General features: G+C 40.8%; 5 protein-coding genes and 1 long non-coding RNA gene across 10 annotated transcripts in view; 4 read left to right on the top strand and 2 right to left on the bottom strand.

Annotated features, from left to right (window-relative positions):
* The window catches only part of cdk6 (cyclin-dependent kinase 6), a 37,597-nt gene extending 17,185 nt beyond the window's left edge, over nucleotides 1–20,412 (bottom strand). Inside the window, 5 exon segments of the mRNA XM_034240733.1 lie at nucleotides 7,588–7,755; nucleotides 15,946–15,968; nucleotides 15,971–16,080; nucleotides 20,070–20,223; nucleotides 20,226–20,412. Coding sequence (XP_034096624.1) covers nucleotides 7,588–7,755; nucleotides 15,946–15,968; nucleotides 15,971–16,080; nucleotides 20,070–20,223; nucleotides 20,226–20,292 — 522 coding nt within the window. The 5' untranslated portion in view covers nucleotides 20,293–20,412.
* Nucleotides 20,413–21,460: 1,048 nt separating this feature from the next.
* On the top strand, nucleotides 21,461–28,083 carry LOC117562829. The gene is made up of 2 exons (XR_004571629.1): nucleotides 21,461–22,129; nucleotides 26,470–28,083. It is a non-coding gene; the product is annotated as an uncharacterized LOC117562829 (long non-coding RNA).
* Nucleotides 28,084–33,770: 5,687 nt separating this feature from the next.
* Nucleotides 33,771–48,922, top strand: hepacam2 (HEPACAM family member 2). 2 transcript variants are annotated; one of them, XM_034240731.1, is made up of 10 exons: nucleotides 33,771–36,241; nucleotides 39,161–39,250; nucleotides 42,233–42,592; nucleotides 42,668–42,955; nucleotides 44,467–44,766; nucleotides 47,001–47,126; nucleotides 47,314–47,335; nucleotides 47,422–47,456; nucleotides 47,908–47,981; nucleotides 48,087–48,922. In XM_034240731.1, exons 2-10 carry the CDS (start codon nucleotides 39,193–39,195, stop codon nucleotides 48,195–48,197), a joined length of 1,374 nt encoding a protein of 457 aa, XP_034096622.1. In that variant the 5' UTR covers nucleotides 33,771–36,241; nucleotides 39,161–39,192; the 3' UTR covers nucleotides 48,198–48,922. The 2 variants fall into 2 exon arrangements, with proteins under 2 accessions (XP_034096622.1, XP_034096621.1); XM_034240730.1 differs by having other exon boundaries at nucleotides 33,773–36,241; nucleotides 38,961–39,250.
* A 2,167-nt stretch (nucleotides 48,923–51,089) lies between these two features.
* vps50 (VPS50 EARP/GARPII complex subunit) lies at nucleotides 51,090–180,599 on the top strand. Its single transcript, XM_034240831.1, has 28 exons — nucleotides 51,090–51,236; nucleotides 51,750–51,818; nucleotides 60,957–61,079; nucleotides 61,911–61,982; nucleotides 67,246–67,299; nucleotides 73,629–73,699; nucleotides 74,376–74,493; nucleotides 75,142–75,177; nucleotides 75,581–75,663; nucleotides 81,811–81,853; nucleotides 83,607–83,705; nucleotides 88,518–88,658; nucleotides 102,293–102,425; nucleotides 111,951–112,036; nucleotides 112,213–112,307; nucleotides 113,842–113,940; nucleotides 115,606–115,696; nucleotides 117,119–117,301; nucleotides 132,634–132,752; nucleotides 133,988–134,094; nucleotides 135,576–135,697; nucleotides 140,158–140,238; nucleotides 161,373–161,521; nucleotides 171,039–171,135; nucleotides 172,020–172,178; nucleotides 174,715–174,836; nucleotides 178,292–178,481; nucleotides 179,182–180,599. The coding sequence occupies exons 1-28, from the start codon at nucleotides 51,204–51,206 to the stop codon at nucleotides 179,299–179,301; spliced, it is 2,895 nt and encodes a 964-aa protein (XP_034096722.1). The 5' UTR covers nucleotides 51,090–51,203; the 3' UTR covers nucleotides 179,302–180,599.
* Nucleotides 180,600–214,318: 33,719 nt separating this feature from the next.
* Nucleotides 214,319–272,023, bottom strand: calcr (calcitonin receptor). Of its 2 annotated transcripts, XM_034240858.1 has the most exons (22): nucleotides 271,722–272,023; nucleotides 243,638–243,705; nucleotides 240,742–240,889; nucleotides 240,394–240,501; nucleotides 238,689–238,774; nucleotides 238,429–238,588; nucleotides 238,236–238,346; nucleotides 238,000–238,112; nucleotides 236,413–236,485; nucleotides 236,165–236,275; nucleotides 235,805–235,917; nucleotides 235,184–235,349; nucleotides 234,989–235,099; nucleotides 234,668–234,780; nucleotides 232,886–232,977; nucleotides 230,171–230,297; nucleotides 225,602–225,755; nucleotides 224,836–224,896; nucleotides 224,593–224,659; nucleotides 222,444–222,662; nucleotides 221,938–221,979; nucleotides 214,319–218,151 (listed from the first exon to the last, which is right to left on the bottom strand). In XM_034240858.1, the coding sequence occupies exons 2-22, from the start codon at nucleotides 243,680–243,682 to the stop codon at nucleotides 217,930–217,932; spliced, it is 2,442 nt and encodes an 813-aa protein (XP_034096749.1). In that variant the 5' UTR covers nucleotides 243,683–243,705; nucleotides 271,722–272,023; the 3' UTR covers nucleotides 214,319–217,929. The 2 variants fall into 2 exon arrangements, with proteins under 2 accessions (XP_034096749.1, XP_034096750.1); XM_034240859.1 differs by lacking the exons at nucleotides 240,742–240,889; nucleotides 243,638–243,705; nucleotides 271,722–272,023 and having other exon boundaries at nucleotides 238,689–240,322; nucleotides 240,394–240,487.
* A 1,003-nt stretch (nucleotides 272,024–273,026) lies between these two features.
* Nucleotides 273,027–288,358, top strand: part of gngt1 (guanine nucleotide binding protein (G protein), gamma transducing activity polypeptide 1) — a 27,369-nt gene continuing 12,037 nt past the window's right edge. For all 3 annotated transcript variants that reach the window (XM_034241064.1, XM_034241063.1, XM_034241061.1), the window contains exon 1: nucleotides 273,027–273,156. The gene's annotated coding sequence lies outside the window, so the exon portion shown is untranslated. The remainder of the gene's footprint in view (nucleotides 273,157–288,358) is intronic.

Here is a 288,358-nt window from a genome sequence, read left to right as displayed (position 1 = left end):
AAAGTTACGAAGTTTTGAGCAGTGTGGGTTTTATGTTAACAGAGTTACACATATTTCAAAACGCGAAGTGTAATAACTGCAGTGGCCTTCCTGTCACCGAGAATGACAAAGATCCTCAGTGAAGCACAAGCCCATGGTTCTCACTAAATTGTAAGTACAACTTATTAAAAAGATCAGTTCAATGCTTCAGGTTGACTTTTAAAATCTGTCCAGGGACTACAGATGAAAAAGAGCCTCTTGGCTAACTCTGGCACATTTACAGAAATGTTCATTAATGTGCACTGTCCCTGTTAAATAAATGAATAAATAGCGGAATACTGCGCCCCAGTTTGGAGCAGAAGCCCTCATGCGAGAAAGGTCGACGTGGCTATCAATACCTCCCTCCGAATAATAACTGGATGCTTAAAGCCTACCCCTGTGTCCCTCTTGCCAGTCCTCGCGGGAATAGCACCGGCCGGCCTCCGACGGGAGGCTGCCACCCTCGCCCTGGCCAGGAAGGCACAAAAGTATGACAGGCACATCCTGCACAACACCACAATAACACCAGCACCTCCAAGCAGACTCAAGTCCCGCCACCCCTACAACAAAGCAGCTCAAGAGATGCTCAACTCCACCTCTGAGGACATCTCCAGAGATGCATGGTTGGCAGCAGCTTGGAAGCAGGAGTGGGAGTCAGCCGGGCCCTCCCGAATCCACCGTTACATCTGGGACCCAGGAGATGGCGCCATTGGAGGAGACGACCTACCGCGCCAGCAGTGGACCACTCTGAACCGTCTACGAACTGGGGTCGGTCTCTTTAAAACATCGATGAAGACGTGGGGCTTGGCGGACAGTGCAGCATGCGAGTGCGGTGACCCTGAGCAGACCGCTGTCCATATAATCACCATCTGCCCCTTATATAGACCACCCTCGGAAGCCAGCCTCTTCGACCTAGGACCAGAGATGCAGGCATGGCGACACGACACTGAGTTGGACCTCTAACGTTACACGAAAGAAGAAGAAGATGAATAAATAAAAATAAAATAAATGCAACTAATGTCGCCTTAGTGTTATTGCATGATGTTAAAATTGGTTTGCCATGAATTTAGTGATGGATTGTAAACATTTGAAATGTAGCATTTAAGTGTTTCTCAGTTACAATGTTGTTGTAAATAAAATCAGACACTGATGGTGCAAGGCTGTACTGTATCTCTTCATATAATGCATTTTTTCCCTAACAAATAGTTTTTTCGCTGATCAGGGGGGGTACTTTTTTTTTCAAAGGGGGTACATTATTGAAAAAAGTTTGAGAACCACTACTCTAGGTTATTGCTCGAATGTTTCTTACTTTAAGACTTTAAGGCTAGAATAGACTACATTCCGGAAGCAATTCACCACAAATTAAAGTCTTTCTTTGTGCATCCAAGGAAGGAAAACCGATAAAGCCTCCAGAGTGTATAGGCAGGCCACATATGGGAGAAGGAGAGCGGATGTTATAATAATATGAGCAGAACTATGCACTCTCAGAGTATAGTGGAGCTATGGCTGTAATGTTGTGTCTCCAGAGAGGCCCCATTCGAAGCTCTAGCAGTCAGCCATGTTGTAAACACCATTATTTCACTCCTCCCTCACTTTCCCTCTTTCTCTTGTTTTGCAAAGACAATTTACTGTCCTAACAATACAGCTGCACAAGGCCAAGAAAGGAAATAAGGAAGGCGAGAGAGACATGGTATTTAAAAAAGGAGATGATGGGGAAACGTAGAGTCTGAGGGAGGGAGAGCTACAAGGCTGGAAAGAAAAGTGCAAGAGCAGCACACAAACTGTATACAGTAAAACAGAAAAAAGGAGCACTACAACTGTTGCCAAAGTATGCAGTGTACAGGAATGCAGCATGGGGCCCTCGGTGAGCGAAACAAAGACAGCACAGTCAGTGGCTCTCTCTCTCTCCCCAGTGCTACCACATCCGCACATCATTAGCTGGAAAATTCCTGATATATGCTGTAATTTTTTCTCTTTTTTCCCCCTCCTCTTCCTCTTGCTGGTACAGACAAGGCTTTAATATCCAGATGCCGGTGTGTGCGGGAGTGTGCACATGCACCATGTACACACACACAGGTCAGTACCGCCTTTACCCCACCTGGAGTATTGCCAAGAGACCATCAACGATTAATTCAGTGAAGTTGAGGAGAGTGTGTGTGCTCTATCCCACAAACATAATCAGGACGCACAGGAAAACCATGACTTAGAATGTGAATGTAAAAGTGTGTATAAAGTGTGTGCAAACATTAAATACAATGTGATTGTCTGACTTGTATGTACAGTTTATGCCTGTTCCTACATATGTGTGAACTCTGTGTGTGTGTTTGCTTATGTCAAATTGAGGCCAGCCCCTTTGCTCCAGCCGGCTGCAGTCAAAGCATAGAGGAAGACTTTTTCTTTTTTTCCCCATGCGAAGCTGTTTGAGGAGATATCTAAACATTCCCAGAGTGTGCTGCACGTGCTCTCCTGCGTGCAGTGCAAGGTTCCCCCTCCCCTATCCCTGCCTGCCTTTCTTTCCTTCTTTCTGTCTGTCCAGAGTAAAAACACATTGTCTGGCAAAAGAAGGGATACATGTCCAGTTCAGTGTCATCAGTGTGCCTTAAGACTGTTGCATTACAAGGGATTCTAGTGAAGCATGTCAGTGTTTTGTGAGTCTTGAAATTTGCTCAAAATCATTAACGTAAAAATGGTAAATAAAGCTTCATTAGAAAAACCAAGTGCCAAAAGAGCCAACATCAAAAAGCATGTGGTTTGCCAACTTTAAGACATATCATGTGCATAATCAACACTATCTCGCAATAAACTGTGATAAGTGAGAACACACCAATCTTCACTTGCCCTAAACCAACACCCACAGATTGTTAACTTACATTCAGTCAAGCTAGTGCTTTAAATAGGAAACACATTCATAATGAATTTACAGATCCAGACTGCAGTCTGACTGCCCTTGAAAGCTTTATATTGTAAAAGCCTGTTCGCTGTTTGAGCACGGGCAGGAAATCTGGTTTCAATTTGTTTAATGTCGTCTGAGATATGGGTGTCTTATTCTGGTAAGCATAGTGGGAGGGCTATAAGCAGTGGAAGGGGAAAGAGTGGGGAAAATACCTTTAATCAGGTAACTATTTTACTCTTCTGCATGTCACCAACTAACAGAGTTTACAGGAAACTATGACGGTGACTGCCAAAACTAATTGGTTCATTTGATCACATAAAAGACATGTTTTATTTGCGGAATAAGTCAGGAAAGCAGCAGGACTGCAAAGTCATAAAGTTCCCTTTGACTCAATAACATCCTCACTTAAGATAAGCTCGGAGGCAAGACAAAAACAAATTCTCCACTAATAAGCTTATCTAGTCATCGCCTGTGAATTATGTCAACCCCTCGGTTTAGAACTAGAAAAACAGGAGTTAAAACAACAAGTGTTAAAACAATAGACTGGTGGCATTCCCCTTGGTTTTCCAAATCTAATTTGACAGGCAACGACATGCACATGACATGAATGAGAGCGGAAGATAATGTGTTTCATGGGACCATCCTGTCAGCCTTGTGTTACAAAGGTTGCCAATATGTTGCTGGTGAAGATGAAAAGCAAACCAAGCTCCGGTCACCTTAGGTTATCTTTGGAAAAGCTCACCTGACATAACATATAGTCCTCTTCCAGAGAAAGGAGCCATATTCACAAGGATCTTATCTTTGCCACTAAGAGGCATAGATTAAGGTAAAAGTTGCTGGCAAAGTTAATTCATAGTTTTATGAATGTATTGCACTGTTTATAGTGTTCGTATGATACATGATGAATAATCGTAATAGATGGAAAAGAGAGATCTTCCAAGTTATTTGGCTTTGCTAAAGGGATTTCCCCTCAAAAGCCATGGTGCCATGCCTGTGGACGCATGTTCAGCAGGTCTAAATAAATATCAGTCCTAGGCTACATCTAACTTCTTCCCAAAGTTAGGAGCTAGTGAGAACTTAGACAAGAACTCTGCACCCTTGGCAAGCTAATACTGATACTTAAGATGTTTTAGGAATGTGTCCCCCTACTTTAATTGGATGGGTTCAAGTCAAACGATGAAAGATTTCCTTGGGTCTTTGATCAATCAAGCCCAAGTTATAAACAGTATTCTGTTGTTAATAAGTCGTTTTTTTTAAACTTGTGTGAGTTTTAGTAACACTGTAGGTTTTACTGTTGCATTTATTCCAAATTTAAAAAATAAACCGCTTCCCCTGGACCGCTTAAGCAGAAATGGGATCTCAATGAGATGGATAGAAAAAAGACCCTTCTCTGTTTTCTGGTATGTCAGATTAACCCATCAGCTTGTCCCATCTGCCTGTCACTCAAGGCAGCACAATGAGACTGGGGTCATTAAAAAACCATCAACAAAGCAACGGACCTCCAGGGACTGCCAGGGGCGGCCTAATCTGGACCCCAGTACCAACCCAATGGGTGGTCTCCCTCCCTCCTTAGCTCCCGCTCCCTCTCTTTCGGGGAGGGGGAAATATGTGCAACATGGTTGGCGGGTGATGCCATCAGTCACACGCAACCATGCATGTGCAAATCAACCAGACTCCATCACACACGTTTCTATACACACAAATACCACATTTATTTTGTAAATGACATGAACAACTCGGCATGTGGCTAGGTGAGAAAGCAAAGTCATCTCAAAAAGCGAAGTTCAAGCAATGCTGGTAAATGATCAGCAGAGGGGGGACTCTTTGACACATTATGCAAATGCTCACTTCAGCCATGTTGTCATTGTAGAAGTGCTAAATGAATCACTTCGAAAGTGAGAGAGAAGTGTCTTATTCGCTTAAGCAACAGCAGTTCTCCAAAGCCCATCTGTCTGCCAGTAACGGTGGCATTAGGTGACTAAATAAGCAAATGCTTGTCTGTTGGGCAAAGGGGAAGATCCTCTTCAATGCTGTGTGTATTGGTGAACATGTGAGCTGCATACAGTGTAGATTATCTGCTTTTATTAGCAAGAGGAAATACTGAATGGATGAATGGAGATTGTGTGTGTGTTGGACTGATAGGGGTTTTCCAGACACAGGAACATCAATCTAGAAGCAAAGATCCTGTGCCCACATTGCAGCACGAGAGCATTCGCGCACTAACACACGCATACTCGCACTTTACCTCCATCTCATTTGTGGCCCAGTCTGGAAATAAATGTGTGTGAGATTGTGCAAAAACACAGTCATGTTAAGTGCCTCTGTGTGTGCTTGAGTGGTTTCGGGGCTTGAGATTTGTCACTCACACGCACAAGGTGAATTCCCCGTTAAGTATTCTTCCCTCGAGAAAAAGTGTCACGTCTAGTCATAAATGAAGTTTAACTACACCAAGTGAAACCACACACACTTAATATTGTGAAACATTATGTAAATGCTTTGGTTAGGTACGTCTTCCTATGAGAGTTAAAGGTGTATTTTCATCAATCTGAATGATCATTTCCTGAAATGACCTGGGAGACATACTGACTTTATCTGAATCATAAAAAAGTATGTTTTAAAAAAAAGGAGAAATTACAGTTTAATGCAGTCACACATTACTCAAACAGAAAAAGAGCCTAGGAGAAATAAAGTCTACATTTTGAAACTAATGATCACAAAAAGAAAAGAAATGTCTGACAATTCTAATGCAGATATTAATCAGTCCATCCTAATAACTGCTGTCTTAATAATGCAACCTCATATTCACTTTTTATCATTAACACCTTCATTACATTGCAATAATATGTGATCAAATATGTGAACAATTCCAATTAAAACTGTAATTCCTCACTCACTTCCATCACTCATTCTTTTATACCTGTTTTCAAGCCCACGATGACTACTTTTCCTTGTCATTTCTTCCTTTGCTAAGAAATACAGTATGCACATCAGTAGCCTGGCTTCACATCTTGTTGCCAAATGACAATAGAATAGAATAGAATTAAAGTTAGCGTTTTTCACCCAAAGGATGTTTATATTGACTTCAGATGGCCATATGCTGCACATTTTTTTGATGAGCCTGACTTAAGTTCCCATGAGCTTTGTTAACTTGCCATAAAAAAGTTGCATTGTCTTCGTGTCACAGTATATTTCACACTGAATTTAAAAATGTTTTGTCAGTTAGGGGTACATTATTTGAAAACTAACAAGCAAGCCTGTGCTAAAAGGTTATCCTCCATTGAAAAACAACGTATACAATTGAAGATTTGCCATACAATACCCAAACAAAAATAAAACCAGAGGGGTCTAGACTTGTCAGGTTGATGAACAAAAGAAGCTGAAAGGCATACATCTGTCTGAATGTGAGGCCCAATAAGAAAACCTTCTTCTCTTTAGTAAATGTTGTCTTATAACAAGCTACAGAGCTACTGTTGCTGGCTAACTTAATCTTAAAAGTCTCATCTCTCCCTATTTCAAGCTCTTCCAAAGACCCCTTTCAGTCTCCCTCTCTATTTTATCTGGTCATCAGAGCCCAGAGCTCAACAGTTGGACATCAAAGTGCCGACTGTGGAAAGGGAGGGGTGTCTGTCTCTTCTCGTCTGTCCCATCCCTGTCTGCAGCAGCCACTGAGGGATTCCTGAGACAGACCACGGGGGCCCTTGGCTCTCACTTTACACAGAGAAACCCTATCATTTGGCACATTGCAGCAGAGCTACCCGCTGATGCCCTGTAAGTGCCCCCTCCAGCACATTAGATGCTTTTCATCTAACTCTCTGGAGATGGGAGTGTAGTGCAAGGCAGTGTGTGTGTGTGTGCGTGTGTGTGTGTGTGTGTGTGTGTGTGTGTGTGTGTGTGTGTGTGTGTGAGAATGGCATAAGCTTGCAACATTTTAATTTGCAATGACAGAAGCATACATGCACACACTAATTTTTTGGTGAGTAATGTGCAAAAGGAAATGAGTAATACGTTTGATAATGTAATTAAAAATTCTAGCGTGCATTTTCAAGGAAAGAGCGGGGTTATTAAAGTTTATTTGTATTGCACAAGTTCATCGATTGAGTTATTGTTTCATTATCTCACGTGATACTTATTGTATAGATTTTATTTGTCACTATCTTTCGTGTTATGTGTATCTTTACATAAAAAAGAGGGGACAAATGACTTACGGGTGCGATGTAACATCTACATTTGCCGTTTACTCTCAAAATAAATGTCCCTGTTTCGAAACACACACGCTTAACTACAAATATGTCATTTGATTGCTATATCATCTATTAATAGTGGCTACAACTTCTATTTTAAAAACCTTCAGACTCTGTGGATACATCAAATGCACTGCTTTAGTAAGATTTAAATCATTTGTATTGAGATTCAAATAATAAGGATAAGATGTAGAACATAATGCTTACAAATGTTAACAGGTGCATAGAAACCCTACTGTGACAAACCAATATATCAGATCAATATTACCCTTTCATAATCTATTAGTGTCTCTGACCCAGCAATAATAGCCTCTGGGCCTCAATCTGTGAACCTGTAGGATCACTGGTTTGGGACCGTTTGTTTTGAGTCACTCCGTTTTAAGGAACTATTGGATGAGCCATACTGAGTTGAGAAATATCAACAACATCACTTACCACAGAGGTGAGGGCCATCTGGAAGCTGTAGATGCGGGCGAGACCAAAGTCGGCCAGTTTGATCTGACCTCCGCTGGTGACCAGGATGTTCTGGGGCTTCAGGTCACGGTGAACCACGCGATGCGAGTGCAGGAAGTCCAGCCCCTGGAGCAGCTGGTACATCATATCCTGTAGAAAACAAAACAGAAAGACTAAGAAGAGAAAGGGAGGGGGATTTATACAAACATTACAGAAATACAGAATCTATAAAGTGAAGATCATATGCCATGATCTAAGCTTTACGATATTGTAGCCGTGCTGATGAAATGACAATGAGTGTGGTACTTAAGAAACCAAAAACTCCAGATGGTTGAAGTATGATAACACTTTTTTGAAAAAAGGTATTGTCACGAGACAAATTCGGCTTCCAAACGTTCAGTCGTACTTGTCCTTTCAAAAGGTCAAAGACAGATGGCTTCATGACCCCACACCTCTCAATTTAACATTTAAATGAATTCCCATGTCAACCATGCAAGTAAAGGCCTGAAAGACCCTGCATTGAGAAGTCTAAAGGCTGAGAGACCATGGTATGGAGGGAGTTAACTAGAGGAGGCCTGTGTCTTTTCTTGTCGACTGCAGCAGATGCTTGATAACTGACACACATTCATGATAGAGGCAGGAAGAGGCCCCGTTCTGAACAAGCATGGATCTCTGTTTCTCAGCAGCTGTCCGGCTCCGAGTTAATTGGCGCTTGTTCTGTTTTAATGCCCAAAAGCTGACCTCACTGTGTCCATGACACACTTGCACAAGTAACACAGATGAACTATGTACAAAACCAGCTTAGACTTGTTCTTTTCATACCGAACCACTCTCAAAACAGGTCCCGCACCTGTAGACAAATAACATGTCATTACAAGGGATTGTGGCCTGGTAGTTTTGGCAGAGCTATGGTCTGGATTGTTCGATATAATGAAGTCTAGGTAGAGCCAAAGGCCCAGACAGATAAATATGTAGTCTGCGTATGGAAGTATTGAAGTCTGTTAGAAAAGAGAGTCATTTGTAAATAAAAATGCTACAATGCTGGTGGGGTTCGTTGTATCCTGGCCTGTACAGCCCCCCCAAAACACCCACAAATGCCCCCCAACTCAAACCACAAAAAGCCTCCGCCAAGACCTCACAAGTGACATGGACCTGAGCCCGCAGCTCTATTCAGCGGCCGACCAGCTGGTGAGTGAGTCAAAGGGGTCTGCACACTCAAGCAGAAAACATTAGCAAACGGCGGGGGCTGGCTGCTGTGCCGGCCATAGTGGAAGAGACGGGACGCCCCACACAATGCTGTGGAGATGGGGAGTGATGTGTACACACAAACTGGGTGTCCCTCTGACGCTGCGTTAACATAATGTGTCTATCTACTTTTCTATTTGTGAGAGGCGGCACCTCAGACTGTGTAAGGGTGCGTCTGTGTGTGTGTGTGTGTGTGTGTGTGTGTGTCCTCTGACCAAGGGCAGGCAGGATGCATAAACAGACCTTCCTTTCTACATCTCCATCCAGCCATGACCCAGCACAGAGGGCAGCAGACAAACAGGGCCATAGGAGAGAGGCAGGCAGTTGGTTATTTTGTGTGTGTGTGGAGGGGGGGTTGACACAATAGCATGCCCCCCCACCCCCACCAGTTCCTCTACGCTTTAAATAGCCATTTCACCATGCTTCCTTTCAGCAGCATTTCCTAGTAAACACTAATTATCTCAGAAGTGTGACTCTTGGACAAACACACAAACAATCGTGGCCCCGTTGGCCATAGTGTCATCATCTCTGTTGTATCGATTACCTTCACAACTGAGTTATGGGAAGACATTCCACCTATGTTCAACAGCATATTGGAACTGCAATGCAATAATATAATAGTTTAATAATAGCAAAAGTAATACTGCCACAAGTTTTAGGACCACATGTTGCACCGAAGACCACATTGAACAATCTTTTAGCTCACAAAGTTGATTTCAGCAGCACAAGACTTGCTCAACACACAACTGTCTTCAACTGGCAGCATTCCAAACTTAAAAAACAACAAACAAGTTGGCCAGGAGGAAACATAAAATACACAAAAAAGACAACAGATCCAAACCAGAAAAAGCAGGAGGACCAGGAAAAAAGTAGTTGCAGTCAAAACATGGCTTTCTGAGTGCACCTCCTTTTCTAATGCAAATGTACCAGAGGCAGCCATATTGTTTATTGTAGCTCTGCACAATATGGGACATCTGCCGGTTAGCGTTAGTGTAATTCCCTCCCCATGCTTCATTAACCTCCCCCCTTTATGGGCCCAGAGAATAGAGCTGTGGAGGCTTGGACGATGGCAGAGGAGGAGGGTGGGTGAGACCCAAGTGCTGGCCCGGCAGAGGAGCACTGAGGCTGGGGCAGCGCGGCTCCTTGATGTCCTTCCAGCTCATTTGATTCCTGGAGGAGGACCTCTTTCATCAATGACCATGTGGTGGGTCTAGAGTCTGAGTAAGACTGAGTGGGTGGTGGAGGGTGGGGGGCAAAAAAGGACAGGGGCAGAGTGGGGTGCCTGGTGCTGGGGGTGGATTGATTTTAAAGGAAAAGTATGCTTGTTTTTTTGGTCTTTGGCTGAAGGTGAATGTTTTTTTGGGTTAGGGTTTTTAAGGGTGACACTATAGAAAAGATAATACATTATTGAGATGTGCACAGAGTTGATAAACTTGGGACTGCTGGACTTTGATCCCCTATCTGGTGTCATCTGCTTTAGCCGAGGGAAAATTAAGTTGCAGGGAAGGGGGGTGTTACTGTGCAGTGTCCACTGTCCTAGAAATAACAGGGGATGGTGCCTGTGTCATCTCTTCACTTGATCATTGTCTTTTTGTCCCCTCAAGGCCTCAGCTGTATGGATGTTAGGAGAAAGCAACAGAAGGAGGGGGATTATAAGGGGGCCGTATGCTTCAAAGTGTTTTCTGTACAGTGCTGGAAACCTCTTCCCAAGAACTTTTCCAAAATCATAGTTAGTGGGAGAGATGTGTTTAACAAGTTGGGTTATTTATGAAACTGACAAAGATGTCCTCTTCGCAGAGCAACTAGCCAGGTGTGCAGGGTTATGAGAGTAAACTGTATTTGAACTTCTCATCCATTTATTGTCTTTTTTTCCTTCTTAACACAACTTCCTTCATTTTGTGTGTACAATCAAGTGCCATAAATAGACTTTCCAAAAACATCTGCTGAGGTCCCCATTTGAACACATACTGTGCTTCACCATTTTGTAGGACAACAGGTGTTTGGCCCTGCACTTGATTGTTGCCTCAGAACAAAACATCTTTGGATTGTGGATGCACCCGATTAACAGCTAAGCTAAATTAAGAAAGAGGCTGATTACTCAATTATCAAAAGTGACAGTTCATTTTCTTTTGACCGAGTAACAACTTATTCAGCTTATAACTTAACTAGTACAATGAAACGAACAAATAAACACCTCATGAACATTAAAATGGTTACAACTAAAGACCAATAACAATTATTTTCTAAAATGCGTTTATCTAAAGAAAAAAGCCAGGAGCAAGAGGCGGAATATTTCATTTTTTTTCTGGTTAACCTAAGCCAGTGTTTTCTCAAAATGGGAGGCATGACAGGGGGGGGGGGGGCGCAAGAGACCAGGATGAAAAAAAATAAGATTTTGAAAAATTATTGAATTGAAAATAATATGCTACAGTACAGTACAAGTACGTCTGGGTCTCTGTGTGTGTGTGTGTGTGTGTGTGTGTGTGTGTGTGTGTGTGTGTGTGTGTGTGTGTGTGTGTGTGTGTGTGTGTGTGTGTGTGTGTGTGGAACAAGCCATTTTGTGTGTGTGCGCGAGCGAGAGAGAGAGCGCACACACCGGTACCGGAGATCGTTGTTGTTAGCTTCTGGTGCTAGCGAGCTACGCTAACGGGTATAAGGAGCTTTTTCAACAACAAGGTGGAGTCCTAACGTTAGTCTAAGTTATCTCAGTGGGTCTCAAACGGTTTGGTCACGTTTAATGTAAACAATTATTTCCAAGGCACACGTTTATATGATCATTATAGGAATACAAAAATAAGAGAATAAATGAAAAACAGGTATGATTGAATGATTTGTAAAATATCCATAAAGAAAAATAAAATCTGCTTACAGTTCTGTTTCATATGGGTGTTGAGAGATTTATCCATAGATCGCTTCATTTTGCTCTCAAAATGCACCAGATTGATACATTTAACTTTTCTTTTTTTTAATCTTACCGGGGGACCATGACCCCGGATTCCCCTGGAGGATGTTAGGTCCACACACCACCTATAAAAAAAATAGCACTTTACCCCTGCTTACACCTATATGACGTGAGCTGATTATAGAGCCTTCATTGTAACATTTGCGTGTGGATTGTTGCAGTAGAAAATTCCACTGTAGCGACCGGTACATTAATGGGAAACCTACATGATTGAGCACCCTCTATGAAACGTCAAGCTACCCCACAGCACCCCCAAAAGAAAATCTCTGGTGCCGCCACTGAGCCTGCAATCCCGTTTTGAAGAAATGTGCAGTGCAAAACCGGCTCATTGCAGCCACTAATGCTGTGATAAGACAAACTTTTTGCCAAATATCAGCATTTTCTTTCTTTTCATTTTTTTTGCACAGATTGCAAAGTGGCAAAGTATTATAACTTATTGTTCTAGCAAAGGGATTGCACAATGTATTATGTATTTATTTTTTGGAGCACACAGACTTATGGAGCATCATCACTGTTCTAGCAAAGTGATTTTTTTACTTTTTTGAAAGGAATGCTCACGTTCATTTTGATGTATATTAATAAATGTTAACTTTGCCCATTACGTGACGATTTGTGTTGGGGGGGGGGGGCGACTTTTTTTTTTCTCCAAAAGGTCAGTGGAAAAAGTTTGAGAACCACTGACCTAAGCTAAGAAATAAAAAAAACTCCTTCATAATAATCAAATACCTCAAACACTTAATGTATTAGTTGCAGGTACATTTTCTCTCAACAAATCCATTCATTGACAGAAATGCAACAAATTATAATTGTCATTGGCAGGTAAACATTTTCATGTACAATGGAATATTTGGAGCCTAAAATCATGATCAACACAATCATAACCGCACCGAGAGTGTTGTAGTCAAGTCACCAATTCACGACTCCAAGACACTCTCGAGTCCCGAGTCAATCCGCGCACGAGTCCGAGTCGAGTGACGAGTCCCGAAAATCGGCACTCGAGTCCGACTCAAGTCCGAGTCCAGGGCTGAAGTCGAATAGACCATTTAGTGTAGGAACCTTCCTAACGGAGTGAAATGACACGGAAGTCCCTCAGTGGCAGCCATGATAAGTGCCGTTCGAATTCTCTAGATCAGTGGTTCTCAAACTTTTTTCAATAATGTACCCCCTTTGAAAAAAATATGCATAAAGTACACCCTGATCAGCGCAAAAATAATTTGTTAAGGGAAAAAAAGCCTATATAAAGAGGTACAGTACAGCGCTGCACCATCAGTGTCTGATTTATTAAAACAACAACATTGTAACTGAGCAACACTTAAATGCTACATTTCAAATGTTTACAATCCATCACTAAATTCATGGCAAACCAATTTCAACATCATGCAATAACACTAAGACGACATTAGTTGCATTGAACTGATCTTCTTAATAAGTTGTACTTACAATTTAGTGAGAAACATGGGCTTGTGCTTCACTGAGGATCTTTGTCATTTTGACAGGGAGGCACCCGCAGTTATTACACTTCACGTTTTTGAAATATGTGTAACTCTGTTAATATAAAATAATTATTTATTTTGGGGCGTGGGGAATGAAGAAAAAAAATATATGAGCATTTTATGAGCATGGGATTTTGACCCCTCATATAAACATATGCATAATGCTGCGCTATACTTTGCAGCCACACGCCGTTGCCAAGCAACGCTTATTGTTTAGGTGTCCTTTGATAAGCAGGCAGTCATATAATTAACTAGAGCTAGCTAGATCTGATAGATTTGGACATAACGCGAGTGAAGTCTAACCGGACGCGAGAGAGAGAGTCAGAGATCAGATCAGCTGCTGCTGACGGAGAACACGCAGCTCTTGGATCACAGCTCCCCGCTGTGACGGACGTTGAGCGAGCAAAATACACTAAGAGTTAGACCTAACAGACTTAGCTAGTTCATCTACTCTGGAACTAGCTAAACTAGTTATAAATATATTTATTCTTTACTGTCGGGTCACTTATTACAGGTTCAGCGAGCTGCACGAGACTGATGGGCTGTCAGGAGAGGGAGAGGAAAAGAGAGCACCCCGTTTATTTTTCCCATTTTATTATCCAGAATTACTGTAAACCTTTGAATAAAGTAGTTAATCTACTATTAGTAGTTTGTTTAAATGCATTATTATGTTGTTTTTTCATTAACATAAAATAAATCTCACGTACCCCCTGCAGTACTCCAACGTACCCCTAGGGGTCCGCGTACCCCATTTGAGAACCACTGCTCTAGATGATAGGAAAGGAGGTTTCAAACTTCCTTTATAACCTCCTTTAGCTTAGGAACCACTGGACCTCCCTTACGAAAGGAGAGAAAATGCTGCCCCACAATGCCTTGCAGCGCAGCATTTGCCGTCACACAACAGTCGGCCGTTCACGGAAACAACCGATTATGACGAGAAATATATCATGAAAGTTACGGTGCTTATTAAGCATTTAAAAACGTATGTGGTAAGTTGCTAAGTATCAAAAAGAGAAATATGAACGTTAGTTTTTACTGAAATGATCAAATAAAGTCAACATCTCACAGTCTTTACTGAGCTGTGTGGAGTTTGTTCAACTTTTAAAAGAGTTTGAATGGTGATATACACAGTGATAGATGTTAAGGACTAACGTTTATAATAAATACATTTGTATTGATTTTAAGATATTTTCATATCATACAATCATGTATTAATGTGGACCGGAGGGAGAGGGTGACGAGCATAAGTTTCACTTTCCTTTTTATTTCAATTCCAACTTTGGTCATGAAGAATATGTTTCTCTGTTGTCCACGTTCATAAAGCATAAAGCAACAGCATCAGAGCACGGTGCAGAGTCTCTAGATGAGTTTACAGTAGTCCCTCGTTCTTATTGAACATCCATTTGTAGTCCGCTGTATAGAAAACTGTAGTTTCCCCACAGCAGCAGACGCACATTATGACGTCCGCTGGCGCATCAAAACACGTCGGATAGTGAAAGTGCAGTCGGATTCTCTAAAGTACCGCAGTCTCTTCTCCTAAGTCCTTTTGAATTCTCCTATCCACTATCCCTTAACCCCTTGACGTTTGACTCGGAGGTCAAGGAATAGACGATAGGGTTAGACGTTAGGAGCTGATTTTTGGATTATCCGACCGCAACCCTGGACTCGAGTACTCCATCTCTGCGAGATACTGATAGAACACTAAAGTCTCATACACAGTTTGAACTTCAGCAAAAACCTGGGGAAAGCCTCAGGTGTGATCTACCTGACTCGTCTGCGCTTGCAAACTAAGCATCTCACAAATATTACAGCTCCACACAAAACGTTCACACATAAACGGACCCTGAGGTGAAAACAAACGGTTATTCTAGCTTCCAGAACTTCTCTGTTTCACTGTGACACTTAAAACTCAGAGGGCCCCCTCTCTAAATATAGAAATATATCTCTTCAATATTATACACTATACAGGTTTCGACCTTAGGGTGAAATGGGATAAAGTGATTTTGAAAAAGGTACGAGTGTGGGAAAGATTCAAATAAGACACGTCCATTTCCGACCTTTAGGCAGATTGTAAATGGAAACGCAGGGAATTTTTTTTATGAATTAGAGAAATCGATAGTATTGTTGAGTTTAGTTGGTAAATTCGAACCACTGTGAAGTATTGTTGGCTTCAAATTAACTTATTTGTAATCCCAAAAAAGGGGCATTTTAAAGGCTAGTTTCTCACACTTTTTCTCTGTTACCCTCTGTAATACAGTGTAAACTTGGAAAGAGAGGGCAGAGTGAAAATAGAGAAGGCTGGGAGCCTCTAATTTGGAGCCCATCTGCCACATGTGCTGCCCTTCAAAATGCTCTGGTACCTCTGATGTTTTAAAGGGAACTGCACTCTGTCCTCTCTGGCCAAGAAAACCCACTCATTACTAAACAGAACAGCTGCGAGACACAAGAGTATTAGCTAATAGCTTACTACTTATATTTTTAAATGAAACTGTAAACATTTATTTTAAATTAAGTTAATGTGCTTTCTACAAATATCAACTGTGTATTCCTCAGTGATGTTGCAATAGTGAAGCAATCACAAGTCACACAGCCATTAAAGACAGATCTTCTAGTACTTCAAGATAACAATGGCAGTGGTACCTTGATGGTCTCAGGTGGTACTCGGGGTCAGGGGCCTTCTCCAGGTAGGTGGTCAGGTCCTGATCCACATGCTCAAAGACCAGCGTGAGTTTGGTTTCTCGGTCAGTCCGAGAGACTGTACACACATCGAACAACCTAGAACAAGAGTAACAGGTGGAAGAGATCAACACAATTGATTCAATTAGTCAACGCCACTCAGCATGCTGCAACAAAGCTTCTGAATCCAACTAATAAGACGGAATATCCCATTGCTATCATGTCTTCATTGTTTGCGTATTCTTCCTTTTTCAATGCATTTCATTGTATCTTCAAAATTATCAAAATATACTTTGAAAACATTACTCAGTAGAGGAATGCATTATGTCATTCCAATCAATCTGTAGATAATTACTTTTATGTTTGGGGCGATATATAAAAAGAGCAATCTGTATATTTTAGAAGCATTTAGCTAGTAAATGGTGCTTTGTACCCTGCTCTATAGTGACAGATGCATTGTTAAGTAAAAGATAGGAATATGCACAGATAGCAAAGGCAAAGCATTGACTTTGTTGTAACACGATTGCTTATGAACACATATTTTTTGGTTCCACTGTCAAAAGCTTGTCTCTTGTATAATAAAACATTTTACACATGGGACAATCAAAATTAAAGAAAGGTACACTACAATTTTGTGCCGTCTAAAGCAAACAGAGTGACCGAGAGAGTTACTCCGTACCCAGCAGTAGACATGTCAATCAAACAGAGGTGTAACTAATGACATTTTTAATGACTTACGACTTACTGGAACACCTTAATGTAATGGAGCCCTCGTTAATGTTATTAGTTACGCCTATGTGTTTCCTGCTATGACTGGTCAAAATGTCTGCATGAGAAAAAAAGCCTATGATGCAGCAAAATATACAAGACACAAGGGACATGTTGTCTAAAAAAAAAACTTCCAGTAAAACCTCAACATCTGAGGGTTGGAAAGGTCATGGTGGTTGGACAGTTAAGAGTCATCCATTCTTAGACATTGAATCTTATGACAAGAACCTGTGTCTGGACCGTTGGCTATGGTTATTCTAAAGAAACTTTCAATAGCAAAATGTACACGTTTGGAGAGCAGAATTATGCTGTGCTGCTGGAACTCTGATAACATTGTGTTAGGCTGCACAGAAAAAGTACTTCTTTACAATGTTTTAAAAAGATTTAGGCCCCAAACACCCAGCTTTTATGGTTTGTGTTTTCACTAGGCAACAAACTAAGGCCAAGAATCCAGATTATTTCAGCAGACCTGCCAAGGCAGGCTTTGGTGAAAAGCTGAAAAAAGCTATCCAGTATGTCCCCTTCAAAGAGCTTGGGGACCACAAGCAGCATTCCTCAACCAGCACTATGACAACTCCTGATTCTCTATGGGAAGTTGAGTGGACCTTGTAGCTGTTGCAGAGGCAGCATCTTTCCCCACCACAACACACGAGACGAAGAAAGCCATGATGGATTACTATCTGACAAGTTGTGTTAGGATACAAAATAATGGGTTACTGTAACCCTTTAAAGTATGGAATGTTTGTCTAAATGAATAAGCCAATGAAATGGTAAAATCTGATTTCTAAAGACAGATTACATTTGTAAGCTATAAAACACAAAGGCGAATATTTGTATCTCCCATGACTTAGACTTAACCTGTGACTGCAATATATTTATTGACCCAATAAAACCATAAGTTATGCCTTCTGTTCAGGCCTTTTAATAGTGCCAACCCAGGCACTTATTACATTATTAAATGTAAAATCTAGAGAGTATCGCAGTTTAAACGTCCAACCTCAAAACGCTTGATTGGATTGAAGTCAATATTGATAGCTGAAGAGATACAATTATGAATATCGCTGAAAATATCAATTCATGGTGGCCCAACTCATGTCTGTCCATTAATTTGATACTTTTTCGGGGCATATGTTACTATAAATCACTAGCTAATCTACATAAACTGTTTAAAATGGAAGCATGTGAAGAAATTAGTAAATCTCTCCGGAAACGCTTTTATTCCTATCCAACGAGGCATTGTGCGTTTCTGCCAACACCCTTGTAATCAGCGGACCTGGATATACTGGAGTCAGTGAGAGGCGATTAATTCAAGGTATTAGTACTGTGTATGATGTCACAGAATAAACGGCGCCCTCCTCTGAAGCGCTGGTGGTTAAACGCCCTCACGGCTCGATTGTTGGGCTACAATGGGGGCTCTCAGCAGACACTGAACATATGGAATGAATAATGGGCCTCATTACTAACATCCAGGGGTTGCCTGGAGTCACACAGAAGGCCCACAATGCACCCTTCCTGGCCTGGACTGCTTTGCTATGCTGTTTGGCTAAACTGGCTCTGATAGTTCAAAGAGCAGATGGTTGTACTCTTGAATTGATTTATTGCAACAATAGCCCTGCATATTATTACAACTAATGCTTCCACAATACTGCTCAACCACTTAATAAAAATGACCTAAGAAAACATATTCCCAATTATTTATTTGTCTGTCAGTAAGAAATAAGGCAAATTGTGACCCTGTTAACAGAAAAACCATTATCCACGACTATTCATTTATGCACAGGGGAATTATTGTTAGATGCACAGAAGCACAAGCCATGCATCTGAAATTCATTTAGGGATTCCCCCTTCAATCCCACAGCCCTCCATATTCCAAAATTAAAAAAAGCACAAGCAAGGTCAGTTCCTTGGCTGGTGCCAACATGTGACGCAGTATCTGACTGCTGACCTCCGACAGAACAATTCATTTCAAAACTGAAAGAAAATGGCCTCTGTCAGCGGGGCACAGAGGAAGCTAGGCTGTTAGTAACTTGTCTCTAAAAAAAGGAGTTTATTCAGTGAATCCAATCTTACTTACAGTAAGTGAGCTGTGAGACAGTCAGGCTAAAGGGCACTTTGACAGCAGAGATTAGTATTGATGAGCACACCACTCGCATTGAACATAAAAAAACGCTTCAAACTTGTAATGTGCTTGCGTTCAAATATTCTAAAATAGGCACTCACTTTATAGCTGTAATGATTTTTAATTTAATCAATAAGTGAATAGGAAGTTGCCAACAGTATAATTTTACATTTTAACTACCTGCAGTCTTTCAAATATGAATATATTATGTGCCTTTCCTGATATTAAACTGAATAACCTTAGGTTTTCTGTTGGGGAAATTGTGACGTTAGTGGGGTATAGGACATTGTGATGGGGTATGTTGTAATTTCTCTAAATACGTTCTACAGACAACACAATGAATTACATTTTAAGTAATTTATCTAATGCTAAATAGCCGAAAACGCTTGTTTCAACCATCCAAAATAGGAAACTTCAAATCAAACTGATTATATTTGGGTGTTGAATTACCAAGACAAGACATTTAAAACACAACTTTGGAATGTATTCACTATTATTCGTTTTATAAACCAACCTATTCGTTGAGAACATAATTGGTAGATTAAATTATAGTTCAAAAGCTCTTAGTTGCAGCTCTAGACTACTTTGAATTAAATGCCAGGTATATGAAAATGTAATTGATTGTGTCGACTGGCAAAGGCCTAATTATTAGAAAGGCTGAAAACGCCATAGGTACGATGAGGCTGAGGTGCGTTCATCACTGATAACTGCGTGAGTATTGGCAACCTAAAACACTATAATACTTCCACATGTTTATCATTATACTTCAAATAACTCTGCAACCCAGCATTTTATCAGGGGCAAGTAGTTTGTAGGATGAGTGGGGGTAACACCTTTTAAAGTCCATCAATGTAAAGGGATGTTTTAAACTAGAAATGAAACTAACAATACAGACTTGGTTGATGCAAATGGCAAAAGTTATGCTCTGAAAGGTGTGCAATTACGGCCCACGTTCTGGGGCAACACATTGTTATGCAACCCCCATTTTCACAGAGTCAGCATAACACAATTGAAGCAAAAACAGTGGGCAGTATGAGTGTTTGCCTAACCTAAAGGTCATAGGAGGCAGTGTGGTTGACACATGAGACCATATAACATAAGTGTGTGTTTCTATCGTAAAATACTTTTATCTTACACTGTCTGCATCTCTATCTGACATACAAACACATACACATGGCAACCCACCTCTCCCCTGACTTACCTGACAACATTGGGGTGCTCAAAGGCTTCCAGCTGCCTCAGTACCGCCACCTCCCGGATGGTAGAGAGAGGCATCCCCTCTTCCGCCGTCTGGACCCGGACTCTTTTTAGGGCTACAAAGCGTCCCCCGTTCTTCATATCTCTCGCCTTGTACACTTTCCATAAGCGCCTTCTCCAATCTCGGCCACGGGTTCATATTGAGTACCAGCTCCTTCTTTGTCCATTTTTGCTGATTTTTTTTCTCGTCTCTCGGTGAAAATATTGAGGGGAATCCCGGCGAGGGTGACGAGCCGGAGAGTTTCTCACAAAGGCATATTCACAGAAAAAAGTTGGCACATGCATGCCTAGATGACAGGGAGACACAGATGGAGGAAGAAACCATCTTTGTCAGTTTTGGTCAAACTGGGCTCCAGGTAGGCATTAACAGGACTGTCATCATGTTTTATTCCGACTATCAACACAAGAGCCCCGTTTGCGTCCCAACTTCACTCCTCCTCCTGTTACGCATTGAAACTCATGTCCTCCTACCACTTACACCAAGTAATGTAAAATAATTCAAATTAGCCACATTTAACCACGTTGTTTGAGATAGTTTTGCACCAAATAAACACGCATTCATAAATAACCCCACATGCAACGCTGTTACAGATCATGTGCTCTCTCACTTTGTTAAAAGGAAATTAAGCATTTAAAGAGAACACACAACAAGAGCAAAAACCTAACAAACGAAACTGTGTTTAGTTGTTATAAAAACGCGTTTAGCCTATCGTGTCCTGCTTTATCAAAGTTTCTGTTTCAGGCGACACAAACTTTTGCGAGCACGTGGCTGTCTAGTGATTGCATTGTCTGGACTTCCTACAGCAACAGTCCTTTAAAACACTTTACAATTTGCGTTTCAAACCACAAGTCGTTGTTAACGTGTACAACAATGCATTAGCAGAGTTTTAAAGGTGTTTTCATTAGCGTGGAAAGCCCCCTCTAATTGTTTCTAATTTATTTGTGCGTGGACCCAAAAATGCTCATTTAAATACTAGCAAGCCAGGGAAATGCTCTTTTCAGTTACTAAAATGATATTGGATTGTAATGCAACATTTCTAGCCTGATAAAAAACATTTTGGCACACAATTCGGCATAAATATCCCCCACTCTCAGTGTTTACCTTGGTTTATGTTGTCAATAAAGTGTCGTAACGTCGGCATATCCGATCAAATGCTGAGGAGGCATTCGTTTTTCGGATAAAAATGTCCTGCATCAAACGCACCCCTGTCCACTGTCCTCCATGCGGGGGCCACACAGGTAGTTGGACGGTGCAGGCTCTAATCCCCCATCCCTCAGACTGCACCAGCCAAGGCAAAGACACTCAACGAGGGAGGAGGAGGTGGTGCACGAAAAACTCACACACACTCTCACTGCAACTTTGTGTGTGTGTGGGGGGTGTGGAGGGGACGGGGGTGTCGGATGGGGGGGTCATAGGACAAAGGCAAACGCGTGATACAGCCCTCCAAAAACCACGCTCTTCTTTGGATTTTCTCCTTTCTTTCTTCTTTTTTTTCTTCCATATATCCCCGGATAGGCCTATGCAATGCAGCCTCGCTCCTCGCCTGTGAGCTCCGTCTCTGCCTGGCTTTCCCACGCCGGCTGAATGTGGCCTGACCCCCTTCAGAGAGGTTTGACACGGAGCGAGGACATTTCCGCATTCCTCCCCGACTACAAAGCCACGCCGCCTCCTTTTTGCTCTCACTCGGCCTCCTCGGTGCTTTTACCATTCATAGTCCTCTCCTGCGGGTTTTGTCTCCTGTGTCAAAACCGGGAGCACCGCGGGGATCGTGAAGGGGAGAGAGGCAGTTTATTGGATGGACGGCCACACTATCTATCTCCCTCTCAGGGCTTTGAGGGACTCCTGCTGAAACAATGCGCCAGCGGGGATGCAATGTGACAAGCTCGCCCTATATGGTCCCAAAGGGGTCAGGTTCAAGGCCCGGTGGCTTGATCTGCGGCAGGGGGACTCCTCTGCTCCGGTGGTCGTCTGCAGGGCCCCATCACGACCGGCGTGGTGACCATGTGAGCTACTAGATGGCAAAAAAATGTATTTAGTTATTGGGGAAAAACTGCAAAGCATCATCTTCATCACATCCTACCTTTGATTAGTTTCACAAAAAAAGTAATAATAATAATTTAATAAAAATAAGTTTAATATTAAAGCAAGATTAGTCCAACATATATTAAAACTTTTCAATTAAGTGTACACCTTTTTATAATTATGAACATCTATATTACCATACAAGGCTAAAGTCTACATTATTATAACGTATGTAAAGCATCTTTGTGTCACTTATTTATTCCTTCATTTATTTGATATGGGTTCTTGTCTTATTTTACTCATGTTTCATTTAATAGACTTATTTTTGCTTGAAATCCAAGCTGTATTTCATATTATATAGAGTAGACATTTAAAACAATCATTCTCAAACTCTGACATTACGTTTAATTTCATATTTTCACCCCCCTATTTGCAGCTGGACACGCTTTAGACATGACAAGACTTGATTTAATGGACAATTTTTTACTTAAATCCTGACAGTATTTCATAATATATTAGGAGTTGACATTCAAAACAATTATTGTCAGTCTCAAAATTCTCCAAACTCTGACATAAAGTTTAATTTCACATTTTCCCCCTATTTAATGCTGGACACGGTTTAGACATGACAAGAGTTGATGTCAGATTATCCGATTTGAATAGCCAATTACAGGCGTGTAACCCAGCGCTATTATCATAACTTCATTGGAATACGCACAAGAGATCAAAGGAAGGACATTCCCCCTATGCTATTATTTACATGCAAACTTGTCTTGCATGCTGCTTGTATAATCTACTGATTTCTATTGAAAAGGTTAAGTAGGGGGAGATAATGACATGGAAGTATGTACGACAATCTCCCCTGCCCAACATTATAGTCAACCCCAAATGTAAACAATTTGCATCACAAAACAGACAATGCAGACAATGTTTCCCAGACCAATTACTGTAAATGTGGGCATTTACATTTCTTCATCATCATTGTTCATGTGAAATCAGTTCTGAGAGCCATCGCCCAGATTGAATACATTAGCATGCATATTTCTTATCTGGCAGAAGAACAAACCAATTAGGCCCGTTGTGTGCGGTACAAAGAGGGGAGACAACCCCCGTCATTGATTAGTCAATATATGACACACAAACGTATCATTCTTAAGTTTCCACAGTCTGTTTCTTCATGTGTTCACCTTGATGGTACTCATATCGGTAGTCATTTTAGAAAATATGCAATCCATTTAGGAACATCCTTTTCTGGGAACAACATGTTCAGCATATAATCTAAAATGTAATCTTCTGTGTTTCTTGAATTTCTTGAAATTGCATTTTGAACATTGTGAGAACAGCAGTTCATCTTGATTTTAAGACACACATTGCAGGATGTGATTATGTGGATTTGGTGACTTAGGCACATTTACCAGATTGTTACTAAAACCTGGCATTTCTTATTTTATGTTGCTATTTATTGTTTTGTTTCACACAGACATGCATGGCCTCTTAATCAGATCCTTGAGTAAAACAATAAAACACCATTTGAAAATATTCCATAACAAAAAATGGTTCTGCTTTCAAGATGCTGCTTATATCAGCATAATGCGCTTTCAAATATTTGAAATAAAACACATTTTATGTGAGTGATATAGGACGTAAGGGATTACTTTTAATCTTACATTTTAGTGAAGTTTAACATTATCTTTTTTTTTTCTGGGGGATGTACATATGAGATGATTAGTGGGAGAAAAACAATCCAAATTAGGCTTCATACGTTGGACACACGATACAAATATTTGATAAATGTATCTCTTTAACCTCCAAATATTTATCTAAATTAAGCCATCTGGATAGTTTCTTTGAAGACTAAAAGGCTTATCAAAACTTGCATCAGTTAAGAATCACAACCCAATTTCCTCAAACGCCCCAACCTGTTTTCAGCTCAGTATTCCTGAGAATCTCCTGCTGGCATACATTGTGTGAAGCAATGTTGCTTAACAAAAGCCACTCCTTAACATTTGATTCTGATATTCAATTAAAATGGTTGATAAGCTTTGTCTGCTTGGATTTTGGCTTCTCTCAAAAAATCTGAATCTGCGTCCGCCATTTTTGTTTCTTGCTTTAGGATGCATGCTTAAAATCTGGCACTGTGTAGTAACGTTTTTATAGAAGTTAACAACCAGAAACACCTAGAAAATAACAAATTAAAGAAAAAACAAGAAGAATCCATTAGTAGGGCAGGGTCTGCCCTACGAGAACTTCAAGTGTTTTGTAAGTGATGATTGAGAGGAGTTTATACATTGGGTTTTTGAGAAAATCATACTTATTGTGTCTTTAACACTATGTTTTTGTCGGACAGCTCTTTGAAACAGTTCCTTATAGAGGTCCAGAAATAAGCTATTTCTGCATACTTCAAAGATAACGCACTGCGAAGTGTTTGGATGGATTTTTGCTCATTCTTCGTGTTACAGTGTATACCACCAGATAAGAAGCAAAAACGTCAGATGGAAAGTTGCTTTTATTACATTACATTGCATTGCATTTAGCTGACGCTTTTATCCAAAGCGACTTACAATAAGTGCATTCGACCAAGAAGATACAAACTTAAAGAAAACAGAATCATATAAGTACATCAGGTTAGAGCCATAACATTTCAAGTGCAACTCAACTAGCTTTAGATAAGCCAGTCCTTATATATATATATATATATATATATAGTATATAAGTGCTTTGTTAGTCATTTTATTGCTCGAAGTGGAGTCGAAAGAGATGAGTTTTTAGTCTGCGCCGGAAGATGTGTAAGCTTTCTGCTGTCCTGATGTCAATGGGGAGCTCATTCCACCATTTTGGAGCCAGGATTTTATGGGTTTCTTTTTTTGTCTTTTAGAGATGGTTGACGTCCAGTAATAAAAGGCAAATCCTTTAAAAAATCTTATAAAATCTGTTTACTTATATACACGAAAGAAAAAACCCTTGTAATATTTACATATTTTAAAGCACTAAAACTTAAAGGGGACCTATCATGCAAAATGCACTTTTTGATGTCTTTTATACATAAATATATGTCCCCGGTGTGTCAGGGAATAAAACCCTCTCTCTTTTCCTCCGTACCCAAATCTCTAAAAACGGGGCTACAACGGAGCTGATCCAGATTTGCGTCTGATATGACGTAATATCGGAAATGTAGGCTGGCTTTACACCCACGGCCCTATCAGAAACGTTGCTATCAGAAACAATGCCTGACTGTTGTGGATGTAATATGGTCGGTGTTTACATTAGCATCGCTAACACTCAGAGCTAACCTGTACTGCACAGAGCACGTGTGTGAAGAAGCAGGAAATAAAAAGGAACTCACCTTCTGGTATAACCGGCAAAAGAGAAAGCCTTTGAGCTCCATATTGTTTCAATATATTATATTCAAAATAATCCTTGATAATCCATGATATGGCGTTTCATCACGGCAGTATCTGCCGTAGAATCTCCCACATGAGGTCAGCCCCCTCCTTTTTTTTTTTTTAAAGCTTTATACCCCAAATCAGCACTTTTGAAACAGGAAGTGAAATAGAGGGATATGAAGCATGGTTAGAATGGGAGATCTGTTTGGTATGTTGAGCAAAACACTTTATAGACATGTTTTTTATATATATTTATATATCTGAGACCTATGCTATTGCCTAAAAATAGCATGATAGGTGCACTTTAAACTTGCATTAATTGAATTCCATTTAAGGCAGTGGAACAAGTTGAAAACAGAACATTGACAGCGTATATTGTTACCTATATTTAGCAGACTCAGAGCAACATTAGCATTTAATTGGAGCTGTGTTTGCTGTACATCTAAGAAATGAAAATCGAATATTCACTCTTTAAAGTCTGTTATGGTGTTGAGCTACACCTAAGGTAAATATATGGCTATAGTTGTTAAATACTCCATGATAACAGGTAGCTACTCATTTTTACTCTTCAGTGCTTCTAAACAGGTGCCGTGGACGGACCAGGTTTTTTGTTACATGTAACACAACCATAGTCATTTGGAACTCATGTTAATATAAAAAACAATGATGATGATTAGATTTCTCACCTAGAGGAATAACTTCATCAATTTGAGGCTAGTAATTACATGGTGTCATGTGTTCACTGAATGTGTAATTTGAGTCATAATGTGCTGCTGCTTTTTAGCATCCCAAGAAGGCCAGCACAATCTTTCAGTCTGACTCTGAGATGTGAAAGAAAATGCATGTTTGTGTTTCTGACTGTGTTTGCCTTGTCCCTATGTGTGTGTATCTGTGTGTGTGTTTCTATGTGTGTGTGTGTGTGTGTGTGCACGAGGCAGCTGCTGATCAGTCCAGCCAAGAGAGAATTACAGCCCTCCCAAGGGGGACGAGGGAGGCCAACAAGGGACAGGTGACTCCCAGTCTCTCCCAGATTGTCTTACACCCACCCACACACATACAGAGAGAGGGAGAGATTGATTGTGGGCCTGTCTACCTGTCCCGCCTAAATAGAGGGGGATGTCCACGCGACCAGGCATAGGGTACAGTGATAATAACCTAAAGTCTTTAGGTGGACAGCTGTCACACCTGGGAAGGAATCTGATAGGATGTGTGATATTAGGTTCCTTTTTAAGTTCCCAATCCCATTGTCAGGATTTACAAGCATCACTTAGTCAGCGGTGTGAGTCAGGTCTTGCTCACCTATCAGCAGCTTAATATTTAAGCAACATTTTGGGCAGAACAGACATGGTGCCGCCACACAATCGGAGCCTGTTGTTTGTCCCTGACTTGATTTCTTCTCTTTTTCTTCTTTCTTGTCGAGCCAGACTGAAGTCCAAGTGCAAGTAAAGCCCCCTTCTCTCCTCTTCCCTTTGCCCATCTCCTCTCCCCGGCACCGGCCCCCAGACACAAGCCTCTTTCTGTTGGGGCATCGCCATAGCAACCAAGCCACTAACTTGAGGAGGCGACATAAAAACCTGCTCTTTTAGGGGACACAGGAACACCTGCCACCTCCGCCGATGGGGAGGGCCAGGCTGGACGCTTAGCCACGAACAGACACACACTCACATACAAATTCATGTGGGCACGAATGCACACACACACACACACACACACACACACACACACACACACACACACACACACACACACACACACACACACACACACACACACACACATAAACAGAGGATCAGTGTTAAATTCAAATGAGACCTTTAGCTAACATCTGCCACCCTTCAGAAGCTCTTTTATCTTCCAATAACACCTTATGTTGTTTGGTGGCTTCTTAACTCTTGTTCTAGCAAAACAAGGAGAGTTTTATGACAAAAATAATCCAGTAGTGATAAGATTCTTTCCTTATTTTAACATCTTGATGGTTATATTATTAAGCAGTGGTTACTTAATGAATAACCAGGATCACCAGGTATACAGTTTGCCATACATATACATACAACAACCTGTACCTGTGACCTCATTATTTGAGTCTTGCCTAGCAACCGTTAACCTTCCCCTACACAGACACTCCCTGATTACAGAGAAAGTTCTCTTATGTCAGTTGCTCAACTCTAAAGTTCACAATTATCTCATTGTATCTCTTATGTTTAATCTGTTTATATATTGAATGAACAAGATACAACTCATTTATATCAATACAACATATACATTTTACAGCTTTAATTAAATGGTATAAGAAAATAAAATAATGTTTATAAAGTCCATAAATCATTCCTAATAGAGCTAGAGCTATCAGACGATTAGCTTAGCTTAGCATTTAAAGACTGGAACCAGGGAAACAGCTAGCAAAGCTCTGCATGAAGTAACTTTTGGGCAAATAACATGTCGGTTGACAAACACAAAGAAGTTCAGTTGTCATCTTTCTCAAGGCCGACGGCTGAAACTTCCTCAAACAGACAGCAGTTTAAATCTCCCGCAGCCCCTTTAAAGGCCCCAATCAACAAGTGTCAGTTTGGGGTCAGCCGGCAGGCCGAGCTGCCTGCGTCCTCCTGCTACAAGCGGAATATTCTGGAGAGGCTGGTGAACCTCTGGTGCTTGGCTGCTGTTCATTAAGAGTATTAATGATTAACTGAGAGTGCTATTGTCCCCCGGGCCAGCTGTCCCTGCTCGACGTTGATCCACTCCGATGCGTCTGGGCCACTAAACTGGCTCTATTCATGTGCTAAAGTGACAGCTGCTCCTCACATTCCTCAGAAAATTAACCGCAGAAGCAGGGGAAAAAAACAAGTTGGTAGCAAATGAATACTATTTGACAGATTGTTTTTTTATGGGATGGATTGGTGATTAATGGGTGGATCGGAAGGATTACTTCAATCCTGTGCAAAGAAGCGGAAGATTGGGGGGGGAGGGGGGATAATAATGTTTGCTGTGTTGGCGCTAGTCACTAGTCTTAAGGGGATGTGATTTAAGTGAACTCAGCAACTTTATTGTTGAGATGAAAGCCATCAAGCAGTGTTTATGCTGTATTTAACAAATTAAAAGTGGAATATGTAAATTCGAAGTCACTGTGGGCTAAGCATTTGTCCCTATAATTACACTTTTTAAAGAACATAATCGTTATTAAAATATTCAAATTTGCCTTGGTTATCATTCTTATTGGCCTTTAAGGTATTATATCTGATATCGAGATTTGGTGTTCGTTCAAAATTAACCAAATGATGATACATTCTGTTACCGTCTATACAATTTAAAATAAACGGACAGAAGGATAGTCATTTTTCCCTGGCGTTTGTGCAAAATGAACAATGCAAACAATCATAAACCTGTATCATCACCAGTATTGTTTTACAACATCTGTAGTAAAAACAAGTTGTTTTATCTTTCCGCTGGGAGAGGAATTTTATTAGACCTTAAAAGGTACCGCGGGTTGTATCTGCGGCTCTTATGTTGTGAAGAATTGTTATTGTTCCACCTGGGAACAATTATACCATCTTGTCTGTAATCAGTTGAGTGGTCACAGATACTGTAGGTGCATGCTGTGGGAGTGAAGGGCTGAGTTACTGACAGCATCTGCTCTTACTGTCCCCTTTCCTTGTATTTGTACCCAACCTCCTTGGATACAGGTGGGATCTAATGACTGGAAACATGATGGTTGTTTTCCACATCACTTAAAATTAGAGGGTCTAGTTCTGTCTTTATTTATTGTTTTTGCTCAAGTCAACACATACTTTACATTCCAGTTTTTGTGTTCCTGGATGTTAAACCAAAATAGCACAAACACTATACAAACAAAACAAAAGCTTTAGAGTAAAAATCAAAGATTTAAGGCTTTTAATTATTAGTTTTTGCTTATGCTGTTTTGGAGGTGTTTATACAACTCTGGTTATTCAGAGTTGCTATGCAATTTTTCTCTTGTACAATGTGGGTGAGGGTCTACTCGCACTGTTCCTCTTTGCTGTATTTGCAGTATGTCGACATGACGTTTGAGACTTTTCCTCTTGCCACATTAAGACCATTGTGACTGATGACCTGCTGCAACTAAACTTTCTCTAAAGACCAACTGTATTTGTCACACCTCTGTAAGGCTGTCACATAATAGGACTAATTTGTGTATCTGTATTTTAAGGTATGAAGTCTAAAGTCCCTGCCTGAAATACTGGTGAATAGGTCAGACTGGAAGAGACTAAACAGCTTATTTTATTAGAGATAGTGTCTTAATATGGATGAAAATATTCCGAATCAATAAACAATCATACGAAAAGCTGTCCATCTTTATCCATGATGATACAATGGGTTGGTATTTAATGTTTCTATCACAGTATTAGAGTTATGATAAAAAAACAAAACAAATTAAAGGTCACCTATTATGCAAAATCCACTTTTGAATGTATTTTATACATCAACACGTGTCCCCTCTGTGTAAAGAGATTCTGAAAGTTTCAGGAACCAAGACCTTCTCTCTTTTTGTCCTGATCCATTTATATAAAATCCTGTCTGAAAATGAGCTGATCAGATTTTGGCCACTTTGTGATGTCCTAATGTTTTTTTGGGTTGTGTAACCAATAGCCAATCACACACACACCTTATCACCTGCATCTCCTCGAGCACCATTGTGTTCTTTTTAACCAAATATCTCTCAGAGGGGGGTGGGGAGTGGCTCCTTATTTTCATCTAAAGCAGGGGTGCCCAACCTTTTTTGAACCGAGAGCTACTTTTAAAGTTGCCAGTCTGCCGAGATCTACCAATCCAAGCGTCCAGGCGTAGCCATTACTGACAGCCTACTACCAGGTAAATACACACTTCTACTTGTGTAAAACTGAGTAGTGTTGCTACAAAAGTATAAATTAGGCTTACTAATAAGACAACTCAGATCTGAAGCTACACAGGAATCTGCTGCCAAAGTGCAATAAAAAAGACAAAATTAATAGAATCAAACCCTTTTTTTGTTGCATTTAGTAGAGTATAAAAATAAATGCCTTTTAAAATAGGATGCAAGCAACACTAGTTTCTTAACCTGAATTGATAATAGACTATAACCTTTATCTTTATCTTATACCATTTTGTACAATAATTATAATGAATAAGTTCAAACAAACAAAAACTTACAGCTGATTAATAACGGTATCTAACTTGAGTTTTTATTATATCAAAAACCTGTTGAAATGCTACTGTTATTTTTACTGTCCCCAAAAAGCGCGTCGGCAGCCTCCAGGAATGCTTCTTTCACAACTTCGCCGTCTTTGAAAGACTCGGGCCTGGCGCCACGAGGGGGCAAAAGGGGGCATTGCCCCCTAAGTTGTTTTATTTGCCCCCTCACTTTGAGCATCATTCAGCCATCGAAAAGTTAAATAAATGTCACAATTATTAAATAACTTTAAATAATTATTTTCCCCAACACACGTTACTATAATTAGATCAGATATGTGGGCAGGCAGTCAAGCAACGTGTAAACAAGCCTCAACCCCAAGTGAGCTTGTAGTCTTAATTAATGTTAGCATGTGTCCCCATTTTCGGAATGTGCGTTAAAAAACATAGAGCAAGGTGAAATAAAATGTTACATGTCAGTAAAACAGAGTAACAGTGTTGTGCCTGTTTGTAGCGTTAGTGTATTTCTTTTTCTAATACTTCTTCTTCTTCCTCTACTTCTTCTTCTTCTACCTCTACTTCTTCTTCTTCTACCTCTACTTCTTCTTCTTCTTCCTCTACTTCTTCTTCTTCTACCTCTACTTCTTCTACCTCTACTTCTTCTTCTTCTACCCATGGATGTATAATAAGAAGCTTCTAATTCAATGTACCTTCCCGCAAAATATTGGACAAAAGAAAGTCGGCTAGTAGTGTCAACTAAATCCATAGTATTAGAACAAAAGTGATTTAAACGAGGTAAATTACGAATGTATGTTCTCAATCGCCAAGTGTGGGATTGAATATTAAATTAGTTTAGATTAGATTTATTGTCCCCAGGGGGAAATTCATTTCCACAGCTCTGTGAAAACAAGATGAAATCGACAAAAAATAAGACAACTACAGATAGCACCACACATGATGCTTACCTGTTATTATTTAGGGCTGCCTGTATGGATCAGGTTTTTGCCAAAGCGAGCCCTTTTACTATAATAATTTAATAATATGTTATTATATAAACCGTATTGGTACAATGAGCGACATCTAGTGACGGAATTTTAATCTGTGTCTGTCCATTTGGTGTAGTATTTGATCCAATATTACATTTGGTTTATATATTAGTCACTTTCTTATGGAATGCCAGGTTTTAGGTCTTGGTTTGAACATTCAATCCTGAAAATAAAAAAAAACAGATTAATTTGTCTTTAATCCTGACATGACTAGAGTAGATAGTAAGTAAATAAATCTGTATAGGAAGACGAGTTAAGGGATAGAGGAGAAAAGGTTATGGTATAATTACAGAGCCTGTCCATTTATAAATTGAGGAAATCAATGTTAGTCTGTTAACGTGACTAACAAAGTGCAGGCATCTAATAATGTACTATCTATTATTAAAGATCAGAGGAAAAGAACAGAATGAGAGGGGTCAATCCAGAATACAAATAAAGAAGCAAAGAGATTGTAGAGCAGTGAGAATGAAAAAAACTTGGTGTGTCAATTCATTACATTGCCAGTATTTTTCGTTGTTGTGAAAAAAAAGTCGCCCCCTAGGATTTTTGAACAGCCCCCTCAGTCATTTCAGCCTGGAAAGACTTCATGTGTTTCGCAAGAACGTGACTGACACGATAAGATGCTATGGTAGCAGCCTTGCTCTTGTTGTTGGGCCTGGTGAAAATGGACTGCTGTGCATTTAGCTGTCCTTTCAGGTCCCTCACCTTTTGGGAGCGTAGGGCAGAATTAGGAGGGAATTCCGTCGTAAATGCCGCTCCTAAATTACCCTTCTTCGATAAAGCCACGCTCGCATTGCAGATGAGACAGATGGACTTTGAATTGGAATAGATACAAAAATAATCATCCTCCCACTCGGAGTGAAAATTATATATGTTTGGCTTTTTTGCTTCTGCCATAATTGCGGTCTTGTGTGTGTGCGGACTGGCACTCCTGTTGACACGGACAACGTCAGCGAAATAGTGCCCACTGCCCACCAGCCACGCCCCGACACATGGGGTCACGCCGGCCAATCACAAAGCTTTGATGCGTTCAAGTGCATTATTCTGGCACAGGAAGATTATGTTATAGGACATTAACGATAAAACAGAATATTGTTGTTCTATTTTTAGACACATCTCGCGATCGACTGGGAATCTCCCCGAGATCGACCGGTCGATCGCGATCGACTGGTTGGGCACCCCTGATCTAAAGTAACAGACAATAATCAGTAATCAGCACTTTTGAAACAGGGCTAAAACAGAGGGGATTATGGGATGCTGCAATGATCCGTTTGGTATTTCAAGCCAAACACTTCAGAGACATGTTTGGTATATAACTGAGAACTATAATATATTGATGAAAAAGAGTATAATAGGGGACATTTAAATGAAATTGAAGTACCAGTGAAAGTATACAAATGTCTGTATGTGGAGCTGCGCTGGTTTTGTGTTTTTGGGTGTGAGAACAGGTATTTCTGCATCTGTTTGTCAGTCTGTAAGCACACAAAAAATGAAAGCTCTCACACAAAGAAATTCCTAAGAAAATCATCCAACTTGCAAACTTGGCTTGTTTTACTTCACACTTCCTTGCCGATTACATCGAGTGGTTATGGATATACAGATCTGAATACCTTTAAACAAAGCAATGTTTACTTCAGGACAGTAGGTGTGTGATAAGCCATCCAGCTGTTCAACAACCCCTATCAATACATCTCTGTTTTTTGACAGGAACTATGTAATCTCCTACTTCTACTATGCACCAGTGGGAAATACTTTACTGTGACACCTCCGGGGAGGGAGTGAAAGATCACCAGATGTTTTTGCATTAGTTGAATATTTTTGATTAATGGTAAAGTCCTGTAGAAACATAGGAACAGCCACCACCTAGTTTCTGTGGATTGACAATAAGCATTAGAAGCTTTTATGACAGGAAAGAGGCCGTGTGTGTGTGTGTGTGTGTGTGTGTGTGTGTGTGTGTGTGTGTGTGTGTGTGTGTGTGTGTGTGTGTGTGTGTGTGTGTGTGTGTGTGTGTGTGTGTGTGTGTGTGTGTGTGTGTGTGTCAGGGCCGGTTGTTTTGACTCCTACCTCCCATGGCAATTCCAAAATACAAAACCGCTTTCAGGAAATGAGAAGTACTTGATGCATGTGTTATGCAGAATGTCATCTTTCTCTTCTCAGGTTACTTGAGGCTGTTACTGAGCCAGTGAGGCTGGTCAAATAAGGTTAATATATACCCTTTTACCTTTTGATTGGTGCAAGCTTAGCGTTGTTTTCTTTCGCTTTACGACTGTGTGAAGCAAAGCCGACATGCACAGACCTGAGCAAAGGGAGTACTGCCTTTCAGCCTGGGATTGTGGACTGTCTTAACAGCCAACAGTTTACTGCCAGTGAACATAGAGGTGGCTGTGTCCATTTGACTCTGTATGCATGCACGTGCACCCACCCTAAAATAAAAACACACGCCAGTTTGGTTTGTGGCATGTGCGACATAAACACCTATTTTTCATAGATGTGTTTGTGTATGTTGGACGGAACGCTGCTGGGGAACTAATTAAAGTCATGACAGCAATGGAATAACTGTGAACTTTCATTTCTTAGTTTAGTAAATATACCACTAGACATTTACCTTAGTCATGTCTAGAGCCGATGCTTTGCATAATTTAAGTCTCTTTTTTCTTGACCCCAAGCATAACATTATTATATGTCATAAAAGGCACCCCATTCAGAGTAAGAATCTTTGATTTATTTAATCTCTCTGAGGAGCTATACACTGGAGAACAGGAAACAAGATAATATGTCAGTGTGTGCATATGGGTGTCAACTATGCAAACATAACTGTTAAGGAACGTTTTTTATCAGCTCTACACCTGCCATTGACAGACACCATGTCACCTGCGCTGCAATGCATGAGTTATTTAAGTGAGGAATTTGAAATAAAGTAATAAAGTATGTGCTCAATCATATTTACGCTATGTCTTTTACATTAAAAAACCATTGACTCAACTGTGATGAGGCAACATTTTGACAGTTGGGAGAGAAATTGCACACAGACTGGGTAAGAATGCAGCTCCTATAGATGTACATGGAGCAATGAAGCTGTGGGTGTGTTTAGTTTCTTTTGAGCACACAAAGTCTTTGACTGGAAGCAGAAGAGGATCTAGGTTGCAGGCAGCAGGATTTGACAAGCGGCTTATTTCCTGTCATTGACTGCGGGTCACAAGGCGAGTGCGTGGGCTAGAGATAGTGGAATGCATTAAAGGGGTGAGGCTCTTGACATCAGACACAGTCATACACAGCCTTACTTGCAACTTAAAGGGGTACACAACAATATAGACATGTTTGCTTTGGGATAAACACAAACACACACACACACACAATGTTTTGAATGATGTTGAAAGTTCGGGGTGGCTCTCTTTGAAAAGATTTGCATTGACCACGTGCCCGCGTCAAACACTTGGTTCGTGAAGTCAAGGTGCTATAGGCGACAACAGTCAGATCCAGAGAGAGATAGGAGGGTTCAACAGTGCAGCAGTAAAAGAAAAAAGAAAAAGTGCCGTTCACATGTGAGCATGAGGGAAAAACATGCGCCTTCATCCACCCACACACAGGCACGCACACACACTGTGCAGCGTGTGTGTCCAACATTCTGTTTCCCAGTGTTATAAATCTTTGTGTGTGAATGAAACTCTGTCATCCAATCAAATCACTCAGAGGCCATGCAGAAATCCCCGCCCCTTTTCTTTGCTTCCTCAATGCTCCACTTAACCCCACTCTCTCTCTGTCTCTTGTTCTCCACCAGCCATAGGCTAACATGTTCTACATATAATAATTTCAAGTTGTCATTCAAGGAGAGACATCCTCCTATGAACAACCTCGAAGGCACAACTGTACGTGACCTCTTCTCATTTTAGTTGCACAGTAATGGATTGCATGTGTGCTTGCTAGCTTTTCCTATGAATTTTTTAGCATAACTTGATCTGGTGTGACATAAGTGACTGTCACAGATTTGTTCTTCCTGCACTTTGACACTCTTACTGATGAAATAGGAGGACCTTTCACTTTTTAGTTGATTTATATATTTTATTCCACATTTTAATGGATTGAGACAGAAATATGAATGAGAGCCCAAATATATATCACAGTAGGCCACTGACACCCTATGTGGCCCCACTGTAATGACTGCTACACACACACACACACACACACACACACACACACACACACACACACACACACACACACACACACACACACACACACACACACACACACACACACACACACACACACACACACACACACACACACACACACACGTTTGCCAATAGTGTGGCCTTGATCTGGGCTGGTGTGCTGTGTCTGCTCTGAGTGTCTACAGCTGGAGACCAAGGCTCCAAGAGGAGAGGAGGAATGAAAGAGCAGGAGAAGAAGGATCAACATTAGAAGGAGAAGAAGAAGATGGAGGAGCAACAAGAATAAGGAGAAAAAGATAATATGATGAGCTGCAAGAGTTGGAGTCAGCGGAAGGCAGTCCAGAGACTTAAAGGTAAAGTAGGGCAACCTTCACAGACATGGGCTGCATGGGAGGCTGAGAATGGAAAATGTGACATGTTTTAGCAATGTATGAGGGCCCCCATTTGAGGTTGTGTGTGTGTGCATTGGTGGGTGTGTCACTAAGCTTCAGTGTCCTGGTTTTTGGTTGGGCGGTCCAAAAAGGCCACACCAGGCCATACCAGAGTAATACAATATGCCAGATAGTTCCTGTTGATTCTTTAATTCATGGTAATGTTAGAGGAAGGGTAAGGACGAACAAGGTTCAGGGATCACAAATTCCCACTAAGCAGACATGATGAACCTCATAACTGAACATCCAAACTGCTGTCAACAACATTTGTGTATTAAATGGGGCGAAGCCTGCGAGCTAGTTCAGGCAGTCAACTCGAGCACCTATGATACATTAACACGTGGCGCACCTCGTCCCTTTTACAACCAACCAAACACATTCTTCGAAACATATTTCATATATATCTAAACTATTTAAGCTGCCAGGTCTTCCTGCCTCGCTATGCTGCTGCTGCCACTGCTGTGTTCACTTGCTATTGCTATGTTCATGTTCCTGCTGCTGTGTTTCATGTTGCTGCTACTCGCCTGCCCCACCACCACCCCAGCTCCACCCCAGCTTCCACCTGTAGGCTCGGGGGATAGTTATCTAATCATCACTCAATGTTCTTTGTAAATCTGTGGAGTGATGATGCCCGAGCCTAGACGCCAAACTCAAACTATATGCTGCTTATAATAAACATATTAAGAAACACGTGAGTTGTCAGACTGAACTCTATTTATATAACCTTTATTAAAACATGAGAGTCACATGGGATTGGTCCTGGGCAAAACGTGCAGCAGCACAAATAAAAACACATACAGACAGAAATAAACTAAAAAAGTACCAAACATAAATAGGAACAAAAATTCAAGCATGGGACATTTATTATTAACTATTACTATTAGAGATATTCCTCTAAGTCTTTCATTTTGGATTAAAAAGCGATCAACTATCCATTTATTGAGTTCCAAGTCTTTTTTCCAACATCATTAAGACCAAAGGTGCATAATCATACTGTATCTGACATAGAAGTATACATCATGAATCTGTTATGCAAATTCAGATGATTTATTATCCTAATTTCTAACTTTTTTTTATTGTAGAAGATATATCACAACCTTATCAGGCCTCTAAAAACGGAGGAAACTCATAGACACGTGTCACACAGGGCATGAGTACACTTGATTTGAAGGGTCCAAAACCAACAAAACAAGTTTGTGAACCTCTGCCACAGAGCCATGAAATGTCAGAGCGGTTCAACAAAGATCATTAATTAGAATAAACTATCCCTGAAACATATTGCAACATGCTGTTCAGTTCAGTTCATAAATCCATGGACAGTCTCATAGCTGATGCACTGACCCCATCTAAAGGTAAAGAGGGAACTTGCAGCTTCTGTAGAGAGTCTGCCTCATGAAGTGACGGTCCAAGAGAATACTGTGACTTAAATAGAAGAATATTAGTATACAGATTTTATGTTTTGTATTTCTATCTTATATATCCTTTTTGTAAGATCATTTGGACTCCACTCATTTTCTAGTAGAATTAAATGGAGACCAAAATGTGGTATATATAGATCACTCCTTGTCAAATTTGCCAAATCATGTGTTCTCGCTAACAAATGCTGTATTGATGTGACAGTACCTCAGTTTTATCTGGTTTCTCAGCAAATGCACATCCCCATGGAGAAGTTGACAGCAGAGAAAATAATCAGTGTATTTAATGGTACCACCACCAAATAGGCACTCATTGACACAACCTACAATGGCCGAATTCATTCAGTGTGCAGTTTCACCACATCCTTTCAGAGGATGATCATGCAGAACAAAACTGTGCTGAGCGAGTCACTGAGGAGACACAGGGAGTGTTAAACATGTGACTATTTTGTGCTTTGCTGTTTGAGACAAACATTTGACTGTGTATGATTTCAATAAAAACACAATTTCCATCACGGATTAAAATAAAAAAAACAAAATGTCTTCATGAGTTTTAGAAGTCTTTTAAAACAAACTCAGGCTTAGAGTAAAATGGTCATTGGTTGTGGCACAAACAAACCTTTGTTTTTCTGCAACGACTTAGTGGGCAAGAATTAACAACAGTATTCTCTCTACTCTCTATCTTTTCCCACAAAGTCTTCCTGAGGGCTGAAAAAAATAAAAAAAATAACGTATTTACCATTTACGTACGTCTCTTAGATCTTGACGAGAGTCTGTATCTTCAAGGCATTTGCAAAGGTCCGTGATACATGTGTCAGAACAACATTCCCCAGTCAGTTTTACCTCAGTATCAGTCTCTGTCTCTTTGTCCCCTTATTTCAAGACTTCAAATGATTACTGACAGCTGGCTGTTGTAACTGAACCAAACTGAGAGGCTTTGGCGGTTAAAAGCTCTCTGTCTGCCTGCTCTTTCTTTATTTCACACCCTGAAGGACAGGCAGATGGTGTATTACAATGCTAAGACTCAACTATCCTTTTACAGTGTTGTAAGTGTCAGTTGCTCTACGACAGAGTGGAACCTTTAGCCCTAGGGCAGCTGTGTGTGTGTGTGTGTGTGTGTGTGTGTGTGTGTGTGTGTGTGTGTGTGTGTGTGTGTGTGTGTGTGTGTGTGTGTGTGTGTGTGTGTGTGAGAGAGTAAGGATCATGCTGTGCTGTCTTTCTGCCAGGTGGACCTCTTCTTCCTCCTCCTGGTGTCACATGGGGAGGGACCTGGCTGCATGCAGGCTAAAGCTAGCTCCTCTCATTTCCCTGGCAAATGTTGTCACCACAACCAGTCACATTTCCCTCCTCCTCCTCATCCTCCTCCACCTTTTTATTTCACTTCTCTCCTCCTTCCTACATCCCTCCCTCCCTCTCTGCCTGTCAGAAGTCACACATATTCCCAGAGGATAAGATGCCATGGAGGCCACAGGAAGATCAGCGCTTTATGTCTGCTGTGTTCTCCTCATCCTAACAGGTGAGTTTCCATAGAGCGATGTTTTGCTTGGGATGTCAGTGTTGCGTTGGTGCTGCTGTAGCAGTTACTGTGGTTGCTGTGTTTGGTTGGTTGGCAGGGTAAAACTGAGGCTGAATTGAGGACGTTTTTTTATAGTGCGCAGTAACACATTTGTGAGTTTGTTTTGTTTTTAAAGGGTTCAGATTAGAGAAGCAGGATTGAAACTTGGTTGAAAATGATAAAACTGTGAAGTGAATTCAAGGACAGTTCCTGTATGTTTTTTGTATTTTTAAGAAGTTAAAATTGGCTTGCAATAAATGTTACATTTAGGGCACAATTACACGTTCTTCACACGGATGTATCTCAATCTTTTACAGTCTTCTTAAATGTAAGTTCAAGTATTTAAAGCGTTCCTTTTAGAGTCTATCTTTTTAGTTTTGCATGTCCTTTCCATAGTCATCACTATGTGACTTGACAGAATTAGCTTTTTTACTGTTGTCGTCTGTGAGTACAGACAACAGGAGGCTGTTCGTGGAAAGAAGAAGTGACCCAGGCCACAGCTCAGTGACTCAGACATGGACCAGCATTTCTCACATGACTAGATGTATCTAACATTAAAGTCCCCAAAACATGGACTCTCACACCTGCTTGTTTGTTTGTTTTGTATCAACAACCCTCCTTGAGGAGCACTATTTGTCTTATCTGAAAGAGGACAGAACATGGTGGCGTTTTGACACACACCGGGAGACTTTATTTAGTATCCAAACATCTCGAAGTGTGTGTGAGGGTGATAAGAGGCAGGTGCTGGTGGGTCTCCACACAATAGTTGTTTGAATGTGTGTGTGTCCACTAAATGAAGATACCCTTTCACCTCAAACGCTATTGTCTTTAATCTCCACGGTATCACCACAACAATACCAGTGTTGTTTGGGGACAACAGTGAACTCGGCACACTTCTCCTTATTCTGTCTTTTTGTTGATCTCAGCTGGTGTAAACACAGGCACACTCCTGCTACTGACAACACACACACACACACACACACACACACACACACACACACACACACACACACACACACACACACACACACACACACACACACACACACACACACACACACACACACACACACACACACATTCACGCAGAAACTGGCCTGCAGGCTTGTAGGAGTGGAACGTGTCAACGTGACGCCTGCATTATTTAGGACATGACACCAGACACACAATGAATCTATTGTGATGAGCAACATGGACAGAAGTCATCGGGGACCTGGCTGACACCAGCTGGACATCCCTGAGGAGGAAATATGGATGGATCAGAGGGGAGGGGGACAAAGTAAAACATATTTAAGAGAGATGTGAGGCAATAGGGGTTTAAAAGGAGAGAACAAAACTCACTTTTCCGAGTTACCCCAATCCAGTCCTTGCATTTAATTTAAAATCGTAAAGCAAATGAGCAGTCTGTCATTAAAATGTTCCACCTCCGCCAAGTTCTGAAACTTAGCTGAAAACTGAAACGGAGAAAGACAAGATAGACAGCCAGAAGTGAGACAAAGGGACACAAATTAGAGAAAAGTGAGATGTTTTTTACTGATCTAGTTTCACAGTAACTGCCTACTCACATGCTGCCGCCTAAATCAACCTGGCAACCAAACACAGTCGCTCACTTTTTAACTTCAAACTGTCAAGAAAAACACACATAAAGGTTGAAGTTGTCAAAATGTTTTTTCAAATCAAACCATCGTAGCGTATAATATTAATGATCTGTAACAGTAGGAATGTAATGTATAGAAGAAGATATAAGAAAACTGAGTAAGCAAATGTCTATCTATCATAAACAATTGAAATATCATTTGGATTGACAAAAGCTGCTAGAAAAACAACTTCAACTCCTGATAATGTTTGTGTTTACAATAGTATATTAGTTTGCCGCTGGTTACCAGTGAATAAACTGCCCTGGCAACCATCAGTGTTTAACAGACGGTGAGGTGCAATAGATCAACGGATATCTAGTAACTTCAGACAGCCCTAGTGTTTGTTTTGGGACAAGTTGGGATCAAAGAGACGTAACTCATCCTTGTCGCACAACAATGGGACTGTGTAGTGAGCTGGGTCAATATTAACTCATTACAGTTTCAGGACCTTGACCATTTGAAGAGTAGGATACAGATTATGAGATCAGAACTGGTTTCATCGTTAGATAAAAACAGCCATTTGTGTCCATGATTTCCCCATTACTAAATTTAAAAGCAATTTATAAATAATTATGTATTTTCCTAAGTCGATATACTGCAATTCATGATAAAGCATGTGCCGAATATATTTGTAACAATATGTTGTAACACCATATGATCACACCATCACAACAGTGCAAGTTGATAAATCCTCATATTTTATTTCCGCAAAGCCCAAATAATATAATGCGAGAAGCACTGTGACACATTTTCATTTACAAAATGTGCATTTTATACATATATATATATATTTATATTCTTTGTTATTGGTAATTTGTATACTGGTCCAGACCAATGTGTCATATACCAATGTTGCATTAATCAACATTTTTATAAAAACAACAGACATCATCACTACGAGTGATTTCGGCTCATTATTTTTGGATTTACTTCACCGCTATAATTAACGCCATTTCCAGATGCAGTCGGTAGCTGTTTTCACAAAAAAGGGGTATTAAGAATATTTAAGGTATTAAGAATATGATTTGGTTACTAAAAATATAACCCTCGCTTCAATCTCAACCCCAACCAATGTTGTCAAAGTACAGCGAAATATATTCGCTTAGTAAATAAAAATACACAAAAAAACTATTTAGACATAAAAGGAACTTTTTTACTGTCTTTCTGAAAGTTTTAAAGAAAGTTTTAAAGTTTAAAAAAAAAGTTTTAAGACGTATGTCAATGGAAGATGCAACAAGTGATTGTGTAGTAATTTGTTTACCTTCTTCTCCTCCTATTCCTTTTCCTCCCATCTTCACCGATCCAGAAGTCAGCTCTGAGTTGATCCACATCCCTTCCTTGGTCCATCATGGGATTGAAGGGAAATCCATGCTCCTGTCTGTTGAGACTCGCTATCCGCTGGAGGATGTTGAGATCCAGGGAACTTGGTCCCACACCAGGCCGAGCAGCACCAGAACCACATTGGTAACATTTACCAAAGAGGCCACAATCATCAACATGATGTACCGCAACCACCTCCTCTTTAAGGAACCCAATGTTTCTTTAATAATCCGGGAATTAAACCATGAGGACGAGGGGGATTACCACCTGAACCTCAACATACAGTTTAATAACCAGACGGGACTGGTGATCAAGGAGGAGAGAACTGTGCATGTCACAGTGGACGGTGAGTGTTTTCCCATTACATGTAATAATGATCATTTGAGTGGACTCAGGCCTAACATTTTTGTTTATTCCTCAGTCCCTGTGTCCAGTCCCGTCATTCAGAAGAGCCCCTCTTATGCAGTTGTTGAGGACAAGGCTAACGCAACTTTGACTTGTTCTGTCGAGAGAGGAACAAGAGTTGTGTTCCAGTGGCTGAGAGACAACCAAACACTTGGTGCCAGTAACAGATACCACTTTACTCAAGACAACTCTACATTGTTTATCAGTACTGTGAGAAAAGAGGATAAAGGAACTTACCACTGTGTGGCCAGCAACGCTGTGAGCCAGGGTCTGCACAGCAGGGCCGTGGACCTCAATGTCTATTGTGAGTAGATATATGAATTCACCTTTTACTTCTACTTCTAAACTGCAAATCCTGTTCCTAATTAATGCCCATGGAATTGCAATGTGGTTCATTGGAGAATCTAACATACAGTGTTTTAAAATATAAGAAGAAGGATGTTAATGTCTTAATTCTAAAAAAGAAAGTCTGGCAATATGAAGTGGTGCTCACTGAGAGAATTAATGTCATGTGAAAGTAGCTGCGTTGAGCACCAGAATGAATACATTCCAGAAAAAACAAGTCAATAATCACAGACTAACATTATAGGGACTAGAATCAGATGTTGTTCTACCTTTGTGGTTGCCAAAATCTCTAACATGGCAGGTGTGATCCTCATTTTACAAGCTGTTGCCTGTGAGTATAGACAAAATCACAAAAAAACAACAACTTAAAATCAAAGCTGGGTGCTCTCTTGGTATGAAAAAGATACAAGCCATTTATAAGTGTATCCAATAGATATTCGTCTTTTTAAACTGGCACCCACCAGAGCTAGTAACATTTAGGAATAGCCTGTGAAGTTTCGTTTGTAAATGACTTAATAATATTCTTATTTAAAAGACATTTGGCCACTGGTTGTACTAGCAAAGACCTTTACCAATACAAATTGCAGAATACATCATGTTTTTTGCTCTCCCTTTACACTGTATTAGGTCATATGTAAATATCTGCAATATCAGTCTTTCTGACAACTGAATGTCTGTTATGGGTATTTGCATGGGGGCAGACTTATCTCACAGAGCTCCTCTCTTCCACCATAAAGCACGTAGTCCACCCAACTGATAAACCTGGTTTTGTGAGTCTGAGGTTACTACCAGGAAGAACACACGTATAATCATTCAGTGAATTCATTTGAATTTGTTTTACTTTTCACAAAGCTGATTATTTTTGTAATATTGTGATTACAGAAGGATGCAGTTCATGTGTCAGTCTGTGTGCTAAAACAGAAATGAGAAATGCAAGTAAATCTGGCATTTTCATCATTTCTGCTTGCATAAAAAGAGCATGTTTGTGTTAGCATTCAGAAGCATTCTGGAAAAAGTAGATACACAGCTTTCAGTTAAAATACCTCTTCATGTTAAGTGTATTCTATTTATATTCATTGTAATGTGTGACTTAACCAATTTAAGCTGATGGATGTCACTAAAAAAGTAACAGTTTGATTTACGTTAGATGCAACACATAATAAGTAATGCAATGTAACAGTTAAACCTATCAGACTCTAAACAAGTTGGGAGACACCTCTGTTGTCACCATTAACAAATCCTTAAAATCTGCTTACACACACTGAAAAAGGTGCCTCTTATAAAGAAATGACCTGTTCTTGTTTAAGGGCATCACCCCTCTTTCATATCCCTGGCAATACTTTTTCAACTAGACTGTGGACCAAACCTATGACCTTGTATTTGAAACATCTTTTAGCTGATGCTGCCTAATGAAACACAATAAATTCCTAGAGAAGTAATGTTTCCCCTGACCCACTCTTGCTTTTGCAGATGGTCCCTACAACCTGGAGGTGAACTCAGACCAGGGACTGCGGACAGGGGAAGTGTTCACCATCAACCCCGGAGAGCTGGTCTTCTTTGAATGCCAGGCTGACTCCAACCCACCCAACAGCTACGTTTGGATCTCTAAGAGCCGCAATGCCACCCAGGTTATCTATGAGGGCCCGCGGCTGGAGGTGCGCTCCTATAAATTGGCCCAGGCTGAAGAGTACCTGTGCCGCGCCTTCAACAACGTGACGCAGAAGCAGGACGAGACCCAGTTCACTCTGGTGGTGGCCAAATACCTAGCAGGTGGGTTGAGGGCGGAACATGGCAGGAGAGAGCAGAGCGTGGGTGGATTTTGGGAATCCTTTGAGATAAACGCTCTGTAAACAGTGTGTCATGCCAAAAGCAGAAGAGGTTTATTAGCTATGACAGATATATGTTGACAATGACAAACAGCAGCTTGGGAAACGTGTAAATGGATAAAAAAACTGTAGTTAAAGCCGTGTTTGCACAACAGGTGAAGTGAAACCAAGTTATGGATATACTGTAGCATGAAATATATAATGAAACTGGCTTTTTATCTCTGTTGCTAGGTTTCAGCGCTTGCAGCCTGTATTAAAGTTCAGTGGCTGGGAAAGTCAACAGTGGATAACAGCTGTTGTATTTGTTGACTAACTTTTATAGCATGTGTAGTTTCTGTGTGCCGAATGCGACATTGATATGTTGTCGTGGTGATACTGGGAATGTCTCATAATAGTTACTGTTGATAATGGCTAGGATTTTAAAATGTGATTATTGAGTCAATAGAGGTCCTAACAGCATCCATTTTTATTGACATCAAAATCTTTTATGAACATTACCAAAGAAGCCTCTGATCCCTTCACTTTAAATAAGACTAGTCATGCTAGCAAAGAACATGGCCTTTTTCGGACACTGCTTTAAAGTGGACCTATCATGCTATATTTGAATAATATATTGTAGGGCCATACCTATATAATATATATATATATATTTCAAAATACCAAACAGATCATGCATTTTAGCCATGCCTCATTTCGCTCTATTTGCTGTATTCCAGCCCTGTTTTTGCAAGGGCTGATTCTGTGGCAAATGAGCTGCAGCTGACCACGCCCCCCTGCAAAGGAGGGGGGCGAGGCACGAGCGTCATGTTACCATGCTGTTACCATGCCACGGCAACCTCTCATTCCCCTGATAGGTGGAGAGTTGCCCACTTGTTTCTGACGTCAGAGATATTTCAAATCTGTATCAGATCCGTTGCAGCCAGAGTTGGGTGTAACATATATACAGTCTATGGGTATAACGCGTTACTGTAATAATATTACTTTTGTCGGTAACGGAGTAGTGTAACGCGCAACTTTTATAATTCAGTAATCACACTACAGTTACTAACATTGCCCCAATACGCGTTACTTCGTTACTTACTAAAATTAGTCATAATCACACTGACAGACAAGAGGGGTTTCCGCCGCAGGTTTATATACGTAATCTGCGCGATTTGCGCGTCCACATCTCCACGTGCAGTGCTGCATAAACATGGCTGAGTCAGCGATAACTTTCGAGGGGTGGAGCAGGTATGCCTATTATTTTGAGTTCGTCCGAATAATAGAGAGGAATGTGACGGTGAGGTGCAAACTGTGTCCAGGCCAGAAGCTGATATCCACTGCTGTAAACACCACGTCAAACCTCAACAAACACCTGCAAAGAACACATGCTAAGGTGAAGCTAACGCACACGCTATTTGTTGTTTGTTTATATCACGTAGTTCTTCTTCTCTGTCTTCCGGTTGTTGCCTGTTTTGAATGACGAATACACACTACCGCCGCCTGCTGGTAAGGAGAGTTATTGCCACTCACGCATGCGCAGTTCGTACGTGCTCGGCGAGTAAAGTAACGAGTAAAGTAACGAGTTACTTTATGTAGAGAGTAACGAAGTAGTGTAATATATTACTTTTTAAAAAGTAATATATTACATTTTTTTAGTAACGACCCCATCTCTGGTTGCAGCCCCGTTTTTAGAGATTTGGGTATGGAGCAAAAGAGAGAGGGTTGTGTTTTCTGACACTTGGTGAGTTCCCTGACACACCGGGGACACATATTCATGTATAAAAGACGTACAAATGTGCATTTTTCATGATAGGTCCCCTTTAAGCTAAATGCTAACATGCTCAATTTAGCCTATAGCATGCTAATATTAGCTAATTAGCAATGTACAGCTAAGGCCGATGGAAATATCTTAGTTTTTGGAGGTACCTGTATATCAAAACAAAAAGGACTAGGGTGATGTGGAAAATCCAGAATGGTAACCTTAAGATGGTACTAGAAGAAAGGTTATCTCCAGCTATTGAAATGTATCTTCTAGGGTAGAGGTCTAGAATATTACTACCAAATGTTAAATCAATCCTTCTGACAGTCAATATTTTTCAAACCATTAGACCTCATGGTGACACCAACCTCAACTTCTGGGGAACATGAGTGTGTCCAACTAACCTAACTAATTGTTCTTCCTGTATTTGTCTACAGGGAAAGAGAAGCATATCCAAGAAGGAAGCAATTTTCCCCCTTTTGCAGCCGTCGTCGTTAGCTCTTTGTTCATCATCAGCTGCATGCTGCTGTTCTTCCTCAAGAGAACCTGCAGTCCTAAGAGAGGTAGGACAATTTCTTAGTTTGCCGCATTGACAAAGGTTGTTTTAGTAGTGAGTCTTAAAACCTATTTTGCATGGTCCACTTTTGAAATCGGCTTGTCTTAATGCTTTTAAGATAAGTCAAGGTTATGGTTATAAACATTTCAAATGTTTTCTATTTGTGAATAATTATTTCTCTCTATTATCAACAGTTCTCATGAGCATATACAACAGGTAAGAGTCTTGAATATAAAATGAATATAGACAATTTAAATAGTATTGTTTAGTCTAGGCTAACTAACATTTCTTGTTTTTGGCAGACCGCTTTCAGAGCAGAAACGACCACATCGTTCAGGTAAGCTGTTGGTTGTTATTATCACATGTGTATCAGAATCAGAAACAGGTTTATAGGTTAACACATACAATGAATTTGTCTTGGTGTTTTTGGTGCATACATAAAACTAAAACAATCACAATAACCCTAACCATTTTTTTTACATACAAATAAAACAATGATAAGAAAAACAACAATTTGAGTAAGCCTATGTCAGGTTTACATATATGTACATATTTGACATCATATGTTTCAGGTGAATGGATGAGAATGGCTTTAGTTTTTCTTTTGAAATGAAAGTCATTGCTAAACACAGGATTATTTATAGCAGTAAAGTAAACAAGGTCACGATGTCTCATTGATTTAAACTGAAAAGCAGTTTTATAGTGCAATTATACAAATGTTACTGTAATGTTTGACTTAAAATAGATGCTAATGCATTGGTCTGACATGAAAACCTTTGTCTCAACAGGACATGAAGATGCAACAGAAGACTTTGGCATCTACGAGTTTGTCTCTGTACCTGGGAAAATGGAATCTGCACAGGTAATTTAACATCAACATGGCTTCAGTGTGCAGCACGTTTTTAAGCCTTAACTTTTGTTCAAAGGTTGTGTGTACTTAACATTTCCCTATGCAACCATCCTGCAGGCCTCGTGCAGATCTCTGGCTCGCCTTGAGTCCGTTCAGGATATGCACACCACCATCTACGATGTGATCAGACACGTTCCTGAAACACCCAGTCACAGTTTGCTGGAATAAGCAGCAGTTGATACGAAACTCATTTCACTTGAAGACTTATCGTGTAGCTTTATTCTCTGTTATCAAAGCCTGAAACTCCGGTTTTGGTGGCAGGTTGTTTTGCACAAGGGATGAAGGAGACTTGTGTCAATACACAACTTGATCATGCACTGTTTCTGTCCAGAGTTTGGGACAGAAGTTAAATGACTTTTGCTGACATTATTGTGAGATGTATAGTGTAAGTATGCCTTGAAATTATGTCTTTTTTATGTGAAAGTATAACTGAAGTTTGAACTGTTTTTTATTCAAAATTGAATATACTTAAGTCATATTAAGCCAAGCGAGTTAGTTGAATATCTTCAGAGGTACCTCCAAGGTACCCAAACTATTTATATGTTTAATTTATAAATACTAAGGTTTTATTTGTCATTTCAATAATATCTTCCTAATTTAATATCCCAATGAGAGTGTTATAATGAATGCATTTTCTTGTTTGAAATATATTAAGGTTTTGTAAATATTGTACATGGATTATCCTGCAGATTCTTTATACATATTATTATATTTGCTCCAATCTATTTATTCCCATAGAAAGACTTAACCCTGTTTCCACAATGTAGCATTTTTCGGCTCAACCTGGATATATTGAAAATGCTGACTCAAGGAAAAGAATGAATGATCCATAAATTATTGTACAGTTTGCATTCACATGTTGTTTTGTACTTTATTAAATATCTAATGGTTAACTATTCTCTGTGTTTTTTAACATGACAAACCCTCTTCATTCTGCAGCTTTTGCATTCATATTACACTTCTTTATCATCTCTTTTCATATAATGGCAGAAGCCGTCTGGGCTTGAAATGAACACTTTCTCATCACAGATCCTGAGAAAAAAACAAAAAATATATAGCTGAAGCCAGCAAAGATGTCAGTTGTTGTGCTGCCTCAAAATCAATCTTTGTCTGATATCTTGGCTGTGATCTCTCTTCTCTCAAGTGTTTGAGCTGTATTTGTTGTCTCCAAATTGCTGCAGAGTGCTTGTTTATCTCAGTGTTGGTGTATTGGTATGCTGTGTACCTGCTGTAATATGGAGACAGGCAGCAACAGAAGGATGGTTCAGCATGTGGCAGAGTGCCCTCCACCTGCTCCTGCTAACACCTTATCAAGAGGAAAAAACCGTGGGCTTGCTTGTCTCTGTGATTATTGAGAGAAAGACATGAGGAGGAAAGAGATAAAGACCAGACACAAAGGTATTTCTGAAGAATATGTGGTCAGAAGTCATATTTAAATGAATTTAGACAATGTAATTTTCCCTATCTTGAATATATGCAACAGTCTACTTTCAGCTGATTCAGTTTAAACAATCATTTGTCCCCTAGTGTCACATCTGCACTTCCATTCAAAATGTTCAAAATTCCCCTGTGGTCAATATAGTATGGAAACATTTAGAATGATTTGCCGTATGGTGTTATGTTTCTGAATAAATCTTGTGAATTTAAGGGGATTTCCCATATAAATGACATGATATTTCTAATGTACAGGATACAAAACACAAATGATAACACAAGAAGGGATATACCTGAATCCAAAAACATTATTTGGGAAAGCACAAATAGCTGGATTCTCGGATTAAACGTGACTTCCGGTATTTTGTTGGTTGAACAGTTAGAGAAAAATAAAATGACGTCTCTGTATTCCTCTGAACACTAATATTACTTTATTGACTACTTAAGGACAATCAATGGTCAATATCTGAACCTTGAATTGAGTCAAAAGCTACTTTTCATGATGCTTCAAGGTAAAACAAAAAGCAGTTTAATGATTTTATCCTAATTATAATCTGACCAACTGAGTGTGCCCTGCATCTCCGGGTAGGGGCTGCCATCTGTTCCGTCTCAGTGTATGCTTTAAGGGCGGCTCCACACTGTGGATGAGTGCCTAACAAACAACAGTGGAGTAAATTCACATAAGGAGAGCGACCTCACCTTCATTTGACTGGGAAATATCCTGAGGCATCATTAACCAGGAACAATCACTCACCATGCCTGCTGTCTGCTGCATGCTGCCTGCTTTTAACCAAATGCTGCTCAAAATAACTCTAAAGGGGGCAATTACAAAACAGGCTAAATGGGTCGGCATGCACCGTTTTTGTAATTATTCTGAACCGTTCACAATGCAGAGCCATGTAATTACTTGGCAGAGATGGAGCTACATGACACTGAGTCATGGTAGACCTGACATGATGACATAAGGACATGTTGTTTGCCAAATAAATCAGCCACATATTAAATACTATAAAACAAAGTTATAAATTGTGAACCATAACCTGTTTTTGATAACAGTAGCTTATATCAACAACAGAGTCATGTACTAAAAGCTACAGACAGTTATGGAAGTATAACATTAAAAGTACTTCATTCAAAAATGTGCTAATTATGCAGATGGTCCATGTCAGTGTTAATCAATAACCTACATGTAAAATAGTTCTCGGCATGCACCATACCAGTACCCACAGACATTTATTTGAATGTTTACACTGGTGTTTTGTCTTCTCTTTCATGTCAAAACCTTCACCTGAAACCTACAGGTGACTGAAAGAGAGAGAAGTCAAATTATATTTTTCAAGGAAGAAAAAATAAACATTGCTGTCCAGTACAGTCTATTCTTCAATGTTAAGTTACTACCATCCAGTGGTGTAAGGCAGCAGTACATGTACCATATCATGTATAAATGTATAAAAAAATGTTTACATCACTTTTGAATATTGTTTTCCTTCAGAACAACACATATTTTCAATGAATCAAACACAGACAGGTGATATTCTGACAATTTAGGTCACTCCACACCTCCTGATGTGAAAACTACATTTCCCAGCATGCTTTGTAATCTTCCGTTTCCTGCTAAACCAGTCACGTGACAGTCAACTATGGCTTCTCTCTCGTAGTGATGGAGGCGCATCGGTGACAACAAAACACAACTGTAACTTTGCACATTTATTCCCCCCCCTGACCAAAGTTGGACTTACGATGCAGAAGATCAAGTCTCTCATGGCCCGACAGGTAAGCAAAGCAGGTGTACGGAAGCCGAGCCGCTGGCAGTTAGTCTCTGACAGCTGCAGGTAGCTAGCATGACAGCTAGCGAAGCTAACTGGCTAATTTGACAGCTCAGCTTGTGGCTCAATAAAGGGCACATTCAGCCCGAATAACAGCAGCGTTTTTAACCGCTACACAACATATACGAATTATTTACCCCACATGGAGAACATAGAGGCGTATTGGTAGTTATACCCTAGATTTTACTATTAGAAAAGCACTGCAAGAGGGCACAACAGTTGAAACTGGGCGGTTAGGGAAGTTCTCAGTTTGCACTGCAGTAATGTTAGACTCGTTTGTTCAGCACTACACAACACAGCATATCGCTTTCAGAAATCTGCACACTGGTTCCACATTTTGCTGTGCGCAGTATTGTGATTATGAATAGCACGTTATATGACAACAGGAAGCATTACACTGTATATTGTACTTGACTTTTTAGAGCTGTTTGAACCCCAACTGTGACTCTTACTTTGACAGGGCCTGAAAAGTCCCCAGGAAAGCATGGCAGACCTGAGTCCTGTGGAGAACCTGAGGATCCCCAGCAAGGTAAACCTCAAGACATGCCTGAAGCTGTAGCTCTGTTTTTGTTGTTGTGGTCGATGCATTTGAGCTGCACATAAACATTCACTTGTTTTGTTGACAACTGGAACATATGCTGCTGCTCCTTTATTTGTTTCAATACACATACAAAATCAGCAAAATCTTAACATCTATTTAATGTAAAATCTGTCATCCTAAGAAATATTGACCCCAAGTAAGGATATGTTCAAGTGTTTAAAAGTAGATCGCTGGTAGTAGATAGATAGTGTGTGACAGATGTGCTATATCCAGGGTTGATAACAAGGCCAACATCTTCTGTCATGATACAGGTAATTTAACATCTGGATATTGCAATATTTACTATGATATAGTATCCTTACTGGTAGGTCAACAAATCAGAAGTCTATGTAAAATAAACAGGTATGAAACAATTTTACCTAAATGCTTGACAAATTCTAATTTTATTACGAATCTTTAAACATTAAAGTTCAAGTAAAACTATAGAGCAATGTAAGATCTGTTGGAAAAACATAACTGCAGTCTTCAAATAATATTCCTTCAGAATAATTTACATCAGATTTTCTGATAAATTGTTATGTCCTCGCTATTATGGATTAAACAACATAAATGTTTATCACATATTTCGATTTATGATTTCATCAAGATTAGTTCCATTGAATGGAATTAATATTGTCCCAGACCTCTGTCTATCTGTCTGTCCGTCTGTCCGTCCGTCCGTCCGTCTGTACGTCTCTCCATCTGTCCGTCTGTCCGTCCGTCCGTCTGTCCGTGTGTCTGTCCGTGTGTCTGTCTGTTTGTCTGTCCGCCTGTCTGTCAGTCCGTCCGTCTGTCCGTCCGTCTGTCCGTCCGTCTGTCTGTCCGTCCGTCCGGCCGTCCGTCTGTCCGGCCGTCCGTCTGTCCGTCCGTCTGTCCGTCTGTCCGTCCGTGTGTCTGTCTGTCTGTTTGTCTGTCCGCCTGTCTGTCTGTCAGTCTGTCCGCCTGTCTGTCTGTCAGTCCGTCTGTCTGTTTGTCTGTCCGCCTGTCTGTCTATCTGTCCGTCCGTCTGTCCGTCCGTCTGTCTGTCTGTGAAAATCAACTAAATCTGCTTATTTAAAAAAAAGGTTTTACTGTCATCTGTGTGTATGAAGTTACTATATTGGTTAACTTGACTAAGTATTTATAGAAGCCAAGTCCATCTAACACAGAAGCAGTTATATGGATCGTAGTAATACAACAGGATTGAATGTGTCAGGACAGCTTTAGACTCGGACCACACTTGCACTGTATTACACGGAGCTGCTTCCTGCAAATGACATCAGTTACATCACACTTAAAGGGTTTTCCAGACAGTAATGTAAAGAGAATGATGGCTCCCATTTATATCACTTTAGTACACACTTCACATCAATCTTTACACTAGTAGTGTGAAATATGTTCTGCTGCAATAGTGTTCTAGCATTTTGGCATGGCAAGTGTTTTAAAATGCAATCAGTCATGCTTGGATGTAGAAAGCATTTCTCATTATCCACTTGTACAGATTCAATTTGCCAAGATGAGACAGAGTGAACCTGCAGAGTGGCTCTATACAATGTAGAGTCACTTACTCCTCAATGCACTGCTGCTTGTTGTTGGCTTTGCTTTGAGTTTGTCTTTTAGTGATGACCTTGGGTTAATGTGGAGTACAATTTGGAAGGTGACCAACTCTATTTATTCACAGTGCTGGGTGATATGCGCTAGGTCGATTCAACCAGACGTTTAATTTATCTCCTTCTAAAGACTTGGCTTTTAAAGGTTGACATAGTTTGATTGTGGTTGTGGTTTGGTCCTAACGTGAGTGGAACTTTCTTCGTGGTGTGCTTTGCTGATGTACCATTATAGAATGTTCTTTTTAGGTTGAAAAGATAAGACTAAAAGGAAGTGCTTTTCTGGTAATTCATCTATGAGAGTTGCGAAAGAAGAAGCTGAACGAGTTCAGAGAAATTCCTTTTCAATTTGTTATAAAATATTTTCATGAGGAAAGGAAAATGCAGGGCAGTATATATAGTTTATCTTTAAAGGCTTTTACACAACAATCTTTATTTTGGTCAAAGATAGGGCTTGTGCTAAGTGTTATTGTCCAAATAAACAGTCAATATAGATAGATATATAGAATCGGAGGGATGAAACCCTCTTTAATAGTCACACATGCAGAGCACACAGCTCACACAGTGAAATGTGTTCTCTGCTTTTAACCCATCCTAGTACCAGGAGTCTAGTACTAGGAGCAGTGGGCAGCTATTGTACAGCGCCCAGGGAGCAATAGGAGATGTCCGGTGCCTTGCTCAAGGGCACCACGGCAGGGCAGGAGGTGAACTGGGACCTCTCCAAGTAGCAGTCCACACTCCATATTTTAGGTCTGGTCGGGGACTTGGACCAGCGACCCTATGGCTCACAGTCCAAGCCCCTACTGACTGAGCCACTGCCGGACAGTCAGTTAATTTGATCATGTTGGTGTGTAGACAATATGCAATTTGTAAATAATATTGTTGTTAAATATTCCGATAATTTGTCCATCTGCAGGACCAAAATCAGCAATTTCTTTGTTAATTGATTAATCATTAACGCAAGCCTCTAAATATGAAGATTTTATGTTTTTCAGTGTTTATATAATATATATTTGGGTGAATATATTTGCGTTTTAGACTGACTCTCGGACACTATCCGGTGAATATTGCGTGTGCACGGAAGCTTTTTTGCGATTGCTTTTGTGTTAATCCTATGCGTTTAGCCGTTTTCGTCCTCGTGTGGCCGGGGCCTCAATGTCTTGATCAAGATAAGATAAGCAGTCATTTATTCTCCAGGTGTAATCAGAGCCTGAAGGAAAGCAAAGAATTCCTTTCTTTTCATTGGATGCATGTCGCCCCCCAGGCTTTGAGATTGGCGTCGGGTGATGTGGCCAAACTGGATTTGCAGACATCAAACACCCTGGTTTTAGGCCTAAAATATTCACCTTTGTTCATGCTGGCATCATAGCTCCCTGCAGAATTGCTGTTAGTCTTATTATACCTGCTCTGTTTGGCTTATGCTATATGAGGTAGTAGACAGCATAATGGGGGGGAGACTAAGTACGAATATGAGGATTATATGCACCTCAGCCTACCTCTGTATATCACAGATGAATTAAGTCCCCTGTGTGTACTGCAAACACCTGCCTTTTGTGTGTTCAGCCAAAACACGGGTCTTATGATTTCACGGTATTATGCCGTGTCTTTATTTACTTTGCTCCAGGGCACCAGCTTTCAGGAAAATGAAATGGGAGCCAAACACAGGCTTTGTATACACCGAAACCTCCCTCCCTTTTTGATTAAAGGCGAATAATCCTCTCATATGCCATGGCCGTGGAACACTGCATTACTTAACACACTGCTCTGTGTAGGAGAGTGAAGCCAAGGTGCTTGACTGTGTGTGTGTGTCATTATTAAACTCAATCTGATACTCAGATGCTCAGTGCCAGTCGTGTGTTTCCAACCATATTAGCCATGATTCACGTCGTTTATCATCCTACTGGAGGTGACAGCAACATCTGGCTCACTGTAGGGGGAGGGTTGACGCGGGGGATGATGGAGAATTGATGCCGTCATGTCATTATTTAGAAATGACGTGGACGGCGTTTGAGTGATACGCAGGGAAAAAACGATCTGTAGTTAGCCTGTAGTTGTATATTTAAGATCTTCAATTCACATCCCACTGACATATCAAGTATCAAGTCACGTATCAAGTCAGGTGGCTAATCAGTTAAAAGATTAATCATTTTTGCTCTAATGGTGTCTTGACCACAGATTCTGTACCTAACTTGGTTTGCTGTTATCTATAACAGGAAGTGGCGACTAATTTTTGCTCGGTTGCAGTCACATGATGCATTGCACCTGTTTCTATCGCAGCACAATCAAACAGGTGGCCAATAACATTTTGATTATCTAACCCAGTTACCTAACCCTAACCCCTAACCCTAACCCTCTAACCCTAACCCTATCCACCAGTTTCCCCTCCACAAACCAATGCTTACTCAGACAGATGTTTTTATTTAGGTAATAGGTCTTGAAAGTTAGACAGAAGTCCTCATTGTGTCTTATTTTGCATTTTTTTCTTACTCTTGCTGATTATGAGGGAATGTCCTAAACGCTCTGAAACCAGAAATGCTTGAAATATTATCAGGAAGTTTCCAACGCTTTTCTCAGCTGTCGTCAGGTTGACCAGATGAAATGTGCGTGCGCTGTATCAAGGGAAAGGGTGTACAGCAGGGTCCAATGGGAATTGTACCCCTGCATATTTTGCCAGGGTACTAATAACCTTCCCCCCGAAATAATAGAGTACAGTGTATAATAGAGTTAACGTCATGGGTTTGGTACCAGTCCTATTCGATGTCTAATCTTCGATGCTGCATGACACAATTACAAATGGGATTCTCCATTGAGCGCCAGAATCATTACCCCAAGCTTTCGTTCCTGGTATATTTCTGTACGTTTAATTTATCACAGATATATTACATCATTTCATGGCACTCAGTTTCTGTTCGTGCATCTGTTAAAGTGGTTTAGTTTCTGCTGCTTCGCGAAAACATCTGTCATCTTCTACAGGCCTTTTTTGTGAATTCATTGTATTGTTTTCCCTCTTGAGGGGATTACAGAAGTGAATTCATTTTAGAAGACTGGTACAAATGTCTAATGTGGTTTTTGTAATGCCATGCATTCACACATAGCTGCCGGGGTGAAACATTTGATTTGGCTCCATACACAGATGTAAGGCTCTGCAGTTTACCCTGAGGGGAGACCATTCTCTCAAATAAATCTGATCCCCTTTGTGTTGCCACTAAACATGTTAATTACCTAAACTTGAAAAAAGTCACAAAAAAAGCCCATTGGGCCGAGATGTTTTTAAAATGTTTTGATATACTTTATTAATCCCCGTGGGGAAATTGTTTCTCTGCATTTGACCCATCCTAGTGTTAGGAGCAGTGTGCTGCCATTTTGAATGGCGCCCGGGGAGCAGTGTAGGGAACGGTGCCTTGCTCAGGGACACCTCGGTAGCACTTGGTCTTGCCGGGACTTGAACTGGTGACATTCCAGTTGCCAAGCCAAGTCCCTATCGACTTCGCCACCACCACCCTAATGTGATAAAATCTCAACCATATTTTTTTTTTTAGTCAATTTATTGAACATGTCAGAAACAAAAACATACAACAATAATATATATATATATTTTCTTTTTTTCCTTTTTTTTCCTCACTCAAATTAATAATTATAACAAAGTACAAAAAAAACAAATAATAAAAAAGAAAAAAAAAACAATAATTCTCAAATAGTCTCTGTCATGTTCAACAGGGGCAAGAAGAAGCTTAAAAAAAACGTTTCTGGTCCTACCCCCTCTAGCATATATTTTTCTTATGAATAAAATATTAGGTCATCGTCATCAGCGACATGTTTGTCTTGTTAATTTGTTTGCTTTTTGTTTTTTTACAAAACAATCAGAAAGAAATTACTTTTACAATTACAAGAAATAACAACAAATGGGATTTTACAGGTCCTGTTCATAACCATTAATGATTTGGCTCCTAAATAATACTTTCAGTTTAGATAGACTTGTACATTATAGAAAGTAAAGCTAGATAAAAAGTCATTTGTGTCGGTTCATGTTCTCCAAATAACCCCTTTTTATAAATCACAACATTGGCAGATTTTGATTTCCCTTACCATTTATGACTCCAAATGGCTCCAAACTATTTTGATCACCTTCATGCTTTTGATGTCTCTCGGTTCCTGATGTAAGCTGCTTTGTAGGTTGACTAAAACAAACACATATCTTTCTTCTCTCCTATCCTTATCTTTTTCAAAGCGGCTGTCTCTCTGTGAGTCAGTTATAAGGATTTTCTGTGCAGGTATTTTGGTGTGCTGAGTCTCGTAACCTTTTCCAACCTATCCGTCTCTATTTTTATCTCATAATGTATGTTAAAACAGTTCTCAAATCAACAATAATTTCAACATATTCCTAATATTTCTACTTTCAAGTGTACTCTAATAGGATTGAGAAGTGTGATACAGGTTTAGTGAATCTCCAGAACAAGCTGGTACATAATATCTTTGTGAAGCTTAAAATTGTTTTATTTAACTTAAGTTTCCCCGAGGCAAACTGTAGTTCATCAATCTAGAAAACTCTTAGTCCTGGAGGTACATGCAGTTACCATTTCCCACCAGCAGGGGTCACCATCAGTTTATAATCTACTAATCTACACAGGTTGAGTGCATCGCCTGCTTAGAATAGTCGTGATTCCTTCTATTTTAGGATGAATATGATTGGCTGAGTGCCTCCAGTGTGCAATAAATATAACTGAAGATGAGCGGATGCTTTGAGGAGGGCGTGTTTGATAACCTGTTATTAATTCACACAGGCTATCGTTAGGGGGAACACAATGACACTTCTCATGCCCTCAAATGACGCAATCAGGTTTGAGTTTTTCTCTAATTGTGCCTCCAAGGTCCTCATGTAACAAAACAACTGCATGACAACTGAGTTAATCAGATAGGGATATACAGCCAGCGCTGATAACAATAAGGAGGTTTTGATTTGTTCATCTACTAAATGATATCTTAGTGGAACTAATTAGCCCCGCGCTCAGTCTCGTCACCCCTCTGTCTTTTCTCTAGTGTCCACCTTTTGTTTATTATTTCATCAGGCCCTTTGTTGTTGAGCACCTTTTTGTTTTGCTTGATTTTCCACATTCAATCATGTCTGCTTTAATTCTTTGATAACGCTTGTTAAACCTCCCGCACGTTTCCATGCAAATAGATTTCTAATTTCATGCAACGAGACGAGAGTTTCATTAATCTGCAGAGGAGGTCGGAGGGTGATTTGTTTGTCCCTCATCCTTCAAAGTGAAATGTGATCAAAGCCTCACAGCAGCTGGTGTTGGGTTTCACATGGGGGGCACAGGGGCGTCTGTTTAGTTTCCTGCCCACGCAGCTCCAGGTGAGGAAAGGGGATTATTTAACCCGAGGTAGCCTCTCAAGGAGTCATTCACTTTAAGTTGTGTGGAGTTTTGCACGTCTCTGCAGGTGGGAGACTTGAGAAAAGCCTGACACAGGGGGGGTGAATTGCTCTAACCACACTGGAGAGGCTTCACATCATTGTCCTTTGTTTCACTCATTCCGCTCTCTTTTTCTTTTCCCTCTAACTTTCTTTACCAATGAGTCATCCAGCTCACCCCCCCCCTCCCCGCTCTACCTCCCTTCTCATTTGAGCTGAGTTCCCACCCACCCTTCTGATGGCAGAGCGTGATCTCCTACCTCTACCCCTCCTTTCCAATCTCACACACTCACCCACACATTTCCCCCGGGGCTTTTGCTCACTCCTTTACCTGATTCAAACGTGGCCACACACACACACACACACACACACACACACACACACACACACACACACACACACACACACACACACACACACACACACACACACACACACACACACACACACACACACACACACACACACACACACACACACACACACACCTCCCAATTGCCTGGTATAAAATGTATATAAAAGTGATTCTGTTTGTGTAATTGATTGATATCGGTCTATATTTTACAGCGTAGTGCGAACGTTAAATTGACTCACAGCAGCGACCTCATAAAATGTCTCTCAGCCAGACACACTCTCACCCACGGAGAGAGATTCAGTTACATGGTGGCACACTTCATCACCGCCTAGCTGCACGCTTCTTGCTGATAGTAGATGGGGAAAATATGTGTGGCTAGGCAGCTGTGAACAAGGTTTTTTTTTATCAATGACTGATATCTCATGAAGTCCAAATTAAAATGATTTGTGCAGATCTTTGATAGTGATTTCTATATATCTCTATTTGATCTACTGTGAATGCATATAGTGGGCGTATATAGCATTAATCCTTTAATTCCACATCCATCCTGGTTCACCTCCTTCCCAAGCCAACAGTCTATTTTTAGTGCTATTGTGCTTTGATGTTCTGTTGGAAATAAAGGATTTCTACCCCCATATGATGAGATGGTCTCTTTGTGTTGGATTTAATATAATACTAAGATATTTGTAATATTTGTAGCTATGCTAGCAACACTAATGTATAGATGGCATTGCTGCTTGGTTGGTTGGTTGAAGACTGAAATATTTTAGCAACTTTTAGACATTTTGCCACATTTATTTATAATCCCTGAATCCTAATTACATTCCCCATTACTTACTTAATATTTGGTCATTTCTGTATTTATTTAAATATAATGCACTGCCACGTACACTACATTGTTTATTCCATTGTTTGGATTTACTTAGAGTAAATATGTATCGACTTGGGACACTTCTATTTTTCCTATTGTGCTAACACGGTCATTCCACCACTTTTGTTATCGACCCGTGACTCGACTTGTTATCGGGACCCCCTTGAAAACGAGATGGTGCATCTCAAGGGGTTTATCCCGAGAAATAAAATGTCTATATAGATCTGGGCTCCTTGGGAATGCCGGCTTAAAAACCTTCATCTAAAAGACTCGCTGCAGATATAAGCCTCGGCGGATGCACATCATGTTAATCAATGAGGCTCTGATGTCTCCCAGAGATGCTGGGGGGAATCCCCGTTGTATTTTTCGGTCATTCCTTTCTTCTTGTATTTTCTCTCAAGGCTTCCTTCCAACCCCCATGACAGCTTTAAACGAAACAAGCTGCAATCCGAAACTATGCGATTACCACTTTTCTTTTTTCCCACTACACATCTCCTCTTTCCCTCTCCTTGTTCTTTACCTCATTTTTATTCTGTCCTCCTTCCACTCCGTCCTTCACCCTTGCCCGTGTCCTTAAACTCCTCTGTACCTCCTTTTCCTTTAATCCTATCTCCATTCCCTTTATTGTTCTTTCCCATGGCATTTCCCCCTTGCATTACCCTTTAACTGTGTTTTGATGTTATTTATGTTAATGTCTTATCAGAGACTTTGTTTTTGTTGTTTTCATCACTTACAAGATGATTTAAATCTCTGTTCTTTGGACGCTTTTCTGTTTGTCTCCCAGTGTGTCTGGAACTTTTTAAAGTGCTTACTTCAAGGACAGCTTTTAATCACTTCTCTATTTGTCCCCCTCTGTCAGGAGGAGTTGCGGGAGGTGAGGGAGCAGCCCATCGACCCCCAGGCGGAGCAGGAGATGATCGACAGCATCGAGGAGCTGTACTACTCAAACGACTCCTTCGACATGGTGCAGCACGAACTGGAGGTCAGATATTCTTTGTATGAACCAGAGAGCACGTCCGTTATTGACTGAATGAGCCCCACTCCCAATTTCCCACGCCTCCCTCCATAAAATAATAATGACTCCATACAACCAACCCCATTAAAGTTATTCAGATAACCAATATTGCATTTGTAATATGAATGACTATCGCCCCGTGCGCTTTGATGCGTGTCTGACTGGCAGAGTTGAAGCTCCATTCACCTGATGTTTCTTACCCTTCTGTCGAGCCGCATGCGCACCAATGACGTGCGGATTGATGGATTGCATCCGCTCGACAGAGAAAGGGTGTGAAATCTCATTAGATTTATCTTGGTATTACTACACCATCTGAAATGAGACTCTCAGTCAAGGGGAAAGTAATTACCTATCATCCTCTGGCCCGTGGATTTGTAATATCTTCTTCGCTTAGCATAGTTGGTTTGCTGTTTACTGAATAACATCCTCTAACTTCTTGACTAATCTTACTCATGATCGGGCACTGACTGTTAGGTGTAGCAAAATCTTTTGTTATGTTTCTTTAATGGAGGAGCTATGCAATCCTCAGTGAAATCATCTAAGCTTTTTTTTTTTTAAAAGGTAGGGAGATATCTTTGAAAATTAAGATGCTTAGAATTGAGGATAAGCCCTCTCAGGGTAAAGAAAATCCCTGCTATGGCTCCGAGTGTGAATATTCTCTGTCTGACACTTTAACTCAATGAAAATGATAGACATTTGGACGTTTTTGCAAAAGCCTCGGGTTCTTTCAACTGTGTAGGAAGATGTATTTTACACACAATAAGGTTGTATGTTTGTATATTTGTGTATGATTTATAGAAACTACCCCCTGAGCTAAACCTGCAGGAGCTGGAGGAGTACAGAGACAAGCTGAAGAAACAACAGACATCAGTAAGTCCTCCCCCCCCCCCCCCACACACACACACACACACACAATCAAGGTTACATGTTCAAACCCGTTAATTTGGTTTGTATCAAACTGGAAAGTAGGTTCCACATGACGTGCTTGATAAGGGCCATTAGACCATTTTCTAAAAGCTCGAATAAATGGACCTTGAGTTGGAACTGTTATTCAATCGATTTTTGTAATGCTAATTTCATTTTGGATTTCAAGATAATTTCCTGGTTATAAGTAGTGCGTGAGAAGTACTATCGGAAACAGTCTGCAGTATTTGCTAAGGTGCGGCACCAGATGTGCACCGGTGGCAAGTTCAGACCCAAGCTCACATCCTAATAGTTAACGCTTATAAAAGTATAAAAGTAACCACTTTACTTGGAGCACTGTGGTCACAAAGCTAGATGCACACTTGAGGTTTAAAGTTCTTTCTTCACCAAGTAGCTCCTCAGGAAAAAGACAGTACTGCTTTAAATCACACTGGCTTACCTGACCATTTCCATTTTGATAGAAGCTTGAAATGTCTACAATTTCTAGCAATGTATCTCAGAGCTCCTACAATTTTCGTGTCACCCACACTTGTCTGCCTGCGTGACAACTTCTTCTGTTCCACCCCAGTCAACGGTATGTGTGTGTGGCTATACAGGAGCAATAACCCCTCTGAACACCATTCAGAGGTACTTTAGGCCATCTACATCCAATAGCCATAGATTGTTCTTTGTCCCTGAACTCTGATTGCCCACTCTTCTGACGTCACTGAGTACCTTTTCCTTCTGCGGCCACAGCTGGACCCTTTACTTAGGGCAGTATTGCTGAGGTCAGTCAGGTACTCTTAGCTTCTGACTGGAGAGCTCGCCCGTCAACAAATTCTATTTATAGAAACAAGTGGTAGAGAAAAAAAGCCCCTTTCCCAGTCGGAATCCTCAATTCTCACAGTCCAGTGCAGATTTTCGCCCACTTCCTTCCTGACAAGCTTCTGTACTTTCACATACCTGTTTGTCTCCACAGCTCCCTTGGCTCTAAGCTGGATTTCCTGTACCTCGCCTCAGCTATTCCCTCAATGCTTCCTCTTATCCCTCTTTTTCATACATGCCGCTCTTCCCCAAATGTCCCCTCATGTTTGGTAGTTGCTCACAGAGCTGTCTGTCTAATTGAGACAATGCTCCGGACTCTGAGGCCTGTGGCATGGTGAGACCTACAAATTAATGGAGCCCTAGAGTACACAATCGTACTATAACACGTCCTCTCTCTCTGTCTCTCTATCTGGCAGCGAGCCGGTAGGCACCTCCCTGGAACAGCCATGATAATTAGTCCAGTGTGTACTAGTCAGGCAGGAAATCTGAAGCAAGCTCGTCGATACAAACCTGCAATCCTGAGCCTAAATGAGCAAACCTTCTACCTGTTTGTCCAATTAAAACCTTGAGGCTTTTGTTAAAAAAAAATCGTACTTTCACTTGTTTATAATTGTTTTTTTACTTAAATGATCTTATAGTTGTCACAAAATATTGGAAAACTTCATACAAATAATGTACGGTATACACAAAGTAGAGTACAGAGGCAGGTAAACTATAAACCACAGAACAATTTATAAAAAAAAAATACTGTGTTTGTGTTTTTCCGTTGTGCTCCGGTCTCTCAATCCCATCGATCAATCAGAGTTATGGGATTGGTAAACATGGAGCCTCCTGGCATATTTTTTCCATGGTAAAATAATCAAACGTTATTTCAAAACAACACTTTTGCCATAACAGGGAGCAAGCATGATTTATTTTTGTCTTTGATTTGTTCCCATATGGATACCTCTAAAAGGCTTGACTTCCAAATGAATCAATGGTATTCTTTTGCAAGCCAGATTCAGGAGAAACTTAGAAATGTAGAGTACAGCCTAAAGGGGTTGCTTCTTTATTTATTTTCACGCACAATAATCAGAATTCATTTAAAAATGTACCTCTTCACTTTCCTTTACGGTATTGTGAATGTGTGGATGATTGTGTACGTGTTTCGTTTCATCAAACTACTGCTGATTTCCTGTCTGCTCCTGATGGAAAGACCTTCTCTGTAGTTTGGCAATTTATATAGGTGCAGCAATACTGGACACATAATGGGTCCCCTATAACACACACATACACACACACTTTCATCCCAGCCTGCAGAGTGTCCTAGTCGTCAGTGTGTGAAATAGAACATAGCTTTCTGCAAAAGTGATAATAATGCTTTCAGTTTCTCACTATGGGGGTTTCGTGAGGGTCTTTCCTCCCTGCAGATGATGATGCTATAAAGCAGCGTGAGGTTAGTGTGTGTTGGCCTGTCTGTGTGTTAGGAAGGGCTTGAGTACATGAGATAATTGTTGATGACATGAGATTGTACCTGTCTGCTACTCTCTCTGAACTCCTGCTGTAAGGAACTTTGTGACTAGATGCATGATCATCCTCTCCATTTCCTTTCCACCTTCTTCTGAGTCATCTGTTGTAGGGCAGAATGAACTTTCTGTGGACCAAAAAGAAATCATGAGTCCTAGGAAGTTCAATCTAGTGTAAAGAAGGGGCTCTTTGGTAGGGAACACATACAGCATAAAAGAAGAAAAGACACGCCTTTAATCAGATGGCTATTTAATATGGAAATACTGAAAACAATGACAATGCTTGAACACGTTGAAATAGGAATAAGTTACAAACTCAAACTCGGCTGCATCCTTCTTCAACCTCCCCTTCATTTTCCCCTTTTGTAGATACAAGATGATAGCAAACATTCGGATTACTTGGACTTTTGGACTAACTCAATTTGGTTTTAGTGCTGCGAGACATAAGTGCTAAAAACATGTCAAGGTCCAGAGGCACAGTCTGGTTGTGTGTTGTTGCCGTAATTCTCATGTAAACTCACAGAACAGTGCCTTCATTATTATGAACACACATGCTTGTAATGACTCAGACTGGTTTATATTCAACGTTTTTGCCATCTAAACTCTTATTTGCTGTAACAAAATCTTTATCATAGTTTTAGAATTCCTTTTGTAGGTGCACCTCATCATAAGTATGGCAACGTTTTGCATTCCAAACCCTCAGTGACTTTCTTCTCTGTAACGTAGGCTGCAAAGATGTCGAAAGGGGGCGATGTTAACTTTGATGAACATATTACATTTTTAATGAAACTTGAAAGCTAGAGATGACTAACCCTCCTGCAGCAATAAGGAATTTTTCTGCCTACACCCTGCCTGTCTGCCACATTTCTCCCTGTGTTTCAGTCAGGCTGAAACGATGTCCCGCTGAGCAGAGGAAGTTTCAAGTTGTGTGTGTGTGTGTGTGTTTGTGTGTGGAAATGGAGCACCAGAGATGACATCATATCATGAAAATGAGACACGCGGCTTCAAAGGGAATTCGGGTTACATTGCTCTGGTACTAGTGAATCCTCACTGTTGTGTCTCAGCCCTTTTAATCAGAAAGACTGACCTTCACTATTACTGAGTTGCTTGAGTCTTTTTTATTGCTACCATCCCTAATTAGTGCTAGCTAATTTAGCACTAATTGCCTCATACATCTCTGTAAACACTTGCAAAAAGGAGTAAACATCTTCTCGTTCAGACACATGTATCATAATCCTATGTATATCTACAGTCTGCAGCCTTCTTGCTAATGAGCAAATTGTCCAAACATGTTATCAATGCTTGTATTCGTTAGCTTTTTCATTCATAATAGACAATGTGTGTGTCTGTATACGTTATCTGTCTTCTCCTATAACTTCCCTTCATGACCCTGTTTGTATCCATACTGAGACAAATAGCTGTAATTGTCTTACTGTGTGTCTGGGATGATGATAGTTTATTGACAGTCAAGGACAACTTTTAATAAATATTACATGTGCTTGTTTTGCAAACCCTTCACTGCACAATTAGCTTTCGTTTGTGAATGTGAGGGCGAGCAGAGCACGAATGACTTTGGCATTGTGGCTCAGGTGGGTTTGGTTACTCACTGCTGGGTTTGCATTATAAGTTTAGACTCTTTCACTCTCTTTAAAACAATGTAATGTGTTACATTGAGTGGGTTGTCAAAAGGTAGCGTTATGGTCTTATATCAAGGCAGATCTGTGAATAGTTAAGGGTGTGTCTTGGGCTTCTTTAACACGATTCCAAATGTTTTATGCTTTTCCAGCATTCACTTTCACAATGTCTTTCTCTTTTTCTGAATAGTTCTGAATTTATTTTTCTCTGTGACAATTATTATCTTAATGTACTAGTAATAGTTTCAATTGAGCTGCACTCACCATCTGTTAAGGTCTCCAGTTGGCTACTATGTTGAAATGAAATAGTAGCCTTGTATTTTGCATACACGAACACCTCCTCACTACTGTGAATAAACTCATAAAACATCGACTGGGTGTATGTCTGTGTTGTTGTGCATAGTTTCACAGTAAAACAGGTGGAGGAGGGATTGCTCACTGAGTGGGAGAAGGCTGGTTGATCACAACTGCTGTAGTAAAGTGTTTATCCTTTTGTTATTTTAATGAGCAACATAATCCTTTCCACTTCATCTAATTGTAGTAAGATTTTAAACATTTGAGCTTCATTCACTTTTGAATTGACATATCAATTATTTGTAGTTCACTAGAGACCAGAGAATCTAGAAATAAGCCCTTTCTGAAGGACTGAACATACATGAGGATTCACTGGATAACTGGTTTTAATACAATCTTTTAACTTTTTAGAAAAGTATTAAACGAGCTCCTCCAATCTGCAAGACGTGTTTTTATGGTCCTTCAGTATGAGGCTAGGATTCGCTCAATTTTTATTGACTGAGTATTCAAGCTTTTTTCCTTCCGCAACAAAAAGCAGCGATCAACAAAACTCTTAAACAGGGGGTCATGCTGATCTTGTGAGCGAGCTGAGTACTGAACATGATGCCATATGCAGGGAACATGGTTTAAGATCATTACATTTTCAACTCAGGTGTCAAATGGTAAAAGGTACAAAGAACATTAGAAAACACAATAGGAACAGAGAGAACAGAGGCTGCTCTGAAAGAAACAAGAGTAATGCTATTGAGAAAGACATTGAATGAAATGAAACTGTGCTAGGGAGGTGCTCTTTTAAAAGGCTTTGGCTGAGATGTGATTGTTATTCTAGCTTCATCCTTGTTGGCAAGATTGCACTGCACAAAGTGCCTTTGTGGGGAGACATTTTGGAAGAACATCAAACTGTGTCTTTCAGTCTTTTCTATGTTTAATATCCCCCCCCCCTTGTCTCTCCCTCTCTCTCTCTCTCTGTAGGTATCTAAAAAGGTTGCCGATCTCATTCTGGAGAAACAGCCTGCTTATGTCAAGGTAAGCTTCCAGTTATAACACAGGACCACACTCAACTTTTCCGTCATTTTAATGAATCTAGAAGAATAATTCCAAAACGTATTGGTTATAATTATCTTTGGGAATGGGATCTTATCTGAACTTGTTTATGAGGGAATCATCAGTGTCATTCATGCCTTTTAAGGAGCTACTGGCAGGTACGGAAGTGAGTGACGAGATGACACAGAGAGGTTACTGTTCATTCAAAACATCAATGGCACCTCATAAAGAAGCTGTGCAATAGCATCCGTGATACCAGAGCTGGAGCGTATTTCTTTTATAGCTTCTTTCTTGCTTTTTTCCCAAAGCCCCATTGACAGCTCATTAGCTTTGCTGACATTCAGGAGAAGTAGTGATTTGACACTGCAGATCAGATCCTCTATTTCCTACAGTTTGTATTGTTATATTTGATCAGACCCACCACTGCTGAGTCCTTGGTGGTGTTAGTCAGAAGTGGTATGTGTACAGGGGATATAGCAGCGGGCTCAAAACACAGCCCTGGGGTGCTCCGCTATTAAGAATGAGACTTCAATGATGTGTAACCGCTAACCCTCACCATCTGGGGTCTGCCTGTCAGGAAGTCAAGGATACACATGCTCAGTGAGGTGTTTAATCTGAGATCCTTGAGCTTAGTGACGAGCCTGCAGGGAACTAATGTGTAACACGCTACTCTGCGGTCAATGAACAGCAATCTCACAAAGCCCCTTTTTTGTCCAGGTGAGATAAGGGTGTGGATGATGTGTGCTATGGCTTTTTACGTTGATTGCTTGGGACGGTGAACACAATGTTTTGGTTCTAATGTGCTGGATAATGATGAGCAGATGTAATCGTTTCCATCATTAGAGAGGAGTGCCACTGGGCTGTCGTCGTATAGGATGTCTGTCTCTTGTTTTTCAAAGGAATTCATTTATTTCTTTACGCGAGACGGTGCACATTAATCAACATTTCAGTTTCCTCCTCAATGTAAATATGCCAGAGTTAACTAATGAGCGCATTTTCATCTGTAGTCCCTGGGCAGGTTAATTCAAATGTTTGCCCATAATATAATCAATTCAATGCTTAAGTAAGCACCACAATTACATACAACACAATACCATACAGCAAAATACAATTAATGCTCTTCATACTCTTGACTATATTCAGATTTTCCGCCTATATTTGGTCAGAGGAAGACAGGAGACCACGTTTGCTGCACACAGTATCTAGTGCCATAAAGAGAGGAAGATAACTTACTATCGTCGCTGACTTCTCTAGTCCTATTATTACAATTTGTTAAATCTGTGTTTAGTCAATTAAGCTTTGATCCCAGCAAGACAAAGCAGATGACTGACAGCTTCAACACATTTGGTATGTAGTGAAATTGCAGTCAAATCGCCCAACACTGTAAAGCTTTTAAAGGTCAGTCTATGAATAGCAAATTGATAATTATTTCTGTGACCCTCCCTGCGTCTCTGTCTAAATGACAGCAGGCCTTTTAGCAGAAGCAGAAGTTGCCAGGGATTTCGGGGGCATTTGCATTGACCCGTCTATGCCCTCATTCTCTTAGACTGCAAATTCCCTGTGGAGTTTATAGTTCAGTTTCTACATCCACTGAAGAAGGAAGTTTCACTACTTAATTTCCTATTATTCAGACATTCATACAATGAGCAACTTATTGCTAAACTCTTGATCTGTTTCTATATGGAAGTTTTATCAGTTTCCATCCTGCTATTTTCTCTAGTATGATTTCTTTCTCAAAGTTCTTTACCCTCTCTGTGTGATATTGTATCACACATCTACACAGAAACACATACTTCTGCAATAACACAGCCACAGGGCACAATGCCACTTCTCCACAGTGCTTTCGTGCTGTGTATAACACATCGGAGGACACATAAATAGTGCAAACACACACTCATGCCTCGGTGCCTGCAATGATGGCCCGCTAAGCGTCTGACATGAGTCATAGCTAGGTAGTGGCAAACCTTTCTTCTGTTGGAGCTTTTGTATGATCACTGCTGCTTCTCTCAAGCGACAAATGCACCCGCAAAGGGGTCAGAAGTGTGACCAGGCCTCCTCCTGTGGAAGGTTACATGAAAGCCATAGCCTTTGTTATTGATTATTTTAGAAAAGGTTGATGAATGGTGGATATAATTCAGGTGTACACATTGTTCTGCTCTTTTTTAATTATTGTTATACCTCTTCACCTGAATTAGATTTTCTGAAGTTGACAGATAATTTTACATGATATTCCATGAGTTCAAGGCGGGATCCAATTAAATTGCTGGATCAATAAAAAGGTGTGTGTGAAGATTTAAAGGAACTGCCCTTTCCTATCTCTCAAAGATAGACAGGTTATAATTGAGTGGCCAACTACATGACCCTTAGCCTTGTCAGGAGAGAAACATTACCTTCTGGGGGTCTAAGTTGTAATGATTTTTTCCTAGGTAGCTCTGACTAAAATTGTACTGAACACCATAAGAAAAGGACTTTATTCTGTAACACTGCATTTGATCATTTCCCTCTGGAAACACTTATTTATGCTGGTGCCTTTTGTTTGTGTTGCCTCCTTTGAAAGGGTTTCATATTTCAGTGTGAAAAATGCATAGGGGTGTAAAGGCTGTGGCATTTGGGAGATTAGAAATGGAAACAATCTAATGTTATTCATACTGTATGCATGGTCAATTAACCCTTAAAGTAACTGTGTAGGAATGTTGAGACATAAGCATACTGTATACAAACAATATAATCTCCATCTGTCAATCCCTGTCTCTTAAACACAATTTCCCTATTGTTTTCTTTTTAACCTTAATGCATAAAAAGCGATGAGGGCAGGACCCAAACAGCAGCATCATTATATAGGCAGAATGGGTAACACAAGGAGCCAGTGCATAGCCAATGTGCTGTAGGGTCCTAGGGAGGACTTCTTATGAATATATGAATAAAGAAGCCTAGAAAAACTTTTCTCTTTGATGTCACACTTCCTTCTCTTTGACCTTCACTACCTACACCAGAGCCTCCGTTTGTGGACATTGTAGGAGTCGGGTTGTATAGCTTAATTGCGCTTGATTTAGCTCACCTTTCTGTATATGTACAGTGGTTTAACTGCATTTGTGTGTGGTTGTATAGTAAAATTCAGCCTCCCTTTTTGAACAAGTCAATGTATCATCCTATGTGTACCAACTCCTAAACGAGAAATAGCCACTGTGCACATTTGTATTTCCAGTTACACAATCCGAGCTGATAAAGCCCTTCTGACTGTCGGGTTAACTGTAGCTTGAAGACAGGATGGACAGCATCAGTAGTAGAACAACAAATTGGAGCCTCAGGCTACACACTGAGCACTCAGCAGGTTGAGCCAGTGTGTGACTCTGTTTGAAGCTGAATGTGTGTAATCAAGCTGTTTTCGGGCTTTTCCTGTGTGGATTTGTGCACATTTCTGAATGCATGAGTGGTTCTACATTATAGCAACTGCTGTGCTCACAGTACTATCTGTGGGTTGATAATTGCCGTCTTAATATGGGGTAGTGAGAGATACTGTGTGTTCTTCTGGTGAAGGGACATAATAGTTTCCATTCAGTACAGGAAATAAATTACTCCTTCCTTGAACAGATTTGACCCTGGGTGCACTTATTTTCTCCCTACAAAATAAGCACTGACTTGACGGATTTAAACGAACCAATTCTTTGCACTGGTAGTCATTGATCGATTGAAAACTTTCCATTATTTTAAAGGTATTGGTGATTGGGATTTTTCTGTGAGATTGATGCCTGTAAACTTGATTTGCTGTGACATTTTTATGAGCCTGGCTTAGATAAGTCTGCACGTAGAGTTGTACAGTTGTAGCAGAGTTGTTGCTAAAGACAGGGTTGCACAGCTTCTAGTATGTGATCAGTCTTCTGAAATCACTCTCTAAATTATTTGTGACCTGGACCTGGTGAGTCAGCCCAGTCCCTGCTGCCTAGAGGGAGAAGGCATTTTCTGAGACACATTTTGATACCTTTGTGGGGCCTTCAGGTTATACTAAACTGTTCTAACCAGTGCTTAGAGAGGTAACTGTGTTCCTAACAGTGAAGGTTTGCTCTTGGATGTTTTTGAAGTATTTGATTTGAAAAGTATCAATGTTAGCATCCCACCATGTCTATACCTATATATACGCTTAATATGAAATAACTGCCAGCAGCTGCTTAGCTTAGCATAAACATGGAAACATAGAAACAATTAGCATGGCTCTGTCCACATGATACATCTGTGAAAGTTGTCGTTTTTAATGGGGTTATTTTTTTTCTTAAGGATTTATTTCTTGATTAGGTAACTTGAGATGGGTTTTAGAGTGTCTTGATGCTAAATTAAGCTACACTAAGTGATCAAACTGCACATATGGCATCCAGATAGGAGGGGTATCAATCGTCTCATCTAACTCAACAAGATACGTGTATTTCTGAACAGTTCGAAGCATTACTTTAACAAATTCGATTTCAAAATAATAAAAAAAAACATGTTTAATTTAAATAAAAGTCTTGTTTGATATCTCTTTTTATCTTTCTAGTATGATTTGTACCATTGGTATTAGCATCGTAGCATGCTGTGATATCTAACATTGATGTAACAGTACCTTTTTAATAGGCCCTGAGCAAAAAAGCATATGAGTCGCATGGTGCTTAAAAACCCCTGGCTGTTGAATCAACCTTTGTAAAACAGGTCTTAGGATTTGTCAAGATCGTCATCAACAATCATCATGAGATCATGAGAGCAGATTGTTTTGAATGGGATCATTGATCTCGTACCCAGAGCTGAAGTGGCACTTTGATGATGTTTCTTTTAGTTTTTATGACCGTTGAAAATTAATTTCCCCGGACTATATTCTTTTATCAAAGGGTTGTTTCTTCTCTGACAGTGTTATGATGATATTTTTGTGAACACTCAACCCTCTTTGTTGCTAAGCGATACAGCATTCACAAAGATAAGGATACAAAAAACAAGCATCTCCCACCTCAGGCACGATATCTGGCAGTTCAAGAAAATAAAAAAAGTTAAAAAGTCTAAAATATAACCGCAATGCAATTTGTCCCTCTGTCCTACTTTTGGCTGATTGTTTGATCTCCGCAGTTGTCAATTGAAGTGGCGTAATAACCGAACCCTCAGAGCAGAGTGCTTTGATCCTTTTCTAAATGTTAACGCTCTGAAGAAAATAAGCTTTTCTTGAATTTTCTGGGTTGTGAACTACATTAAACTTTTCCCCTGATGCCTTACCATAATCACATAATTGATAGTATCCCTCTCCATAAGATACTCACAGCAACATTTCAATGAAGACTGTTCTGATTTACAGTTTGTGTGTGAGCAGTACTTTGTAATGGGCGTTGTGTGTAAATGGCATTATTATGAGGCATATTTCACTGACAGCTCTGTATATGAACCGGTGTGACAATATATTTGTGTCCTAGAGGTCCTCTGGGTCGGGTCTGCTCTGCTCTCTGTTCCAAGAATAATAACTAAACATGGGAAAAGCAGCATTTAGCTAGTAATCAGCATGCGAACCTTTTCAACACGTGTATTTCGGTTTATTCACGGCATTCTTTTTGTTGTTCTACAGTATTGTTGTTTTATAGTTATTTGTTAATGTATACAACCCAATTTCTGTTCTTTGAAATTGAAAAGGATATTGCATTGTGTTTGTTACTTTCGTTACAGTTGTATATGTCTTAAGTGTAACTTGGCTTGGCTTTCTATTTTGTATGGACATGCTTTTATTTTGAAGGAGAGTTAGCGCAGTTGACAAGAAGTTGTTGTTGCTATGGAAACAACGTGAGGGAGATTAATGGAGAAAAAGTAATATCTACATATAAAGACGGAGAAAGTAAACGATAACGTTTATGGTTAAGTGTTAGCACCCCCCGAAGAGGCACAAGCTCTTACATTGATATTGGAGATTTCAATAAATAAAAATAAAAAAAACGAATATCCGAATAACGAAATTGAAACCCGAATAGTAGCCTACTCCAACGAACGAATATTCGGATATTCAGGTACAGCCCTATTATGCTGTATTTATTCTTAAATGTCTTTTGTTTTTATTTTGTAAAGCACTTTGAATTGTCGAGTGTTGAAAGGTGCTATATAAATAAAATTGCCTTGCCTAGAGAATAGAATAGCCCCCGAATATTTCTAAGTGCTAGATCGATTTCTTTAGCAGTTTTAGTGGCCAATTATCAATAATTCCTTTGGATCGGAAACATTAACTTTGAATAGTCCCAGTGTTTACAGACAACAGTACACTGCTTTGTCTTATTGAACCCAGTCTATGATTTGACCTCTTACTTTTTTCACAGGAACTGGAGCGAGTGACATCGTTGCAGACCAACCTGCAGCTGGCAGCGGTCATTTGCACTAATGCAAGAAGGTTAGTGTTCTTTTTTATACTATTCACTAATAAATTGCTGCTGAAATAGCCCATTTAAACTGCATCTGCATACCAAGTGATTTCCTCATAAACATGATAATGTCCCTTCCAGTCATATATTCTCTGTCTGTTAATGTGGTCACAAATAAAAAAACATATTGAAATTAAGTCTGAATCAAAAACGTTCCGCCATACATTTAATCTGTACATCAATATAATGTTTATTTGGTTATCATGCTTGATGTTTTGTTGTTGTGGGTAATCAGATGAGACTTTTTGTTTAAGGGTTTCTTAAAGTTTGTGTTGTGGTAAACTGTATTTTTTTTATTTGAGAGCAGGTATCATGATTCGTGTCTCTGTTGTTATTAATTATGATTGCTAACATACGCATTTTGGTGAGCCTGTAGTATGAAGAGCTTAAATTATTCATACTAGTGAGTGGTTTGTAAAACCATTAAATCTTCTGTAAAATAGGCTTTTGGTGCTCTGCATTAATTGGGATAATGACTACGGGGAAAACACCAAGACCATATACTGTACACTGTTTGTGTGTGTTATTATAGATACAGATACAGTTTCAGAGGTGGCTAGTAGTTTGGACTTTTAAATGCCTACTTAGCATAGTAGCATTCATATTTATTGATATTCCCCCTGTTCTGTGACGTCTCATTTTAAGGCAACTGAGCGTCTCGAAGGAAGAATTCACAGAAGCCAGCCTGGGTCTTTTGGCCAATCAGAGGAGGCGGCAGCTGCTGACTGGCCTGCTGAAGTCACTGAGGACCATCAAGACGCTGGTAAAGTTTACACTCTGGGTTCACATACAACATACTTTGTTCCAAACTGCATCTAGCTATAGTGTTAGTGAAGACTGGAGTAATGCCACAAAGACTGTATACGTGTAAGGACATGTGACTAAATGTTGAGCTGTTTATTAAAATCCATGAAGGCAGGGTCACTACTACCTAGTCTACATCATAGTTTAATTGCAAATGGTTTAAAATGAAGATTTAAATGAATAAAACATATATTCTGAAACAGTTTTCTATGATCAGTCACGTATTACCTTGTGTGTGATCATTGACACACCTTCAAACACTGTGTCACATAATGATTGTAGATATGTCTTGAGAAAGGTCCCTGCGACCCAAACGTCCACCCTGTTGAAATAAATCAATGCCGGTGGGATAACTGTGTGTGGGAATAGTCTTCTATCTTTGGATCTTGGGGGGAATCTATTCCTTGAATCACAAAGAAGATAAAACAGATGGTGTACTTGTTCCCCTCTACTCAACTTAACGTGATCCTTGAAAAAAAATGTGTATACCAACATGGTGCTGAAAACCATATAACTAGTGTTGAAGTAATTATCCATCATATTGTGGCCTGGTATTGATTTATGCTGTATTAATGTTTTCTCCTTCATCTCATTCTTCCCCTCACAGCAAAGAACAGATGTGAGACTCAGCGAGATGCTTGAGGTATTGTAATCCTTTCTACAGACAAACACACACACATAAACACACTCACACACTCATGCAGGTATATGTGCAGGGATACATTTATAATTGTCTTAAAAGGTTAAACGTCAGTAGGGATTGTGCTTTTAAAGCCAAACCCACACAAACACAAGACGCCCCCACAAACGCCCGTCTATTGTGAAGGTCAGGTGTAGCACATGGAGTAGATCTGACTTCCACTTAGTGTAATCCTTAGTTATCCGTATAGCATCGGCAGGAACAACCATTTTTCAAGAAGTTCAAACAAAACTCAATGCACAAAAGAAATCACACATAACTGTCATAATCCAGATTGTGAACCAGACTTACTCGTGATATATTTAGTTTTCATACATTAAATGACTTCACCTCTGTGTGACTTTAGGAGGAAGACTATCCAGGTGCGATCCAGCTCTGTCTGGAATGTCAAAAGGCTGCCAGCACCTTCAAACACTACAGCTGCATCAGGTAAAGTATGACCAGATTGATAGAGTGATATTTAGTTGTCTTTAAATGGGAGCAGGCTGGCACCGCTATGGGTGGATGAAACGTTTTCTGTGTACTTCACTCCTATTGTGAGACCAGTTACATCAGGCAGGCAGCGGGGGGGGGGGGGGAGTCATGTGATTCGGATGGTTTGACTGAAAAACACATCAACATACGGACGGACAGACACGCTCAACACACTGAACTTGAACTATTTAGGGTGGCTATTATTGTAACAATTATAATCATGATTATTTTGGTCAATATTGTGATTATTGAATATGATCATACTCATTGACTTTCCGAGCAACATGGATTCATTAAAACAATCGGTTTTTAGCAGTGAATTTTGTTGAATTTAAAATATGAATCAACTGAAAAACAAAAAAAAAGATAAATAAAATACATTCTGTGTAATTCTATACATGCACAAACATACATATATAACTGAATGCAAAAATTGCATAAATAAAATAATATATCGAAAATGGATCAGACCAAAAGATATCTACTATGTCATTGTGCACCGCCACAAAATACTGAAAACTCTTAAACCTATTTTGAACATTTTGTAAGGCTGGTCATGCTTGATTTATAACACAGCACAAAAGGAGCATTATTGCCGGATGGAAAACATCCCAAAAATCTCGATAACCTTTTTTTCTTATACGTTTGAAGCCAAAATTGTTATGGATTGAAAATAAACGTGATTAATTGCCCATCCCTGGAACCATTGTGGGTACACAATGATGTTTTTTGTGTTTTGATTGTGCCCAAACACAAGTGCCCATAATAAACCCTCTTCTCTGAGTATAATGAAGACACTGCATCAATCAATCAATCAATCAATGTTTATTTATATAGCCCAATATCACAAATGTTACATTTGTCTCAGTGGACTTTACAGTTTGTACAAAATATCAGTATGACAATACGACACCCTCTGTCCTTAGACCCTCACATCGTACAAGGAAAAACTTCCGAAGAAAACCCACAGTTGCATGTATGTGCTCTGAGGTAGACTTGGCCACATTGAATACCAGAGGGCCAATCATCCCGGTCCTTTTGATTCTCTGTGTAATCGTACTCAATTTGTGGCCGTACAGTAGGCGGGAGCCACAGAGCTCCTTTGTATGTATTGATTAAAGATTGATGTGGGATGTGCGTCACTGCTGGCCTTCTCCCTCTTACTGTGAGACCACGTACAAACTCGGACAGAACATCTTGTCAAGAGCTCTATGTGAATACATTTCTTTACCTGCTCACACACAAATACATCGTTAGTCTGTTTTTGGAGCTAGCATTGACATCACCAAATGTTGAGCTGCTTGTCAACACCGCTCAGTATTAGCTCACAGCTCCTCCTACACACACAGACCTTTTTAACAACTCTGCTCACCTGCACCTCTACATTTATCCGCTTCACCTGGCTGGGACAATGCGGTTCGAGTGACAGAATGAGTGCTGGGAAATGGTGATCAATATGGTAACATTATGCACAGCGGATTGTTGTGGTATGGAAATCTCCTCCCACTGTTCTTTGTCACTTGCAGCTGCTGTTTATTACGCTGGATGTCTGTTTTGTGAATGTGCTGGATCATGGTGTGCAGAATAGAGTTGATCGTCATTATCCACCAATGATACAATCCATTGCAACCATTCCGTGATCAACATAAAAAGAGGCTCTTTTATTGTTTGTATCTGTTAATACAGCTGCATTGCAAACGTGCAGCTGGTTAGACATTCGATTGAACTCTTCACCTTTGCTTTCCTTTGCAATATGCTAAGTCTGCTTCCTGGACGCAGTAGTTTAAACCTTGGTGTATTGATCACACATCTGTCACCTTTTGCATCAGCATTGCTTGAGCCCTGACTGCTGCATTGCCCCTACCTTAGCACCTAGTTTCTGGTCTGCTGCACTCTGATCTAACCTTGAAGCTACAGTATGCTGCTCCATGCGCTGCTAAATGCTCTTCAGTACACTGAGGCTTGTTTCACGCCTGCCCTTCCTTTGTCCCTGTCCCAAACGCTTTAAAAGTCAATATTGCTTCCCCCAGAAGGCACCTAGACAACCTCATGCTCTGTCTCTGTCCATTTTCATCAGACAGTGGCAGCTCTTGGGCAGCTTAAGACCCCTAGCATGTCAGCACGATGTTCACAAACTGTAACTCTGCTGTGGTCATAGAAAAACAAAGGTGTGATTTAAAAAGACACCAACAGCATCTCTGTGAGATTGTAAGACAAAAATGTTGTACAATTTGACAGGGATACCTTAAAATGAACCCGTATGTATGATTTCGTTTTTATATACTTTTATTTGACCATACACATATTATTTCCATTTAACAGTTTAAGATCAGTGAAATCAAAAACATGAAATCCTAAATGTATATTAACCTCCCATCTGTTAAAGGTAGGGTAGGTACATTTGAGAAAGCGGCTCGAGATACATTTTTTGTTATATTCCATGGAATGCTCTTGACATCCCGATAGCAATGAATATCTTAAGTGCTTTGACAACAAATCCATAACAAAATATCATCTGTGGAAGCCGTAGTACTTTAAAAAGCACGACCAATCATTTTAGCCGGCCCGGCTAAAATAACTGGATGGCCTACCTGCCTGTCAGCCTTCCATCTGTGCACAAACTTACCTCGTGCCCTCATTGGTCGTGTGTTGGAGGAGGGGCTCTGTAAGGAAGTGGCAGATTTTTTCCGGCTGTGTATTTTCAAATTCTAGCGCACTCAATCTGGTTTCTCCAAAATTACCTACCCTACCTTTAACTCTCAATCTTTTGCTTCTTTGCCCTCTCCTCGTAACCTTCCCCCAACCTCCTCAACTTTCTGATTTGCATATGGTCGATGTTGTCCTTTCTCAATATGTTTCACTCTTTGAAGCCCTTCCCATGCCACTGTGTTGCCTGTCTGCCTTGAATATAACAGTGACCAACATGACTACAGCAAAAACAGCACTCTCACAAAATCTGAGCGTCCTGCAGGATCCTTGAAGCACTTGAAGACTCCCACTTTGCCAAATGAGCAAGTCAGCAGTCACAGTGGAGAGGTTTGCCTCGAGGCGCTGTGGACAGCTATTGCCAGTGATAACCGACACACAGATTTCCACGAATCTCCTTTTCAATCTCTTTGTTCCCTGCGGGGAACCGCTTGTTAATTAGGTTTCTCTCCTCATCGGTTATTTATGCATTCTGTGTGATCATGGAAGGGAGCCAGTATGTGGGGAGGAGCTGCATCTGCACACACATGATCACTCACCGGACAGTGAGTCATTCGGCATGATATTCATGGGGTGAACACAATAACAGGAGGACTGGACAATATGGTCACCTGGGTTATCGACCTTTAGTTGACCTCTTGTGTTGTTTTTCAAAAATCGAGAGAGTTCTTTAACATGATTACATATTACATTATTGAACCAAGCATTAAAGGCTCCATTTGTGTGATTTCAAGTGCTCTGGCTGGTTGTCCAGTCCCCTTTCAGACTTATAATGCACTTGTCGATTACGTTTAGTGATTATGATGAGTAACAGAAGATGTGATGATGTTAAGACTTAACTGTTTGAAGTTCTGTAATGTGTTAAATAAGTAAATTGTAGGGAAATACACTTTTATACCGTTCTATGAGTTATTTAGAAGATTGATGCCACTTTTGTGGCCGTACGCTACATATGGAGGTCAGCTAATGGTCAGCTTACCTTAGCAAAAAGCTGAAAGCAGTGGGCGAATGGTTATCCTGGCTCTGTCCAAAGGTCTCAAAATCTGGCTGCCAGCAGCTGAAAATATCGACAATAATTATGTGCTATTGTTTGATCCACTTAAAAACCGAAATGTAAAAACAACTCCTGTTTTTTACGGGAGTTATTTAGTTACTATTTCATACATTAGGATTTCACTGACTTGGTCTGTTTCTGATTCAGATTAAAGGAACAAGATGAAACCTGTGAATTAGTGATACATGCTAGTGTACTTAGAGCTTTGGACCGTTTCTCCTGTTTTCAGTTTTTTATACTAAGCTGAGGTAAGCTAATCAAACATCTAACTCTTTGCAAGAAAGCAGATACGCTTAGTAATTTACCAAATTTTTTGGAATGTGCACTTAAGTTCCTTTAACCACTAGGTATGTAACGCCCTGTTGCTGCCCAGTTTTCTTAATGTCCGTCAACCATTGCCGGATGTCTGCCATGCTGTGACGAGCACTGGTTCTTGTTCTGGGAAATTGGAGTTCTCAGCCTTACACTCGTGTGTTCTTAAGCCCCTGAGCATTGAAGTGGTGGGATGATTTGGTTTCCTCCTAAATGCGTTTTCAACACTGTTAAGTTTGTGGTTCAGCTTCTGTTCCTTTACCATCCTCCAGCGTGGGAGTATTAAAGAAAGTTGTGTGGTGAACAGGGCATTTATCCTGTTGGCCTCTGCTCCTCTGGTGTATCTCCTTAGTGTGGCTGCCAATGCTGAAAACCTTTGTTTAGCACTCTCCTGGGCTCTGCATATGGACATTCAGACACTTTTTGCTTCAGTAGCCAGGACCTGACATTGATGCGTTCACCCCTCTGTAGTCGAGCCAGCTTCCATACTTTGCGTGTTTAAATTGGCTTCCAATCCCAGTTTGAGGATACTTTGGGCTATGACTTGCCTTCCTGAGCTTAAAACTGAGAATGTCTTATGTTATCATTGCTGCGGTACATACCAACCCAATGGATCATTTTACAGTTTTGTAATAGCAATAGAGCTCCGAGTAGCTCTCTGTTGGCATCTGCTGTGTCACACTGTTTCATAGGAAATTCCCTATCATCCATGGCACTTTAGTTCAGACGCTCATAAGTAGCTTCTTTGATCAGTTTCCTGATGTGGTGAGAGCAACGCTGGCATTGTTTTATCCTTCCTTTTTGAGACTCTTACTTAAGTGGGAACTACCATTAAATCTATTTTGAGTATTCTCAATCTTTTCCTCTGTGTCTGTCAGCGGAAAGATTTTGTCACTGAGATAGCGTTGATCAAAATTAAGGATTTTAAAGATGGGTGAGGTCTGAGCAAGAGTGTTGGAAATGACGAGTAGGCCCCCCCAACTATACACTCTCCGCCAATATGGTCTCCATTTTGAACATTTGTTTACTGTCGTTGTTTCAGTTGGTTTGGAAACAACCTGTAGGACTCCTGCAGCCTCCTCTCAGTTTCTCTCCCCCCCCCCCCTGCCTCCCTCTCCTAACTCGATACCCAACTGAAGCTAAGACGCTTAATTAGCAATTTATTAAGGACACTCTCTCCCTTGGGCTCCTGCGGTTTCACAAGGCCCAACATAAGTGCGGGCTGACCTGAAAAAGACCCCAAGCAAAGCAGGGACAGAGGCGGGGGAACAGAGGATGATTATAAATGGGTGCGTTGCAGGGGGAGTCACATGGGAATAGAATTGGTGTCTCGGGACAGGAAAAGTAGTCGTGATTTATTTTGCCACTTTGCAGCTTTTGAGTTAAAAGCAAGGATGCGGCAACAAAAAATTAGCACACTCCAAGGATGGGTAGGCGTTTTGTATCCGTGTCTGGTCCATGCAGAGACACACACACACACACACACACACACACACACACACACACACACACACACACACACACACACACACACACACACACACACACACACACACACACACACACACACACACACACACACACACAATTGTATAGCAGATGACACTGTAGACATTGAAGTACAAGCACTTGAAACACAAAAAAACGTGTCTTCCCAACAGAAAATTGTGCGAAACATGGCTGCAGCTTGCAGATAAGTGTTCCTCTTTGAGAAGACTTTATTCATTTGAAATGTAAACCGAGCCACTTTGTGGTTCCTATAATAGTACCCAATTTTTCGAAGAATACTGAAAGGAGATGAACTAAAGGCAATGACAAACAAAGACATTTATAAACTATTATTTATTTTTTCTCTGACTTCTGGCGTGCACTATCCAATTAAGTCATTATTTAAATACTCTTTGTAATTTTATCGATAAAAACCTTTAACAATGAATAATAATTTATATGGATGAAGTTAGTGGTTAGTTGATACAATTTTTCCTTCACAATTGAGGAACTTATCATCATTCTTCTTTCCCCCCTTACAGCGAATTGAATTCCAAACTACAAGACACTCTGGAGCAAATAGAGGTATGTGGCTTTCTGATTCATCTCTAATTTCGTTATTTGTGAGCAATATCACAAAAAGAGATTTCTAACAGTGAATAAGATTGTGGTCTAACCTCGTAATTCTCCAGAAGCACTCATCTGAAAGAAGCAATTTATACTTCATTTTGACATTTTGATAGTTTCTCATTCTGGGCCTGCAAAATATTGACACATTCAGAAAGTCATTATTATCAGTGAGCAAGCACAGTCAATTATCTGTTCCATCTCTAGCTGGTTCTTGGTGTTTTTGTGTGATAAATGGTATGCAAAGCCATTTTCTCTACACCGCTGCTGCTGCGCTTGAGTAGATGCATTACTTACACTTTTGTCTGTACACAAGGAACAGGCGTGCATGTGCACACACACACATGCATAGTCGCACGGCAAGGTGCTTGTTTGTTTACTCGTCAGCCTGAGTTTGTTAATAAGCAAAGCAAAATCCTCTAAAATCATAAAGGTAAACGGTTGCACAGAGAACATACAAAAACACACACATCAAGAGTCAACCCAAGATCGCTAAGAGCCAAAAGCACCTTACCAATATAATGATTTAGTATTCATATAATAATAAACTATAAATATACATATATTCTTCATATACGACACATACTGTGTGTATGCTTTACACAATGGAGTCGTCACTGGTTGGCCTAGCCTGTAAGCTCCCTCATCACACACACACACACACACACACACACACACACACACACACACACACACACACACACACACACACACACACACACACACACACACACACACACACACACACACACACACACACACACACACACACACACACACACGCGCTTGAATCTCCTAATGTCAATGCCTTCTATAGAAGAGCAACCAAGCAGTCAACCGAGGAAAGCAATTTTTCTATAAATATATACACTTTGTGCTCTCTCAGCATGATTAAGCCCAAAAGAAAATCTTATATAAGTGAGGTTTTGTACAGTATGTAAAAGTTTAAAATATATTGGGCAGTGGTCGTTTTATAAAGTGAAACGTTGAATATATCTTAAGAGATGTCAAAAAGCTACAGAATCAGTGTTTTTACTACTTAATTATTTTTACCGCATAAAAAAGGAATCTGAGGAAAACTGCAATAGAAGGAACTAAAGGTGGAGATTTTTAAACTTTACATCTAGGGGATTAATCCTCACATGACCGATCATTAAGCACCATTAAAAACGCCACTACATTAAATTCCACCAATACAATGGCACTCACTAATTTGGTTTCTCTTAAAGCGTTTTTGAAAAGGAATTCAGCTCAAATATAAACCGACTATTTCTATGCAAATAGTTACTGCTTGCAAATCACTACAGAACAAATGTCACCCTTCCTCATAGTGTTTAAGTGCAGCTTCAAACATACATTAAGGCGTGAGAAAATATGCAGTGATGCAATGCATTTGATCACTTTCCGCCTCTGTCAGCGCTATACTGTATTCTTTGAGGTGGGCTTATTGTGTCATGGTTGTTAAACATGTACATCCTCACTTTCTGCTAACCTTGATTTACTTTCTTACCTCTCTTTTTATCTCTTTGTCAAAGACTTTCACCCACACAAGTTGTATAAATAGTATAAATACACCCACATGCACATCCAATTGACCTTGACCTTGTGTGGTAGCTAATACATCTGCACATCTATATCTAAATCCCGGGTCTTAAAGTTGATAATCCCTCTCTTTTCTTTTCCTTTGCCGTCCATCTATTTCTGCCTCCAGGAGCAGCTTGATGTCGCCCTGTCGAAGACTTGTAAGAACTTTGATGTTTCGCACTACACCAAGGTCCAGCTGGCCTACACTCTCCTGGGAAAGACACAGGTCAGTGGTTGGATCATTTTTATGGTCACAGGAAATAGCTAAACATGACCTCATCTACTGCATATGTCCTTTTATAGGACTCTTGATCTTTCTCTAGGGGGTTTATAAGAATATTGTATGTCTTGTCTTTTCCTATCCTTAATTTATATCTAGGGTAATGTGCAATCAGTAGCCATTGTTTTTTTCTTTATTCTCAGAACGTCTTGCCATTATTTAGATAACAAAAGTATAACAAAATCTTCCATAGAGAAATTGGTTAAACAAATACAGCAATCAAGGAACGGTAATTTGTTTTATTGAAGTTCCTATTTGTCATTATTATCCATTCCTTTCTTACCTAACGGATTTTACACCAGTGTTTGAATTCAGGGTTCTCTCATTGGAGTAGAGAATATTTTAGGCCACAGGGAATGCATGTCATCCTTTGTGATAAGGTTATTCATTCCTTACTGTCAATCAACTGACACCCATATAAATCATCCACAAAAATGAAATATCATACTTTCTGTATAAATGCCTGGGAACAAATCTAATAGAGCATAATAGTAGACCTCAAATGACAAAGCATTATCTTTCTCTTCTCACTCTCCTTTTACTCATTATATAATAATAATAATAATAATAATAATACATGGGACTTTTATAGCGCTTTTCATGAAACTCAAAGACGCTTTGACAGAGAATTAAGAGGAGAAAAAAAGACAAGAGAAAACAAAACAAAATATCCCATTCTAGCCCTTATATCTTTTGTTAAAACTAGGGCTGTCAAACGATTAACATTTTTAATCAGATTAATCACAGCTTAAAAATTAATGAATCATGATTAATCACCATTCGAACTATGTCCAAAATATGCCATTTATTTATGCATATTGTTGTGGGAATGGAAAGATAAATGAAAGAAGGCGGATATATCCATTTAACATACAGTATCTATGTTTATTATAACATTTTTCTGCGTGTCAAAATGAAAGACAACCCACACACCTATCAATCATCAAACCGTGGGGTCTTATTTCATTACGTGTTGATTTCTATCAACGGGGAGTACTTCAGGAAAGTCGACGGGGGGGGGGGGCTAGTGGAGTACTTCGTGACCACAGAGTGTGAACGTTGTGATCAGCTGTTTTAGCGCAGTTCTCCAGTGAAGGGGGGAGTCTCCCTCCGTAGCCGGTTGGCGTAGTTTTGGCACAGTTCCGTTGTACAGACCGACGTTAACAGCAGCCCTGTCTGTGCACACGGAGACCGACTCTGTCGTCCGGTGATCTAACCGCCTTCTGGAAAAGCTTCACAAGTACGTCGGTACGCAAATGCGCTTTGTGACACAAGTGACGGTACGCATTTCAGATTACGCACATAACCTGCGTACCAGTTATGTGCACCCCTGTACTACAGCAAAAGTATTCTCCGTCGGGACTTCCTGCAACAACACCACGCCGTTATCAAAGATGTTCTATTGAGAAGACGATCACTACGTGACAAAAGTTTTCAAAACCGTGGCTACTGAAATCAAGTTGGCAATCGCGAGTTGGCAGACTTTATTTTGCTTACTTTAACATCATTTTTCATGGTGGGGCTAAGCCATTTCTTGGTATGGGTGTAGCCTACCCCAGCCATACCCTGGCGCTTCCACTGGTGGCATGTATGGGGCGGGCCATTCTGCACATGCGTTAAATGCGTTAAATATTTTAACGCAATTAATTCAAAAAATTAATTACCGCCGTTAACGCGATAATTTTGACAGCACTAGTTAAAACGCATCAATCTCGAATGCTAGGGCCTGTCTTTAATACCCATTTGCTCCATCAACATCTCCAAAATGTAACTTGGCTCTGATTTCCCTTTTCTGCTTTAAATAAATTACTTTTCTTCTCACCTGATCTTGGGCTTTCTGTTAAGCTGAAAACATATCGTTTTTCTTCCACTCCCTACTCCTGTACCAATGCTCTCTCACTAATCAGTCAAGCCTTGAGTATTAACAAGCTGTGTGCTAACATAATCTTTGTAATCAATATTTGTTACTTTCCTACCAAAATGGGGACCGGTGTCCACTAAAATGAGAAGCAATCAAGCACGGTCATTTTAAACGATGATGAGGCTGAGAATAACATATTTCGACCAAATGTATATGGACTCAGTAATTCCATAAATGCAGTTCCATTCATCATGAAGTATTATGAGTCATAGCAGCTCCTGGAACGCACATTTTCGCTCAGCCTACAAGTAATTAAAGCCTGTATGGGTTCATTGCTCAGGACTTACAGCGGGTGTTAAAGGATTGTACTCGATGGATGTAATTGGACAGAGATACTTAACTCATATTGAGTTGCATTGGATGAATACTGTTCTGCAAACATGACATTTACAACTTTAAAATGTTCAATCGCCAACGTAGACATCATAAAATAAAGTTCATTTTTTCCGCATTACACTTGGCAGTACCAACGTCTGACAGCTCTTTGCTGATTTACAGTTGAAAAATGTGTCCAAGTGTAACTGGAGCAAACAAAAAGAGACTTGTTCTCATCCTGGCAATAACAAACCTTTCCGTCATTTTTATTTACAAATTCTGCCACAGTTTATGATAATCAATGAGCTGTGTGACTCTTGACATGAGCAGCCATTTTGAGTTTGAGACTGCGTCATTGATAGTTGTTGAGAAGAATCAATAGTGTTTTTCCTATATCTGTGATAATGAGCGGTTTCCGTCTGAAAAGCTAAATAAGGATCTGTTACTCCTTAAGGCTTATTTTTTTCATATTTTTTAAACGTTTGGCTTGAACTGAATTGGTTTTGCCCGCACTCTGCATCTGTGTTTTTCACACTTATAATGATGTCCGGCCGATTGCTTGCCCTCAGTTACTGCATCTTTCTGAAGAACTGCTCTCATTTGGATGAGTGGTTGTTGAGAAACTAAAAACTTAAATAAATACAGAAACCAGTTCCATCTATGACATTTGTCTGAATCTTAGCTGTTACCCACAGTCTGTTTTTGCTGCAGTGCACACAAATAAACAAATGACCCCTATTAATCTGACACTCTTTAGTTGGATGTATACACAGGGGCGGCGGGTACTGTAGATTGTTGTTGTTAGATTTTTTTTGCAAGTGTTGCACGGCCAGATACGGCTCGAGAAGCTGACTCAGATAAGGACATATATGATATTTTATGATATTATATGATCAATGATGTGATTGATGATGTGATATGAATGATAAGTGCAACACGTCGGCGTCTTCTCTGCATACGGCAGTTTAAACTGTATTTCCTTTATCCTGTAATATTACTTGATAGCTTTAAACTCCACACACTGAGCTCTGATTGGTCAGCAGGCGGTGCTTTCACTGAGTTGATCTCTTTTCTATAGACGCCAGAGGCGGGCAGCGTCAGGTAAAAAAAAGTTATTTAGCCTTCCCAAACCTGAGCCTCACGCGCCGCCTATGTGTATACATGAACTGAGGCAAGACTCCACTCTTGACCTTCAGTAGCATAACACGTCAAACCATTTGTATTTTCTCTCTGCTCTCACTCTCATTACCTGGCTCATAGCCTAATGAGCCAGACACCAGGTTTGCTTTTCTAACATTTATCTGAATGAAACATGTGCTTATTTTGTATAAGTGGCTGCAGAAGAATGAGTCTGTTTGCTGTTTTAGTTGATTGATAATTATGTCTAAAGATGATGATTATTATGATGTGCGTTGCTATAGTTGCCTGCTGGTTCTTGCAGTGCTTTGGACAGCCAGCAATTTTAATGGTGTTCTTTTGGACAGATGAAGTTGAAAACTACCTTAGAAAATAGGGAAGAAATGTTTGAATTTCTTCTGTAGCAGCAGCATTCAGAATGTGTTTGGGCAACTTTTTTTTACAGTTTTGAGCTTGTGGTAAGACCATCTAATTGCACTGACACACACATTACCTACAGGGCTTTGCTCATCCCTCTGCCCACGTCTACTACAACTCTGGTGTCCTCAATTCACAATGATCCCATAAGAAAGAATGTGGGTGGGAGCTGCAAAACAGAAAAGTATTGTAAATGTAAGAGAACAAATCTATAAGACTTGAGTTGAGCCCAGTGCAGTGTAGCAAAATGTTATGTTTTTCAGGAAAGCAACATAATGATAAATGAAACGATAAAGAAATCCTACTTTTCCATTAAAAAGCTGTTATTTTGTTTTATTACAGCTGCCCCAATCAATATTTTTTATAAAAACATTGGATCTAACCCTAACCCTTCAGCTCTACAAGATATTTAAACTTTTTACTGTTTTAAAGCTTGCGACTTTACTGTGTTGTTTAATAGCACTGTTGTCATTGGACTCATGGCTCAGGATAATGACTCATTATGATGAGATGGCTCAGAGTAATGAAGGAGATAAATGGAGCCACAAGTTAACATAGCTGGAGGCAGTTAGCTGTGCTGCCATACATGTCACTAAGATACTTTTACCACTGTGTTTCTCTATTTGTATTTGTTATTGCTTCATTAGTGACACTTTCCACAGCAAACTTAGCTGTTTTCAGAGTGTGAATCATGGAAAAACTGGAGGCTAAATTGCCTATTTTCTCTTGGACTTGAACATTGCATTTCCCAGGAGTCGGCTATGGCCATTTTCCCTCATCCCATATTGTGTAGCTAACATAACATAACATGCCTGCAAATAATTCAAAAGATCAAGTATACAGTCTCCAAGAAGTTTGATTTTCAATTGCCAATCTGCTGTTTGCCTTTTCACAGACCCACACTGGCACACGACAGTGACATCTCAACACAGTAGATTTCATAACAGTGTGTTTGGCTCTCTCTGCAGACTGCTATGGACCAGCTGCACATGCACTTCACCCAGGCCATCCACAACACAGTGTTCCAGGTGGTGCTGGGATACGTGGAGCTGTGTGCTGGCAACGCTGATACCAAGTTCCAGAAGATGCAGTATAAAGACCTTTGCACGGTAAGGAGATGTGTATCTGTATGTGTGTGTTGGTGTGTGTGGGTGGTCAATTTATTCCACCACTCTTCTCCCATTCTGTCTTCTTCTGCTGGCAGCTTTATGGCCAGAAAAGGTTAAGTTCCAATGTGAAAACGAACCCCTTCTTTACTTAGTAAAGAGAAAACCTAATACGGAACAGAAAACACCACCTTCAGAGTGCTGTGATGACACATTCAACCACTTTCTCAGCTTCTAGCCAAGCGAAAAATGCCTTATTTCATGACTAGGGATTCTACAGATTCTCCATAATAGAGTGAAATGAAGGAGTTGAAGAGAAAGTGATTAGGAGAAGGGAAAGAAAAGTATATTGTAGCCCTTAACTATGAGATAATTAATCTTGCTCACAATACAGAACCAATGCACTGCAGCAGCAGCAGCACTTTTACACTAGATTGGAGTCTCCGTTCGCATCAGTTCCCCCCTCCCTTTTTCTTTCCCTCTAGATCAGAATAAATCACATTTGCATGGCCAGCAAGCCGCAACTTGGTCAATTCATCATTAACTTGCTGGGAGTGACTTTTCGTGTTATCGTCTGGCCTACAGTGTGACGGGTTGTTTATGTGGAGGTATAGGTTAACCTAAAATCTCTCCCTATATGTCAGCTGTCATATTGTTTTTTCTCCGTGACCCTTCACGTGTGGCCTTGCTGTTTCACTGCACAACTTTTACTAGGGGCATTGCTCTATGCTCATGTCTACAATCCCCTGCCCTTTACCTCTTATTGTTGTGCTTCCTGTCCTCTTCACTTCCCATCTCCTCTTTCCCTGCTTATAAAATTCCCTTTATAAAGGTTTTAGGCTTCAAAGTCGAGGCTTTTTTAGGTTCCCTACGAATCAATGTTTCCTTCTGTCACTATAAACAGATGTCAAAAATAGAATGAAACAAATCTTTGCTGGGATTTAAAAGAGATATGCTTTTGCTTGTTGTTTTAGATGTCATCAGTATAACTGGAAATAGTCTGTGAATGCAACTGTACAGTAGTTACAGAAGCATCCTGATGTTGTGTGTTTGATGGATACCCTGTCAGCACACCGTGTTGCCTGGATGATCATACTCATACCACAAATACTCACACACATACACAAAAGACTGTACAAACACTGTGTCATTACACTCTGGGCTGTGTGATCATGATTGATAGGGCAGCACATCCACACATTGGCGCGCACTCAAATGGAGAGGTATGTGAACAAGCACACATACAGTTCATCTTTCTGTCAGGCAGCATTTACAGCCTGTCTGCAGTAAGTTTCCTGGGGAGAGAGTGTTCTATTTCGTATATGGCTTCACCCTCTAAGGCTATCGCTATTGGGTAATCTCCTGCGCTCCCACGCAGCACTGAAAACATGTAGTCCACGCCCACCCTCAAGGTGGGCCCCACCCTCGGGCCTCCTTCCGGTATAAATAGGAAGGAGGCCCGGCAATCTGCTCCCTCTTTTCTTCAGCAAACCAGCACAGTTACTGAAGCACAGCAATTGAGAATCATCATGAGCAACAACTGCATCTGTGATTGTCCCTCATGTGGCTCTGGGTTCATAATGAGTTATGACCAGCAGAGATAAAAGCAGTATGCGAATCCTGCCTGGGGTCAGAGCACGCGTACGCGGCTCTAAACCAGCAGGTAGCATGCACACACTGCGCCCGTCTCCCCTCGGGCGACTGGAAGCAGAGAGCGGACGCTCTTGCTGCTGCGGCCGAGGAGGACGATTGGCCCGTCCAGGCTTACGAGCCGCGGACGGGGCCTCGTGTCCCTAGTGCCGGGCAGGAGTCCGAAGAAAAGCTATTCCTGCCCCGCCTCCCTCCACGGTTCACCGTGCGGTTCTCCTCTCCCTCCTCTCCTCCGGACGGGGGAGACAGAGTCGGAGCAGGGTGCCAGCTTGGCGGTCGAACATGCTTTCCCCCTCTCCGTCACCACAACGCGGCGGCGAATAACATTGCGCTGCTCTCCAACTCGGTGGTGACACTGGTAGAGCGGTCCACCACCGAGGCAGAGGAAATCAGCAAGGCGGCCAGCACGGCGCTCATTCTGTGCGCGTCCGTTGCTGTCTCCCAGGCGAGGATTTCCGCGTGGGTGACACAGATCCAGCGCCACCTCTGGCTGAAGCAGGCGTCTGTTACGGAGACGGACAGAAAAGTGCTACTGGATGCTCCAATCAGCCCGGACGGGCTGTTCGGACCCCAGTTCCACACCATGGTGGAGTCCATGAAGACGGCCGCGGAACAGGTGGACGGCATTCGCCAGCATGTACAGCTGGCTCCAGCCTGCTGAGCGCCCACAGCGGCACCAACGCCCGCAGCAGCTGCGGCGTCCACGCCGGCCACAGGAGGCTGCAAGCGGAGAGACTCATCAGACTCGCCCTTCGGCGGCTGCAGGGGCTCCGTCCCACGTCTCCGCTCCCCCACCACCCCAGAGACAGGGTCTCCCGGCGGCGAGTCAAAGGGGAGTGAGGCTCCCCCGCTCCTGGTCTGCTCCGCGAGAGCCTCCGAGGAAGCAGAGCCGGTAATTAAGCCAGCTGCCACTAATCTGTTGATTAAGTAGACAGCAGGGCTCCCTGCAGAAGCCTGCTGGTTTTAACCTATCGGTTAATAACCTGCAGAGCTCGCGGCATTCCTCTGTCCGAGATACGCCTCCTATACACGGTCATAATAACCCATGAGCGCCGTTATAACGCCTCACGTGGACAGCACTGCGCACACCTCCACTCATCCCCTGAGCGTGTACACGCCTCATGATGACAGCCGGAATGAAACGCAGCGTGTGGAGGCTTCCTCACAGCCCTTTCGCCTCACGGGCAGCAGCGGCGAGGGCAATGGCGTGGCTCGTCACCATGACGACCATTACAGCACATCACAGAGAAGCTAGAACGGGGGAATGAGCAGTATTCCAGGCTGAGTGCCCCCAGCGTGTACGCGCCTCATGATGAGAGTCGGAGTGAGACGCAGCGTGTGGAGGCCCCCGCGCAGCCCTTTCGGTCCAAGCCCACCTGGGGTTGCCTCACGCCCTGTGTAAACCAGCTGCCTATAACCTGTCGGTTAATAGCCAGCAGGGCTCGTTGCTAAAGCCTGGTTTTAACCTGTCGGTTAATAAATTTCAGTGCGCGCTAATTAAGCCGGCTGCCACTAATCTGTTGATTAGTAGACAGCAGGGCTCGCTGCAGAAGCCTGGTTTTAACCTGTTGGTTAGTAAACTACAGAGCTCGTGGCATTCCTCTGTCCGAGATACGCCTCGTACACACGGCCTTAATAAACCCATGAGCGCCGTTATAACGCCTCATGTGGGCAGCACTGCACACACCTCCATCCATCCCCTGAGTGTGTACGCGCCTCATGATGAGAGTCGGAGTGAGACGCAGCGTGTGGAGGCCCCCGCGCAGCCCTTTCGGTCCAAGCACACCTTGGGTTGCCTCACGGGCAGCGGCGGCAGGGGCTCTGGCGTGGCTCGTCACCATGACGACCAAAAAAACACATCTCGAGCACGTGCGCCCGCTCTCAGAGTTTTTCTCAGAGTGGCAGCGCGTGGGTCTGATGGACAGATGGATCAGCAGAGGATACGTCCTGCAGTTCGCCTCTCCCCCCCCCCCCCCCCCCCCCCCACAGTTCAATGGGATACAGGAAACACTCCTGTCCTCCCAGAAGCTATGTCTTGCGCTCCAATCCGAGCTGCTGGAACTCCTGTTGAAAGAGGATATTTCCAGGGTTCCTCAAAGGGAGGAAAATCAGGGGTTTTCACTCCCGTTATTTTTCTAATCCCGAAAAAGACTGGGGCAATGAGACATCCTCGATCTGTCAGTATTCCACATGCTGACGATCAAACAGGTGCTGGAATGTGTTCACCAGGACGACTGGTTCACTTCCACCTGAAGGATGCATACTTCCACGTACTGAAGAATTGAAATAAAGTGTTATGGGAAAAAGTTTAATACAGTGTAATTCTGGTATATTCATTTTTATGTCACCTGATATATGGGATGTTAAGTGTTAGTTAATGAGAGAAATGTATGTGCGTTCATTTCAAGACTCCTAAAGAGCATGAGATGATTGGGTCACACACAATTAGAGAGACAATGGTCCTTCTGATTCTGGGTGAGCTGACTTCCGAGGTGAAGGGAAGTTCACAGAAGCCTTTAGGCTAAAAGGAACAATCAACTTCTGTTAATGATAAAGATGTGTGTGTGTGAAAGATATGCAGGATAAGGCTACTTGAGCAGATATGTGAATACTGCTCAAACAATACCTGGGTTTGTGTTCTATTGACTTCTCTGTTTTATTCTTTCATAAATGTGAGGACTAAAATTGCTCCAAGCATTGTGGGGTGCAGGTTTGCAGGACAGGAGACTAGATGGGGGGGAGGGGAGCAGAGAGGGAAGTCTGAAGAAGGTGTGTGTGGAGGCTGCAGAAATATGAGACAGCGAATGCCAGATGTGTTTGTTTTGCTTCAAACTGAGACTGTTTGCGGGTCCTCTGCTGGCACGCGCTGATTCGCTGCGACACAGCATCTTTTGCATCTCCCAATGAGATGACCTGAAAAGATGACCAGCTGATCCAACCCCTCCTGTTTTATTCTTGTATGTAAGCCTGTTCGGCCTTGGGTTCGCTCTCTTTCCTGCTGCCGTCAAGATGATAAGTTCTCCCGGCATTAGGACCAGAGCAGGGGGAGGCCTGACCCCTTTGAGAAGTGTATTGTATTATTACCATTTATTATTAAAACAGATTATTGTTTAACCCTCGTCCTGGTTGTTTTTGAGTTTTCCTTCTTTTAAAGCAAAGTCATATAGGATCGGCGCGGAGCAGAGATATCTACTCCAACAGTATCCATCATCCCAAAACACAGGAAAGTCCTGCGTTTTCTCATTTCAGGGAATATCAGACCAGACAATCGTCTGCCGTTCGGATATTTCCTGGCTCCTCCCATTTTTGTGTAGAGAAGGCTGGAGCCACTACACAGAGGAGGGATGAGAGTGTGGTTTTCTCTGGACGACCTGCTATTTGCTGGCTCGCTCCAGGGAGGAAGTCGCTTACAGACGGTACATCTCGTATCGCATCTGTCAAAGCCTGGGTTTCATAATAAATTGGAAGAAGAGCTGTCCTCTTCCCTCTCAGACAAACGTTTATCTGGAGTAGAATTAAACTCAGCCAGCAGAGTGCGGCTCTCGCGAGAGGGGTCTGCCTGCAGACCTCCACTCTCAGGACAGTTCCGGTGCAGACCTCCACTCTCAGGACACCTCCACTCTCAGGACAAGAATTCCAAAATAAAATCACCACTATCAGTACAGTGCCACTTTCCAAACAAGAAATGCACGCAAATACAAAATAAAATCGGATCGTGACACTTATTATATACATATGTATATATCTATATATATATAGATATATACGGACACCTTGTATTGTTGTTACTATCAGTACAGCCGCAGCGCCACTTTCTGAACAGGAAATGCACGCAAATACAAAATAAAATCGTACTGACACTTATATATATTTATTTATATATATAAATACGACATCTTGTATTTTAGTTACACCCACTAGACAACAGTGGAAGGTTCGAGAAACAACCGTGTTTGCCGGGTGCACCGCAGCGGGGTGGAGGTTCCAGCTGGGAACCTCCACCCCGCTGCGGGACCCGTGGGACCCCTGGAAGGTGCGTCTTGGTCACACTTCATATCGGCCGGCCCGGGAAGGAAGAGACACGCAGAGTGGGGGAAGTCCCCCACCCCAGCGCAGCACACCCTCCCGGCCAGGGCACTAGGCCGGGCCGGCGTGGAGGCCCTCCGACAGCGGGTCGCATTTGCCATTCGATCAGTGAGAGGAGAGGAGAAAATGCATCAAAAATTGTCAAAATCCGTTAATATATGAGTGAGTGAATAAATAAATAATAAAACCGGGGAAAAGTGAAAAAAAATAGGCACTCGTGAGGCGGGCAGAGTCCCCTGTCAACTCCTGTTACATTCCTCCATGGTGTCATTTGAGCGGGGGGGGTCAAAAGGGCTTGACCAAGGCCGAACCAAAGTGCACGGTGGGCGGACTCATCACCTCCGTGATGAGTCTCCATTGTGATTTGAAAAAAGAACGTGTCAGAATCGTCACTTCCTGTACTGACAGTGGAGGTGTCCTGAGAGTGGAGGTCTGCACCGGAAATGTCCTGAGAGTGGAGGTCTGCAGACAGGCTCCCTTGGCTCTCGCGGCAGCGAGTGGAGGAACTGACAGCTCTCCTCCGGCATGTCACAACCCACACAACCCACACAGCCCTCTCCGTGACGCAGCTGCTCGGCGTTGGCGTCAGCTGGTCACGTGATGATCCCCTTGGGTCTCTTCCAAAAGGGGGACACACCAGAGTTGGTTCATTCGCTGCAGAAGCCTGCTGTTTTTAACCTATTGGTTTATAAACTGCAGAGCTCGCGGCATTTCTCTGTCCCAGATATGCCTCCTACACACGGTCATAATAAATCCACGAGCACCGTTATAACGCCTCGTGTGGACAGCATACACACACCTCTCATCCTCTGGGCGTGTACATGCCTCATGATGAGAGACGGAGTGAAATGCAGCATGTGGAAACTCCCTCGCAGCCCTTTTGCCTCACGGGCAGCGGCGGCGATGGCGTTGCTCGTCACCATGATGACCATTACGGCACATCACAGAGAAGCCTCTCCCCCCAGCAGTTCCATGGGATACAAGAAACACTCCTGTTATCCCAGGAACAGTGTCTTGCGCGTTTTTTACCCCCGCTATTTTTCTAAATCTCGGAAAAGAACGGGGGAGTCGCCCCGTTGCTGTACAATCAAACATGTGTTGATTTGCACAGACAACAGGCCACGGCTATGGAAGCAGCCTACCTCAATCGCCAGGGAGGAGTACGATCTGCGCAGCTTCTGAACGCAGCCAGGCGGCTGCTGTTCTGGGCGCGCACACACGTTGCTCGCAGAACGCAGCAGCCGTTGTATGCGAGGAGTATGGAGACTCATACCTGTGTCACGCACACTGGCGCCTCAGTGGGAATTGGCTTTGGTGTTACGCGCACTAAAGCAAAGCCCCATTTGAACCTGATCAGGTTCCCCTTAAACTGTTATCAGCCAAAGTAGTACTACTTTTGGCTCGATCAGCGAAAAGGGCGAGTGATTTGTCTGCTCTCTCTGTGGCTCCGTCATGTCTCCGGATCCAAGGAGATGGCAGTTCATCTGTTTTACGCCATAACCCGGCTTCATGCCTAAGGTCATCACAACTCTTTTAGGTCAAGAGTGATCACCCTGGCTGGCTTATTCCCCCCTCCTTACAGGTCGGAGGAAGAAGCCACGTCTCATCTCCTCTGTCCTGTGCGCACGCTGTCTTGCTATGTGGCGCGCACGGCGGCCTGGCGCCGTTCTCAGCGCCTGTTTGTGCACTATAGATAGCGCTCGATAGGGCAGCCTCTGTCTGCACAACGGCTGTCACACTGGCTGTGTGAGGCTGTGTCACAGGCATATGTCTCCTCTGGGGTGGAGAACATCAATGCGCACTCCACCAGAGGAATTTCCACCTCCACGGCTTTGCACGGAGGAATGTCAGTGGAAGATATTTGCACTGCTGCATCTTGGTCTTCCCCCTGTTCATTTATTAATTTTTATTTGAGAGATGTCTCCCATTCCTCTCTGACACACCCTGTACTGGGTGTCCTGTCGGAGTGAGTGACGTCAGGGATCCAGCTGTGCGCCTCTCTCTTGCCTCTCGGCACGCGGACAGCGGCCTCGTTATCCCTCTTATAGGAGGGAGGTTCCTTTTTCCTCTGACACACTTTGTACGGAGTGCCTGGTCAGAGTGAGTGACGTCAGGGATCCAGCTGGGCGCTCTCCTACCTGTCTGACACGCAGAGAGCTGCTGTTCCCCCTCTATGATCGCTGGGCAAGGTGACCTTCGTCTCTACTTTCTCACAGCGGCCGGTATGTATTGTTCCCAGCCTTCACCCCGTCGGGAAGATAGGCATGTTTTGCTATGTTCCAGGGACGGTGATGTGCCATTACGCATGGCACAACAGGCAGGGGGTGTTATTGAGCAGGTGTGTCTGTGCTTCTAGTGCCGGGCGGACCCAGTGGGGCGCAGACTACATCATGCTTCGCCCTTAACCCAATAGCGATAGCCTTAGAGGGCGAAGCCATATACGAAATAGAACTGAGGTTACCAACTGTAACCCCAGCTTCTATGAGTAAATGGCGCAGCCCTCTAAGTGCAGGGCCCCACTGGCTCTACGAATAGCTGAAGAAAAGTTATTTTGTATGGGAGCAGATTGCCGGGCCTCCTTCCTATTTATACCGGAAGGAGGCCCGAGGGTGGGGCCCACCTTGCGGGTGGGCGTGGACTACAAGTTTTCAGTGCTGCGCAGGGGGATTACCCAATGGCGATAGCCTTCGAGGGCTGCGCCATTTACTCATAGAAGCTGGGGTTACAGTAGGTAACCTCAGTTTTCTATTACTTTTATACCTCTCTGTAAATCATTTTTGTTACGTTCCCTCCTAACTAGGGGTTCAATGGGAAGTAACAAAACACCAAAATAACCAGGCGAGAGAAAAAGGAGAGGAAACCGTCTACTGAAGCCACAAAGTGAGATTTTAATTAATACAAAAGTAAAGAGGCTCACCAGCCAAATTGCAAAACAAACTTAAGTAAATAAGGACAACTTTCTTCCAAAAGAAAGTGACTAACGTTTAGACAATACACAAAGACACACTGGAGCACATCTCCTAATAATTAGCAGTACACAGGTTAAACTAGATCTCACACAGAGACATGACACTACACTATACTACACTACACCACGTAACACAGGCTGCACACATGCGGCCAGAGGAGAAGGAGAGGAGCCACTGCAGCCTTCCTCAGGTCCTTTAAGGAGGCCCTGATTGGGGATTGGGAGCACCTGGGGGAGAGGCTGCATCTGGAGACAATCAGGGAGAGAGAGAGACACACACATACAAAATTGAAGGCATTTTTGTACATGCCTTTTTAAAATGTCAAAGGGAGAACTAACTGAAGTACCCATGTGTATTAGTGTCTATGTTGCTAATTTAGTGCAAACAAACAGGACTGAGGTTGAGGGTTTGTCCTTTTTGAGTGTTTGAAATGCCCTCGTTTGGGACTTTTCAGCATAAAGGGAATCATTGAGTAGTTTTCAAGGTGTCTCTGACAAAAAAATATACCTGTGACAAGTTGTCTATTAAATCAACACAGAATGTGGTTGGGAAAACAGCTAAGCACATTTTTCCAATCTTTAAACAAAGACTATTTGTTTGCTCTTGAGCCACCAGTGGAGCTGTTCAACAGATAATGTGTTGATGTTCTGTATCAATACAAAATGTGCTCTACTGTATGTAGAATAGAGAACACTTCTTCCGCTGCTCTTCCCCTGATAAACGAAGCTTTAGAAAATGTAAAAGCTACATTAGACCTTCTGAACTTGCCTCTTAGTTGTGCAACTTAAAATTCAAGGGAAATGGGAACACTCAGAAAGGTCAGAGCAGGTCCTATTAATTTGACATCAACATCTCATCATTATTGGCCAGCCTCATTCCTTATCAATCCCCTTGTCTGTCTGACTTTTTCTCCTGATGGAAACAGGACAGCCCACTCCAGAGAATCGTAGAAGGTTCTCAAAGAGGAGCAGTCGGCTGTTAAAGTAGTATGGTAGTAAACATAGCAGCCTTTCCAAGCTGCTCAGGGTGCTTTAGCCTCATCGTTTTTGTTGTTGTACACGTGTTATACAAAGCCATTATCTCTGTTAGAAAAAAACTCCTCAATAACATCATAATGGCATAGTGATCCATTCCATTTTCTGATGGGCAGTGTCCCATTATTTTGTACAAGACTGACCTTCAGTGCAGATATATATCTGATGGGTGGACCATTTCTGCAAGGCCGTGGACTAGATTCAGACACTGTTGCTTTTTAATGTTAAGCAATAAGCAGGGCCATGGTCATAGGCTAGCTTGGCAACTGACTGAAACTAAAAACTGAAACTGAAACTAATTGGCCAGCAAACTTCATGAATCGTATTATTTCAGCTCTTTTGTGAGGACAATGGTCTCATGTTGTTTGTTGTTATCACATAGGAAGAGTTTTTTGATTGTTTTTCTCCCATGTGCCACATTTGATACGTTTGTTTCTGTTTAGTTGCCTTGGTCTTTCTTGTGTGTTTCTGGAGAAATTGTGAGATGGGAATAGCAGCAAAATGTCTCCCCCAGAATCCCATGGAGACTCAGGCGCAATGCCCCGGACAGAGTTGAGTCGACATGTGCAATGAACCTAGTCGTCACTCATGGCACGTTTTGGTGATGGAGCACATCGAAGTACAACTTGAAACAGGGAGCAAATGAACAGAACAGTTCCCTGTGTGTAATATCAATCTCATTCCCCAGTCTGGATAAGGTATTTGAAGTTATGAATCAAAAAGTGATGAACATAAAAAGGAACCATAGCTTTTAAATGATCTAATTATTTAAAAGTGAAAACCATCGTTTTACTTTAAAGGTTTAAAATTCACGTCAGCTCAAAAAGAACAGCAAACCAGTTTTTTACTGCAACATGGTTTTGATGATTGAAAAAAAGCACTTAACGCTTTGTCTTTTCAAAATCTCTCTGACACATCTCGACATACAGTATGTTTAATGCATAGGGATGGGTAACTTTCTTCAGAAGACCTGGCTGATCCTGAGCCTGCCTCCTCTGAGCTCTCATCGCTGTTGAAGTTTTTTAATAGCATGTTTTCCTGCCAAACTGCTGGTGTTACATGCAATCACTCTTATGTCTATCACACACACACACACACACACACACACACACACACACACACACACACACACACACACACACACACACACACACACACACACACACACACACACACACACACACACACACACACACACACACACACACACACACACACACACACACACACACACACACACACACACAGATAAACACACACATACATTACTTGCATCCCTTAACCCCACATCGTCTCCCCTGACTTCAGTTGCCTGGCAACATGTTGCCGTGATATGGTTCATTTGGTCGAGAACATTGGATGTTAAATGTTAGCCTTGTTTTTTCCAACCCGTTCATTAGCTCACCTTTCTGACCCTGTGGCTTGAGCCCGTTTGTAACTCAAGATGTGATTATCTCTATTGTTCATTTCAGGTTGACTGTACATTAATATTATAACTCTAGGATGGTACCCACCGTAGAAAATGTGTAATCGCATAAATGTCATATTGTTATTATATAAGGTTGTGTCTTTTATTGCTAGTATTTATTGTCATATTAGATACTGAACGCAAATAAGTTGTATACCCAGAATACTTTAATATTTTAGTGTAAGTGCTATTCATATTAAAATAGAACAAAGTTGTTTCGTTTTTTATTATTCAGTCTTGACTTGTCATTTTAATTTTGAACCTGCTCTCAAGCAGATTTACGTTTTATTTTAATAATTTAATTCTGCCATGAAATGTTGTGTAATATTAGATATCAATGTAAAATAAATTACAATTGAATTATAGCAACCATTAGAAGCAGTTAACCTCTATGCTGAACCAACAGAGTGAAATAAAGATTACAATTACTTACTTTGTTTGTAGTGTTCATGGCTGCATCGTTACCGTTTATACTGACTAATATCAGGTAGTGCGAAGTGTTTGTGTGTAATATTGAAGGTGTGAGACTGTTTGTACACACAGGACTGCACATCCTTTCAGTCGTTACTGCAAAAAGCCTTTTTTATAAAGAATCCACAAATTGTATAGTACCCTTCACTAATGTGCGCATTAGCTGTGCTCTCAGAGGTCGACAGGTTTGGCCTTGTAGACTTCATTTGGAGATGAGTTGCCACTGTTGTGTTTACAAAAACATTCTCAGCAAGGTAACAGTGATTAATGTTCACTGTAGCAATGGTATTAAAAAGGCTTGAGTGCAAAGGAACACATTCAAATGCGGATTTATTACACTTGGTAAGAGCGTAATTGACTGTCATCACTGGAGGTCGGATGTGTATTCAACAGTGAAGTGTGCAGTGAAGCATCACCTTTCCTTCATATTCCAATATAATATCTGACTTACTTCTTTATTTGACTAATGTTGCCTATTTCACTTTTAAATTGAAGCGCTTTAAATGTCTGATAACCTGTTCAACTTTAGCGTTCAGGGTAGTTTCATTACTGGGAAAAGGCTGTGAAATTCTTACCAACAACTAACAGCAGTGGAGGCTGTTGTGTGATTCTGCTGCCATGGGCAACCATTTACATCCTTTAGTGTGCCGGTCATTATGTGAATCTTGCTAATGGTTTCCAGTGGTGAATGTAACTCACATGTCTCACTAAAAACTGTTCTAATGAAAGATTTCTGTCAAGTTGTGGTTTGTCACTCAGGAAATTATGTCATGGCATACATTCAGAAAATACTTTACTCCCTTTGGTTTGTGCACGGTTAGGCGTGTATTGCAAAGCACTATTTTCTCTTTGAGTAACTGTCTGTGCGTCAGGCTTGTGTTGTTTATCTTTCCAATGCTTTTGTGAAGGCTGCAAACGCTTATTCATTATCGTGGTGTAGCAAACAAAGTGAAGAGCGGCTGCTGTCCACAGCTCCGTTTCATCTGACATGATTAATTTGTCTGCGGACATGTTGACAGGACTCCACTGGCGAGTTATTCGGTCGAGCCTTGAACTGTGTCAGTGGCTACTATTGTGCCAGCTGCACTTTTCTTTGGTCGGACAATTTTATATTTAACACTCCAATTTTTCCAGAGCTGAGGATCAGACATGTCCATCTGTTGTCTGTTTGCAGTAAAAACAGCAGTGTGCGTTAGGCTTTGTGTACTTTCTGTCGTACTTGTTCAGCTGTCTTGGTTTTGATTCAGCACCACTGACATATTTTATAAAATGCAGTTGCGGTTTATTCCATAGGCATGTTACTGGCTGAAATATCATATACATATTTTTATATTTGTCACATAATGCATTAACCCTAATCCTAACCCAACACAAATCTAGTGTGAAGTATTAAAAAAGTTTTATGAAAGCAATTATTTGCTTCCGGCCGTGGGCTTACGAACATTGTATCACAGCTGATTTATGACTTTCTGATGTTCAGACAAAAGTTAATTATCCACCTACATAGACATTTTTATTATTATAGATGTACTCTCTGTGAAATCCATTTTAGAATCATCCAGGCTTGTCAATTCTGAACTCAAGTCGTCATGCTATGATATAACTTAATATGTACATCAAAGATATTTGACACCCTCTTAATAACATCATTATTTTAATCAGTCCTTACATTAATAAGCTCCTACATACAGTAAGATGAAAGCTTTACTAATGCACTGGAAAAATAAATGTTTTCCTTCACACTGTCCTTGAATGATGACTATAATGAGATGTAATTTATTATTGCTGAATCTTTATTTTAGTCCAGCACTGTGTGTCTCATAAATACAAAAACATATTTTAGGTTAATCAAATTATATTTAGCACAAACATAGAGCAATTCAAAAATGAAATCACTGAATTATTGCAATGTGGAAAAGAGCATCAATGACCTTGTTTTCATTGCTTCTCTGTTTGCAGCACATCACAATGGACAGCTACATTCCCTGCCTGACGGATCTCTGCAAGGCATTGTGGGAGGTGATGGTGAGCTACCACCGCACCATACAGTGGCACGAGGAGCATGACAAACAGGACAGCTCACACACTCCAGGTAAGAGGCTCTACCTGTTTAAACCATGACCTTTTGTAATTATTCAGAAAGATTCAGCAGCACTACTCTTCTCGTCTGACCTCCAAACATACAAGTGCACAGCTCCCTGTAGAAGCATACAGATTCAGGCATTTAAGATACAATAACAACCTCCTGACCTTCCGTCTTGCACATGCTACCATTTGGTGCCCGTTCCTTCTTTTTTTAAAATCTTCAACCCCTTTAAATCTGACTTTGTCTCTTATTCTCTTTTCCATAAAAACATAAAACACCAAATCTGCTCCCTAAGCCGAAAAAGTCCCTCAAAGATCCATAACCCGAACCCTAACCCTGTTTTTTCAACATACAGAAGGTTTATCAGCTTTATAATTCAGAGAAAGGAATGATTGAATCTGGGTGTATAAGAGGAAAAGGGAGTGCTTAATGTGTGCCGGGGCTTTAGTGCAGCATGTAGCATTGTGGCACAGATTTTAAAATGGCATATATATTTCCGCATTTATGAAGTGCTACTTCAGTGTCGAGGTCATTGAATGTGTCATTAGTGGTAAAACACCTCCTCTTGGCAGCAATACAAAGAGAAGTGCTTTACGGTTATACAGTTGTAAGGTATCTCTGTATGCGCAATGTTAAAGAGTGTATATGTTAATTTGTCTGTTGTTGCATTATCACATTAGAATTGGTTTGAAGGTTGTTCCTAATTACATGAATGTAAATTAAATGTAAACATTGTTGAATTTACATTGAAGAATTAATATGACCTGGACGCATGAATGACGCATTTTTTTCTTATGGAAATGTGTCATAGATGACTTTGATTGTGATCCGTTAATAGAAACAAGAAATTAATGTATAGCTGTTTCAGTTGGATATGGTAGTGTAAACAGATCAAACTTGGACTTTTTTCTTTTGGGGTTTTTATTTATCGTCCCTAGTAGATACCCCAAATTCTACCTGTTTTATCATTTTTTTACGTACATTTATTGATGATACTAATATATAAAGCGAACAGATCCTCAACTTGAAACTCAGAAAAGCTGCACCCAAGTTATGGCCCATTTAGTTCAGCAAGACAACTGCACTCCACATCTGTCCAAACCTAAAGCTTATGTCTGGATCAACAAGAAAGTCTTGCTTGTGTTGCAGCTTCCATCAATCCTTCCTTCAGTCAGCCAGTTGTGAAAACATCAGCCTTGAGCAGCTCAGTTGTCAAGGCAATACATACTTTGTGATTTAGCGGTAAGCTCCACAACAAGTTGAATTTCTTACAAGTGTAAGAAAGGAAACCATGCTGGATTTGGTATATCGCACTTCTCAGCTCATCATTTGTGTTGCCAAGGACTTTGTCAAGGAGCTGCAAATAAATAACTGTCAAATTAGCTGCTACCTTCCCGTCGCGTATCGAAAGAAAGCTAATTTCCCACACTGTACAGAATTTATTAGGCAAATGGATGAGGACACAAAGATGCTAAGTCCTCAGAATCCTCATTAGATGCGTTCCTCTTCGCAGGGGAAAGGACATACACCGCGTTTCTTTTCATGAAGCCCATCTATCATCTCCCTATTTGATTGGCTGTCACCTCTATCCTCTGTGTAAAGGTGTCCCTGACCCCGCCTTTTTCCTGGCTTTCACCTTTCTCTTTTTTATCCTAATGTCCATCAGAGTAATGATTTACTGTACAGGCTTTGTCTCATTTGTGTGACCTAAACAGGAAGTGACCTCCATCTCACACAAGAGGTCCGACCCACTGAAGATCACTCCTCTTCTGCTACACACTCACCCGATTGAGATGTTAAAAAAAAGAAAAAAGCATTGAATGTTAGCCAGGTTCTACTTGACATATTGAGCTGGTCAGTGTAACGAATCTTGCCAGTTGATGAAAGCAAAGGTTGTTTTAAGAAGTTCTATAGGTCAGGGTACTATCCCCACCTGACAAACTAGATTTGCTGCCCTGTCCTGTATGATCAGCACTGAAGGCTGGGAGGCTCCATGTGTGTGAGACCCCTTGAGTGAGTGAAATCAAATAACCATGGCCAGTTGGTGACATGTTCATACAGAGCATGGACACGGTCCATGTTGGCTAATATATAATGAATATATAGTGGCTCTCTGCTTTGCGATGATAAAGAAAAAGTATTTTCAGCAGCAGGCGAGAGTCGGCCTTCACACCTTGTTAGTGTTGAGTAGTATCATGGAATATAAAGTGAACGACAGAGCATGCAATGTGAAATAACTTATGCTTTACTGACCTAACATCATACATTGTTATTTTTGTATTGAACCATTCCATCTTACTTTTCTGTTCATGCAAACATCCTCAAGTCAAGTTAGCAACACTCTAACCAAAATGTTTCTCATCTCAACATTTACAACCTGCAGATCATGATTGGATTAATATGCAAGCCCTTTAAATGAATGCATCTGCTTTAAAGGACTTTCATGTTGTAAGTTGCATACAACGTTGGGATCAAGCCTTTCAACACATGAAGCTGTGCGTGTGAATTAAATAAAGGACAATTTGTTTGGCTCAAACTGCACCAAATCAGCATTTAATATGGTAATTAAAAATGCATCGGGTATACGGTCTGATTGATTATAATCCCTCCAAAATATGTTGGGTTTATTAAACATATGGTGCAGTGCTATAGGCCAATACTACACAAAATGTACGTTTTTTTTGCTAGTCGAAATCAGCTGTATTTTGCATAATTGTATTTATTTGGCATCTGCATCGTCTGCGGGGAATTCAGATTATAATTTGTTTGTTAAAGGCTTCACGTTGCCAGAAAGACAATCTTGTTTTGCTTTTTCTCTTCTTAATTTTTAAGAAGATTTATGCAAAGTCATGCAAATGCTCTTGTTGGATGAGTCATAGTTTGAAATCTGCAGGGAGCTAAGTCCCCTGTGGGTTTTGTCCTGTGAGTCACAAAGAACTCCGTCACCCACAATGCCACCAAGGGTCAAACACTGGTTACCGCCTACTGAGTAGCCAAAGGTGGCGTTCCCCGTCGTTCACCATTCCTACCACTCTTTATTAACACTTTTAGTAATCAGTCTTAAGGCTTTTTAACTGGATAACCCGAACAGGAAGTCTACGCCCTCACAGGATCAGCACCCCAACTGCACTGAATGCAACCAAGTATGGGAATACATGGGGATATAGTGGTATAAAAAAGGATGGAAATAATACTTTGTTCTATAAAGTTGAACTGCTTTGGTAATCACAATGTCACTATAAGATTTCTTAAGGTTTTAAATCATGCAGATGTGTAGCAGTCTAACCAGGTGCTATGTACAAGACTTATCATCAAACTGTTTGGAGTTTTGAACATTGAAGTGATTTTCTGCCTTTTAAAACTTACCCTTCAAGAGCTGACATAATCTGCTTGGTATTTCAAGCTTTTGTAGGCCTCACAGCCCCTCACTCCCACAACTGTCCTTGTGCTCATTAAAGGAAACCTAGTTATGTCATGCTTTATCACAAGCTCTTTGTTCTTTTGTTTTTTAAGTAAATGACGCAACTGTTAAAACCAGCTCTGTCCTAATTAATAATTCAAATTGCAGCTAAAGTTATTGGGGTCTCAAGGATAATGTTTGAAACCTTCCCAGTAAAGGACATCCTTTGAAATTGATTTTACTTTGCGTTAACTTTATTATCAGATATCACGACTAGTATTACTTGAACATGATAGTGTTGGATGTGGAGGTTTAAAATTCATCATGAGCACACTCACGAAGATGAGAATCTGAAACCATATATTTCAAATAAATCCAAATACCATGGAAAAGCACAAGGTTTCACATCCATTTCAGAGTGTGAAGATTGCAATCAGTCTGTGGGAGGAGAAGATACATGTCCATAATGGAGCCAGGTGGACGGGTATACTTTCCGGCCAGAATTTAAATGCAATACTCTTGTGAAAGTGCTACCTCTTCATCCACCAAATAATCTTGCTGGTGTGGTTTTCAAAAAAGGAGAAGCTTTTTTCCCCTGTCTGAAGGATAAGACACACTTGTTAAGTTAGTATGTGAAAAAGTGCTGTTGAAATCTGTTTTGGTGCATTAACCAGATCATTATCAAATATTTCCTATAACTTTCTAAACTGTCCGACACTGAAACAAACATGTAAGCTTATTTTCCTCATTCAAGATTCCTATTATAGATTTTTAGAGACAAATGTAGTGAGAACATGAGTGTTAGTAGCGGATGCAGATAATGAAGAGTGCTGTTTAAGGACAAGACTTTATTTTTGAAAAGTGTTTAAATTAGATGAGTCTCTTGTTTTAATAAGATATGTTGTTTGAGCTTAATGCCTGGCTATACTTTTTGTTACCATTATAAATTATTCAGGTGGACATTTGAAGGCAAATACCCATTAATGATGTTTAAGAAGCCCCTAGATCCAATTAATTGCAACAAATACAACTTGACATGAAGTCCTCTTGACGATTCTTCTGCTTTTTGATGAATTGAGCCTACTGTCAGAATCTAAGATAAGCCTGGGCCAATCCCCTCTGCTGCTTATTGTAAGCCTCAGAGTCCGATTAACACGCGTCCTCTGTGTGAAGTGGTGGTCTGCATACAGACTGATAAAAAAGAGTAGAAAACGTTGTGAGGTAAACTTTAGTTCATTGGACAGAGTTCTTGTCAAAGAGAGAATATCAGTGACTAGGGATGTAAATGGATAACTTGATTGATAAACTAATGGTACTCCGTCAATGTATTATTCCAGTCTTATTGTATTGTCAGACCCACAATGGACAGTAAAGTAAACAGTAAAAACATATATACACTGAACAAAAATATAAATGCAACACTTTTGTTTTTGCTCCCATTTTTCATGGCAACTCAAAGATCTAAAACATTTTCTATATACACAAAATAACCATTTCTCTCAAATATTGTTCACAAATCTGAAAAAATCTGTGATAGTGAGCACTTCTCCTTTGCCGAGATAATCCATCTCACCTCACAGGTGTGGCATATCAAGATGCTGATTAGACAGCATGATTATTGCACAGGTGTGCCTTAGGCTGGCCACAATAAAAGGCCACTCTAAAATGTTCAGTTTTATCACACAGCACAATGCCACAGATGTCGCAAGTTTTGAGGGAGCGTGCAATTGGCATGCTGACAGCAGGAATGTCCACCAGAGCTGTTGCCCGTGAATTGAATGTTCATTTCTCTACCATAAGCCGTCTCCAAAGGCGTTTCAGAGAATTTGGCAGTACATCCAACCGGCCTGACAACTGCAGACCACGTGTAACCACACCAGCCCAGGACCTCCACATCCAGCATGTTCACCTCCAAGATCGTCTGAGACCAGCCACTCGGACAGCTGCTGCAACAATCGGTTTGCATAACCAAAGAATATCTGCACAAACTGTCAGAAACCATCTCAGGGAAGCTCATCTGCATGCTCGTCGTCCTCATCGGGGTCTCGACCTGACTCCGGTTCGTCGTCGTAACCGACTTGAGTGGGCAAATGCTCACATTCGATGGCGTCTGGCACGTTGGAGAGGTGTTCTCTTCACGGATGAATCCCGGTTTTCACTGTTCAGGGCAGATGGCAGACAGCGTGTGTGGCGTCGTGTGGGTGAGCGGTTTTCTGATGTCAATGTTGTGAATCGAGTGGCCCATGGTGGTGGTGGGGTTATGGTATGGGCAGGCGTATGTTATGGGCAGGCGTATGTTATGGACGACGAACACAGGTGCATTTTATTGATGGCATTGTGAATGCACAGAGATACCGTGACGAGATCCGGAGGCCCATTGTTGTGCCATTCATCCACGACCATCACCTCATGTTGCAGCATGATAATGCACGGCCCCATGTTGCAAGGATCTGTACACAATTCCTGGAGGCTGAAAACATCCCAGTTCTTGCATGGCCAGCATACTCACCGGACATGTCACCCATTGAACATGTTTGGGATGCTCTGGATCGGCGTATACGACAGCGTGTTCCAGTTCCTGCCAATATCCAGCAACTTGAACAGCCATTGAAGAGGAGTGGACCAACATTCCACAGGCCACAATCAACAACCTGATCAACTCTATGCGAAGGAGATGTGTTGCACTGCGTGAGGCAAATGGTGGTCACACCAGATACTGACTGGTTTTTGGACCCCCCCAGACCTCCCCAATAAAGCAAAACTGCACGTTTCAGAGTGGCCTTTTATTGTGGCCAGCCTAAGGCACACCTGTGCAATAATCATGCTGTCTAATCAGCATCTTGATATGCCACACCTGTGAGGTGGGATGGATTATCTCGGCAAAGGAGAAGTGCTCACTATCACAGATTTCTTCAGATTTGTGAACAATATTTGAGAGAAATGGTTATTTTGTGTATATAGAAAATGTTTTAGATCTTTGAGTTCATCTCATGAAAAATGGGAGCAAAAACAAAAGTGTTGCATTTATATTTTTGTTCAGTGTATGTATCAAACTGTTGCCTTTTGCAGTAGCCTCAGGCAGAAAGGAGCAGCGGGCTTCAGAGGTCTCATAAAGCCTCTTCTTTCTAACTTTTTTATTTTCATTTTTAAACTTGTAGTTTTAAATCCAAACCGACTCAACTAATGTCAATCTATCTGACTTTAATCAGCTTCCACCTGAGGCACAAAAGGCTTAACACAACCTTTTCACATCTGCAGTTCGTTAAGACCTAAGACCTCTAAACACACTTTGATGTGGAAAGTAGGTGGAGAACCCTTTTAAGTATGTGATTTAAAACAGATATATTAATCGATAATACATAAAAGTCAGAAACCCCCATGACATTGATTGGCCCCATCAGTTTTTCATGTGAGGAAAATCATGGTACTGTAGCATTGTTCTTCACAGTTATAAGGTAATGTCCATGGGTTACCCTTCCACATATTTCAGTCACACCTGAACAAGCCACAGCTTTTTAATTTTAAAACACCTCGTGCTGGTGAATTAATTCCCTTTTATCTATCACCATAAAGTGATAGCTTCAGAGACTCAGGTTTCTGAGGAGCTTTGATTAATCCAGCTCCATTGATCCCTTCTTGTGTCTTTGATTTTGGGGTTTTCATCTCTTTAACCTATTGAGGTCATTTTTGATGGTATTTAATTTTTTCTTTAAGGCCCACAATAGCTCCTCACTCACTACGTCTTGGTTGTAAAGGCTTTAAATTACTCATGCCCATTCTCTTACTTTCATTACATTTATTCAATAAGATATACACTGTGTGGGTGTAACACAATTGATGCTGGTAATGAATGAGCTGTTGTTCTGGTGTCTTTATAAGAACAACCTCACTGCATCTGTTTCTCAGGTCAAAAGGGGATTTGTTTTATAGGCAATATAGCTTTTGAATGCCATTTTTTTTCCCGAAAGATTTGAATTATGTATTCAGTCTATTCTTTATAAAAGCAGGGAAAATGGAAAGAGATATTTATCGTGTTGCTCAGAAGACAAACACCTCACCCAGCAGGTTCAGCGTACAGTGGCTCTGTTTTGACTACAGCTCGGAGTCAAGTTGAGTTAAATGATGTGTTTGTATGTTTAAGGCTTTGGGTCTTTCAACCATCTTACTTCTTAGGGATAAGAAAAACATTACCACATGATATATGCCTGTCTCCCCTGTTTTCTCTGACTAACGTCTCTAACCATCATCTGGTTCAATAGTTACTGAAGGTCAGTGTGTGTGATGTCAAGCACATCAAGATCTACACGTGTTTGCTCAGTGACACATTCATTTTTTCTTCAGTGCTTTTAAACTGCAGTCAAAAGTCTTGGAAATTCTTACCTAATCTATTCCCCTGCCCCTGATTTACACACCACTTTTCTGTTTTGGTGGCCTCTAAATATACACTCTGGTTTAATACTTGAAGAGAGTACTTTTAACCAGAAGTAAAAATGAACTCTGCAGCTGAATTGTAGCCTTTTTTTAAATAATTGTACTTAAGAGTTAATTGTTCCCCTACTGCTAAGGCACTGTTATGATTATGTATTTGGACTTCGTCATTTGGGGTTTTATATACAGGAACCATTCTGTGTCTGGATGCTCCAGAAGGGGGGGGGGCTTTAATGACAGAAAGCGCCAATATTGAGGCTCCATGTCCACAAGCATGTTCCCTTTAAAAGCATATATGAGGCACTAAATCCATAAGAGGAGAGAAGCTATATAGCTGACCCTGGCCATACAAATGACAAACCCTAAAGGCAAACAAACCTTGACCAGTGCCATAATCCACAACACAGATAAATCTCTCTATTTTTATCTTTCCGATACATTAAAGGAATATACTGGAAGGGGTAGATGGGATTGGCAGCTTGTTGACTTGCAGGGTGACTACTGCTGGCGTATCTAGAGACGATAAGCCAGCCAGAGGAAAGTATAGCGGCTGTTGTGACGTTGTAGCCCAGCGGTGTCCAAACATTTTTCACCAAGGGCCACATAGATTTATTGCCTCATAGGTGAAGTTATAAGTTAGCTAAATCAATCAAATGTAAGTAAATTATGCTTGATGCAACAGCCTACATGACAGCTTTCCATAGGGTTTCATTTATTTTGTTAGCAGCTCATTCCTTAAAACAGAAGCCTTAGATTGCTTATCATAAGAGGAAATAGGAAGGGTATATTTCAAGGTTGTTATGTAAATAAGTTATTGGGCTTTTTTCTTATCAACTTAGATTTGTTAGAACATCTTTTCAACTTGAAGTGACTGAAAGCGGGCTTATTAACACATGAACACTACTGTGTAATGTATATTCATATATTTAAGAATATATTTTTTTTTGTACAATACAAGACAAGAACAAGTTTCATTTGTGGGCCGCATTCCATCGTACTTTTTGAATTTTCTCAGAGCCGATTCAAAATGCCCCGCACCCCTGTGGTAGCCTCTTCTTCAGTGTCTGCTACACATGGTGTTCAAAGATCGGTGAGAAGAGAAAACACTAAAACACACAGAGAGCTCATAGAGGAGGAACCGTGTTCATTGGAGATGTTGATTTATGTTCTGGCTGTCTGACAGTGACCAGGTCCTTAGCACATAAAACATGTCTCAGTGTATTGTCATATTGCGTTCTCGGTTGCTGTCAGTCTTCGTTCTCTTGAGGGACTCTGTCAAATGATGTGAAATGCAGACTGACAAACACTTTACAAGAAGTCTCCTAGTCTTCAGCTAAAATTCAGGCTGTCTTCATTGTCATACTAACAATGAAGAACAAATCCCACACAGATCTGCAGACCAACGAGACCACATTCCCCTGATCACATTGAATGCACCGGATGAATCACATTATCAAATGGATTTTTTTTCCATTTGCTTCTTCATCAACCTTAAGAATATATTTATTTATTCCTCTAGGACTTCTGATTCACGCTGTTCACACATCATTGTGCAAATGTCTATTAAAAAGTAAATTAAATCCATTGAATCATGCTGGAATGAAACAGTCAAGCAATAGATAGATAAAATAAAAAAGGGGGAAAGGTAAATGTATCCGTCTCCTTATTTAATCCGTCTGTGTGCTTTTTTTGAACACCCCTAGGTGACGCAGCAGAGTCTGATGAGTCGGTGGTGGACCGCAGCTATGTCAAGAAGAAGCTGGAGCATGGACTGACACGCATCTGGCAGGTTTGAAGAAATTCTATCTCCCACATACTGTAGTCTTCACTCCAGATGATTGACATGACTTGTGGGAGTATTTGTTCTGTTTTATGTGATGTTCTTTTTTAAATTGTGTTCATGCTTTTATGGTTGATCCGAAGATAATTCACTAATCACTTTTCCCCTGTCATGTTCCTCCCCAGGACGTCCAGTTGAAAGTGAAGGCCTATATCTTGGGGACAGACATGTCTAACTTTAAATACGATGATTTCATCGTGGTACTTGATGTCATCAGCAGGTACGCCGCAGGAACAGAGCAGTCAGCTCATCCTTGTTTCCACTAATTGGCCATCATTATCTTGCAATCACTGTCCCTTTCGCCGTCATGTCTTATTCGATTATTATTACATTCAGGTTTTTATACTCTGACATGCAGTCTTTTTTTTCTCCCTCTCAGTCACTGACTCAATCAGATTATGCAAACTTAATTACACACAAACACAACATGCTCCTTCGTCCAATTAGATAATTAGCATTGTTGTTTACAAGCACATCAAAACAGAAATTATAATGCCAGTATGTCCAAACCTATTAACACGCCACACTTTGATTATGTTAACTCTGATTATAGTAGTGATACTCCAGTCATTTTTGCATTTATAGACACCAAATAAGAAGTATGCTCGCATTCATCTCATTTCTTGATTTGCGGTCGACCTGTGCTGCTCCGCCCATTATGACTGTATGTGGGAGTGAACCTGTACATTGTCTGGAACAGTTTGTGGGTGGAATAAAGATTGATGTTTTGTTAGAAGAAACCAGCATATTCCAGTAAAGTTTTTAAAGTTAACTTTAAATCATGGGCATTTATTTGTTACATCGAATTAAACTTTTCTCACAATGTGTGGTTATGTAAGAAATGTACATTTACTTCTGTTGATTTAATGAAGTCACTGTCTGCGTTCAAGTTATTATCTGTGCACATATTGTATATGACATCATCTAAAATAGCTGTTTCACGAGTCAGCTACCTGCAAATATCCAAATATTTCCGATGGTTTATTTTAGATGAAGTCTTGTGTGGTCGTTTTCTTTCTTCAATACCACTGCAAACAGCACATTGTCTGTTCCTTGACCGGTTGCCAGAGCGAGTCTGTTTATATCGTGTCTCTGTGCCCCTGCTGGCTCAGCTGTCAATCAAACACACATGGCAGATTTCCTCCAGAGGCTTTGAGGCTAAAGGGCAGTTAAGTTTTTACATTTTTGACTGCAGAAAAACATACAATATAGGAATTATCTTATGAAGTAGCAGACACAATATAGGGATAGATTAAAATAAAAATACATTTTGTAATAAAAACCTTAATATTAGGACTTTATCTGTAAATATGTTCGGCGTGATGATATGCTTGGTTACTTCCTAAATACCCCACAATACAAGACTCGTTAGGTATAGTCAATTACATTTATATTATAGAAAATAATACGTTGTCTCTTTGATTTTGAAAAGTTGTATAATTTAATCCTGCTAAATGTGTCTTTTATCAGCATGCTTTTGTGGCAATATTCCAATAATTTATCGTTTTAAGTGTATTCAAGCAAACTTCTATGAATTTTTTCTCTAACTTGCAGTGACTGAACCATTATGGGATGGTATGACAGATAGTCAGTATCAATAGGCAGCCATTAAAGAGTCCATTTGTTCTCCTTACACCCGGTCTTCTCACTAGTACATAATTAATTGCAAAATCTCTTTTTATTATCTCTTCTCTCCTCTTCCTTCATCATTATCTGTCATTATTTTTTCTTCATCTAACAACCTCTTTCTCCAGGTTGATGCAGGTGGGGGAGGAGTTCTGCAGCAGTAAGTCAGAGGTCCTGCAGGAGTCTATCAAACGCCAGAGTGTCAACTATTTTAAAAACTATCACAGGTAAGATGTCTCCATTGCTTCTGGATCCTCACCTGCATCATGTGACAAATTATACGCACATTCTTCTCAGTCAGTGAGTTGGCAGGGTCGGTTGTGTGTGAATAATTACATGGATAAATCTGATGTGCTTTCCCCGTTCCACATGAATTGGAAGAAAGTTCTTGAGACAATATTAAATTACACTTTAACAGCAGGTTGCTTGACAGAAACTTGTACACACAATCACAATCATTGGCTGCTTTCATCATGTTCTATTCCCAGCGCAACCCTCTTCGTGGTAGATGTGTAATTAGACGGTATATCTCACTGAGCTGGAGGCACATGTACCGCTTGATTACATAACCCCCTGCCAACCACTTGAATATGTATGCTTTGACACATACAGCGTCACATTGTCACATGTGATCTTATTAGAGTTGTGACTGCATGCCAAGAATCATTGATATGATAATTGGATGCTGATTAGCTTCATTCCTGTGACGCAGGTGGGAGACATTCATTTTAAGGTTGGAGATAATCTCAGTTTGAAATTGTAATTTGAACTGAAAAATGGAGCGGTTGAGGCAAAAGAAGAAAAAGAGGAGGTGGAGAATGGCAGACAGCCTTAGAAGGACATATTCTACCCCCCCACTGTGTCCGTGTGCACGCTACGGGTGGCCAGCAGCCTTCCAGCGTGCATCATCTTTACATTAGGTTAATCTTCCAGGCGATTTCCAAACGGATTGTGCATCAGTGAACTGGTTGAAGCCCACTCATCGTCTTCAGGGTGGGTTTATTTTTGGCCCGAGGTTTCAAAGGATAGAATAACATTGTCAAGGTTTACCATCAATAAATATCATAGAGCTGTGCCAATGGTAATTTCTGCTTTTGTTAACTTATTTTCCATGATTGATTGACAGGTTTATTTGTAAGCTTTAAAGGGTTATGGCTAATATAATGGAAATAAATGGCACTCAATTTATGGTTCTCAAAGTGCCCAAAACATACATGATGATATATAAGCTGTTTGGTACAAGGTTAGGGCTATTTTCTTTCTACCGTGCCATATCCATGAACCAGTTCATCGCGGCAGAGGCTCATGCACCCTCTTTGGAGGTTTTTAGTTTGAAGAAGTATTTTTGATTTCGGGTGAACCATATCTTTAATATATTTTAATTCTCAATGCATTTTATGTTAGGGTTATGATAGGATATTAATCCTGTATTTCTGTTCCACAAGACTTCCCTGTCCCTTGCCTCTGCTACTGATATTTCACTTTCACTCTTACTTCAAACACCTTTAAGACATGAGCTACCGCTGTGTTTGAAGTCACGACTGCTCTGACATTTCCTCACAGAAAAGACTTCATATTGACCTAGCTGGTGACCATCAGTGTGGCTGTCTTGAGCTGTGATGACAGCTAACATAAAAACATGTTACACTCACCCACTCAAACCTCACAAAGACACACACACGAAAACCTCTCCTTTTTCACAATGCATCCGTGACCTTTGCAGGTTCTTTTATGTCAGCTTATCTTATCTGGACTCTGGCTGCATGTAAACAGACTTGGACATGCTGCTGGCATGAGGTCAGTAATGGACATGTCGAGTTCTCCTTTTTAACTGTTGCCTCTTCTTATCATACCCCATCCCCGCTCCTTTTACTTTCTTCTCATCCCCTCAGGGCACGACTGGAAGAGCTGAGGATGTTTCTGGAAAATGAGACGTGGGAACTTTGCCCAGTCAAGTCTAACTTTAACATCTCCCAGCTCCATGTGAGTAAGAACCACATCACTGAGGCCAGAAAATGAAGCACGGTAGCTTTCATTTATTCCACACTGTCACTCATCGCCCCCCCACATCACTGCAATTTGCATCAGGATATGAAACACAGGGGATCCTGCTCAGTGATTTCTGTGTAGGTGTGGGGGTGTGTGTAGTTTTGTCAGCCTGTGTATGAACATATAGTCTACTGCATGTTATATAACAGAGATGACCAAAATATGGCTGTTGTCACTGATGCCGTGTATGTTAGATATTTTTATTCCCCACAATCTTGAGCATATACATGAAACATTTAATATCAGAGACTAAAGTACATCGCATACAGACACCACCTACATACTGTACATGTATTGTAGTTCCTCATGGATTTAACCAACTCTAAGAAAACTGCAACATGTTCAACTCACTTTACCAAAATACAGAAAAGAGAAATGGAAAGAATTAGATGTCAGAAAGATGAATGGACTTCATTCATATTCTTGTTTTTCTTCATGTCTGTCTTGCTTGGGCACATTTAGCAATAAACACGATTGCTAAATAATTAGCATAATTAACCCACTGCCAGGAGAATATTGTTTGTGTACAGTACTGCATGGTAAACAGATATTATACTTATTAACCCTTTAAAACCTGCTGGGCACTAACACTAACTACGTGTTTTAACAGACTGCAATTACTATTAAAATATATATTTCATTTCATTTAATTTCATTTTTATTTGTCCCGCTCATGGTACGCAAAACCAAATGTACAATAATTTTCACAAAACATGACTACCATTGAGCGAAAAGGAGCAGGGATCATATATACATGATCTCATAAGATATTTAGTAGATATCTGGCCATTTTCAAAAAGAATGGCCTTTTGTAAATATAATTCAGATAAAATGTATATAATATTCCTCATATGTAGTTGATTTTGTTCTGAATTGTTAAACTTGGAGCGTTCCCCAATTAATAAATGAAACAGGAAAGTTTGATAAAGTAAAACCATCTACAGCCTAAGGAGAGCACATTGTTGAAGGTCAATAACTTGAAAGAGAACAAACTGAAAAATCATGCATGAACCAGCACGATTCTTTGCAAGCAGGCAGTTTGTTTATGCCTTTGGGCCAAGATATTTCAATAAGAACATGCACCAGGAAACTGACAGGAAGTGTTGTTCACAGTTCTCCAAAGTGCATTTGCTGCCTAATCACAATTGCTGATTTGCCAATGCAGCCATTAATAATAGGCACAATGTTTCACTGCAGACTATTTGTAATGTAATGATGTTAGATAAAACAGGGCAAGTTCTGAAATGTTAATCTATCTAAGCCTTAGTTTCTCATATGTGCCTCAACAGCTAACTTTACCGAACCTGAACAAACATCTGTCTCTATTCTGTCTCCTTCCGATCTTCTCCAATCCAGGAGTTTAAGTTCATGGGCCAGTGTCGTTCTCCGTCCGTTTCCCCGAGCAGACAGGCCGTTTCCTCCAGCAGCCCGGCTCAGGACGAGCTGTCCTTGTTTCAGCAGTTTCTTCAGGAGGGAAACCCCTTTGAGCTGCCTACTGAAAAAGAGGAGGAGACAGAGGACGTGCTGGCATCCAACGGGGTAAGAGGAGACTTCAAACACTTGCGTCCAATTGGTGCCTGCTTTATTATATGCTTTATTATATAGAATCACTTTTACCAGTGGGAATGATGTGTAGCCCTAGCCCAGTCTCTCTTAAGTATGCAAAAGCATTGTTATACATGGTATACATGGATCACAATGGTAGTTATAGTGGTAGGTAAATCATGCTCTTATTCCTTATGTGAACAAATCGTATCTGAGGATTCAATTAAGTTGTTCATTTCCCCAAGTTGGATACATTATTATGTATAATTAACAAGGCTACCTGTAGGGCTACATAACTAAACAAGTTAATAAAAAGCCGGGTTGATTAATTGGGACATCATCATTGGGGGTCATTAAGTTGTTTACAGACGCTCTCAAGCTGTCATCACCCGGGTCGTAACAAACCTCGATTAACAGTGAGGGGCCAGTAGTGCAGGACATGCCATGTTTAGTATAACACGTTAGCTCAATGTCTGACATGTTAAAACATAAATGAATCTGTGGGTAGTGTCATTGGCAGGGCATATAATAAACCTATGATATAACATACAGCTTCTCATCCTTCAGGATTAAACGTTTTTCCTCAGCAAATTATACCGCTGTTTTAGTGTTGCATTAAGTTTAGTTTAGTTTATTTATAATAATTTAAGCACTCAAATACGCACATCAGAAGTATTCAATAAATGGTAAGTCATTTTTTTGAAAATAATGACAAATCAAAGCAAATGTATAACCAAAAATGTGTGGCTGAACCCTTAGGCTTATTACACCCACCCTTTAAAAATGTATTGTTTTGTATATTTCTCATTCGTTTTGGGCCCTCCAACAGTGGAAACATTGTATTTTCTTAGAAAGACATGTCCACTGTTTTGTGTTATATATATAAAGGCCGCACTTCACCTTGAACCAAAAATATGTTTTCCCGCTAAGTGGCGTCACTCAGTTTAGCTGGGAGTCTATGAGGTCCACTTAAAATGTTTTGGCTCTATGAAACCTGATGTACTTATATGATTCTGTCTTCTTCAAGTTTGTATCTTTTTGGTCGAATGCATTTATTGTAAGTCGCTTTGGATAAAAGCGTCAGCTAAATGAAATGTAATGTAATGTCCAGTAAACTACACTATGCCTGCCACTTGAGTGCCATAAGGCGCATTCACACTGCGGTACTTTTCCCACAAAGGTTCATGTGAACTTAGTTCATGTGAACTCTTTTATCGCGTTCACACCAAAAAGAGACGGTACTAAAATTAGTTGATGTGAACCTTTTTACCCCCACGAAAGTCCCTGCTAGAGAGCAGGGACTTTCGAGCGGCTCTCTTGTGAGAAAAGAGCTATATTTCAGATTGGCTGGGCGGATTGCAAACCACGCCCCGTAAAACTCCCAAAAAGTTTTGTGAAGCCGCCATTTTATTATCCTCGCATTAGCATTATTAGCATTAGCATTAGCCCAGCGCAGAAACGCAGAGAGACTAATTTATGGCAACACAAAATAAAACATGGGAGCGGTGGAGATGAGGAGGTGTCGGCGTTCTGGCGATTTACTCGGAAGGCTTCAGTAGAAGCTGCTGGGAGTCCCAGCAGCTTCTACTGAAGCCAGTCCCCAACTTCCGGCCGGGGACTTTGGGCGGCAGTATACGCCGTGAAGTGGTTTGCGGCCTGCCAGTAAGCCCAAAGCAGAAGAAGAACAAGTGACGTCAGCGGCTTAATTTGCCTAATCCACCCCCAGGGACTTTTTCCAGTGTGAACGCGATCTGTACTTAGTTCATGCGAACTAAAGAGTTCACATGAACTAAGTTCACATGAACCTTTGTGGGAAAAGTACCGCAGTGTGAATGCGCCTATACATGAATACAGGCGGAGAGAGCTCCTTATTATTTTTCTACGAAAGCCTGATTCACGGAACGATTCATCAATGAGCTTTCCTGCAAATGCCTCTTTAAACCCAGAAGTGAAGCCTAGCTTGATCTGGAGGGGGACAACAGGTTTTTGTGATCATAAAAAGGACATTTAGAATCAATAAACATCTTGCAATATGTGCATTAGCAAAGTACTCTTAGCAGCTACGCTTAGTTCAGGGCCCTTTAGTTGTTTTTAAAAGAAAGGTTCGAGGCTTTGTTATCCCACACACCAGCACTTGTGTCTCTATGAAATACCCATTAAAGAGTAGAAAGTCTTGGGTAGCCTTTGGTAAGCAACTGGAGATCATTATGGTAGCTTATTACACCCACCCTTTTACATTTTTATTGTTTTGTATATTTCTCATTCGTTTTGGGCCCTCCAACAGTGGAAACATTGTATTTTCTTAGAAAGACATGTCCACTGTTTTGTGTTATATATATAAAGGCCGCACTTCACCTTGAACCAAAAATATGTTTTCCCGCTAAGTGGCGTCACTCAGTTTAGCTGGGAGTCTATGAGGTCCACTTAAAATGTTTTGGCTCTATGAAACCTGATGTACTTATATGATTCTGTCTTCTTCAAGTTTGTATCTTTTTGGTCGAATGCATTTATTGTAAGTCGCTTTGGATAAAAGCGTCAGCTAAATGAAATGTAATGTAATGTCCAGTAAACTACACTATGCCTGCCACTTGAGTGCCATAAGGCGCATTCACACTGCGGTACTTTTCCCACAAAGGTTCATGTGAACTTAGTTCATGTGAACTCTTTTATCGCGTTCACACCAAAAAGAGACGGTACTAAAATTAGTTGATGTGAACCTTTTTACCCCCCACGAAAGTCCCTGCTAGAGAGCAGGGACTTTCGAGCGGCTCTCTTGTGAGAAAAGAGCTATATTTCAGATTGGCTGGGCGGATTGCAAACCACGCCCCGTAAAACTCCCAAAAAGTTTTGTGAAGCCGCCATTTTATTATCCTCGCATTAGCATTATTAGCATTAGCATTAGCCCAGCGCAGAAACGCAGAGAGACTAATTTATGGCAACACAAAATAAAACATGGGAGCGGTGGAGATGAGGAGGTGTCGGCGTTCTGGCGATTTACTCGGAAGGCTTCAGTAGAAGCTGCTGGGAGTCCCAGCAGCTTCTACTGAAGCCAGTCCCCAACTTTCGGCCGGGGACTTTGGGCGGCAGTATACGCCGTGAAGTGGTTTGCGGCCTGCCAGTAAGCCCAAAGCAGAAGAAGAACAAGTGACGTCAGCGGCTTAATTTGCCTAATCCACCCCCAGGGACTTTTTCCAGTGTGAACGCGATCTGTACTTAGTTCATGCGAACTAAAGAGTTCACATGAACTAAGTTCACATGAACCTTTGTGGGAAAAGTACCGCAGTGTGAATGCGCCTATACATGAATACAGGCGGAGAGAGCTCCTTATTATTTTTCTACGAAAGCCTGATTCACGGAACGATTCATCAATGAGCTTTCCTGCAAATGCCTCTTTAAACCCAGAAGTGAAGCCTAGCTTGATCTGGAGGGGGACAACAGGTTTTTGTGATCATAAAAAGGACATTTAGAATCAATAAACATCTTGCAATATGTGCATTAGCAAAGTACTCTTAGCAGCTACGCTTAGTTCAGGGCCCTTTAGTTGTTTTTAAAAGAAAGGTTCGAGGCTTTGTTATCCCACACACCAGCACTTGTGTCTCTATGAAATACCCATTAAAGAGTAGAAAGTCTTGGGTAGCCTTTGGTAAGCAACTGGAGATCATTATGGTAGCTTATTACACCCACCCTTTTACATTTTTATTGTTTTGTATATTTCTCATTCGTTTTGGGCCCTCCAACAGTGGAAACATTGTATTTTCTTAGAAAGACATGTCCACTGTTTTGTGTTATATATATAAAGGCCGCACTTCACCTTGAACCAAAAATATGTTTTCCCGCTAAGTGGCGTCACTCAGTTTAGCTGGGAGTCTATGAGGTCCACTTAAAATGTTTTGGCTCTATGAAACCTGATGTACTTATATGATTCTGTCTTCTTCAAGTTTGTATCTTTTTGGTCGAATGCATTTATTGTAAGTCGCTTTGGATAAAAGCGTCAGCTAAATGAAATGTAATGTAATGTCCAGTAAACTACACTATGCCTGCCACTTGAGTGCCATAAGGCGCATTCACACTGCGGTACTTTTCCCACAAAGGTTCATGTGAACTTAGTTCATGTGAACTCTTTTATCGCGTTCACACCAAAAAGAGACGGTACTAAAATTAGTTGATGTGAACCTTTTTACCCCCACGAAAGTCCCTGCTAGAGAGCAGGGACTTTCGAGCGGCTCTCTTGTGAGAAAAGAGCTATATTTCAGATTGGCTGGGCGGATTGCAAACCACGCCCCGTAAAACTCCCAAAAAGTTTTGTGAAGCCGCCATTTTATTATCCTCGCATTAGCATTATTAGCATTAGCATTAGCCCAGCGCAGAAACGCAGAGAGACTAATTTATGGCAACACAAAATAAAACATGGGAGCGGTGGAGATGAGGAGGTGTCGGCGTTCTGGCGATTTACTCGGAAGGCTTCAGTAGAAGCTGCTGGGAGTCCCAGCAGCTTCTACTGAAGCCAGTCCCCAACTTCCGGCCGGGGGACTTTGGGCGGCAGTATACGCCGTGAAGTGGTTTGCGGCCTGCCAGTAAGCCCAAAGCAGAAGAAGAACAAGTGACGTCAGCGGCTTAATTTGCCTAATCCACCCCCAGGGACTTTTTCCAGTGTGAACGCGATCTGTACTTAGTTCATGCGAACTAAAGAGTTCACATGAACTAAGTTCACATGAACCTTTGTGGGAAAAGTACCGCAGTGTGAATGCGCCTATACATGAATACAGGCGGAGAGAGCTCCTTATTATTTTTCTACGAAAGCCTGATTCACGGAACGATTCATCAATGAGCTTTCCTGCAAATGCCTCTTTAAACCCAGAAGTGAAGCCTAGCTTGATCTGGAGGGGGACAACAGGTTTTGTGATCATAAAAAGGACATTTAGAATCAATAAACATCTTGCAATATGTGCATTAGCAAAGTACTCTTAGCAGCTACGCTTAGTTCAGGGCCCTTTAGTTGTTTTTAAAAGAAAGGTTCGAGGCTTTGTTATCCCACACACCAGCACTTGTGTCTCTATGAAATACCCATTAAAGAGTAGAAAGTCTTGGGTAGCCTTTGGTAAGCAACTGGAGATCATTATGGTAGCTTATTACACCCACCCTTTTACATTTTTATTGTTTTGTATATTTCTCATTCGTTTTGGGCCCTCCAACAGTGGAAACATTGTAATTTCTTAGAAAGACTTGTCCACTTTGTTTTGTGTTTTATATATAAAGGCCGCACTTAACCTTGAACCAAAAATATGTTTTCCCGCTAAGTGGCGTCACTCAGTTTAGCTGGGAGTCTATTGGCGCATATCCACTACAGCGCGGTTTAAGTTTTTTGGTTGCGTTTCCACTAGGTGTAGTTCCGGCTATCGGGTACTTTTTCACAGTTTTCTGGCTCTCCAAAATCGAGGTTCTTTTCCGGGCCAACAACCGGGCTGAGTATGCTAAACTAGTGAGAGAATCGCTGGCAACTACAACAAAATGAACATATTTTACCGTGATTTAATTGTAATACACGTTTCAAAATAATGCCAAAGTAACAACATACTGATACCGGTTAGTAAAAACCATGAATTAATGCTTTGATAAGTCTGCAGACAAGACGGCAGGCGAACAACCTTTTCAAATGTGTGTTTTCTGAATGGAGATCGGCTAAGCTAGCGTTGTATATGCTCCGACCGTCCACACTCACAACAACGGCCTATACAGACATAAATAAACCAGCGACTGTATTCGCCATGACACAGACAGTCTGTGGTTTGTACTTGTTTAACTTTTGTCTAGTTTCTGCACAGATATGAGGAGCTGTGAGCTCTGAGGGCTAAGAGCTAACGGCTGATGTTGGTTTTGTGTTTCGCATTGAAGATGACGTCACGGCTCTGCCTACACTGCGTTACTATAGTTACTACCCCAGTTCCTAAACTGTAATGGAAACGCAGCATAAAGTGAGCCTGGCCTACTAAGGCCTAACTATACCGTACTAAGCCGTGCAAGGCCCTGCAGTGGAAATGCGCCATAAGAGGTCCACTTGAAATGTTTTGGCTCTATGAAACCTGATGTACTTATATGATTCTGTCTTCTTCAAGTTGGTATCTTCTTCGTCGAATGCATTTATTGTAAGTCGCTTTGGATAAAAGCGTCAGCTAAATGAAATGTAATGTAATGTCCAGTAAACTACTAGTACACTAGGCCTGCCACTTGAGTGCCATACATGAATACAGGCGGAGAGAGCTCCTTATTATTTTTCTACGAAAGCCTGATTCACGGAACGATTCATTACATTACATTACATTGCATTTAGCTGACGCTTTTATCCAAAGCGACTTACAATAAGTACATTCGACCAGGAAGACACAACCTTGAAGAAAACAGAATCATATAAGTACATCAGGTTTCATAGAGCCAAAACATTTTAAGTGCTACTCAACTGGCTTTAGATAAGCCAGTCCTTTATTAGTATATAAGTGCTTTGTTAATAGTTCTATCGCTCGAAGTGGAGTCGAAAGAGATGAGTTTTCAGTCTGCGCCGGAAGATGTGCAAGCTATCTGCTGTCCTGATGTCAATGGGGAGCTCATTCCACCATCTTGGAGCCAGGATAGCAAACCCACGTGTTTTTTCTGATGGGAACTTGGGTCCCCCTCGCAGCGAGTCGTTTGGCTGATGCAGAGCGTAGTGCACGCGCTGGGGTGTACGGTTTAACCATGTCCTGGATGTACGAAGGGCCAGATCCATTCGCAGCATGGTAAGCAAGTACCAGTGTCTTGAAGTGGATTCTAGCAGTTACCGGAAGGGAGCGGAGGAGCGGAGTGGTGTGGGAAAATGTAGGAAGGTTGAAGACCAGACGAGCCGCTGCATTCTGGATGAGCTGCAGAGGTCGGATGGCACATGCAGGTAGACCAGCCAGGAGGGAGTTGCAGTAGTCTAGGCGTGAGATGACGAGAGCCTGGACCAGAACCTGAGTCGCTTTCTGGGTCAGCTGGGGACGTATCTTCCTGATGTTGTAAAGCGTGTATCTGCAGCAGCGGGTTGTAGCAGCTATGTTTGCAGTGAAGGACAGGTTGTTATCTAGGATCACACCCAGATTCCTTGCAGTCTGAGTCGGGGAAACAACTGAGGTGCCGATGTTGATTGTTAGGTCAAGAGTGGGACAATCTTTTCCCGGAAGGAAGAGCAGCTCAGTCTTGTCAAGGTTGAGCTTGAGGTGATGAGCAGACATCCACTGAGAGATGTCAGCTAGACAAGCAGAGATGCGTGCGACGACCTGGGTCTCTGAGCGGGGAAAGGACAGAATTAATTGGGTGTCGTCAGCGTAGCAGTGGTATGAAAAACCATGCGGGCTAATGACTGATCCGAGTGAGTTTGTGTACAGGGAGAAGAGGAGGGGACCAAGAACAGAGCCCTGAGGGACCCCTGTAGTTAATTGACAAGGGTCGGACTCAGACCCTCTCCAAGTCACCCTGTAGGTACGGTCTTTCAGATATGAGGTGAGGAGAGAAAGTGCAGAGCCTGAAACTCCAAGTTTTTGGAGAGTGCGAAGGAGGATCTGATGATTCACCGTGTCGAATGCAGCAGACAGGTCCAACAGGATGATGACAGAGGAGAGGGATGCAGTTTTGGCAGTGTGCATTTCCTCCGTGACAGCAATGAGAGCAGTTTCTGTGGAGTAACCTGCCTTGAAACCAGACTGGTGCGGATCCAGAAGGTTGTTCTGATGGAGATAACAGGAGAATTGTTTAAAGACAGCGCGTTCAAGTGATTTAGACAGGAACGGGAGGAGAGAGACAGGCCTGTAGTTTATAACATCAGACGGGTTGAGAGTGGGTTTCTTTAGGAGAGGGTTTACTCTTGCCTCCTTGAGACTGTTTGGAAAGTGACCAGAAGTTAGAGAAGTGTTGATGAAATGGGTGAGAAACGGTAGAATATCAGGAGCGATAGTCTGAAGGAGGTTTGAAGGGATAGGTCCAGAGGACAGGTGGTAGGGCGGGCAGAGGTAATGAGGGTAAGAACCTCACTTGGAGAGAGAGGGGAAAAGGAGGTTAGTTGTGTTGGTGGAAGGAGGGTCTGGTGACCCAGCGGTGAGTAAAGGTGAGTCAGAAAAAGAAGAGCGAATATCATCAACCTTTTTTCAAAGTGGGTAACAAAGTCGCTTGACAGAAGTGAGGAGGGGGGAGGAGCTTTTGGAGGGTCCAGGAGGGAGGAGAAGATGGAAAATAGTTTTTTAGGATTGGAATAGGAAGATTGGATCTTATCTTGAAAGAAAGTGCTTTTTGCCTGAGAGATCGAAGCAGAGAAAGAGGAGAGGAGAGCCTGATAGGTTAGGAGGTCGTCACGGTGTTTGGATTTCCACCGTTTCCGCTCTGCTGCCCTAAGGACGGTTCTATTAGCACGCAGTCCATCATTTAGCCAGGGAGCAGGAGGGGACTGACGAGCCTGCCGAGATGTGAGAGGACAGAGAGAGTCCAGAGTGGATGAGAGAGTAGAGAGGAGAGTTTCTGCAGCAGAGTTTGAAGGCAGCAGTTGGAACGAGTCAGAGGAAGGGAGGGCTGAGAGCACCGTTGCCAGCTTTATGAGTCGGTGGGGATGGAGACAGTGAGAAAGCAAAGGCGGTTAACAGGGATGTTAGTTCGTCTATCTTCCCTGTCTGGAGGTTGAAGTCTCCGAGAAGTACAGCGGGAGGGCCAGTTTCAGGGATGTGTGAGAGGAGATTATCTAATTCCTCTAAGAAGTCCCCCAAGGCGCCTGGTGGACGGTAGAGAACAACAATGGTTAACTGTATAGGATGGGTTACTGTGACGGCATGGAATTCAAAGGTGGAAGGAGTGAAGTTAGGTAGCTTGAAGAGGGAAAAGCTCCATTTGGGAGAGAGCAGGAGACCAGTGCCACCTCCTCTGCCAGTTGGTCTGGGTGTATGGGAGAAGGAATATGCAGTGGAGAGAGCTGCTGGGGTGGATGTGTTGGATGGAGTTATCCAGGTCTCAGTGAGAGCAAGGAAATCCAGAGACTGCAGGGAGGCGTAGCCAGAGATGAAGTCAGCCTTAGGAACAGCTGACTGGCAATTCCACAGGCCACCTGAAACTAGATGTTGGATCTCAGTGGAGCATGTGGGATAGATGAGAGCAGGCCGGTTATATCGATTAGGAGATACACGGGGCCAGTGATAATTGCGAGAAGACACATGAACAGGAATGGAGAAAATACACATGATTATAGCATGAGGGGCTAGAAAACTAAAGAAAAGAGAAATAAGACACCAGCTCAATCAGAGTAGGATTTGCCTCCTCTTTGACTCCCTCGTGACTCCTGTATAGGACTCTAATGTCTTTGTCAGTCTTACTCCCGTAGGACTCTAATGTCTTTGTCAGTCTTCGGCTGTCTGATGCTTAAGCTGACGCTCCAGGAAAGAGCTACCTAAAATGGACGCCTGATTGCTGAGTTCTCACAGCTGTGGGGCCACGCCCCTCTAATTAGTTAACTATCTACAGCTGATGGGCGACAGTAGACTGGCCCTGCCTATATTGTAATGCAGGCTTGAGTGCTGAGACCTGTGTAGCAGGTTTCGCCTGAGCAGATCTGAGATTTAAAATCTCTCAAAAGCGCCGTTTTAGCTACAATAACTACAGAACAATTATACAGAGTAGAATAAATGAAACAGAGAAGTCTAATTAAACAAGAATATAACTTACAGTGGTTGCTGCGTCAATAGGTAAAATCTTCACCCGGTCCAGATGCACACTGCTCATCAATGAGCTTTTCTGCAAATGCCTCTTTAAACCCAGAAGTGAAGCCTAGCTTGATCTGGAGGGGGACAGCAGGTTTTTGTGATCATAAAAAGGACATTTAGAATCAATAAACATCTTGCAATATGTGCATTAGCAAAGTAGGGAGACCAGGGACAGTTGTAACACTTTTTGGGTTTTTCCCCAATAAGTAAAAAACCATTTACAATAGGATAGCCATTTTGCTATATTATACATTATCAATATGTCAGCTACTGAAACAATGTATTTAAGATGTTTTTATGAAATAAGTACAGGTTGGACATTTTTTATTTTTTTAACTCAACTGTTACAACTGTCCTTGTGTACAGGGACAGTTGTAGCTCATGCCAGGCACGGTTGTGTCCTGATTGATTGATTGATTAACATGTTAATAACGGTTACCTTTTTTCACACTACGTGACAACAAAATAGGGGAAAGCTGTCAAATTAGATAACAAGATTGTAATGGGGTTTCACACATCCTCCATCAAACAATGAACAATGAACAGAACTTAAAACAGAACTTAAAACAGAACACCAGAATTAATCAGATTCACAGTTGTGGCAGCTGTAAAAGGCACTTCAGGGGTAGACATTAAGGGTAAAAAGCCACTGGCCCTCTGGGCCGGTGGAATTGTATTGTCACTGGCCCCACCATTGTAACCACTGGCCCGGAGCATTCGTCCAAAAAAAATCGACTTATAATGAAGAAAATTAACACATTTTTTGCAATAGTAATTTATGCACTAACTACATTACTACTGTGAGGGATTCATTTTGTCTTTACTTAAGATATCTGACCTTTCGGCCTGTTGACGTTTACGAAGAAGCCGATGTCTGTTATATGTCTTAAGGAATGGGAAGTTTCACCTATTACTGACATTATGAGTTTTATGACCGGTCAACTCTCGGTCACAAGAGCCATAAAGTCAAGTAAGTAATTCAGTACCTCCAGGTGGTCACTACACCTTCCCCCAATATGTGAGTTGACTGAGTGAAGCGAATTAAAGGTCTGCCAAGATAAGGGATTCAGAATTGACATGGCAACCCACCGGTGCAGTCAGAACTTTCTGCTGCTGTGATTTGTGATATAAATTCTCCGGCCGACGCTTGCAATAAACTGCCAGTGTTTGACATCAGAACTCCTGCTCGTCCCGTGTCTCTCTGAGTCCTGACTCTCCATTGCTACAGAAGTTTCCCTTACAACTACTTGTACTACAACATTTGAACAATCAGTTCTTCCTCATTTTCCTCAATTGTTCATATTTGGTTTATTAAAATAATGATATTGTGGTCATTGTTAAAAAATGTGTGCTATTATTATGAGTATTATTATTTGTATAATGCACTTTCTGCCTTCCTGTCATTAGGAGTTAGAAAATGTAATGGCTATATTAGATTAGATCCTTCATTATCCTAAACTGCTGGGACATTTCCCTATAGCCAATACCTTTATATTGTCTACTCTTCACTTACTTGTCAGCATAGGTCGGCATTGATGTACAGAGCCGACAGAAGACCTTGTTTGTATTGGCATCATATAGAGTGGTGCAGTGACGCATCCTAAAACCAGGAAGTAAGCTGCTGGTTCCCTCGACAAAAGAGCAATGGGATTTCTCCACAGGGTTTTGGAAAATAGCTGGAAATAAGGTCTGTGGAAAACAAACCTGTTTGATAAATGCACATTTTGTTCAGCCGGATAATCTCCACATGTCTACCCTACTTTTATAATTTTCTAATCATAAATCTAAACGATAGATTATAAAAGGGTTTTAGGACGCGTCACTGCACCACTAGAAGCCAAATCCATTGATCAAGCTGAAACTTTCTCTCCCTCTTCTTCTCATGCTCCCTGTCACTCTCCTTTAACTCCTCCGGTGACTTTCTTTTATTTGAATATTGTTTTTTGCCCGGCGCTTGGCCGGTTACCGCTGGTATTAAAAATATTTTGGCGAATGGTTAGGTGGCGCGATAGTCTGTAGTGAAGGAGCGCGCTCCCGCTCACGGGAGCCTGCTCACGCTGCGCTCCGCAGCAAACAGCTGTTTGCTTTTCACCCAACAACGACAAGCGACTCACGAAACGCTATGTTGTAGCGTTAATAAACGAAACAATTTAACAAAATTGCTAGTTAAAATACCAATACCACAGGAAACATTTTTTTTAAACAATACTTTTAGTGGCCCGAGCGGGCAAGTGGAAAGTACGTTATGCTGGCCCGGGGTGTCTAAATAGTGCTTCCGGGCCAGCGGGCCATTTATAATGTCGAGCCCTGCACTTCCATCTGTGCAGTCCTTGTGTGCCCAGGCTTTACAGGAGCAACACTGCAGCCAGATCTCCTTGGACCTGGAGTAGCTCTCCAGGCACACAATGCAGTATTGGGCCTCATCTTCATCAGATGAGTCCTGCATCTTCTGCTTCTTGTTGGGGTTTTTTTTGTTGCAGAAATAGATTTTTTTCTTTGCTTTAGACTTCTTTGCGTTAGATCTTTTTTTCTCAGCCTCGAGTAGATTTTTCATAGGAGTGTCTGTGAGGACAGAGGTTTCTCTTCTTTTTCTCCCCTTTGTGGTCTGCTTCCTTGGTCCAGCTTTTGGATGTGGACGGATGGACATGGGTGAGAAAGGCGTTGCAGAGGATGATGTCCCAGGCTCCACACATGGCCTGACAGGGGAGGAGGCTGCGAGTAGAGGAAAGGAGGCTGTGAGTGGAGGAGAGGAGGCTGCGAGTGGAGGAGAGGAGGCTGCGAGTGGAGGAGAGGATGCCACAGTGGTGTTGGAGCTGCACTGGTAGAAGGCTCTGGTGGTGGGCGGTCTGTGACTTGGGATGGCAATAAAGTCGATGTCACTGAAAATATCTCTATTAAAAGGCCAAATTCCAGTGCACGCGAACCCTGCCTGGATATTTGATGGCGTTGCAGCATGAAGAAGGGCACTCTTCACAATGCCCGGCAGATCGTAAATGGTCATTGTGGATCCTGGATGAGTCTTCATCCAGTTGTCACAGCGGCTGTTGATGTGCTTCTTCAGTGGCCCGTATACAGTGCGATCTAAGGGTTGTAGTTTGTGAGAACAGGTGGGGAGGAAAGAGAAGAGGATGATCCATGGCTCCTGCAAAAATCAATCCCCTCCACAGAAAGGTGGGAGGAATGTTTGTCCAGAACCAGCAGCACTTTTGACTCCTGTGAGCTCTTGGTATGGCTCTGGAAGTGCTTGAGGAAGACCAAAAAGTCTTCCTCTTGCATCCACCCAGACCCATTTGCTGTGCCAATACAGCCAGGAGGGCCATTGCTGGTGAAGAAGGGCTGAAACTTCTTCCGGGGGAATATCATCATTGGAGGGATGGAATTCCCCAATGCATTTACAGCACATGCAAGTGTGATGAGAGTGCCCCGCTCTGCAGATGTCACACTGCCGACTTGTTTGGTCCCTTTTCTGGCCACAATCTTCCCAGGGTTTTGGACAGTTGTGACTCCGGTTTCGTCCATATTCCAAATGTCCTGTGTGACAAAACCATGCTTCGTCAGGACAGCAGACAGGTTGTCAAAAAACTTGTTGACATTTGTTCGGTTGAAGCTTGTAGCCCGTGAGAGACTGGTAGCCTGAGGTCTGCGTATGGAGAGGGTAGGGTGCCGCTTCAAAAACGTTGTGAGCCAGTCAGCTCCGGCCATCTCTTTCTCTGCCCAGGTTTGAGGGAAGTTGCATTCGTAGTTCTTTGCCAATTCATAGGCAAACTTCCGCACCTAAAATGAATATACATTGGAAAATATTTCACTTGTCTGTTCACTAGGCCTCAACATATTTGATCACTTACTTTTCTTTTGTTCAGTATAGATAGCCTAGTATTCTACCTTAATGATGTAGACCTACCTCCTTTGAGCTGAGACCATAATACAAATCAGCTGCCTCCATCAGGTAGTCTCTCAAAAGTATCTCCTGCTCTGTTGAGAACACCTTCTTTGGTGTCCAGTAGCCTACTCTTGGGGGTGTTTGTGATCCCTGACTCTCCAACCTCAGCCTCTTCTTATGGAACCGGTACAGGGTGACATGGCATATATCCAGGGACTTTGCCACTTCCCTGAATGATTTGCCCTCCTGCACTTCATTTGAGGTCCCCTGCAGCAGAGCAAGTGGCACTCCCCTGTCTGTCTTATACTCTTCCTGCATGATTGCTAGCTTGACCCATATTTAGCTAGTTATATTTGTAGCTTACAAAACAGTGATTCTAATAATACTAGTTTGGATTCCTCAAGACAGTATCCAAAAAAATACATCATATCATTTTAGTTAATATTTTACCTCAGAAACACACTTTTGCTGATATCTTACGCGAGAAATTCAAATGTGGCTCCTTTTTTTTCTCAGCGATCTTACCATCTAACTGCGCATGTGCATGTTTCATCACTCTAGCTTGTTTGTGATTGGAGATATTGAAGGTGTTACAACCAACCCGTGTTACAACTATCCCTGGTCTCCCCTACTCTTAGCAGCTACGCTTAGTTTAGGGCCCTTAAGTTGTTTTTAAAAGAAGGGTTCTAGGCTTTGTTATCCCACACACCAGCACTTGTGTCTCTATGAAATACCCATTAAAGAGTAGAAATTATTGGGTAGCCTTTGGTAAGCAACTGGAGACCATTATGGTAGGGGTTGCTGCTAGCTAGACAGGTTAGCTACTTGCTAAGCAGCTAGCTAAATTGAATCTCTGCCTTTCTTTGTTACAGACTGATGTGTTTTTACCCCACTAGTTCATTTTCTTCAAGAGAGAAGAACACAAACCTAATCTTTGTCAAGGCTTCTAGCAATATAGGGCTCGACCAGATATCTATAACATTGCTAAAGTGAAACCAATAATAGAACCTGGTACTGTGGATGTGCTATTCCTGTGACTAATATAAACATCAGTTTTTCTTTCAAGGCTTATGTGTTGAATAAAGCAGTATTTATTTTCAGGAATTGGGAGAAGAAATTACACAGGTGCCCTGACAGATCAACCACTTTTTCTATATATTGATATATTTTCCTTCCAGGCTCAACATTAAAAGCAATATTGCACTATCTACCATGACAGGCTTATAGAAGCCCTGTCCTGGCTCCACCTAAAGCTTGTAATCCTTCCCATATGGCTGTGTTGTGTTCCCTGAGCTTGCAGTTAAGGACAAAGAAAATATTGTCTTATTTCAAGGGAGCTTTAACCAGCCTCTCTTCTGGGATGTGAATTCATTTTTTGCTTTTTATTCGCAAGCCAGTAATTTCATGGTTATGCACCCATTACAGCTAAAAGATGGGATGTTATACTTCATTTTCAATCATTCTTTTATATAATGTAATCATAGCCCTTTTACTGCGCTTTCAAGTAGGCCGTTTTTATTTGATGACACAGTTTCCCATGGCATATTTTTATTTTAACACTTGTCTTTCGCAACAGGTGATGTCAGTAAAGGTATTTGACTTGTTTTTGAATCCCTTTACTCTCATCATGTCTTCTTTGCCCTGGCCCAGTTCCCATTGTCTCACATCTGATCCTTCTCTTTTTTCCTACTCTCAAGTACGAGTCGGACGAGCTGGAGAAGAATGTGTATCAAGACTACGACAGCGACAGTGATGTCCCTGAGGAGCTCAAGCAAGACTACGTTGACGAGCAGACGGGCGATGCCCCCCTCAAGAGGTCAGAGGTCACATTGTTATTTCGCCACTCAGAAATACAGCTCAGGGTATGACGTGTGGAGTTATGTGGTATATCAAGGTATCCATCTTTTACTTTCCTGGCTTTTTCCAATTTATGAAAGCAAGTAAACAACTATCATCACAAAATAAAATGGTATCGTGATGATCTTTTTAAAGGTGGTTCTAAAAGGATGTGAAGCATTATACTACTTCTTATGCATTTAGTCATGATAATTGTATCTCCCCTTTCCCTAACCCTGCTAAGTAGGCTACAAAGCTATTTGTACCATGAAAAATTATCTTTCTTCCCACCTCCGCCTACGTGATTGGTAAGCATTGATAGATTCATTTCTGCTTTTTAAAAAAAAATCAGAGGCAATCATGCTCCTACGCAGACTGAGCAACATGAGTTATTTTGACTTGAGTCAGAAATTTGAATGGAATTGAGGAAAGTTTAGTTGTTATGCTTTTTGTTATCAGAGTAAGGGATATATAATCAAAGCAAACACCTTAGATTAAAAGTCAGCATGATGGAGTGTTCAATTTTATAACCTGCCTTGTTCTGTTTTTTTCAGTTAACTATGAACGACTGCATGTGTATGTATGTGGTGGACTGAATTATTAAGAACCTACTATTGTGTGTGTATTACACTGAGTTTGACCCACAATCCCATTACTTATTCAGTAGCTTGTCATTACAGAAGCACTTTTATAATAATAATGTATTTTCATATAATGTACAAAGGCTTATTAATGGAATTGTAAAGTTTGTGCCCCGCGTTAAGTCTTGTTATTTCAAAGATATGACATGCGTGATATTTTTGCCTCAACACCCCACGTTTGATTTCCTATTAGGTACATGTATTAACCTAACATTAGCCTATAGCCACTTAAATGCGGAATCACTAATGGTTAATTATTGAATGAGTCGCATCATGATCACATCCAATAATTAGGAGGCCGATGTAATGATTGCAGGCTAATATGGCTGGATGGGCAGTGTCAGGTGCTCCGGGATCAACAGTTCAGAGACTTCACCACCAGGGTCCCTCTGTGGCCCCTGCATTGTGTAATGGGTTCTGATTGATCCATTAGAAGACTGACCTGTATTAAGGTGTTTGAACCTGGACATTCACTGCTGACGATTAGTGATGTTAACATGTATTACTCAGTCTCTGTTCTTCTCATGACTCTGTCCTACTTTTGTCCCTCACTTCCACTTCCTGCACACATCAGTGCGTCCAGAGAGACCATAAGAAGCAAGAAAAGGTCTGACTACAACCTTAATAAGGCCAACGCGCCGATCCTCACAAACACCACCCTCAACGTCATCCGGCTTGTCGGTGAGTTCTGCCCACACACACACACACACACACACACACACACACACACACACACACACACACACACACACACACACACACACACACACACACACACACACACACACACACACACACACACACACACACACAGTACACACTGTACTACTTACTGCTCCTTGAGAGTAGACCAGACACCGCCTCTGCATACGTCCTCCCTTGCCTGCTGAACTCTCTATTTGTTCACCAACAGTTCAATGTGATCGGTACACGTGTCTGATGTTCCCTGTGTGACTGAGCTGAACTTGCAATGGTTATCTTTCACCCCAAGCCCTGACCTTTCGTTTCCAAAGAGGTGCTAACATGTCTTAGTGACGTGACTTTTAGAGACGTCTTTCTTCTACGTGATGTGACCTTCGTGATGTGTTTTTCCTGTGTGAAATGGAATTAAACCTGGCAGTTGTCTTTCCTGTGTGGTTGTATGGCTGAATAAACGTTCTGCTCTATGAATGTATTTAATAACTGCTACAGATCTGCTGTAACTTACTTCCAAACACACAGAAGAATACTTGTTTTCCTTTATCTTTTCTCCAGAAAATTGGTAATATTGGCTATGTGGCAACACTTTAAGTGGCAAACTGAGTGAAAAGCCGAAGTTTGATTTCAAGCAATCACTTCTAATCCAGTCTGTGCATTTCTCTGATTGAGTTAGATTGCTCCCTGAGTTCCTTGTGCAGAATTCAAAAGAATAGGGTGTGAAAAATGAGTGTGAGAGAAAAAGCGTGGTCTCGGTGGCAAAGCCAGCTAGATTGAGTGTATATCTTCTTCTTTTTGCCCCACCATTCATCCGTTCTGAGTCAATGGTAACCTTGTTACACCCCTGTTACTCTGTACTTATTGCTTTTATTACCTTCCTGCTGAATTGAATCATTGCCCCAGAGCATATGCAAATGAGATGTGTTCCTTCTAAAGCTCTTTCCTAAAGGATGTATTGCCACCATGATTAACTTCCTGTAGCTTTAATCCTCTATAAAATGCATTTAAGAACAAAAGCATTTAATTTATTGTAAACTGATATAGGATTAAAGAAATCACTTACCGGTACATACTAACCTAAATTAAATCCAATATGTGATACCCCCTGGGATGCAACCAGGAAAGGTAAAGCTTGTCCAACAAACTTCTAGAAATATCGGGTCCAGTAGCCAGTTTATTTTTAAGCGTACATAAATACTCATCATCAGACCTTAGCCGATGAGTTCCCAGATTGCATTTCAACCACTGCATTGCCCCTCTTTCACCCTCTACATGGACTGTTTATTATTCAACCAAAGCCTGCTTATAGGGGACTGGTCAATGCTTCGCCAACATCAAATGGAAACCACAATGCTTCTGTCAGCAAGATCTTATCCAGTTGCCTACTGATTCTTCATAAGACTGCAGAATCTGTTTATAAAGATTAAATGTCTGATAACTGTTTATTTTGTATCATCTCTAAACAGGGAAATATATGCAGATGATGAGCATTCTGAAGCCGATCGCCTTCGATGTCATCCACTGTGTGTCGCAGCTCTTTGACTACTACCTGTATGCTGTTTACACCTTCTTCGGACGGAATGACATGGTACAGTATTTCTAAAGCATATGGTACTTTTCATAACATAAATATGCAACGTCTTATGTTGAAGAGCAATGTCATGGTTTGCACTGTAACCATACTATAGAATAGACAGAAGTTATAACCTTGAGTTCAACACACATCGACTAGAGTATGTTATGTACTCTCGGGTCCTTTATCCTTTGCATGCTAGAAAAATACTTCACCTAAAGAACCTACTTTGCCATCATCTGTTGTATATAATACACATGTTTTCATTTGTTGAGATGTATTGTTGCACGTTGACTCTGAGAACGAGGCTGTAGTGCAGGGTGTCAAACTCAAATACACAGTGGGCCAAAATTAAAAAAAATGGGCACTAGTCGAGGGCCGGACTGGTTCAATGTTTATTGAAAAACGTATTGAAATGAACTTATTGCACATATTAAACCTGGAACTAACTAAGCTTAAATGATTGCCTATAAAAACAACATTAAATAATCAGTTGCATTCATTTCTTATGGCTCTATCTGCAGCTTTTCCTGAGTCATTTCTTATGATTAGATTTTTCCACAGGCCAACAACAGCTTCAACAAAACTATTTCCCTCAAAGAAAAAACCAAACAAGAAAGCAAGAGAAAAAGTGCAGAAGGAAGCATCCATTGAAACTCAGTTTGCTGCTCTGTGATGCTAGTTCAAGCCAGATACTTGGCATCTCATCTTGGGGTCAAGTTCATCAATGTTTGGGGTCAGGCTCTGAGCTGAGGAAACCCTCAGGATTGAGTGAAGGTGTGCGTGCAATATACCGGCGGGCTAGATCTAATAGATCAATCTGTGCTATTGTACAAGCTGTAAAGTGTCTCTACTGTAGGCTATTTTTATTATATGTACAGCACTTTGGCTCGACCAAAAATCGTTTATAAATGTGCTATATAAATAAAACTTGATTTGAATAGTAATTAGAAATTATCCTGCGGGCCGAAATTAAATCTACCACGGGCCTGATTTGGCCCACGGGCCTTGAGTTTGACATATGTGCTGTAGTGTATACTGTTGAATCTAAATGTGAAATAGGCTGTTGTTGTGTGTGCTATACATAGGAAATGATTAATAAAAATAATAATAATTCATTACATTTTTATTTAGAGCGCTTTTCAAGGCACTCTAAGCGCTTTACAATTACACATTACACATATTAGACATGTAACAGTTATTACTGTGGAATACCCACAGGAGCAAATTAGGGTATAGATTATTAATATTATGATAGGGATTAGAGTGCTGTATTGGGCTTGAGGTTTAGGATTTCCATCAGTGTTTGCAGCCTCCACAATTTAAGTTCGGCATTTCGTTCCCATCTATCTCTCCCCTCATTTCCTGTCATTTCTCTTCCGTCAAATTCTTCGAAAAAAGTGCACAAAACAGCAAGCAAGGTTGTGCATCAGGGCTACTAAAAATAAAATAATGTGAGCATGTGAGCGATCACAAGTAATCAGGAGTTTTTTGTCTTGCAATGCCTGCAGCTACATAATATTACTTCTGCTGCATGGTGCTTGAACATAATTGCTTGCATTTATTTCAAAAGATTGATTTTTGCATTTGTATGTTTATTAGATGATATACAGTGAGACAATAACCCCTGTTTCCATCTGTTCTCATCGCTCTTTGCAATATCAGTACACATTTAAGTTGAACGATACTTTACAGTGTGCGAGACCAGTTTCCCCCGCTCCATCTAAAGACTATCATGTCATTTATAATGTGCCTCACAAAGAAAGAAAACATCATTTGTGTCAGTATCCCCCTCGGGGAAAGTGGTAATGATGGCAACAAAATGACTTCTGTCCTAGGAAGTGGAAGAGATAAAGGTGGAAGAGATAAAGAGGATGAACGCTCTGCAGCGGCGGCTTTACTAAACATTATGGCTGTTAGTGTGTGTGCCACTGGGAGATGAGGAATGGTGAAACACTTGTTATGTATTGACAACTTGTCAAAAGGTCACTTTTCTCATATGTCTTCCGCTGACCAATTGTTAAGTGTACAGTATGTGAGTTCTCTTTGTCTTCATGCTTGTATTCGTATCACTCTAATGCCCTTTTGTGCCTTTCCACACTTCCTTATTTCATCTTTTGTCCCACAGCATCCTAAATCTGACATGTTCTGCTCCTTTCACACAGCATTGCTCGCCTTTCATCCCTTCTGCTTTTATTTTCTCACACATGTATCTCTCTGTCTCCATCTTTCTGAAACTCTAACTTGCTCTTTCTCCAGCATACCTCTAGTCCTCATTAAATGTGATATCATGTGCCGACCCATTTCATTAATATGCCTACAGTAAAATGCTAATGCCCCTATAAATCTTTAAAACGCTCATGGAATTGCTATGCACATATGCTGGTATTTTAACCTAGGCTTTGCTCTCTTTACACCGCTGGAATCAAGATGGAGCTGCTTGACTCCTCCACTTGAAGAGTAATAGGTACATTAATATTCAAGAGGGTAAATACCCCATTATCTGTGTATATTAACCCTGTCAAGCGGCACCATTTACTCTGTCACACATATGATAAAGATGCATTATGTGCTACGCCATCTGCATAAATAAGCAGCCTTTCTGATGTGGGGACTGAGATAAGCAGGGTGACAAACAGTTTTTTAAAAAAGTGATTCACATTTCACAATTATATAACGTTTCCCCCATTGGGAAATGTTGATATTTAATTTGTCTTTTCTAACAAAAAATCAAGGAAATACACGTTAAAAGGAGGGAACATTAAGATGGAAGAAAATGTACTTTGCTGCTGCTGTGCTTTGCTTTATGATGGCTAAGAAAGAGAAGAGAGGTTGGGTACCGTAACGATGCAGTAGGAAGGATATTTTGTATCCTTGAATAAATGGCTTTTCTGAAAAATCAGCAGTAATGCAAGAAATAGATCTTTTTTTATTCTCGACTCCTGAATACCGCAGACAGTTCTTCACAATGGGTGATGCTCATCTCACATGCACATCAGCAACTCAAAGTGTTTACACCTTCACAATCTCCTGTGACGCAGATTTGAAGAAATACTAAACAAAGGTGTTTTGTTTCTTTCTTCTTCAGATTGTAAAACAGTCTGAAGTAAGACTAACTAAAAGACAACTATCTTCTGGTCCTCAGGTTAGTTTAAAGTTGGATTTACAACTGAAACCTCTAATGCAGGGTTATTTAACTCCTTAGATTAAGGACCAAGTAATTAAAGGGGCTTTAGTACGGGTCCAAATGCCCAAAATGTTTTTGATTATTCATTTCCATAACGCAACACTCCAGTTACTCTCCCGGCTGCTTCCAAAGTGCCCACATCTTTAAACTCCACAAACCTTCCGTTAAAAAAGTTTTCACTACAAGCCCAGATAACCCTGAGGGACGTCACCCAGGGCTTATCTCTGAGGAACATCTAAAGGTTATTGTTTCCAACCTAGGAAAAACACAGAAGAAATGATACAACCGATTTCACTGGCTGTGAAAAACTTAAGGTGATGTGTAAACTGAACTTCTCAAGGACGTTCTCAAACATCCCCACGCTTTGTATCTCATCTGAGAGATGTGCAAGGAACATTGTGGAACAGGGAGTACGGTATGTCTCCCTCTCAGAACGAGTCAGAAGTTAATGTGTGGACTCAAAGAAGGATGCTTCATATCCTGGTAACAAAGTCTATTAACAAGGGGATGTTGCCTTACCTGGCTGATAGGTAGTTTATGCTAGAACAGAGGTGTGTGTGTGTAATACCATCCATTATTTCTATTATTGTGTGTGACCGGTGAAGCCGCACTTATGTTATTATTGTAATTATTGTTTCTTTGTTTGCTTCCTTCTTTGTGCCTCCTTTCCCCATGTTTTGTATTACTTCCTCCACAGTGTTCTTTTTATAATTGAGATTTTGCTTCTTGTTTTTCCTTCCTGCTGCCCATTCGCCATCCATAGCCTGTCCCAGCCCGTCTTTGCCGACTCATTTAGGCAGAGACGCGGGCCCCGCCCGGGGTGGTGGGCCCTACCTGCTTGGTAAGAGCAGATCTTTGGAGTGATTTTAGGCTTTTCCGAATTATATATATAAAAACGTACAGTGTGGTTGAGTTAAAGCTCTTAAAGTGTGCGTGAGCTGCTTTCTCAAGTGACATCAAACACATCTGAAAGTGATTTCAGAAGCATTTAGATGTCGAGTTTGCCGTGCTATCTCCCTCTTTAAGCCCCCCTTTTACCTCTCGCCTGTCATCTCCTGTAGCAGGTGTGATAGTGTCATTTCGATGTCTGTTTCTCCCAGTAAATTTCCCTTTTTTGCAAAACACCGAAGTAGAAGCAGAAAGTAAAGGTTATTTCGCATTCTTCTACGTGGGATGAAAGCAGATGTTGTCGTGCTTTCACACTCTGCTTAAGTGAATCTTCTTGTGAAGGGAGGTGTTTCTGCACAGTGAAGAAACTAACTGTGTGTGTGTGTGTGTATTCTTACAGTATGAGTCATCGGGTCTGGGGCTTATCAGCAGCAGACTGAGAACCACTCTGAACCGGATCCAGGAGAACCTCATTGACATGGTAAAACTTTCCCTTCTATTCCCTTAGTTCTTTTCTCTTCTACCATCGCCCGTTACCTCATCGCCATTTTCTGACACAAACATGCTCTCTCAACTCAAATCCCCTCTGTGCCTCTCTCCTCTTTATGCCTCTGCCCGTATTTATTTTCTCACCATCCCACTCTATCCAACACGACCATATGTCTGATTTCCCAACTCCCATCGCCACATAATGCATTATGGGTCATCATTATCTGGCCAGTGGTCACTCACGCATACTCACACCTCCCTCCTTTTAAGTGGGGAGGCCAGGGTGGCTATGTGTGTTTTTCCATTAGGGCTCAATCACTACCTTCCTCTGTACAACTACATAGTGACACTTAGTGTGGTGCAGGCAACACTCTCTACACTTTTGTCTCATAATGTTTCTACAGTCCATCTCGTCTGTTACATGCCGGTTACTTTCTAATATTCAAAAAAAGGAGGAACATTTTGCCCCACTGTCAAAAATATGGGGTTATTTAAAACATTTAGGGGGGGATAGTAATGACTGCATACAGTGTATGGCACTGAATTATGCATTAAACAAATTCTAAATTTCTGGGACATTTTGTGCCCCTCAGTAAAAAAAATGATGGGCATTCTGAGGTATTTAGGGGTCATTTTTCATCATTTCCCCCATTCATATCTTACGTGATGGAGCATGTGTCATCTCTCACTTCTGCCTGTCATATATCTCAGACAAGCTTTCTGGCCTATCTTCAAAGGAGCCAGACTTGGACTTCAGTCCGACTCTTATCTGGGATACCACTGAAGTTTTACTGCCTGCAGGCTAATCTGAGATTCTCAAGGTTCAAGGCTTCAAGGCCTTGAACCTTGAGATTCTGTTGATGTTGTGGCTTTCTTTTTCATTTATTTTTCTTTTGTTCGTCATATAAAAAAACTACCAGTTGTGTCCCTTGAGTGTGATTACGGTAGACACGGGTGAATAGCTCATATCTTAGTCTATATCTGGACACATCGCCCTGCTTTTATAAATGTAATTATTACTAATTGTTATTTACATTTGTCTGTTATGTAACTTAAAAGTTCTCAGTTCAGAAGCTCTCAAAAAACAAATGACGTTAGCTGTGCTTTTAATTCAGCCTGGAGCTGCTGTGTCGGGGACATAAAGAGGATCACATTTCTTATGCATAGTTAAATTAGATTTGTTATCATATGTCACAATTGTGACTCACAATACACCATCGATTCTGAAAATGAAGGAAAAAATGTATTCTTTCCCCATGGTGGGATCTTGTATAATGTTGTTTTATTTTTCATTTTCTAAAAACCTCCAGGGCTTACCGCCTCTCTCAAATATCCTTTCTAATTTCATATGTGCGTTCACGTAACACCACATCCGATGCTCCAGGACAAACAATTAAATGTGCCATCTAATGTTTTTCTTTTTGGCTCTGAAGCGTTATTTAAACGTAAAAAAAACCAGCTGGAACTGAATTGGACTGTGAAGTTGTCAGGTGACTGTCAATGCCAATAACGGTCTAATAACAAAGGCTATGGGAACCATCAACACCAATCAAATCTTTAAAGTAAATCCCATCAGAATGTAAAGTGCGGTGAACAGAGGGAAGTGTTATCCAACCAGCATCACTTCTGCATGCAGATATAATCAGCAGTTTTCCACAGGAGGGAGCACACAGCATCCAAAGCCCCATTCTAAAATAAAAGCATTCATTTGACACTGCAGAACAATGGCATGTTGCTGTGATAGCAATGCTGGCTACTCTGCTGTGATGTTTATAGCTTAGCTCTGCACTGAGGAGAGGGAATACAACAAGAAACTAAAGCAGACCTAAGCAGCAAGGCAGACGGGAGAAAAACCAATAAGACATACAAAATGGATGCATTAACAACACTTTAAATTGTGTTAGGCAGTGTACTGCAGTAACATGTTTTCTTCACTCAACTATAGCATTGAGTTCAACCCTATTTACTTTCTGGTTCAATTGTAAGCCATTTCAAATGTCGGACGAGCTCTGTGCTCAGCTGTGAAGAAAGTATATTATCTAAAGTGTTTAAATGAACACAAACTGACAATGGACAGACTGGGTGGAGAAAGAGAACAGACGCGTGTTTTTTTGGGGGGGGGGGAGTAAGGGTGAGTTCTCTCGAGACAAAACCATGTTGGACTTTTAACGCCTGCATGCACACACATATTTCAGATGAGCGTAATCACATCACTCCCTGGCCATCACAGGCTGCGTGATATTAGATCTACTTAAAACAATTCAGAGGGAGGACACTACTGCGTAATTACACCCATCTTTTCTCTAATGTGTTGGCAAATGCTTTTAGTCTGTCTTTTCTCAGATGCTAAACTATTTTTGCTCATTTCAATAAATCATTTAATGCTGGAAAGATGCCCCATTTTCAAACTTACACAACACTCCCTTTCTACCTTTTCTTTTTCATCCGTCTTGCTTTTTCTCTGCTTTCTAATAACATAATGATCTGCACACATTAATCTCACAAACACACATTTTGTGTAGCGCTCTCATTTCCACAGCTAATGTACATTCTTGTCATTTATAACAATTTACATCCAGTTTCCATATGGATTATAAACCTTAATTTTTTAATAAAGGTGTCCTCACCCCAAAGTGAGAATGTATTCATGTTGAGTACACAAACACACTCCCCCTGCATTCAAATACACACCCACACACTCCAGAGATTGCAGCAGGGTAGACCTAATTTGTAAACAGATTATAAAGTTAATTGCACACAGCATTTCAATTGAGCCGCTGAATCCTTGCGGTTTTGTTCCCCTGGTCTGCCGTCGCAAATGTTTTATTCCAAATCCAAGTTGATGGTAATGACTCCGAGTCCCTGATGAACGGCAGCGAGATTCCATCTCATCTCGTCTCAGATACAGCGTGGCCTCAGCTTAAATTGGGAGCTCCACGGGGGAAAAGTAAAAGATCATCCCCTTTTTTATGTTTTCTTTCTCTGCCTCCGTTATTTCTGATTACCTCACTGGGTTTGACAGTTTTTATTACGAGTTCACTCCCTTTGGACTTTGAATATTTCATTGAGCGTGTTTGTAAGGTCGAGTTTAGGGAGAAACTTCTGAGAGTGGAAGCCATGTAATTGCCTTGTTCACTGTTACATTATGTTTAATCCCACACGCTGTCATCAACACCAGCTTTTACTTCAAGTGTGTCTCTTTTACCTGAATGCGAAGTTCCGAACTGAAATGTTTTACCTGAAGGGAATCAGCTGTCACATGAAATAATGATTTACTTGCAATTCTTGCTGGAAGAACAATTCAAATCCTTTGCGGGTATTGCTTTTGGCAGGTTAGATAAGATCATCTATGCATCCATATTGTCTTTGCCAGGAAGTTCAGCGGTGGCAGCTGTTGAGTGCTGCAGGCCACTTTGTAAAGAGAGCCGCCTCAGGCTAGCATTTACAAGAGGGGCACCTTTGGTTCACCATCCTTTCACTTATCTCAATACTTAAACCACCAGTATTTACTTTTTCCCTAATTTCTTCCCATATTTATTTATTTAGTATCTGTTTGTCCTATCATTTATAGCAGATGTGTGGTCAGTGATTACACGCCTCTCAACTATTTTTGAATTGTTCCGCCAAGTTTATTCAGTTCTTCTAACTGAATATACAATGCCCTGTTTGTATGCATATTTATATCAGTGTTTACTTATTTATTTCACTATTGGCCTAGGCAAGACGATAGGATCATAAGACATTATTAGTTTTTGTTCTGTTTGATGTGAGTCTTACAGTTTCTCAAGGCAGCCCCCAATGCGTTTCGAGTTGATTAGATGTGTGTTTGTGTGTGCATATATTTGCTCCTGGGTACTGAGTTTAGCGCAGAGTTGTTCTTTTCAAGCCTGGCACTGAAACAGGAATGAGAAGCCCGGTCATTTCTGCCTTGCAGCAGTCATCTGGCAGTGAGGTTGCTTTGCAGAGATGCACACAAAACACACACAACAGACAAAAAAAACACATAGAAACAAACAGAAAGGGAATTTAACAGACACATTAACACACATATAAGTGCATGGGCCTAATGGTCAGTTCGACATTACGCACTCCCTGTCTCTGACTCTTTTCACACTCTCTTCGTGTTAGCAGCAAAGTGATAATCCTTAAGCATGTGTTGTGGTTTTGATTTGCTAGACTGTTTTGGCACGGCTCATACACACACTCAAGAGAGACACTGGCTAATGTCACACACACACAAAGGACTCTGAATGCAGTCATTAGTTCTGTGTCTCACGAGGGCACATCACTGTCCAGCCTGGCCTCTCTGTCGTGGCCTGCTGTCTCTCTGTCAACGGTGCAACACGCCAGAGGGGATTGCCATTTGACAGGGATTATAGATCATAATTAAGATCCATGGTGTGTCTGTTTACACTGTAGTTGTGAGGATATGTTATTATTGACATTTTGTGGTGCATTCTGTGGAACGCACAAACACACTTCATTGATAGGCCCAGCTGTAGGTCATGCTCCTCAGCTGTGATGAGGAGAAAGTTGATCCCCCTAGATACCATAATTAAACTTCCTGCGTCAAATCTCCAAGGGTGACAGACAGAAGCAGAATAATGCACTATAATACAAATCCTTTCATTTGTGTTCTGCTTACTATTCAGCTCAGTCCATTCTTGTGCTGAACTTAAAGGTCCCCTATTATACTGTTTTTAATCAATATATTATAGGTCTTTGATATACTGCATACAAAAGATGTCTCTGAAGTGTTTGGCTCCAAATACCAAACAGATCATTGTCGCATCCCATAAACCCCTCTGTTTCAGCCCTGTTTCAAAAGTGCTGATTCACTGTCTTTTACTATAGATCAAAATAAGGAGCCACTCCCCACGCCCCTCTGAGAGATATTTGGTTGAAAATAACTAGGGCTGTCAGTCGATTAAAAGCTTATCGCAAATTAATCGTACATTTTGTATCTGTTCTAAATGTTCCATAGAGGGATATTTTTCAAGTTTTTAATACTCTTATCAACATATGAGTGGACAAATATGCTTTTTGCTAATGTTTGTTTATTATAATTTGAACGATGACAAATATTCTCATGAATATTAAACACAACAACCTCTGAACATTACAAATATTCGCCTCAATTCAAGTGTGTGTGTGTGTGTGTGTGTGGTGTGTGTGTGGTGTGTGTGTGTGTGTGGTGTGTGTGTGTGTGTTGTTGGATGTGTGTGTGTGTTGTTGGATGTGTGTGTGTGTGTGTTGTGTGTGTGTGTGTGTGTGTGTGTGTGTGTGTGTGTGGTGTGTGTGTGTGTGTGTGTGTGTGGTGTGTGGGTGTGTGTGTGTGCGTGCGCGCGCGCGTGCGTGTGTGGGCGCGCAGTTGTCGGCGAAATGCCGCTCCTCTGTTTTCATTACTGTCAAAGCATGAGACTGAAGTTCCCACTGTGGGTCAAAATAATGCGCTGTGACCCCGAGGTAACTGTCACTACTGACGTGAAGTCCAATAATCTCCGGTGAGCGCAACTGTGGAAGTCTTTCTTAAATCCTCCTCTACTTTCGCTTTTTGGACTTCATACAAGTTGTGTATTTTCGACACAGTGGTGGCTCTGGAAGGCAATTCCATAAGTGCAGTCGTTGGATGCGACCCGAATTATATCACGTAGCCCCTCGTCACATCCACAATGTTAATTGGCCTGCAAGCTGTCGGCCACCCATTTAGCGATCTTTGTTGAAAGTTTGCTGCTCGTAGACGTGTCCAGGCGTCTCCCCCGCACACTTTCAAGTGTGGTCTGCTGCAAGCGGGCGGCAGGAGCGGGTCTGTCGGCATCAGCAGTGGTGCTTGGATTGTATAGATGGTATTTTTAAACTCGATGCGCTCCTGAAACTGGGCGGCCAAGGAAAGACATTAATGCGTTAATCGCGTTAAAATAATTAGTGGCGTTATTAACGCGTTAACTTGACAGCCCTAAAAATAACACAATGGTGCTCTAGGAGGAGATTCAGGCGATAAGGTGGGGGGGTTACCTTTGTTGGTTATTGGCTAATGGTTACACAAGCCAAAAAATCGTTATGACATCATAAAGTGGCCAAAATCTGATCAGCTCATTTCAGACAGGTTTTTATATAAATGGATCAGGACAAAAAGAGAGAGAATCTTTGTTCCTGAAACTTTCAGAATCTCGTTACACAGAGGGGACACATGTTGATATATAAGGACATGAACAAGTGGATTTTTTTACATAATACGTTTCTTCTTGTATCGTGGCTGTTATGCCAAAGCAGGTGAGCGGACAGCTCTGGGAAAATAAGTTTCCATGAGACGGGCATAAGGTGTCATGAGGTGTCGCCCAAAATAAATGCAAGCCCTAATTCCATTTGACATTAATCTAATGAGAACCAAATTTCTAGTATTAGAGTGACAAAGAGCTGCAAGAGGATCCACTTGGCAGTAATTGCCTGGCAGGCAGTTCACTCGACTTGCCCATAAATCTCTGTGGAATGATCGGAGATGATTGCGCAGTCAATCAGGATCGAGTGAGACACTTCGATTAAGAATCACTTATCAACTCCCCAGCTGGAAGCTTCCTTTATGACAATTTACTCTTAGAGTTTTCTCAACCTTTCAAGGTTAAGGATGTTCTTTTGTTTACTTTGCTGGAGAATAAAAGTTGAAAGTTGTTTTACTTTTAAAGTAAGATTTTATTGCAACTGCTGTTTTCTAAAGCTCACAATTCTTAGGGTTATTGGGTCAAAGCTCCCTTGTTATTATTTGTATGGTGCAGGAACCAGATTTGTTTTCACTTTTCACTATAGAGTCCTACGCCTTGAACCTTTTCCAAAGTCTTTGTTTTTGGTTGTAAATTCAAAAGCACTTAATGTAGCATTAAGAAGGAAATTAGCAGGAGATAGCACATAATATATAAATGTATTTTCTGTCTATTGATGGATCCTTTTTTAAATTTTCATTCTGATTTACACTGATGCTTGAATTTGGCTTATTTTAGGATATTTATTCTGGTAGATATCTAAGGCTAATTCAAAAACAGGTTTCGGGACCTTTAAAGTATTACTTCATTTGCTTATCTTTTTCTTACCAGTCGTTTAGGGTGAGGACTATTTCCTGTCAACCCCCAGGTGTTATCATACTTCACGCAGTTTAAATGATGGATTCATCAGACTTCTCAGGTGTCTTCTGCTGCTGACGATAGGGCCTCCCATATTCACCTCAACACTCCCTCAGGGCTTTGCTATAAATTGAGCTGCCCACAACAAATCACCCGTTGGATGTGCAGGGAAAACTCAATGAGAAAATAGATGCAGAGCAGAGGTGGGCTTAAGTCGCACTTTTAGAAAAACTGAGAATTTGTCAGAGCCAAGATAAACTCGCGGCCTACAATGCAGACTGTGGCTACTTAAGAGTAATGTGGGAGCAATCGCCATCGTCTGCTCCCCCAGTGCACTCTTGCAGCAGCGTTGAATGGGAACCAAGCTTTTGGGTGGAAGTGATGTTAAGTAGGAAAGTATGGCCTATATAAAATCTAAAATATGCTACAGAGTTTTTGTGGGTTTTCCCTGTGGACTTAAATCCTGCACTCTTCGCTCAGATCAATACGAAGCTTTGGTGCCACTTTCTCCCCAAGGCATTATGGGAAGAAGATTACATGTCCCATATGAATATCATAAAGGGTAGCAGAATCTCATTATATGATGCCTACCACACAATGATTGTACCGTACATATACCCCCCAACAAACACACACACACACACACACACACAAATACACACACACACACAAATACACACACACACACACACACACACACACGCAACATACACTCTGCTTTAACTGTCTGCTCATTAAGAGTCATTTTCAGCTTCTTATATATCTCAGGCTGTCGTCTTTGATCTGTTGGATAAAAAACAGCAGGGATTGATAGACATCAAGCTGCTGTTTTAATGTGTTATGGTCAAAGCTTTTATCTCTTTAAAAATGTCTCCCTAGACATTTGTTTTATATGTTTTCTTGTTATTGGTTATTCCAGGGATTCATTTCTAATCATTACACAAGACTAGATAAGCTCCCCTGGCTTTGGTGCTTGATGTCTTCACCAAACAATGCTGTTGGTCCACACAGGGAAATGTTTCGGCAGACAAACAAAAAGTAGTTTCCCCTTTTGCTTGTCCTCACGGTACAAAAGCTCTTAAGTTTGCACTGTTAAGCAAGCTGTTCTTTCTCAACTACTGGATGTTAGCAAAGTTGACAGAATAAAGTAAACTAATTCCTCCTGAAGGCTTTGGGGTATTATCGTTATCAAATATTTCTAATTGAATTATGGTGTGTCTTAAAACCAATGTGCTTGCAGTGAAATATCTCTTACAGTGCTTAAACGTCGATTTGTGTTTTGGCATATACAGTGGGGCAAACAAGTATTTAGTCAGCCACCAATTGTGCAAGTTCTCCCACTTAAAAAGATGAGAGAGGCCTGTAATTGTCATCCTAGGTATACCTCAACTATGAGAGACAGAATGAGAAAACAAAATCCAGAAAATCACATTGTCTGATTTTTAAAGAATTTATTTGCAAATTATGGTGGAAAATAAGTATTTGGTCAATAACAAAAGTTCATCTCAATACTTTGTTATATACCCTTTGTTGGCAATGACAGAGGTCAAACGTTTTCTGTAAGTCTTCACAAGGTTTCACACACTGTTGCTGTTATTTTGGCCCATTCCTCCATGCAGATCTCCTCTGTGATGTTTTGGGGCTGTCGCTGGGCAACACGGACTTTCAACTCCCTCCAAAGATTTTCTATGGGGTTGAGATCTGGAGACTGGCTAGGCCACTCCAGGACCTTGAAATGCTTCTTACGAAGCCACTCCTTCGTTACCCGGGCGGTGTGTTTGGGATCATTGTCATGCTGAAAGACCCAGCCACGTTTCATCTTCAATGCCCTTGCTGATGGAAGGAGGTTGTCACTCAAAATCTCACGATACATGGCCCTATTCATTCTTTCCTTTACACGGATCAGTCGTCCTGGTCTCTTTGCAGAAAAACAGCCCCAAAGCATGATGTTTCCACCCCCATGTTTCACAGTAGGTATGGGTGTTCTTTGGATGCAACTCAGCATTCTTTTCTCCTCCAAACACGTCTAGTTGAGTTTTTACCAAAAAGTTCTATTTTGGTTTCATCTGACCATATGACATTCTCCCAATCCTCTTCTGGATCATCTAAATGCTCTCTAGCAAACTTCAGACGGGCCTGGACATGTACTCGCTTAAGCAGGGGGACACGTCTGGCACTGCAGGATTTGAGTCCCTGGCGGCGTAGTGTGTTACTGATGGTAGCCTTTGTTACTTTGGTCCCAGCTCTCTGCAGGTCATTGACTAGGTCCCCCCGTGTGGTTCTGGGATTTTTGCTCACCGTTCTTGTGATCATTTTGACCCCACGGGGTGAGATCTTGCGTGGAGCCCCAGATCGAGGGAGATTATCAGTGGTCTTGTATGTCTTCCATTTTCTAATAATTGCTCCCACAGTTGATTTCTTCACACCAAGCTGCTTACTTATTGCAGATTCAGTCTTCCCAGCCTGGTGCAGGTCTACAATTTTGTTTCTGGTGTCCTTTGACAGCTCTTTGGTCTTGGCCATAGTGGAGTTTGGAGTGTGACTGTTTGAGGTTGTGGACAGGTGTCTTTTATACTGATAACGAGTTCACACAGGTGCCATTAATACAGTTAATGAGTGGAGGACAGAGGAGGCTCTTAAAGAAGAAGTTACAGGTCTGTGAGAGCCAGAAATCTTGTTTGTTTGTAGGTGACCAAATACTTATTTTACTGAGGAATTTACCAATTAATTCATTAAAAATCCTACAATGTGATTTCCTGGATTATTTCCCCCGATTCTGTCTCTCATAGTTGAAGTGTACCTAGGATGAAAATTACAGGCCTCTCTCATCTTTTTAAGTGGGAGAACTTGCACAATTGGTGGCTGACTAAATACTTTTTTGCCCCATTGTATGTGTTTCTTTTCTTACACTATGAATATATCTTTATATAAACTCTTGCTGAAAGGTGCCTTTACTTCCACATGCTGACTTGCTGTTCTGTTTCGTACCATTCACATTAATTATTGATCAATGATAAAATGATACCATTGCCTGGCGGTGAGGACACAGAGCTGAGTGTGCACTACGAGTGAGAGAAAGATGAAGGAACAAAGACTGCAGGAGAATATTTTGACCTTAAATGTAGCTTCTGCAGATGCAGACAGAACGGAAGATGATTTTGGTCCGAAATGAAAAAGAGACCACACAGAAGAGCCGAAGTACGAACAAACTTCTCACTGACGGAGACATTGGGTTTGATGGTCTCTAGCCAGTATTAATAACATTTAAGGCCAACGTTTTGTCAAGTATTGAGTGTGTATCAAGTGTTTTATGATAAGAAAAATGCTTTATTTGAGTAAGACAAGACTGGATCTGTTGATTTGATTAATGTATTTTCCATTAATTTACTCAGTTCCTTGCAATCTTTGACTATAGTAAGCATATGTTATCCCCTAAAAGCATAATGTGGTCATTAGTAGAGCATTTCAAATAAGACTATGAATGTATAAAGGTTTCTACGACAAAGTAACTCAAGTCATTAAAGAGCCCTTTAGTTATATCTGTGACAGCTGTATATTACCATAGTCCAAGTCAAAAGTTTGAATGACTTGAGTATGCTCAGGGCGTTACCTTTGTTAAATGTTATCCAGAGGCACAGGCTCTTTGAAATAAAAACTAACAAAAGACTGAAATGATCTGTCTGTCACAGGGACTTTTTAGTTCCTTCTTTTACTTGTCTTTATCCAAGGTCTTAAAACGGTTCATTAACTCAGGGGCCACTTCTCTCTGAGCACCAGCGCCAGACAGATAATAAAACACAGTGAGCTCACAAAGAAATAATAGTTCTGCTTTTAGCCCAAAAATTCACATTATACAGAGAATGTAGACACCTACACAGATATTACCTTCTGTCTAATACAATGGGCGGAAGACGTTTTGGTTCAAATGTCATCCGTGAACATTAATTATTTTTCATTTGAAGTATCAACCCAGTCTCATGGCATTTCGTGTTCACCAACACGATTTTTAATCTATTGATTCGTGTTCACCAACACGATTTCCCCCTTTTTTTCGTGTTGCACAGCACGATTTTAAAAGCAATGTATTTCTACTGGTAATGACGCTCATGGAAGCATGGCATTCGTTTGTGTCGGCTGCCCTTAAAGGCAATGTGAGCGTCCATTCTCATTGGATAACGGAGAATTGTACACCCGGAAGTAAGTATTCCCCTTACTGTCGATTGATTTTACAGTGATATCTGCACTACTCATCGACTAAAAAACACCAGATTATCCTTGTTAATTACACAACATTGATTGGTTTAAATTGTGTGCAATGCTTTTGTATTTTTCCCCTTCGATTCGGAGAAACAAATGTTTTTTCGGAGTAAAGGATGGCAGAAGACACTACACTACCCAGAATCCCCAGCTATCGTTTGGACTACACCATGTGCTCTGTTTGACAAACCCCGTTTTTTTTCACCATTCATTCCAATGGCTGGCATCTATGTCACGTGATCTTCAAATTTCTCCCTGCAGAAGAAAAAAAACATGGCCGAACTTCGTTTTATTCTCGGTGGAAAATGCCTATTTTAAAGTTAGTTTGGCCATTAAAATGCGTTTTGATGTCATTTGATGCGAGAAATATGAGTTGTTATTTCAGATTATGTGTGCAGTGGATGTACATGATCTTTAGTTTGCTAGTTATTACGAAGATTACTTCAGGAAATTGCATCCATAGAACGTTTTCATTGTTACCAAGGTGGTTGCTAGGGACGCTGCTATCGATATTATTTCTGTTATGTTGTGTAACTGTTTAATGGTGTTATCTTTATTGCTACCCCCTTCCCCGTCAATGTATAGTGTTGGTCCACAGCGCAAACATATTAGTTTAACAAAATCCGCATCTAAAGATACGTTATTTTCCCCTGTGCAATTCCAGTCTCACATCTCACAGCACATCGTCATTAACAAATACCGGAAACAGACCGAAAGCATAACAAAATAAAAATAATAATACTTTATTCCGAGTGTGCTTGCTTTTCTCTTTGAAAGTCATCACATAACGGCATTGTAATACACGGTTCGGCTGCATTAAATATTACATATCTGCCGTAGTTCTGTATTTATAGAGCCCTGATGAGAAGACTTCTAGACAAACATGAGGAACTGAAAACGTGACGTGGATCATAAATATATCAGCCATTAAACAACATCTTACATTTCTTTTCACACAATACGTCTCCTTGCAGTATCAACACTAATTCGGCTGACTTTTATATTTGATCCAATTGGTAGATAGGCTGTATTTACACCATAAAGGTGCACAGCTGATATAAAGGGACACCTAGTGGTTAAAGCACGTTATTGAATTTCATAATTTTTATTATTAGATATTAATAGGATCCCTATAAAGTATATTCATTACTCGTTATTTTCTACTAATAGTTCATTAAAGACTGTATATAATGACTATTTTGCACATCCCTTTCAAGATTTCAAGATTTTCTAAGGTTTATTGACATATCATATAGGCCTACACAACTATGGTGTAGTTATGCATTGAATGAAAAACTTGGGTCGCAGGTTCCTCAATAGTGCATTACAAGACATCTATAAATATTTGTGCATACCTCCAGCAATGTTAACTATGTTGAAGCACTTATTTTAACTGATATTATACATAATGTATTATACTCTTATAAGATGTATGTATATATTTAATCTCCGGCCTTGTCAGGTATTGAACAACAATAAATAAAGAACACAGAATTGTTAAATATAAAACACAGAATTTGTGTGATTATACTAAATGATTTACAAATAAACACCACTGCATATTTACAACTGTTACACATGCTGATGTAACGCAAATGTTCCAACTTGGGATCAATAAAGCATATCTTATCTTAAGCTGATCGATGGCTACTGCCATATTTGCAAAATGTGCCTCTGAACCTTGACAAGTGCATGTTTCAGGCTTATCAATTAATGTAATGTAATGTAATGTTATCAATTAACAACAGGGGTCACAAACATAAGACCAGCTGTTAAATAAAGCTCTTCTGACCTTAGCTGGCATGTGTGTCATATATTAATGCTGCCCATTATGGGCACAAGCTATTTTCACCCATTTATTAATTATATGTTTTAAATTTGAGTGTTTCCTATCCCCTAAACCTCCAGGGATGTACACAGTTTAATACTGGCAACTTCTTATTATGGGAAATACGAAAACGTCTTTTAAAACTACAACTCCCAGTAGAGATGTGCCATAGATAGAGAACATGTTGCGAAACAGAATAGCCAGCATTTGTAGTTCTGGGGACAGGGTGGGGGAGGGGGGGACGCGGTGGACCCGTTCAAATCCAGTTTTGGACAGTCTGCCGTGGTTCCATCCCATTTCAAGTGCTGTTCGAGGCTCGGCGTAACCCTCGGAGCACACTCTCCAATCACAGAGCTTGAGGACTATCACGGGGTTTGTCAAACAGAGCACATGGTGTAGTCCAAACGATAGCTGGGGATTCTGGGTAGTGTAGTGTCTTCTGCTATCCTTTACTCCGAAAAAACATTTGTTTCTCCGAATCGAAGGGCAAAAATACAAAAGCATTGCACACAATTTAAACCAATCAATGTTGTGTAATTAACAAGGATAATCGGGTGTTTTTTAGTCGATGAGTAGTGCAGATATCACTGTAAAATCAATCGACAGTAAGGGGAATACTTACTTCCGGGTGTACAATTCTCCGTTATCCAATGAGAATGGACGCTCACATTGCCTTTAAGGGCAGCCGACACAACGAATGCCGTGCTTCCATGAGCGTCATTACCAGTAGAAATACATTGCTTTTAAAATCGTGCTGTGCAACACGAAAAAAAAGGGGGAAATCGTGTTGGTGAACACGAATCAATAGATTAAAAATCGTGTTGGTGAACACGAAATGCCGTGAGACTGGGTTGGAAGATGTCGGCTCTTCATATAGATGGGAAAATGCTTCGATGTGGACTGACTTGTAATTTTAAAAAGTCTAGCTAGCCCCCGCATGTGAAGGTCATTAGCTGATGCTTGACCATGCTAGCAAAGGGCTAACGGCTAGCATAGCAAGCAGGATGTTTAGCTTTTAGAGCTGGTAACATACAGCCCTTGTTCTGTATGTGACCAGCTCTGCAAACTAAACATCACATGCATGTCTTTATTTTCCTCAAGGAGAATCCTGATAAAGGTGTATTCTTAAAAATACCTTGGGCTGTTGCTATCTATATTTGTAGACAGCATGGGTAGCTGTACTAGCTATACTTCATCAATTTAGGAAAGGAAATCTTAAAACGAATGCAAAATATAAAAAGTGTATTATCAATAGACATAACACATGATAACCAGTGTTTTTACAAGTTGTTATTTGTAATTTTGCGACTATTGCCACTGAGTGGATATCGCTGTGAAATATGCTAATGGTCTTCATTGTCAGTGCTTTGTTTTGTATTCAGAAAATATTTTCTCTTTCATTTAGTCTGTCATACTTTGTTTCAAACAATTAAAAGCAGGCAGATTAGCTTTAGGAGAAATGTTAATTGCTGTCATCAGTAAAGACCTCCTACTTCCTCTGCCCTGATTAAATAATTTACATAACTGCGTTGATAACTCCCAAACTGTTCTATTTACTTAACATTGAAAGTCAGTCTTTTCCTGTCTAGAAGGTTAATGGAGCCTGTAGAAAACATATTGAATGTGTCTCTTTTTAGAATTTAGATCAAATTGTCTAGAATTGCAAACACTTTTTAAAGCATAATGCTCTAATCGACATTTTTCAAGCACCACTTACATTTATCAGGTTCAATAGTCCTCCTGTCTGGTTCTTTTGGTTCAGTAACTCGATTCAAGACCTTTTATCAGACCGCTCTCTGTTCCTCTGGACCAGCGGTGGACAGATTGTACCCTTCAGTGCATCCACCTCGGAGGTTGCCAACCTTGTTTATTACCTGCAAGGCTGGAAATGCACTTTTGGTCTCACTTGCTTATGTGGCTGTTGGTCTTAAAAGAAACCAGCTTTTCAGAATTACCCCTAATCCAAAACATGTTGTTCATCAAATGGAATGAAATCCAGGGAAACTGCATTGCATCCCTTTTCTAGTCTTACCTTGATTGCAGAATATGTTTAATTTCTAATCTTACACTTTGACGGAATAGATTGACAGGCTATTCATACCACATACTTAAAAAAGTCCTTGTTAGCTGCATTATCGTATCTTAGAGATTTTTCTAAATAAAGGCCTGTTCATGGAGGGAACATAAGATTTAAATGTAGTAGTGTGGAAGAGGCATGTGGCGCAGTGGACTAGTACGTTGGTGTTCGGATCAGGGGAGCACAAGTTCAAACCCTACTGCAGTCAGCATGTCGTTGTGTCCCTGGGCAAGCCATTTCACCCCAAATTGCTCCTGTGGCGATTGCCCACAGTATTGAGTATGTAAGTCGCTTTGGATAAAAGCGTCTAACAAGTAACATGTAATGTAACAATGTAATGGTGTGATCTCTGGAATTGTGGCTACCATTTTTCTTAAAGATTATGTTTTTATCATTGTTACACTGAAGTGAATATTTGTACTTTCAAGAAATCAGTACACCATTTTCTTTCTACTAACGCGATTGATCAAAATGATTTAAAACAAAGCAGCTTTTTGTAAAATGTCCTTCTATCTACTGCATGGAGAGTGTGTGCCCACCCTCTGGCTCTGGCCTTGAGACAAGAACATTGAATCGACTCCATAAGGGCTTTAATGTCACATGCTAATGACTGGAATTCCATCCTGCCAATAAATATAATGAGTTTTTAGCATGATTGCAGGTAGCATGTGAAAGATTAAATGAGTGGCATTTAAGGCAAATAGGCGATTTATTGTGTTATGAATTAACAGCTTTTTCATAGCTTTTTTTTCTCCAGCTTTTCAACCTTAGTCGGAGAAATCAGAAAAAAAAATGCCTTGCACGTGCTCTCAGAGTCCAAGGTATACAAAACCCAGTGACATACAGTTTGCTATTATCAAAAATAGTTTCTCATTATGTTTCTTTCCATGGAGCTATTGGTAAAAAAAACTATGAATTTAAGCTCTTATTTCCTATGAAGGCTATTTTCTATACAAGAACATTCATACACAGTACTACACTACACAATATGGTCAAAGATAGATTATGTTCTTTCATAGAGATATTTTTAAATGTTGTACGCCATCAGAAATTGTTCATAAGCTCCACGGAATAATGCTCATCAGTCTGTTTTAGTTGTCTAACCCTACGCCTCCTCAATGAAAAAAGCTATTTATTATTTTATCTCGGAGGGACAGCAGAGAAATTGCTGTTGAAGTAAAACTTCTCCTAATATCTTCAGCAGCTGCAGGGTGTAAATCAAATGAAGTTTGACCTCTTCACCGTAAGTCATGGCATATGAAAAGGTATGCCACATCCCTATTTTTCAGGCCCTTGTATGACTATGAAAAATCTTTCACTGATGTTAAATTTGTCCAATATGGCATTCTTTTGCTGATCTTGGCAATGCGGCAGGAGCATGGAGTTGGTTTACTTTTGTCTCGCTGAAGTCATTTGTCATTTTGATCGAGTGTCTTCATGAAAGTGAAGTCATAATTTGTTTTGCGCAGTTGTGTCTTTGAACAAATCAGATAAAAAGCAAGTTACACTGCATTTGATTACAGTAGGTCTGTTATGACTGGAGACTATATATTTATCTTTGTGTAAAAGCTATTTTTACAAGTTTGAAATTCTCTTTTTCCCAGTTTTCTGATAAATGTGAGGATTTCAGCAGCTGCATTCTGGTGCATGTCTGCCAACAGCCACACAAATAACTGAGTTAAAAAGGCCAACGGTTTATGAAGACAAAAAAGCAGAGAGGTTAATCTGTCATGTCTTTTTTGGGAAGAAATATACTTTTTTCTCTCAGAATCTTTTACAATATTATGCAGATGTATACATGCAAAAGCATTCAAATTGCATTCAAGTGTTTGTATTATATAAACATGCAAATGTCAAAAAGTATTTGCATGTTTATAACCCAAACAATATTAAGATATTCAGGGGCACCAAAGGGCAACAAAAACATAATTTAATACTTTAACGTCAAATCATAATTGCCATTTTGAGAAAGATAACAGCAGATCAAACATTTAAATAACTAATAAACATGAAGTCTGAACTTTTTTGACACCCACATCACGTACAAATAAAACTGTTGCCACCAGCTGTCGAGCTTCGAGCATCTCTAAAAGGTTGTTCTTACCTTTGAATTGTATAAGTAAAATACCAAATGTCATGGATGTTGTTTACTTTTCTCCTTCCGTTTTATTTTTTAAAAATACTTTCAGTATTCAGTCCAGCCATCACTGTTACCTGAAGAATCCCTGCAGAGTTATTACGCAGGAAAGCAACCCAACATTTCTCCTGACAGTCTTTCAGAAGCCTTCTTTTCAGTAGTCAATGAAAGGTCAAGCCTCCTGTGGAAGAATTAAAAATAGACCAAACCAGACTTTGCTGTAATACTGACTAATGCAACAAACATTGGTTTGGTGGATTTAAAGGTGAATACACAACTACACGCCTGACTTTCATAATGCAACCCAATGACATCATTCATTATAACAAAGCAAATATTGTAATATGTCCTAAGAACTGTTTCTTAAATCTTAAGATGTGTGTTACATAACGCGTGACCTATGTTCAAAAATACACATAAAGCAGCCATCTTCATAGAAATCGTTCTCAAACAAAGCTTTGCTCCCTTTCTTGCAGTTCATCGTGTCAGTGACCCCAACAGATCTAAAAGCAAGAAAGCATTTTGACTACAAAAGGATGTTAGCCGAGAGAGATTAGAAGTACAAGTGCTAATGCATGTTTTGGCCACAGTGTATAGCACTTTTCTTTTAATATGCTGAATGTTGCGCCACCAAACTATTTACGCACGACAAAAAGAGGAACAGCAGTTTTAATTACATCAATATTTTCTCTTTTCGCGTGTTTGTGTTCATCCGGGACGTCATTGGTACAAAAGGCCAGCAGCCGCTGCTGCTCAACAGCTTTTACCACAGCCCAAATTTTAAATCATTTGTGCATTAAGTGTGTACTAATGGCCCTTCTGGATTAGCTCCATAACCTCTGCACTGTTAGTCATGTTTATGTGCTGTCATGTGTTTAGGGCTGTCCCTCTCTAACCATTAACAGTGATCTGAGACCTCGCTGACGTTTAACTTTGGGTGTGTTCAATCCCACACTGCTATGTTAGGACTGAAGGGAATTACATGCATTTATTTGTGCTGTTGATGTTGAAGATTATGGGGCTTTGCATAAATCATTGTATTTTTTAGCAGCATAAGTCAACCAGTTCAACCCTATACTTGATGCATACTCCAAAAAATAAGCAGTGAATAAAATGACTAAATCAAACATCTGTTCACTTCAGTGATTAAATACAAAATGCATCATAAGTTTGGAGCTTTACTGTCTCCCCTTTTTGCCTTAAGAACAGAATAACGAAACGTTCAGTAAGTCCAGCTGTACAAAGGCCAGGGTGTGGTGACTTTGGTGTGGAGAGAGGTCGTGCTGTGAATTATAGTCTGTTGCCAAAGGACACAAAGTCTGGAGTAGAAAAAAGATCGCAGTGTGCTTTTTGTCCTTTCCTTTCTATTCTGGTGGTCTAAACATCAGAGGCTTGCAGCTATTCATTCAGTCGAAGGAATAAAGCGATCTCTAAGTTTATAATCTAAAGTGTATTAAAAACGTAAGAGTATCCCTTTCAATTATGTCATGTTATGAGTTCCCTTTTCATTCTTTACTTGCTATTTTTTTACGCTTTTCATATTTGATTTTACCATCCGTGTTTCATTCATTATGGTATTCACGTTTCTGACTTTTAGAAAGCAACAAGTCTTATTATATTTGCGGAGAGTTGCTCTTAGGAGAGATATATTGCAAACTCCACGGGGAAGCCATTAGATACCCTTAGCTATAATTGTAAAAGTAATATAAATTCAAGTGTTAATCTTCTCAATGTGATAACGTTTTATTTCAGACGTATAATGTTTTTTGCAGCACTAAAGGTTTGATTGAATGCCGGGAGATAACTCAGAGGTTGTGGAAAGGTTGCAGTTTTTACATCGTCGGTCTCGGTCCAGGACAACCATAAATTGTCTTTTGAGCTGCATACTCTGCATTTTTGTCCTGTATGCTGGGCCGATTATATCTCTTATTTAAGGGAATAGAATGCAAGAGACGTCATCTTCTTAAATCTGTGCACACCGCTGCTTGTTTTTAAAAACTGCTTTGTATTCAGCAAAGATCACTGCTTTCTTCCTAGTCTTCAGCCGTGATAAAACTTGTGAGATATAGATCTCTTATATCACAAAATCTATATTACATTTATTTGAGTTTTTTTTGATGATGCTTACCATTTATTCATACATTATCCTTTGATTTACGCATTTCTTTATTTTGAAATCTTCTGAAACTCTGAACTTTTTTCTGTGTTTGTGAGTTGGTGATTAAAATCTGCCATGTGAAATAATGGTGCACCTACACAATATTAGACCCAGATTGCAAAGGAGTACAGTATGTAAGTGTTTGATTTGCTACAGCATTAATCGCTCCCGTTCATTCCTTAGCTTTGTCATGGCTATTGATCTCCCAGAAGCTGTTACAAGGGGCTTTGCGTCTGCAAGGTGCAAGACCCTTCATGCCAATGTGATTCATCATACCTTTGTAGAAAATAATAAGATCTGCCCTCCTGTGTGGAATCTCAACGGCTGTGTATGCAGAAATGGATTACTGTGATTGATGGGAAGGGATTTAAGATGGAATATCTCTTTTTTCTATTCCTATTGTTTTAACAATGGAGGGATAAAGGGGCTGCGGGATGGATAGGTGTAGTGGAATATATCAAAAGGAAGATAAATGCTTTCTGTTGAGGAGTGTTTGGTCAGCAGAATTTTAGAGTGTGTGCTTTGGATGTAACCGAGTTCCACAAGGTTGATTGAATTTCAGATTGTGCTTACCTACCAGTCTTCATTTTTGCATGGGAAACATCTGTTATGTCAGGTTAGAGGAGCGGGCTCTTCCTCTGCAGCGCCTCCTTAGAAACCGTAACACATTTACACCGATGGTTACAAATCATTTAAAAAGATGTATCAGATTTTTAATCAATGCTCACTCTGGTACCTTCTTATATCTATGTGTGTCTTCTGATGATAACTCACGGGTCATTGAAAAGATTGAAAGTTTGTTCATTTTCGAAAAATTATTACTTTGATTTCTGTGAGCTTAAAGGTAGGGTAGAGAAACCAGCTCGAGTGCGCTAGAATTTGAAAATACACAGCCGGAAAAAATCTGCCACTTCCTTACAGAGCCCCTCCTCCAACACACACGAACGCGCACATGACCAATGAGGGCACGAGATAAGTTTGTGCACGAGATGGAAGGCTGACAGGCAGGTAGGCCATCCAGTTACTTTAGACGGGCTGGCTAAAATGATTGGTCGTGCTTTTTACAGCACTACGGCTTCCACAGATGATTTTTTTGTCAAAGCACTTAAGATATTCATTGCTATCGGCATGTCAAGAGCATTCCATGGAATATAACAAAAAGTGTATCTCGAGCCGGTTTCTCAAACTTACCTACCCCACCTTTAATAAAACAATTACCAGTGTTTAGAATAAGCATGTCTAGGTGTATCAGTGATTTAACTTGATTTGTGAGCTTAAATTCTAAGCACACAAATTCCTGGAAAGTCCTTGAAAAGTCATTGAATTTGATGTATAACGAGTTCTAGGAACCTTACTAATAACACCTACATTTGACTATATTCTGTACTGAATAACTCAGACCAAGCGCTCCATATGAACTACATATAGAAGAGGATCCATTCAACTGTCATCAAGCGTCTCTTATATCTCTGGAAACTGAAATGTCAGGGATACTATAAATGTACATATTTTAGCTTCTCTGCTAACATGCCTGTCCACCTGTGTGTTTCCCAGGAGGCATTGGGAGAGACTTCAGGAGTCCATGGAGCAGTGGAGGACAGGAAGGAGAAGGTGCCCAGCCCCCACCTCAGCCAAATGGTGGTCCTCACCAACAGTGGGACTCTTTATGGGCTCGCACAGAGAGTGGTGGCCACTGAATCTCTGTAAGTACTCCAGATAGCAGAAAAATATAAAACATGCAATTGTATTACACATTTAGACAGCACACATCATGTTGGGTCTGTATTCCTCTGTTATGAGGGAGAACGTTTAATACAGCAGTGTCCTGGCAGTGTGATGGCAGTTATATCTATTAAAGCATTTTCTATTATCGAGTTAAATAGCTTGATATTTGCTCGCTGCCCCTCCTCCAGGTGGTCATCATTTCATTGGGCAGTGTTACACAGGCTTGCCATGACATTGTGTACTGCCTACAGCTTGTTAAGATGAAGAGAACACATATTTGTATGAAACAGAGGGAGGAATTTCTTCGCCCCTTATAATAAGCTCTCCCCTATGATTTACTATTTGTGTTAAACTCTTGCAATCAGCGGCTCAATTATTACAAATGTTTCCCCTCTTGCCTCTTGTTGTTATTCTCCATGTTAATCTTTGTCTAGTACATCCACACACACTTCACAAAAGTCGTACATAATTAGATTAAACTATAATCAGTGCGACAACTCCTGGACCTTGAGAAGTCTGCAGCGTACAAGTGCTTCATAATGAAATTCTGTTAACCAAGGGGCCCAGATGACACCGCTGCAAAAACGCTGAATAGGCGTAGACTCCCTCACACGAGTTTTTCATGTATCTCGGGGCAGCCAAAAGCCTCAGAAGAATAATGAAAGTAAAAGAGCTCAAGTGCATAGGTGGAAATATTTCTCTGGTAAAGATTGAAAACGAAAAGATCCCGAGGGAGAAACATGTCAGACTTATTCTGGGCAGGACTGCATGAAAAGTATTCCGTCTGAAAAAGGTGTTGTAGGAAAAGGCAGCTTACCTTAGTGTGTGTTGTGAGCATCTGTGGCATCTTAAGTGTTAAACCCAGGATAAAACCAAGATAGACTTAAATGCAGTGGTGTAGTGGGGATTTTTTTACTGGGGGGACGCTATTTTAATTAGGTCATCCCAAACAATGCCACACAAGTGCGCATGCACGCAGTGCACTCACAAAACGGGCAGACAGGTCCACAGAAACTACCGGTATGCTTAGTCCTACTTTAGTTACTGTACTGCAAAAAGCAGACGGCGCTGCGCTCAACACACACACAGACTCAAAACCATGGACACACTGGCACATACGTTACATAAACAATGTATAGGCCTAAATTGCATAAGCTACAGTATTGCAACTAAGCAGACATCTCTCTCTCTCTCTCTCTCTCTCTCTCTCTCTCTCTCTCTCTCTCTCTCTCTCTCTCTCTCTCTCTCTCTCTCTCTCTCTCTCTCTCTCTCTCTCTCTCTCTCTCTCTCTCGCTCTCTCTCTCTCTCTCTCTCTCTCTCTCTCTCTCTCTCTCTCTCTCTCGCTCTCGCTCTCGCTCTCGCTCTCTCTCTCTCTCTCTCTCTCTCTCTCTCTCTCATTTAAAACTCATAACAAACAAACAAAATGTCCAAAGTTGTCCTGAAATTAACTTATTGAATAAACAAAACGAAAAATATAGCCATAGGCCTACTTGTGCAAACAACATTGAATCCAACCTGATCTCATCAGAATGCGTGACTCCACCACGCAACCTTAACACCACATTGCGTGGTGGAGTCACGCATTCTGCTACATTTACGTGTCGGCACTACGCAAAAAACCCCAATGTAAAGTGAATGAGGCTCTTTTGTCGTGGTGCACACACGCATTTCTACAACGTCCTGCAGTGAGCTTTTATTCTATAAAACGTTTTTAAAATCTACTTTATAGCTTGTAGTAACTCACAGGAGGCTTCTTTTATTTTATTTGTATTCATAATGATTTGTATTTGTCGTCAGAATGTATTATGGTGCATTAGTCACACATTTTTGTTCTCAAAAAACAGTGCATTGTGTGTAATACAACTGTGATTTTTATTAAATTAGTTAGTTTTTAAGGAAGGCCAGACCTTCAGCTGTGTCAATAGATTGTTCCCTTTAGTTAACGTTATTTAAAAGATAATGATCATGTCCCCTTTATTGTATTACGAGCGTCCATTCCCATTGGATAATGGAGAATTTTACACCCGGAAGTGAGTATTCTCTTTACTGTCGATTGATTTTACAGTGATATCTGAACTACTCATCAACTCAAAAACACCAGATTATCCTTGTTAATTACACAACATTGATTGGTTTAAATTGTGTACAATGCTTTTGTATTTTTCCCCTTCGATTCGGAGAAACGAATATTTGTTCGGAGTTTTTGGATGGCAGAAGACACTACACTACCCAGAATCCTCAGCTATCGTTTGGGACTACACCATGTGCTTAGCTTGACAAACCCCGTGATCAGTCCCCAAGCTCTGTGATTGGATGTTGGAGTGGCTGTACGCGAAGTTTACACGGAGCGTCAAAAAGCACCTTGAAATGGAATGAAACCCATCGACGGCACACTATTCAAAACAGGAATCGAACGTGTCCTATCCCCCCCACCCCCCCCTTAGGTTGCAGGCTCCTCCAACAGTGCAACACAATACAACAGATACACAGAAAAAATAGTGAAATAGTGCAATAAGAGTCTATATACAAGATTGATTGGAATCTTTTTTAATTTTTATTTAACCTTTATTTAACCAGATAAAAGCATTGAGATACAATCTCATTTTCAATGCTGACCTGGCCAAGAAGTTAGTAACGTTACACATAACACATAACACACACATATAAAAGAGAACATAACTAAGAAAACAAAAGACAAAAAAGCAGTCACTACATTGTGAATATGATATATTAGATAAATAATTTCTAAGTAGCAGCCAGATGAATGTTATGGATGTTGTTTCTAAGTTCAGGTGTTTCATAGTCTTCTGGCCTGTGGGATGAAGCTGTCCCTGAGTCTGATGGTTTTAGTCCGGATGCTGCAGTACCGCCTGCCAGACGGCAGCAGACAGAACAGTTTGTGGCTGGGGTGATGGGGGTCTTTTATAATCCTGAGGGCTTTCTTTAAGGTTAACGTGGTGTTTTTACTCCACTACATTTATTTTAGTTACTTTACAGATTTGGATTAATGATGTGAAATATAAACAACCCTTAAATCAGACTTTAGTTACACCTGAGTAAAATTCAGTGAAGGTGATTGTCAAGTGCCAACAATCAAGAGAGATATTTGATAGTTGGTGCTTGAGAAGACTAAACATTTATCTGCAGATCCGTATAAAGCATATTCATTACTCGTTATTCTCTAATCGTTCATTAAAGACTGCATATAATTGATATTTTGCACATCCCTTTCAAGATTTCAAGATTTTCAAAGGTTTATTGACATATCATATACACAACTACGGTGTAGTTATGCAATGAATGAAAAACTTGGGTCGCAGGTTCCTCAACAGTGCATTACAAGACATCTATCAATATGTGTGTACCTCCACCATTAAACTGTCATATTCTGCACATTTCTTATACTATCTACATAAGAGTATAATAAATATGTATAATATCGGTTAAAATAAATGCTTCAACATAGTTAACATTGCAGGAAAGTTGATTGTCAAGTTCCAAAACAAACCATGCAATATATTAGACGTTAAGCACTTTGTCAGGCTTAATATGTATCTGTAGATAGATACCCCCAAAGCTTTTTTTCTTATTTAAAAGAAGACCTTAGCCTAAAGTATTCTTTAATGTTTAAATAAAGCCTTATTAGTTTGTCTGTTTTGCACATCCTCCTATCAGGCACTAAACTGTTTTGTTGTAGATATTATTTACAGTATCTTCTTGATATTTTCTATTCTATATTTATATCATTGACCTTCTACTTTCCCACTATTTTGTATGTACTCTTAATATGTAAATGTTTTCATCAAATATAACACATTCAAAAGTGCTTTACAAAAATATGAAAGACATTAAGAAAAATGCATTTTAAACAGTCATTAAAAAGCAACATAATCTTCCTGCATTGCAATTACTCCAAACGTGTAATAACGTGCTTTAACCAGTAGGAGGTGCGGGTTTAAAAAACTGTCAAGTTTAAAGTGTTAACAAAATAAAATATATTGCTGTTTCTGGTTTAGTTTACGACGGATATATTTTGTTATTGTTTTGATATTTGTAACAAAAGCGATGGAAAAAACCCACAGTAACACAGAAAAGATGGTCTTAACATGACCCAGCGGTCTAGTAGTTAATAAAAAACAATAATATCAAAACAGATTATTACTACTAACTTTATTGTGAAATTAAAACAGAACGGTAAAAGAATAGTTTCCGGTCTATTCTGATGCCCGATCTCTGTAGATAAATAAAGAACTACGATAGATGTGTAATATTTAATGCAGCCAAACCATTTATTACAATGCATTAATGTGATGACTTTCAAAGAGTAAAGCAAGCACTGCTGAATAAAGTATGATTTTATCTTTTACGAAACGTTTTTTTTCATTTGGAATGCAGTTGGAGGTCAACCAATCACAGAGCTTGAGGACTGATCACGGGGTTTGTCAAACAGAGCACATGGTGTAGTCCCAAACGATAGCTGAGGATTCTGGGTAGTGTAGTGTCTTCTGCCATCCTTTACTCCGAAAAAATATTTGTTTCTCCGAATCGAAGGGGAAAATACAAAAGCATTGTACACAATTTAAACCAATCAATGTTGTGTAATTAACAAGGATAATCTGGTGTTGATGAGTAGTTCAGATATCACTGTAAAATCAATCGACTGTAAGGAGAATACTTACTTCCGGGTGTAAAATTCTCCGTTATCCAATGGGAATGGATGCTCGTAATACAATAAAGGGGACATGATCATTATCTTTTAAATAACGTTAACTAAAGGGAACAATATATTGACACAGCTGAAGCTCTGGCCTTCCTTAAAAACTAACTAATTTAATAAAAATCACAGTTGTATTACACACAATGCACTGTTTTTTGAGAACAAAAATGTGTGACTAATGCACCATAATACATTCTGACGACAAATAAAAATTATTATGAATACAAATAAAATAAAAGAAGCCTCCTGTGAGTTACTACAAGCTATAAAGTAGATTTAAAAAACGTTTTATAGAATAAAAGCTCACTGCGGGACGTTGTAGAATGCGTGTGTGCACCACGACAAAAGAGCCTCATTCACTTTACATTGGGGTTTTTTTGCGTGGTGCCGACACGTAAATGTAGCAGAATGCGTGACTCCACCACGCAATGCGGTGTTAAGGTTGCGTGGTGGAGTCACGCATTCTGGTGAGATCAGGTTGATTGAATCTGGACTTGACATTATTCTGATTAGGCCTAGCCTACATTGCAAATAAGCAGACAGCGCTGCTTTTCACACACACACACACACACACACACACACACACACACACACACACACACACACACACACACACACACACACACACACACACACCTTGGGTTTTGAAGACTGATAAATCCGAAATGGATGAACAAACTTTGCAACCCAGTTTCCCAGCTTTGCAGTCTATCCACGGGTAGCCTCTTGTTTCCTCCGCCACATCTCCTCCGTCCATACCTCTGGGAAAGGTGAGCTTGAGCTAGCCAGGGGAACGTTGCTAGCGCAGCTAACGTGCACGTTAGCTAGCATTATCCACGTCTTTAGGCGGCTCTTCTGATGATGTATTACTAGCAGCTTCACTTGTAGCTTCGGTGCTGCTAGCCTCTTTCTTCTTGTGAATTCTTTTCTTTTTAGAAAATAAGTCAAGTAAAACATTTCTTTTTCCTTAGTGTTCTAATCGGCGGGCGCGGCGAGCTGGCTCGCCGTGGGTGTGTCAGTGACCGCGAGCGTGATGATGAATCATACTTTTTTAAGGAAATTGTTTTTATTCTTTATTATAATTACGGTGAAATGTATTATGTTTTCGTCATTATTACAACAAATAGACACTTCCAACTGATAACACTGGCAATGATTTTATATTTATTAGACTTAAAAAAAAGATCATGCTCCAAATAAGTGGGGGTACGGCGTACCCCCGCGTCCAACGCCCACTACACCACTGATTAAATGTAGAAACTAAAGATAGGAGCTCTGTAAGTTAACCCTCTCTCCGCTGTTCATATTTCAGGCTGTTGTTCAGCTTCCCATGCCTTTTTCACCTCCCTTGTGTTCAATACTTTTTTATCTGTGTCATTCTATTTTATCACACACCATTCTACCCGCTATAAGTGTGAAATGCAGTGTGAGCTTTTCCTTTCCGTAGTAAAGTTGTTCCAGGTAACCTTAATATAATTTATGCTGCATATTGAGGAGGCGTGTGGTGCAGTGGGTTGTGCGTTGGTGTTCGGATCAGGGGGTCACAGGTTCAAACCCCACTGCAGTCAGCATGTCGTTGTGTCCCTGGGCAAGACACTTCACCCCAAATTGCTCCTGTGGGGATTGCCCACAGTATTGAGTATGTAAGTCGCTTTGGATAAAAGCGTCTAACAAGTAACATGTAATGTAATATTAAAAAAAAAAAATCCTATGTGCTCAAGGATTTAGCAGAAATAAGACGGCACTTATTCATGTTAATTGTTGCTTTTGATATAAATATTTATATTGTAGTTACACATATTCACTGTTGTGCAGCATCCTTACAGATGTTCATTTAGCATCAGTGCTATCAGTTCTCAAAAATTGCAGGTATTGGATAAATCAGTCAATCAGTCATTAAGTTATTCTAACCTTTACCTCAGGGTCATATTTTTTACAATATTCCTTTTGAAGCCTCTGAATTTCTATCCACCAGGGCGTGCAATGATTTTGCCTCCTTTTTCACTGACAAAATTCAGAAAATCAGACAAGCAGTCAGTGCCTCTGCATCAGGAACAGCAAATGTATTGTCCCTATCTCCACTTAACATCAATTCAGACATCATGACACAATTCCATCAGATTAATGATAAAAACCTAGAGGACATTATTCAACTTCTGAAATCCTCCTCTTGCTGCCTTGATATTATTCCAACAGGATTTTTCAAAGATGTTTTGCCTTGCATGGCCTCAGATCTACTTCATATAGTAAACAAATCTCTTCACTCAGGTATTTTTCCACAGGCCCTGAAAACTGCAGTCATTAAACCGCTCTTAAAAAAGAATAATCTAGATGCTTCAGTAATGAACAATTACAGGCCCATATCAAACCTCCCATTTCTAGGTAAAATCATTGAAAAAGTTGTTTTTTTCAACAGTTGAGTAATTTCTTGCATTTAAATAACTGTTTTGATGTGTTCCAGTCAGGCTTTCGTCCAAACCACAGCACTGAGACTGCTCTTGTAAAGGTCTTTAATGACATCCACTTAAACACAGACAGTGGCAGAACTTCAGTGTTAGTATTATTAGATCTCAGTGCTGCGTTTGACACTGTTGACCACAGCATATTACTAGACCGACTGGAGAACTGGGTGGGACTTTCGGAAACAGTTCTGAATTGGTTTGAATCCTACTTAAAGGACAGAAACAACTTTGTTTCTATAGGTAAATACACATCTGAGTTGACAAATATGACATGTGGGGTTCCTCAAGGCTCCATCTTGGGGCCTCTTCTCTTTAACATCTACATGCTACCACTGGCTCAGATAATGAAGAACAACAAAATAAGTTACCATAGCTATGCAGATGACACACAAATTTACGTAACAATTTCACCAGGAGACTATGCTCCAATTCAAACACTGAGTAAGTGCATTGAACAATTCAATGACTGGATGTGTCAGAACTTTCTCCAATTAAACAAAGATAAAACTGAGGTAATGGTTTTTGGAGCCAAGGCAGAACGTATAAAAGTTAGCGCTGAGCTTCAGTGTGCAATGTTCAAAACAACAGGTAAAGCCTGAAATCTAGGTGTAGTCATGGACTCTGACCTGAGTTTCAACAGTCACATTAAAACTGTTACTAAATCAGCCTACTATCACCTAAAGAATATATCTAGGATTAAAAGACTAATGTCACAGCAGGATTTGGAAAAACTTGTCCATGCTTTTATCTTCAGTAGACTCGACTACTGCAATGGTGTCTTCACAGGTCTCACTAAAAAATCTATTAGGAAGCTGCAGCTAATTCAGAACGCTGCTGCTCGAGCCCTCACTAACACTAAGAAAGTGGATCACATCACTCCAGTTCTGAAGTCTTTACACTGGCTTCCTGTGTGTCAAAGAATAGATTTCAAAATACTGCTGCTGGTTTATAAAGCACTGAATGGTTTAGGCCCAAAATACATTTCTGACCTCCTGCTAAATGATGAACCATCCAGATCTCTCAGGTCTTCAGGGACTGGTCAGCTTTCTGTCCCCAGAGTCAGAACTAAACATGGAGAAGCAGCGTTCAGTTATTATGCTCCAAATATCTGGAACAAACTCCCAGAAACCTGCAGGTCCGCTGCAACTCTTACTACTTTTAAATCCAGGCTGAAGACTTTTCTTTTTGTCGCTGCTTTTAATTGAACTATTAATATCTTAGACTGCACTGTAACTTTTATCCATGTACTTTTTCTTTTAATGTTTAATTGCACTGTAACTTTTATCCATGTATTTTTTCTTTTAATGTTTATTTTATTAGCTTTTCTTTTTAATGACTGATTTTAAATGCCATTTTCTTAATCTCTTTCATTTTTTGTAAAGCACTTTGAATTGCCTTGTGTTGGAAAGTGCTATATAAATAAACTTGCCTTGCCTTGCCTTGCCTTGCCTTGAAATGGACGTTAAAATCCCAATGCATTCAATATGTGTTGTTTTTGAGATAATATTAAATCCCCCCCCTTCTTAATATAAAAAAAACAAGACAAAATGTTTCATTTGTACAAAAACTGCACAAATCGTGGAGCTCAGAGTGCTTTCTGAGTGAGATCAAAACAGAATTGGCCCTCATGTCTTGTTGAGTTGTTTTCCTCCTTTAAATAGCACTGTCCGATAAGTTGTGTTGTTGTTGACCTGGAACTGTAAACAAATCACTATGTGAGCCGGGCTGTACTGTAGCAGTCATGCTTTTTAAACTCACTGTGACCCCAAACAGCTCCCTCTCATTTGTATTTAGCGTACAGTAAAACTTCAGTGCGAGCACAAAGGTCTTTATTCTGTCACAGTGCTGGAATGGTTGTATCAGGTCTGTGCACATTACTTTTCCTATGCCCTGTTTTTCTTTTCCTGCTACTTCACTTCCACTCAATGTTTTTAAAGGTTGTTAAGATCATTGAAATCTATTCATTATAAAAGAAAAACTGGTGCCTTGAGAGATTTTCATTAATGAAAGCTCTGCTCACAACGTGCGGAGTTGAGAGATAATTAATGTTGTGACAACACTGGAGTCTATCCGATTTAATTATTTATTACACTGATCTTTAATTACCATGGGGAGGAATTAGATTGCAGCGATGGCAAAGAATGGTGATCATTGAACGTTGTGGAAGGTTAGCATTTTATTTGTATATTTACATGATTTTAACCAACGTAACGTCTGATGTTCAGTCTTTTATTGTCAGTTGCTCCAATGTAGGGTTTAAACTGAACTAAATAAGTCGAAAATATCTGATATGATATGATCCTGTTTTTGCTCCAGGGTGTTTCTGGCTGAACAGTTTGAATCCCTTCAGTTCCACCTGGACACGATGATGCCGGCAGCCAAGAAGCCCTTCCTGCAACAGTTTTACTCCCAGGTATGTTTACACCTGCTCCCTGTGTGTGTGTGTGTGTGTGTGTGTGTGTGTGTGTGTGTGTGTGTGTGTGTGTGTGTGTGTGTGTGTGTGTGTGTGTTGTGTGTGTGTGTGTGTGTGTGTGTGTGTGTGTGTGTGTGTGTGTGTGTGTGTGTGTGTGTGTGTGTGTGTGTGTGTGTGTGTGTGTGTGTGTGTGTGTGTGTGTGTGTGTGTGTGTGTGTGTGTGTGTGTGTGGTGTGTGTGTGTGTGTGTGTGTGTGTGTGTGTGTGTGTGTGTGTGTGTGTGTGTGTGTGTGTGTGTGTGTGTGTGTGTGTGTGGTGTGTGTGTGTGTGTGTGTGTGTGTGTGTGTGTGTGTGTGTGTGTGTGTGTGTCTGTGTGTGTGTGTGTGTGTGTGTGTGTGTGTGTGTGTGTGTGTGTGTGTGTGTGTGTGTTACTGCAAACCAGGTTGTCACTGTCAGCTAGACTTACACAGGCGGAACCAATCATCTCCTTATCATGTGTTGTTATCTATTATAGAATCAAAGCATATGTCAGAGTCACTATTAATTGGTGTTTAACTAATTTTTGCCTGTTTCTCAGTAAAGCTAAACAAGCATGTAACTGCCAACCTACATTCAGTGCTGTTCCCCAACAACAAAGGAGACAATTATCCGTTACTCACAACCATACTCAGTCTTTTCTTTTTTGTCAACTTGATATTTGAAATGTTCAGGTGCATAGACAGGTCTATTTACCCCAAACATGATTTCACTCTTGGAAATATTGTGGAATTGATGACGTGCAAGGTGACCTCGACTCTATATGTGTCACACAAAAAGTTTTCTACGTTCATGACAATAAAAAACACATTGTGTAACTCACAAAGATCTATTTTCTTTTCCTCTCAGACAGTTTCTACAGCCAGTGAACTTCGGAAACCAATTTACTGGATTGTTGCGGCTAAGGCCATCGACTATGAACAAATGTTGCTCCTGATGGCTGGAGTTAAATGGGACATTAGGGAGATAATGTCCCAGCATAATGTATACGTGGACGTCCTGTTGAAGGTAAGGTTTCAGAAGAAATGACAAGGTGACTGTTGATGGAACTTGTTATGTGCTATAATGTAGGCTAGACATTAAAATGATGGTATTGGATTCATTAAAGTAAAATATCTACAAAAAGTTGAACAAACAACAGGCAACAGATTTGCTTTTAGCTAGCGGGTATTTTCCTCACAGTGTTTTTGTTTGTCTTGAGAAATGTCATCTGTGTTTATCCTTTTAACATCTGTGTCATTAACATTAAGGATTAGTCTTTATTCCACTTAAAGTCAAGAAGTTCCTTGTGTCCCTTTATGAGTTTTAGTTCATTCAGGGACCTTTAATATTCATTATTTGGGATGTGCTGAATAATTTAGCACAGGGTGGGTGAGCTGTTGAGAGTTGAATGCAGATCTCTCCTGAAGTTTTGTTAAATGTGTCCGAGCTCACCAGTCCCGCACGTATTTTTGGAAGTGGAAGATTTCCTCTAAATGTGTGTCTTTATGCATGCTGCCCACTTATCCCCTATAAATGTTGCATGGGATGGAAGGACACACTGCACTAGTTTTATAACCTTTGCCATTTAGAAGCAGAAAGGTCTGAAGGGCTCGCTGCCGTGTGAAATCCTGAGCAGAGCAGCACTTAACCAAGACTAATCCCTACTTAGGCATCAGCATGTTTTAAAAAGCTTCTGATTAAATCAACATTTTAAACACAGATGTTATTTAAAGGTTTAATAAATAAACCCACAAACAGTCACGGCTAAAAGTTTGTAAAAAGTTCGCAAACTTACCTTTTAAATTCTTAAATGGCTCATAGATCTTCGTCCAGCTCCGGCAGCTCTGCAGTTTAGTCCAACTAATTAAGCTCATGAGCTTTTAAATTACCTGAGGGGAATCTCTGTGTCACTAGCCTGGGTTGAATACCTAACCGTGACAAAGTGGTCCAGCTGATGGACAGACATGATGCATGTTACAACAGGAAGGTACTTTTCCTCATCAGCTGCTAATAGCCCTCTCTGCCAACTTGTCAGACACTCATAATGCTTATGGATTGTGTTGTTATGTGCAACATTTTCTTGTACTGCACACGGGAGAATATTTTATTCATGAGTTCAGGTTGATCACTGGCATTCAACAATGGCATTGATTTGCATATAAAGTGGCGAGGAAATGCAGCAGCCTCAGAATGACTTCATTGACAAGCTGCTTAAGTCAGAAACAATTAATGGTGATTGTGTATACCTTCAAATTCAGCTTCATTTTTTTTGTTAATAAGATGCAGTTTGAATTAAAGTTGAGAGACATATATTTGAAAAGTCACACCAGGAAAACCACATAATTCTCCTGAGACACATCCATCTTATTTTTGACCAGTTCTGATGTTCTGCAATTTGTTCCCTGTATCATCCATCATTGAACAATTCAGAGTGCAGTGAGTAAACAGTGCAAATAGTTTATAGCTACAAAACAGAAGCATCAAAAGAGGTAGCTTCGGGCCACTTGTGACTTGTGTGCGATTGTATCCTGCAGCCAACACCGTCCGCTGAGATGTTTCCTCTTTTTTTCTTTGTGTTAAAACATGAAAGGGGAAGCATGTGGAGGCCAGTTGTAACAACTCCCTCAGGACTGGTGTCCTTTGTATGTACTTGGGCATGAAAACCATGTTTTTTTTGCAAGAAATGGCGAGATCTCTGATGTAACTATAGCACAAATCTCAAATGTAATATCAAGTATGTATTGAAAGATATGATTAAACAGTCCAAAGGCCGACTATTGTGCCTGAATGCATCAAAAAGTGAATGAATGAGTCCAGTTTGGATGCTCCCAATCCTACGAAGAGTACTTAGCAGTGCTCAAAAGATTTGTTTTAACGCATGATTTGTGGCTTAGTGGGTTCATACTTCCTGCTCCGTTTGCTTCAGGATGTTTTGTTCATTAGTCCAGACTGCAAAATCATTAAATCAGCTCGGCTAAAGTAGAGTTGCGTTACAAAAACCCAGACATACTATAGGCTTGAGAAAAAGTATTTATCCTTGATCACTTCGAGGTTCTTGTACCCATATTTAGAATCGTCTTGGTATGCCAAATGTATAAACATGCTTGATTTATAAAAAGAGATTCATGCAAATCCCTATTATAGTTTATTTTTACACGCTGTAAATAACTGGGTTGTGAAATTCACAGCACAAGGTTGTTTTATAACACTGTTCAGCTTTTCCAAGTAAGGTTTGGTGTTGGAAGTCATCCAGGAACACAGAGTAGCTGAGAGTGAGTCAGAGGAAATGCATGTATAGGGTTGGCCGTGAAGACTTCCAGTTCAAGTTTTATCATCCCATACTGGCTTGTTTCCTCTGTACAGTCAATACATTATAATATACATAGGTGTGTGTTTATTTATCAAACCTTGCACAAGCTAATAAAGTGTTTTACATTGAGATATTATGAATAAATCGTCATAAAGAAGTTAAAACCACTTGAAATTCATTTATTTTGCTACTTTCTATGCCACTCAAGTTAACTTGACTTAATATGTTCATCTCTCTCCTCTACCTTCGCAGGAGTTCGAGCAGTTTAACAAACGTCTGGAGGATGTTTCCAGACATGTACGAATCCCCCTGCCTGTGTCCAACGTCCTGTGGGAGCACTGCATCCGCCTGGCCAACAGGACTCTAGTAGAGGGGTAAGGGAAGCCATAAAACACCTATTCAGCTTCAAGGGGAGGTGTGCAGTCTGGCGTCAGTCTGCTGAGAGCCAAAGCGGCTTTTTCCGTCACTTTGAATTATTGTTGAAATCTCTGTAGAACAACACCTTTTATTGGGTGTCATATATTTCTTTATGTGTCAAACTGTAAATCAGCGGGACACAGTTCTTGAAATGCACATGGTCATTTATTTAGACAAAATATATTTAATTAGCTTTGATAAAGCTACTTCCTGTTTGTGCCTCAATATCTGATGAAAAGACAATAGACTTACATGAAGTGTATCTTATTGGATAGTCTTTCCAACCTGTCAGAGGAGATTGCAGTTATTTGAACTTCACCTGAGCGTTATAGACTTCTCTTTACGCTTTGTTGATTTCCATTTATTCCACCTAAGAGCACATCCAGAGCAAAAGTACACAGTGTGGAGTTTGTCCTTGCTTGGTGTTGTCACGGCTGGATTTCCCACACAAGTTACATCCATTTCTTTATATTTATATGTGCATATCCAAGATTGAGTCGTAGTGAGGTCACCTACCCACAAAAAATGTCAGGAGAAAAGCTCCAAAGGTCAAACGTGAGGTTGAAATCCTACATGCTATGAATTCACTTTTAGCGTTTTCCTGCCAATAAAAGTGTGTTACTTTGTGGATTTCCTTCCAGTAAGCAGTTCCTACCTGAATTAATGCATTATTCACAAATATATTAAGTCAAAAAATAAAAAGTCAGCAATCCTATTGATCGGTTTACTAGAAGCCTCATTCAGGTGTTTGTGAATTGAATATTTATTTAGGAAATCTCAGCAGCTATTCAAGAATCAATTCAGGTCTGGAAACCAAAATGTAGGGACAAAGGAAATGCATATTGCTCAATCCACATTTTAGTGTCATGAATTATTCAGAACTGTAATGTTACCAAGCTAAATTACGGGCAGACCCATACAACACCGATTTTTCTTTCTTACGTCCACAGGGAGTTTTAAGTCTATTGTCACGTATCGTTATGACAACCTTTTTGTGCTTGTGTCTCTGGGGTCACAGTCAGAGTCTAAGCTGAACACTTCCCAACAGCATGTGAGTCACTGCATCCCACTCACTAGGTTTTCAGAGATTATGATCGAGGAGAAGTGGAATTTCTCTATCCTCCTAAAGTCTTTCTTTGTTTATCTCTCAGTTGGAACATCTGCGCATCATAAATTAAAAGAGAACTTTTTTTCCAAAGCATGTTGTCAAATGCCACGAAGACCAAGGGGAAATTAGCTACAGTACATAAGAAACTTAGAAACAGCGTTGCCAGGTTTCTTATGAATAAACCCGCACAGAAAACACAATCTAAATCCCCGGCAGATCTTTCTCTCCTCGTGCTGGCAACCCTGTGTGCCAGTCACATCTGTCCATCGGGGAGTTGCATTAAACAGGCCACTCACAAAAAGTGTAAAACGTTCTTGACAAATCCCTTATAATGCATTTCACCACTTTTAAGCGAGACGTATGGGTTGTGACAGGTGACGGAGCCTCAGAGTTTTTCCTCAGCACCTGCATTCAGATTGAAGGTGTGATTTACACCCCCGCGGACTGGATGCACAGCAGAGACGCTCGGCCGTGACGGAGCCAGTGACGGAGCCAGTCGCTAATAGCCGACAATTATCATGAGGTTACACACATTTTTATTGGCTGCTCTGGAGCCCGACGTCGGTCTGAATCGCTCATTTGTTCGGTTTGCAGTGAGAGTTTATGTGGGGTTGTAATAGCAGGTGAAGAAAATGGTCCGTTAAATGGTTTAGTGCCTGCGAAGTGTTTAAAGAAGGACAACATTGGATATAAAGCCTCAGTAAAAAGCTTGCCCTCACCCACTGAGAAAAGGGAACATGTTTACATCCCAACACATTCGCTGAGTACTTTTCTTCCCATTGCGTAAGAGAATTTTTGAACCCATTCCAGCGAACAAATGGCCCATTACAAATGTGATGCTTGGCAACTTGAAGCAGCTTTTGCAGACTCCTGCCGTCTGCCTGGTTCTCCAAATACATTCCCTCCACACACACATATCATCCCCCCCCTCTGCCACAGCGAGGCGCGGTGGTGGTCATACTTGTTTGTTTCTTCTCCGCCTCGCAAGCCTGTTGTTTAATTTCTCTGTCCAGCGCTCGACTCCCCTCAGACTCCGAGAGATGGCTCTGTTAGCATTCTGAGGCGAAGCTCAAACACTCAGCGCCAAACGCTGGCAGGCCTGAAGCAAAGGGACGAGAGAAGATGACAGGGGGTGAGAGGGAGAGAGGGTGTGAGGCAGAAGATGGAAAGAGAAGAGGGAAAAGATGAAGTGTGAGACACAGAGAGCGGCGTGTGTGGTGTGCTAAAGTTCTGTAGATGTCACAGTCACCGACCTGCCAGTGGACAACAGTCTCAGCTGCCAGACACCTGGAATATCTACACAAACACACACACTGAAATACATGTGTATGACTAGCCCACACACACTCTTCCTGACATTCCACAGACAGCTCAGTGGAACAAGCTGACTTCATATTTAATATAGGACACATGCAGACACACACACACATGTCACACACACACACACACACACACACACATATGTCATGTTTATAAAAACACACTGCAGTCTTTAAATAGATGATTTAACAACTGACTCACAGCACCTCTGTTATAAATATCCATTTAATTGTTTTTAACATTTCAATTGATTGTTTCATAAAAATACACAAACACTCTTGTCCAAATATTTAGAAAAGAAGAAAAACATCACAGATGTAATCCAACACATGCAAGGTAAAAGAACAAATTAAAAGGAATCAAACTTTGAATAAAATGGAAGCATGCGGAATAAAAAGCACAAAATAATAATGATGATTGATTTGTCTTTGTTACATCTCAGTCTAAAATGAAATGTGTCTCATGCAGGTTTCATTATTATTAATATAAATGGCACAAGTGTTTTCACGTATATCTCGTTTTTTTATTTCCATTCATAAATAGTTCATACTCTAATGGATTCTGAGTCTCTCCCCTAACTTTAATGACTTCCCATTTCTTTGTTAACTTCGCTGCTGGAGCTTTGACGGATTCATATTAATTCTAATGTTTATAGAAATTGGCATAAGACGAGCTGAAACTCATCTCCCAGACCATTTTTTAATGCATAACAAATTCACACCAGGGCGCTAAAATAAGAAGCCACATGGAGTTCGAGAAAAGAGTTTGCTGACAGATTTGGCTCGCTTGTAAGGAATCCGTTTATTCAAGGGTGGAAAATGTGATAGATTTCCCCTCGGCCAGACACATAGGACCAACACCTGTGAGGACTTTGTTGAATCAAAAGAAAAAAGGGCAGGCTTTCCAGTCATCGCCCACCTCCACCTGAATTCTTCGCTGCTAATATTCCTCTTTCCCTTTCTGCTGTTTCATCCTCTGCTGCAGCTATGCTAATGTGAAGAAATGCAGCAATGAGGGCCGGGCTCTGATGCAGCTCGACTTCCAGCAGTTCCTCATGAAGCTGGAGAAGCTGACCGACCTGCGACCCATCCCTGATAAAGAGTTTGTCGAGACCTACATCAAGGCCTACTACCTGACGGAGAACGACATGGAGCAGTTTATCAAGAACCACAGGGTGAGACGGGAGGAATGGAAGATGGTAGCGTTACACTGAAAAAACTGAAACGTTGACTCTAATTAAATAGTTCATGTTAAAAAATCACATTAAAGGTCCCCTATTATACTGTTTTTCATCAATATATTATAGGTCTCAGATATATACAAAACATGTCTCTGAAGTGTTTGGCTCCAAATACCAAACAGATCAGACCCTGTTTCAAAAGTACTGATGTGGGGGGGTTACCTTGGTTGGTGATTGGCTAACGGTTACACAAGCCAAAAAATCGTTATGACATCATAAAGTGGCCAAAATCTGATCAGCTCATTTTCAGACAGGTTTTTATAGAAATGGATCAGGACAAAAAGGGAGAGAATCTTTTTTCGTGAATCTTTCAGAATCTCTTTACACAGAGGGGACACATGTTTATGTATAAAAGACATGAAAAAGTGGATTTTGCACAATAGGTGACCTTTAAGTTTATCCTCCCTGAATGTATGCTTTCAACTAACCTAATACAGTTACAAAAAGTCATACGTTTAATAAAAGTCAACGTTTTTCAGTGTAGCTTCTATGCAACACTACATCAAGTTTAATTTGAGTATCGGTTTTATTTTCCCAGACAAATGTCAACACCTGCGTTTCTCTGAAAGCCTCATGCTGAGAGGCAGCGCACCGGCTCTGCTGACTCCCTTTTTGTGTTGTTTTTTCTTCTCAGGAGTACTCCATGAAGCAGCTGGCCAACTTGGTGAACGTTTGTCTGGGTTCACATATTAACAAGAAGGCTCGTCAGAAACTGCTGGCCGCCATCGATGACATTGACAGACCCAAGAGATAGGCTGATGAACGTAGCAGACCCTGAACACATCATCCAGCCACGGAGACGGACACTCCAACAGAGGAACTCCCACAGTGGAGCGCAGCGCTGAATGTCTTCATTTTCACTTCATAGCGAATATGTTGTTGTGTTTGACCTGTAGCACATACAGACGAAGAGCTCCTGTAGGCAGAGATGTAAAGCTCAAATGTTAGCCAAATGCTAATATCTGTTATTGTGGTAAAAAATAAAACATGATGTCACTCGTGAAATTCTGATGAACATTAATACTAACACTCTCAATCATGCTGCAGTTACTCTATGCTTACAGTAGATGAACCATAATGCATGCCCCCATCAAGTTTTCATTTAACAAACATGAAAGCTGAAAGTTTTCCTACAAATTGTCTGCAACAACAACAACAACCATTTTAACCTCTTTAACGACCATAAGCAACAGATATATTACTACAAACACAAGATCTATCAGTGTAATGTGACCATTTGGCTGTTTATGGCATTCCATCTGTTTAACAGAATGTTCTTAATTTTCTGATACAACTCTAACCTTGAGCTGAATTCATTTGTCGCATAATGTTGTAAAGTGTTGTGGTAATATCGTCCCAAGGATAGATCCAAGAAGTGTAAGGCACCTTTACTTTCTGAAGTGAAGCTTTGGCACACGGGTTGATTGATATCCAATAGATCTCACGTTAATCATTCATTACATAAGTTATTCCCTCCTTAATGTCCAGTGTTTTTATTTCACTTCAGGGTATTTGTTGTGCCTGAACTCTCTGCTTCTTTTTTCTGTTTCTTTTGTCGATGAATTACATAAATCTAATATAATGAAGGTTCTGAAAATAATATAAATTGCTGTAGTTGGCATTAACATAGAGTAAATCTGCACTAGCTGCATTTGTTTGTTTTCCATTCGTCAAATATGAGGTTTGTGAAAGAGATGATCTTGACATTCAGTCTCCGGCCTTTTCGCTGCGTAAGTGCTGAAGTAACAGTTTTTGATATGGCTTAAAAATTGTGTGTTGCAACTATTACAAAAAGAAAACTGTAAATGTGAATGTTTTGAACAACGTCAGTATTTATTTCTCGCTTTGTGTCTCGTTTGGGTTTTTATATGATAACTGGACGTGTGCTTGTCATTTATCACCTCTCAGTAACTTAGTAACTTATCACCTGAAGCTAATGCAAATATTTAAACATTGTCAAATCAAGTGCACTATAGTGAAAATCAGTAATCGATGTTGGACGTGTAGGTTGAACCAAAATGATTCTGTGGTAATAAACACACTAACAATGGACTCTGTTGTTCTCACTTCCTACATTCCCATGAATCAGATGCATAACTATAAATCAGATCCAACCTTTGAAATCTCTGCGGTGCTGCACTTCATCGTTATCACCATTCATCCGAATATTAGTCTTTCCTTCCAGCAGTGCGGCTGTCCATCCTAATGAAGCTGAACTCAGCCGTCACAGTAATTAATGTGGCTTCCTGCGAGCTAACAAGCCCTCAGCCTTCCTGTTTAGGAGGAGCCTGCTGATCAGATTGAAAGGAAAGAGCTGTTAACGACTCATTATAACGGCATGACTGTTTTTTACCACAATTTTGACTTCATTATCAAGCTGAACCCTTTCTTCTGGAAAGTCAGCCACATGTTTGCTGCCAAATATAAACAGACAGGTGACATGGCCTACTGCTTTACATATAGATGTCTCCATTGCACCAGCAAATAATTACCCATAGCCTTAATGCATGAATATATTAAGTCCTCTTATAAACAGATCCATCCAACATTCATTTATGATTAATTTATGCCTGCTAGAGCATGGCCGCAGGCAACATGTTTTTGGGTTGTCCGTACAACATGTTATATTCTCATAAACAAGTTAACTCAGGAATGCTAGGAGGGAATTTCTGTCCCAAACGTCCACGTGGTTCAGAATTGAGTGGTTGGAGGTCACTGTGAACTTGAAACATATGTTTTGGGCCGTAACTAGCTGCTAATTATGACAATTACACATACATGTCTAATAGGATAAAATTAAGTGATGACCTTTTGACCATACATCGATTTAAACTTCAACTTGACTGATTGGTTGAGGCATACAACTGCAAAGCGATAATATTAGTATTTAAATCAGATGAACTCTGACAAAACTAAAACTACCATGACATCTCAAACTGTTCAAATCCGTGCTGCTGCGCTGATCTGTTCTGATATGTATAATGTTAACTTAAAGGTGGGGTAGGTAATTTTGGAGAAACCAGCTCGAGTGCGCTAGAATTTGAAAATACACGGCCGGAAAAAATCTGCCACTTCCTTACAGAGCCCCTCCCCCAATACATCCATGCAACACACACGAACGTGCACATGACCAATGAGGGCACGAGATACATTTGTGCACAGATGGAAGGCTGACAGGCAGGTAGGCCATCCAGTTACTTTAGCCGAGCCTGCTCAGATTTTTTTACAGCGCCACAGCTTCCACAGATGACATATTTTTATGGATTTTTTGTCAAAGCACTTAAGATATTCATTGCTATCGGGATGTTAAGAGCATTCCATGGAATATAACAAAAAGTGTATCTCGAGCCGGTTTCTCAAACTTACCTACCCCACCTTTAAAATGGTGATATATTATAATATTTAAATCATTTTTTTCAGTTTATGTGGCTGTGGCTGAGTCTTTTGCTATTCAACAATTGTGTACCGCATTTTTTGCAGAGCTTCCCCCCCCCTCCCCCCTCCTGTCCTCAAATGACTTGAAACCATTGCTCTCCCTGTTCTGTGACACATTTTGGCATTCGCTTGGATCGACCCACTCATGTGACGCCGAGCCCCAGTTACCCTTTCACATAATAGACCAGGTGCGCACTGCTCTTTGTTTTTGCCTCTGCTAAAATTCGTGAGCCATTCTCATAGAGATCCCTACCGCTGTACATGTCCTCTTTTCCCTCGCTGTCTGCTGATATGCATCAAAAGACTTGATTCACTGTCTGAAAAGAATTGCTGGCAGAGCGTATTAGTGATGTTTACTTTGCATGATGATGGACAAGACGAGATGTGACAGTACACAAGGGGAGAGTAAAACTAAATGTGACAACCTGATGATATACTTGTAGTACATGAACAAATACATGTTACTGTATACATATCATTGACGGCGGATTCAGCAGTCCTCATCTATCAATCTTTTGTTGTGTGGTCTTTTGCGGCCTGGGGCGGTCTTTTATAATCATTTATCTAATACTGATCAAATCTCTTGAACTCCTCTGACACTTTAAACAAAAGTGTGTATGAAGGTTGCAGACACAATCCTCAACCATCAAACATTTAGTAAGAGGTTTTGATGAAGTCTTTGGTGAATTTTGCACATATGTATTTTAAATGTGCATATTGCCAGTTTGCAAATGCTAGTTTAATGCCAATGTGTAACACTCAAGGTGTGTGCCACTCTGCATCCGTTATTCAGCTTTTTAACAGACATTACACTTCAAATTAGTAATGAGACCCTACAAGTTCTTACATATACAATCCAAATCATCAATGATAACTTGTAGATTAGCCACTCTCAGTCAGCTTTTATATTTGTTTCTGAGCTGTACTGTTGTGGGGTTTAAATTGTTTATCTCTGTGTTGTTTGCTTCGGTTATGTTTTACTCTGCTGTTGAAGAGCCGGGCTACTTAAGTTATGTGGCTCTTATTGCTCGTTCCACCCTTTGTTGTGTTTGTAGACTTTCTGTTTGTTATCGACCAATTTGCTTAATTATCCGAATTCTATTAAGGACAACACTGAGCAAGTTGGTTTTATATTTAGAATTGAGTTGAATGCACAGACTGCACATTCCTTACAGTTATTTGACTTGAGTACTCTTTGTATTATCATCTTATAAGACATGAGCTGTAACATGGCTCCTCAAGTATTTCACCGGTTGCATGATCGTTTTGTTCAGAAAGTGATGTGACAAAGGGCTGAATAGCTTTGTCCTCCCTGAAGGGGTCAGCTGTCACTTTACGGACAGCGAAGAGAGGAACAGAACGAGGGTTCATCTCAGGAGATATAGAGGTAGAAAACACATTTTGCGTGTCAGGATGTGGAATCCCCATACACACATGAAGACCTTTTAATCTCAGTGTCTCACTCTGTAAGAGCAGAAAATTGAAACAGTAACAAGGGACCTGTGCACGGTTAATTTGTGCTCTCATAATGACAGCACGGTGTATTCCCAGAGCTTTTAATTAAAGCGCTTTTATTGATTTAGCCCTATCAGCTAACAAACCCCACTGTGCTGAGGAGGGAGTTCAGAATTGTTCATGGCATGTGGTTCAGCCATTTGTTGCACTGTGCAAATGTATCTGGTTACTCTAACTAAATTGTTCCGCCTGCTATAAAACAAAATAAAATTACATTAGACCAACAGCGAATATGGGCATTTAGATGTTAAGAAAACATCTTGCAGAATGCATAAAGGGAGTTTTGTTGATTCAAACCCTTTAGTAATCCAATAAACATAGTAATTTCCCACTATTTAATGAACATAATGCCAGTGTTTTCTATCCCTACTCACTTGCATTACGGATTGAAGCGACTAATTGGATGTCAGACTCCACTGCGTGAACCTTCACGACGGCCCTCTGAGAATCTTGTTCCACCAGTCGCTATTAATTTGTTGCTTGACTAGCTGTGCTTCAGCGGAAACAAATGTTGTGACTGGGCGTAAAAATGAGCAGGGCAGGAATACCTTTCAGGAAACATTAGGGCTCACCGAGGTCGGGCTGTTAATCTGAGTCTGAGAGGACGGATAGAGATGTGTACCTGAGGAACAGACACGATATATTGACATTGTGTTTGATACTTCAAAAGAACAACAAATACAATGTGACACAAAGCCTTCTAGATGTATTTTTCCCAAATAACAAGCATGCACTTGGAATCAACCGTCTACAGACACGAGACGAATCAACCCTTTGGTTCCAGTTTACACCATGTAATAATGAACATCATATCAGCAGCACTTTCTTATGCTGCTTGAAAAAACCCTCACACAAAACACAAAGTCAATAACCCTGTGCTGTATGATGGGTATTGAATTTTCTTCTCTGTACTTATGTTTTGTTGTAAATTACTGGGTTCCACACAGTTTAAACATACCTTAGACATCTCATTGAAGGTCAGGGTGAAGGTCTATTTTCCACAGGGGAAGACAGATGTAGAATCACAAAGATGTGATTATGATTAAAATGGAAATCAGTTTTTGGTTCTATGTGCTTGCAGCAACAATACCTTTCTATGCTTGTCTTTGTTTCATAATCTCAAATCCCATGCTTCAAATGATGGCTAGTGACATTTTCATTGAGAGGTCATTGAATAATAGCATTAGTTAGAATGCAACTGCAGGTCAACTTTTGCATCACTGTGTGTCCTTGTTATTATACCTTTCCATATATGTGTTCAATGGCCTTTTCCCCTCTACTGACAACAAAAATCAGTGACCCGATGAATATTCAGATTTCTACAAACCGAATATTCATTGGGTTTTAATACTCTTGCATATTTTTACATTTCCTGATAACAACTGACTCATATCCACTCTGCCTAATAAGTGAGCCGTGAATGAGGCCCACAGTCATACAGTAGAAGAGTGTGAATCACACTAATAGACTGAATATTTATCCTGGCAAACAAACATGAGATTATTCCACATTATTTCATGGGTCTTGCCCTCTCTTGTCCTCCCTCTCACCACACTGCAAACAGAGGCATGACGTTTGAGTAGTGATGAGACAGATAACAAATTAGAGTCTCTGTATTCCATCAGCTACAGTATCTCACCGATATAACCGTGTTTGTATAGCCTATAATTTCTCAAATATTTCTGATGATTGTCGTGTGTACTCAAATATTTTGTTGACAGAGCAAACAATAATCTAGATAATCCTGGACAACTCCCAACATATACATAGGCCTACCTGGGTTATACTGTAGGTTGTAATTTGAATACCATGACAGAGGAAAGAAGAGGAAGTTTCCTGTCACGTACAAAGGTTAAAAAAAACTAATTTAGTTCCAATTGTCTTCTCAACAATGTGGGTAAACCTTTTGAATGCCCTAAATCCAAGATGGCTACCTTTGGCCATGTCGGAAAAAATATGTTCAAAGGTTCCGCCAATACAAAGCCGCCATTTCATGTTTTTGGGGTAATTTGGTATGAGAAATTCAGAATGTTGTTTTGATAAATGGACCTTTTATTTGTTTACCTTTAGATCCACGATTTTAACCCCAGACTGGTATTTTTCAAACTTGTCAAAGAGCCCTAACAGTATATAAAGCTCATCATAAATTTACTAGAGATGACCCAACTCTATACACTATTTTTTTAATACATTTAGTATCGTATAGAGTGGCGAAGTCACGCCCATCTACTTCCGGTCCATGGGACCTTATTTCGGAAAAATAATGTATTGAAGTCAATCGAGAGAGAACACTTATCTTTCTATCCCGTTTGAATTGTGCCATGAATGACACATATGATCTTTCTCAATCTTAAAAAATAATTTCCATGTAAAAAAAGTCACAGTTTTTATCGTAAAACTGTTGAAATATAAGAAAAATACGCAACTAGAAAGACTACAAATCCTAGAGTAGCGTAAGTGATGTCACAATTGTTTTCCTCCACTAGTGATGGGAATTCCGATTCCCTTCGGGGACACAAATCTCTTGATTCAGTTCACTTGAAAGATTCGTTCACTGATTCGTTCACCGGTTCGCGAACGACTTCTGGTGATTTGCACGTTCGCGAACGATTCGTATACGATGTATTACAGCAGGCTAGCACGTTATACTTTCAAACCCATGCACGTACTATGTGGCCTAACTTAAATCCCAAAGCATTAAACTCCATTTGGCCGAGTTCAAAGTGAATACAAAAATATATCCTCTACATCGGTGACGATTTATTCATATTCTATAGTATGTAGCCTACCCATCTATGTTTACCTTTAGCTAGCAGCTAAGCTAGTGTATTTCACATTAGCGGGACACTATGGAGCTCAGGTATCCACCATCTGAAGCTTTTAGGGCCGACAGGGGGAGGAGAACACAACGCTGTGTGTATTTATCGCTAAGCTAGCTGGACGCTACGGAGCCCAGCTATCCGCCCTCTGAAGCTTTTAGTGCCGACAGGGGGAGGAGAATGTCCCGCTAACGCTGTGTGTGTGTGTTTCACATTAGCGGGACGCTATGGAGCTCAGGTATCCACCATCTGAAGCTTTTAGGGCCGACAGGGGGAGGAGAATACAACGATGTGTGTATTTATCGCTAAGCTAGCTGGACGCTACGGTTCAGGTATCCGTCCTCTTTATTGCGGACAGGTTGAGGAGGATGTCCCGCTCCTGTGAGTGTGTGTCGGAGCTCAGGTGAGAGGGCTCTGATTACAGTACACTGTAGGAAACAGTTCTGAACGGTTTCCGCCAGTTCTTTAAAGGGAGGGAATGCTCATGACACGCATTTTTAAATAATTATCATCCGATAAAACAGACCAGTCTCTGCCAGTCTTTTTTTTTTTTTTTAATCCGATGACGTTATCAGTGATTTAAAACTGATTAATTACCAAAATAATCAACCCTGTGGGCGGCGCCATTTTGACGAGTCACATGACTTATTTTACCGGAAGTGACGTGAACTATGCGTTTGGTTTATATATCCGGGTTGCGTTCCGATAATCCAAAAATCAGCTCCTAAATTCTAACCCTATCTCCTATTCCTTGACCTCTGAGTGAAACGTCACGGGGTTAAGGGATAGTGGATAGGAGAATTCAAAAGGATTTAGGAGAAGAGACTGCGGTACTTAGAGAATCCGAATGCACTTTCACTATCCGACGTGTTTATGATGCGCCAGCGGACGTCATGAATGTGCGTCTGCTGCTGTGGGGAAACTATGGAAACTACAGTTTTATATACAGCGGACTACAACATGGATGTTTAATAAGAACCACGGACTCATCTAGAGACTCTGCACCGTGCTCTGATGCTGTTGCTTTATGCTTTATGAACGTGGACAACAGAGAAACATATTCTGCATGACCAAAGTTGGAATTGAAATAAAAAAGGAAAGTGAAACTTCTGCTCGTCATCACCCTCTCCCTCCGGTCCACATTAATACAAATGATCCCAATACGTATGATTGATGAAAATATCTTAAAATCAATACAAATGTATTTATTATAAGTTAGTCCTTACCATCTATCTCTGTGTATATCACCATTCAAACATCTTTTAAAAGTTGAACAAACCCCACACAGCTCAGTAAAGACTGAGATGTTGACTTTATTTGATCATTTCAGTAAAAACTAACGTTCATATTTCTCTCTTTGATTATAATACTGATGAACGTTCAGAAAAAAGCACTTTGGCAACTTACCACATACGTTTTAAAATGCTTAATAAGCACCGTAACTTTCATGATATCATTGCTCGGTCATAATCGGTTGTTTCCGTGAACGGCCGACTGTTGAGTGACGGCAAATGCTGCGGCTGCAATGCATTGTGGGGCAGCATTTTCTCCTCTCCTTTCGGTTAGGGAGGTCCAGTGGTTCCTAAGCTAAAGGAGGTTATAAAGGAAGTTTGAAACCTTCTTTCCTTTCATTTGGAGAATTGGAACGGCACTTATCATGGCTGCCACTGAGGGACTTCCGGGTCATTTCACTCCGTTAGGAAGGTTCCTAAGCTAAATGGACTATTGGAATGCAAGCACAGTCTATGGTTTGGTGTAGAGGACAAATTGACGGATGTGCTTTGTTCATGTTGTTTACTCTAGTTCAGAGGTCACCAACCTTTTTTAGGATGAGGGCTACTTTCAAACAATAAAACAAGTCGGGGGCTACTTTTACTTCTCTTTTTTTTGTTTTTTGCAGTGTATATATTTAGCACATTTTAACATTATTATATGCTTACCTTTAACCTTTGTGTGTTGTTTGGGTCTGTGGGACCCGTTTTCAGTGTTTACTCAAATAACATGTATGCAATTTAATTATTTTAACCTGCTTTATTTGGGGGTGGGCCGCACATCCTCTAGGGGGGTCCTCACCTCCTCTAGGGGGGTCCTGGGGCATGCACCCCGGGAAGATGTTTTTTAAAATGTTGAAGTGAAATGCATCAATCTGGTGCACTTTGAGCACAACATGAATTTATGGATACATCTCTCAACACTCAGATGAAAGGGAGCTGTATACTTTTGAATAATCCAAACATCTTTAGAATATTATCACAACCAATAACAAATCATTTAAACTTGTTTATTCTTATCTTATGTTACCTAGCATTCTATCTTTTTCTTTATGCATATTACATTACATTACATTTAGCTGACGCTTTTATCCAAAGCGACTTACAATAAGTACATTCGACCAGGAAGACACAACCTTGAAGAAAACAGAATCATATAAGTACATCAGGTTTCATAGAGCCAAACATTTCAAGTGCTACTCAACTGGCTTTAGGTAAGCCAGTCCTTTATTAGTATAAAAGTGCTTCGTTAATAGTTCTAACGCTCGAAGTGGAGTCGAAAGAGATGAGTTTTCAGTTTGCGCCGGAAGATGTGCAAGCTATCTGCCGTCCTGATGTCAATGGGGAGCTCATTCCACCATCTTGGAGCCAGGACAGCAAACCCACGTGTTTTCGCCGATGGGAACTTGGGTCCCCCTCGCAGCGAGGGCGCAACGAGTCGTTTGGCTGATGCAGAACGTAGTGCACGCGCTGGGGTGTACGGTTTAACCATGTCCTGGATGTAGGAAGGGCCAGATCCATTCGCAGCATGGTAAGCAAGTACCAGTGTCTTGAAGTGGATTCTAGCAGTTACCGGAAGCCAGTGAAGGGAGCGGAGGAGCGGAGTGGTGTGGGAGAATTTAGGAAGGTTGAAGACCAGACGAGCCGCTGCATTCTGGATGAGCTGCAGAGGTCGGATGGCACATGCAGGTAGACCAGCCAGGAGGGAGTTGCAGTAGTCTAGGCGTGAGATGACGAGAGCCTGGACCAGAACCTGAGTCGCTTTCTGTGTCAGCTGGGGACGTATCTTCCTGATGTTGTAAAGCGTGTATCTGCAGCAACGGGTTGTAGCAGCGATGTTTGCAGTGAAGGACAGGTTGTTATCTAGGGTAACACCCAGATTCCTTGCAGTCTGAGTCGGGGAAACAAATGAGGTGCCGATGTTGATTGTTAGGTCAAGAGTGGGACAATCTTTTCCCGGGAGGAAGGGTAGCTCAGTCTTGTCAAGGTTGAGCTTGAGGTGAGCAGACATCCACTGAGAGATGTCAGCTAGACAAGCAGAGATGCGTGCAACGACCTGGGTCTCTGAGCGGGGAAAGGACAGAATTAATTGGGTGTCATCAGCGTAGCAGTGGTAAGAAAAACCATGCGGGCTAATGACTGATCCGAGCGAGTTTGTGTACAGGGAGAAGAGGAGGGGACCAAGAACAGAGCCCTGAGGGACCCCCGTAGTTAATTGACAAGGGTCGGACTCAGACTCTCTCCAAGTCACCCTGTAGGTACGGTCTTTCAGGTATGAGGTGAGGAGGGAAAGTGCAGAGCCTGAAACTCCAAGTTTTTGGAGAGTGCGAAGGAGGATCTGATGATTCACCGTGTCAAATGCAGCAGACAGGTCCAATAGGATGATGACAGAGGAGAGGGATGCAGTTTTGGCAGTGTGCAGTTCCTCCGTGACAGCAATGAGAGCAGTTTCTGTGGAGTGACCTGCCTTGAAACCTGCCTTGAAACCAGACTGGTGCGGATCCAGAAGGTTGTTCTGATTGAGATAACAGGAGAGTTGTTTAAAGACAGCGCGTTCAAGTGATTTAGACAGGAACGGGAGGAGAGAGACAGGCCTGTAGTTTATAACATCAGACGGGTTGAGAGTGGGTTTCTTTAGGAGAGGGTTTACTCTTGCCTCCTTGAGACTGTTTGGAAAGTGACCAGAAGTTAGAGAAGTGTTGCTGAAATGGGTGAGAAACGGTAGAATATCAGGAGCGATAGTCTGAAGGAGGTTTGAAGGGATAGGGTCCAGAGGACAGGTGGTAGGGCGGGCAGAGGTAATGAGGGTAAGAACCTCACTTGGAGAGAGAGGGGAAAAGGAGGTAAGTGTGTTGGTGGAAGGAGGGTCTGGTGACCCAGCGGTGAGTAAAGGTGAGTCAGAAAAAGAAGAGCGAATATCATCAACCTTTTTTTCAAAGTGGGTAACACAGTCGCTTGACAGAAGTGAGGAGGGGGGAGGAGCTTTTGGAGGGTCCAAGAGGGTGGAGAAGATGGAAAATAGTTTTTTTAGGATTGGAATAGGAAGATTGGATCTTATCTTGAAAGAAAGTGCTTTTTGCCTGAGAGATCGAAGCAGAGAAAGAGGAGAGGAGAGCTTGATAGGTTAGGAGGTCGTCACGGTGTTTGGATTTCCACCATTTCCGCTCTGCTGCCCTAAGGACGGTTCTATTAGCACGCAGTGCATCATTTAGCCAGGGAGCAGGAGGGGACTGACGAGCCTGCCGAGATGTGAGAGGACAGAGCGAGTCCAGAGTGGATGAGAGAGTAGAGAGGAGAGTTTCTGCAGCAGAGTTTGGAGGCAGGAGATGGAACGAATCAGAGGAAGGGAGGGCTGAGAGCACCGACGAGGCAAAGCTAGAGGGGGAGAGGGAGCGAAGGTTACGGCGGACAAGTGCAGGATGAGAAGAGATTAGTTTTTTGTGTTTGGAAAGGGATAGAGAGAATGAAATGAAGAAGTGATCGGATGTGTGGAGCGGGTTTACAGAGAGGTTAGAAGTAGCGCAGTTCCTTGAGAATATGAGATCAAGGACATTGCCAGCTTTATGAGTTGGTGGGGACGGAGACAGTGAGAAAGCAAAGGCGGTTAACAGAGATGTTAGTTCGTCTATCTTCCCCGTCTGGAGGTTGAAGTCTCCGAGAAGTACAGCGGGAGGGCCAGTTTCAGGGATGAGTGAGAGGAGATTATCTAATTCCTCCAAGAAGTCCCCCAAGGCGCCTGGTGGACGGTAGAGAACAACAATGGTTAACTGTATAGGATGGGTTACTGTGACGGCATGGAATTCAAAGGTGGAAGGAGTGAAGTTAGGTAGCTTGAAGAGGGAAAAGCTCCATTTGGGAGAGAGCAGGAGACCAGTGCCACCTCCTCTGCCAGTGGGTCTGGGTGTATGGGAGAAGGAATATGCAGTGGAGAGAGCTGCTGGGGTGGATGTGTTGGATGGAGTAATCCAGGTCTCAGTGAGAGCAAGGAAATCCAGAGACTGCAGGGAGGCGTAGCCAGAGATGAAGTCAGCCTTAGGAACAGCTGACTGGCAATTCCACAGGCCACCAGAAACTAGATGTTGGATCTCAGTGGAGCACGTGGGATAGACGAGAGCAGGCCGGTTATATCGATTAGGAGATACACGGGGCCAGTGATAATTGCGAGAAGACACATGAACAGGAATAGAGAAAATACACATGATTATAGCATGAGGGGTTAGAAAACTAAAGAAAAGAGAAATAAGACACCAGCTCGATCAGAGTAGGATTTGCCTCCTCTTTGACTCCCGCAGGACTCTAATGTCTTTGTCAGTCTTCGGCTGTCTGACGCTGAAGCTGACGCTCCAGGAAAGAGCTACCCGAAATGGACGCCTGATTGCTCAGTTCTCACAGCTGTAGGGCCACGGCCCTCTAATTAGTTAACTATCTACAGCTGATGGGCGACAATAGACTGGCCGTGCCTATATTAATGCAGGCTTGAGTGCTGAGACCTGTAAAGCAGGTTTCGCCTGAGCAGATCTGAGATTTAAAATCTCTCAAACGCGATTTAGCCGTTTACGCTACAATAACAATTTATACAGAGTCGAATAAATGAAACAGAGAAGTCTAATTAAACAAGAATATAACTTACAGTGGTTGCTGCGTCAATAGGTAATGTCGTCACCGGGTCCGCATATGTTACTGATTACTCCCCTTTTAAACTGTTTTTTGTACTGTCCTATAGTACACATTGGAATGATTTCTTACTTTATATTAAATAGATACAAGTGTGCTCTAGCTCTCTCGCTCTCTCTATCTCTCCCTCTGTCTCGCTCGCTCACAGAGGCTGTGTGCTCCTCCGTGGCGATGACGGCTTGCGTTAAAAATAAAAAATAAACATATTTGTAATGTGGGGGGACACAAACGGGATTTCGAAAAGTGCGGGGGACATGTCCCCGTCCCCCCCTGTCCCCAGTGGAGATTACGCCATGTGTGTGCGTCAAGTGCAATAAATATATATGCAAGTTACAACACACAGAGTAAAACTCTGCCCCTCATGTGCTGTATCAGGCTGGCATGACTAGGATGTGTTCAATGGGGCTGATGTGTTGTGTAGATTCGCCAGAAGGAAAATCAGCGGGGAGGTTGCTTTTCTTCCCGACTGCAACGCTGGTCCCGCAAATCAAGCAAGAACGTGATTGGTCAATATTCATTGTGGGGGTGGGGGGAGGAGGGGTGTTAGATAGATATAGAGTTGTAGTAAGTAGATAGAGTTCGCTATGATTTAGGTTTCGTTTATGCATTGGGTAGATTCTTTTAATTACATTTCCTTTTTTGTTTTGTGTATTTTATACATTTTGGATTTGCTTGGCGAGCTATTTTTAGAACAGGCTCCGCGGGCGACTCACGTTGCCCCTGCGGGCGACGCACGTTGCCCCTGCGGGCGACTGAGTGCCCGCGGCCACCGTGTTGGCTACCCCTGCTCTAGTTACTCTCACAATTCTATAGAAATATGCCTCATTGTATCGCGAAACATTGCCACAATTCGGATAGGAACAATCCACGGAATGCTCGGTTCCATCTAGGAAGTACGTTCGGAGGCAGTGGCTAGCGAAATGTGCTCGGCCCGAACCGAAAGATCCACAGGCGCATGTATGCAGCGAACATTTCAAGTTTCCGGACGACTACTCTGAGAGTATGATGAAACATAAAATGGGATTTATTAATCAACCATTACTTAATGGGGATGCAGTGCACTGCCAATGCCAGCCAGCGTAAGCACATTACTCAGCAGACTTTACTTATTGTTTACTACGTAAGGAAGCAGGAATTGCAGGACCCAGAGCACACGGAGCACAGAGCGGACAGCAGATAACGGAATTGCAGTTTTATTGCTTATAGATTATCAGAACATTTCAAAGGGGACACAGCCACATTGGATATTAACCTATGGATTAACTACATCATCGTTTTTATCGTTGGAATGCCATTGAAGACCAGTTTAGACCAGACAAAGACCAAGGTAAGCCATGTTAGCCTAGCGCATGTTAGTACCTAGCGTCACTTGTTTTGATGTACGTTTTTGTTGATAACGTCGCGAGTTTGTATCTTTCAGTGTTGAGGTGGGCACCGTTAGATTCTGTGTCTTTACGATCATAAACGATGTGTTGGATGTGCAGCTAGGATAAGCAATAAGGGAGCTAGGAGTGATTTTCGGTGCAGTAATAGGTTAGCATTTTTCGCTCGGGGCTAATTCAGAGGCTCACTGTTAGCATTGTGTGTTTTTTTTAAAGAAAAAAATGAAAAAAGATCAGTTAAATTAGTTTTTTTCCCGTTATATGGATATAAAATATTCATAGTTTATTAAATATTAAGGTTCAATAGACGTTGTTTCCTGCAAATGACGCGATTTGGGCCCCGGAACCGAGTACGTGGGGCCTAAGAGGATAACAGAGTATGTTTTTAATTTTTTTTACAGTTGTATTTGGATGGAATGAATACCTATAGTGATAATTCAAAGTAAGTCCGCCTGGACTTTATTTTTCTAAACTTCTTCCTCGGCTGACGAGTCCAAACTCAAATACTCCGCCATGTTTTCGTCGTGTGTTTACAAAGTGAACGCATAGATTACGTCACGACCTAGTTTTTCGGATCATGTGACTTCTGAAAATGGCCAAAATGGCAGCTGCCTGACGGAATATACAGGTTTTGATAAAAAAGAGCTATAAAATCATTATTTACCGGGGAATATCGCTGATTTCTTCAGGGTATGGTTTAAACATAATGTTTCACTAAATACTGAAGTTTAAAAAAAAAATCTAATGACTGGAGCCTTCCTTTAAGTTCGTCGTTCGCGAACAGCTTCTCTTTAGCTTTTGGCGGAAGGCGGCGACTCAAACAAACGAATCGTTTTGTGGGAGGAATCAGTTCATCTCGTTCACTTCAAATATTCGTTCAAAAAGAACGAATCGTTCGCGAACGACCCATCACTATCCTCCACACATGCCCCTTTCAAACCAATGCGTTTTCAGCTCTGGCTCGGAGCTGGAGCCTGAAAAGTACCGTTTTTTCCTGTTCACACCGCAGAGGCACCGCCTCTTAGCTCCGGAATCCGGTTCACTTCCAGCTCCAAAAAATGGTCGGTCTAGATAGAGGCAAAAGCTTCGGAGCTAAGAGGCGGCGTCGCTTACCTCTCTTACGTCGAGGCGGGTTGAAGTAGGTGCTGAAGACCACAAAGAAGTCTTGCATTTCGCATGTGATGTTTGTAAAGTTCCAAGTAAAGTCGTCCCTTGTAAAGTCGTCCGATGCCTTCCATTTCGTTTCGTAAGAGGGTAACCAAAGCGAACAGCGCTTCTATACAATCGGCCATTGTTGTTGTTATCGATGTGAGGGATTTCAGCGCGGTTTGGATTTTATGAAGCAGGCACGTAAACGGTGACGTCATGACGCAGCAGCGGCAGCTCTGGGCGGTGTGAACAGAGCGGGAGCAGAAAAGGGAAACCGGAGCTGAACCAGAAAAGCTCCCGCTCGGAGCTAGAAAGGGAAAAGCGCTGGTGTGAAAGCCGCAGAGATAGCTAAAATCAGCGCCATATAGATATAATCTATCTATATGGTGTACTGGCTAAGATAACTTTAACAAGATGCCTGTGTGCCTAGTACCAGGTTGTTATCATACCAGCCAGCAATGGGTCTTGCTCGTTCTTTCGCTTCCCGTCTGATGAAAGGTCCAGGAGTGGCTGGATCAAGTTAGCTACCTAGCTAGTAGCTAGCACGTTAGTTAGCATTACAGCCGTGTCATTTTTATTAGCCTTAATATGAAGTAACATTAAGTAGCCCAAAATGTTAAACAGTAAGAGTAGTAGTCATATTTCGTGAGCCCTTTGAAGAGTACTGTCACCGGTTTGATCATTCTATAATACACAATTTAAGCCCGGGGGAGAAATGCTAACGCTAGCATCGGCGATCGCCGATCTTTTCTACTTCATGCTATCTGCACAAATGGTTGACATTAAAAAGACCAGGAAGTTCAGAGAGAATCAAAGGAAGGCAGGCAGGCAGCTTTGAATGACATTCTTCTGGACGTGATTCAGTGTGGTGATAGTGAGGGTATCAATCGTTTTGTTGACAAGACACTAGTGACGGCCATCTTGGTGACGTGTTTTGTTCTGCGAGACCAGAGATGTAGTTAATTGAGCGTTTCACACAAACAAATGTGTTACTTCACAGTTTTACCCTTTTTTTTTTTACTTGCAAAATTATCTTTTAAATTGACAAACATTATATGTGTAATTCGTGGCACAATTCAAACGGGATCGAAAGTTAATCTGTCTCTCTTCCTTGACTTCAATACATAATTTTTTCGAAATAAGGTCCCATGGAGGTCCACCGGAAGAGGGGGGACTTCGCCATAAAGTTGTTGTGTTGCCCAGTTGTTTAGGTAAAAAAGGACACCTTGTGGGTAGAAATGGTAATTAATTACAATGCTTTGAGTTCTGTATCAGTGTTGCCGTAGTTATGCAGAAGTCTCACGAAGTCACGGAGCTTACACACGGCGGCGTGCGTTGAAGCTTCAACATATGCCTGTAAGTATTTCCAGGCTCTTTTATTTCAGCATTGTTTATAAAGAGTATGTGTGAGGGATACATTGATAAATAATGGAAATATTGCTGTAAATTCAGTTACATCGATGTATGCTAACCGCTAGCGTAATTTCCCATAGGGGTTAGCATGAAGCTAACGCATAGTTGATATGGTTGTTAACACACGCGGGAAGTGTATGATATGTTAAATGATTGCTATGCTTAAGCCTTATGTAACCCAAATGTCCCGTAGCCTCTCTGAACACCATGGGACTCTGCGTTGTGTTTGTTATTGGTGATGGGATGTTATGCAGAGGGGTAGAAAACAGGACACAGCAGATCGGATTGCGGTGGAGATGCTGAGTAGCGATTTATTCTTCACAATGGCAGCTCTTCTGACACACCTTTTGCGGAGTGAATGCAAACATTCGCGCATTAGCTACATGCTAACCAATACAATAACCAAATGAACAGACAAAACATAAACATCTCACTCCCAAACATACACAAACGGGTAAATAAACATTTAAACTAACCCATTAATTAAATAAATGGAATGTTTGGACGTTTTTAACATAATAATGTGTACAATTATTTGCCGCCATTAACACTGCTCACCTTTTGCGGAGTGAATGCAAACATTAGCGCCAAGATGGCAGCCGCACCCAGAAGAGAAATACGGTGTCCCACAATGGACAAAAAACAACAATTTGCTGCGTAACAGCAACACCTAGTGGCCTGTCAAGGCTGTTACCTTAAACTTACAATTAATGTACATTTTCTTGTGTGTCCAGTTTTACAGTGCTTTCTAAGTACACTTTAAAACGGAAATTCTGAAGCAGAGTTTTTCTTGGGAACCTGTTGTCTGTCTGCCCAGCTACGGTAGCGGGGGCAGCTGAGTTGTTTATTGAAATACATTGACATGTTTGTACAACAAACTGTAATTGTTAGTACATACCCCTGGTTTAATTTCTTTGTGTATGAATTACTGTTTATATTTGTTGTTGTGTTGCCTTCACTCTTTCATAGGAATTATGAATTTGACTTTTGAAAAGAAAATGTTTTTTGAGGTTCCTGAGGATGTACCAAGGACATTTTAGATTATAAATGGTAATTATCCCTTCTGACCTTTTATAGCTCATGTTTTTGTGTTTGCCTGTCAGGTGTTGCCTGGACTACCTGGATACCTTCAAATAATTTTAATGGAAAACCACCCATGAATCTAAGCCTGGAATTATAACAGTGTGTGGTAGAACTTCACTAAAAGAACCTGCAAACAAAAATAATCTTTCATTAAAAAGAAAATGATTTTTTTTTAAAAAGGCCTTTTGTGTTGTTTTTCTGAATAAAAACAGTATCTTTGCATTCCCTGTTTATGCACCCAGCGAGCAATGTACTCGGATCACTTTACATGTTTGTATCGAGAGCAGTGTTGTGCTAGTTACTGAAATCCAGTAACTAGTTACCATTACTAGTTACTTCATTTCAAAAGTAACTCAGTTACTTTACTGATTACTTACACAAAAAAGTAATGCGTTACTATAAAAAGTAACTTTTTAGTTACTTAAAAAAAAGGGCTCCCATTAATGCCCTGATAGCCTTCATTTCAGTACTGTTATTGCATTGGAGAATAATACAATCTGTTGATCAACTTGACATGCATTATATGCAATCTGGATTGCATCGATATTAGCTGGCTTTCCATTTTCGTATATTCTTTCTCCAGATAGTTGGAAAAAGTGTTCCGTCCCATATGCCGTGTGCCGTCCGGACATGGTATCATACTAACTAGCTCCCTGAAAGCGGGTGGCTCCACTGTAGCAATAGCCTGCATGTGTTCTACAACATACCGTGCAATGGCTTTATCGACTTTTCCCTGGCTAGCAGTCCCTTGGTTAAAATCCAGCCGCTGTTGCTTAGGTGGAGTGGCGTTGGATGAGTCTGGGTCTGTGCCGGTCTTAGTTACTAGCTTCGTCCCAGCATGTTGTTTTTGCAGATGTTTTAAGAGATTTGAATTACTGGTTTGGGCAGTAGACAGGCTCTTTGACCCGCCAGGACACAACTTACATTTAACAGAAACTTTATTTTCTTTGTGCTCGACAAAAGTGAAATAGTGAGAATATCTCCAGGTGGAGAAACTAGACTTGAGCTCCGCCGCCGCCATGATAGTCTTGTTAGTAAACAACACAAACACGCCCACAGCCCGTCTCCGCATGTGACACAGGAAGTATTTAAGTACATTTACTCAAGTACTGTACTTAAGTACAGTTCTCATCTCTGTTCGCCTGGCTGTTGACTATATAAAAAAACTAACGGAGTAACGCACCATGTAGTAACGGTAACTGAGTTACTGAATTTAAAAAGTAATGCGTTAGAGTACTAGTTACTGCCAAAAATAACGGCATTACAGTAACGCGTTACTTTGTAACGTGTTAGTCCCAACACTGATCGAGAGGAACATTCCTTATATAACATGGGTCAATATTTACAATCTGCAAGTTTGACCGTATTCATCATAATGCAGGCAAACAATCTGCAGTGTGTGTGAGATAAGAAAACATGTTTGACCTTCAGGTTGAAACAGACAGACTCACCATTACTCCACATTTAAATTGCATTACAATTGTAGATTGATCTTGAGCACAGGAGTCAAAGATGCAACAAGAATTGTTATCTCCATTTGACCCTTCAGGGAACACTAATACTGACCGAATGGAGCACAGCATTTACTGTAATGACACTGCAAAAGGTCACTAATGTAGCACTGGATCAGATCTCGTTTACAGTGTATTAAACACAAGTTGGCAAAGAATGTCCACATATTCCACTGCATTACAAAAGAAATCGAACATTAGTGACCTAAAAGAAAGATACCACTCATTCTTGTCATGTTTACCCCTAAAAGCTCAAAAGAGAGCCTTCAAACAATGACCCAGAAATTATTACAGTATTTCCTTTTTTTACCTGATGGCAAAATAATATGAGTAATTAATCAAAGAAAGGAAAGTAGTCCTGCTCACTTTCTCCGTCTTCTGAGCAAAACACATTTCTCAACCACCATTACCATATAGACCAATATTTCACCCACCAATTTGTCAAGGGCTCCCCTGCATTGCTCTTAGTAATACAATCTGTATACTGTATCTTCCATTTAGATCATTTGGTTATCATAAGGCCCAGCATGCTCTCTGGCTCTCCCTGTTTGTCATTACTGGGAGGAAAGCCATGGCCTACTGATCAGGGAGTTTAAAGAAGAGGAGGCGACGGCAAATGAAGGTTTACCAGGTGCTGAGCTAACCTCAAACTGTGACAGCTTCTCCTTTAACGGCAATTACACTCTCTCTTTGCTTCATGCACATACTGAGCGTGTGTACGTGTGTGTTTTTGTTTGAAAGAGATTTAGAGAGGGAAAGATAGAAACATATAACATAAAAGTGTAGAAAACAGTGCGGCAGCGGCTTTTTTTTTTACAATAACGGAAAAGCTCATCCTAATGTCGTTTGATGCTACAGCTCCACCAAATCAACCTCCTCATGCGCCATATTTTTTATATTCTCCGTTACCAAACAAGATCACGCAATGCTGAGCTGGGGGAAGCTTTCAGTATTTCATAGTATACCAGATTTGTGGTGAACTTTTCAGGACTTTCCTTTATTGGTGTGGTTAGGTGATCTCGTCCCCCCTGCCCTCAGGAACGCAAGTATTCCAGAGCAGGGGCGGTTCTAGGGGGGGCCAGTGCCCCCCTAACACTGACCTCTGGCCCCCCAGTCAAATTGGTCTAGAACCGCCACTGTTCCAGAGTGATATTTAACTCCAATCCCACTCAAAATGCAGTTTTCTTTTCAACAGGTACCAGCAACTCTACTTGAACTCTTCTAAGGATTTTCCGCCATAGCTTTCATCGCACTCCTAGCTCTTATGTTAATGACTCTGACTGCCAGGGGCGGGAGGAAAAGTGCTGCACTCCAGCTTTAATTAAGATTTAATGTTCATGTGTGTTTACTAAGAGGGGATACGTTTTTTAACATCAGCAATCTTGTAGCCGCTCGGATTCTTCGAGAGCACAGTCTTTTCATCCAGTTAAATATTTGATATAAATTATTGAAACCATGAAGTAATTGTCTCTCTTCCTAAATTGAGTTTTTTAAATCTTCAAAGTAAAGTAAATGTTCAAAGTTGAATTATTACTGAACACAACAACGTAGTATCATATAGTTTGTTTACTATGTATGTGGACCATGAAAATGCTGTTTCCAAGGTCAATGATGAACTTGGAACCTCAACTACGAGATCCAAGCTGTAAACAAAAACGTAATCAACCTTTATCAGGGTTCGTACGGTCATTGAAAACCTGGATAAGTTATGCAAATTCAAAATGCAAATTCCAGGCCCTGGAAAAGTTATGGAAAACAATATGTATGAAAAGTAACTAAAGTTGCGTCAAATATAATTGACATTTTATCTAATCGCTGAAATAATCTGCGGTCGCGAGCTGTTATGTGCCATCATGACGCGCATGGTGTTATTTTTTAATATATGAAGCGCGAGCTGTGTGCTCGAGTCTTCCTGACTGTAGGCTGATCTCTGCTGCTCCGGGATGAGGGTCAGCTACATTATCTACGGTGCGTTCGTTAACTGTGCGGAGTCACTGTGGCACAGACTGAGCCGCTGGTGAACAGCTGTTAGAACGGGCCGTTCAGGTGTTCAGAGCAGAGCGGCAGAGCGTGATGTGAACTGAAAAGTTTTTCTGTCGCAATATCATTGTCACTATCTGCTAACGTTAGCTTTAGCCTTCGTTTTCTAATAGTTTTTTTCATAGGCTATAAACAGAGGTGGTATAAGTATAGATATTGTACTAGAGTAAAAGTACTCAGATCTTGTACTTTAGTAGAAGTACTCAGATCTTGTACTTGAGTAAAAGTAGAAGTACTCAGATCTTGTACTTGAGTAAAAGTAGAAGTACTCAGATCTTGTACTTGAGTAAAAGTAAAATTACTCAGATATTGTACTTGAGTAAAAGTACAAGTACTCAGATCTAGTGAAATTAGAAGTACTCAGATCTTGTACTTAGTAAAGTAGAAGTACCAGAGTGTAGGAATACTCTGTTAGTAAAAGTACTGCATTCAAAATGTTCCTCAAGTAAAAGTAGAAAAGTATTCTCATCAAAATATAGTTAAAGTAGCGACAGTAAAAGTCATTGTGCAGATTGGTCCATTTCAGAATAATATATATGATATGTTTTATAATGATTGATCATGAAAGTGTTCTCAAAGCTGGTAAAGGAGCAGCTAGTTTGAATGACTTTGTATACTGCAGGGTAGCTTGTGGATTTACTCCAGGTGGAACTAAAGTCTGATTTAACACTTGATTAGATTTCACATCATTCATCCAGATCTGTGAAGTAACTAAAGGTATTAAATACATGGAGTGGAGTCAAAGTACACCATTTACCTCTGAATTGTAGAGGAGTAGAAGAACATAGTAGCAAAACATTGAAATACTTAATAAAGTACAAGTATCTCAAAATTGTACCCAAGTAGTACTTGAGTTTATGAACTTAGTTACTTTACACCAGTGGCTATACAGATAGAAAGACTAAGCCTTGCACAGAGGCATGAAAATACATTTTCAAAATGCTCAACAGTGCTGCCAAAATGATAAACTGACTGCTACACAATTAAAATAAATGCTTTTGTATATTTCTATTAGATGCGACTCTTTGGCGTTTCTGTTATTATTGACACTGCTGCTTTAGTTGTTCTGACTGCTAACATCCTCTGTTATTCCTCATTTTAAAGCCGATATTCCATGGGGTCGGGGGCTCGGATCCTTGTCACCTTTTTCATACCCGAGTTTCATCCCTGACTACAGTTGCTTCAGCGTGTAGAAGCTAGTAAGCCTACTATTGGATTTGTTTTAGATAGGCACAACATGTTTCATATGCAAACCTTATTTTCATGTTCCATGTTAAAATAAACTATTTTCAGTGGTAATTTTTTTTTGGTCATGGAAAATTAGGTAAAGGTCATTGAAAAGTCATTGAAAATCATTGGTGAAAAAGTGTATGAACCCTGCTTTATTCATAAGATCTATTGGAAACACAACCCTCCCCTCAGCTCCCAGCAGCAGATTGTGTGATACCCCAGATCAGGGGTGGCCAACCAGTCAGAGGTTAAGAGCCACATTTTTTCTATGTTACTGCAAAGAGCCACATCAAACACACAGTCACTGATACCGATTGTTTCCGTTTTTTTGTTTTCTGGAGACAAGATTTCAACCACGTCACTGATGCATTTTTGTGGCATTGGGATATATATTTTTTAAATCCTCTGGAGCAGAGAGAGGAGCTGTGGATTATTGTTATTGATTAATGCATCAGTGTTTCTTAGGGTCAAAAACACTAAATTCACAACTTAAAATGAAAGCGTTTAGTTTATTTAATAAAAGAGCACATGTTCAATGTGAAAAGTGACAGTAGTTATAGATTATTTGCAATTTGGTGCTATATATATTAAAAAAAAAAATTATATATATTTTTTAAACACCTTGAATTTCAGGGGGGGGGCGGGGCTCCGTTGGCGGGGCGCAGCGCCCCTCCAAAACAATGGTAGGGGAAACACTGGATAGTGTTTAATCAACGATAGGTTTCCCCCCCTCAAAGGTGATTGGTTCACTGCATCGCAGGTATTATTGTGATTGGCTCTTGGGCCACATCAAAATTAGACTTGCTGTCATCCTCTCATACTGACACCTGACACCACACATACACACGTAGGGAGAGCCGGGACGAAAGTAACGGAGCGATTTTATCCGAGCCCAAACAACTTTGACCGGCCAAATTACGTTAATACTTAACAGACCTACTAAATATCAGGTTTAACTGTCAGGAGTAGCTAGTGTTGTCACGATACCAACATTTTGGTTTCGATACCAAGTCAAGAATTGCGATTCCGATTATTTTTCGATACTTTTCTTAAAAAACAGTCTTAAATGTAATTATTGTGCTTTATTTCACACCAGAACCATAACCATAACACAAACTTTTAAACAATGAGAACAATAAATTAAATAAATGACAAGATTTCCTATTAAATACAATTAATACATTTCTTACAGACAGGCCTCGTGGTGTCCGTAGGCTTGCCCTCACTGTCAGAGATATCGCTCAAATACTTCCAAATTTCGCTTCTGGCGTCTTTTTTGTCAACAAGCCGAGGCGCAGCGGCAGCTGCACTCCCACTTGCAGCCATGCTTCTCGCTTTCTCACATGCTCTGGCAGCTAGCGCGTGCACGAGAGAGGGGAGGGACTTAGAGCGTGCTTGAGAGGGGCGGGACTGCAGGCACGGCTGCAGTGCAGGGAGTGGAAGCAGAGCGCTGAACACACACGGCTCTTATTAAAACGGCGCTTTCTCACCGGAGTACTTTCCCCCGTCATTCTTAAAGTACCGATACTAATGAAACGGAGGAATCGTAACGTTTTTAACGACAGGGTATCGCGGTATACCTTTCAAGTATCGGTACACCGTGCAACACTAGTCAGGAGTCAGTGTCTCTCCCCCAAACTCACACATATACAATTCGATATGAACTGAAGAGCCGCATGAAACTAGGCAAAGAGCCGCATGCGGCTCGAGAGCCGCGGGTTGGCCACCCCTGCCCCAGATGATTACACAATCTTTCTTTTTGAGTGCCGTCTGTTGACATTGCTTTTGGCAAAATCCACCGTCCTGTCAGATCTTCAGATTTAGAGCAGATGAAGATATTTGCCCTGCCACACTTCTGTCATCCTCTTCTCTCACACTTATACGAGCCTTGAAGCACTTTGAGTAAGATGACCATCAACCCTCTTGATTGCTTGTTTTCTGTGGCGTTCAGGATTGATTTTTGATCTTGATGTTGGTAATCCTGAAGGTTTCAGTGTGAGCTCAGGGGAATGGGACTCACACACAGACTGAGCTCAGCGCTGGATAACTGAGCTTCAACAGGTTTTCCTGGATCTCCCTGTGGATTCCCAGAGAATGTAAGAAGCCTCCAACAGAGGACCTGCTCTGGGTAAATCTACCATCCAATCCTCCTTGGACCTCTACCAGTATTATTTGCATATTCAAATTAACCTCAGGATTAACTTGAGGTTTGTGTTGTGCACTCACTAAACCGGATGCATTATGCATATATGCTGTGCATGTGCTTGAATTTCTTGAAAATATTTGCACTATTGGCAGCCTTTGTACCTTTGTAATACAGAGGGGCAGAAAAAAGCAACCATGTTTATTTGTTCCTCCAAAAAGTATTTCAACTGCACATATCCAATCACACTATTTAGGCAAAACCCAAGAGAAGCATCTCATAAATACAAAAAGGAAAATCTGATCCTGCTGCTCAGTCTAATCTTTGTCGCTTTGCCTCCAGAATCCTGTGTTCGATGTCCGTACGCTGCAGGATGCTCGGGTCTATCGTTCCTCAGACTTATTTGTCACAGTTGTGTTCTTGTTAATCTATAATCTTCCAATTCAGCGGATATTTTTAGGACTTTTGGAGTGAGACAGATTGGTGCTATCTGGGCTTGGTTTCGGCTCAGAGGTGATACGGCTGTGTAGCGGCGAGCACGCCACAGGCAGCTTTGAATGGAGTAAACGATGCCATATCAGAGGGAGGAAGCTGTCCCGTCCTTTTGACTGACTTACAGTGGCACAGGAAGAGCCTTCAAGTACTAACGTGTGCGGGCTGTTAATATTGAGACAATTAGAGGATCTGTTTGTGCTGAATGACACACATACTCTTCCATTTTATACTCTGACACTTTTACAATGACATGTTTAATGAGATATTATACAATGAGATTTGTATGACATGCTATACTATTACATTTTACTATAATACAACTTTTTGTGATGACATAAACGTTGATATTTTTATAAACTTTTTTAAAAAAAACAATACTTTGAATGTGTTCATCATTGACACATCACTGTGTGATTACATTGTTCAAATTAGTCTAAGTTGCAAAGCCAAGTTATAGTATCTTAATAACCACAATTTATTGTGTTTATAATAAAATATAAAAACATTTTATAACTCAAATAAAACAACATAAACGGAACGTGTATGTGTGTGTGTTTTATGCATGTATGGACAGTATGTGTAAAAACATCAACATGTGTAAGAGAATAATCTCCAGTCTCTTATTTCCAGTGAAATCTGCATCTCTTCAAGCCTAACACGAGTTCACACCACGGGGTAATAAAACTGAAATAAGTTAGTGCTTCTCCCGCTGTGCTGGGACTCCTCATAAAATGTTTGAGCACCGTGGAAAATCCGAGCACATAGTCTTCGGATGGAAGGAAAGCTTTGACCGCCAACCCGGCGTTTAACGAGGCTCTCTGGTCCCTTAACTTTAAGCACTTTGGTTTTTCGGCTGTGTAAAAGAATTACAACACTGTTGAACATCCGTATTTCTGCGCAGTAGATGTTGAAATCTGGGGCTCAAATGATGCTTGCATTTTAGTCGCGAGGGATCAAAGATGTTTGTAGGATGACTGAAACAAAAGTTTGTGAAATGTTTCCAGCGTAGAGGCTACATGGTTCACCTGGTTGTATTCTTCAATGGTACTTAATGTGATAGAATTAGGTTGAGACGCGGTGTTATGTGTATGACCTTTTGGGTTACACTCAACAGGAGGCGTTATTATAGTTAACAATGTCCTTCAAAAGGATTTTACATCAAATTGTTCTCAATCCCTGAAAAAACCTCATTTAAAAAAAGTAATTTTTCTTCCCCACCTCTGACTCAGTAATACCTCCTACATTTTAAGATTATTTAAGGACAGAGTACAATATGTGGATGAATCAGACTTTTCAGTAATGTCAGCAAGGAATATATTTGGTAATTTGTTCACCACTCTGCCAAAATATACAAGCAGACAAACAAGTCAAAATGTGGAGACGCGTCTGGCTCCCTAGGTTCTAGAACATAGCTCTGTTTGGGTAATTATTTTTGACACTGTGCATAATTGCCTTTTTGCTGGAGAGTGCTGAAATATCTGTCAGAAATGAACCAAAACACAGCGAAGCAACAAAGGATTGTTATTTCAAGGAAAGCCTCTCAGTGGCCACAGCAAGTACTCTATCAAGGGCCCTGATAATTAATAATTTGCCTCAAATCCCATTAGTGTATAATGAGGGAACAAGTGCTATTAGTGAGACATGATTGAGACGGTTATCGTCTAAGAAGTATTATAAGCCCTGGGCAAACTGAAAGCCTCCCCCTGCCTTTAGAACAAACAAATCCTTCATTTACTCTCCACACCATCAGGTTGTGTTTGACTTTTTTTTTTTAACATATATCAACTCTTTCAGGGTTTCTTTTGAGACGACATGACTCAGTATGTTAAGTGGCCCACGGTGAAGCAGCCTCCATCCCACGCAGATGAATCCTCCTTCACCCTTTGAAGGTTAGAATAATATACCTCGTAGCAAATGCTCTTTCTCTTATCTCTGTAACCCTACAACCCTCAGCTTTAACCCCTCTGCCTCAGTATGAAATAAGATACAATGTGGCCGTAAATATCGTCATACAAGTGGATCTGCTTCGGGGCATTGCGTCTGCACTTATGTTCTGAATATCAAAGGGTTTAATTCAAGATGGCATGGATAATTATCACGCGGCGAGCATTGTCTTCCTACAATACATCAGAGGGTATAAGCAAAACAAAGCTCATTTAACATTATGATTTATGACTGCGGCATTGTAATCCTGAAGGAGGAGTTATTTCATTAGGTAATCTCTATTCGATGCAAATTTTCTGAAGCTGCAAAACACCATCAAGTGCGAATTTAAAATCCAATAAAATCTTTATTGTTCTGGGCTTTGTGAATAAATGTACTTGGCCTTTAATATGTGGAAGCTGTAAGCGCACCATGGTGGAACAACAACAGAGATGACATGAGAGTTACGTAAAATAGTCCGCTAATGTATCTGGGGACGATCATGCACTTAGAATGAACGTTTCCTCCTGTAAAATCATCATGAATAGTATCTCTTCTATACTCCTCCCCGTACTTTCTTTTTACAAAGTGTTCCACCTCGCTGAAATGTTCCATGCCTGCATGCAGCCACTACGGTTAAATCCAATCACGACTCAAAAGTCCTATCTCTCTGGAGCAGATAGGGACGATGCTGCAGATTAGTCCCTGAGCAAAAACTGATTTTGATGGTTTGATTTATTTACTTTCAACACTGCGGCACTGAACACAGTAGGGGTTCCTTCTCTCGAATTATGCTCAAAATGGCTGGCACACACACACACACACACACACACACACACACACACACACACACACTGCCCTGGCACATTCCCATCCACACATTCAATTAAGACATGTCTTTCCTCGCAAGTCTCCAACAAACACAGAAATAGGCAAGAACCGAGTACCAGAGACATTTTATGGTCGACTCTTTTAGGACATTATTTTATCGCAGACAAACTTACCTGGACATTTCACACAGCTGTTGGTAAGGCCTTCCCTTTTGTCCATTCTGAAATATGATTGGATAAATAGCAATGACATGTGTCTCTTTATATTAAAGTGTCTATAAACACTGCTTTATCCCTTTATATTAGTAAAATGTGTTTATTGAAATCTGTACATATGTCAGTTGTCCTCTTTAGTACCGTCTTTGGCTGCTACAGTAAGGCTGTTTAAGTCTTCACATTGTGGGTATGTGTGTGTGAATGTGGACAGATTTTTGTGATGGTTTTGCAATCAAGCTAGTGGCGGTCATGAAACTGTGGCCCAATTTAACATGCTGGTTTGATGACATCACCAGAAGGCCTCCAGTTTATTAGTAGTTTCCTCCTCCTGAGACTCTGGCTTCTTTTATAAGGCCTGCTGGTTAAACATGAGGATCTGCGGCCACATAGTAACAACCTTTGGTTTCTCAGCACTCCAGGCATGTTTGTTCAGAGCAGGGTTGATTTCTGGTGAACCGTCGCCAAGCAGAAAACCAGACATGGGTGAATAACATGTGCAGCAGAGTCTTTGTAGGTAACAGAAAATAAGTTTAAAACTGGTCTTTTCTCCATTGTCCTAGTGGCTCTGCAGCGAGGCTCAGTTGAAATACTTTTCCTGCCGCGACAGCTGAAAACACTCCAAGCCCTGGGTGGAAGAGTTACTCTGCACATTCAGAACACTTGAGAAGAAATGCATGACTGAGCGAGGCGCAGACTGTGGCTCTGCCAAGGTTTGGCCAGGGGCCCTCTGTGTATTTGTAGACTCACAGCTCCCAGTAAATGTGTTGTACCTGACATACAATGTAAACCTTCATATCAAAGCAATATTTATCAAAACTAGCCTATTTTAGGGATGGTGAATCACCTAATAGATATCCACACCAGATTGAAAAAACTTTACAGGCGTGTACAGATATCTGTCTTTTCAACATCAGATCATTCGGGTAGTTTCGTTTTTCTTTTTCTTTGGTAATGTGGGGTATATTTTTGGGTTGTAATGTTTCTGAATAATACATGAACTCTTTCTATTCTATATGTACAGTATTACTGATATATATGTTTGTCTGGGCCCCTGTTCTCAAGCTTATAGATTATTGGGGTGTCCCATATCCAACCCAGTCTCACGGCATTTCGTGTTCACCAACACGATTTTTAATCTATTGATTCGTGTTCACCAACACGATTTGCCCCTTTTTTTTCGTGTTGCACAGCACGATTTTAAAAGCAATGTATTTCTACTGCCTGCAGCACGTCTTTTTCTCCGGTCGGGTCGAGGAAGACTGGAAGCTGTGTGGTTCATAAAAACATATTCTTACTCAATATCAAGCCACAGTTATTGCTTTTATTTGAAATCGTATAATTTCTGACTTTTGTTGCCGTCTGTGAGGAAAATAAATGGGGCTCAGAGCCTCAGAATACGGAAATCTGTATTTTAAAATATTTTTTTCCTTCTAATTCGATATTCTTTTCAAAATAACACACTGTTATTTACTCACCAATAACACACAATTATCCTTGCTTTTATTTATTGGTTTAATTCCATAATCTCGGGCTTTTTTGGCGTCCGTCAGGAACTGAATTTCAAAATAAAAATAACCGGAAACAGACGTAGGCCTATAAGGGACATTTCGAGCATCATTGCGATTGTCAACATTTCTGAGTTTAGGATGGCCGAAGACACTACACTACCCATAATCCCCAGCTATCGTTTAGGACTACAGTCCCCGTAAGGTTACGCAGAGCGTCAAACAGCTGTGTGAAATGGAACGAAACCACGCCAGACTATCCAAAACTGGAATCGAACGCCCCCCCAGAACTACACATGCTGGCTATTGTGTTTCGCAAAATGTTCTATGGGACGTCTCTACTGAACGTTTTCGTTTTTACCACAATTAGAAGTTGCCAGTATTAAACACATTGGTGTTATCAAATGTAAAACATATAATTAATAAATGGGTGAAAATCGCTTGTGTCCATAATGCACAGCATTAATACCCACATGACAGCTCATTGTTTGTAATTCTACTCCACTACAATTCAGAGGTTAACCTGGTATTTTTACTCCACTGCATTTATTTGAGTTACTTTGCAGATTCTGATTAATTATGTGAAATATAAATAGGGTTGGGAACCGAAACTCGGTTCCAGATGAGAACCGATAAGAAAATGCCGGGTACCGGGTACCCGTACAAAATACACCTTTTCGGTTCTGCTTAACGGTTCCTAAACGCGGTAGACCCTGTATTCCAGCGGGTCCGTCTGTACCGCGGCGACCCGGTGGAATACAGGGCGGACCTGGAGAATCACAGAACGGCCGGTTGTCAGCGGGCCGTTGACGGCCGGCTCGGTACGCTGATGGCCGGCACCGCCCTTAATTTTTTTAAACGGCATCATGTAAGTTGCGCTGACAGGCGACAGAGGTCCACAGTTGCCCCGCAGCGAGGCTCCCCCCGCCCTCCCGTAGACAGTTCACGAGCTCAGTCACTTCATAACACCAAAGATGGGTCGCGGTAAACGCTCTGAAGTGAGGCTCCACTACACTAAAAAATAAAAAGACAATTGGGCACAGTGTTAATAGCTTGCCACAGGCATAGCTCAGTTAAAATAAAGCACAGCTATTGTGCAATACATTTGTATTGCATGTATATTTTTTATTTGTAACAATTTCAGTTAAAGCTGAAAAGAATAAATATATTTTTGTTATCTAAACGTTTGACCTCTTTCTTTTACAATTTTGGAATCGAAACGGGGAATCGATAAGAACCGGAATTGATAAGCAGAACCGGAATCGGAATCGGAATCGATAAATTTCAAACGATACCCATCCCTAAATATAAACAACCCTTAAATCAGACTTTAGTTACACCTGAGTAAAATTCAGGTAAGGTGATTGTCAAGTGCCAACAATCAGGAGAGATATTTGATAGTTGGTGCTTGAGAAGACTAAACATACTGCAATTGACATGAATGGAAACGAGTAATAAAGTATATTCATTACTCGTTATTCTCTACTAATAGTTAATTAAAGACTGTATATTATGGCTAGTTTGCACATCCCTTTCAAGATTTTCAAAGGTTTATTGACATATTATATACACAACTACGGTGTAGTTATGCAATGAATGAAACACTTGGGTCACAGGTTCCTCAACAGTGCATTACAAGACATCTATCAATATGTGTGTACCTCCACCATTAAACTGTCATATTCTGCACATTTCTTATTCTATCTACATACATAAGAGTATAATTCATATGTATAATATCAGTTAAAATAAGTGCTTTAACATAGTTAACATTGCAGGAAAGCAATATATTAGACGTTAAGTACTTTGTCAGGCTTAATATTTATCTGTAGATAGATACCCCCAAAGTTGTTTTCTTATTTAAAAGAAGACCTTAATCTGTTATTTAATGTTTAAATAAAGGTTAATTCGTTTTTCTGTTTTGCACCTCCTCCTATTAATATCTTTGTACATTCTGCACTAAACTGTTTTATTGTAGAGATCACTTATAGTATCTTCTTGATTTTTATATTCTATATTTATACTTTCCCCCTATGAAAGTATGTACTCTTAATATTTTTGTAATCAAATCAAAATTCAATAACGTGCTTTAACCACTAGGCGGTGCACACAAGGTACACACAGCCATAATAACTTTGTATTATTAGTGTAGGACACTTTTGTTTTCGTACAACATCTGAAAATGTTTTCACATAATTTTACAGCATATTGCTATACTATTTCAGACTCAGTATTTACATTCTTACATTCAAAGAAAATCAGTAATAGGCCTATCTTTAAAAACTACAGTCCTTTTATATCAGCTGTGCACCGTTATGGTGTAAATATAACCTATCTGTGAATTAGATCAAATGTAAAAGTCAGCCGAATTAGTGTTGATACTGCAAGGAGACGTATTGTGTGAAGAGAAATTGAAGATGTTGTTTAATTGTTGAATATATTTATGATCCACGTCAAGTATTCAGTTTCGGCGGCATTTTCTCAGTTTTTCCAAAGGTCTTCTCATCAGGGCTCTATAAATAAAGAACTACGGCAGATCTGTAATATACAATGCAGCCGAACCGTGTATTACAATGCCGTTATGTGATGACTTTCAAAGAGAAAAGCAAGAGCGCTCGGAATTAAGTATTTTATTCTTTTAAAATGTTTTCCGGATTTCATATCATATAAACACCAAATCCCAGCATGCATTGCGGCTAAAACATCCAATAAGAGAGCTTAAAACCATAGCTGAGGATCTTGGGTAATCGCTCGAAATGCCTACGTCTGTTTCCGGTTATTTTTATTTTGAAATTCAGTTCCTGACGGACGCCAAAAAAGCCCGAGATTATGGAATTAAACCAATAAATAAAAGCAAGGATAATTGTGTGTTATTGGTGAGTAAATAACAGTGTGTTATTTTGAAAAGAATAACAAATTAGAAGGAAAAAAGATTTTAAAAATACAGATTTCAGTATCCTGAGGCTCTGAGCCCCATTTATTTTCCTCACAGACGGCAACAAAAGTCCGAAATTATACGATTTCAAATAAAAGCAATAACTGTGGCTTGATATTGAGTAAGAACATGTTTTTATGAACCACACAGCTTCCGGTCTTCCTCGACCCGACCGGAGAAAAAGACGTGCTGCAGGCAGTAGAAATACATTGCTTTTAAAATCGTGCTGTGCAACACGAAAAAAAAGGGGCAAATCGTGTTGGTGAACACGAATCAATAGATTAAAAATCGTGTTGGTGAACACGAAATGCCGTTAGACTGGGTTGCCATATCACATGTCTCCTTTATGTCTTATGATTGATATATTTTTTTTTTAACTGTTTAAAAAACGATGTGATTCCTTTACTCACATTTTGATATTGATTTCAATCAGCCTGTATGGAGCTACAGCATAATTGCCTTTGGTTTGGTGTGCAACCCTAAGATTCAAATGCAAAGTTTTTGTATGTGGGCGCCACGGGGCAGAGAGGAGGAAAGGTAAGGACACATCCAGGTAAACTTTGATCTGAGCATTCAGTGTCAGAAGCTGAGGGCGTGGTGGATTCAAGTGGCCTGGAAACATCTGTAACGCACAGTTGAAGATTGGAAAAAACATTCATGTCTTGTTTTAACACCACGGAGCAAAACAAAACACACAATTACTTTCACAGCTGATTTCTGAGCTCAAATTACACATTCTTGGATTTGTCCGGTGTCACGGATTGATCGTCGCTGTCACGGAAACTGTTTCAATTCCTGAAATAGCCCGCCGCTTACATGTTCCTGAAGTTTCCCAGGCTGCATGCTCCCAAGATGGAGTCTGTTCAGGGCAATCTACAGCTCCTTCCTCCAACGTTCTGCTCCATTGTCTCATTGAATCTCCATAGCAGGAGGATTTATGAAAATGATGGAGATTTAGACCCCATTGTATCGTCATTATTGCATAAATCATTGATCTCTGCCTCCAAATGCAATACAGTTTGCATACAATTTCAGACTTTGCATTTTAAGATACATTTCGCGATGAATTTGGATTGTGTGCTTTGAAATATTTATCAGAATCATAACAAAAAGGCCTCAACACGCGTCTAACTTCATCATCATTTTGTTATTATCTCACAAACCCAGAAGGTTGTGAATACGCAGGAGAGGACGTCTACATCTCAGCAGAACCATTAAGATTCAGCAGAGCCTGAAATTGCTTATTATATGTATTTTATAATGGCTGAAAGATATTCACATAAAGGAGAGAAGTTGGCCTTGTTAGTGTGATAAAAACCTTAATTTGACGCAGGGTAAGAGCGGCCGTACATCTGAGAGACAAATGGTGTCAGTGGAGTTTGTTTGTGTTCTGCACACATCTGCTGCTGGTATGTGATTTGAGCTGAAGCCTTATAATTAAAAGGGGCCTGTATGACATTGCCAAGCTCGGGGGATAACAAAGACACCAAAATCGAGTAAGACTCCCTTTGTTTTCTCTGTACTCTCATTATACAAAATCTTTCAACCCTGAAACATTGACGAGAATAGTGTTGGCGCTCCTGAATCATCACAGAGCGCTGAATGCTTGAAAACAAAGTTTGCATCAGTGTGTTTGGAAAAAAGGAGTCAATAATCTCATTCAAATCATTTGAAATCTTCATAATAACAAACCTTTTATCCTTGAGTACAAGTTGTAGATTTGCAGCTTGTTTCTCTGATTTGATTAGGAAATAAAGAGCAACACCAAATAGTCTTTTATATCTGTATTCTTGTGCTAAATACTTACAAACAAAAAAAAACATCAATCAATTTGGCTTTTACAAAATGCATTTTCTTTTAAATATCAGCTTTGAGATGATGCCACTCGGAGCTGAGAGGGAGGAAAAGACAAACACAAGCCAAAATGAATGACAGGAACATAACCAAAATAGCTGTCAGAGTATTTCACAGTGTAAATAAATCTATCATATACACAGTGCCTGCTTGTATTTACACGAGTATGAACATACAAAATATACACAATCTGTGTTTCCAAAACACATGCGCGTCTTACAGTGTGACAAATCGCCGTTATAAAGAGAAAAGATGAATTTCATACTAAAATAAATACATTTCTTTAAAATTAGCAGTGAAACCTACTCTTCACGATGAATAGCATAAGGATTGATTGTCTCTCTGTTCCTTTCTTGTACCTCAACAGTCATTAAAACATTGTATTGCAACGGGTCCAGATGTCTTGGGGATTTTCTTAAGTGACGCTACATATTAAGACTCACTTTTTTCTGTTGGTTAAAATGCTCCTTTACAGCTACAGAAGTTAAGAGCTTCATTAATTGTATAACCTAATTACACTAATGTCATGTGTCTATTTATCTGGTTAAATCGTCTTTTATTCTGTCTCGATAGCAGAGGTGGGAAGTAACTAAGTCGATTTACTCAAGTGCTGTACTTGGGTAGCATTTTGAGGTACTTTACTTGAATATTACCATGTTTTGCTACTTAGGTCTTCTACTCCACTACATTTCAGAGGTAAATCATTTACTTTTACTTCACTACATTTATTTAGTACCTTTAGTTAATTTGCAGATTTGGATTAATGATGTGAAATATAGTCAACCCATAAGACTTAATGAGCTACCCTGCAGTATACAAAGTCATTCAAACTAGCTGCACTTTTACCAGCTTTGATAACACTTGAATGCATCATTAAGTATAATCAAAACATATCATATATATTATTTTTGAAATGGACCAATCTGCATAATGAATACTTTTACTTTTGGCACTTTAAGTATTTGTTGATGCTGATACTTTTGTACTTTTACTTGAGTAACATTTTCAATGGAGGACTTTTCCTTGTAACGGAGTATTCCTACACTCTGGTACTTTTACCTCACTACAAGATCTGAGTACTTCTCCCATCTCTGTTTAATAATAACTCTAAGCCAATTATTACAAGGTGCCTTTACTTACATTCTGTAACTTCAGAGCCTTACTCTGTGATTAAATGTGCAAATGTTGTTTCAGCTTCACATTACAGGTCCATGGTAAAATATACTTGGATGGAAACAAAGAAGAGCCAGAAATGGACCCTATTACAAATTAGTTTATGGTGACTTCATAACTGAACTTGCGCATTTAGAGATAGATTGGAACGGACTACCGAATAGAGTGATTTTTTTAAATGGTTAATGATTTCAAATATGGTGGTTATATAACATACAAAAACCTAACATCTGATGAAGGTAGTGAAGTCTTGAAATGAATCAAATGTAAGCAGCTTTCTGAGAGCATGAGAGACGTGAGGTGGCTAATCTCGGTCAACAGATTTGCGGTCAGAGCTGTGGTCTCATGGAGCTGCTATGTCAAATCTAAAACATGTCCGATACAGTTTGTTACGCAACATTTTGCAAATATAAATTAAAAATACATTTGAACCTTCTAATATCTCACACATTTTGTTATTCCAGTTGCCACTGAGCTTGACGAAATCCATCACAAAATCAACAAACATTAAACAGATAATAACCCATAAAAGCATCCATTTAGCATTGATAGAACCAAACATGTGATTTCAGAAAACTCTTATGTGTTGCGATTGATTTCTTTGTGATTTTGTGGGTATTTGTCTACAAACTTCATGAAATGACAAAAATCAATAATGGAGTCTCACTGTCTCTGCCAGGCCTGATTCAGCTCCTTCCTTTGGGCTTTAGAGCTCCATTGTTGTCCCCAAAATGATTAAAATCACATCTATCAGCAGCACAGGTGCATATGTTACTGTGCCACTATGAGCATAGGCACTGCAGTTAATTTTGTGTCAATCATATGTTTAATGTCCTGCGGCTGTACATTCTCACTAGAGCACCAACAGTGTTTTAACACGCGGGAGAATAGTCCAGGGAAAATGCACTTTTTACATCTGTATGAGTAGCATTAGCAAGATATTAAACTGCCCATCCATTCAAAAGATTACTTGGCTTTAAAAACACATTTCTGTAAGTTTTAAAGATTTAAGTCTCATTGAGAATGAATGGATGCTGTAAGAGGCAGTAAGGTTAGGGGAGTTGTTAAGTTTGACAGACAGTTGGTTTTGTCTTCTTAAGAGGCTTGCGATCAATAACAGAAATACAGATAATCACTAGCCATATCCATACAACATTGTCTTTAACAAATATTACAAATATTCCTTGGACCTTTTTTCCTCCATCTGAATAAGTAGGCGGAAACTAGGATGTTTTTTTTCCCTTGATGAATTTAAATGTCGGCACTTATTTATTCAGTTTAGAATCTCAATGATCTACTCAATAACTTTTATCAATGAAGACACTGCATCTATCCAAGTTCTATAAGTTGGTGAATACTGATCAACTCAGTGTGGTCCTTCGTTTATACTCTCAATTTTCCTTCTCCAAAAAGCCTATGGCACAGTTAAGACAAAGCAACAATACATTTATAATATAATATTGAGGACAAAGTGTACATAATTCATGTTTGCAGTATTGTGAACATGCCTTTAAGATGTGGATTTGTTGACTGTTCATACAGTATGGATGTGATCTTCATTTAATCTTTAGTGAACCTTTCCTTTGCCCCGGGTGCTCTTTAATACACAATGCTACAAAGTTCATGAATAAATATGCACACAGGGAATATAACTTTTTTAAACCAAAAAAGGAGATTGAATAAAGGCATCGTGAGTGCGACAAAGGATGATTGTAAAGTAAAACAAGTGAGTCAAATAGGACACACTGCAGAGAAGTCAGAATAATTCATGGCATACTCAAACGCAGTGAAACAACTCTTGCGGCTGTTCGACGTCAAAATACAGTTTTTTTTATTCGCCCTGTGATGTTCAGCATCGGCACAAAAACAGCAACTGCCAAAACAACGAAGCAGTTTGGAGTGCAGCATCACAGGACACACACTTAGCACGCACGTAGGAATTGGCAAGAATAAAATATTAATAAAAAACTAAAATAAACGTTTTTTTTTTTTCAAGTGAAACATGGTGAACATACACTATGTACACAATTCCAGAGCTTTAAGCACGGAGGGTATTTTGAAATTTGACCTCCATCATGGCACATACGATCAGGTTTGTGAAGTGTGTGTGTGTGTGTGTGTGTGTGTGTCTTTAGCTTAAGAGTACCACCATCTTTGCTCAGCTGGACATGGTACACCCCTTCGTAGCTGTGACCAACTTTCAGTACCCTTTGGTATCGGTGAGGTTAGGAAGGACCTTAAAAATCTTCATGACTTCCCTTCCATTGTTTGTATTGAGAACTATTGTTCTGTCCAACAACAGCAAGTCATGTGGCAACATCTGGTGAGGATACTCGGGGAGAAGTTATACGCAGATCCTCCATCAAAAATACTGTTCAGCTCTACCTCTACTTTCAACAACTCTCACATTCGGCGCCATCGTCTCAAACTGAAATCTTCCTCTCCTTCTTCACAGTCACAGTTATTTCTGTCTCGCACACCAGCACAGTTTTAGCAGCTTTAGGAAGTGACACAGCAGCTGTCATGCCACAAGTTCTTGACGTCAAAAGTTCTCAGAAAGCAGCCGCAACAGCAATGTAGAGTAAAATGAAGTGTCAGCACTGTAGCTCCTCCATCTTCATCCCAGTGAGCTCGGATCAAAGTCCTGGGCTGAACAAACCAGCATCAGCCTGTGAGCTTTTAATCACTGAGAAATGGCACATGGGGTTTTCCTTTCTTTCTGTACATCTCTGTTGTTCGGTTCTTCGGTTGTTTCCACTACTTTGCTCTCTTTCCTCCAGCGTGGCTCAAGCGTACGTCTCTCCTGATTTGAGCGCCACCAGCTCAGAGTCCTCGGTGGTGCGCCCGTTCAAGTTTTCGCTGTTGGAGTCGTGGTGGTACATGAAGGCGGGCACCTCGGTGATGGAGGTGGCCGTGTAGGAGGTGGAGCGCATGGAGCAGTGGTCCTTCCTCCTCTGACCCCACTGCGTTTTATACTGCATCCACTGCCTCTTCAGAGCCGCCTGCACCTGAGAAACACACACACACACCGAGATGTTAAAAGAAGTATCAATCCCTCTTATACAGTGCAGTATGGCAGGTGCAATATCAGCCAATATATATATTTCCCCAAACCGTGCAACCCTAATCTCTATCATAACCCTTTGTTTTAGCATTTTGAGTGTTTTGAGATGTCAAAGTTACTAATCAGAAACATTTCTCTAGAGTTGTATTCTCCTGTTTTGCTTCTCTGATCTCCTTTGACCACAAAATGATTCCAGCAGATGAATGAACATGCAGATCAGAAGGCGGTATCGAAGCAGAGCCAAGTGTAAATATCATCTTGTGACAACGTTAACCCGTCGACAGTGATCTTATCTGATGCGGGGATAATTCTTGCAGCATATGTGGATCACACAGATTTCAATCACGTTAACAGATGCCAGTTAGGAAATGTAAACACGCTGAAGTCACATAACCTGGAACGAGGCCAAGTGTGCACTCGGCCAGATCATCATGTTATTAAAGGGAAAAAATATGCAATCAATAAAAAGATTTAATCATGAAATTAAGGAAAAACTACATACTGTAATAACTGTTAGTCAAATTGTCAATTACTTTTAATTTGACTGTTGCCAAACAATTACATTATAATGAATATGCATTTAATTTAGCATTTATTAAGGATAATTAAAGTGTTACAGTAATTACTTTTCTTTTCTCCCCTACAGCTGTCAAAGCCACAGCCATTATTGAAAAGTAACAAGACAAATAATTGCATTTTTATCGGCAACATTAAAATGAACCAACAAAATGTGAGATATTTGCCTTGGCTTATTTGATTTTTCAGAAAATAAGGAAATATCTTAAAAGCAGGACACTTCTACTTCTCTACTTCTTAATCCCGTGTAAGACAGTTACCCTTTCAGAAGATTAGTAAACTTCAGAGAGATAACAACAAACTTAAACTCTTCACCCTGCAGATCCTAAATGCCTGAGAGGACTCGATGTTCCAGTTTTTACACTCCCTCCCTTGGTTCGCCTACCTTTGCCAATACAGATGAACAAAAGAAAAGCAAACTCCTCTTGGCTACCTGCTGAGAATTCAGTAACTAAAGAAATGCCAAAGATGACATTATTCAAATGTATTACACGTGGCCTCCTTTCTCAAATCAATTTGACCCTCCTACGTCTATGAGCAGAAACCTTTCATAGTTTTCAGAGAGAAATGCAATAACCAGCATCTTTGTATTCATCTTGACATTTTCATAAGGTGACGCTGGGTTGAAATGACTTTTTATGGTAATATGCACCACTAAAGCACATTTAAAAACTAAATAGAGAAAGGCCATGAGTCATTTTTAGTCTCCTATTCCTTTCATAAAGATTGGCCTGCGTAAAACATTTTAACAAAAAACCTAGAACAGGGGAATATTCCTCTGTCCTAGGTTTGGATAGCAAAAACATAGTGGTAGATTTCTGGATAATAGGTGTGTGTGTGTGTGTGTGTGTGTGTGTGTGTGTCTCAATTAGGACTACCAACTACTTTTCATCAGGGAGCTCAAGCTGGTTAATTAGGGCCTGCAAGATAGTATGTTGTTGGATGGATGTGGGGCTTGTTTTAATAGTTTTTTAATGTGTTTGTTTTGTTTCGTCAATAAAAAGTCATTAAATCCCAGATACACAAAATCCTAAGGGATTTTAGACAAAGTAAAGAGGTACATCTTCATATTTGAACAGCTGTAACCACTGTATGTTCGACATTCTTGATCAACAATTAATTTACTACAAAGTTTAGTTTTGCTAATTTGTTGTTGAACAACTAATCAATTCATCACACTGTTCATATTCACTGATAAAGAACAGTGTTCAAGTTCCTAAAAGCACAAATCACACCTACCATCCTACAGCAGAGTATTTTTGAACATTTTCCTTTGCAACGCCCACATACTACTGTAATTACTGTGGGTATATTAATGATCTAATGATGTAAATTATGAAAGTAATTGTTGTAATGTGACAAAAGAGCAGCCTGGGCTTACAGCTCCATGTAGAGCGTCTTGCTTGCTGTCACAAAAACAGCATAAAAGCTGTTTGTCTCACTGACCTGATATCACAATGAGGCCTTTGACGAAACAAGGCAGGTCTGTGCAGTTTGGCCTCTAATTCAAAGAACAGCATTGAATCCGGCCCCAGAAACCCGTGTCCTGATTAAGCGAGCTAAATTGATCATTATGCGCCTGAAGAATTCAAACCCTTTCAGTCCATTGTGGTGGTTAGTGTTAGCTGACCCCACATCCCCCTGAAAGTCTACTCGTCCTTTATACAGTAAAAGCGCTCCACGCCTTGTTTGTACCGCATACTGTACATTGTTCACCAAGGCGCTGCTGCGGTCTGGCTGCTCAAGTACGAGCTAATAAACATGTCCTATATTCCGATCTGAACAATAGATCGCTCATGTTTTTCTTCTCATGCGAAACATACCTTTAACAACCTCGTTATGGATAATGGAGAATTTCGCTTGTTGTTTTAACTACTGTACAAATAAATAGTGTAAATTGTCTGTGGTATTCAGCAAGTGGAAACCAAGCCATGCCAAAGTGTGAAAAACTGCAGATCCTAGAATGGCCACTTGAGGCTGCGTAGACCCCAGTGTTGAAATATCCAACTTTACAGCACAAATAAACATGTTTACAGCATGGTACTGACTTAATAGCAGTAGTAATAGTCATGTAGTAGTAATATGCAAATTAATTAGAAAGAGAACACAATGCTAAAATACTAAAAGCCTAAAAAAAAGAGGTGTGTCCCACTTATGTCTCTGGGTCACATGTCATGGAGCTATTAATACAAATTGCGACTTAAAAAAACTCGAAAATAGAAAAACATAAAAAGGCTATAAGAACAGGTGCGTCCTATTTGACTTTGGTTTGACACTCACAACATTTGCTTTTCTTTGAGAAGTCCTTGAGAGCTTAGAAGCATCTTTATAAAATGAGCCTTTGGAGACAAAAGGTCTTAAAAAAAACACCATTAACCCCAGATCTGAGTTTACTGGAAACCCAGCGAAACGTAGGGATGCTCGCAGTCAGACAGCTGCTGACAGACTTAAAAAGGCTGACAGGAGGACTTGAAAAGAGAGTCAATTTCCAGCTGGGCTTGGAAACCACACAGCCATTTATAAACTGTGTCTTACTCTTCACCTGACATGACCCTTCAGCTTTCACTGGCGCGGCACTAGATTGGTCCCAGAAGAGAAAGGCAACCCAATGCTTTATAACCTGTTGCAATTGGACTAATGACAGATTTAGCATCCATGCACAGCTACAACAACTTCACCATTCAATGCCAAAACACAGCTTTGAAGTCTGTGTTTGGGCCACTTATCGATATGCTGACATCTGGCCCGGAAAAACAAATGTTTTGCCTGATGGAGTCTGATGTCTCGTACTTAATGTCATAAGCAATAAGCAGGTGTACTGCTCAAAGTAGAACAGATCACCGTCATATACAGGTTGACATTTATAAAAAAGCAATTGCTAAACCAAAAATACGGTGTTATTTGAGCACACATGAAACAAAATATTTTCCAGGATGAAATATTATTAAAGGTTTAACATATTGAGAATTAAAATGTATTCTATGTATTTATGGGAGGCTTAGTTTTTCTCCTGTTTTTGACCTAAGCTAAAAACACACAGCAAATGTAAACACAATTACACAAATGTCAAACCCTTTTTTTTCACTTTACAGATGTTGTAGCAGCAGCTGCAGCAGCACATTGTAGGAAAAACAAACTTAATAAGAGTGCTTACCTCTCCATTGAAGAAGCAGAATATTGTTGCCACCAGTAATCCCTTCAAAGGAAACAAGTACACATAATTAGCACTGTATTGTTTTTTAACGCAAATGTAATCAAAAAGAAAAGTCCACAGTTAAGCAATGCAGTCCTTGTCTGCTAAGTGAATAAACTGACTGCCAACCAGGGGATTTCATGACTTGTCTTCCTGTTGTTTAATCAAGTGCCAAACTGGTAGTTAAACAAAGGTAATGGAGTGTCTAACTGGTTCTTTAAACTGCAATTCAGCAGTGATTGAATCACATCGATCAAATGCAACAACGAGGCAGAAAACAGGTCTTTTATTCGTGGAAACTTTCGAGCGTGCCAAACGTCTAAATCTCACGTCTGACAGGACCCGGAGGTGGGCTGCGTTCAGGAACATTTCTGCTCGCATACTGATGCTGATATGTTTCTTTCCTGTATTATTGATTGGATTATTTCCAGATGAGCAAAATTCTTTCTGATTATTGCAGTATTTACCTGGTAGTGCATGAGTATGTGCATGATGTACTCGTAGACCTCCCCAGCCAGGCGGTTCTCCGGCCTCCAGGGGAAAATGACAAACTGTATTCCCAGCAGGGGCACCAGGATCAGGGTGGCTCTCACGGCCTTCATGTACATGTTGGACTCCGCCCGGTGGGTGTCTCTCAACTTGGTCACCAGCACTCTTATAATATTTAGTAAGAAGAAAAGATTCACCTGCAAAGAAGTATCCAAATCATGAAAAACTTAAATATCAGCCATGTGTTTTAATCTTTTATGATTTAAAGGTCCCATATTATACTGTTTTTCATCAATATATAGATCTCAGTTATATACAAAACATGTCTCTGAAGTGTTTGGCTCGAAACACCAAACAGATCATCGCAGCATCCCATAATCCCCTCTGTTTCAGCTGTTTTTTTGTTTTTTTTTAATTGGCACTTCATATCAAAAAGGTTGCCGCCCCCTGGTCTATGGCCTTGTAGAGGGTAACGGGGTACAGAGTCACTTAGATAAGCGGGGGAGTGCATCTGACGAAGAGATAGGTTGTTGTGCTCCCTATCTCTGTTTCTTATCCTATATCTAATAGAACTGCTCGGGTCTTGATAGATTGAGTGGGGAAGTTCATATTTTTAGAGGGTTATCAAGAATAACTTGTATCCAATGACCTTTTCCCTCTCGGTCTGTGTCTGTGTATTCTCTTGTTCCGATTAACCCAGCCAATTCTTTTTTCTTGTTTTGTATCTATATCTACGCCGGGATCCGGAGTCGAGGCTGATCCTCTTGCTGTAGTCCTGTGTCTTGGATCCTCTATCCCGAGTTCTGGATTAAGTCGTGGACTTCGGGTCGTGGCTGAACCTGTCTCTGCGGTCCTGCCTTGGGTCTTGTCATGCTGCTTCCCTGATGGCTTCCACAGGATTGTAGCTGACATCCTCATGGATTCATCTTCTTATTACAGACACATGCATTTCCTAACATTCGGTCTTCTATATGCTGTAACATGTATTATCTCTTCGATTTACACACGGCATCTATTGCACGTCTGTCCGTCCTGGGAGAGGGATCCCTCCTCTGTTGCCCTCCCTGAGGTTTCTCCCATTTTCCCCCTTAAACTGTGGGTTTTTCTCTGGAAGCTTTTCCTTGTACGATGTGAGGGTCTAAGGACAGAGGGTGTCGTTTTTCTCATACTGATATTCTGAACAATCTGTGCTGTTGTATTTGCTGTAAAGTGTCTCTACTGTAAGCTATTTTTATTTTATTTTTGAGCACTTTGGCTCAACCAAAAATCGTTTATAAATGTGCTATATAAATAAAACTTGATTTGATTTGTTTCAAAAGTGCTGATTCTGTCTGTTACTTTAGATGAAAATAAGGAGCCACTCCCCACGCCCCTCTGTGAGATATTTGGTTAAAAAGAACACAATGGTGCTCTAGGAGGAGATTCAGGTGGTGTTTACACGATAACGCAAACGGTTGTATCCGCAACTTTTCCCTTTCGTTTAGCCCGTTCGTTCACACGAGGCCGTAACGGAAACGCGGAAACGGACCCCGCAAACGATAACGGGTCCCAAGGTGGATAGATCTGCAACCGGAACGCTCTGGGGGGCCAAACGGCTCTGTGTGTACTGTACGTCCTATACTATCATTTTCCTGATAACGATGAGCCATAGCCCCACCTCTCCCCACCTCTCCCCACCTCTGCTGCTCACTGCACCCAGACCCCACTGCAGATGTTAGTGCGAAATCTACAGCTCCTCTACCACAACCATCAGCAACAAGTGGAATTACATGAACTACATGTTGCTAAATCCACCGCGGGGCATAAACAGAAGGGCAACCATGGAAACCATGCTCGGGGGTCTTCTTCGGTACTTTTGGTGTATTTTTGTGGCAGAAGTTATTTTCAGACAGGTTTTTATATAAATGGATCAGGACAAAAAGTGAGCTAATCTTTTTTCCTGAAACTTTCAGAATCTCTCTTCACAGATGAGACACATGTTTATGTATAAAAGACATGAACAAGTGAATTTTGCATAATAGGTGACCTTTAACAACTGAACATACTAGAAAAATAACAAACTAATACTCATATTGCTCACTCTGTGAACTGTGATATTGTGCATAAACAGCAGATTATCAGACTTACGAGAAGCGCTGCCACGATAGGACCATGGACGGCGTAGAGCAGATGGGTTTCGACACTCATCCAACAGCTAGAAGGAAAAACACATCCATCAGTGCTGTCTGCGGCCCAAAATACACATGCACACACACATACAAAAACATGCACGTGTAAGGATCTGCACGCTCCCGAATCTCCGCCGCACACAGACGAGCACGTATGTAAACATCTCCTGTTTATTTGCAGAAGTCTTGGAACATTACTCACTTGTCGTCAAAATACTTTTTCCTCGCCACGGCGTGGATGGATGCAGGCACTAGAGGAAAGCCTTGGACGGGAGAAAGATGGCAGCCATATGAGGTCTTGAGTGACTTTAGGGAAATTCATTTGTCATTTTTGCGACAGTAAAAACTAAATGGGGTTAGCTTGTTTCTCCTCAATACATAAATCAGTCTCTCACAGATATCATTGTATAAATGATTGGAAAGGATTAAAGACAGTGAATTGCTCCAACAGGAAAAACAACACCACATGGTTAATTCCATGCTACAGTGTTGTGTAATAAGGGGCTCAGAGTAGCTTTTAATATTTCTGGATATAAACTCATGAAAACATGTGCAGCTGTTTTCCGGCTCCATTGAGGTTCTGCAGCGTATCGGCCACAGATGGACCTGACTGACTATCCGCCTAACACAATCTCACACACACTCTCTCAAGGTTATCCTTTTATTTTTAATGATGACCATCCGTTTAGTTCCATCGCCAACTTGTGACAGACTGCACACATTATTTCAGTTTGGAACAAGGTAAACAACAGGACAGCACTAAGCGACAGGAGGGCTAATAAAGCTGTCAGCCTACCAAGGTTGAAAAACGGTAGGAGGATCAGGTGCATACGGGAAAAATGGAGCGTATGGATTTGGTTCTGTCTTGCTGATTTGTTTCATTGACATGTTAGGAAAGCATGAAAAAAACATGTGGCATATAAAACATAACTAGAAAAAACTGACTTTTGATCAAATGTTAGACTCACCCCAGCCGAGCAGGTAGTACCAGTGCAGATGTTGCTCCTCTGCAAACACAGCCACCACGATGAGAGTGTGCAGGTAGATGCCTTCACAAAGCATCCAGAAATAATTGCAGCCCAGCATGTACATGTGGAAGAAGTGCAGCACCTTACAGCCAACCTGCAGAGAGAGCCCAAACAGGGAAGCAAGTTAGTTGTTTTTGTATTCGAATTTAAAAAAGGTTGATTTACACTGCTGACATATTCTCAGCGGGACCCAGAAACATCTAAGAGGATGTTTCGGCACCCATGGCACAAAAATCATTACCCTCTGCAGACAGAGATTATGTTTATTCATTTACCCCCCCTGGAGGTGAGCATAGATGGAAATGTACTTTGTATTTGGAGTGCTATTTGATTGTGTTGTCTCACTTTGCAAAAGGAAGTGAATACCATGTTCAGCAAAGACATAGTAGTTACTTATAAAGCACTATGCACATTTCTGCAAAGTGCAAACATGACATGCCTCAATATTGCGCTATTCTTTTGATTTAATAATTATTATTATTGCTATTTCTATAAATACCAAGATCTCTGTGGGTGTGCTTTAAGCTGTACTTATAATGAACCTAACTGTACTCATGTCTATTCAAAAAGTCCAAACTTTTCTAGCAAGTTCTGCGTGTGTACCGCTAGGAAACTTTTAGACTTATAGTAGCAATTCTTAGGAGATTTGTTAAGGAGACATATATTTGGAATGCTCAAATGTTGACGGCTGCTCGCTCATCTCTTCTCAGATGGCTTCCCCATTTTGGATCATGTGGCTCCAATAACAGCCAAGATGGCTACAAGTGGTAATCTAAATCCAGCTACCTACAAAGTTGTGCTTAATGTTACAGATTTCTCATATGTTGCGGTTTGTTTCTCCTTTCAAAACAGAAACAAATATATACTTTAAATCCACTTTAACATGTGGCACATACTGCTACTACACCAAAAGACACCGTCTCCACAGTGCCATTTCATTCATTTCTTATGGGATCATATTATTGGCATCCAAAATGTATCAATATATTTGTGTTTTCTTCTACAATATTTGTTTTGTGTTTTAAATGAAGATCCATAACACAGTAATCTCATTATATATTTAAATTAAAAGCTCATAATGGTGACTGTACTGGGAGAATAATGGTTTCATTCATTATGTGCCTTACTACTGTAATACCATACAAAACAAATCAAAGTTAGGGACTTTTTGTTCTTCAGACTAATCAATTCTGCTTTCTGATATGTTTTTAAGATTATTTAAATTAGGTTGTCTGTGTATATAGTTATTTTGTGAGTGACTTAAGTATCATGTTGTAATCTTGAATAATAGCTTTCTGAAAAAAACAAGTACAATTTGTTTCCCCTGAAATACAAACTGCCTATGGAGAAGAAAGACAGAAGTAACCTTTGTACAATAACATAAAAATAAAAAAACAGGAAATCAGGATCTCAAGATCGTTGTGGTGTGTTTAAAGAGCATGCGTGCAGCCACAGTATAACTCAACGGTGCTGGCTTTGCTTTTAACGTCTGCTCTCAGGGGTCTTATTCAAAATACACAACAATCATTCACTCCTAAACTTTTAGCCATATGTCTCTCCCTCACTTTCCTACGTTTCCCTTTCCACTATAGCAGACATCTCGTATGCTGAGCTCTCTTGTCCTTTACTCACAACTGTTTTGCATTGCAGCTAAAGGTCTGTCTAAAGTTACCGACAATGTTCTGGTTTACAAATCAAGCAGCTAGACATCATGTAGATGTTTCTCTTGTTTTCAGGCTCCTCCCTGGTTTGACATAAGCTTTGGGGATTCACTCCCCCACACTGCTGGCAGGCTACACCAGACTCTGTATCGCCACGCTATAGAGAATTAAAGGAGCTTGTATTCGCTGTGAGAGCAAATCTCCACCACAATCCACCTTTCCTAAATCGCCAGCGCAGAGAACAGAGGCTCATCATTCTTATATCGGCAGCTGAAAATTCCTAAATGTTTCCCAAAAGACACGCATGAAGCCTAACTAATGGTGCTTGAGATTTATTTGTCTCCATCCTCTTGAGAAGCTGGGCCACGGTGACCATTTTTGTTCTGACATGCTGCAGCGAGTTAGCACAACTTGACAGTTCTAAGTCGGAAAGTAGCAGGTTCGACACAAAGCTTCTTGACAAATAGCGAGTGGAGCTTTGAAAGCAATCCATTGCACAAAAATACATATATTTGTTGACATTGATAATAATGGCTCTCATGCCTGGCTGCTCCTTGGATACAGTTAGAGATGGGATGTGAATAAAAGACGGCGGCCAGGATGAGCCAGACAGATTTGGTGAATGAATGAAAAAGGAGCATCAGCAGGACAGAAAATAAAACCCAAACCAGGCTCAGGCTACCGCTGACTCCGCCGTTGTTTCGGGTACTTTGTCGGGCCAGATACGCTCAAGCTGAAACTGGCTAGGATCTGATGGGGTAGTATGAACGGTGAGCCAACTGCTACAATCCTGTTCGCTATTTCTGCATGTGGTAAATTATATTCTGTTCTACATAAAAGGTAAGATATGATCCTTTTTTGGAATTGTAAAAACCCTCCGATAACAACCGTTAAGAAAAAAGCAATCAAATAGTTTGCAGGTTTTTCTTATTTATATTTCCAAAAGGAGTGTTTCTTGAAAAGTAACACATGAATTTATGTCCAGGCCTGATAGTGAGGCATTCCAACAAGACAGATTTATCATCTCTACCAAAGCAGACCTCGGGGTCCAAAGAATTCACATAATGCATTCAGTGTGGCTTCAAAACTCTGGGTAGGAGTACTGTATGTGGAAGAGAGCAAAAACCCATAATACTGCCAATATACGGCACTGTGAGCACTAATTAGGATGTACTTAAAAGTCTGACTACAAATGTTTAAATATTTAAAATATAGAATAGAGCAATCTATTTGAATGTAGCTTCCTTGATCCCCTGGCCCTGCATAAACATATACATTTTTAAAAGATCATGGAAATTCTTCTTTGAATTTTTATATGGTTTAGCATAAATTGTGAATGCATTTGTATCTCATTTCAAGACAGTGGAACTAATCCTCCTCCATAAATCAAATTCTGCTAACTGGTATTTCCTTTTTTTTGTAATGCTAGCATTTGGCTCTTTCGGTGAACATTCACCACTTCGTCCAGATTGACAAATATTGCACAATAGATATTGGCTACAATAAAATATGCAAGTGGTTCATAGATTTATAAATCATTCACCAGCTTAAAAACAATCTAATCATTGGCTGCTTTATTTTGAAAATGTGCTAGCCGTTTTGCCGGTGGATATTATTAGTCATATTTTTGGTGTTCCAATAACTTCACCTTTGGTGCCATTATCAGATACAATATTTTGGTTAATGACTGAAGAGCCTTCGTGAAAAACCAATGACATTCTCATAAGCTTCAGCTGTAAATTGCTATGTGCTTATTAGCTAATGTTCGCATGTTATCATGCTAAACTTAAAGGTCCCATGTCCCGTCCCCTTGTGTGTTATGAAGGTTTTTATGCATGTAAACGGTCTGCAGAGTCACAAACCCTCAGATTACACCCTGTAGCGAGTAAAACACAGAAAATACCGCGCTGGGGGGGGGGGGGGGTGCTAGTGGAGCCTCGCAGAGGCGAAACTGTGGCGCGCTTACACTGTAGGTGTGATGCGTTTGGGGGTGCGGGTGCTAGTGGAGCCTCGCAGATGGGGGGTGCTGCAGCCCCCTCCCTTCCCGCGTCCATTCGCGCTGTCTCGCTGTCTCGCAGTCTCGCAGACCCCACGCAGCAAGCAGGAAGCAGGAAATTAACCCAGCTCACACTGTCCCGCCAACACGGTACCCAGACCCCACGCAGCAAGCAGGAAATGAACCCAGCTCACACTGTCCCGCCAACACGGTACCCAGACCCCACGCAGCAAGCAGGAAATTAACCCAGCTCACACTGTCCCGCCAACACGGTACCCAGACCCCACGCAGCATTCTCATCTGTTTGTCATTACTGGTGTCATTTTCTGGTTGCTAACGCCATTGTAACACATAATCACTGATGTTCCACTGTAACGGTGGTGGACTCATCAGAACAGAGTGGGCGAGCTGACCAATCAGAGCACAGTGGGCTCACAGGGAGGGGGGCAGGAGCTCCAACAAACCAATGTGGGTTTGGAAAATTGCACAATATAAATCTATTCTAGTAGACCTCAACAATGGAATTATGATCAGTAGAAATGGTCATGACATGTGACCTTTAAACAAATAATGTTTTAAATAACTGTTAAACTAGTGAGATTCCCTTTGATGAGATAAGATCCAACTTTATTTGGCTTTTGTTAAAACTAGCACATTTTAGCATAGCAACATGCTAAGCTAAGGTGGTGTGGCCTGCACAGTAAACAAACCTGTTAGCATTGATGTTGTAAACATGTTAGCATGTAGCTAGTCTGACAGATACATTGTGTTAGTTTCCAACCCCACTTTGGATATATTGAAGTGCTTAAAGTAAGATTAGTGGTTGTCCTGGTGGTGAAAGAGGCTACTCACCGGGTTTCTGGCAACAACTTCAGGATTATTGACCACAGCTACGAGGGAGATGATGGTGAGGGCTGAATTGAACACATAGGAGCAGAAGAGGTTCTTATGCAGGGTGATCCTTTGGCAGCTCAGGCTCCTGTGTGAAAAGAAACAATTTAATTTGAAGCTTAACATACCATTAAATGATGAGGTAATCTTAAGAAATAGCATCTTCAAATATGGAAAACAATCCTTTCTGACTAAACACTTGCTACAAATGTTAACGTAAACAGGAGGAAAAGTGATCGGCAGGCTAATAGCCTACTGCTTTAATGAGGTTTTAATATGTTGCTACAGTCTGTTATATAATTGGGATCTTTCATTTCAGAATTCTTTGTGGTTGGTATCGTAAATCTCTGGTTATAATGAATTGGATTGCCTCTAAATGCTCTGTACTGTACAAGCTATAAATGCAGTTAAATAATGTATAATGGATCCCGAGGGTAGTCCTCATTACCTTTGCTGGCCACATAATGAAATGCTTGAAAGGCAAAGTGAAAATATCTATTCTAATGAAAATCATTACAATTAATTTCTATCCAGTAGGTTTATTGTGTGTAATGGTTAAGTACTGCTTTATTTAAGGCCATGAAATGAACTGCAGGTCAGAGGGTGTTTAAAGCTGAATGAAACCATACACCAAATATATTTTTGTAGAATATAGCCTCCTATAAAAATGTCTTCCACAGTTTAAGAAGTCATATCCTTTTATTGGCCATGGAGAATTTGTATCTTTGTTGAGCCATAAAAACCCCAGAGACTCGTGAAAAACAAGAAGAGCAGCGCATTCTCTCAAGCCAGGACCAAACCGAATACACAAAAAGCACATTTTCACCGTCTCACTCTGCAGAGGCAGCTGCTATCTCCGACACAAAAAAACAGTCTAGCTGTGGCTCCAGGCTGGAGCCACAGCTAGACAGTTTTTTTGTGTACGCCTGGAGCCTCCAGGCGTAAAAAGAAATGCAGAAGCTGTTGAATGCTTATATACAAGTGGTTTTTATCTAGAAAGGGATGTCAAAACACAGACTGAATTCTAATGGCAGCGCTTTTGGACCGTCACAGATCAACATCTTCGGGGATGGCTGTTTAACCACGTAGGTTTTTCCCCAGCAAGCTTGAATATTTTTATCTGGGAATCCTGACAGGGTTGATGTAAAGTTGTAAATAACAGCGTAGTGCAGCTGTACACCATCGCATACCACTATAAGCTTCACATCTGGGTCTAATACAACATTAAGCCTCCAATATTTTAAGTGTTTTGGCTATAAATAGTGTGAGACTTGGTTAAAGATTAAGTAATTTCAAAGCCAACATCGCTGTTACTCCGTTGAGTTATTAATTGGTCGGCACTTAGATCTTGATGAGTTGTGAATGTCCCGCCGTGTTTTTGTGTAGCTGAGTTAAGAGTTTGACTCTTAGAGGGTCATGCGGTTTTGCAACAATGCACCTGCCCTAAACATGGCCGCTAGATTTACGAGTGTGTATTAAACTTTGCAGCACACTGAGGGTCTCTTACAAGATCGGTTCTGGATAACAGCTGCCTTTACAATTGCAGAATTCATGAACAACAGGGCCAACGAAGAAACGTTTCCAAATATTGTTACAGAACATAAAACTAATTTTCTGCGTATTCAGGTTTCTTCACAGTTATCCGTAGAGCTATAAACCTTTCTGCATCGTTACACATGCTTATTAAGCTCATTCCTTCCTAAAGATAAATTATAAAGTTTTAACAATGTCTGCTAACTCTTTCCTCAGGCTTCATGACCTCCAAATGAATATTCACATACATTAACTAAATATAATACCTTCCTTAGCTATACGCGCTTTGAACTCTTCCTTAATTGAATTTCAGCTGCAGTATCTCCTTTAATTGTGCACTTTTTCCCCTCTGGGATTAAGCAGTTAATCGGGATGAACAACCCTAATGAGCAATGCACTCGGGTGCACATGTTTGTAATAAAATCACACCGCCGACACATTCAACGGACTTCACAGCTCTCCAGTTTTAAATCCTAAATATCCTTGAAATAAATGTGCAGCACAAGGAAACCAAGTTGGCTTGAAATTAGCACCAGTTAAATTGCGTATAAATTACACTCAGTGAAGCAGCAGGAGTATTTTTCAGGTCAATAGTTTGCATTGGCAGCAGCTGAGAAAGTAATACTTTTCTAATTAGTCTTCAGTTTTAATTCAACACTGCGCTAATGTATTTTTAACAGTTTTAGATCTTATAATCTTTTAGATGTTACTTGCCTCAGAGCATCTCAACGAGGGAATAAACAATCAGCCCTTTTGATTATATGACAAAATATGACATCAAAACTCATTAACACTGACAGATCTTCTGTGTGGCTCTTGGGCAAGTTTTTTTTTTTAAACTGCTGTTGCGGACAAAAGCATAAAAGGAGACTGACCATGGTGAGTAATGAAATGGTTGGATGAGACTGGTCGTAAAAGCTGAACACCATCTGTGTGTCTGTCTGATCCTTTGATTATAGTGACTGTGATGATTCAACCTTTAAGAGCAAAGCCACCATCTATTAATCAGCCAACGATGAAAACAAAGGTAACCTGTAATGTAATCAGCTTTCATCTCAGTACAACCATCCTGAATATTAATTCACATCACGATATGCATCATCAGACCAGAAATGACAGCTGAATAATAATTGAACTGATTACCTGAAGTAGAAGAAGATGGACAGAGAGATGAGCAGGGAGGCTATGGAGAGAGCGTGACCCACAATTGCCATGTAGAACAGGATGTACGCTGACTGTAAAATAAGAGAAAAGACAAGTTAGAGAAACTGTGAAGCATTTTATTGGAGAAAAATAAGATTTGCAGAAGAAATATGAAGTTTTTGAAGTGTCACATGGTGTTTCCTTTTGTGCCTATGGAAGACCCAAATCAAATAAAAAAGCATAAATAATGTGCATTTTTACACAAAAATCTACTTTTTTTAATAAAGTGACATCTTTGTTTTATTCTATATTTTAAGATTTGCGTAGCTTTTATAGAGACACAACAACAGGGTTGATAAATACAGAGAAAAGTGTTCAGATTGCTGCAAGGAATTAAACTATAATGCTGTGCTCACATCTCAGTTCATGGTGTGGTCCTTGCTCGTGAAAAAAGGAATTAAGAGCTTAAGTTGGCATCAACTCAGTCTTATCAGAAAATCGTGCACCGTTTATTTTGCCTTGTTTCTCTTTGGGGTTTTAGTGCTGAGGCTGTTTGTTTAAGAGGTTTCCTAAAGCTGCGAGGCTGAGGCAGCAAAGCTCGGGTTTCTGTGGCAACAGATGGAGCTGATCTGTGTTTCTGATCGATCAGCAGACTTTGAGTCTTTCTCCCAGGTTTGCCAGGACAGCTGCAAAGTCCGCTGCCTGGATGGAGACGCGGTTTCCTGCAGTTCTTTTGTTTTTTGTTGTTGTTATTTGCAATCGTTTTCTCTTTTGCAGATGGGATAGCAGGGCAGAGTTTTGGCGGAGTTGGCAAACTTGTTGTCAATAAGATGCCCAATCAACAGAATAAAATATGGAAACGTTTCCAAAAAGGAAAATCTGAAAATGTAAACTTGCAAAAGTGAAATTTGGCACAGTGTGCTTTTTCCATTCAAACTTGTAGAGAAATACTTTACATTATATCAAAATATCAAAACATATGGTAACACCAAATCACCCTCACTGATTATTAAATCTGATTTTAATTAATAATTGTAATGATCTATCTTATATTATGAATAGTGGGTATTTGTGCACAATTGATAGAAATGTGTCTTAACTGTAAATGTAACATGAATTACAGCATTTATAATACACATTAAACATTAATACATGTATTTTAATTGTTTGTAAAGTCAGTAAAAGTATAATCATTGTTTTATATTTTTTATCAATTAAAATAGCTTTTAACAAACACATTAAACTAACCTCATACAACAGCATGGTTTGACCATAAGATATAGCAGGGTCAATACTGACTAAATTGTACAAGTGTTCTGTAAAATGAATTGCAGTGTTGATCAAAAGGCATGTAAAGTTGATGATGTCTCTTCCAGCACAACACTGGTGTACGCTGTGTGGTTTCCTGATCTGGTTTCCATGTGGGAAACGTTGTTAGTGGCTTAGTACAGCAGCCTGGTGATAAGAGGGTTGTTAATAATGCTAATTTGTAGTTAGAATCCTCTGTTTTATGACTATAAAGCCTGAAGGACGGAGGGCCTGCATGTAACTTGTCATCTCTAAATATTTCTGTGGAGCTTAGTACAGGAGAGTAATGTCTTTTGGAAATAGAAAGCCTGTTAATATTGGTCTCTGCAGCAATATTTATGGGCAACTACGTCCGACTATATATCATCTGCCCACACTCCAAATACCAGACGACTCCATGCAAAAGTAAAGGAAAGAGTATGCTGACCCATCACACTGTCATCACCATCTATGAAAGCATCTTAGATATATTACCTTCAACTTTGCGTTGGTGTTTTCGTTGCAGAGTGTGTAGTTGGACCAAGTCCTGTTGGTATCCGGGTGGCGGAACCACTGCCCGTCCTCCCCACAGTATTTAGTGGCCTTTTCTGTAAGTAACAATTAAGGAATTAATGCATAGTCTCCAAGTTTCTTCACAGTGTCCATATATTCAGGTTCTGTCAGCCTTGGTGAATAATTCATCGTCTTAGCAATTCATATTTAGTAGTTCTTGAAAAACAGTCAACAGTGTCAGAGGTGAATCCCTCCTGCATCAGAGGACCTTTAAATCAGCGTCTCTGGAGTCGTGCGGCTCACCTGTCGGGTCAAAGTCCACAAAATAATTGGGGCAGTTCTGCGAGGCGTATGTTGCCGCTGGACTGTCGCCCCAGCACAGCCAGCCGTCCCAGTTACGACTGCAGTGCTGCGCTGTGACGCAGACACAGCAACAAAGAAAGTGAGACGACCACAGAGGTTAAAGATGGCATGATGAGTGCTAGATCATATCTCTACCTGATTTGTTATAAGGTGTATCTCGACGCATTCTCTCGATGCAGTTGTACTGGCTGTCGAGGATCTTCTTTCTCACAACTTCCTGTTCCTCTGGGTTAACCATGGGGCCGACTGTGGCCTCTTCAGCAGTCAGTATCTCAGTTTCCCCTGAGAGTTGTGCGGCTGCCTTTTAGACAGACACACAAACACAAAGTCAATATCAATCAGGACCAAACAGTGGCTATGGGAAAGAAAACTTGACAAGTTGCATTTAATTGCAAAAATGTGCTTATCCTTTTTCTCTTTTGAGAAGAAAGAAAGAAATATGACCGCAAACTCTGACGATCAATGCAGAATCACATAACCAACGCAAAACTACATTCATATTTTCTAACACCCTTATAGCCGAGCAAAACATGATTTACTATTTTGTTTCTTTTCAATCTCTAATTTATTGATGAAGTGAAATCATATTGAGTTGGAATTATAATTTTTTCGACTATCAGTCATCTTCCTTTCAGGCTATGAAATGCAGAAAAACCACAGAAGTATAAACTGAATTACTGAGAATCTCTTTGAAAAATCTGTACGGTATATATTGGAAGCATTGAGTAGTTATTACAGTAAATCAGGATACATTACCTTCAACCGATCCTTAGTGTTGACAGCACAGAGAGTATCATTTGTCCAAGTCTTATTGCTCTCTGGATGGTGAAACCACTGGCCGTCTTCTCCACAGTACTTATTAGCCTTTTCTAAGAAGAAAAATAACGTGATAAATATACTAATGTTAAACATTTCTATACATTTCCACTTTTCTATGAATCTGAGTAGCCATAAACGTTAGTCCCATTAGATTTACTTTATAATCATCAAAGCAATTTCAGAATCAGAAATCCTTTATTTGAACTGCAGTGGACAAATGAACGGTTTAGTCGATCTTCTTTGCAAACAGGACAATGTGGTAGAAAAAGGGATGAATTATTTAGACATACTGCTCACCTGTGTGGTCAAAGTCAAACATGTAATCGGGGCAGTTCTGCGAGGCGTATGTTCCCGCTGGAGTGTCGTCCCAACACAGCCAGCCGTCCCAGTTACGACTGCAGTGCAACCCTGAAGCATCGACAGAGAAAACACAAAATCATAATGAAAAATGTTTCCTGGCTGCTATTTCCCAAAATCCTCATCGTGGTAATATCACATGGATTTACAACAAAATAACAGTGAGACTCATTGGACAGTTTTAGTACCTGACTTGTTATAAGGTGGGTCTCGATTTATTTTCCGGAGGCATTTGTATTCGTACTCAAGCATCTTCAGTTTCTGTAAACAATAACAACAAAATATGTTACAACATTGGATAACATGGTTTAGACCAGTGGTTCTCAACTGGTCAGGCCTCGGGACCCACTTTTTCCTTAGTCAATAGATCGCGATCCGACATTTTTAACCACTCAAATCTATTCAACAAAAAATCCTGCAGTAATATATACGCTTTGCAGCATACAATATTAATTAAAGTGAAGTACAGTGCATATATCCCTTATATCCCTTCACAGAACAAAATAATGCTTTTAAATAAGGTTTAATGAGATGATGGAATCAAAGCTGAACTGTGTAACATAAAAAGGCACACGTGCTGAAAACCTATACCCCAGAAGGGGGGTCTGGGGGGATTCTCCCCCAGGAGATTTTTTGAAATACTAACATATAAACTACACATTCTGGTACACTCTGAGAAGAAAATAAAATATTAATTAATAATATTTTATGCCATTGTTTGTTTTTCACTTTGTTCTGACAGCTGAACTTGCTGCTCCACACAGAGAGAAGAGTAAAGAGGAGATAGTCTGTGTGAAATAGTTTAAATTGTGGGTAAGGGTAGATAGCTCCCATTGTTCTGTGACCTGTCAATCATCAAACCGGGGTCATATTTCATTATGTGTTCATTTTTATCTGAAGTTGTACCCATGGATGTATAAAGAATAGTTCTACCGCTAAGTTATTCTCCGTGGGGACTTCCGGCAACAATCTTGATTCTGATTGGCCAGAAGACTCGAAAAAACATCAGCAAAGATGTTTTATTGAGAAGATGATCACTACGTGACAGAAGTTTTCAAAACCGTTTATGGTCTCCGGTACATTCAGTCCAACGCCGACGCACAGCGTTAGAAAATCGGGCCTTCAAAATAAAAGTTTGACTTTTTCTCCCAAAAAAAAAAAAAAAAAGGATTTTTTTTTTTCACTAACACACTCGAAACGGGTCCGTAACCCACTTTTGGGTTGCGACCCACCAGTTGAGAACCACTGGTTTAGACAATTTGAGAAAGGGAGATTTGATTCCTGATGAGCAATACTCCTTTTTAGTCTAAGGTCTGGGTCAAACCATAGACTGTATATATAAAGGGTCAAACTTGAAAATAAACTGCAATAATGTTTCAAAGAACGCAGAGAGAGATCTTTATTGCTATCAAATTAAATCTCAGTAGGCAAAGCAAAACAAGACAGTTGTATACTTATAAGAAAACATTTCAGAAGTGGAGTGCTACCTATATTTATTTTGAGGATGAGCAATGGCACAAGTAGCATTATGTTGTCATAACACTGCAAAACTGTGGCTCTTTGTTACAGAAGAACACTGTGCTCATCCTGTTTACTACATTTTTGGAGGCCACTCATACGATTGTTGTGCCAAATTGTTATATTCCATTATTCTGTAATTGCAGAAAAGACTACATGCCCTGAATTTGCAGAAAGAATAAGCAGCATTGAGGTTTTATGCATAATCTGAACAATAAATACACAACAGAAAGTGTATTTTGTCAACAATACTTTACCCTCAGTCTCTTCTCATGGTTGGTGGTACAGAGTGTATAGTTGGTCCGAATAATGCTGGACTCAGGACGGTGGAACCACCGACCGTCCTCGGCACAGAACTTTGTTACCTTTTCTGGAAAACACAATTACGTGATTAAATCTAATTTCTTGAATTACTGTCAACATATAATTAAAGGTGAATTTGTCTTGCCAGGGTAACACGATAGCAACAGAGCAGCAAAGTCTCTCCGCCCACCTGTGGGGTCAAAGTCACCAAAATAATTGGGGCAGTTTTGTGAAGCGTGGGTTCCTGCTGCGGTGTCCTCCCAGCACAGCCAGCCATCCCAATTACGACTGCAGTGCAGGCCTAAAAAAACAGCAAAAAACGTTACAGGCCGTTTGTTCATAAGTTTGTCCGGCGTGAAATTAGAGTTACACTTAATAGCTACCTGATTTGTTATAAGGCGGATCTTGCTTAATTTTCTCTGAGCATTTCTTTTCATTCTCAAGGATCATTTTTTCCATAACACTGCCTTTTTCTGCATTAAGCGCTATGGACTTTGTGGTCGGCTCTCCAGGCGCATCCAATAAAAAATGGGGAACTTCCGTCTAAGAAATATGAAGATAGTTCAGTGTGATAATGAGAGCACAGAGCAGCTAAAGCTAGCACCATCTCATTCTTATATTACTTAAAGCGAAAGCAAAATACCTCCAATTTGCTCTTTGAAGCTGGTTGACAATTGGACCCAGTCTCGACCCAGTTACCAAATTCGGCACAATATTTGGTCACTTTTTCTGTAAAAAAAGAATAACATGCAATGACTTCACAATTGAATACTCCATTGATGATTCACCTAAAAGCTTTACCTTATTAAAAAGCAAATGATTGCTTCTGTTTGATGTTCATGTCCAGCAGAGAACCTCTTATTTTCTTTGTTCTGCCTTTTTCTCCAGCATCAATCCAACACATAAATTGGATGCTGAATGTGATTAATGTAACATGGCACCCATCATCAAACGTTATGTCAAACAGAAAAAAATCCCTTTTTTTCTGGCAAATTCTCAAATCTCGGCTCCGGCTTGAAACCACATGTAGTGTAGGTCTGAATGAGATCACATCGTCCTGACAACAGCAGCCTCAGCCTAGTCATCTCCGACAGCTCATCAACTGTTCAGCATCCTCTTCCAACTGTACGTCTCTCCCAGAAGCCTCATATCAGCACCATCAGTTTTCAAATAAGCAGCCACAAGGGGACACTTAACGTCACAGGCATTTTGGGAAGATGCTTTATGAGTCTACAAAAACACTTCTCATTCACATTATCTCTCCCCATCTATCTCTCGGACTCTTTCTTTTTTTGTAATCCTTCTTTTTTTTAAAAGTTTCTCTTCATGTACCCTTCAGTCCTCTTTGTCCTTTTCCTCACCCCCCTCCCCTCCATCATATTGCATCTCCTAAATCAGACATGACTGCACTGTGGATTTCTCAAACTAGACATTATTGGGCCATGCATTCCTCACAATGTAACAAATGCTCATCCCGCAGTCCCACAGTCAATTTCAATATGAATACATATGTTTCCATTTATTCTGATTGATAGAACACAATGGACTAATGAATTACCTTGAACTGGATTTCACGAGAATACAGTCTGTAATTGTTCAAAACAAATCACAGTTAAAATCGGAAAGAGAGCTAGTTTATGCTAAAAGCTAAGAACATTGATGCGTTCAAGTTCAAACAATTAGGATTGGGCACATTTTAAGGTATGATGTTGTGTTCAATTGCAATCTTGTAAAATCGAACAGTTGGCAAGAAATTTGAATGAATCAGTTATTGAGAGATGTACTGAAAGTGTTGTTTGTATTGCCATGTGTTATCTGAGTGAATCAATGAATTTGGATAGTTAATACTTTTATAAGGATTTATTTAAAAAATCTTCCTTTTAAAATCTATACTGTCTAACATAAATCATATCTGCTGAGGACATGATGCGGAAAATGCAATTACTTTATGCACTTTAGTCAGGGACACTTACATTATAATGCGGTTAGATTTGGTAGAAAGGAAGCCAAAATAATCTAAAGTTTCTTAGAAGTATAACTTCTGCCTCAAGAGGGCATTCATTGGACATTCCCAGTCAGCTTGCAGGCTCACAGCTGACGAACAAAAGCTTAAAATTCAGGGCTCAGCATAAAAACGTTCTGTTGACCGGCACACATACAATACAAAATCGAATCGTCCAAGAGTCTTCAAGCCCCATGCTGGCCATTGGAGCTCTGTTCATACAATCAGCCCCATGACCTCCATCACACAGAAGATTTGATCGTTTCCTCTGTTTCCTGCTGACATTAAAACCAAAGTTCAAGAGTCTTGTTTTCTAATGTTGCCAGAAGTGAACATCTCTTCTTACCAGTCGGGTCCAGGTCAAGGTGATCTGGACAGTTTTGTGTTACTGACGTCCCAGCTGGAGTCTCATCCCAGCATAAAGAGCCATCCCACATACGGCCACAGAACGTACCTTGAAAGGAAATAGAAAAAGAAGAGAAAATGCACCGAGTGGGTTATTACCAACACATATTTTCTGTCTTTTGTTGTAACACAAGTTCTCTACAGCTACAGCAACACTACCATTACCTTTAACAAGAATAACAACAGTAATCTGCTCTCATCCACCGCCTTACAACATTATTACACCTGGGATGTTCTCCAACAGGTAATCAATTTGGCCTCAAGAGGACTTAAATGATTCTGGCCTCACCGGTTCTGTTCTCTTGCTGGTCTCGGTTGGACAGCTTAAGACATTTATATTGATCCTGGCTCACCGCCTGGTCCTGTCCATCTGTCAAGCTAAGCCCAGGCCTGAGTGATGGGTCTGAGATTGACTCAGCAACTCCAGCCACCCTGCGCTGTGGAGACAACATGAGGGGTGAGAAGAAAGGGGGGGGAAACATGTTTGACTTGGAAAACAGTATGCTGTGTAGATAGGGACTTGTTAGTGAGTTTGTTGTGTGTTTGCTGATTTGATCATAAATGCATTGACTGTAAGCATAAATATTATTTTTGATGATGTTGGCTACATTTATAAAGATTCCCAGTCTTATCAGGCTTAGACATGCACCCTTACTAAAGATAAGATGAAATGAAAGAATAAGCATGTAAAGTGTTTGAAGCTTCTTCAAAGCTGTTCTGATAAGGATTTATCTACACGGTACATGTAACCAATTAAAGTGTGTTTGGAAGATCACAAAACGGTTAAGAATCTGATTTCCTTCAAATTAAACGTATCTCTGCTCTATTGTTAATATTTGCACGTTGCATTAAAAAGGAAGAATCTTTGAGTGTGAAATGCTGATTTTGATAATGCTTCTCACTGAAGGATAAAAAGCCCATTTTGGTCTGACTTATCTCGTAAATCTTTTAAATGTAAGCCTCTCAGAGAACCAGGCTCATGCACTTGCATTTTTTGAATTATTGAAGGTATTTTCAGACTTTGCATGTCGGATTGTCTCCACATGTTTTGTCACATTAAAATACAAACCTTGTTCCCCTTGTGTCTTTTAGCAGGCAAATGGAATTCCCGTAAAACCAAAATAAAATTCTTACCTGTCTGAAAAAGGCTTGTAAAAAGGCAAAACACCGATACAGTGACTTTTGTGAGAATGCCGATGTCCCATGTAGCAGTTTAGCAGCCGTACATATGATGTCACTCCAAACACTGAAGTAAATGACGTCATACATACGACCACCAGGCCACCACCAATATCAACAGATGAGAAAATAAAGATGTACTCTGAGGACTCTTCTCACCTGTTACATTTCACGTTTCTTCTTAAATCAACATATGACAAGAGCGATCATAAGAGAAAGTACAGAAACATAAAGCAGAACAGCACAGGTATATCAGGCATACACCATTGGCAGGGATACTATTCTGGACCTCAATGTCAAGTTTGATGCTGAACAGCAAAGGAAATTCAAACTTCACACCGACACCGAGGGATAGTGGAACAACCGTTTTTTCCATAAGGGACATTGATTCATGATAAATACCTCAGCACTAAAAGCTTCAGCCTGTCAGAGACAAGTCAAATATAATCTCTGAGCTTTCCAACATGGTGTTGAAACTTCCATTTATTACAGAAACCTCATTAAGCAAATAGGTGTGCTGTGATTTGTAAAGAGAACCGCAAGTCCATTAAAAACACATTTGGAAGTGTGATTTATTTAATTAGCAACCCTTCAGCAACCCTTCATTAGGCAGATCAGTATCTTTTTTTAATTAAATAACATGGTGCCAAAGTGTGAAATATTACGTTTCTGTTAACATATTTGACTGATGATTGCAACACCCCTATTAAACCCATTGATATAATTTCTCAAACACTCTATGCCCCGTGTTAATATGACTCAACCCTTAAAACTCATTACATTTCGTTGGCAAGCAACTCAGATGAATACTGCACATTTGGTGGGCACAACACATCAATTCCTACTCCAACCCTCAATACCCTGACATTAAATTCAGGATTTAGGTAATGCTTAATGTTCTAGGTGTATCATCGCAGGAACGTCAACAACTCTCTTTGATTTGGTTATATTTGTATGAAAGGGGCATAGCAAAAAACTATAAATGTGGATTTGGCAGAGACTTTTATTTTGAAGGGTACAGATCAAACTTTCGGTGTTACGTTTTTAAATTCTCTAACTATTTCAAGATGTTTTCACTGGATCAGATACTGTATATCGGAATGTAGAATATCCAAACCTATTAAAACATAAACAAATTTGCTGTAACAAGAAGGTACATTTTAGTTTATCTTAATGTTACATGCATTGTACAACCGTTAACGCTTCTCCTTTTTAAAAGTATATTTTAGGGCCGCCGTTGACATCAGTTGCCAGAGGTCTAAAGTCATTGTAGCCTTAATTTTTTACATGGTTAGGTTAATCGGAAGATGTATTTGTTGAGGCATGTTTTATTGAATGTTGTCATGTGGCTTGCATGACTAAAGTGCACTGTTGTGACCATGTTGATAGTGCGGGGAATTATGCCACACTGTACACTTTTTAATAGGCACATGGAGCATTTATGAAGCCTATGAATGCTTCCTCTTTGTTTGCATGGAGGTTATGCCGATGCTATTTCTGACACCTTGCAATACATATCTGGAAGAAAGTCCCAGAAGTACCACAGATGCACAATACAACACAATCCAAAATTATAAACCCACTACTATAATTCGATATAAGTGCATTACAAACATTTCAATATTATGTAAATAAACATACCATCTTTAAATACAAATATCAGCTGTGTTTTATCTGCATACAATAGAGCAGATATAAGAACATGCAGATATAAGAACATGCAGACACGTGCAGTCAAAAATCACATATTCTTTCTTTGGGGTCATTCAAGTTTGTAATGAACAAGCAGAGCTTTAACTATAATTATCAATTATTAATGGTAAGTGAAAATTAATCATGAGATGTTTTGCTGAGAAAGAAAACCACTAGACCTCAACATATTACATGTCCATTTAATGAAAATGGAATGCTATGTTTAAACACACGTGTGCAGCATACATAATAGGCGGGAAAATAATAGTATGTTTGATTTACAGCACTCCTTGAATGCAAAAATAAGAGCTTACCACAAGGACAAACCAAAGGATCCAAAGGGAGCCCGCTACCTTCATATCGTCCTCTCACAGGCGAGTCCCTAGAGAGAAAGAAAAGAATAGCAAGTTACAACTAACAGAAAACAAGTTGTCTACCGTGAAAGTGACTGACTGAACAAACAGATGGCTGTTTCAAATCGGGATTATGTTCTCTGGAGAAAACAGAATCAGCAATCCTTAATCTAAAAAATGCAAAACACTGCAGCAGAGGCATCGCAGTTAACGGCATTTTGCATTTCTCCATTATGTGAGTGTTTGTATTTGAGAGATGGGGAGAAAGTGTACCCATTGATATGTAAATCGTCATAAAAGAGTAACGTTATATTGTGTGAGCAAAAGAGGAAGAAGAAAGACAGAGAGACCAAAATAGTTGATAGTCATTAATTATCTCCAGCTGAGACTCCACTTTTGCAGGATGGCAGCAGCAGATCTGCCAGTTTAGAAACTGAGTGCATGTGAGATTCAAATTCACATCGGTTCTCTTTGCGTTGGCTCAGAGAGTCTCCGTTGGAAGCCCATCACTCCACAGTTTGAACAGTTAGGATGACCTAGAAGTTGTTTTCCACACCCCACAGAGGAACCATGGGGCAGGCTTTTTAGCAGATAGACATCCTATAAGTCACCGTGAAAGGTTGATGGATAGTAGGCCTGTTAGTGTTGGCTTTAAGACAAACACTGATGGTAGGCTACTTAGAATTGGGATGACAAATAAAATTGAAACTGCATCTGCCAAGAATTTAGGCTAGGAGTGCTGACTGCTAACCAGAGAACCCTTGAATTCCCCACATATTTCCTATTCGTTATTGATAGTACAAAGATTACTATTATTATCATTTATGCTAGACCCAGATATCATCTGTAGAAAACCACTTCTAATTCTCTGTCCTACATCCTAATATATACCTACCCACTATCTCATTTGCATACATTCAAGTGAAGTCTAGATTGAAGTGTTAATCTATAGGTTATGGACAGGAAATTAATTGGCTGCATTTTTTGTGTCATTTTTCACAGGAATATCAAACAATACCTGGTTCAAGCTCATAAGCTATGATGTGTGGCTTTTCTTTGTTTCCCTGTAAATGTAACATATGACTTGAAGAAAAAAACTAAACAATCTGAAAACATCACCTTGGATAACCGTCATTTCCTGACGGCTGTGCTGAATTGTTTGAGATCTAGAATTCACCAACATCTTTTTATTGTCAATTTAAGTGCATTTCCCCCTCAATCTCATTCCAGACTGAATCGAAGACTCCATCTTTTCAGCCCAAAAAGTATTTCCTGTTTATCAAAAGACTATAATGTATGGATCCGACATGCTGGAAAGCTCAGTCAAGGACGCAGCCACATCTCTTATTTGAAAAGAGGTAGAGAAGAAACAAAGAAAAACACATAAAAACACCATTCAGAGACGAGGCGATAACAGAAGGAAGAAGATGGAAAAATTGATCCCAAAATGCCGTCTAGGAAGAGAAGATCTATACAAACTATCATCATGCCAGAGCTTTGAAATCACACAAGTCAATTATGACCTCTGGGTGTGCATGAGCGAGTAGATTTGTCTCAAAATGGGATATTCTGAAAGAGACATGTTTCGGCACAAATGACATCAATTTGAGCTTTCAGTTAAAAGTTTTTCTATATTACTAGGGGGATAATAAGGACGCTTAGTGTTAGATGAGAAGATTGTCTGATGTCTATACACTAAATAGATCAAGTCAGCAGATGGCTTGCATATTTTATCATGTCCTGATCCATATTCTCCTTTGTTGTTCATTCATTAGTTCATTCAAGGATTTTTTGGTTTATTTTCTTCTTCTGGCTATTCTTCCTGCATTTGTGTGCTTTTCCGCCATTTTCTTATTTTCTGCACCACTGTGATTAGTGGGGGGGCATGTGGCGCAGTGGAATAGTGCGTTGGTGTTCGGATCAGGGGAGCACAGGTTCAAACCCCACTGCAGTCAGCATGTCGATGTGTCCCTGGGCAAGACACTTCACCCCAAAATGGCTCCTGTGGGGATTATCCACAGTATTGAGTATGTAAATCGCTTTGGATAAAAGCGTCTAAGTAACATGTAATGTAATTAACCGCCACATAAGTCCATCACATGTATTAGCCCAGTCCTTTTGTTCATTTAGATCCGTTTGCCATGACCTTGTCTTTTTGTCTTGCCTGTCTTCTCAAATCCATGCCTGCAATTTCAATGAAATCATTACATGTTCTCGCTGCCTCAGCATCTGTATCTGCGTCTGCTACCTGCACACCAAACTCTAACAAGGTTAGCATGACGACTGGACGCATGGGGGAAACAGCTATGCAGGTTTTGTCTAAAAAAACACATCTGCTGGTGATGACAGGAATCTTGCACATTTCAGAAAACCTTCATAGGAACACATTTGAAAAGTGCAATCACTGGCACGTCATTAATATGTGAAGTTAAACAGGTGACATTAAAAAATCTACGGTATGGGAATTGTGTCTCTTTGGTTGAATTGGGGAAGGAATTGGGATTTTTATTTTATAGCCACCATTAATCCCTGGAACATTATAACACACTCTCAGTCCATCAATAATATATTTGGCAACAGAAAGTTCCTCATTTGAATATCCCTGCACATGAGACAGTTTACCCCAACCTACAAGCTATATTTGACTTTCAGCAAGAAGATGTAAGTCTTTCTGCCTAACCCATTAGTTCTTCATACCTCTCCAGACAAAGTCCCGACGGCCTTTTTGTGGGCCATTAGGTCCAATGCGATACGATCAGTAAGGCTTGAAGCATATGTAGCTTGCTACCCCATATGGAGAAGACAAGGGAAAAGCACTTAACAGAATGAGTGCATAGTATATGTGAATGAAGCACTCTCCAGGAATGCTGCTCAGCATCAAGTTTATTGAGGATCAAGTAAAAAGTAAATCTGTTGTAATGGGGGATTTAAAAAGAGACTGCTTTTGCAACATTAATTACTGCTTGGATACTAAACCACTTGGGAAACAAAGACATGTTAATAAGTGTGTAGTTTTGACTATAAATAAGCACTGACTGTGAAAGAATGGTTTCTGTTTTAGATGTGCTTGTGAAAGTGTGCCCTTGAACCGACATTCTTTCAGTTTGAAAAGCTTTTTTTTCCTGGAGTACTTTGTAAAGGTACACAATGGATTTGTGATGGTCATTCAAAATGATTGAAATGATTTCTTTGTACAATCCACCTTTCACCTGCCTCCATATTCTCTATTCTATTTGGTTGTCAAATGCAATACCTATAATTTTAACACAAAGTACATTTGAACTTTAAGTAATGCAAAAAACTTTGAAATATGTTTTTGCGGAGGACTTATACATTTCATTCAAATAGACATATCGCCTTGGGCTTCTTTTGTTGTTCCCAGAATGTCTATAAAATTGGATTACATTGTCCTGATTTTATCATTGTTATTATTCATGTGATGCTGTCTCTTCTCTCCCAGCTCTTTTTCTTACTTTCCTCCTCAGTTTACCCCTCATCCTTTCTCCTTCTTCTCTAGACGTGGTTACATCACTCTGACAGCAGCAGACGGAGCCACCCGTCTCTTCTCTTTCTCGCAGTGAGCGGTCCAAGCGCGGTGCCAACACAGATTTGTGCTGACATCACATCAATGATTGAGGATGCAGCACCTAAATAACCCCCTTCCCCTCCACCCCCCTTACCGTCTCACCACTTCGGAGCCCATCACTCAGGCTGAAGGCTGCAGCCACGCAGACGTGATTTGGCGGCCCACTCCCAGAGCAACGACAAATTCACCGGATTTCAAGTGGATTAGTTTGACAAATGGAAAAACTGTGGACCTTATGCAGAAAGCTGTCATATAAAGAGCAAAATATGCTCAATGATCTACAACTTATGTTAAAGGAGTCTCCCTACTATGACAGGGTTAGGGTTTAACAACTCTACAGCAACACATCCATAATCACACCTCCCATTCAGTGCTGACACCCGGGAAAGCATCCATTGCACTGGATAGAGCCTTCTGGGAGGAATATTCATTGTACAGACATGCATACCATTGATGCATTAAGAGAACTGGATACGGCATTGGAGACGAAACCCATTCATTCTTATGAAAGTTAGTGGCCCATGAATCCAAAAAACGTCAACTTTGAGTACCCACATTTTCTGAATCCATAGAGAAATTGCACTGGCATTTTCTTTAAGTTGCTCCAGGCATCTTGTTCTCTGGCTCAAGAGGGTAAAAAACTCTATTTATTTTTAGGATAATGATTTGATTCAATGATTTAAAATAAGGGCTATTAAAGTGTTTGTACTTGAGGAAAAGTGAAAATATTGCATACTGACGATTGTTATCTTTGTTCATTGAATTTGTTAAAGGAAATCCGGGAAAAATGTAAAAACACTTTTTAACACGATAAAAATAATTTCAAAAATAATATATAGGCCTTTATGTTTATGGAAGGACGTGATATAAATAAATTGTCTCTACTATCAAGTATTCAATGGGAATGCCTGTTTTAGACTCATTTAGTACTTTACAAATCAAAGTACTAAATCATACTGATGGGAAAATCATTTACAAATCAATTTCCGTGCTCAATGGTATGCAACATTGCCCACAATGGACTTATAGAAAATCAGGTTGATTAAAAGGAAAGCGACCATGGTATAAACAGAGCGCAATATTTGACACACTCCACATTTATCATCTCATGCTATATAACATTATATTGCCAACCTCTAAAGTGTTATTACATGTCTGCAGTGATTTAAACCGTACGTCTTCCTCAACACACACATTCAAAATCGTCATGCAAATCTTTGTTAAAAAAAAGAGTCAAAGAACTTTAAGGTGCCAAGCTCATGTGGAGAGCATATTTTATGCTGAGGTGAAACCGGGTAAACAGTGCAATCGGTGAAAGCTCTGCAGCTCAATTTATTTTTGCTTCGCTGGCATTTGTATCCACCTAAAAATAAACAGAATATCAGTCTCTCCAATGTCTGCAAAAGAACAAGCTCGGCTGTACCCTCACATGTATTATTGACCTCCCCCTCCTCACCCGATTCCACTTTCTCTGCATTTCCTTTTTGTTCCTGGCTTCTTTTGTCTTTTCACTTCCATATAGCTTCTGCTCCTGTAATCTATTTCCCCTATCACCTCGTCTCATCTCTCACATCCACCCCCCCTCCCGTCTGTGCTCTGACTCCCGCCCTCCCCTCCTTTTTCTTCTATAATATCCCTCTTTAAACGCTCTCCCCTCTTTCTCTCTCCAGCTGCCTCCTTTCCGGCTACATTTTGATGGCTTTCTCTCCGGACAGATCCAACAGATTCATCAGCTAGGACATCCTTTAAACATTAAACAGGGTCATTTGGTGACACATCATATTTTCATCTAATCCGTCTGAGTCCTGCTCCACGTTTTACTGTAAATGTAACCAACCAGACGAGACACAGAACTAATAAAACGTTACTTTAAGAAAAGCACAATAACAGAAAATGGAAGGATTTATGATTGCTAAGCTTCATGTAACATCACATATGGTGGTTTAAAGTAAAAGTTAGAGACTAATGGTTCTTTTATTTCACAGAGGATAAATGTTTTTTCAAGTCAGAGCTTTGATCCTGGAACAGTCGACAGTATGGGAATGATTAAAGATTGTGGAGTAGATTGGCTAATTTGATGAAAATAGAAATAATGATTTGGTAGAAGAAACATATGTGTGTTTGGTTAATTAAACGATTGATGACAATCAAAATGGGTGTGGGGGGATTGTTAATATATTTACTGTCACATCAAGGGATTGTCTGATAGTTTTAATGTGGGTAGGGGGTTTTACATTATGATCACATTTCTAAAATGGAATACCCTTCACAGTGTTAAAAAATACTCTATTTGGGTGCTCCCATTGACTTAGACAAAACAACTGCAATACCCCTCCCCAAATATCTAAAAGTATGTTCATATTTTAAAGATGAATAATTAAAGAATGGTATTTGTTAACCAAAAATCTCCCTGCCCTGCTCAAACATCTACACTTATAATCCTCCTTGTTTTAAAACCTTTTAATAAAGTATTATTGTACAGTCCCTAACCAATTAACTATGAGCTATTATTAGTTTACAAGTTCTAACTTGCTAGTATAGTTACTCATGACTCCGAAATGAAAAAAGATGATGTACCAGAATACATGTTGTCAAATAAAAAGTGATAAATAACATAATACAAATGTATTCAAAAGAACAACATTTGCAACATTGCTGTGAAGGGATGAGCCTCACTATTTCATTTTGATTTGTTCCGTTCATGGTATGCACAAACTCAACGTATAACAATTATTTACAAAACATGTCTCTGTAAACACGCCATACCCGAAAAGGAGCACTATAATGCTGACCAAAAAATAGTTTGTGATTTACTGTTTTTCATATTCAGAGTGTTTTATTTCTAGAGCATATTCGTATCTATCATATTTATCCATAAGATCCAACTCAGCTGAAGCATAGCATGCCTTTAGACAAGATGTACACAAATAAACACCTTATTTTGCCATGTCAACTTCGGATAGTCTTAACTCATTTGCCACATTTCTGCATTTATTGCTTTTTAATTCAGTAGCCGTTTAATTGCTTTTGATTTTCTGTCAAACCAAATGAGGCCTTGATTTAAAGTGCACATCAAATAGCCTCTCAGTCAATTAGTTTGCAATGCCTCAGCCCTTACTTAAAACGATAACACTTATTGTCCATCAGTTAGTGTTTTTGTTTACTAATGCTTGAATAATTGATTTGAAATCCATGCAGTCTATGTTGATTTCCTTTGTAAAAGCCCAAGACAAAGCGGCTTATTTAGTGATAAGCAAACATCTCAGTGTCCTATTCCCTGTTAGAGTGAAGGATCGCAGAAGGCTGATTTACTGTCTTGGGCATCAACAACCCAAGGATATGTTTATGGTTGACCGGTGGAAGACTAAACAGATTATGACAGGGAAATTAATCTGCATGATGAGTAAACAAATTAAGATGCATCTGAATGCACAAAGCTTTCATCGTCTGGATTGATTGGACCGTTATCTTCTCTAGCATAATGTGGTCCATCTTCAGCATATTTAATTGCAAACACAATCTTCCTAGCTACATGTTGTGCATTCTTAAAAGGTCACCTATTGTGCAAAATCCACTTGTTCCTGTATTTTATACATAAACATGTGTCCCCTCTGTGGAAAGACATTCTGAAAGTTTCAGGAAAAAAGACCCTCTCTCTTGCTGTCCTGATCCATTTATATAAAAACCAGAAAAAAGTCTGAAAATGAGCTGATCAGATTTTGGCCACTTTGTGATGTCATATGGTTTGTTTAGGTTGTGTAACCATTGGCCAATAACCAACCAAGGTAACACCCGCCCCCCTTATCACCTGAATCTCCTCCTAGAGCACCATTGTGTTCTTTTTAACCAAATCTCTGGGCGTGGGGAGTGGCTCCTTATTTTCATCTAAAGTAACAGACAGAGAATCAGCACTTTTGAAACAGGGCTGAAACAGAGGGGATTATGGGATGCTTCAATGCATGATATGTTTTTTTTTTTTAGCCAAACACTTCAGAGACATCTTTTGTATCTGAAACCTATAATATATTGATGAAAAACAGTATAATAGGGGACCTTTAAGCCGTACGATTCTCTAAAATGTGAACGATCATTAACCCCTATAAAGTGGACAATATAGATGTTTTGCTGCAGCTCACCCTAAAGAAGCTATATTGCCTTCAGCATTCAAGTTCAAGCACATCCTTCACCAGTGAAGTGGCAGGAATATGGTTGGAGGCGCTGACGACGGAGAGCATTGTGTTCCCCAGTGTTCCCGCTGTTCAAAACAAGCCGCCTGTAATAAAAAGACTATTCCTGGCCACGTGTAAACAGCTGATTTATACCTGATCTCTAACACCATGACAGCCTATGCTAAAAACTGAAGAGGCACATAGGGGAGACAGAGATTGGTTGGATTAATTAGGATAGGAAACATGAATAGCAGTGAAACAAGACTCTGGTTGATATAATGTTGTCATAGTCTAGGCTTCACCCAGATAAATTAGCCTAATGTTTCTGGTATTACTGGTATTGACTCTATTCAAGGTCTTGAAGATCTTTTGCAAATTGGTGTTTTTCAGTGTTTGCCAGGCAGACTAATGGGAACCGTCCTACTGTTTCCCTCTTTACGACTGCATGGAACAGGTTGGAGCGCTCGCAGACACTTTTCAACTCTTACAGCTAATAATTTAATTGTGGTTAACAACCTTAGGTGTGCCCATGCATCTTGGTATAATGTGTTTTTTTTTACTGTGAGGTAAAATCTCATCGTGAACCGGGTTTTTCCATTTCTGTAATGTCCCTTGATGAGCCTAACGTTGGCATCATAGTAGTTTCAAAATGCTGGGTTTTTGATTCAGCTCAATTTTTTATTTATTAATAGAGATTGATGGAATGAACCAATCTCAGTGCGGTCTACTTACTAAACCCTTACCAACGATTTGTCTGAAACAACTCTGGAAACGTTTTGTTGTGTAATCTACTGTACATCCCTCATCATTTTGTATAGTTCTTCTAAAGCACAAACCGTTATTTAATTGAACAAGTATTTTGAGTTATAGAAACAAGAAAATGCAGCAATGAAAGACTTGCTCATCAACATCTCAGCACAGCAATTATTTGGCTGCATTAAATCAATTAATGCGGTCCGTTTGGCTTTGGAAAAAAGTCTGGTTAAACTTGCTAAAACTTTGTATGGGCTTCAGTGGAAGCAGAAATGAGTTGTGAAACAACATTGAAATATAACATTTTAAAGTTATTTGGTCAGATGTTTAGCTAACAGTTGCCTATTTACACATCCAGCAGATGCAATGCAACATAGATTTAGTTGTCTTTTAGGTCACCTGATGAATGTAAGTAAATCTAATACTTACTTTTCTTTCTCTATTTTTGGTCTCCACCAGCTCCTCAGGGAAATGTCCAGCTAATTGCTCCATTATGTTCTTTGGATTACTGTAACTTTGAATGTCAGCTGTCTGATGCTGAGCAGGTAGCGTGCAGTGTTTTCGTTTTGTTTTTTGTTTTAAATGAAAACTACGGAGCCCCCCTGGTGACATTGGTGAGAAAAATATTAATACGTGGCCACGTATTAATAATGCGTGGCCACGAGTTAATAATGCGTGGCCACGAATTAGTTATTACGTTCCCACGCATTAGTAATTCGTGGGAACACAATAATTATTACGCAATAATTAAATCCAGATAGTCTATAGAAACTGATGACTGAGTGACAACAAGTCGAGTAAAGTTGGAACGATATTGGCAGATTCAGATTTCACGGATCAATAACTCATGAACCAGGTGGAGGGATTATATCTCTTCGCTGGCCTGGGAGCGCCTTGGGATCCCCCAGTCAGAGCTGGTTGATGTCGCCAGGGAAAAGAAAGTTTGGGGCTCTCTGCTGGAACTGCTACCCCCGCGACCCGATCACGGATAAGCGGGAGAAGATGGATGGATGGATGGAATAACTCATGAACAAAACGTTGTTCAGACACAAATGACGTCTCCTAAGTACCGTGGTAAGGTTGACAACGAACTACAATCACATTTTGATCAAAAAAAGCCAATACGTGCTGTCCTCCAAACTGGAGACATTACATTGGTCTCTATCTGCAGCCGGAGAAGAAACGTGTGCTCAGGGACCGTCTGCAAAGTGCAACTCCGAAAAAAGAGAATACAATAATATTCAATCACTTCACTATTATACAGTATATTTCTACCAAACTCACTACACACATCAATAGTCTCGTGTTGCTCATACTACAGCAGAGAGTTTGGAAGAATGTGCTTTTGAATAATTTTGGTGAATATTTATAGTGTAAAATCTTCAATAAATATGGCATCATCTTCAATAACGTTACTATTATACAGTATAAATATTCACCAAAATTATTCCAAACCATATTCTTCCAAACTCTCTGATGTAGTATGAGCAACAGAAGACTATTTATGTGTGTAATGAGTTTGGTAGTAATATACTGTAGAATAGTGAAGTGATTGAATATTATTATATTCTCTTTTTTCGGAGTTGCACTTTGCAGACGGTCCCTGAGCACTCGTTTCTTCTCCGGCTGCAGACCGATGTAATGTGTCCAGCTCGGAGCGAGGACGGCGTATATTGGCTTTTTTTGATCAACATGTGATTGTAGTTCGTTGTCAACCTTACCACGGTATTTAGGAGACGTCATTTGTGTCTGAATAACGTTTTGTTCATGAGTTATTGATCCGTGAAATCCGAATCTGCCAATATCGTTCTAACTTTACTCAGCTACGTTTCAAACCGTGCATTTTCAGCAGCCGAATCAACTAGTGCCTTTTGCTAAGGATGACACTGTGCTTAACTGCAAGGGATTGCAGAATATCATTATAATTCATACCCAAATGAAAATCAAATCAAATCAAATCAAAATGATCCATGCTTCGTGATAATAGCCGTAGCCTACGGTACAGAGTTTAGCTAGTGTTGTCTATGGTTGTCACTCAGTCATCAGTTTCTATAGACTATCTGGATTTAGTTATTGCGTAATAATGATTGTGTTCCCACGAATTACTAATGCGTGGGAACGTAATAACTAATTCGTGGCCACGCATTATTAATTCGTGGCCACGCATTATTAATACGTGGCCACGTATTAATATTTTTCTCACCAATGTCACCAGGGGGGCTCCGTAGAAAACAGCTGCCTGATGACCCAAAAAACAGTGCTAAGAGACTGTTGAGACACAACCAAATCTAGCCGTAAAAACTAAATAATAAGTTGAAAGATACATTCTGTGGAGTTGTAGAGCAGGAAGGAACTGCAGTTGGTTGAGTTTTCCCACCCTTACCCTTATGAGTAGTTGTGTGTTTAAAATACATATATATATAGCCTAGCTTAATTAAAATAATAACTGAAGTCAGGAGGAAGAATTATACGCTTTTGGACGCCAAAAGCAAACCCCTCCCTGGGCTCAATGACATGGTCCATATGCATCCTGGCAGGACCTGCACCCATTATTCTTTGCTTTTTGCAAACGTCTTCCTCTCCAGCCACTTCTCTTCCTCTGCTTGCCTCATAGGTTACAGTCACGGTGGTCTTAGTATTAATCCTAGGAGGGACCACCAGGATCTAGAATAGGATCTGCCGCAGACAAATTTACAGCTAGATCAACCGACTGCAGTCCAGCTTCGGTTCATTCACACAAGCTTCTTCACTTCTCTTTGCTGATGAGTTGCAGATATGCAGTTTCTATCTTTACTTTGGAGAGTTAATTTTAAGGCCATAGTTTATCTACACACAAGACAACAGAAGGTGTGGGTTTTAAGAGAAGTTTGCTTTACAGGAGCTGAGGCAGATGCTCTGAGGTTGCATTATAGGAAATGTTGGATCCCATACTACAAACTTAAAACACTATATCTTGAATATATATTTGTATAATGTAGTAATTATTTAGTTGGTTTATAAATTCCCCAATAAAAAGCGATTTATTATCAGAGATTATTTCAGGTTTACACATACTTCATTCTGCTTTGCTTCTGAAAATGGTGTTACTATTCTATTTTGGGCTACAGCAAAACTGCTACACAATCACCTGCCTTTATTTTTCCAAGAGCAGCAAATCTGCCAATCAACATCATCACACAATATAATAATTAGATGTTCAACAGCGTCTGCCAATGTCACAGCCTGGCTAACAAAAGAAAAACACTGGTGTGATTGCTGCTTTCAAAGGCTGATTTGCATACAAGTGATTAATTCATGCTAATGTCACCGCTTCCCGAGGGTTGCTGCTGAAATGGTGTTTTGTTAAAGAGCTAGTTTCATGCCAACATTTCACTTGCTTTGTGTGAAGCAGAGCGGCATTTTGCCAAAATGTGCAGAACTTTTTCACAACATTGCATCTTGAAATATTACTTTCTTATTTCATGTGAGCATTTAACAATAAGCAATCTTGAGAACAGCTGTTTCTTTTATTTTTCAACACATCTATTTCTGTAATACTTGCCATATGTAGCGGTGAGAACAATAGAAACATGATCTACACTATAACACTGCATATTTTAAGCACATTAGTATATTTCATGCAGCATGGTTTATGAAGCTCATTTACAACCAAATGTAGCTGCAGATCAGACTGTCACTGAACATGACAGGATTTCCAATAAGTACAGAGACCACTCAGCTGTGTTGTCAGATTAATTTAATATATCCGCTGCGTTATATAATCCCCTGAATAACATTTTCTCCTCCTGATAGTGGTAAACAAAGGCGTCTGTTTACGAGTGCAGACTTTGTTCTTTCAAATAAGCAGCTCTCTCCCTGACGTCTTCCCACAAAGTTTGTGTTTATTTCCTGGACCGATTAAGTGTCACTTTATACTCGCAGCCTCAGAGGCAGGGAGGACAGCTCCAGGTGCTTGATGACATCTGCCACTGAACGGAGGGTATTTTCCAGGGATCAAAGTCCTTTCATCTGACAACCTTTCCTTTCCCCAACCTCCTTATTTCCTCTTGACATTCCACTGAGTGTGCATCTCATCTGTGAAATAACCAATGACGTTTGTTTGTCTCATTTCCCAAAAGTAGAGGACATATGGTGTGTGCCTTATTACCTCCCAGGTTTAAAAATACCCCAAAACTCTGAAACAATATGTTAAGGTCAGCTTAGTTTTGGAAACTAAGCTAAACTAACCATAATTAATATGGTAATTATTCAGCTTAAAAAGTGCTGGTATGTGAATTTGGTCAACTTTACAGAGCCATGGACTGAAGTCCTCTTGATGTCTGGAGATTTCTGAGAATGCACATTTTTCCCATTTCCCATAAGCCCACGCTTGACTTTTCAAGTTGAGCCCTCAAGAGGTTTCTTCGCTTAAAGAAGATAAAATATTACACCCTCACATTGAAGGCATTACTAAATGCTGAAGGGGATAAAAATGCAGCAGTACGTGCAGAGAGCTGCATGTAGAGGTCAATATGGCTGCAGGGAGCAGCTTGTAGAACCATTAGCAGAGAAGAGGTGCTACAAATCAAGTGTAAAAGATAAGCCCCTCTGGATCAAGGGTCACAATCAGACAGACAATTGATCCTACTGTAGGGGACGAGATCAGCGTTCCCAAGATGCAAGTCAATCCTGCTTCTCAATCTCAATCTCAAAAAGGACTGTTCAAGAAGCGTCACAAAGAAGGAGGCATAATAACCCGGCCACACAAGGACGAAAACGGTCGTTTGCGTTACTGTTTAGTGTCATATAGACCGTTCGCCACACGAGGACGACCGAATACGGCACTAAACGACTGCGGAAACGATAACGGGTCCCAAGGTGGATAGAACGGCATACGCAACGCATGACAACCATGCTTCTTCGCTGCTTTTGTGGAGGAAGTTACAGCGCCACGTACAGGCTCCTGCATATGTACTGCAGCTTGTCCAGCGGTTGGAGCTAAACGGAGCTGTCTCGTGTGGACAGATACTATCCGGATGACTATTGCGTGTGGACGGAAGCTTTTTGGCGATTGCGTTTGCGTTAATCCTATGCGTTTAGCCGTTTTCGTCCTCGTGTGGCCGGGGCTATTCGAAGGGAAATTGATGGCCACCTATTGGAACAACTGATAGCTCTGGGATGTGAATGGAGCCACTTTCTTGACGATAAATCCGGTGGGAGGAAATTACAAAAAGGGTTGACAGGAATAGCTCAGTTCCAGCTGGCACGGCAAAAGCACATCAGAGACACAAAGCACAGTCATTTCACTGGAGGCCTGTAGGGCATATCATTGCTGCGTGATCTAATAAGACTGCCAAATAAAGACACATGCACAGAAACACACTGCATAAATCCCATTTAGTGGATAGAAAATACCGTAGCTTTCTGTAACCTTTTTACAACCGTGTTTTCAGGATAGGGAAATCTTTAGCAGATATGGAAACACATTTCCAAGTAATCCAGGAAGCATTTCCCTAAACCAATACAGTTGTCCTCGCGGCAAAACATCTACACTACTGTAAATATCAGATGTATTGACCCTCTGTGCCTGCAGGAAGACAAGCCATGATGCCAAGGACATGCATTTAAAAAGGGCTGAATGAGGTAACACAGAAATGCAAAAGACAAGTCAATCAAACCCAAAAGCTATGCATCTCTTATGTCTGCTGTAAAGAAGCGTATTTTCTCAAGTAAACTATATGCAAATGAAAAATGACAGGAACAGCAGAAAAAGAGGAGAGGGGAGGAAGACCGATGTGCATTGCATTATCGAGCACTTCTTCTTCAGGCTGTGTGAGAGTGAGTGTGAATGATGGGGGGTTACAGTCTGTGTGTGTGTGTGTGTGTGTGTGTGTGTGTGTGTGTGTGTGTGTGTGTGTGTGTGTGTGTGTGTGTGTGTGTGTGTGTGTGTGTGTGTGTGTGTGTGTGTGTGTGTGTGTGTGTGTGTGTGTGTGTGTGCGTGTGCGTGTAAAGTCAGGCATGAGTGTACCTATAATTATGCGCTTCTAAATGTGTAACTGGCTGCATTTGTGTGTGATTAAATTCCGAAGTACTACAACCCACTTAACACTCATAAACACATTGCCAGAGTGTGTGTGTGTGTGTGTGTGTGTGTGTGTGTGTGTGTGTGTGTGTGTGTGTCAATGATAGGTGTGTGTGTGTGTGTGTGTGTGTGTGTGTGTGTGTGTGTGTGTGTGTGTGTGTGTGTGTGTGTCAAGGATAGATTGATAGAGAGACAGAGAGAGAAAGAGAAAGAGAGAGAATGTACTTTAACTGTTCTCTTATTAGCCTCACTTCTCAGTAAGCATTCATACTCTGAATGTAATGGATATGAACATGTTCGAAAACAACATCAAAACATAAAAAACCTCCCTTTCAAACAACCTAAAGAACAATTGATAATGCAACATCCCCCTCCTCCCACCTACTCTTATTCTACTGCTGCTTTCCTCTCATCTCCAGTCATTTGCACATAGTTTATAAAAAGAAACTCACTTTCAGCTTTCTTTTAAATTAATATCTGAATACATGCATTGTTATATTTTTGAAATCCTAAATCCTGTACTGAAAAATGATGTAAATAATCCAAACGGTGACATTTTGTTACTTTTTTAGAATATATAGCAGTGTATTTCTTCTATACAGTCTGTATTTACTGTAAGAAAATAATTGGGGTCTGTTTTAGGAGAAAATAAAACATCTCTTAATTTCTATGCTGACGACACACAGCTCTATTTCTCTCCTAGCTCAAGGCAGAGCAAAGTAGCTTTAGAGTAAAAACCCCTATTCACTAAGGGTTCATTAAGACCGGTAGCAAAAATAAAACATATCAGTACTTCTGTACTTCTTCTGACTATCAAACATGCTTCAACCTTTCTATGATATCTCTTTTCATGTGTGCAATTTAAAAAATGCTACAAAAAACACCATCATCTTTTCCCCCGCTTTACATTGAGTGAAGCATTCCTTTTGTTCGGCTCGGCCTTGTATTCTTTGCTGAATTAATGAGTTACCAATTCATTCCTGCTCATATTGATGCAAAGAAAACAACACTTGTTAAAGTGTCCTTATGAAATGTCGTGTCCTGTTATTACACAGGGGGGGAACAACTCCTTAGGAAACTCATAGAAAATATGCTAATAAAAGACATATAGGTGTCTTACATATTTTATAATAAAAACATACATATTTGATTAGTATTAATAGATTTCAAGCCAGAAAAACCCAAATTATTATTTCCTTCTTGATGCAAAGAATCTTAAAAAATGCAAAACAAGGTGATTTCAAATGTACGTCAAAATAAGGCTGTAATGTCACACACACACACACACACACACACACACACACACACACACACACACACACACACACACACACACACACACACACACACACACACACACACACACACACACACACACACACACACACACACACACACACACACACACACACACACACACACACATACAGAAGAAAACACACATTCTAACTTCCTCTCACAGTAGAACACAAGTTATTTCTAGCCAAAGAACAATAATCTGTTGAAGACTTTTGTTCCTTTGCATAAGATTGAGACAGAGCAGCCCTAAACCAAGCCAACTCTTCAACTGAATATGAATGTCCCCCATAATAACAGTGAGATATTTCTAACTTTATACATTTGTCCGGATGTCATGGTCTGGCGAGTGTAGGTGAGAGAGAACGAGGCTGGAAGGCTTCTCTGATAGGTGGCATGCAGATAATGGCAGGCCTGAGTGCAGCTCTCTGAGCAAGATTGCCTGGAATGAAACCAAGCCCAGCGATAGGGTTCCCAAATCATTAACAGACATGGGCGAGACGATTCTTGTTGTCCCTCTAATTACTTTGTAGAGGATGGAGAGGTTGGATCTCCCCAAAGCAAGGGCATACATTTCTTCTCTGAGAAAAGCTGCTCTGCTAACTGTGGACTCTTCTATGTATTGGCTCTTTAACATTGACTAAACAAGTATGATTTGTCACCATTTTCTAAATTATGCTTACATTTCCCCTAATGCAATATGTTCTCGCTGCATTTGCAATCCTTATCGACTAGTGGCAGGGAGGGGGTGAATTCCTACGCACCCTGTGATTGGCCCTGGCACCTACAGTAAAACTGTTATGGTTTAGGTGTTTTGCTTTCTCCTCCTCCCCTCTGTCTTCTCTCTCTCTCCTGTGCAGTGTGGTGATCGTTAGAAGGCTCAGCTGGTTCACAATGAGGAGCACCTGTATTCATCTAATCAACTCCTCCATAAAACCCTGGTCATGTTCACACTCCAGTGCCAGATAATTCCGTCTCACTCGGTAGAGCTGAACGTCGTAGTATCCTAGCTTAGTGTGATTTTATCTTGCTGTTTTTGTTGAAGAGTAACCTTGTTTTTTCCTCTGTTTTTCCAGTGTCTGTGTGTGTACTGTGTGTGTGCGTGCGTGCGTGCGTGCGTGCGTGCGTGCGTGTGCGTGTGCGTGTGCAGTCCGCATCTATCAATCATATACTTTAAGAATAACTTGGCAGGTACACGCAGTATTGGCAGAACATTTAAAAATCCTTTGAGCTATTTTGATGAATGTAACAACCTTGAAAACGGCACCAACGATACTTTATCAAAAGTCATTGTCATGCAATATCTTGCAATATTAATTTATTAAACGTCTGCGAAAGCTTGAAGTCAGTGCTCTAAAAATAACTCTGAATGAGATGATCACTCTTTCAGTTTCAATATTCTGTCTTTGAGTGAAATAAATAATAGAAAGTTCTGTTTAATAGCTTTCAGCGGACATGAGCATTCATTTTGGTGGTGAGTTGAAAGTAGTTTCAATCACAACACAAGTCCTTATCGTCAGCACACACACACACACACACACACACACACGCACACACACACACACACACACACACACACACACACACACACACACACACACACACACACACACACACATACATACACACACACCCACACACACACACACACACACACACACACACACACATACACACACACCCACACACCCACACACATACACACACACACACACACACACACACACACATACACACACACACACAGACAGGTGAAGAGAGTCCCCCATTTCCTCTGTCTAATACCATTAGATGTGCCATGCTCATGGCCACCGTTTAGAGGCTGTGCTGCAAATTGCCCCACTATGAACTAATCAATGGAGAGATGTGGACTGAGCACTGATGCTCTGCACCGTTACTACCACAGGGAGCCTCATAATAACCCATTACAACCATCAGGATGAAGTTTTAGCAGGAGGACATGCTCCTATAGAGTGTTTTCCCCATCACGCTGCTTTGTGTACAGACATGTCACCAATCCTGTTTGTAATATACATGGATCGGATTTCGAGGCGTAGTCATGGGGGAGGGGGTCTGCAGTTCGGTGGACTAAGGATTGCACCACTGCTTTTTGCAGATGATGTGGTTCTAATGGCTTCATCGGTCTGCGACCTTCAGCACTCACTGGATCGGTTCGAAACCGAGTGTGAAGCGGCTGGGATGAGGATCAGCACCTCCAAATCTGAGGCCATGGTTCTCAGCAGGAAACCGATGGACTGTCCACTCCAAGTAGGGAATGAGTCCTTACCCCAAGTGAAGGAGTTCAAGTATCTCGGGGTCTTGTTCTCGAGTGAGGGAACAATGGAGCGTGAGATGGGCCGGAGAATCGGAGCAGCGGGAGCGGTACTGCAGTCGCTTTACCGCACCGTTGTGACGAAAAGGGAGCTGAGCCAGAAGGCAAAGCTCTCTGTCTACCGGGCCATTTTCGTTCCTACCCTCACCTATGGTCATGAAGGATGGGTCATGACCGAAAGAACGAAATCGCGGATACAAGCGGCCGAGATGGGTTTTCTCCGCAGGGTGGCTGGTGTCTCCCTTAGGGATAAGGTGAGAAGTTCGGTCATCAGGGAGGGACTCGGAGTTGAGCCGCTCCTCCTTCGCGTCGAAAGGAGCCAGTTGAGGTGGTTCGGGCACCTAGTTAGGATGCCACCTGGGCGCCTCCCTAGGGAGGTGTTCCAGGCACGTCCAGCTGGGAAGAGACCAAGGGGTAGACCTAGGACCAGGTGGAGGGATTATATCTCTTCGCTGGCCTGGGAGCGCCTTGGGATCCCCCAGTCAGAGCTGGTTGATGTGTGGCCAGGGAAAAGAAAGTTTGGGGCTCTCTGCTGGAACTGCTACCCCCGCGACCCGACCACGGATAAGCGGGAGAAGATGGATGGAAGATTGAACAAATTCAATAATAATAAAGTAGTAAACCATCTATTTTATTGTGACTTTATTCATTATGTCCTAACCTTTATTATTATTATCATTTTCCAAATCATATGGTAAGTCAAACATAACCTTCTCCATGTTTACATGTAGGATGTTGCACCTCTTGTTTCTATAAGGTACCTTTCATGTGTCTTTTTAAAATCGAATTTCAAACATTTCAGTTTTTGCATGAACGGGAAGCCTCCCTCTGAAGTGAGTGAAGAGATGACAGTGACAGATGGGCTGAGCCGAGGCCTGCGCTGTCTTCTAGGTGACTTACTTTTCGGCACTCTCCTCCTCTCCACACATCTGCACATCATAATTCACATCTTAAAGATAGCCTTGCTTTTCCAACTCTAGAAAATAAATAAAAAACTGCATTCTTCCACAGTATGCTCTCAATTATTACAGTGAGGAAGAATCCTTTCCCCGAAGTCCTCCCACTCCAAACCACTGCTCTTCTTTCCACATTAAATATGATTTTTAATATAATTTAAATCTTCTGTCAGTCACTGAGGCGATCGGGTGGGGAAAAAAAAGATAAATGAATAATGAAGGCAGCCAAGGTATCCACAAACGTGAATGCACACAAGCCATTTTTATATACATAACATCTGCTTAAAAGTAAAGCAAAACATATCGATTAAGTATAAGGGATAATATGAACTGATCAGAATAGAATAATAAAATAGACCAAGTTTGATAAAGTGGAACCAAAGATTACAACAAACTTCCTGCAATACGGATCCCATTAGGATACTGCCTTTTGTTTTGCAGTGCTAACTCGCACTTGCATCAATAGACAATTGGAGAGGAAGCACACTGCAGCTAAGGGCTATGGGAAGCAATTAAAGAAGTATTTTGTCGCTGGACTCAAGCCGAAAGGTATTAACTACAATTCCCTTCTGGGCACAGTGTTCCTCGTACGCTCTGTTGGGTCAGGGAGTGGGCTGTGTCTAGATGCTGTAAACCAGGGGTGTCAAACTCAATTTCATCGCGGGCCACATTCGCATAAAGGTTGCACTCAAAGGGCCGGTTGTAGCCTACCTATATAAATATACAATATATATAAAATATTGTATTATCTTAAATTATTGCCTCTGAATTGGATTATTACCGGATAGGATAATAACTTAATCATTAACTACGTCTGAAAGCAGAAGTCCATGCCAAATAATTGCAAGTCTCTTCAGTGCACATGTCACAAAACGAGATGCATTGTGGGACATGTAGTTTATGGGCAACCTGCTTCTGTAAAGTGGCATGTAACCGTATAATAAACGTATTATATTCTTTGCAAGCTCTTGCAAGGCCACATAAAATGAAGTCGCGGGCCGGATTTGGCCCCCGGGCCTTGAGTTTGAGACCCCTGCTGTAAACAGACCAAGAGAGAGGGGGGAGGGGGGGGGGGGGGGGTGCTGTTATTAAAAGTACAGCAGGAAAACTCAACACTTAATTTTGTGACATTAATAAATAAAGAAAAAAAGTAGCCAGGTACAAAAGAAGAAAAATAGTGAAGCAGCGAGTGGACGGAGAGAGCTTTTTAGGAACATGGTGGTTATGCTGCAAATCACTCTCTCTTTGCACAACAAGCCCATAAAGCCTCATTCTGAAGCCCCTGAATCCCTCTCAGACCCTCAGAAAAGAGACCGCCCGGAGCTCTCTACTGCTCTGACTCAGTGTTACCATTTCACTGAAGAGCACGTCTGCCACGTGAGCACAGTGCTTAATGGTAAACAGCAAGAGTTTTATTCCAATACCTCGCTCTGGAGTTTGTGGACGTCAGATCTGTACCGTTTCTTTAGTAACATTTAGAAACAATTCAGGATAGATGCACCTGTGTGAAATGATAACTAACAGACATCATTGCTAAGGCTGTAAAAGAAGCAGACAAATATATGTTCTCGTGATCACAATGACATGGAAATAAATAGTCACATTTCAGTGCTTTTTCACAGCCCCAAGGTCACATCCAACTTGAAAATGCACTGCCAGATTTCCAAAAAAAATGCAGAGACCAACCAAAAGGAAGTGTTTGAAAGGGAAAGGAAATCAACATCCAAACAGCGTATCGGCTTTCCCTGGGTGCCGCCAATCAATCAGGGGAACCTTAATGGGCGGTGAATGCACCTGGTACTACATTCGACCCTGTGAGTCATAAAGAGGCTGGAAGTTAGAGCCAAAAATAAGGATGAAAAAGAGCCGAACGGCAAAGGAAATCAATGAGTGTTCTGGTAGTCTAGGGGATATTGCAATAAGTCAGAATTACCCATGTCTCACAGCACACACACAGAACTGCCCTTGGAGGGAAAAGAAAGCTACATTAATTACTGCCAAGCACGCTGGGCTTTGCTCTCAGCCCCCATGAGAGGTAGGCTTCAATGTTGAACAGCAGGGATCTTCTTGAGGTGTTTGGCGCGCCTTTAATGCTCTCGCTAGATATTTCCCTGGGCCTCAAGGATTTTTTAATCATTGAGTCAAAATCTGCATACCAGCACATCTAAGGCTCACTATAATTAACATGTTATATTTTGTTTATTTAATCTGACAATACAACTGAAGAGCCATTTATTAACTGAGAGCAAAATGATAGCTTTAAAGAAATACATGTTGTTACCATAAAGACACATTTTACCCTTGTGATAATAATCTTTATAAATAGCAAAAAAACGCGATGGCAATGACCTTTTCATGTGTGTTTTAACATGTTTGTTTCTTCTTCTGTATGTCGTCAGGCACTCAAGTTCTCATTAATAAAAGATGCCTTTGATAGTGATCTTTTTGACAGTCTGCAGGTACGTTTGCAGATGCATCAGTGCTGAGTGAGGATGCCAAATATGCAAAACAAGAGCCTAAAAATATTCCAGTGCGCCACTTTAAATGTCAGTATTTATGAAAAAAAACACAGGCCTATCTGGAGTGATAATCTGGACACCTGGCTGGCATAACAGCAAGGAAGATCTGAGGTGAACACAGGCAGAAAGGCAGGGAAGCTGTGTCTTATCTGAGTGGAGATTAGGGACATTATGAGAGGTTGAATCATCTTTTTGGATGTTTATCGAAACCTAAGTAACATGCATTTTCAACCAGACCAACTCGAAACATTATCAACAAAAATATTTTATTTTTTTACTTGTCTAACAACATTTCAGTGACTCCAAATGATGTGCACTGTGACTTTGCATCTCCCCGAGCGACAGAAAGCGATAAGGGATTGACACTTTGGAAAGAAACAAAAAACCCTCAAGGGTGGGGGGGGTGAAAAGATTTGTAGGAACAATGGGAGGATGGAAGGAAGAGAAAAATGAGCAAAAGAAACAGGAGTGACGGAGAATGCAATTAACTGTGAAGGACGAAGCGTTAAAGGACAACAGAGGACACAGATGAAGAGACGAGGAGATAGACAGAGACAGGGAAACATTCAATGAAATGGGAGAAAGCAGGTCGGTGTATCGTTCAAGAAAAGTAAAAGTAAAGAAATAACTAAGACATAAGACTGGGGAAACTATGAAGAAGAAATAAGATACATGACACTTGTTAGATGCTTTTATCCAAAGCGACTTACATACTCAATACTGTGGACAATCCCCACAGGAGCACTTTAGAGTGAAGTGTCTTGCCCAGGGAGACGACTACATGTTGACTGCAGTGGGGTTTGAACCTGTGACCCCCTGATCCGAACTGCAACGCACTACCCACTGCACCACACACCTCCCTGATGTCACTATGAGATTTCTCAAGGTTTTAAATCACCAGATACCTCGGATCTACAAGTGAACCAAAGTAGAAGCCCATTTGAGCAAAGTATTTATTGGACTAACAGGCTAAATAAAAACGACTTGCAATGAGTAGAAAACACCAGTGAGATCAAAACAAAAACAAAAACAGCAGGGAAATAGAAGTGTTCGGAAATTAGCATGCTAATTGGCTATTTTATACAGATGTGATTGTCAAATGTTCTGTCAATGTCATCCAGAGGGATAAAGATGGGATTAAAGACTGTGTGAGAGAAATACATTGCATAATATATGAATGATTTTACCCAAAGGCACGTGCATTGACATGTCTCCCCCTGCTTTCACACTCAATTGAGGCTTTTTAATAGAAATGTCTATGACAAATGGCAATATTAGCAAAGAGTAATTGTTCACTGTTGTCTGCAAGGAGTACCTAAACGTAAACCTTAAAACATTAAAAGCTTTATTAGCTTGGAGGAAATTAACAAACCATTCTGGAGAATTAATTGTACGTTTAAAGACCAATTAAAAAGCTGTAAAGAGGCTTTCATCAGTCTGCCCCACATACAGACACCTATTGGAGTCCCTTACCATTAAAAACAGCATATATAATATAATAATAATAATATAATAACCCCAGCAACATTTACAATATCCTTTTGTAAGAAACATTTTAAAGCCTATAAGGCAATTTTTACCATAAGGAAAACCTGTAAGATGAATGCAGGGGGAATAATAAAAGTGTCATGTGGGACTGCACGTTCTTCTGCTCTGCTAACAAATGCCCATGATTTAAGATAGGGAACATCCGATCGATCAAGGAAGTAAGGGAGCACGTTATGCCATTAGCTGAGCAGCTGTAGCCACGCTGCAAATTTAATTCAGGTATTAGAGGGAGGAAGGATATCACATGTCAGTGGAAACACAAAGAAAAAATATCTGACAATGTTGATCCATCAGAATTGAATGTGTAACTATGTACACACACACACACACACACACACACACACACACACACACACACACACACACACACACACACACACACACACACACACACACACACACACACACACACACACACACACACACACACACACACACACACTACTATGCCGTCTCCGTTGTGTCTGTTTACTGAGCCATCACTCAACCATTTACTCTGTTCTAGCACCACCTATTGATACAACCATATGAAGTGCTGCCGTTGACCATTTACAGGAGATGTATCAGTGCATAAAATACATGAAGACAATTGTGATCCATTTATTTCATGTGCGTCTTTTTCCTGGAGTTTTCAGTGAGCACAAATGAAATGATGCGAGCTGCTATTACTCTGAAACTGCTCATGCAGCCTGTGCTTGGTAATCAGCTTAACGGGGCAGAGACAACTGCAACAGATGACTGTGAAATTGAATTTTACAACAGCAGATCCCTTTTGTCTTCGTGGAAAATCACGATCAAACAATCGCATTTGACAGGAAAAAGTTCATATCTGACTCACGCTGAGAGGTGAACATGAAGGATGGACAGAGCGCGAAACTGCTCCAGCTGTGCTGCACATATTGTAACACTTAACTTTAATCGCACCCCATAACCAGTCCAGCTCACTCAATGGTTTCAGCTAAGTCAACTTGAGAGTCTCATGCTACTTTTTAATGTCTTTATCCTTTTACACAGCTGTGCACGGCTCTATAGCAGGACATGAAAAAGTAAAGCCTGACCTCTGGCTCTGACAACACAGTGCTAATGGAAAAGGTTACACCACACCCTTGGATCTGTCTGAGCATGGTAGATGGTTTGCTAGCATGGGAAAGTGTGACATTTCAGCACCAGTCCAAATTATGCAGTTTCTCCGAACATTTCCAAACAGCTCGTCTTTCGAGGTTTGAAATACAGCCAATGTAAGTAGTCAATGCCATGACAGCAGGCCCGGACTGGCCATCGGGAGGACCGGGAGGTTTCCCGATGGCCTGGCCTGTTAAGTGGCCTGCTGGCTTGAGGAATTTTTTTAATGTATTGTGAACGCAACGCTGCGCAAATGTGGGTCTGACTCTGCCTCACAGAGGGTGACTGGCTGTCTACATGATGTGGCCTGTCGACATGGCCACTTTCATACAGATCATACACTAATGCCCTCGATTGGTCTCGTGTCATTCAAGCTCGGGAGGGTGTGTATGTGTGGCGCGAGCAAGCGAGAGAGAAAGCGCGTGCACTGGTTACGTGTATTGTTGTTGTTAGCATCCGGTGCTAGCTAGCGGCGCTAACGGAATGAGCTGTCAACAAGGTGGAGGAGAGTCCTCTCCTGTCAGACTGAGAGACTGATAACTACAGCTCAGGTGAGGTAAAGGACTCTCTGAGTGCTTAGATAGTTAACTTAGTCTAAGTTCACTGTGGGTCTCAAACGGTTTGGTCACCATTTATGTAAACACATATTTCCATTTGAAGGGGGAGTGATTAGTAAAATATGCATGAATAATACAAAAAAAAAAGTTAACTAGGTGAAAAAAGGTAGGATAAACTTAAAAAACTTGTTGAGAGCTAAAACTAGTCTTTGCTGCTGCCTCAAAGAGGAGCAGGGGGGAGACAGGTCAGGCTGGTTCAGGAGCCCAGACACACTATGCCATGTTAACTATAAATGAACCAAAAACAAATAAATAAACAAGTTTCAATGTTTTTTCATATTGGATATGGTATGTTATTGGTTATGGCCATGTTCTTATGATTTTATGATTATTTAAATGTATACAGTTCTGTTTCATATGGGTGTAGTCTCTTTATTTCCCCCTCAAAGTGCACCAGATTGATGCATTTAAGTCCAACATTAAAAAAAAAAAATCTTCCGCGGGAAGCATGCCCCCAACCCCCCTAGAGGATTTGAGGTCCACCTCCACTTAAAATATGTTCACATGGATAGGTTCCTAAATAGATTTGCACTTTTAAAAAAAAATAGTAACCCATGTCCATATGTTTATTCTGGGGTAGTTTTAAAGTTTAGGGCTATCACTATGGGCAGCAACGCTGTAAATATTGACAAATAAATCCAGGAAAATTGCACAAAATAAAACTGGTAGTGGCCTGGTTGGGTGTATAATTCCCGGCCTGACTTATTGTCCCAGTCCGGCCCTTCATGACAGCAACATTGTCTGCATTAACCGACAAGCTTAATACAGCTAGGAGTCAAAGGAGAGGGCTTTTCTACGTTGGCAACTCTGTACCACAATCATGTTAGTTCACATGATTCAAGATTCCTCTGATTTTCCAAGAGACACGCAGGAGCAGTTTCACTGTAATTCCTGAGGAGTTAATTGAGCGCCTTGTTCATGAACACGATTAGGATGCCAAGACAGAGAGAGGGTGACATTGTGGGTCATCGCATGTATCTATGAATTAAACATGGTGCATTAGCTTGATTAATATTGAGGAATAAGAACAAGCAGAAGATAGTCGCTGACCTTCCCTGAGTGATGGGACCTAATTGCATGACTGTGTGTCACTGTGTGTGTGTGTGAAACTGAAGCTGAAGCTGTGTGTGCCATTAGGTAAAGCTGTGTATTTGCATTTATGCAGTTTTTTCCCATGGCAGTCGCCCTCATCCCATTCCGATACAAACGCACAGAGATGCTGCACAAGTGTGTATCCCCCCTGTTTATCCATTTCCCTTTCAGTTGGGCTTAAAGCATTTTCCAAACCCTTGGAAGCCACTGATATCTCACATACGCAGTTCTTGAATTTGATGCACACTGTCCCTCCTTTTTCATATTTCCAAGCAGACCTCTCGCTGCTGCTCCTTGAAACGGGGAGTGAATGTTCTGCTTGCTGGCTTGCCCGCTCACCCGTCTCAGACCAGACCGACAGACAGCATGCGGTATGATGAATGACGAACTTATCTCTGACACTCAGAAAGCAGCCAAACACGATGCCAGCGCAGCCCAACTCACTGCGGGGCTCTGAACATATCTCAGCCTGCTGTCTGCACGTATCCCTTCATCGCCGTCTTTCTCATAGCCTGCTGTTTCTGTTTCCCTCCCTTTCTCTGACATCCTCTCTGTGTGTTTGTTGCTATTCTTGTCCTTGTCTGTAGTGCACAATACTGGTAGATCAGTATACTGAGAAGCTCTCATTCCTCGCATTCATATCAGCTCCACTCACCATCGCCTCTAACAAACCCCCAGATGACACATGCCATTACTCTAAACACGGTTACGTAAACACCAAGGAATCCCCAAAAGAAGAATCCCAATTTAGCCACAGACATCTTCAAGGCAGTCACTTCAGCTTTCTGCTCTGTTTCCTCCACAACTGGAGACTGAACAGAGGCACGCAGCATTCGGCGATTTTGGATTAATTTGTTTCCGGCTTGCGGGCCGATGGGTCCATGAAGGAATGCTTATTTTCCCTTTCCACGGTTTTGCTAATATAATCAATATGAGGGTGAATGCATGAAGATGGTTTCAAGCGTTGAGAAGGAAGACAGAGTCCTGGGTGGATTTGGATGAAAATATAACTCGTGAAAAGTCAACAGCTCTTTCTTGGAGCAAAGCAAAAAGCAGTCTAAGCCTCACCTCGACACTCACACCGTGTCCTTCGAGTGTGGCATTATGATTAATACAGCAAGTGCAGAAAGGTTGCATGCATTGACCTTTAATCTGTGTATGCATGTCAACCTTTGTGAATTGCATGCTGTGTGACTGCTGTTTTGTGTGTGTGTGGGGGAGTCTTAATGTGTATTTATTACCTTTTAAAATTATATTTAATGCCAGCAGATGACTCTCCAGTTGTGTTCTGGTTTATTTTTTCTTGAAGAAAAGCAGGAGCCCGTGTGAATACAAAGCAATCATTTCTGTGTGTGGCTGTGTAGGTCGTGAGAGAGTGAATGTGTGTGTGCCGTACAGGATTCACATATTTTTGGTTGCAAAGAGGACACGTTTAGAAGAAACCGAGCTGCAATATGTGCACAGTTTGTATGGAAAATAGCTCAATACATTTGCATTGACTCACCAAGTGGTATCCGATCTGCACAGAAATTAGCAGATTAGCATTGGTTTATTTGAAATACCATGTGGATTACTGTATTTACCAGAATGCCATATAAAAAGAGAACCATAGACAACTGACATGAGCACATGAGTATGAGTCACATCTTGCATTTTTTTCCCTTGCTTAAAATACTACTGGTGTTCGGATTTAAGCACCAAATACAGGCTGCAATAATATTAATCCTTAAATAATAATTAATATAATCCATATAACATAAACACAGGGAAATGAAAATCCAATTCACATTGCACACAGTCACCATAACCCTGTGCAAAGAGGAGCACATTTCTCCTTCATCAGTGCTAGTAGATGTGTCACGAAAAAAGATAATTTGGATTAAAATGGATTGACAGGCAAACTGAAAATGCAATCCCCAATTTAGCAGACTAATCGTAACAGCAGCAGCAGTAACTAAAATAAGTTAATAAGAAGAAAATCCTCACTGACTTACCTCACTTGAACAGATTTTGGAAACAGCAGCCCCAGAGAAAGAGACAGATGCTGAGGAGAAGCCCGGTGCTGTCCCTCCTGGAGACTTGACTCTCCTTTTCAACGCAGCGTCAATACAAAACTTTTTTCTCTGCATCCACAGAGATAAAAACCATAATAAAAAAATAAATCAAAATCAAACGCGGCTTTGCCCAGGTGTCTGCCTTTTTATGAGAGGGATTAATGATCGGCGGTGCGGTGGAGGAGTGCCGATCTGGAGCCGGTATGAGCGGTGACACTTCGCTGCCCGGTAATCCAAGAGCGTCTAACTGCCTCCCGGTTATGCGAATGAGCGTGTGTGTGGTGGAGCTCCTCCTCGCCTTATCTCGGTCTGTGTGCCGAGCACAACGGGGGGAGGCAGCCTCTTCTCAGCGTGTGTGCACTCGGTTTGGACACTTCTGGACACCGTTAAAAGATAACAAAACACCATAATGGGAGGAAATCACGAGCTAGTAATTTGATTAAACTCATTATGTGGGTGAATTATGCATGTGTCGTGTGTGGTTGTTAAATTACCTCTTTGTACATGTTTGTAGTCTAGGCCTACTCTTTGATTGTTAAATGACCTTGTTTTAACATTTGTTCCAGCAAACATCACAAAGATAAACAATAGGGTAGTGGTTTGATACAACTCAATATGTCAGTGAAAGTCAACAGTGATTGTTAAACAACCTATTTCTACATGTGTATCATCTTGTCATAGCATATATTTTGTTATCAATAATATAGCAGCCTATAACTAATGGTCAAATGATAAATTGTGAGAAATCACATCATAACATTGTTTGGTTATTGAAGTGATTATCTGATCATCACCATCTGTAATTAAATCTATCTTTCAAAATTACAGGCACAGTATCCGGTGATAAACATAGATTGCGTCAGTTCATTCTTGCTCTTACCTTTTGAAAAGGGTCCTGTAAAACGTGACATGATATGCTTGGAATAATAACTTGACAGTTTCAGGGTTAGTTTGTCCTACTTTAAATTTATTATAACTTTTTTATATATGTTCCTTGAGAACCATGATTGGTTTTTAGTTGTGATATCACACATCACTACTTGTTCATAATCTTAAATCCATAAGTAATGGTTATAAGAGGATTTTTCAGACCATCACTAGCTTTATGGGGCTGTTTTCAACGAGTTGTTCCCCATTTTGTTTAACACGTGCCTCAATACAGGTGTGACTCTTTTCCACTGATCACTAGGTGGCAGTAACACGCCAAAATGTCCTGCAACAGCAAAGAAAGGAGAGAAGAAGAATACTAACAAACATGGATGTAAACAACGCTGAATTTAAATACTTAGAAAAACTCAACTGCTAATATATTTCATGGGAAAAGAATGCTCTCATCACGTTTGTTTGACATCAAGGATACATACAATGTATTTTGGTGAGTACAACTTTTTTGTTTTCAAAGACAACTCCAGGGGCACCTGTAAGGTGAGTGCAGACACACTTTCCCTCTTCTGTTTATCAAGCTGGAAACAGCCTTTTTTAATGTTTTTTAGTGTAGGAGAACTGGATTTATCTGAAGACATGCTGGATATTTAGGATCGACTTTTGTAAATAGCTCTGTAGACTTTAAAGTGGCATGGTTGTCAGCAGTGGGACCTCTAAAGTGAATGTAGGTAAGATGAAAACAAAGTTATGGTGGCCCTGAAGTGCAAGACACCACAGCATTTCAGAAAACACAACAGCATTTCAGAAAGCACAACAGCATTTTTAAAAATACTACAGCATTTCACAAAACGACGCAGCATTTCACAAAACGCTGCAGCATCTCAGAAAACGCCACGACATTTCATAAAACACCACAGCATTTCATAAAACACTACAGCATTTCACTAAACACAACAACATTTCACTAAACACCACAGCATTTCACAAAACGCTGCAGCATCTCAGAAAACGCCACGACATTTCAGAAAACACCACAGCATTTCATAAAACACTACAGCATTTCTCTAAACACAACAACATTTCACTAAACACCACAGCATTTCAGAAAACACCACAGCATTTCACAAAACACTACAGCATTTCAGAAAACACCACAGCATTTCACAAAACACTACAGCATTTCAGAAACACAACAGCATTTCACAAAACGCTGCAGCATTTCACATTGGACGGAAAGGGTATTCCTTTAGGAGAACACTTATTGTTTGTGATTGGACAGAGCCAGCCAGAGAAGCACTGCTGTGATTGGTTGTTTTTGCTGCCAGTCAAGAAATGACGCTTCGTGATTGGTCAGCACCCGACAGCGCAACATGTCCCAACACCTCAGCCGCTCTGTTAGCACACACTCAGACCTCACAGCTCCTCATATCTGTTCAGAAACTGGACAAAAGTTAAACATATACAAAACACAGACTGTCTATGTCATGGCGAATACAGTCGCTGCTTTATTTATGTCTGTATGACGTTGTTGTGAATGTGGACGGAGCAGCTACAGGTTAGTTTAGCCTGATCGATCCGATTTCGATTTACATGGAGATACGCCCCGCCCCCCCGCCTTGTTTGAATAGAGAGGTGAAGTCCCTCCCTTTCCGGGGGAGCTCCATGGGACCTTATTTCGGAAAAAGTATTGAAGTCAATGGAGAGAGAAAGATTATCTTTCGATCCCGTTTGAATTGTGCCACGAATTACACATATGATGTTTGTCAATTTAAAAGATAATTTTGCAAGTCAAAAAAATTCAAATGTGTCGTAAAACTGTGAAGTAACACTTTTTTTGTGTGAAACCGCTCAATGAACTACATATCCCGTCTCGCACCACACACCAAGACGGCCATCACGTTGGCACATTTCACTTCTTTCTTTCAGAATGAGGCGAAAAGTATTAAAAGAGGTGAAAATCACTACTCTGGGCATGTTGAGAGCTGTACATACACACAAGGGGAGTTAGTCGGTTCCGTAAGAGCCAGCATGTGGGACCGGGATTCTGGGATTTGTAGTCTTTCTAGTTGCGTATTTTTCATAGTCTTATATTTCAACAGTTTTAAGACAAACTGGGACTTTTTTGACATGGAAATTGAAGAAACACACTCCTCAATGTCAGTTTCGGTAGTTTATTGACAGGGATGACGACACCCTGAAACAGAGCAATGCAGCAAGATAAGCTGACAAAGTACTACATCCATGTATGTCATCACCAACACAACACAAATATACAACGACACAAAGTATAGACACACCAAACAATAGTGGAAACAATCCTACATGAATGAGTGGATGAACGTCTCAACTCGAGGTGGAGTGAAGGAACAATGTTCGAACTAAAATGGCCGCTCGGCACTACCGGGTCAGAGCCATATAATAGATAGCCATAGCCATAGCCATTCTATTATATGGCTCTGTACCGGGTCAGAGCACGGCATATCCGGTCAGTGACAGCAGTGAGACGCTGCCCTCTAGTGGCCGGCGATAAACTCTTCAGAAATTATTTTTTAAGATTGACAAACATATGTGTAATTCATGGCACAATTCAAACGGGATCGAAAGATACGTTTTCTCTCTCCATTGACTTCAATACATCATTTTTCCGAAATAAGGTCCCATGGACCGGAAGTAGATGGGCGGGACTTCGCCTCTCTATAGAGTGGCGAAGTCCCTCCCCTTCCGGTGGACCTCCATGGGACCTTATTTGGAAAAAAATATGTATTTAAGTCAATGGAGAGAGAAAGATTATCTTTCGATCCCGTTTGAATTGTGCCACGAATTACACATATGATGTTTGTCAATTTAAAAGATAATTTTGCCAGTCAAAAATAAATAAATGTGTCGTAAAACTGTGAAGTAACACATTTGTTTGTGTGAAACGCTCAATGAACTACATCTCTGGTCTCGCAGAACAACACACGTCACCAAGATGGCCGTCACTACTGTCTTGTCAACAAAACGATTGACTACCCTCACTATCACCACAATGAAACATGTCCAGAAGAATGTCATGCAAAGCTGCCTGCCTGCCTTCCTTTGATTCTCTCTGAACTGCCTGGTCTTTTTAATGTTTAATGTCAACCATTTGTGCAGATAGCATGGAGTAGAAAAGATCGGCGATCGCCGATGCTAGCGTTAGCATTTCTCCCCCGGGCTTAAATTGTGTATTATAGAATGATCACACCGGTGACAGTACTCTTCAAAGGGTTCACGAAATATGACTCTTACTGTTTAACAATTTGGGTTACTTAATGTTACTTCATATTAAGGCTAATACAAATGACAAGGCTGTAATGCTAACTAACGTGCTAGCTACTAGCTAGGTAGCTAACTTGATCCAGCCACTCCTGGTCCTTGGTCAACATTTTGTCCAGTTTCTGAACAGATATGAGGAGCTGTGAGCTCTGTGTGCTAACAGCTAACGGCTGATGTGTTGGGAGTGGACATGTTGCGCTGTCGGATGCTGACAGCAAAAACAACCAATCACAGCAGTGCTTCTCTGGCTGGCTCGGTCCAATCACAAACAAGAAGTGTTCTCCCTAAAGGAATACCCTTTCCGTCCAATGTGAAATGCTGTGGTTTTTACTGAAATGCTGTGGTGTTTTCTGAAATGCTGTTGCGTTTTCTGAAATGCTATGGTGTTTTCTGAAATGCTGTAGTGTTTTGTGAAATGCTGTAGTGTTTTGTGAAATGCTGTTGTGTTTTGTGAAATGCTGTAGTGTTTTGTGAAATGCTGTGGTGTCTTCTGAAATGCTGTAGTGTTTTGTGAAATGCTGTAGTGTTTTGTGAAATGCTGTAGTGTTTTGTGAAATGCTGTAGTGTTTTGTGAAATGCTGTTGTGTCTTGTGAAATGCTGTAGTGTTTTGTGAAATGTTGTAGTGTTTTGTGAAATGCTGTAGTGTTTTGTGAAATGCTGTGGTGTCTTGCACTTCAGGGCCACCGTACAAAGGACATTTTAACAGAAGTCTTTATTAAATGTTGTGACAATAATTGACAAAAAACAGATGCTCAAACTCATCAAGTTATCTCATTACCGCTGGTTTTGATAAAGGCAGCACCCATACATTATGTTTATAACAAGACCACTAAGAGCAGAAAGCACTCACCTAGCAGGTCGATTGGTAATTTGAGGCCTGGTAGTCAGGCTTACCATTTAGATAGCTGGTGATGTACAAAACAGAACAGCTTTGGAGTATCTTGAAAACAGGAAGTGTTCCTAATTTTTGTATTTTTGTTGCACAAAATTGTATATACACTTACTAACAACACCATCAGCTGTTTGTCTGCAGTTCCTGTCATCACAAATTGAACACTTATTTGCCCTTATCAAAAAATACACAATCAAGCGCACAGAAAAATCTGTACATGTTTCTGCATACTTATAACACATTATAACAGTGAAAGACTTGATGAGGCTGTCATCTCTAAAGCCAGGAGATCTGCAAACAAACCAGCAGAAAAGATGAGAGGGGGACAGGAGTGGACAAATAAAGATGACAACAACATAAGTATCGTCATCTATATCTGACAGGCATATCTGCACACATAAATTGATTGGATTAACCCTGCAATAGAGCAAATAATGTGAATCTCCTGGTAGCACTGATTTCTGGAGAAGGAAAGCCAATACATTTTCTTTTTTAGTTACAGATTTGTTTCTTTATTTCCACTTATCTACACCTGGATACAAGTCTCTAAACAGCCAATAAAAAAAATACAAACATCTCTCTAACCTTATTCTTGTCCGACTCCGTTCATAACAGACTGTCTACTGTCTGTAACATTACATTCCTAATTGTCTGCTTTTTATGTAGATTTCGAGGAGTGAGTCAGGAATTATGCCTATTTTCCAGGAAGATCCCATGGCTGCCTTGCTATTCGTCTCTAAATGACATAATGACTCTGCTGCTCAGCTTCATGAAAGATGAAACAATATTATGGAAAGAACATTTATGAATTCTAATACAGTGTAGATTATTTGAAAATTGAATTAGCTATATTCATATGTCTCTATTGTAAGACCATCATTTGGTTAACTTTCACTACTTTTACCTCAACCTGCCAAGCACCAAACAGCTGACAGAAAAGGTAGTGACTGTTAACATAGTGGAGCATGTAACCATGTAATTCCCTTAGGAGTTGATGAATACCAAAACAGAAACTCAAGAGAAGTTCGAACACTGCAATGACATTCAGCATATGTCCAACAACTCAACTCCAACTGAGTGATGATGTTGCCAAGTATCTGCTGGATGTGTACTGTGCAACTGCTAACACATTCAACTTTATAATAGAAAATGTCATGTCAGCATGTTTCTGCTGTACTCAGGTAGCATTGGTTTAAGAGTGCTGGGTTGATAACTGATAATGTGTTGGCAGCTTGTGTCTACTGTGTGGATTATATTATCGAATATCCTTTTCTTTAAGAAGTACATGAAATGCACTCCTTTCAGTTTCATATTTGTATTTTGTTCCAATACTGTGACATGTTTCCATGCTTTAATGTTCAAAAAGCTCTTTATTTTTCTCATACTGCCTGTGTTGCAGCACCTCTTTTCACCCTCTGTCTGAAGCAAGAGCCCAGTCTGCTCTGATAGGTTAGCTGCCCGGCTCTGTTCTGATTGGTCAACCGCTTAGATATGTCCCGCCCCTTAGCTTATCATGTATAATGAGTTGGAGCTCCAATAGAATCGTGAGAGTTACATAGTGATGTCACTATGTTACGGAAGTAAACAAAGGAGTCCAATGGAGGTGTTTCAGGCACCACATTTAAGTTAGTGAAACTCGTCTAGGCAGTGTGATCAGTTGGTTATTATAATTCTCATCTCTATTGAAATAAGAGTCTGCTCATATCCTTATTCACTCACCAATCTATATTGAATTTTAATAATATAATCATAATAATAAAGTTTTCAGCAGGTATCCTAAAGGACAGATTTGTCCCTCTCTCAGATTTTGCATACAACATGCTCACTCAGGCAATGTTCACCTCTCCTGTTAAACACTCTTGTGGGCAGCATATGGTGGGTCAGTGTTGCGACCTGGCTTCAAAAGGCCACAACAAAAAGGAGACACAACATGTCAACGGGTAGGTAAAGGTGTTTATTTGCACATCACTGGTCAATTCAACACATTGGTTATACTCATCAGAGCCGGGTGCCTGCAGGAAAACAGAGCGAGAGCAGACAGGAGCAGAGAGGCTTTAAAATAGCTGCAGAGCACCAGACCCAGGTGCCCTGAGTTAATGCAATCACTGCAATCAATGCAGCCAAGACAGGACAGCCACACCCTCTCCACTGATGAACCCACAGGGGCATCACAGTCAGCTTTCCTAAATTGAATATATATTAAAAACCCATTATTAAGCTTCAAATTCAAATGTGCCAATGTGCCACTGTGAGAGAAGTGCTGAAAGGGAGCTTTGTATGAAGTCTTTGACCTCTTGGAAGCTGGTAATTGAAGCGCACAGGCAGAGAGGAAGAACCTCCCGCTCAGATTTAAATCTTTATTTTTATTTATCTTATTTCAGAGCTTTTCAACTGTGCCGGAAGGAGGAGAAAAATCATGGCTTTATGGAAAATAGGCAACTGTATTTGTTCGTTCTGCTCAAATCGCTTTTAATCTTCCCAACCTTGATGGAAAAAGATTCTGGCAGATATGCGGGAAGGTGAGGGCAAAATGAGTCATCTGCTGCCAGCTATTTGGGATTGTGAAACAACAGAAGCACAGGATGGTTTTTGTAGTAAAGACCAGTGAAGAGAGCGTACGATTTGGACAATAGTGACAACAAAATGTCAGCCTGATGGTCAGTGGAGAAAAGCCAAGATTCACATTACCAGACACATCAATCAGAGGAAAGGAAAGGGGGGGGAGATGGAGATGTTCAATGTTACCTGAAAGAGGGGGTGACCTGTTGGCTTTACAGTTTAAAAAGACCAAACTACAGATAAGAAATGTATCTTAAACTAGAGAATGCTGCAATTCCTGAAGAAATTGCTAGTGGGAATGCTTTATGCTGAAAAGCTGACGCTAAACTGCTATGCTGAAATGTAATGTGTAAGAAGAAAGTGAAGAATTTAGATTGAAATGATACATGAACACTGGGGGCTTGAATGTGTGATGAGAGAAGAAAAGAAAGTAAAAAAGCTTGGAAAAGCAGCAGAATATTTGAACTGCAAACTTTTGAACTAACTTGATGGCGAATGATCTGTCGCCATGCCAACGGCATTTGATGACATCCCATAATACGCTTAGATGCGTGGATGGCTGCATCGTTACCAAACCTATGAAGTTTTGGGCCGTTTGGAGCATTTTCACTGAAGTTATGAGAAAACCGTGTTCCATGGCGAGCATTGTGTTGCCATGGCAACGGCATTTGAAGAAATCTCAAAACTGTCCCGTAGATGTCTTCACGGCTGGACTGTTAGCACACATGTGAAGTTTGAGCACTTTTTGAACATTTTCATAGGAGTTATAGCGACATCGTCTGTTATAGCGACATCGTCTTTTATGGCGAGTAGTGCTGCGTACCTGGACTCATATTCAGGTTCAGGTCCGGACTCAAGTCCAGAGGTTCAGGTTCAGGTCTGGACTTATAAGTCTGGACCTGAACCCATGGCTTGTGTCAAGTTGTGTGAGTAACTAAAGTGAACTTATTGTGAGCTAATTATCAATTGAAAATAAACTCATAATCAACTCAAACACTGTTTCAAACATTTATTTCATTTACCAAACTAAAGTAACCAAACAGTCCCTGAGCTGACTGAGTCTAAATCCCTAAAACTTTGCTGGATGTGGAGGTCCTGGGCTGGTGTGGTTACACGTGGTCTGCGGTTGTGAGGCCGGTTGGATGTACTGCCAAATTCTCTGAAACGCCTTTGGAGACGGCTTATGGTAGATAAATGAACATTCAATTCACGGGCAACAGCTCTGGTGGACATTCCTGCTGTCAGCATGCCAATTGCACGCTCCCTCAAAACTTGCGACATCTGTGGCATTGTGCTGTGTGATAAAACTGAACATTTTAGAGTGGCCTTTTATTGTGGCCAGCCTAAGGCACACCTGTGCAATAATCATGCTGTCTAATCAGCATCTTGATATGCCACACCTGTGAGGTGAGATGGATTATCTCGGCAAAGGAGAAGTGCTCACTATCACAGATTTTTTCAGATTTGTGAGCAAGATTTGAGAGAAATGGTTATTTTGTGTATATAGACAATGTTTTAGATCTTTGAGTTCATCTCATGAAAAATGGGAGCAAAAACAAAAGTGTTTTATTTATATTTTTGTTCAGTGTACATACATACAATTTTGATACAAATGTCATACATAGTTCTATCATCTATGTGACTCGGACAGTGAGGAGATTGTGGACTGTCAAGATTCAAGACACTATGTCTAAGCCAATCACATCGCTAGCTTCCCTTGACGTCACACAGATCTCGCGAGCAGTTGCGAGACTTCGTGAGTTCAATAATGGCCGCCATATCAGAAGCCGACACGATGTTTTTCGTCTTTTCTCAGCGCAAATTTCTCGATTCTATGGAAGTGTTAAGCTCCGTGATCGCTTTTCAGGACTGAACCCATAATACAAACACGGACAGAAAAACAGGAGTTGGCAGCAAAAGGTTTTAATTACAAATCGTGACAGGGGATACTAACTGTTGTTAATATAGTCCAGGAAAGGGGATAAAAAAGCGAGGGAATGGGGATCCTCAGCCGAGGCTCCGGAGTGAGCTGGGAATTATCGCCAGGCAGATTTAAAGGAGGGTTGAGCCTGTGTCTTTACACTCCCGAGAGCGAGTAGGTTGGAGCAGGAGTTAGGGTTTGTCCTACCGGACAGGAGTGTGGCGAGCAGGGGTTTTAGAGCTGAGGGGAGCGAGCAGGCTGGAGCTGGTTGCGTGGAGAGCGGATGAATCCGACGAGGAAGTGGCTGGACGTGGCTAGCGGAGGAGGTGATGATGGGTTCAGTGTAATCTTGACGACCAACTGGTGAAGACTGGATGAGGAGACCGGGTTAATAAGCAGGTGTGGATGAGTAGATTATCAGGATGAATGAGAAGCATCTGCGGAGATGAATTGGCGGGAACCAGAAGTAGGTCAGCCACGCCCAGCCCGGGAGACAAACACAGACAGACAGACAGACAACAAACAAAAAGGGAAGCAGAAGGAGGGAGTACTGCAAATCCTTACAGTACCCCCCCCCCCCCCCCCTCAACGGGAGCCTCCTGGCGACCACCAGGCCTGTCAGGATGGGCCCTGTGGAATTCCCTGACCATGACTGGGTCCATGATTCGAGAACGAGGAACCCAACAACGTTCCTCCAAGTTGTAGCCCTCCCAGTCCACCAAGTATTGTAGACCCCTACCCCGGCGTCTAACATCCAGGAGACGCCACACGGAGTAGGCTGGATGGTTATCAATGACACGGGGGGGAGGAGGGGGAACGGCCGGAGGACACAGGTCGCTGGTGAGAGCTGGCTTGATTTGAGAGACATGGAAAGTGGGATGGATTCTCATATTTCTGGGGAGCCTTAATTGGACAGCAGAGGGTTTGATGAGTCGCACAATGGGGAAGGGACCAATAAACCGAGGGGACAGTTTCTTGGACTCGGTGAGGAGGGGGATGTTCTTGGAGGACAACCACACCGATTGTCCAAGGGCGTAAGGGGGAGCAACATGTCGACGGCAGTTGGCCGACTGTTGACTCCTGGCGGAAGTTTGGAGGAGAGCCAAGCGGGTGTCCTTCCAGATCTTACGGCAACGTTGGACATGTTGCTGGACAGAAGGAACAGCTAACTCACTCTCCTCTTCGGGGAACAGGGGTGGCTGGTATCCCAGAGAGGCTTCAAAGGGTGAGAGTCCTGTGGCAGATGAGGTGAGGGAATTATGTCAGTATTCCACCCACGGTAGATGGGAGCTCCAGGTCCTCTGATTACTGTTGGCCACACAGCGGAGAGCAGACTCCAGGTCCTGATTTGCCCTCTCAGTTTGGCCGTTGGACTGGGGATGAAAGCCAGATGTTAAACTAACTGAAGCTCCAAGATACTGACAAAAAGCCTTCCAAACCTGAGATGTGAATTGTGGACCACGGTCGGAGACAATGTCAGCTGGGATACCGTGTAGACGGAAAACATGCTGGGTAAGATGTTTGGCGGTCTCCAGGGCTGAAGGGAGCTTGGGTAGAGAAACAAAGTGTGCACACTTAGAGAAACGATCGACGACTGTTAGAATGGTTGTGTTCCCTTGAGAGGGAGGCAGACCGGAGACAAAGCTATATGTGACCAGGGTCAACTAGGGATCGGAAGGGGTTGTAGCAGCCCAGCGGGTTTCTGATGGGAGGCCTTGTTCCTAGCACAGGTTGTGCAAGCTGACACAAACTCCCTAGTGTCCCTGTCGACTGTAGGCCACCAGAAGTGTCTTCGGAGGAGAGAAAGTGTTCGATTGGCACCGGGATGATTCGAGAAACGGGAACTGTGGACCCACTGCAGGACTTGGGAACGAACAGAGTCGGGAACAAACTGACGGTTAGGCGGACCGCTTCCTGGGTCGGGTTGTTCCAAAAGGGCCTCTTGAATGGAATTACTAATCTCCCAGGTGATGGCTCCCACAACACAACTCAGAGGTTACTGGACTCCCAGACGAGAACGATCTGGACAGAGCATCGGGCTTGATATTTTTGGAACCAGGGCGATAGGTGAGGGAGAAGTTGAAGCGGCCGAAGAAGAGAGCCCACCTAGCTTGTCGGGAGTTCAGCCGCTTGGCTGACTGGATGTACTCCACATTTTTATGGTCCGTCCAAACCAGAAATGGCTGCTCGCTGCCCTCGAGCCAGTGTCGCCACTCCTCCAAAGCCATCTTCACTGCCAGCAGTTCCTTGTTGCCCACATCATAGTTTCTCTCCGCAGGGGAGAGACGGCGAGAGAAAAAAGCACACTGTGAAGCTTGTTGTTTGGCCCTGCTGTCTGAGACAGTACAGCGCCCACTCCGATGTCTGATGCGTCAACCTCAACAACAAATTGTTTGCTGGAGTCCGGCTGGATGAGGATGGGAGCAGAAGTGAACAGAGACTTGAGTCTGAGAAAGGCCTCGTTAGCCTCAGAGGTCCAGGAGAACTTGACCTTGATGGAAGTGAGACTGGAGAGTGGAGCTGCGATCCTGCTGAAGTTTTTAATGAACCGGCGATAAAAGTTGGCGAACCCCAGGAACCTCTGCAATTCCTTCCGCGTCGTGGGGACTGGCCACTCAGAGACAGCGAGAATCTTTCCAGGATCCGCCTCCAGCCTGCCTTGTCTGATGATAAATCCAAGGAAGCTGACACGTTCCTGGTTAAACTCACACTTCTCAGCCTTGACGTACAGCTTGTTCTCTAGCAGTCTCTGTAGAACCTGGCTAACGTGATTCTGGTGTTCCTCCAGGCTCTTGGAAAAGATCAAGATATCGTCGATGTAAACAAAAACAAACCGGTTGAGGAAATCCCGCAAAACATCATTCACCAGGGACTGAAAAACTGCTGGGGCATTTGAGAGTCCGAAGGGCATGACGAGGTACTCAAAGTGGCCAAGGGGAGTGTTAAAGGCGGTCTTCCACTCATCACCTTGGCGGATCCGAACCAAGTGGTAAGCGTTTCTGAGATCCAGCTTTGAGAAGATGGTGGCACCTTGGAGAGGCTCAAAAGCAGAGTTAATCAGGGGAAGTGGGTACTTGTTCTTCACAGTGATGTTATTCAATCCACGGAAGTCAATACAGGGACATAGTGATTTATCCTTCTTGTCCACGAAGAAAAACCCTGCACCCAGAGGGGAGGAAGAAGGACGGATTATTCCAGAAGCCAGAGAATCACCGATATATTTCTCCATGGCCTCTCTCTCAGGCCGGGACAGATTATAGAGTTTGCTTGTTGGTAACGGCGCTCCAGGAAGCAAATTCGACGGGGCAGTCATATGGACGGTGAGGAGGGAGAGAAAGAGCCTTATCCTTGCAGAAAACTTCCCCCAGATTGTGGTAAACCTCAGGTACGCCAGATAAATCCACCTCAGAAGAATCACAAGGAGCAGACACTGGTTTAGCAGGAAATGGAGGTACAGCTGATTGCAAACAGTTAAGGTGACACTTCTGATTCCAAGCAATTATCCTTCCTCCCGCCCAATCAATTTGAGGGTTGTGAGCGCGAAGCCGAGGGTAAAGAAGAACCAACGGGGTAGATGGAGCGGAAATGACCTTGAGTTGGATTTGTTCTCTGTGATTACCCGAAATAAACAGAGTTACAGGTAAGGTCTGCTGGGTCACCCTAGAGATGCGTTGGCCATTTAAGGCATAAGCAGTCATGGGGTCCGATAAGGATTCCAATGTAATTCCCAGCTGGTTGGCAAGCTCCAGGTCCACAAAACTGTCCTCAGCACCAGAGTCTATGAGGGCGGAAAGGGGCAAGGTCTGAGAGTTGGAACAGAGTCTGGCAGGTATGATGAAACGGCGCAAAGTAGGGGCAATAATTGAGGTAGGAAGTGTACTCGTCAGGACCCCCAAATTCACCGACGAGCGCCTGCGTTTGGGCGGACAGGGCAACCGGCAAGGAGATGCCCCAGTTTGCCACAATACAGGCACTCTCCTAACCTCAAGCGGCGAAGGCGTTCCTCAGGTGATAATCCTACACCTCCCACCTGCATCGCTTCCTCCTTATCCAAGGTGGCCACGTGAGATGGCGAGGAAAACGCAGATGGTGTGGAATCAAAGGGAGCACTTCTGGGAGGATAGCTCGGCTTACTGGAAAAGGCATTTGGTGGACGCTGTCCTCGCTCCGCACGACGTTCCCTTAGCCGACTGTCGAGACGAGAAACCAAAGAAATCAGGGATTGAAGGTCTGCTGGCTCATCTCGAGCAGCCAGCTCGTCCTTCAGTTGCTCCTTTAATCCTTTAACGAACACTGCCCTTAGAGCCGCCTCGTCCCATCGGGCTTCTGCCGCCAGTGTACGAAACTCAATGGAGTAATCTGCCACGGTCCGATTCCCCTGCTGTATCTTTAGCAGACGATTGGCAGCCGAGCCAGAATAGTCAGGGTGATCAAAAACTAAAGACAGTTGTTCAGAAAAAACTCCAAAAGAAAGGGAGTCATAATCCACTGATGAACTCAGTGCCTTAGCCCAGGTTAAGGCTTTACCACGAAGCAAATTCAACACATGGTTTATCTTGGTAACATCAGAAGAAAAAGACTGGGGGCGCTGGCGAAACACCTTTTCTGCATTTCTCCACCTCACCATGAAACGGCTCAGGGTCGGTGATGGGGAAATCCCGACATGGAGTGGGTACTGGAGGCGGATTAGAGGTGGCAGGAGTTATAGCTGCTGCCGTCAGGTCGGAGATCTGAGCAGCCAGGTTAGAGATGTGCTGAGCCATGGATTGGTTACTGTCCACCAACGCACAGATTAACTGTTCATGTTGACCCAAAAGATTGCCTTGATGAGACAGGGCGTGCTGGACAGTGGAGGAATCCGGTCCGGTGTTTGTGGGGTTCATTTTAAGACCAGTTCGTTCTGTTAAGCTCCGTGATCGCTTTTCAGGACTGAACCCACAATACAAACACGGACAGAAAAACAGGAGTTAGCAGCAAAAGGTTTTAATTACAAATCGTGACAGGGGATACTAACTGTTGTTAATATAGTCCAGGAAAGGGGATAAAAAAGCGAGGGAATGGGGATCCTCAGCCGAGGCTCCGGAGTGAGCTGAGGATTATCGCCAGGCAGATGAAAGGAGGGTTGAGCCTGTGTCTTTACACTCCCGAGAGCGAGTAGGTTGGAGCAGGAGTTTGTCCTACCGGACAGGAGTGTGGCGAGCAGGGGTTTAAGAGCTGAGGGGAGCGAGCAGGCTGGAGCTGGTTGCTTGGAGAGCGGATGAATCTGACGAGGAAGTGGCTGGACGTGGCTAGCGGAGGAGGTGATGATGGGTTCAGTGTAATCTTGACGACGAACTGGTGAAGACTGGATGAGGAGACCGGGTTAATAAGCAGGTGTGGATGAGTAGATGATCAGGATGAATGAGAAGCAGCTGCGGAGATGAATTGGCGGGAACCAGAAGTAGGTCAGCCACGCCCAGCCCGGGAGACAAACACAGACAGACAGACAGACAACAAAGAAAAAGGGAAGCAGAAGGAGGGAGTACTGCAAATCCTTACAGGAAGGTTTTAGATGGTTTAGAACAAAAATGAGAATATACGTAAGTGCTAGTATTTTTGCGAGTCCAAGTACCGGTTCCCGACGTTCCGGTTTTAACCGGACTTGAACCGAAACTTTTTACAAGTCCAGTACCGGTTTGGCGTACCGGTACGCAGCACTAATGGCGAGGGATGCGTTTCCATGGAAACGGCATATGATGAAACCCCAAAATTGACGTAGAGCTGTTGAGGGCTGGACCGTTAACCATTATCTGAAGTGTGGTGCTGTTTTGACCCTTTTCATATAGGCGTTACGACAACATCGTGTTTTATGGCGAGGGATGCGTTTCCATGGAAACGGCATATGGCGAGATGTCAGATTTGACGTAGAGCTGTTGAGGCATGGAGAGGTGATATACAGGTGAAGATTGTGGGACGACGGGACCGTGTCCATTGGAGCTACAGCAACATCGTGTTTAATGGCAAGGGATGCGTTTCCATGGCAACAGCCTATGGTGAGATCTCAGATTTGGCGTAAAGCTGTTGAGGCATGGACCGGTGATATACAAGCGAAGTTTGGGGGACGATCTGACCGTGTCCATTGGAGTTACAGCGACATCGTGTTTTATGGCGAGCGATGCGTTTCCATGGAAACGGCATATGATGACACCCCATAATTGACACGTAGAGCTGTTGAGGGCAGGACCATTAACCATTATCTGAAGTCTGTTGCTCTGAGCATGTCAGTTTGAGTTATGACATCATCGTGTTCCATGACACAGGTGTTTATATTTGAGCTAACGACATCCAGAGATCAAAGGTTTCCATGGTGATGTGCAGTAATCAGTAATCATTGTTCTGAATGAGAGATAAACCTCTTACATGTGAACGTTTTGTTGAAGAACCGTAACAGATATTTGTGAAATTTCAAAGTGTGAAGCATGTCAAGGAACTTGAGCATCTGAAGTGTACTTTTGGTGTACTTTCTGGTTAATAATGTGACCTTTTTGGCAGATTAACTAAAGGTGTGCGGCTGCTGTGGTGGGGAAAGATGAGGCTGAACTTACAATGGGGTTTAATGGAGACATGTTGAAAGTTGTTGTCCACCAATACTTAACTCGATGGCATGTCTGCATGCAAGGGAAGAAACTTATACAAAATGTACACCACCCCAAATTGATCATGTTGTTGATAGTGCTACAGATGCGCTGCGAATTTTTTTTGACTCTGTTGCTCCTTTGAAAAAGAAGAAAATAAAACAACATAGATTAGCTCCATGGCATAATGCCGAAACCCGCAAAATAAAGCAAAAGTCGAGACAACTTGAAAGGATATGGCGTGCCACTAAACTTAAAGAATCTCGTTTAATGTGGCATATTACTCTCAATGAATATAAGAAAGCACTGCGTAAAGCGAGAGCAGCCTACTACTCTTCATTAATAGATGAGAATAAGAATAATGCAAGATTTCTTTTCAGCACTGTAGCCAGGCTGACAGAGAGCCAC

The sequence above is a fragment of the Gymnodraco acuticeps genome, unplaced genomic scaffold, assembly GCF_902827175.1.
Source record: "Gymnodraco acuticeps unplaced genomic scaffold, fGymAcu1.1, whole genome shotgun sequence".
Classification (NCBI taxonomy): domain Eukaryota; kingdom Metazoa; phylum Chordata; class Actinopteri; order Perciformes; family Bathydraconidae; genus Gymnodraco; species Gymnodraco acuticeps.
The sequence above is the reverse complement of the archived record's forward strand: the minus strand, read 5'-3'. Positions and strand labels throughout refer to the sequence as shown.

Bases quoted from the DNA above. Each gene is read 5' to 3' on its own strand.
- calcr (XM_034240858.1), bottom strand. From the start codon at position 243,682: ATGAAGGTAGCGGGCTCCCTTTGGATCCTTTGGTTTGTCCTTGTG. The intron at 236,486-237,999 runs GTAAAGTATTGT...TATTGTTTACAG, and splicing joins ACCATGAGAAGAGACTGAGG to AAACTGAAGATGCTTGAGTA. The intron at 221,980-222,443 runs GTAAATACTGCA...TTTCCTTTGAAG, and splicing joins ACATACTCATGCACTACCAG to GGATTACTGGTGGCAACAAT.
- vps50 (XM_034240831.1), top strand. From the start codon at position 51,204: ATGCAGAAGATCAAGTCTCTCATGGCCCGACAG. The intron at 74,494-75,141 runs GTAAAGTTTACA...TTCCCCTCACAG, and splicing joins TGAGGACCATCAAGACGCTG to CAAAGAACAGATGTGAGACT. The intron at 135,698-140,157 runs GTACAGTATTTC...GTATTCTTACAG, and splicing joins TCTTCGGACGGAATGACATG to TATGAGTCATCGGGTCTGGG.
- hepacam2 (XM_034240731.1), top strand. From the start codon at position 39,193: ATGGAGGCCACAGGAAGATCAGCGCTTTATGTCTGCTGTGTTCTCCTC. The intron at 47,457-47,907 runs GTAAGCTGTTGG...TTGTCTCAACAG, and splicing joins GAAACGACCACATCGTTCAG to GACATGAAGATGCAACAGAA. The intron at 47,982-48,086 runs GTAATTTAACAT...ACCATCCTGCAG, and splicing joins GGAAAATGGAATCTGCACAG to GCCTCGTGCAGATCTCTGGC.